The sequence below is a fragment of the Leishmania mexicana genome, chromosome 4, assembly GCF_000234665.1.
Source record: "Leishmania mexicana MHOM/GT/2001/U1103 complete genome, chromosome 4".
Classification (NCBI taxonomy): Eukaryota; Euglenozoa; class Kinetoplastea; order Trypanosomatida; family Trypanosomatidae; genus Leishmania; species Leishmania mexicana.
The window spans coordinates 96,647-337,851 of NC_018308.1; the positions used below are offsets into that span (position 1 = coordinate 96,647).

The 241,205-nt window shown below is 63.8% G+C and overlaps 60 protein-coding genes across 60 annotated transcripts; 5 read left to right on the forward strand and 55 right to left on the reverse strand.

The window, feature by feature from the left end:
- Positions 1–174: 174 nt before the first annotated feature.
- On the forward strand, positions 175–2,706 carry LMXM_04_0330 (putative mitochondrial exoribonuclease DSS-1; the record flags this gene model as incomplete). The annotated part of the gene is made up of 1 exon (XM_003871751.1): positions 175–2,706. One exon carries the CDS (start codon positions 175–177, stop codon positions 2,704–2,706), a length of 2,532 nt encoding a protein of 843 aa, XP_003871800.1.
- Positions 2,707–3,311: 605 nt separating this feature from the next.
- Positions 3,312–3,866, forward strand: LMXM_04_0340 (putative ADP-ribosylation factor; the record flags this gene model as incomplete). Its single annotated transcript, XM_003871752.1, has 1 exon — positions 3,312–3,866. The coding sequence occupies one exon, from the start codon at positions 3,312–3,314 to the stop codon at positions 3,864–3,866; it is 555 nt and encodes a 184-aa protein (XP_003871801.1).
- A 1,573-nt stretch (positions 3,867–5,439) lies between these two features.
- On the forward strand, positions 5,440–11,835 carry LMXM_04_0350 (uncharacterized protein; the record flags this gene model as incomplete). Its single annotated transcript, XM_003871753.1, has 1 exon — positions 5,440–11,835. One exon carries the CDS (start codon positions 5,440–5,442, stop codon positions 11,833–11,835), a length of 6,396 nt encoding a protein of 2,131 aa, XP_003871802.1.
- A 1,065-nt stretch (positions 11,836–12,900) lies between these two features.
- Positions 12,901–13,473, forward strand: LMXM_04_0370 (conserved hypothetical protein; the record flags this gene model as incomplete). The annotated part of the gene is made up of 1 exon (XM_003871754.1): positions 12,901–13,473. The coding sequence occupies one exon, from the start codon at positions 12,901–12,903 to the stop codon at positions 13,471–13,473; it is 573 nt and encodes a 190-aa protein (XP_003871803.1).
- A 1,078-nt stretch (positions 13,474–14,551) lies between these two features.
- Positions 14,552–15,613, forward strand: LMXM_04_0380 (conserved hypothetical protein; the record flags this gene model as incomplete). Its single annotated transcript, XM_003871755.1, has 1 exon — positions 14,552–15,613. One exon carries the CDS (start codon positions 14,552–14,554, stop codon positions 15,611–15,613), a length of 1,062 nt encoding a protein of 353 aa, XP_003871804.1.
- An 8,377-nt stretch (positions 15,614–23,990) lies between these two features.
- LMXM_04_0390 (hypothetical protein) lies at positions 23,991–24,704 on the reverse strand (the record flags this gene model as incomplete). The annotated part of the gene is made up of 1 exon (XM_003871756.1): positions 23,991–24,704. The coding sequence occupies one exon, from the start codon at positions 24,702–24,704 to the stop codon at positions 23,991–23,993; it is 714 nt and encodes a 237-aa protein (XP_003871805.1).
- A 2,456-nt stretch (positions 24,705–27,160) lies between these two features.
- Positions 27,161–28,153, reverse strand: LMXM_04_0400 (anaphase promoting complex, subunit 10-like protein; the record flags this gene model as incomplete). The annotated part of the gene is made up of 1 exon (XM_003871757.1): positions 27,161–28,153. The coding sequence occupies one exon, from the start codon at positions 28,151–28,153 to the stop codon at positions 27,161–27,163; it is 993 nt and encodes a 330-aa protein (XP_003871806.1).
- A 1,911-nt stretch (positions 28,154–30,064) lies between these two features.
- LMXM_04_0410 (conserved hypothetical protein) lies at positions 30,065–33,178 on the reverse strand (the record flags this gene model as incomplete). The annotated part of the gene is made up of 1 exon (XM_003871758.1): positions 30,065–33,178. The coding sequence occupies one exon, from the start codon at positions 33,176–33,178 to the stop codon at positions 30,065–30,067; it is 3,114 nt and encodes a 1,037-aa protein (XP_003871807.1).
- A 2,222-nt stretch (positions 33,179–35,400) lies between these two features.
- LMXM_04_0420 (conserved hypothetical protein) lies at positions 35,401–36,486 on the reverse strand (the record flags this gene model as incomplete). The annotated part of the gene is made up of 1 exon (XM_003871759.1): positions 35,401–36,486. One exon carries the CDS (start codon positions 36,484–36,486, stop codon positions 35,401–35,403), a length of 1,086 nt encoding a protein of 361 aa, XP_003871808.1.
- Positions 36,487–37,854: 1,368 nt separating this feature from the next.
- On the reverse strand, positions 37,855–50,307 carry LMXM_04_0430 (conserved hypothetical protein; the record flags this gene model as incomplete). The annotated part of the gene is made up of 1 exon (XM_003871760.1): positions 37,855–50,307. The coding sequence occupies one exon, from the start codon at positions 50,305–50,307 to the stop codon at positions 37,855–37,857; it is 12,453 nt and encodes a 4,150-aa protein (XP_003871809.1).
- A 3,224-nt stretch (positions 50,308–53,531) lies between these two features.
- LMXM_04_0440 (serine/threonine protein kinase-like protein) lies at positions 53,532–57,467 on the reverse strand (the record flags this gene model as incomplete). Its single annotated transcript, XM_003871761.1, has 1 exon — positions 53,532–57,467. One exon carries the CDS (start codon positions 57,465–57,467, stop codon positions 53,532–53,534), a length of 3,936 nt encoding a protein of 1,311 aa, XP_003871810.1.
- A 2,951-nt stretch (positions 57,468–60,418) lies between these two features.
- LMXM_04_0450 (putative calpain-like cysteine peptidase) lies at positions 60,419–62,812 on the reverse strand (the record flags this gene model as incomplete). The annotated part of the gene is made up of 1 exon (XM_003871762.1): positions 60,419–62,812. One exon carries the CDS (start codon positions 62,810–62,812, stop codon positions 60,419–60,421), a length of 2,394 nt encoding a protein of 797 aa, XP_003871811.1.
- Positions 62,813–66,907: 4,095 nt separating this feature from the next.
- On the reverse strand, positions 66,908–68,362 carry LMXM_04_0460 (putative adenylosuccinate lyase; the record flags this gene model as incomplete). Its single annotated transcript, XM_003871763.1, has 1 exon — positions 66,908–68,362. The coding sequence occupies one exon, from the start codon at positions 68,360–68,362 to the stop codon at positions 66,908–66,910; it is 1,455 nt and encodes a 484-aa protein (XP_003871812.1).
- A 741-nt stretch (positions 68,363–69,103) lies between these two features.
- LMXM_04_0465 (uncharacterized protein) lies at positions 69,104–71,674 on the reverse strand (the record flags this gene model as incomplete). Its single annotated transcript, XM_003871764.1, has 1 exon — positions 69,104–71,674. One exon carries the CDS (start codon positions 71,672–71,674, stop codon positions 69,104–69,106), a length of 2,571 nt encoding a protein of 856 aa, XP_003871813.1.
- A 1,133-nt stretch (positions 71,675–72,807) lies between these two features.
- Positions 72,808–73,374, reverse strand: LMXM_04_0470 (60S ribosomal protein L11 (L5, L16); the record flags this gene model as incomplete). The annotated part of the gene is made up of 1 exon (XM_003871765.1): positions 72,808–73,374. One exon carries the CDS (start codon positions 73,372–73,374, stop codon positions 72,808–72,810), a length of 567 nt encoding a protein of 188 aa, XP_003871814.1.
- Positions 73,375–74,382: 1,008 nt separating this feature from the next.
- On the reverse strand, positions 74,383–74,892 carry LMXM_04_0480 (putative ADP-ribosylation factor; the record flags this gene model as incomplete). The annotated part of the gene is made up of 1 exon (XM_003871766.1): positions 74,383–74,892. One exon carries the CDS (start codon positions 74,890–74,892, stop codon positions 74,383–74,385), a length of 510 nt encoding a protein of 169 aa, XP_003871815.1.
- Positions 74,893–76,901: 2,009 nt separating this feature from the next.
- Positions 76,902–77,876, reverse strand: LMXM_04_0490 (conserved hypothetical protein; the record flags this gene model as incomplete). The annotated part of the gene is made up of 1 exon (XM_003871767.1): positions 76,902–77,876. One exon carries the CDS (start codon positions 77,874–77,876, stop codon positions 76,902–76,904), a length of 975 nt encoding a protein of 324 aa, XP_003871816.1.
- Positions 77,877–79,031: 1,155 nt separating this feature from the next.
- On the reverse strand, positions 79,032–88,022 carry LMXM_04_0500 (uncharacterized protein; the record flags this gene model as incomplete). Its single annotated transcript, XM_003871768.1, has 1 exon — positions 79,032–88,022. One exon carries the CDS (start codon positions 88,020–88,022, stop codon positions 79,032–79,034), a length of 8,991 nt encoding a protein of 2,996 aa, XP_003871817.1.
- A 3,434-nt stretch (positions 88,023–91,456) lies between these two features.
- LMXM_04_0510 (uncharacterized protein) lies at positions 91,457–96,052 on the reverse strand (the record flags this gene model as incomplete). The annotated part of the gene is made up of 1 exon (XM_003871769.1): positions 91,457–96,052. The coding sequence occupies one exon, from the start codon at positions 96,050–96,052 to the stop codon at positions 91,457–91,459; it is 4,596 nt and encodes a 1,531-aa protein (XP_003871818.1).
- Positions 96,053–97,259: 1,207 nt separating this feature from the next.
- LMXM_04_0520 (putative huntingtin interacting protein (HIP)) lies at positions 97,260–100,436 on the reverse strand (the record flags this gene model as incomplete). Its single annotated transcript, XM_003871770.1, has 1 exon — positions 97,260–100,436. One exon carries the CDS (start codon positions 100,434–100,436, stop codon positions 97,260–97,262), a length of 3,177 nt encoding a protein of 1,058 aa, XP_003871819.1.
- Positions 100,437–102,156: 1,720 nt separating this feature from the next.
- LMXM_04_0530 (uncharacterized protein) lies at positions 102,157–103,323 on the reverse strand (the record flags this gene model as incomplete). Its single annotated transcript, XM_003871771.1, has 1 exon — positions 102,157–103,323. The coding sequence occupies one exon, from the start codon at positions 103,321–103,323 to the stop codon at positions 102,157–102,159; it is 1,167 nt and encodes a 388-aa protein (XP_003871820.1).
- Positions 103,324–105,378: 2,055 nt separating this feature from the next.
- On the reverse strand, positions 105,379–107,133 carry LMXM_04_0540 (conserved hypothetical protein; the record flags this gene model as incomplete). Its single annotated transcript, XM_003871772.1, has 1 exon — positions 105,379–107,133. One exon carries the CDS (start codon positions 107,131–107,133, stop codon positions 105,379–105,381), a length of 1,755 nt encoding a protein of 584 aa, XP_003871821.1.
- Positions 107,134–108,705: 1,572 nt separating this feature from the next.
- On the reverse strand, positions 108,706–113,346 carry LMXM_04_0550 (conserved hypothetical protein; the record flags this gene model as incomplete). Its single annotated transcript, XM_003871773.1, has 1 exon — positions 108,706–113,346. One exon carries the CDS (start codon positions 113,344–113,346, stop codon positions 108,706–108,708), a length of 4,641 nt encoding a protein of 1,546 aa, XP_003871822.1.
- Positions 113,347–116,839: 3,493 nt separating this feature from the next.
- LMXM_04_0560 (putative tyrosine phosphatase) lies at positions 116,840–117,718 on the reverse strand (the record flags this gene model as incomplete). The annotated part of the gene is made up of 1 exon (XM_003871774.1): positions 116,840–117,718. The coding sequence occupies one exon, from the start codon at positions 117,716–117,718 to the stop codon at positions 116,840–116,842; it is 879 nt and encodes a 292-aa protein (XP_003871823.1).
- Positions 117,719–118,281: 563 nt separating this feature from the next.
- Positions 118,282–122,865, reverse strand: LMXM_04_0570 (conserved hypothetical protein; the record flags this gene model as incomplete). Its single annotated transcript, XM_003871775.1, has 1 exon — positions 118,282–122,865. The coding sequence occupies one exon, from the start codon at positions 122,863–122,865 to the stop codon at positions 118,282–118,284; it is 4,584 nt and encodes a 1,527-aa protein (XP_003871824.1).
- Positions 122,866–124,937: 2,072 nt separating this feature from the next.
- LMXM_04_0580 (putative spermidine synthase) lies at positions 124,938–125,789 on the reverse strand (the record flags this gene model as incomplete). Its single annotated transcript, XM_003871776.1, has 1 exon — positions 124,938–125,789. One exon carries the CDS (start codon positions 125,787–125,789, stop codon positions 124,938–124,940), a length of 852 nt encoding a protein of 283 aa, XP_003871825.1.
- Positions 125,790–127,321: 1,532 nt separating this feature from the next.
- On the reverse strand, positions 127,322–128,011 carry LMXM_04_0590 (hypothetical protein; the record flags this gene model as incomplete). Its single annotated transcript, XM_003871777.1, has 1 exon — positions 127,322–128,011. One exon carries the CDS (start codon positions 128,009–128,011, stop codon positions 127,322–127,324), a length of 690 nt encoding a protein of 229 aa, XP_003871826.1.
- A 710-nt stretch (positions 128,012–128,721) lies between these two features.
- LMXM_04_0600 (hypothetical protein) lies at positions 128,722–137,736 on the reverse strand (the record flags this gene model as incomplete). The annotated part of the gene is made up of 1 exon (XM_003871778.1): positions 128,722–137,736. One exon carries the CDS (start codon positions 137,734–137,736, stop codon positions 128,722–128,724), a length of 9,015 nt encoding a protein of 3,004 aa, XP_003871827.1.
- Positions 137,737–139,456: 1,720 nt separating this feature from the next.
- LMXM_04_0610 (conserved hypothetical protein) lies at positions 139,457–139,960 on the reverse strand (the record flags this gene model as incomplete). Its single annotated transcript, XM_003871779.1, has 1 exon — positions 139,457–139,960. The coding sequence occupies one exon, from the start codon at positions 139,958–139,960 to the stop codon at positions 139,457–139,459; it is 504 nt and encodes a 167-aa protein (XP_003871828.1).
- Positions 139,961–140,785: 825 nt separating this feature from the next.
- Positions 140,786–144,613, reverse strand: LMXM_04_0620 (hypothetical protein; the record flags this gene model as incomplete). The annotated part of the gene is made up of 1 exon (XM_003871780.1): positions 140,786–144,613. One exon carries the CDS (start codon positions 144,611–144,613, stop codon positions 140,786–140,788), a length of 3,828 nt encoding a protein of 1,275 aa, XP_003871829.1.
- A 2,975-nt stretch (positions 144,614–147,588) lies between these two features.
- Positions 147,589–148,605, reverse strand: LMXM_04_0625 (hypothetical protein; the record flags this gene model as incomplete). The annotated part of the gene is made up of 1 exon (XM_003871781.1): positions 147,589–148,605. One exon carries the CDS (start codon positions 148,603–148,605, stop codon positions 147,589–147,591), a length of 1,017 nt encoding a protein of 338 aa, XP_003871830.1.
- A 705-nt stretch (positions 148,606–149,310) lies between these two features.
- Positions 149,311–149,907, reverse strand: LMXM_04_0630 (conserved hypothetical protein; the record flags this gene model as incomplete). Its single annotated transcript, XM_003871782.1, has 1 exon — positions 149,311–149,907. One exon carries the CDS (start codon positions 149,905–149,907, stop codon positions 149,311–149,313), a length of 597 nt encoding a protein of 198 aa, XP_003871831.1.
- A 1,531-nt stretch (positions 149,908–151,438) lies between these two features.
- On the reverse strand, positions 151,439–152,419 carry LMXM_04_0640 (hypothetical protein; the record flags this gene model as incomplete). The annotated part of the gene is made up of 1 exon (XM_003871783.1): positions 151,439–152,419. The coding sequence occupies one exon, from the start codon at positions 152,417–152,419 to the stop codon at positions 151,439–151,441; it is 981 nt and encodes a 326-aa protein (XP_003871832.1).
- A 1,549-nt stretch (positions 152,420–153,968) lies between these two features.
- LMXM_04_0650 (serine-threonine protein kinase-like protein) lies at positions 153,969–157,646 on the reverse strand (the record flags this gene model as incomplete). Its single annotated transcript, XM_003871784.1, has 1 exon — positions 153,969–157,646. The coding sequence occupies one exon, from the start codon at positions 157,644–157,646 to the stop codon at positions 153,969–153,971; it is 3,678 nt and encodes a 1,225-aa protein (XP_003871833.1).
- Positions 157,647–158,545: 899 nt separating this feature from the next.
- LMXM_04_0660 (uncharacterized protein) lies at positions 158,546–158,992 on the reverse strand (the record flags this gene model as incomplete). The annotated part of the gene is made up of 1 exon (XM_003871785.1): positions 158,546–158,992. The coding sequence occupies one exon, from the start codon at positions 158,990–158,992 to the stop codon at positions 158,546–158,548; it is 447 nt and encodes a 148-aa protein (XP_003871834.1).
- Positions 158,993–160,648: 1,656 nt separating this feature from the next.
- On the reverse strand, positions 160,649–161,107 carry LMXM_04_0670 (conserved hypothetical protein; the record flags this gene model as incomplete). Its single annotated transcript, XM_003871786.1, has 1 exon — positions 160,649–161,107. One exon carries the CDS (start codon positions 161,105–161,107, stop codon positions 160,649–160,651), a length of 459 nt encoding a protein of 152 aa, XP_003871835.1.
- Positions 161,108–162,349: 1,242 nt separating this feature from the next.
- On the reverse strand, positions 162,350–162,796 carry LMXM_04_0680 (putative ubiquitin-conjugating enzyme e2; the record flags this gene model as incomplete). The annotated part of the gene is made up of 1 exon (XM_003871787.1): positions 162,350–162,796. One exon carries the CDS (start codon positions 162,794–162,796, stop codon positions 162,350–162,352), a length of 447 nt encoding a protein of 148 aa, XP_003871836.1.
- A 1,929-nt stretch (positions 162,797–164,725) lies between these two features.
- On the reverse strand, positions 164,726–166,966 carry LMXM_04_0690 (hypothetical protein; the record flags this gene model as incomplete). The annotated part of the gene is made up of 1 exon (XM_003871788.1): positions 164,726–166,966. The coding sequence occupies one exon, from the start codon at positions 166,964–166,966 to the stop codon at positions 164,726–164,728; it is 2,241 nt and encodes a 746-aa protein (XP_003871837.1).
- Positions 166,967–168,063: 1,097 nt separating this feature from the next.
- LMXM_04_0700 (conserved hypothetical protein) lies at positions 168,064–171,294 on the reverse strand (the record flags this gene model as incomplete). The annotated part of the gene is made up of 1 exon (XM_003871789.1): positions 168,064–171,294. One exon carries the CDS (start codon positions 171,292–171,294, stop codon positions 168,064–168,066), a length of 3,231 nt encoding a protein of 1,076 aa, XP_003871838.1.
- Positions 171,295–172,274: 980 nt separating this feature from the next.
- On the reverse strand, positions 172,275–174,659 carry LMXM_04_0710 (conserved hypothetical protein; the record flags this gene model as incomplete). Its single annotated transcript, XM_003871790.1, has 1 exon — positions 172,275–174,659. One exon carries the CDS (start codon positions 174,657–174,659, stop codon positions 172,275–172,277), a length of 2,385 nt encoding a protein of 794 aa, XP_003871839.1.
- A 2,556-nt stretch (positions 174,660–177,215) lies between these two features.
- Positions 177,216–179,237, reverse strand: LMXM_04_0720 (hypothetical protein; the record flags this gene model as incomplete). The annotated part of the gene is made up of 1 exon (XM_003871791.1): positions 177,216–179,237. The coding sequence occupies one exon, from the start codon at positions 179,235–179,237 to the stop codon at positions 177,216–177,218; it is 2,022 nt and encodes a 673-aa protein (XP_003871840.1).
- A 1,090-nt stretch (positions 179,238–180,327) lies between these two features.
- LMXM_04_0730 (uncharacterized protein) lies at positions 180,328–182,250 on the reverse strand (the record flags this gene model as incomplete). Its single annotated transcript, XM_003871792.1, has 1 exon — positions 180,328–182,250. The coding sequence occupies one exon, from the start codon at positions 182,248–182,250 to the stop codon at positions 180,328–180,330; it is 1,923 nt and encodes a 640-aa protein (XP_003871841.1).
- Positions 182,251–182,998: 748 nt separating this feature from the next.
- LMXM_04_0740 (conserved hypothetical protein) lies at positions 182,999–185,416 on the reverse strand (the record flags this gene model as incomplete). Its single annotated transcript, XM_003871793.1, has 1 exon — positions 182,999–185,416. One exon carries the CDS (start codon positions 185,414–185,416, stop codon positions 182,999–183,001), a length of 2,418 nt encoding a protein of 805 aa, XP_003871842.1.
- Positions 185,417–186,321: 905 nt separating this feature from the next.
- On the reverse strand, positions 186,322–186,963 carry LMXM_04_0750 (putative 60S ribosomal protein L10; the record flags this gene model as incomplete). Its single annotated transcript, XM_003871794.1, has 1 exon — positions 186,322–186,963. The coding sequence occupies one exon, from the start codon at positions 186,961–186,963 to the stop codon at positions 186,322–186,324; it is 642 nt and encodes a 213-aa protein (XP_003871843.1).
- A 1,084-nt stretch (positions 186,964–188,047) lies between these two features.
- Positions 188,048–188,887, reverse strand: LMXM_04_0760 (uncharacterized protein; the record flags this gene model as incomplete). Its single annotated transcript, XM_003871795.1, has 1 exon — positions 188,048–188,887. The coding sequence occupies one exon, from the start codon at positions 188,885–188,887 to the stop codon at positions 188,048–188,050; it is 840 nt and encodes a 279-aa protein (XP_003871844.1).
- Positions 188,888–190,002: 1,115 nt separating this feature from the next.
- On the reverse strand, positions 190,003–190,521 carry LMXM_04_0770 (uncharacterized protein; the record flags this gene model as incomplete). The annotated part of the gene is made up of 1 exon (XM_003871796.1): positions 190,003–190,521. One exon carries the CDS (start codon positions 190,519–190,521, stop codon positions 190,003–190,005), a length of 519 nt encoding a protein of 172 aa, XP_003871845.1.
- A 773-nt stretch (positions 190,522–191,294) lies between these two features.
- Positions 191,295–192,770, reverse strand: LMXM_04_0780 (putative heat shock protein; the record flags this gene model as incomplete). The annotated part of the gene is made up of 1 exon (XM_003871797.1): positions 191,295–192,770. The coding sequence occupies one exon, from the start codon at positions 192,768–192,770 to the stop codon at positions 191,295–191,297; it is 1,476 nt and encodes a 491-aa protein (XP_003871846.1).
- Positions 192,771–194,084: 1,314 nt separating this feature from the next.
- On the reverse strand, positions 194,085–197,597 carry LMXM_04_0790 (conserved hypothetical protein; the record flags this gene model as incomplete). Its single annotated transcript, XM_003871798.1, has 1 exon — positions 194,085–197,597. One exon carries the CDS (start codon positions 197,595–197,597, stop codon positions 194,085–194,087), a length of 3,513 nt encoding a protein of 1,170 aa, XP_003871847.1.
- Positions 197,598–198,966: 1,369 nt separating this feature from the next.
- Positions 198,967–199,884, reverse strand: LMXM_04_0800 (uncharacterized protein; the record flags this gene model as incomplete). The annotated part of the gene is made up of 1 exon (XM_003871799.1): positions 198,967–199,884. The coding sequence occupies one exon, from the start codon at positions 199,882–199,884 to the stop codon at positions 198,967–198,969; it is 918 nt and encodes a 305-aa protein (XP_003871848.1).
- A 1,134-nt stretch (positions 199,885–201,018) lies between these two features.
- On the reverse strand, positions 201,019–203,034 carry LMXM_04_0810 (conserved hypothetical protein; the record flags this gene model as incomplete). The annotated part of the gene is made up of 1 exon (XM_003871800.1): positions 201,019–203,034. One exon carries the CDS (start codon positions 203,032–203,034, stop codon positions 201,019–201,021), a length of 2,016 nt encoding a protein of 671 aa, XP_003871849.1.
- Positions 203,035–203,759: 725 nt separating this feature from the next.
- On the reverse strand, positions 203,760–204,965 carry LMXM_04_0820 (uncharacterized protein; the record flags this gene model as incomplete). Its single annotated transcript, XM_003871801.1, has 1 exon — positions 203,760–204,965. One exon carries the CDS (start codon positions 204,963–204,965, stop codon positions 203,760–203,762), a length of 1,206 nt encoding a protein of 401 aa, XP_003871850.1.
- A 1,004-nt stretch (positions 204,966–205,969) lies between these two features.
- Positions 205,970–209,701, reverse strand: LMXM_04_0830 (conserved hypothetical protein; the record flags this gene model as incomplete). The annotated part of the gene is made up of 1 exon (XM_003871802.1): positions 205,970–209,701. One exon carries the CDS (start codon positions 209,699–209,701, stop codon positions 205,970–205,972), a length of 3,732 nt encoding a protein of 1,243 aa, XP_003871851.1.
- A 1,505-nt stretch (positions 209,702–211,206) lies between these two features.
- Positions 211,207–213,816, reverse strand: LMXM_04_0840 (tyrosine phospatase-like protein; the record flags this gene model as incomplete). The annotated part of the gene is made up of 1 exon (XM_003871803.1): positions 211,207–213,816. The coding sequence occupies one exon, from the start codon at positions 213,814–213,816 to the stop codon at positions 211,207–211,209; it is 2,610 nt and encodes an 869-aa protein (XP_003871852.1).
- Positions 213,817–215,288: 1,472 nt separating this feature from the next.
- LMXM_04_0850 (putative serine peptidase, Clan S-, family S54) lies at positions 215,289–216,371 on the reverse strand (the record flags this gene model as incomplete). The annotated part of the gene is made up of 1 exon (XM_003871804.1): positions 215,289–216,371. One exon carries the CDS (start codon positions 216,369–216,371, stop codon positions 215,289–215,291), a length of 1,083 nt encoding a protein of 360 aa, XP_003871853.1.
- Positions 216,372–217,207: 836 nt separating this feature from the next.
- Positions 217,208–218,383, reverse strand: LMXM_04_0860 (uncharacterized protein; the record flags this gene model as incomplete). Its single annotated transcript, XM_003871805.1, has 1 exon — positions 217,208–218,383. The coding sequence occupies one exon, from the start codon at positions 218,381–218,383 to the stop codon at positions 217,208–217,210; it is 1,176 nt and encodes a 391-aa protein (XP_003871854.1).
- Positions 218,384–220,503: 2,120 nt separating this feature from the next.
- On the reverse strand, positions 220,504–224,085 carry LMXM_04_0870 (hypothetical protein; the record flags this gene model as incomplete). The annotated part of the gene is made up of 1 exon (XM_003871806.1): positions 220,504–224,085. One exon carries the CDS (start codon positions 224,083–224,085, stop codon positions 220,504–220,506), a length of 3,582 nt encoding a protein of 1,193 aa, XP_003871855.1.
- A 2,372-nt stretch (positions 224,086–226,457) lies between these two features.
- Positions 226,458–230,165, reverse strand: LMXM_04_0890 (conserved hypothetical protein; the record flags this gene model as incomplete). Its single annotated transcript, XM_003871807.1, has 1 exon — positions 226,458–230,165. One exon carries the CDS (start codon positions 230,163–230,165, stop codon positions 226,458–226,460), a length of 3,708 nt encoding a protein of 1,235 aa, XP_003871856.1.
- Positions 230,166–232,960: 2,795 nt separating this feature from the next.
- On the reverse strand, positions 232,961–233,548 carry LMXM_04_0910 (conserved hypothetical protein; the record flags this gene model as incomplete). Its single annotated transcript, XM_003871808.1, has 1 exon — positions 232,961–233,548. The coding sequence occupies one exon, from the start codon at positions 233,546–233,548 to the stop codon at positions 232,961–232,963; it is 588 nt and encodes a 195-aa protein (XP_003871857.1).
- Positions 233,549–235,020: 1,472 nt separating this feature from the next.
- LMXM_04_0920 (hypothetical protein) lies at positions 235,021–236,763 on the reverse strand (the record flags this gene model as incomplete). Its single annotated transcript, XM_003871809.1, has 1 exon — positions 235,021–236,763. The coding sequence occupies one exon, from the start codon at positions 236,761–236,763 to the stop codon at positions 235,021–235,023; it is 1,743 nt and encodes a 580-aa protein (XP_003871858.1).
- Positions 236,764–239,366: 2,603 nt separating this feature from the next.
- Positions 239,367–239,813, reverse strand: LMXM_04_0930 (uncharacterized protein; the record flags this gene model as incomplete). Its single annotated transcript, XM_003871810.1, has 1 exon — positions 239,367–239,813. One exon carries the CDS (start codon positions 239,811–239,813, stop codon positions 239,367–239,369), a length of 447 nt encoding a protein of 148 aa, XP_003871859.1.
- Positions 239,814–241,205: the final 1,392 nt, after the last annotated feature.

The following is a 241,205-nucleotide window of genomic DNA, read 5'->3' on the forward strand; positions in this document are numbered from 1 at the left end:
GCTCGTGCGTGTATGCGTTTTCTGAGGAAATCGCCCCGTCCTCCCCCAGCCGTGCGCTCGAACCCCTCGTGACTGCCCCACAGTCCACCAACCCCCTTCGTCCCCCCCCTCCTTCTCCTCAGCGCTTTACAACGCCGCGCTCTTCTTTTAGTTTAGCGTCCTGCACGAGGCGCCATGCGGCAGCGACTTGTCACGTCTGTGCGTGTCCGCGGCACCGCGGCGGTAGCGACGCCAACGGTCGGCGCGGTGGCAGCGCTGCAACGCCGCGGTGCCGCGTCAAAGGTAACGTCAAGGACTGTAGACACCCCAGCAAAATCATCGAATTCCACAACGTCGTCGACGGCGCCGCGCACGATCATCGCGAACGCCGCAGCGCCGTTCAGCGGCACCTACCTAGACGTCGCCTGGACGCGGCAGTTCATCCTCGGCTCTCTGCTACAGCGCTATGACCCTCTGCGATACGCACCGGCATCGCCATCCTCCCCGTCCTCCACCACCGCTCGGTTGGTGGAGTCGGCCTTGTTGGAGTCGCAGAGACTCCTTAGCTCAACGTGGAAGCTGCCCGTGCGACCCCTCGACACCGTGAGTGAGGCACGCATCCTTCGGCTACTAGCCCGCTACGCCGCTGGCGAGGGCATCCTCTCCGACACGGCTCTAGAGATGCTGCAGCGCGTCTTGGTGCGCCTCCCTGGTGCCCCGGCGTGCATCTCCGACCCTGTCCACATGCGCACCCTGCTGGAGCTCATTGGGTATGTGGACCCTGGCGACAACCTCACCCGGGTCGCGTACGCTGGGGAGCTGCACTACCCCCCACAGGCGCACGCCTTCATGACGGAGCTGCTGGCGGAGGGCCGACACCGCGACGGCGGCGACGCCTTCGACGCCATACGCGAACGCCGAGCGGGGCCGGGGTACGCCATCGACTCCGCCACGACGAGCGAGGTCGACGATGCAATCGGCGTCTGCGTGGATATGGCAACAGGTGCAAAGTACTTTGTCGTGTACGTCTCTGATGCAACCGTCTACTGCCCCTTCGACAGCACCCTGGAGCAGTTGACGGCGCGGCGGCTGACAACCACCACCTACCTGCCAGAGGGGGTCTTCTTCATGCTCCCAAAACCCATCGTCGAGGCGGCCACGTTGCGCGAGGACCGACCGTGTCGCACCTTCAACGTCATCTTCCAGATCGATGAGTCCACCGGCGAGGTGAAGAACTACTCCGTCGCCGTGGGGTGGCTGGATCAGCTGCGGCGCATCACGTACGATCAGGTGCAGGAAATTATCATCAAGGAGGAAGCCAGGGAGGAGGGGGACAAAGGCGCATCGTCCTCGCCGCCTCTCTTGGCTGAGTGTGCCGACAGCGCGCATCCCCCGCCGGCGTGGATGACGCGTGAAGACAAGGACAACCTCTTCTACATTCTTCGGTGTGCCCGTCTTCGACTGCGGGCTCGACTGGAGCGGCAGCAGCGACAGCGACAGCAACACCACTGCGGGGCCGGGGGCAAGGACTGCGGAGAAGAGGGGGTGCCGGCGACGCCGCCGGTGGACTTCAGCCTCCCCGACCCCCACATCGAAGTCAAGGGCACCACGGTGCTCTCCGTCACCGATCAGGTCATCTCCACCCAAGACGCCCGCCTCGCCGTGGCGGAGCTGATGATCGCTGCGAACGAGGTGTGTTCACGTGTTGCACAGGCCAACCACATCCCAATGCCGTTCCGCGGCACTCGCGCCCTCTCCAGCGATCATCTCGTGGCGCATTACTACACAGAACCCGAAGGTGTGCGCACTCTGACGTCGCTCGACGCCTCGCACATCTTCCTGGCCGAAGCCATGCAGTCCTCCGTGCGTCGCCTCAGCACCGTGACACGCGCCATCTACCATCACGTCCCTCTCCACCATGCTGGGCTCAACACGACCTTCTACACCCACAGCACAAGTCCGCTGCGTCGGTATGCCGACATGCTCGTGCACCATCAGCTCAAGGCGTGGCTCTGGCAGCAGCGCCGCGGTGGCGGCGGTAATGACCGGACCAGTGCGGCCTCCACCTCTGCCGCGCGTGCTGCCACGGTGGCCGCGCCTCAGCAGCCCATTCCCGAGCATGCCATGGCTTCTCTGTGCGCCATGATCAGCACGAAGCAGGAGCGCGCCAGTCTCCTGCAGGACAACAGCGTGCGTTTTTGGATTTTGCGGTACCTCGAGGACTTGGAGCGTGCCTCGGCCAACGCCGCCGCTGCTGCTGCTGCTCGTGGTGGTAGTGATGGTGACACGCATCACAAGAAGACCTACCTGTGCTTGGTTGGTGAGACACGCCGCGTGGTGGCCGCGCCGGCGTACAGCCGCTTCGCGTGCTCCTCGGCGGAGATGTCACAGCTACTGTCCCTACCGCTGGCAGCACCGTCCACCACCTCGAGCACGGTGCGGCGCCCCGCATCGTTGCAGATGGACGCCGTTGCGCGTTGGCGGCAGGAGACTCCCGAGTTCACCTACGTCTCGGACGTGTACATCCCTGAGGTGCAGCTGGCGCACACGATCACTCACCACCGCAACGACGTCCTTGTCGGAGCTGTGCTCGAGTGCCGCATCACTCGCGTTCAACCTACGCAAGGGGTGTTGGAGTTGGCCATTGAACGTGTCCTCCCCGGCGGCGATGAGCGGCACTACGAGCGCCTCTGGATGGGTGGGGTTGTGTCCCAGCTGGATGCGTGATCGGCCTCCTTCAGACCCCCTCTCTCTTACCCCATTGCCAACCCTAACATCTTGTCTTCTCTGGCTGCTAGCCCGTCCCCCACTATTGCCGTCGTTGCTGCGGCCCCCTTTCCCAGCCCTGTCTGTGCCTTGTGTGTGCACGTGTGTACATGTCCGTCTGTCTGCGTGTAACCAAGCACACAGGGGCATACGCCATGACGCGAGATGAGAGGGAGAGGGAGGGAGAGAGAGCAGTCCCGCGACCAGTGCCGCAGCTGCGTCGAGGGGCATCTCGCACACACGAAGGGAACGGAGGTAGTTCGGCGTAGCGTGACCGACTCGTCACCCACATACACACAGGCATGAGAGTAAAATTAGGGCAACGACAAATGTGCTGTGCGCGGGACGCCTCTCCAGCGCATCCAACGTCTGCCAACACCACCGCCCTCCCTCCCTCGCTTCCTCTCCGCATGTCGCTCTTTGCACGCAACCACATTGCACAAACCGCTTGTCCTGTCTAAACATATACGTATGTGCGTGTATCGATGCCGTGGTTGTTTATTGCTTCCACCACCGCCGCCGCCGCAGCAGCAGCAGCCGGCTGCCTGATCAACAGGAAAAGCAAAATGGGGCAACTCTTCACCAGCTTGTGGAGCATGTTTAAGGGCAACAAATCCTACAAGCTGCTCATCCTTGGCCTGAACAACGCCGGCAAGACATCCATCTTGTACTACCTGCAGCTGGGGCACGCCATCGCCACCCAGCCCACCCTCGGCGGCAACACCGAAACGCTCACCATCGCGCACCCGCAGACGAGCAACACCATCGCCTTCACGTGCTGGGACTTGGGTGGACAGGAGCAGCTGCGAGAGTCGTGGAAACTTTATTACGACCATACGGACGCCATCCTCTTCGTCGTCGACGCCGCTGACGCCGCGAAGTTCCCCAAGGCGAAAGCGGTTTTGCACCAGCTACTGCACAGGGAGCCATCGCTGCAGCACACCACTCTTCTTGTGCTAGCAAACAAACAGGATATGGAGTCTGCGGCGACCCCAGCCGAGCTGATCGAGTACTTGGAACTCGGGATGCTGAAGGACCGAACGTGGACTCTCATGGGCTGCAGCACCCTCACCGGCGAGTCACTGCGTGAGGCCATGAACTGGATCGCCGAGAACGTCTAGGTCGCCGCGGATAGAGGCGTGCGTGAGGGACACCGAGGGAAATGTGTCCCATGCATCCGCACAGGCACGCGCGGCCTCCTCCTCGCGCCTCTTTCTTCCTCTCCCTCCCTGCTGCTGTTCTGAGTCGTTGTTGGGCGTGCCGTGGTATCATTCTGTGCGTGTCCGTGTGCGTGCGTTGACTCCTGCTGATGCTCCCTCTCCCTCTTCCTCCCTTTTACCCTTTTCTTCTCTGTGCTTTACGCCCACAGGAGGTGACCCAGTACGGCTGCGCAGGTATGGCCGTGTAGCGTGTACGGCGTCTGTGGACACCCGGTATCACGCGCATCTGCTTTCTGTCCTCTGTGAGTCCGCAGTGGCGTGCCTACGCGTTGGGCTCGGACGTTCATTTTCCAGTTGAAGGAGAGGAGGTTGGGGAGAGAGGGGCGGGGAGGAGGGGGCAGCAGGAGTAGCGGTAGATGGATGCTTCGGATGGTGTGTTGTTTGTTTGGCGGCGGCCATCCCCGCCTCATCCCGCGAAGCGCGACACGCACACGAACACCAAGAGGGAAGCTGTGCGTCAGACTCGCACAAGAGAGGTGCACATCAGGGTGGAGACAGAGAAGACAGGAGGTTTCCAGCTTATGATGGCTGCCTGCGGTAAACCTGTGTCGCCTCGCTGCCCCGCCCATCCTCTCCTAGGTGGCTCCCCTCCCCCCACCCCCCACCCACACACACTGACGCAAGACAGCCTCTCTCCCTCTCTGCCTTCACTTGCTTTCTACCATCGACCCCCACCGCCCCTCCCGTCCTGCCCTTTTCTCCACCCTCTCTCTGGCATTACACACACGCCCAGGCAGGTAGTATATATATCACCCGCGACCGCACCCTCTCTCCTCCTCCCAGTCCGTGTGCGTATCTGCATGTCGGTTGCCGCGCCACTGCATCGTTCTACCTTTTGTTCCCCCCCCCCCGCGTGTTCATACACAGCGCCCCCCCCCTCCCCTCCCCACACACACACGCGTATACATCCGCCCCACGGCAGAGAGACCGCCAGACAGGCACACAGACAGCACTGTGCTCGTGCGGCACCCACCCCCTCGCCGTCACGACATCCGTGTGTTCTTTGAACATCTTCTCCCTGGTTTGTGCCATTTCTCCGTGTGTGTGTGTGTGTGTGTGTGTGGCTCGAGGAGACTGTTGCCCCCCATCCCTCCCTCCCTCTCGTGTGGGTCTCACCCCTCACCACCACCGCCATCCCACCACTCCCTATGTGAACAGCGCTCCTCCTGCGCCCTTGTCGTCTGTGTGTGTGCACCTGTCCTGCGCGTACACACCCCCCTCGGGGCGAGGAATCCGGGGCTGCACTCGATTTCTTCGTCTGTCGGGCGAGGGAGGGAAGGCGAGAGGGAGGGGTCACCCCACGGCCAACGCAGTCGTTGGCTGCCTCGCACGCACGCACGCTACGCGCAAAGTCTTACACTTGACGTATAGCGGAGCAGAAGGGACGCACCGGTGTCCTGCCTCCCGTAGGGAGCACACACGGGCAGAGCGAGGACTCAGAGGTGAAGAAGGGAGGTCGATAAAAGACCTCCCGATGCGCTACCCGCGACCGACATCCTCGCAGAAGGGCGATGTGGTCCGTGATGCGCGTAGCAGCAATACCCCCACCCCGCTCTCCTTGGACGTGCCGTCGCCGGAGCACGCGTGGGCAAGCGTGGAGCTGACCCACACACTGGACGGCACGCCTGTGGGAGGAGAGGGAGGCGCGGCGTTGGGGGCGGCGAGGACGTCCGCCGTCTTTTCCTTTCCCTTCAATGCCACTGCGGGTCGCCCCCTGCCGTCCTTCGCGCCGCTTCTCCCGACGCGGCGAACTCCGCTGTGGGCGGATGCGACGAGCACCGATGGCAGTGCGCACCGGCCGAAGCAGAAGATGGGCAACGACGCCGCAGCAACAGCACAGCCTGCGTCCGGAGCAGCAACTCAAGGCTGTGGCGAGGGTCATGAAGGCGGTGGCGCCGCTTCTCCTCCTGGGGACCGGAGTGTTCAACTCAGCCAGTGGGCCGTATCTCCTTTGAACAGTCCGCTCTCCATCCCCCCCGTCGCGGCAAGCGCCAGCAGCCGAAGCAGGCGCCGATTCGAAGACCCGACGCCGCTGGCGCAGCGGCTGGAATCACCGGTGGGCCCCTCTTTCACCGACCTCTTTGTCGGCTTGGAGAGGCCGCGCCTGCGTGGTCGCCGACCGCGGGAGGGGGTTCAGCGCCGCGCCCACCACCGTCGCACCCATGCAGACGGCGTCTTCGATGTAGATGCGCAGGCGCCCTTTCTCTCCTTGTCGGCCCTATCGCTGCATCCGACATGCTCCACCAGCCACTGTGACGGCGCCTTCTCCGACGCGGACGACATCGACGACGACAGTCATGTGAACACTAACAAAGGCGAAGGCGAGGTGAACACCCCTACCGTCTATCGCAGCCCCCAGTTACCGCACTGGTGGCGCAGCATCGCGACCCCGGTACCAGGGGCTCGCGTGTCTCTCAGGCCGGACACGTGCCGCGTCGAGTTTTGGTGGATGGACCGACTCGGGTTCGAAGCGCACGAGATTGTCCGCGTCGTCCTCAGGCACTCCCTCGAGGGGGTCGTGCTGCGCCGCAGCGGCGAGACGGCTGTTGTGGTGGAGTTTCGAATTCTGCCGAAGCTATTAAAATCTACCAGCTACGCTGTCGCGCGGCGATCGCGCGAGCAGCGCGACGCGTCGCCAAGCCTGGCGGCAGATGCCGACACGAGCGAGTCTCCCAGTATGCCCTTCACGGATAGCGTGCGCTCTCTCACCCCAACTGTCTTTCTCACCGTCTCCCAGCCGGTCGACGCGGCGGATTGGGGGAACCAACGCATACCCCGTAGTAACCACGGTAGCCGCGCCGTCGGAATATCGTCTCTCGATGTGCGTCTGCAGCTGCAGGAGCTAGTCCAAGCCGACAGCAGCGGCAAAGCAGACTGCAGCCAGAGAGAGTCTGGGGAACCGGTGACCAGTACGGCCAACGGCACCACCATAACCGCGGCAACAACGGTCGCGACAACCATAACGGCGACTATAGGGTCAATAGGCGGCCAGCTCGCATCGCCATCGAGCTTTCCTCTGTCGCCGCAGCGTCCCATCAGGGAGTCCGTCTCTGACGGCAGGGATGAGAGCACCCCCTCCACGCAGGTATCTGTGCGCTCACCATCCCCGCGCTCCCCTCTCTCCCATCTCCAGCAGTCGGTGGCGACGGGGCCCTCCTCCACCCTCTCGCCCAGCCCGCAGCCCTCCCTCTCCTTCGCAGTCGGCAGCATCCCGGTCACAGTGGCCGGCCGGTCGGCAGATTCATTAGCGGAGCAAGACCCTCAATGGCCGGTGCTGGCTCGTGTGCTCGGCACCACCACTACTCAGCACCCGCACCACCAGTCGCTGCGCCTGCCCGTCGTGCAAACATCCCCGCAAACCGGCGCGGTGGCGGCGGCGAAGGCTGCCGAGAGCATGAGCGGACATAGTGAGGCAGTGGTCGATGCGTCCGCGACGAATGGCGGCGGAGGCGGCGGGGGTGAGGGCGCCCGCTCCCTGGCGCCTACGAGCGTAAAAGCGAACACCAACGGCAGCTCCACCAGCGTCCTCCCGGTGGCCATCCCGTCCGTGCGGCGCCTCATCCAAGAGAACCGCCCCACGACGAAGCTGGATTCGGTGCACGACACGGGCATCATTGGCGGGGCCGATGGCGACGTGGCCAGCGTGGAACCGACGTCGTCCATGGGCAGTCAAGGCACCCTATGCTACCCGTCTCCCTGGGGCTCCTCTCCGCAGCGGCAGTTGCCGTGCGCCAAACTGCCTCCTAGCGTCAAGGTGAGCTCAATGACCGCGAACGGCACGGGATCGGGGCGCTCGCGCAGCCGTATCCTGAACAACCACAGCAGCGGCGTCGTCACTGCCGGTGGCGGTGATGCTGACCTGTCTCGCATCTCGGAGGAGGGAAAGTTCCTCGTCCACGTCGAGCCGCACCACAATTTGAGGAACGTCGGCGTGAATCAACGGAGAAATGGCGGCGCCGTCGTCGCTTCACCTGCCGCACCCGCGTTCAATCCGCTGCCTACCGCCAGCGGTCACCCCACCCAGGCGCTGCCCGGCAACTCAAACAGTGACTGCCAGCACGGCAGCCAGGGATCGCACCAACCGCACCCGTGGACTGAAGGGCGACAGCTGTCCCCAGCGCGACCTCACCACCAGCATACACTGACCAGCCCCATCACCGTCGCCAACTTGTACCCCGACACAACAGAGAAGGTTGTGGCTGCTGCTGCAGAGGCTGCGCGCTTGGAGGACGCCATTGTTCCGACTACAACAGCGGCAGCAGCTCCCTCGCAGCAGCAGCAGCAGCAGCAACCAGCGGTTTTGGGTACGCCACAGCACACTATGGACGAAGACGACGACTCCGTTGTGGCGATCCTCACGCTGCCGATCTCTGTGTGCACGCCGATCGTCGTGGCGCGCCTCCAGGCGATGCGTATCCTGCATCCCCTTTTGCCTGCCATCACCGCCCTGCACGGCCCCGCCTTCTCGGCCACCATATCTGGTGATCACCCCAACTCCGATAGCACGGATACAGACAGCAACGAGGAGGCGCTGCTCACCGCACCGCAGCTGTCGAACGCGACGCCGCAGTCTTCGCCCGCGGGGGATGCGCAGGGCCCCGACTACGCTGACGCTATTCGCCTCCTCAGCGAAGCGATCGAACTGGTTACGAAAGAGCAGAGCGCCAAGGAGGCGCCGCCGTCGATGACGGGCACCCCAGACGACTACGCGCCGACGCGTGCCCGCGATCTTTCTATCCTGTACACAGTCCGCAGCCACCTCCTCTTCCACGCCTCGCCGACGTGCCTCCGCGACAGTCTTCAAGATGCCGAGGCGGCACTGCGGTGCTGCCCCGCCAGGGATCACATCAACCCCACCTACGAGGTACTCGCCGCAAACCTGGTCAGCTTCGGCTACGTATCCCAGTTGGAGGGCCTGGCCGGGCACTTGCGGCACCGCTGGCGTGCCGCATCGCCGCTTCTTCTCCGTCTTGGTCGCGTCACACAGGTGATGGTGTCGTACGCGTCCATTTTTCTGCGCCAGCAGCTTCCATCATCCACGGTGCACCCGTGCGCCGGTGGCAGTGCGGACATGATGCTGCCCAGCAACACCAGCGACACCGTCATGGGAACCCCATCGCTCACGGCCATGTCCCTCTCGCCCCAGTCGACCCCGCTACCGCCGAAGCACATCACCTCCTATCCCCGTCACCGTGGCGACGAGCGCTCGTCGCGTCCTGAGGCAACTGCCACCACCGCCACCCCCAACACGCTCCTCCAGCCGCACACGCTGCCGTACGAGGTCTGTCCGCTCCCTTTGGGCCGCTACGGCAGAACCCTGCACAACCTCGACGAGGCGCCGCGGCAGTCGTCGCCGGTACCGGCGTCGCCTCAGTCCCTCCCCACCGCAGGCGTCGACAGCACCAGCGCAGACTCGATGCCGCACCAGCCCTCACAGCTTCGCGGTCCCCGTCCATCCAGCCGTCCCTTCCGCCCTGGCACCGACGTGTGCCACCGCCGCCTATTCCTCCTTGAGATGCTCTTCCCCACCATGAACCCACCGCCGGTGAGTCTGCTCCCGCTTCCCGTGTCGCACGGGTACGGTGGCGCGACAGGGCGACGAGGCTGGCAGCCGAACAGCACCAAGGCGACGATCCGTGGCGGCAACGACAACGCCACCTCCTCCAACGTTGCCATTGTCCCGAAAACCGAGACGACGCGGCGGGTGAGGGCGGAAGACTTCATGTACGACCGGAACTCCATGCTCACCCTCCTGGCCCCCACGGCCGACACGACGATGGAGTGGGGCACGGTGCCGATGTGCTACTTCTGCCGCCACATCCGCCTCTCCGCCACGCGCCACATTCAAAAAAATGAGGCCATCTTCGTGGAGCGCCCGGCCATTCTGATGCCCTTCTGGCCGCTGCTCCCGCCGCGATCGGCGTCGGCGTCTACCGCTGCCACTGAGCCCCGTAGCAGCAGCGGGACCGGGGCTGGGGTGAGCGACAGGTCCGTCAGCAGTACGCTAGAACCGTCGTGCTGCGCGCAGTGTGGCCAACAACGGCTTGCGAAACCTGTGAACTGCCCTGGCGGCTGTCACTCCGTCTACTGTTCCGAGCAGTGCCGGCAACTGGCGCTGCGGCTGTATCATGTGGTGGAGTGTGGCGGCGTTCCACCAGACTCCAACAAAGCGGGCGTTCTCGAGCTCGGCGACGACGTAGGTGCCCGAGTGCGACGCACCGTGGCGGTCCTGCAGGACGTCTTCTCCGACTGGAATAACTACTTGCACCACCTCGCTCGCTGGGATACCCCGAGCACCCGCCTCACAGCTCAGCACGCCGCGTGCTCGCCAGTGATGACCCCCGATGCGTCACCCGTGTCGTCATCGCGGGTAGGTGAAATGCCTGGACATGACGCATCCCAGCAGCAGCAGCAGCAGTCCAGCGGTTCGAACGGTAAGGCGCCTGCGCAAGGGAAGCGGTGCTGCGCACCGCCACCAATCGTGGCCGTCACGGCGATGCGGGTGGTGGCGCGGCTTGAGGCGATGATTCTGAGTTTGGCTCTGCCGCTGGAGCTGCTACCGCAGATGCAGAACCACCCGGCGTGGACAGCAGAGCGGCACGCGATGATGCGCGCCGTGGCTCGCACGCTGCGTCAACGCGGACTGATGGTGCCGGCGTCATCCACACGCGGCATCAATTTGTACTGCACGCATGTGGACCCCCAGCGACTCTTGCTGCTCGAGGTGCTGTTGCAGGAGCTCTCCGTTCCCTTCTTTGCCGACTTCAACTACCGCGCTTCGTCCACTGTCTGGGAGAAGCTGAGTCGAATTCCGTGCGAGGTGGCGCGCAGCTCTGACAATGCGGTCGGCACGACCGGTCCTGAAAAGTCGGTGCCCAGCCCAGTGGACGACTCGGAACCGGGCATTTTCCGCAGCCTGCCCCTCCCATACACACCGTCCCCCGTGCCCGCCAAAGCGCAGCTGGAGGAGTTGCTCTGCGACTTGCACCGCATGGTGCATCGAGTCTACCAGGTTGTCGCGAAGGAGCTGGCCGACGTGCCGTCCATCCCCCTCTGCGGCGCGGAGGCGGAGGAAGAGAACAGCCTCGAGTGGGGCCTCCCCGGTCGGTGGAACTGTGTCGAACTTCTCGGCTTCCTCAACAGTACGCGAGTGTGCCAGCAGATCAGCGACTTTGCCTTGACAAGTTGGGCGGTGGTGTACCCGCGCGACAGAGAGCCGCCAAACGTCGCTGCCGCAACGGCGGCGGACAACCGGAGCATGTCACAGGCCCGGTCTATCTTCGTGGACGACGATCGCCCACTGAACATCCATCCCCACCACCACTCCAACGAGAGCAGCACCATCACGAACGAGTTCAGCCACGCGAACCCGAGCGACATCTCCCACACGGTTGCGGTGCCACTCGTCGTGATTAGTCCATGGTCATGCTTGACAGTGGACCTGCACCCGATTCTGGGCAACACCCCCGGCGGCGTCATACACTCTCGCTTCATGATCGAGCACGAGCAGCGGCGACGTATGCTCGCCTACTGTGCAGCCGCAGCAGGGCGTCGCGGTGGCGACGGCATCGGCGGGGGTAGCATGGGCAACGATTCTTTTCTCTCCGTCCACTCGGCATCCTCGATGTCGGCGGCAACGCTGCTCACCGGTGACGACTCTGCTCAGCCAGCGTCGTTGCGCGACGATCTCAACCTTCAGCTGCTCGAGGAGGCTGCGCGGCGCAGCTGCTCCAACCTGCACATCTCCCTCGTCTACACGCCATCCAAAGAGCCCGCAGTGCTCGCCGTGGCAAAGGAGGACATCACTCACGGGGACGTGCTGTGGTGGGAGTCACTGGCCTCCGGCGACTACCTTTCTGGGCTCCTGTAGCGGCGCGCGTCACGTGGCCCACATGAACACGCTCGCCCTTCATCCTCCCGACCTTGCGACGGGGTCAACGCGTTTGTGCCTGTGTGTGGGTGTGTGTGTATTGCCTTCGCGGGGTTCACGGGGAACCCCCATGCCGGGACGCACGTCCTGCTTCGCCTGCTCCGGCCTCCCTTTGCTTGTCGTATTTTTGTGTTGCATCCTTTACCTTCTCCGTGTTCCCGGGTGACGGAGGACCGCCTCCGCGGTGGTATCGAGCGGGGGCCCCCGCGCCCACACGGGACGCGACAAAAGATACGCATACGTATGTGTGTATGTGTGTATAACTATACGTATGTGTGTATGTGTGTGTATGTTTGAAGTGGTTAATAACTGATCCACTACCCTGCACGCACCTCCGTGTGTGTTCGTGTGTTTGCGTGACGACGGGAAGGGGGAAAGACGTAGGTGGGGGGGGGTGCCACAGAGTTTGAACAACAGACTCAGCTATACAGGGAGCCCTCTGCTTTACTCCCCTCCCGCTCTGCAGGTACTCTACGCTCTCGTTTTTCATCACCGCTCTCTGCCTCCCTTCTCTCTCATGTCCCATTTCTGTTGTTGCTCCTTCGCTTTCTCTCTCGGGATGTCGCTGACACGCGGGGCAGTCAATGGGGCGCCGCCTCACCTCTCAAGGGCACTGCCGCATCCCCATGGTCTCTGTGCTTGCCACACGCGCATGCACGTTTGTGTGTGTGTGTGTGTGTGTGTGTGTGTGTGTCTGCACGCAAGAGGCGGTTAGACACGTTGTCAGCGGCACTGGTGATGATGAGCCGTCGCTGCAGGCCTCATGGCAATGATGACCAGCTGGATGCGGAGGGGGGGAGAAGCCTCCATGACGATGCGCCGAACTTTCTTCTTTCTCCTTCCTCCACCCTCCCACCGCGACTCTCCCGCTCCTCTCTCGCGCACGCACACCTGCCATACGCGCACATCAGCGCACTCGCACAGTGTCGAAGCACACCCTGGCACAAGCCTCCCCCCCCCCCCCAACACACACACACACAGACACACCTCTTTTGGGCGAGAGAAATGACCCTGGTTGCACCCAAGGCGCTGCACAAGCGCGTCAAGGGCACAAACGTGGAGGTACGCAAGGAGGTGACGGACGACAGCACCGACGCACACCTGGCCCTCCTCTACTCGATTCACGCCGATGATGAAACCGAGCTGCGGTGGCTCCACAACACCCTGCGGCCGGAGCGCAACCTGGTCCACCCGTCCGACGCCTTCCTGCACGGCATCAAGGCACTGCAGCCAGCCGCCGTCTTTAACACGTTCGACGCGCAGAAGGCGAAGCTGCGACGACTCACAAAGTACGAGAAGGACAAAGCAAGCGCCATGAAGCGGCGCAAGGAGGAGATGGCGCCCACCGCTGCCTACAAGGCCGCCGTCAACCCCCACAAGACCCCACGCACCGGCGGAGCGGCCCCAGCTGATGAGGTGCGCGTGCTGTCGCGGGGCATGAACAAGGCGCAGAAGGCGCGTAGCCGCGCACGGACTGCCCATAAGTCGGGCAAGGTGGTCAGCGACGCCGAGGCGCCAAAGGCTTTCTTCACCAAGTGGAAGAAGCGCAAGCAGGAAAAGATCGGCAGGGGTCTGTGACGCCGTGCGTCCGTGACTATGTTCTCTGCGTGTTCGCAACTCGGGTGCGTCTGTTCCTTTGTTGTAGCCCCGTGCCGCTGCTGTGACAGCATGGCAAGTGCGGCTCTCTGGCCCTGGTATGCCGACACATACAGACGCACTCGCCGTCTCTCGATTTTTTCGGGGCATCTTTAAGCGGTTAAGCCATCCATCGATCTTCCCGTGTCGTCTGCCGGGGTCTTGCATGGGAGGGGGAGGGAGAGAGCGAGGGAGGGGGATCGTCTGATCATGATACCTCCCCCTCCCCTCCTCCTACACACACACACGCGCACAGGCACGCATGCACATGGCGGGGTTTGGCACAGCTCTCTCTAAGACGCGCACCCGTGGTCACACCATCTTGGAGAGGCAGCGGCACGCCCAGAGTGAGCGCGTAAAACCGGAAAAGGGGGATGAAAAACAACAGACCAACCGCCCATCGACAGCTTTTGTCTGGCTATCTCTGTGTGTGTGTCCCGAAGAATTCGGTGCCACCACCACCACCATACGGCTTTCGCTCATCCACCCTGCAGGACGCAAGGAGACTGCAGGGATGGGGCCCCGGCGTTTTGCGCCTCTCTCCCGTCTGTGTGTCCTTGTCCATGACGCACACACACACACAGGCACGTGAGCCTTCTCTCCTCCCCCACCCCCACCCCTCGCTCTCCATTGGTGGCGCCACTGCTGCTCGTGCGTGTGCGCGTTCTTCGGCGTGTCACAGTCCCCCCTCTCTCGTGCTATGGGCTATCTTGCGTTGTGATACAGAGTGCCGGATACGACGACAAGAGGTTTACATTGCGGAGCTGAGACAGTACTTAGCAAGCCTCCCTCCCTCGCAGAGGTACACCACGCGACTGTTGCGGCACCTCCTGTTGCCGCAGCGCGCGCCACAGCGAGGGTCTCTTCACTTTTATCTTGCTCCCCGCCCCGGCATCATTCCGTGGCAACAGAGGGCGTAAGAACACAAGCCAGGGGGCCTCCTCGCGCACGTGCGCGTGTGTGTGTGTGTGTGTGGTGGACAAGGTCAAGCAAAGGGCGAACGACACTCCTGCCCATAGTCATGCGGCGCGCGTTCCACGCGGCAGCGCCGCCGAGCCGCGCGCCTCTCACGTCCCGACGGTACAAGTCGTACGTGCTGAAGTTCTTGCGCGGCCAGTTGCCCCACGACCTCAAAGACTGCGCGGGTGCGCTCGGGTGCTTGTACGGCACGTTGCCCGACGTGGACGAGTACAGGCAATTTGTGGTGCCGCTGCAAGTGCTTCAGCAGTACCGTCAGCTGGGGTACGCTAAGCTGCCGCGCCCGGTGCTAGACCCGCCACAGGTGGACATCCTCGCGGACGAGGTGAACCAGCTCGCCAACAACGTCGAACATCACCCCAAGTCCGAGCATCTCTACGCCACCTCGCTCGCCGACTTGACCGGCGGCCCGCTCTTCTATTGCCAGGGCCAGTGGCGGTGCGCTTGGGGAATGCACGACCTCGTATACCTGCCAACGCTCACCGTCGCTGCGTCGCAGGCGCTCGGGAATCGGCTCGTGCGGCTGTGGTACGACGAGGTCTTCATGAAGGAGGCCCGCACTGGCCCGTGTGTTCCGTGGCAGCAGAACTACGTGCGTTGGCAGCATACGACACCGGTGAACCACGTTAGCATTATGATCGCCCTCGACACCCTCAACAAGGACCGTGGCGCACCTTGCTTGATTCCCGGCAGCCACCGCTGGCGCGAGGGCCAGCTGCTGCCGCCGGTCCCGTACGACCCTACGCAGACCGAGGCGCAGCAGCTGAACACAATTTGGGACATCACGAACGATGACGAGCAGGAGATGCTCGCCGACACGCCGCCCGTCACGGTGGATCTGCGCCGCGGCGAGGCACTCCTGATTCATCCGAAGACACTCTTCGCGACGCACGGCAACCGCTCCCTTGACGCGGCGCGGTGCTGCTGCGTGCACTACATGGGCGAGGAAACGTGTGCAGTGCAGGATGGTCCGTTGCTGCCGCACACCACCCGCTTCCGCGCCGGCACGCGTGTCAGCGGCCCGTTCTTCCCCGTTGTCTTCGACCCGGCCATGACGGAGGATCTTCTGATGCTGGACAACAAGGCAGACGGCGCCGCCGCTTGAGGGCTCGTGTCTTCGCTGTGTGGTTGGTGCGCTGGGCCGCCCCAGGCCCGATACTTTTTCACCCCGTGGGATGCTTCAGCGTCCGCACGCGCGCGCGCGGGCACCCCTTCACAAGTCTCTGGACACCCGCGAGAGTAAAAGACAAACGACAAGGTCCGGCACAACGCAACGACACCAACGCGCCACCCTCATGCGCGCACCGGCTTTCGGGACGGATGCCGCACACAACGCCGAGCGCGCGCGAACCAGCGCCTACCCCTCCCCCAAACTTTCCCCCCGCCTTGGCCTACTGCGCCAACCATGGCGAACAGCCCCCCCCCCCCCTCTCAGCGGGTGGCGAAACAATCGGCCCGACCCGCCAAGGCCACCGGACGACAGCAACCGCGGGCTTCGCGCATGCGCCAAGCCAGGGCAGGGGACCCCCTCAACACCATGTGCCTCGGAGCGCCGCCACGCCACGCCACAACCACCCCACAGGCGACGGCAAAGCCCAAGTCACCCAACACAAGCCGAAGAAGCACCACGACGCCCAGGCCTTTCGGGGCACACATGCTGAACGATGCCCGCCGCTGTGCCCCGCCGCTTTCGAACACGCGCGGACGCCCCAACAACCAGTAGCGGAGAGCGGCCCCCAGACCCCGTCACCCGAGGCAGGGCAGCGAAGACCCCCCGCCAAGGGCGACCCAAAAAGAGAACGGAAAGCGCACAGGCAAGAAGCTGGCGACACCACCGCCGGTGACCCCACCACTCCCAGAATACGGCGGGCACCCGAAGCTGCACCCCCCACACACACACCACACCCTTTTTCCAAACAGAAAACAGATGAAAACGCCCCCAGATGGGGGGCGCCCGGCCGCCCCCCCCCGCGGCCCCGCTCCCCGGGCCGCCCACGCCCCGAGGAAAGGCGCCAAGGGCACGAGGCTAAAAAAAAAAAGAGGCCCCCCACCCCAAATCACCCGACGCCCGGCACCCTGGCGAAAACAGCGCGCCCACCGCCCCCCGGGACGCAAATAAAACGATGAAGCCGACGGAAAGTGCCACACGCCAAAAAAACGCGCACGACGCGCCCCCACCGCCAAGGGTTCACCGCACAAAAAGGCATGATGCAAACACGCCCCCCCCCGCCCCCAACTTTTCGTAGCGCGCACGCCACCCTGACAGGGCGCCTTGGTTTTTACCCGGCCGAAGGCCGTCAGGAAATATTTCCCGACAATGATTTCCGAAATACGGGGATCTCCCCCCCCGTCTTTCGAAGTAATGGGCAAACCCCGGCAATGCCCAGCAGAAAAAACCACGCATTCCCCACAAAGGCAAAGCAGAACAAATTGGCAAGAGAGGTGGTTTGCGCATGTGGCGGCGTCCTTTCCTGATGATTTCTTTGGCCCGCATCAAAAGCCGCATAGCCCCAGATCATCTTCCAAAACATTTTCCCCATTTACCCCGGCTTTCAAAACCCAATGCCTGCGTCTGCTGGCGCTTTTCGGCGCCCCCCAAGGCTAAAGGGGAAAGGCGCATACACACACCAAGGAGAACCCAACCGACCCAACGGCACAAAAAATAGAACCCCCCCCGCGGATAAAAAAAGCGGAGAGCCCAGAAGAGCGCCCGCAGGTTTGAAAACGCCCTCTCTTTGACACAAAAAAGGTATGAAACGGATCCCCAAATCCAGGGCAAACCCAAAAGCTTAAAAGGAGAGCCGCAAGCACAACGCTGGCGCCTGAATCCAAGCGCACCCCCCGGCGCAAATAATCAAGACGCGCCCAAAAAATAAAAAAGCGCGAGAAACAAAACATCGTCACCCACCAAAGGCCAAAAAAACACCGACCCCGGCGGCGACAAACCCCCCGTCGCCCAAACGACGAAAAGGTTCGCTTTTCCAAACGAAAAAAGCCCCGCTGGGTTCTGGACAAACAGACACTGAGGCACCTATACCCCATCTAATGGATTCGCCGGCGCCTTTAAAAATCATCCAAACAACCCCTGTGCCCTGGCGCCCACCCCCCCGGGGCACGCCACCTTCCGGAACCCCATCGCCCCCCCGCTATTTACCCAAACGTGACATAAAACGGCGGAATTGAAAGGACGACCTTTTGGCCTTTCCTGCCCCACGCCGCCGCCTTGCGCATGCACCAGGGCGGAAACTGCGCCAGGGGGGCGGCAGGGCGTGGTTTTCCAACCAAGCCCCGGAACCCCTGCGAGGGGCCAGGCGGGGCCCCCGCCCCCCCCCCCGCAGAACGCTTCGCCACCCCTGGCAGCGGCACGGCCCGGTCCTTGGTGGCGCTGCCCACCACGGCCACGGGGTTGGCACCCCCGCCACAGCCCTCGGCCGGGCAGGGGGGTCCGCGCGGCCAGGGCGCGCCCACCCCTGGCCCCCGAAACCCCAGCGCCCCGGCCCAGGGCGCCCCCCGGGACGGGGCACCGCGCCGTTTTCTTTGGGGCTTGGAAAGGGGCGTAGCAAAAAATATCTTTTTCGTTTTTTTTTCCCTTTCCACGAATGTGAAAAGGAATGGGGTTATCAAACCCAGGGGTTTTGGGGAGGTCCTGGGGGCGACGGGGCAGAAGAAACAGCGGAAAAAGATGGGTGTTTTGTGATTGACCAGTTCTGTATAAATGGTTTGTGGTTTCCGAAAGAGAAGGAAACTCGCGAAGTTTGCGACGAAGGCGGCCTGGTTTATCCACGCTGGGCCTTGGAAAGCCATTTGTTTTACAGGCCCCGCGCGACTTTTTACCGGCGTTATTACGCTTTGTGGGATTTTGGCGCCAGGGAAGAAGACCAGGACGACGACAAGGTGGTTTTGACGAACTCGGCGCGTGTTCAAGATACGTTGATTACCCCGGGGCTGATTTTGTTTTGAAGGGGGCGCCAAAACCCGGTCGTTGGGGTGGCGTTCTTTTTGGAGCCACGTGTGGTCTTCCCGAAGAATATGGGGCGGGGCTGTCGGAACGCCCGGGGGCGCCTGGCGGCCGCCGCCCGCCGCCCCTTAAGGAACGCTGGGGCGCCCGTTTGCCGCGCCCCTGGGGCTTTCGCCGTCCCGAAAAGGGTACGCAAAAGGGTTTCAGGTTTACAGCGGCATTCCGGGGATATGGAAGCGCCACCCCCCGCGCACCGTTTTTGATGGAAACGGCTGGGGGGTTCTGAGGCGCATGCCCCCCGGCCGCGGCACCTTTTTTTTCGTGGCGCGACGTGTGGCGGCCGGTTCTTTTCCGTGGCCGGCCCGCTTTTCTTGCGACAGGGCGCGTCGGCGCGAGCGGTTTTCATCACGGCCGGGGTTTTGCGAACCGGGAACGCCCCAGGGGGGTATGGTTTTGGAAACCGGCGTGCGTTGTGGCTTCTTGGCTCCGCGGCGGCGTGTGGGGTTGTCCGTGGGAGGTAGGGGGGCCGCCCATTCCTCGGTGGTGGGGGAAAAGCCGCCTTGGAAATTAACAAGGCGCGCCCCCGGTCATGAGGCTTTGGATTTCGCATGGGATAAACCTGGGCCGTCGTGGCGCCTGGTCTCGCCGCGCCGTGGTTTTCCTTTTGTTTTGAAACAAAAGGCCTTTTATCCTCCTCTGGTTCTTGCCTCGCGGGAAAAACTTCCGCGCGCGCTTTCGGGGGTCCCCGCGGTGGGGGAAAGGGGCATTGTGGCCGAAAACCAAAGGGGGCGGCCCCGGGCCCCGCGGTCACGGGCCGTTTCCCCATCGTGGCGGCCGGCGCCCGCGGGCCCCCAAAAAGTCGCGAAGGGGGGGGCGGAAACCCCCGCGTGGCGGCCCAGTCCCCGGCGCCTTTTTTTCCTTTGCGAAGAAAGCTTCTAGGTGGAACGAAAAGTCTCCACGGGTATGCTGTGTTTTCCCGAAAAAAAAGGCACCGGAACACATTAAACCTGGTGCCTTGGGAAGTCTTGGTCGCTGGAGGCATGCTGCGGTGTTTCGGCTCTCGTTTATGATCCGCACCGAAAGTTGTAAAAGGCTGGCCCCGAAATTAGCACCGTCTTTTGGGAACGCCCTTTTTCTTTATAAAAGCGCTGTTTTTTCCGGCGGGGCGCATGCTCTAACGCGGCCTTGGGGGAGGCGGAAATCCGGGGTTTTTGCGTCCCGGGCCGTCTTCCGCTACGCTTCTCCGGAAAGAGATGGCGCGGCGCCTAAAGCAAACCGCGCTTCCGGGGGGTTGCGGTGCGGCTTTGGTTTCATAAGTGTGGTTTTCTTTTTACGCCGCCAAGGTGTCAGGGCAGGGGTGGGGCCTTTCCAAGGGGGAAACCTTTAGCCCCGTGATCGGAAAACGCCCGGCCAACCAAATTGAGCCCATCACGGGATCTGTCTGTATTTTCGCGGACGGATAGGCGAAAATCAGGGCTCAACGGGTAAAGGGCTTTTTGAACTTCAGGAAGGGAAAACGTTTGGGAAAATATCCGGGGGTGGTGCCTTCGGGCGCACGCGCCACGCTGGGGTTTAAGGGGTGGCAAAAGAAGACGGCCCGCCGACGCGCCAAAGGCGCTTTTGGTTGGGGAAGTACGGTGAAAACGCCGCCGGGCAAACAAAGGAGGGCTGGCGGGGGAAGGGGGTGGGGCCGTCTGGCGCGCTGTGCCCGGTGGAAAGCCCACAGGGGGGGGGGGGAAGATGAAGAGGAGGGGAAAACGCGCGAAGCGAAATCCCATGCCCACACCTGGATTCAAAGAAAGATATCGCATGGGCGTGGGCGCGGGCAAAAAGGGTCCTTCAAAAATGTGATCTGGGCGTTTTCCGCCCCCCTCCTCTTGCCGTGTCGGGGCCGCGTGTGCGCAAAGCTTTATGGGCATGTGGGGCGCCTGTTTCTGCGTTTTTTTTTGGCGGGCTTTCATCCAGGGAAGGAAAATGGCAAAAGGAAAACATACGTTTGGGAAACATGCGCGTTGTGGTTGCCGCGTTCGCGGGTAAAGGGGGGGGTGGGGACAAGGGTCTGTGTGGGTTTGCGGGGGGGCGGTGTTTGGGGATGGGGCCGCGCGCCACGGCCGTTTCCGGAACCCTTTGCAAAGGCGCGGTGGTTTTCGCGACGCCCGCCACTTGCCGGCCCGTAAAAATCCGAGCGGCTTGCTGGCAACCCCTGGGCCCGTTTTTCCCACAGCGGCGGTGTGAAACATCAGGGGGTTACGGGGATCATGGGCCCCGGCCGCCTGTACGTGGCAACCTTTGGTCGTGGGGTGCGGGCTCTTCCTGGGATGGTTCGTCTTCCTTTGTGTTTCCATTTTGGGTTCGTTTTGTTTTTTCCGTGTTTCCGGCGTTCCCGTTTTCATTTTCCTCGGATGATCGCCGTGAACGCTGCCCCGGGGGGGGGTCACCATGACCTTTCGATTCCCCATGGGCGAGCCCTTTGGCACGTTTCCGCGCAGAAGGGTGATGCGGGGGTGTCCAGCTTCGGTCGGCGACGCGGCTTCTTGTGGGCGAAGGCCTCTCTCCGACGGGTCGGGTTTTTTTTCAACCGTCGCCCAACCCCCGCCCGATTGATTGTGGCGCAGGCCTGAGGAAATCGCCGATCTAAGGGCGGTGAAAAGAGAAGCGCTGTGGGCGGTTTGGGCGGGCGGTGGGGGCGGGTCGGGTGCCTCCCCGGGGGGTGGCGGGGATGATTTTGGGGTGGGGAACAGATCGCGCGCGAGCCGGGGGTTGGGGATTGCGAGGGCGGCTTGGGGGGCTGGCGTCGGCGATGTCGTGGCGACGGCGTTTTTCCGGGTGAGCCGGGCAACGCGGCAGATGCTCAGGGATTTCTTTGCAGGGGTGGCTGCGCTACCGCGGTGCGGCTTTGGTGGGGCCCCCGATGCGGTGGATGCGTGGGTTTTCGATTTGGTCAGCATGTTTGTTTTGGCTGTGGGGCTCTTTGGGGTCCTGCGTAGCAGGGGTTGTGGGGGGGGGGCGTTTCGGTGCCGCGTTGGCGGTTGGGGCTGTTTTTGCCTTTGAAAATGCCACGGGTGGGTTTTCCCTGTTTGGCCGGTGTCTCTGGGGTTCCCGCTTTGCTGTGTGGGTGGGTGGCGGGTTTTCTCTCTGTGGCGGTCGCCGCTGTTCGGCGTGACGGCCGGTGTCGCTCTTTCCTGGGGCTGCCGCGGGTGGCCCCTCTTTGGGGGCGGGGGGCCGGTGTCGGGGCAGGCCGAAAGCGGCGCTTTCCCAGGCGGTCGTTACCGGATGCGGGCGCGTCCCTCTCGCCGAGCCCCCGCCACACAGGGCAATCCGGGGTCCGGGAGAAACGTGCGGTTTTGGGGGGCCGCTTTGGGCCCAGAAGGGCCACGGGCACGCGGGGGAAAAGGGCCGGCTTGGCACCCGGGGGGCGGGGGACGCCACCGTCCAGGTAACGCCCCCCCCGCGCCCGTCGCCCATGGACGGCGAACAAACACGTCCGCACGCACAGGCGGGAGTATCGGGCTCGCGAAGGGGGTATCATTTTTCCAGTCCAGCGCGTGTGGCGGCGGCGCGCCGACACGGTCAGCTGAACGCGCGGCCCCCCTGCCCTGCGCACTCTGCCCACTCGTCTCGCAGGTGGCCGCGGGCCAACCCGCCGGGGGGGGCGCGGGCCCGAGGGAGACGCGCCCGAGCCACGCGGCCCAGCACATGGGCGGCACACGCGTGCGCAGCGAGCAGCGCCCCCAGGGCCTGGCCCTGTCGCTGCAAGGAGGGGCGCGGCGTTGCGGGTGGGGGGGGGGGCTGTGCTTTGGCCCCTCGCGGAGTTGTGTGTGCGTGTTGCTGCGCCGCTGTCCGGGGGTGGGCGCGGTAGGGCGTGGAGGAGGAGAAAACCGCGAGAGGAAGAGTGGGGGCCCAATGACGGCACGGGGGGGGGAGGGGAGAGGCCGAAGGAGAACCACGAAAAGCCGATGCACGCGGAGCTGCGTGTAGGTGCGTTCATGCGGGGCACGCACACAGGAGGAGAGAGCAACGCGAGGGGGAAAGTCCCGTCTGCGGAGGGGCGTCTCTCTCTGTGCGGGGGTTGTGTGTGTGTGGGGGGGGGTGGGTGAAGGGGGGGGGGGGACGGACGTCGAGGAGGGGGTTGGCACCCACGAAACACGCAGACGTCGCCGGTAGCCGCGCCACCGCAATCCAGGCGACAGCAGGGACGTGCAACATGGACGTGCTTGTGCGTGTGCGCTCTCCGGCCCTTCTCTGCCCCAGAGGGCGCCACGGAAGGGAATGACACGCGAAGGCGGCATTACATCAACCAAACCCTGGTAAGGGAGGGGGGAGGGCAACAGGAACAGGACGCGGGCGCGCACGCACACAGCGACGGCGGGAAAATGAGGAGGAGGGGAGACCCCCCCCAACGAAAACGGAAGCCAGAAAACCATTGTGACGGAGCTGATGTAACCGGAGCACACGCCTACACAAAGGACACCGCCAAGTAAGGCAGGACACATGAGGCTCCGACATCCCCTGGCCACACGCGGAGGAGGAGGAGGAGGTGGCGAGGTCCACCGGAGATGATGATGATACGAAAACACTGCAGGGTACATGCAACATGAGAGAGAGCACGCGGGCGCGGGTCCTCCCGAATCAAGGACGCGCATCTTCAGACATTTGTCACGGTAATTCTTTACACAGTAGAACCAAGGAGAGACAGGGGGGGGGAGAGTGAGAACCATGTACACATGCAGTCATAGGGAGGCAGACAACAGGCCCATATATGTTGGTCGCACAGACACACCACCAATGACGAGTATATTGTGCGTGTGCCTGTGCGTGCGTGCGTGTGTGGGAGAGCAACCAAGTCACGTAAACCATCGCAACACGCACGCACGCACAGGCACACGTGCCAGCAGAGAAAACGAAGGCACTACCCGACGATGCAAGGAAGGGAGATAACGTATATTAAACACACGCAGGGGCTGGAGGGGGAGGGGAGTATCAATGGGTTGGAGTGGGGACCGACATGGTCGTGATGGTGACGGAAGGGGGAGGGGGGGGCAGGGGGTGGCTCACGTAACCACACATACAAACCAAAACAAAACAAACGAGAAGAATGCACGCCTCTGTATCGGATGCGCGGAAAGCGTAAGCCCAGAAGGACGTAATGGGTGTGTGTGGGTGTGGATGGGTAAAAGGGAATGGGAAGGGAAGACGGCGATACATGCGTGCGTGTCTGCTCGTGTATGTGGACGAGTTGACGATCTGCCGTGTATGTGTATTTGGTGTGACGGTTTCCGTTTTACGAATGGCTGCGAGGAGGAGGAGGGGGTGAGGGAGGCCGGTTCCACTCGAAGGTGTAACACAACACGAGGAGGTCGGCGGCCCCCCCCTCCCCCCACTTTCCCCGGTCACTACTTTTCCCATCTTTCATAGCGCCTTAGCCATCTTGGGCACCACGCTCTCTCTCGCTCTCGCTCTTCTATCCCCTTTACGCGATCTGGTGCTCTAGTCGCCACCGGTGGAGCCCCGTCACGCCACGGCTTCAAGAAGAGGACGAGCCGGCGGACGGATTCTCCGACCCAGAGAAGGACGAGCGGCGCGAGGTGAAAACCGAGCTACCGTCAGACTTGTCGCTATCCGTGTGGCTGGTGCCACAGCTCCCGAAGGAGGCGTTGTGAGTCGTGAGCTCGCTGTCCTCGTCGCCTGCGTCGTCGAACTGCTTCCTCTTGCAACAGAGGCAGCAAACAGCAACTGCCACAGCGACGACCACCACTGCTGCCACAAGGATGAGAGTGCCCCACCAGGGGAACCGCTTGCCGGGTGGACTATAGTCTGTACGGTTCTCGTAGTTGCAGATTACTGGGTAGTTGTCATAGCCGGTGACGCTGATGAGTCCCTTATCCGTGGTGCTGTAGGCCGCGTGTCTGTAGGTGGTGTGCGCCCCCGTCGGGTTTCCGCTTGCCCACTGGTTGCTGTTCATGAGCGTTTCGATGACGTCCCCGCCCTCGTAGACGGACCAGGTCCACCTCCTGTCGGCGTTCAGGTACGCGCTCACGTACGCCTGGGTCACCTTCTGTTCATTCATGAGATTGACAACAAGGGCCGTCATGGCGGCTGTGTACATCGCCACCGGGGTACTGCCAGCCTGCGTCGCCGCGCAGACCTGCTGAAGCTGACCGATGGTGGTGAAGGGAATCTTCGAGTCACTAGGCGCGAGCAGCATACCAGCAGACACAATGCCGGCAGCGAGGCACATGGAAAGTGCCAGGAACACCGCCATCGTGGACGGACGCGAGCTGGAGCACCAGAGGAGCTGCAAGGGCATTGTGAGCGAGGGGAGCGACGGTTACCGTCTCTCTCACGGAGTGTGGGGACAACGTCCAGGTGTTGCTGCGGCGCAGCAAGAGTGGCACAAGAGGACGCGAGGAGAGTGGGAGAGAGCAGGACGCGCACGTAAGCAGTGCGGCATCGCTCTTATTACCTACTGTTTTACTGTGTGTGTGTGTGTTGATGCCAACACCATCATGACGAGGTAACCGGGGGATGACGGCGGCGGCGGCGCATCCACGTTCGACGACAGCACGACCGCGCAAGGCATATCGTCATCCACAGCAGCAGAGGGGAGAGTGGAGGTGGTGGTGGGGAGGAGGAAGCGGATGAGGGAGAAGGTGAGAGGAAGGGGGGGGCGCTTCAACGAGTCGACACTGGACCTTCACCCCAAGTCCCCCTCTTCCCCTCATGCAGAGTGCCGTTATGCGGTCTTCGCGTTCCGCTGACGCTGACTGTTGTTCGTGTTGGTGCTGGCTGATGCGACGCTCCGCCCCCCCCCCCCAAAGAAACACGTCAACGCCAAGACTGACGCGCACAGAGGCTCACCAGGTTGAGGAGGCGGACCACATCGCCACGAGGGCGAGAGGAGGGGGGGGGGGCTGAAGCGGGCGCTGACGGGCGCGAGCTAGGTGCCCCAGCGACCAGTTCTTCGACTGCTAGAGGCCACCAAGAAAACTTCTGTCGGCTTCCCTCGACCCGTTACGGCTCGTGCCGCTGCTGTTGTTGTCACTGTGTGTAACTCGTGCCACGGGAGAAAAACGAAGAGCCGGCTGAGGAGGAGAGTGTGCAGGAGGTACTACACTGGCTCTTCTCGTCGCCATCATACTGCTGCTTCTTCCGCAGGCAGCACAGGACACAACGACAATCGCCGCCACCGCCACCACCGCGAGTACCATGATGAGAACAGCCCACCAAGGGAGGGCTTTCGTCGTTACCGCAACAACAGCGGTCGCGCGATTCGCAGGCGGTGCCGTTCAGCACCGCCGTGCCAGCCACGTTCGTCCACCCCTTCCGCGGTTCGTCAAAGCCAATGTAGCGGAAGGTCGCCAACCGAACCATCTGCATTGAGCTGCGGGTAGCCCGTTGCCCAGCCACCACGCTGGTTGGCAACAAGCTTGCCACTGGGACCGGTGGCGTACGCGTAGTCGCCGAACTGCCCGTCCCACCACCTCCACGTGTCCGAGGGGGAGGAGGGGTGGGGGAGGGTCGTAGTAGCCGCCCAAGTAGAGCACGCCGCCCTTGGCCACGCTCTGTAGCATCGCTGTCACGTGCGCCGCGCACCGTCATGAGCATGCGGTCCGACGTGCCGGAGGTCTTCTGGTTGCACGCATCGTACAAGCCCTGCAATGGACCTCCAGGGTTTGCTACCGCGTAGGCGGCAGGCAGCTGAGCGCCGGTTGGGGTGGCGACATAGAGGAAGGCAAGCGTTGACGTGGTGGTGGTGCGCAGGAGTACCAGGGTGGCGAGAAAAAGGTGTGTGCTGGTGACGGCGTAGATCCGGGAAAGGGCGGCGCCTGACGGTGCGCGCGCAGGCAGGACACGCTCCGGAGTGTTGAGAAGACCACGTCGACAGCAGAAACATATGGGCAGTGAAGGTGTGGGGAGGGAGGGAGCGCGGATGAGAGGCGAAACACTCACCGCAACGTGTACGTACACATGTGGATCGACAACCCCTCCCACCCCCACCTGCACACACGCCTACTGTCGAGGAAAAGGGGTGGTGCAGGTGGGGAGGAACAAGCTTTTTTCACCGATCCGCGCGTGTGCGTGTGTGCACAAGGTATGCCAGTCCGTCCATCTCTGTGAGTCACTCGCTCACATTTTCGTACCATGTCTCGCTGCGTCTCCACGAGCGGCACGTCTCCAGAGAGGGGTGGGGGTGGGAGAGGGAGGGAGAAACAGGGAGGGATAGACGACAGGGGGGAGGGGCTGCAACCTAGACGGCTCAAGCGGTGTTGCGTACGCGTAGGTGTATGCCGCTCTCTCCGTGTAAGGGCGACCATGTCCCTTGTTCTCGAGACTGCCGGTGTGTGTTTCGCCTTCTTCAGACAGTGCCAGGTGCCTCCCCTGTTCGTTAGCGTGTTGCGCGGCGCCATCGAAGGACGCACGATACAATGCTGAGAGAGAGAGGGACCGGGATCGAGGGAGAGCAGCGCGCGATGTGTGTGTGTGTGTCTAGTCGTGGGTGAACGACACATGTACATACCTATGTCCGACGAGGCACGCGCGTCACCAGCCGCGCCGCTTCCTCTGCAGCTCTGTTGTGCACTTCTTCGGTGGCGCTCTTCCGCAGACCACCCTCCTCCTCCACCCCATCACCCACCTTGGGTCGCCGCGCCTGATCTCCCCTCTCTTCCCTTGGTCCGCCACCACCACCATGTTCTAGCGCAGCTGCAGCTCATCTGCCGCGGCTTCCAGCGGTTCACCGCCCCGCAGCGGCCGCGCGCACGTCCCCGTGTCCGTTGCGTGTGCACTGCTCACCCGCTCCAGCTCCTCGTAGCGAGGCCCCATGAGCCGAATCCCTCGCAGGTGGCAGTCGCGTCCGTTGAACTGGTTTTCGCAGATGTAGATGTCAATCAGTGTGCACCACAGCCAACGGTCGGCGGCGTTGCCGGGGTTGTGTGGGATCATCGGCACCGTGGCGGAGGTCTGCGCACCCGCGCTCGAGGAGGTCGCGCGATTGCCATGTCCCAGCGCTGCGGCTACCTCGCTATACGGTATGGGCGGCGAGTACGACGAGGCTGCGCCCGAGGGGCGTCCCCTTCCCGGTGCGCCGCTGTCCCGTTGGCGCGGACGCACTTCTTGCCGCTGGTGCTGTGCCTTCACACCCGCTACGACACCGCCGCCGCCATCGCTGGCACTGCCTCCTAGATCGTCACCGTCGTCTCCTGCCATCTCGCGCAGCGTTATCAGCACCCAACCGCACTCCTGACCAGCGCCGATGTCCGCCTTGGCGACCTCCGTCATGTCCCCATTGTGCGTGCCTGCCTTTACCCGAATCACCCGCGGAGAGTAGCTCTGATCGACGGCGCTGTTCACGTACACCGCCATGGCCTCGACCGGGGTAAGCTGGCCGAGCTGGATGCGAATCACGTGTGGCAGCACCCCGTCCGACTGCCAGAAGTTGTTGAGGTCGTGGTGGCGCATCAAGTGGCGAACACCGTTGCCGTGCTTTGCGCTGCTCACCGTCCAGACGGTGTTGCCGGAGCAGCCAACGTCCATGTGATTGTGCACGCGAACCCACTGCGCAAGCTGCGGTGTGGTTAGAATTCGGAACGACGGCTTGGCAGAGCTGGCCGACGACGAAGACTCTGGCAAGGCAGAGGTGGCGGAGGCCACCTGATCACTCCCCTGTGACGGCGCGAGCTCCTCCATGCTGCTCTCGCGACCGTACTCGTCGCCGTCGTACTCCATCCTGGAGATGGCGTGTGCTCGTCGTCTACGATCCTTCCTGCGTCCCGGGCAGCACAAAATCTAGCTGCTCACTCCGCCCCTTCGCTCCGCGCATCGACCGCGTTGCCGCCGTGTCAAGGGAAGACGCCCGGATGGATAATGCCTTCGTTTTCCCGTTGGTGTTCGTGTTGGTGGTGGTGGTGGTGCGGGTAGCGGGAGAGACGGTGCTCTTGAGCGTGCGCGTGTGTCCCTCGCCGCTTCTTCACGCGCCCTCGCACCCCCGCCCCGTAGTCGAAGAGGTGCAAACACCGCAGGGAGTGCCGTGACAGTGGACCGGGGGCAGCGGCGGCGGAAAGGGAGCGAGAGAGGGAGAGGGAGAGGGAGGGGGGGGGCAGAGAAGAGGCTTATGAAGATAGCGATACAGACGAAGGTCGCGTACGTGTGTCTGCCGGTGCGAGGAGAAGGGGGGGGTGGGGAGGGCGGGGGCGTCCCTCCTGGCGTTGCACACGACCCCCCGCCGCCCCACACGGTTTCGCATGGACGGGAAGGGAAGGGAAAGACGTCGGGAGGTGAGAGTACCGGTCGCTACCGTGCTTCCTCGCCCTGCTCTCCTTGAGGCGGGGTCTCTCTATTGGGCTCGCCTTTCCATCTCCCGCATTGCGTCATCTCGTCGTTGCTGGATGGCTGCTTCTTGTGCCCCCGCCTCCCCCGCCGTCCCGTCTGCCTTCCACGCATCCGGCGGGCACTTCACTGGGAGGGCGGGGAGAGGGGAGACGGGAGACGCACCGCGGACACGCATGATGGATGATGATTTCTTGGCGCATGGCCCACAGACACACACACACACACACACACACACACAGACAGTACACGGCAGACGGAGGGTCAGCCAAAGACAGAATATGGAAAGTTGAACACTGATCGGCGCGTCGTCGTCGTCGTCGTCGTCGGGGGGGGGGGGGACGCACAGGAGTGCGACACCAAAACGCTCGGCGAGGACACGGAGAGAGACATGAAGCACAGGACGGCGAGAGTACACAGAGACGGGCGCCGTGAGGGGGAGCTGTAAAAGGGGAAGGGTAACAGAGCTCCGCCACAAGAGAACCGTGGCGGGGTAACGTAAGACACATAGGCCGAACAACACGCGAACGGGGCCTACAGGGAGGGAGGGGGGAGGGCGTGTGTGTGTGCGTGAGGGGTGATGGCGGGTGATGGGGATCGGGCGAGCGGGAGCAGACGAAGCAGTGAAGAAAAGATGGCGCGCAACAACACCAAAAACCAGCTCCCCCCCAAACATAAGTAGAGTATATACATGGGGGGGGGGAGGGGGACCGCCCACGCACCTCCCCTTCCCCACTCTCCCCACAGAGACAGACACATACAAGTAAATATACTCAAGGGTATACGAAGAAGTCCCGTCGCCCACACACGCACGCACACGCACATCTTTGACGGCAGCCTCACCGCTCAACACCCGCGCCCAGCGGTACTCTCTTCCCTGTCGGAGAAAAACACAGCAGAGACAACAACCAGGAAGAAGGGGGGCAACAGCAGAGTGCGCAAGGCAGAGGAGGACGCGCGCACACCCGCTCGATGCACGCACATGCCTGGATTTTCTACGCGCTGCGGATGCCATTCGTCCGTTTCTTCGCGTTCCTCTCCCCTCTTGCCTGCTTGAGGAGGCGGGGGGAGGGGGGGAAGAGGGGGAGCCCACCCGGACACACGCACACGCACGTGCACACAGACGCATGCATGCAGCAGATGGCCTTGAGGAAAACAAAGCACAGCACCCAAGAAAAATCGAAAGTCCAGATGAAACACCCACGCACAGCGGCAGGACACACGCACAACACCCAGGGGCACTGAGTTGAGGTGGGGGGACGGAGAGTCCCGCTAGAAGTACCCTGCCGGGTTCTCTGTCGCCCTGAGCTGTTCCTCGATCCACTGGATCTGCGCCTCGTCGAGGCTGTCGGCGTAGGCGCTGCTGTTGATTTCCCATTCATCGTCCTCGCCCATCATGTCGTACGCGGCGCCGTCCGCCTGCGGCTGCTTCGGGTCGATGAGCGACACGGTGGACGCAACACTGGCACAGCTCGCAGAGAAGGCCCGATGCCGGTGCGGTGGGGTGGACAAGCCACGCCACGCCGCCGCAACGCTGGCACTGCCGATGCTTGCGGTAACGGCGGCGGCAAGAGTGGTCTTGACATCCCCGCCGCCACCGCGGTACGACCCTGTGCCAGTACCGCTGGTGCCGCTACCGCGAGCAGTCCCGTCCGTGCTGGCCCAAGGACCCGAGGGATACCAGTACCCACCACCGAAGACCTGCCCGCCGGCCTCCTTGGCGAGCATCCGTGCTCCGGCCGAGAAGGACCCGGAGCGGTGTTGCAGCTGCTGGTTCATCGAGTGCGGCGTGCGGACATCAGGCGACGAGGCAACAAGTGGTGACCCGTCACCGGAAGCAACAGGCGACGGCGCCGGGTGCATGGTCCAGCGTTCACCCCCACCACGGCTGCTCAGCACATCATCGCCTTCCACCTCACTCTCGTCGTCTTCGATCATGTTGACGTCGGCAAAGAGGGTGTCGACAAGGGTGCCTTCGTCCTTGGCGACAACGTCGGACACTGCTACACGATTGTGCTGGACGCAGTCCAGGTCGCTCTCACTCATCAACCGTGGGCTGCGCATGGAGTGCTGCTGGTGTGGTTGGTGAAGCTCTGTAGTTCGGTTCACGACCGGGTACGGAGCCTGAGGGAACTCCCGTACAACGACGCCCTGGAGTGTGGTGCTCGAAGGAGTGGCGGAGTGATGACCAGTGCCACCGGGGGTGGTGGCGGCGGCGGCGGCGATAGAGTTTGCGCCGCTGGTGTGCCCACTCGTCCGCATCTGCGGCACGTGACCGCCGCTGCCGCTCCACAGTGCGGTCGGGGAGCCGGACGGCGTGGTCACGGTCGCCGGCGACACGCACGCACCCGTGGCTGTGTTTGTCACCATCAGTGCACTGCGCCGCATGGCGGGCCGATCCCCCGTGACGTTCTGCATCTCTGTGTTGCTGCTGTAGCTCGCGGCGGCGGCGGCAGCAGCCCCGTGCGCCGGCGATTTGACCGGCACAGACGGTGTGCCGCTGCTGGGGCCGTCGCCGTCCGTGTCATCTCGCCCTATCGATGATGGCGGCGACGAGTAAGACGGGGCGATAACGGTGAGGGTCCATGGCGTACTTGTTGCCGCCGCCAACTCTGCCGCAAAGGTACTCTGCCCGCTCATGAGGCCCCCGGTACTGCTTCGACTGTGGTTCTGCACGCTGTCTCCCAGCGGCGAGGAAGTCGGCTGCATTAGCGGCGGCGACCGCGCCGGTGACATGGTGTAGCTCCCCAGCAACGACTGTGGGCTGGGTACGGCAGCTGCGAGCGATGGGAGTGACGCGTCACCGCCGTTGGTGCCTGCTTCGGGGGGCATGGCGAGGACGAGGCTCGCGGTGGACGCAGGGTAGAACGGGGGAGCACCAAAGCGCAAACCACGACGACTGAGCTGCTTATCTTCCTCAGACTGCTGGTGCGGCTGCGGCGGCATCGAACATGACGACACCACTGTTGGAGGGCCAGGTGAAGGTGGGGCCGCCGTGTCCTTCGCCCGGCCGCCGTGCGGCACTGCAGGACCGACAGCATAGGCTGCTGCGCCTGGTGACGTGGGAAGCACCGCAGCGACCACGCACGGATCCGTGATCGATCCCTTCGCCGGGGAGAATGCGGCGAGCCGCATCACTGTCGGTGGTGGGTCGGGGAGTGCGGATTCGGCGACGAACGCGTGTGTAGGGGGACGCACCTGTTGAGCCACGATGATGGGGTCCTGCAGGACGAAGAGCGGCGGGGGAGCGCGTGTGCTGAAGGCAGCGATGGCGGTGACCGGCGCCATTCCAGTCGCGACACCGGGTCCTGATTTCGGCTGCTGCACGGCGGCGGATATGTGTTTGTGCTTACGGGACTGCTTATTACCCGCGCGAGGCGGTCGACGCGGTCCGTCTGCTGGAGCGGACGCCTTGTCGTCATGCCCTGCGTGCGACAACGTTGGCAGGGGCTGCGTTTCGTCATCAACAGCGGCGTGGCCGACCGGATCGTTGATGGAGCTATCTCGAGACACCGCTGGCGACGACGCTACAGGGTGCGCTGGGCTGAGGCGGCGACGGTGTCGAGAGCGGCCGCCGCCCTCCGTGACTGCATGGCGCCGTGATGGTGTCGCCATCGCGTCCGTTCCGGACCGGGGTGGTACTCGTCGAGTGCCAGGAGCAGGCAGAACCTCCTCGTTTTCCAGGGTCTCTTCGGCCGTTGTCGCTGGTGACGAAGAAAAGCGGCTGCCGTTGCGCGGTGTACACGAGACCGTCACCTCCTCCTCCTCCAGTGCTACAGCAGATCCTTGCACGCTGCCAGCCACGTCGTCGTCTTCGTTGGCTACGTTGTGCGCGGGAGCACCGGCCTTGACAGAGGGCCCGCTACGCTTCGCAGCTACACGACGACGATCCTGCCGTGACTGCAGATGCCCGCGCTGGTTCCGCTGGTCCTGCTCTACGTTCTCCCACAGTTGCGTGTTCGCCCAGCCTCGTCCTGTGGGCGGCTTGGAGTTGCGCTTGCTCTTCGTGTTTCTACTCTGATCAGGTGACCGTTGCGGCTGTTGCTGCTGCTGGGGCAGCAGAGGCGAGGACGAGGAGTCCGCTTTGTCGCCGTCGTCGTCGTCGGTGTCGGTGGTGGTGCTGCGACTTGTATTGGAGGAGATGGTGTACTGCGCTTGTGGGTCGACTGCGCTATTCACTACATCCTCGACTGTGCACATCCCTGCGGGAACGTCACCATCGCCGCTGCTGCTTCCTCTGCTGCGACGCCCAGAAAGAGAAGACTGAGGTGGGACCTTCGGCTTTGACATCGCTGCGTCAGACGCACTTGAACCGGAAAGCCGTCTTAGCTGCGCTTCTCTCCGACCCCCGCCGCCGCCGCGGTGATGATGATGAAGCTTCTTCATCTGCCCTTGCCACCGCTGCTGCTGGTGGTGGTGGTGCTGTGATGTGTAGGACACGGAGGGCGGCGGTGAAGGAGAAGCCTTACTGAGACTACCGCGCGACAGCCGCTGCTGTCTGCGCCCAGATGAGGGGGACGCAGCTGCCGGTGAGTTGCCTCCAAACACATTCCTTGAGGTTGTCACGGTCGCTGAGTTCGGCGAGCTGACCACGGAGTTGCTGGCGGAGGGCGAACACGGCAACCCGGCAGCGGCAGGGGCTGCATGCCGTGGGCCTTTGCGCATTCTTTCTCTCCCCCTCCTCCCCTCCCAAGAAGGCGTGTGTGCGTGTAAAACCGCCCTGCTCACAGGGACTGGGACGGCGGCTGACGGGAGACCGCGAGGTGGTGGAGAGACGGTGTTGGGATTAGAGGGGGGGGGGAGGGGGTAAGATGGCGAGGGCGAGGGCGAGGAGGAATACGACGTCGTCGTAATGGCGAGTGGGACGAGAAATCAACAAGAAAGGGGGGGGAGGGGACGCTAAGCGATGATACGCCAGAGACAGCAGGGGTGGGTGGGGAGGGGTGGTGGGTGTACGCGTGATGGTGTTCGCGGATGGTTGCTCGCGTGTGGCGTGTGTGCAGATGGGACGATGATAGATTAGAGAGCTGAGCAGAGGGCCTGCGCACCAGAGTGCGGTCACAAACACTCTCTCTCGCACGCTTCCCTTCCGTATTCCGTATTCACCACACTACGGGCACCGCGGCTGGTCGAGGTGTGTGTGTGTGTGTGTGGCTGGGCTGCTCGCAGAAGGAAAGCGTTGTTGCTCTGGATGGTAGGCGATGTGGAGTGTGAGAAGGGAAAGGACGATGCACCGACGTGCCGACGTGGGGACCTGCACATGCGTGTGTGTTGGGGTGGTAGGGGTGGTGGTGGTAGGGAGTGCACCTGAGACATGCGTGTGGGTAGATACGTTCGCGTGATGTGAGGGGGGGGGAGGGAGGGAGGGGAGGGGAGGTGGTGGAAGTGGCGCACCACGGGGAGCCAACCAAATGGGCACACGCACCGTGAACGACTGAGGGGCTCATGACGACGCTCACAAAAGACAACAACTTAGAGAGGGGAGTCGGACCACATCCGAGGCTGTAGAGGATCCTCTCGATGTGGCCATATCCCGTAAGAACCCAGCTCCTCCCCCTGCCCCCCCCCCCCCCCCCGCCCCTCCGCCCCTTAACAGAGGTGACCCCATCTCCGCCTCCTCTTCACCCACGCCGTCCCCGGCGGCTCATAGGGACCTCATAGCCGCCGCGCGCGCGAGAGGGAAGGGAGGGAGGGGGAAGGGTGGTGATGGTGGTGGCCCCGTACAACGGTATGGCACGGCTTCTGATCACCGTACTCGGTGTTATACCCTTTCGGAGGAGGCGACAAGATACATGCACGGAGACACAGGCACAAGGGGAAACGCGACATCAGCAAGCAAGACACCGCGGCATCCGCGGCACACACACACATATAGACGCACACGCACACGAAGGGGAGAGGTGGGCAACGTTACAGCGCGTGCGCATGGCTGCGTGTGTGTGTGTAGGGTGGGTGGGGAGCGAGGGGACAAGGGGCGATGTGCCCAGTCGTTGGGGATGGCTGGGGGAGCTAGCGAGAGTGGGAGAGAACACCAAACCCTCCCGCCCCTCCCCTCTCCGCCGCACGAGCTGGCCAGGACGTTGACATGAGAAGTAGGACTATGGTTGCGGGGAGGGAGGGAGGGAGGGTTGCGACAGAAAACGGACGAAGGACACACATTGCGCCAGCACCATCACCATCCCCAAACAGCACAGACCGACCGAAGACACAAGGAAATACACGCACACGCACAGAGACGGCCGGACAAAGGGAAAGCGACAGAGGCAGGCGGGGCGGGGGGGGGAGGGGGCGGAGAGAAGCACACAGCGCTCCACGAGGTTCACACAGCCACCCACACCCACACCCACCCACCCACCCACACACACACAGGAAAAGGGAGAGAAGGGGAAACGATGAACTAAACAGAGAAATGGGGAGACTGCCTTCGACCGTCGCCCTGGGTTGGGTGAGTCGGTCAGCAAAGACGGCGGTGAAGAGCAGGAATCCTCAAGCGGCTACACCTGCTTCGGACTCGACAAGGCAGACTTCCGAAAGGGGAGGTGTGTGTCTGTGCGTGTGTGTGTGAGGGGAGAACCATGTGAAGGGGAGGGGAGAGGGGACACCGCGGACTACGCCGCCATCGACTCGTGCAGGTCTCGAATGATGGACTTGGCCTCCTCGTCGTTCGGGTCCACCGCCAGCGCCTTGGTCGCTGCCTCGAGCGCCGCGTCCAGCTGGTTGCCGTCTGCTAGGATGGCCGCCTTTGCCTTCAGGAGCGTCGACGTCATTTCCCTCGCCGAGCTGCCGATCACTTCGATCTCCTCCTGGGGCGGGTGCTCGAGGGTTTCGGCGACAAAGACCAGTGCCGCATCATCCCCATGCATCTCACTCAGCAAGAACGCTTTCTCGCGGAACGTGTTCGCTAGCGGGTGGACCTCGATGCTGCGGCTCAGCAGCGTCAAGAGCTCCGTGTGGAGGGTGGCCTTGCCGGCGTCGTCGCCGCACTCCTCCGCGGCACGGACAAGCTGCTGCACCACGCCGATTTGGCGTTCCAACGCCTTGGCGTAGTGCGGGCACCGCTGGAGCGCGTTGCCGTACGCCTCTTTTGCCTTCTCGTAGTTGCCACTGGCGGCGTGTACGTCGCCGACGATGAGCCAGCCACAGTGATCACGGTCCCAGCCAAGCTGAACGGCAAGCTCCGCCGCCGTGAGTGCCTGGGCCAGCACCGCCTCGCTGGGCTGCTCCTCATCGACTGACCCAAGTAAAAGGTCTGCCAGGTATGCGTAGACGCGCGCGAAGGCAGACTTGGTCTGCGTCGTCGAGTTATCGCCGCCGCCGTTGCCCTGCGGGTCCTGCGCTGCGAGGTACGCCTGGACCTGCTCTAGCGCAATCTCGGCGCTGCTCGACACCTCCGTCACCTTGAAGCGCATGAGATCGGCCAGCACCTTCTGGTCAATCAGCTGGTACTTCCCGGCGGCAATCGCGAACTGCTCCGCGGCGTCTTCGAGGTCGTGCATCTGAAGCGTGATCTCGGCCACGGAGTCGAGATAGGGCGCCAGCACAAACGGCGGCGCTCCCTCCGCCTTAAACGTAAAGACGCGCATGGCGGCGAGGAGGTACTCGCGGTCCCACAGAGCGTAACCTTCGCTGATGGGCTTCTTGGAGTACATCTTCGACAGCGACTCTGTCCGCTTGCGCGTCTGTGCCTCCGCCATGCTGCTCTCGTGCAAGTTGTGATTGAAAGGAAAATGGGCGAAAGGGGGTGGGGTGGGGTGGCGTGGTACTGACCACGTTCGATGGGGAGCGGATGACGGTGTGTGTGTGTGTGGGGGGGGGGAGCTCCGGCGTTCCGTTCGCGTGCGGAAACCCAAGCGCAGGGAGAGAGAGGGGGGAGGGGGAGGGGCGGTGCGCGGAGTTGGCGCCAGCGAGAGTGGAAGAAGGCGTGGGGAGGGAAGGGGGAGGGGGATGCAGGATTAAGGATGTGTATGGGATATACTACCTGCCTTCGCGTGTGTGTAATGCCAGAGAGGGTGGAGAGAAGGCCGGGACGGGAGGGGCGGTGGTGGTCGATGGTGCCATGCGAAGAGGATGATGTGCTGCCTGGAGGAGTAGGGGGGGAGGTTCCCATCTCCATGTTCGAGCCTGCTATGGGCGATGCCATCAACGTGTGAGACGTGGCCCGGTAGGCCAGGAGGGGGGGGGAGCTGACTTCTGGATACCGCTGTTACGGCGTCGCTATTTATCTTTTCCATGGATTCGACGACAGTGGCATGGCCGTCGCCCTGGCTTGCATCCATCATGTGTCGCGACCCCCCGGTGGCGGGCATGATGGGTGCCCGGGTCATGGCGGGAGAGACTCGTGCGCACAGACAAGTTAGTGAAGCCAGTGGACATCCCTCCCCAGGATAAGAGGGAGGGGAGGGGAGAGCCACCACGCCTTGCGGGGAGGACAGTGGGCACCGCACGTCGTGACTGGAGTCTGAGGGGCAAAGGATGTGGCGAAAAAGTTGATGGATGCGCGACTCGTCCTTTCGATTCACCCTTCTGAAGCACACACGCGGCCGTGCCACGGCTGCAGAGAGGGAGCGAGAGAGGCCAGGAGACGCGAGCGCGCGCATCCATCACCGCGGCAACACCAAACACAGACGTGAGGAAGAAGCGCATCGCGAGGGAGTGGGGGAGGGGGCGCATCGGAAAGAAAACAGACCACGGAGTGACGCTAGCACAGCGAGCGACAAGCACCGCCACTCGCGCGTACACACGCACACACACACACACATGAAGGGGAGAGACGACGCGTAACGGGGAGACCCACGTCAGCGCATGACACCACAGAGAAAGGGGACAACGAGAGGGACACGTTAGAAGAAGGATGAGCAGCACACGGGCAACTGCGCGACAGCGACAGCGGCCAGGGACAGCGTGCGTGTGCGTACTCGAGAGAGTGGGAGTGCAACACCGGGAACAAAAGAAAAGAGTCCCCGACACGTGACCCGCGCTGCGAATTGGTCCGCGCTCCCTCCTCAAGTGGATAGGACAGAGAGAGAGCGGGGCGGCGGCGGCGGCGGGGGGGGGAGCGGGGGTTACTGGCGTTTCTCCACGACCGGCGCCTCCGTCCGGTCATTGGCGGGCTGCAGGTGTTTCTTGTAGACGTAGTACGTTCCGTACACCATGACCCCCGTCAGGACGAGTAGCAACGGAATGGCCCACCACCTGACTGTCGAGGTGGTGTCGTTATCCTTGTCATCCGGTACGAGGCCTGGGCTCAGCGTGGCATGCGGGATGTTCAGGAACAGGCGTCGCCACGCCACCTCTTGAGCCGGGGACTGAGGCAGCGCAGCGGACATACTCGTATTCGCAGCGTGCAAGTCCACGCCGTTGCGCAGCGTAAAGTTCACGGTCAGCGAGCTCAAGGACGCGGTGGCGACGGCGTCACCCCCGCGTGCCAAAGTGGCGAGAAGGGCCGGGCCACTCACGTTGTCTCGCAGAAGCTGCACACCACAGTAGAGCAGGTCAGGCGGGGCCGACAGAGTGGAGGTGTTCACTGCGGGATTATAGGCAACCGCATCCGCAAGAATGCTGAGCACCAGCGCGTAGGTCGGCAGCAGCGCCGGCTGCGAAGACGGCTGTGGGTCTGCTGTTGAGTTATCCATGAAGGTTGGTGAGGGCCTCTGTAGACCGCCAAGAGTTGCTGCGCCGCGGTGACGCGCCTGTACGGCGGCCACGGCTACGGACTTGACGGCGTCCAACGAGACGCCTGCCTTGGGCAGGGCCACAAACCCAGACATGTGCAGCTGAACGGCAACCGCTGATGAGTCGACGCCAATGGCGGCGGCCATTGCCTCTTGGAAGAGCGCTAGGGAAGCGGAGGTGTATCCAAGGTAGGGCGCGCCTGAAGCAGCTGCCGCCGTCGCCGTGGCGGCGTTGGTGGTGGGACGGGCAAGCAGCTCCATTACCATGGAGATCTCTCGCATCCAGAGGAGCTGCGTCGTCCCAGTCGCCATCTTGGTGTTCGCCCTGGCGTTGCTGATCGACGGCCCCACGGAGGAGCGGAGGTAGAGCGGCCATGGCGACAGATGCGCGACGGTCGTGGTCCTGCTGCTGCTAGTGGCGTTGGCGGTGGCGATCACTACTTGCTGCTGCACCTGCGCCTCGGGAGCGAGAGCAGCGGCACGGGCGACATCAGCGCTATAGAAGTGCGTGCCGTCGATGCTTAGGCACACGACAGTCGACTCGCCGTTGCTACGCGAGGCTGCTGTAGCCGCGTCAGTCGCCCAGCCAAGAATGGACTGGCCGTTTAGCGGGGCTCCTGCAACATCCTTGTAGCGCGCCCACAACGCGGCCGTCTGGTTCACCCATGTCTCTTGCGACAGCGTCGGGTTCATGCGCTCGAACTGCGCTACACGCTCCGCCGTCTGAGCCCCGCGCCACGCCACGATGGCGGCCGTGTCGGCAGTCGACCACACCCCGCCGTGCTGCAGGTTGATTAGGAAGATGGGCATCGCCAGCGGCGACGAAGCGTTCACCGCGGCCACGTTCCATGCATCTGCGCCAAATACTGTGGTGGGGTAGAACTGGGTAAAGTTCGTTGACACCGCCGCGGCACCGTCGCAGCGTGCGCCGTGCCGACTTGTGCGGACGAGGGCCACCGCTGCGGCCACCGTCGGCACATCTGCTGCCGTTGTTGTCACGGTAGGGAGCCGACGCCCGCTCGCTGCACCGATGCCGTTGCCGACGAAGGCGCTCGTCCACGCATATGTGTACGTCGGTGGCCGCGTCGCGTACGCCATGCGCCCTGTCCCGTCCGCACGCGCGTACGTCACCACCTGGGGCGATGAGGTGATGCTGGCGTCCGCATCGGTGCTCGTGTAGAGATACTGCACACGCACCGTCGTGGCGGTGGCGTTGTCGGCGGACCACCCCAGCTGACGCTGCGTCGGATCTGCAGCAGTGGTGCGGTTGCAGGAGAGGGACGTGATGGTGGGTGGCACGACGACAGCGGCGAGATGGCGCGGCGACGTCTGCGCTGCCGTGGCAGCCGCCTGGAAGCTGAGGCCACCATCGACGCTGTAGCAGAGTGCATACGACCGCAGTCGGCCAGTGTAGCGCGGGCTCGCAGTTGTGTTGTTGCCGTTGGTTGCTGCTGCTGGTACAACAGCAGAGGTATCCCAATCCACTCGGCTCACGTACGCGGCATCCACACGCAGCACGCCGTCTTGGGCGTTGCGCCACGGGGACGTGAGCAGCAAGCCATCTGGGCCGCTGGCGCTTGACGCCGACGCCGATACCAACGGCATACCTGTAACAGGGTCCCACGCCTCTGGCACCGCCGCACAGCCACCCGACCACGTCCACGCTTCACTGCCGGCGGTCGTCGTACCGTTCGCTGAAGAGGATGGCACGGTGGCATCGCTGCTGCCGCCGCCGCGACGCGTCACCGTCTGCGCAGAGGAAGGGGCGAACGCGAACAACACCGGCATCCCGCGTACGCGTACGGCCGTGCCGGTCACGGGGAGCTCGGCGTAGCTGCCTTGCGCGATGGCGACGACGTTGTTGCTGCTGTTCGGGACGGTTGTCCTGCTGACCGACACGACCGTCCAGTTACGCGCGACACGCAGCCGAAGTGGGGTTGCGGCGTAGGTGGCTGTAAAGAGGTCACCTGGTGCACGTGCGTTGTTGTCGCTCAGCAGGGTCGACACGTAGGGCAGGTCTTGCCGGAGACACAGGGCGTAGAGCCCCTCAGGGGTGTAGCGCAGACCTATGGGGAGCTGCATCGCCCGCGCCGAGGATGATGCACCGTCGCCCTCCGCCGCCTCCGTCGCTGTTGCGCCCCACGCAGCAGGCTGCACGGTGGAGAGGTCGAACAAGTAGTACGTGTCCACCGCGACGGTGTCGTTGCACGCTGCCATGCTCAGCGGCACCACGCGCACGCGCACCCCGTCTCGCATACCGGCGCTGCACCGCCCCGGCGTCGTGGGGGCCAAGAGACCGACGTCCTGCGGATGCACGTAGAGCTCCCGCTGCTGAGGGTTGCCGTAGCACGCGAGGGACCACGGCACCACCGTCACCGTCATGTTCGTAGGGGTGTTTTGCAGACGGTTGTCGAGGGAGAAGAGGAGCGGCTGTGGCTGCGGGTCGACACCAGGGATGAGACCAGAGGGGGTTGTTTCGGCAGACGACGCGGCGTACGAGGAGGCAGGGAGGTACAGTAGCCCGTTCATGGCGAAGCCATTGGTGCCCAAGAAGCCGGTCCATAGCATTGTCGTCGTCAGCTGACCGAGGTCCGCTAGCACGTGCGCCTCCGTTTGATTGGCTGGCGCAGTCCACGGCGGCAGGGTGCCGGGGTCGACATAGCGCGTATCGAGAAGTTGCCGCGTCGTGCTGCTCTGGGTGTAGACGCGCATCGCGTTCGTCGACGGTGTCGCTGCCGTGGGGGTGTCTGGCTCTTCACGAGCATCCCTGGCTCGGTCGTCTTCCTCGGCGCCGAGAGTGACGCGCAGGGTGGGGGCCCACTCCTCCGTGAAGTGCGCCATGCCAACGGAGAGGTAGTGTAGCCCGCCATCAACGGAGAAACAGACAGAGCCGCGAGACTCGAGGGTGTAATGCGAGACGTTGTAGGTGTTGCCGCCCGGCAGCGCCGCGACGAGGGTCTTGCTCAGGCTGTCGGTCGGCGGTAGCGATGACTGCTGCTGCTGCTGCTGCCTGGACAAGGGCAGCGGCGAGACGGTGATTCTGTTGGCGCCAAAGTTCAGCTGCATACCTGCGTAGGAGGACACGTAGGGCGAGATGGCGCTGGCGGGGTCGGGTGACTGCGCGGACCGGTAGCACGACTGCTCCACATAGAAGCGGGTCAGCGAAAGGAGCGACAGTGCGGACGGACTCAGCTCCAGACGCTGGAGGAGTTCGTCCTCGGGGCTCGACACGACCGTCACGGCGGTCTCAGCGCGTGCCGTCGACTTGAGCAGCACCGGTAGCAACAGATCTTCCCTGGCACCACGGCGCAACACCACCTGGTCGATCAAGTCCGCCTGCATCGCCTCCGTAGGCGTCCACGCGTGCAACGAGACCCGGCCCACCTGCACGGATATCACGCGGTAGTACACTCCAGAAGCCGTGAAGAATGCTGTAGTCGTGCCACCGTCGTCCTCTGCCACACCGCTGTCAAGCATTGCTGCCGCCGCGACGGCTGCCTCGGGGTCGCGGACGCACACGCGCAACCGCTGCGGCGTCACTGTGGCTGTATGGTGCTTCGCCAAGGTCAGCACGTTCGAAACAGAGACGGTCAGCAGCGGGATGCCGTGTGAATTGTGGCTGCAGCTGGTGGAGAGAAGCACTTGCGTGCCAGGCGGCAGATACATGTCGGCGTCCCTCATGGCAGAGCCGCCAACGCTACTCGGCGATGCCGTCGCGGCCTCTGTAGAGGAGCCGATGGCCCGCCCTGCCTTGATGAGCGCGGTGAGGTCGACACTGCCGTGACTGTTCTCAGGTACGAGCAGGGTGTCTGTCAAAATCTGCGCCAGCAAGTTGCGCTGCGTCGTCTCCGTGTCGATGCGAAGCCGAGAGGGAAACACCCGCAGAGTGAGGCTTGTCTTGGCGTACGTGGCGCCGGCATTGGTTGAGATGCACACAGGAATGCCGCCGGTGCCGCTCGTGGCCTCCTCCGACAACAGAATGTGCGTGCTCGGCACGAGAAAGACGCCGTTGTCGTCCTCGATCGGGAGGGGGTCGGTATAGAGGCGCGCGTTTGCCAGCAGTTGTCGGGCGGCAACGCGGTGGTGGTAGTCTGCCATGTCGCTCAAGGTGGAGTTCGCCATACCCACTCCGCCGCCGCTGCTGACCCCCTCTCGTGACCTGGAGGACGTGGGTGGTTCCATCGTCTCCTCGCAGCGCGCGCCAAACCGCAGCCGGTGGTCGCGCTCGATACCGTAGCCGTTCAGGTAGACCACCTGGCTGCTGTCCTGTGCGTAGAGAACGAGTGTCGTGTTGCCGCCGGCGGGCATGCCCGTCACACGGTCTACCTCGGCGCTTGTTGTGGCTGCAACGCCCACCTTGTGCGCTGGGAACGGTGCTGTCGTGTTGCTAGCGTCGTCGGCCTTCACGCGGAAGCCGGTCGGCATCGCGTGCGTGTACTGCAGCTGGAACATCGGGCGCACCGACTCGCGCCACCGCTCCGACCCCGTCTCGAGGCACATGATCCACGGCTGTGTCATGTTCGGGATGATCACCGGCACCGCATCATTGCCGTTGCCGCGCCCGGGCGTGCTCAGCGCATACGGTATCGTCAGAACACCAAAATGCAGCACATAGGGCCCACGCACAACGTCCTCCGGCACGGCCTCTGCGTCGACGAAGCACGGATCCTCGTCGCTGTCCATCGGCTTCACGAACATGACTCGCCGGTGATCTCCGCACGGCACTAAATCCTCCTCCACCCCCACGCCGCTGTTGCTGCTTTTCGTTGGCGCTGGAAGACACCATAGCGCGAGTGACACCTGCCGGCCAGCTGTGCCGACAACGTTCACCATGTTCTCCTCGCCCGTGTTCCACTCTAACGCCACCTTGCTAGGCGGTAGCGCCGTCAACAGCGCCACATCCTCGCTGCCGTCCGCTGGAAAGTAGCTGTACGCCGTCGGGTGGCGCACGTGCGTCTTCACGACAAGCGAGATGCCTGGTGCGACGCGCCAGTCGAGGTGGCTCTGTGGCTGGAAGCATAACACGTACGTCGCCGGGGCGGCCAGGGAGCGGATGAGGCTCTGGGGAAGGACAATGTGGTGCGCGCTCGCGGTGAAGCTATCCTCGCTGTCCCTGTTCATGTCATCGTCGCCGACGAGAGAAAACCCTGTGAAGGCGTCCTGCACTCGAATATCAGGCAGCACCGCGCCGCCACTGCCCTTCGTTGCCACCATCGGTTGGCTGCACTGCGAGGCCGCGGTATGAAAGCGCACGAGGCTGCGGTTTGTCAGCAGCGGGCCGGAGATGGGCAGGGCCCACTCCTGGCCCTGTTCCACTGTGACACTGGTCGTGTGGTTCAGCGCGGAGACGCCGTAGACCGCCTTGGTCAGCTGCACCTGCAGCCCGTGAAGTGAGAAGAACTGCAGTGCCGCCTCGATGCCCTCGTCAGCGGAGTCCAACGCCGGGTATAGTGTGCTGGCACACAGCTGGTAGATGCCGGGCGCCGTGAGCCAGCGTGGCAGCAGCACCGCCGAGCCGTTGACAGCGGAGATGGAGGCGCTGCCGAAGGAGTGCAAGCCTTGGTGCATGTAGCTGTGCTTCAAGGCGTAACAGGAGCGATCTTGCGGGGCGAGGAACATGTACAGTGGGCTGCCGATGGCCTGGACGACATCGACGATGGGTCCGGCCAGCTTCAGTGGAAACCACCGCCCCTCGGTGGCGTGTTGGATGGGCAGCGCCAGCACGGTGGAGATGTGGTCCTGGTGCATGGGGCTGCCCTCGAGCACGAAGCCGTCGGTAGCCGGGATGACCAGGCGGTACGGTAGGCCCGTTGAGATGTACGGCGAGGCTGCCACGTCTTCGACCTTTTCCCCAATGCGCGCGCACCACTGGAAGCGGTCCACGTACGTACCGCTGCGGACGTTTGCGTCGGCGCCGACGCGAGCCGTCTCCGCCTGCCGCAGCGAGATGAACCAGCTCGAATAGGACGACTGCGGATCGACGTAGCGCGTGGACTCGGCGTAGAGGGGGCTCGTCACGCTGCTGCTCTCCACCGCGATCCGCGCTGTGGTGGTTGTGCTGGACGGCACGGCTGAGAGCTGCACCGGCGCCCGCCACAGATGGCTGGAGGCGTTGCCGCAGTCGACGGCGGGCATGAGCCACGTATTCGCGCCGTCAAGGCCAAAACCCTCCACGATGAGGTCCATGGTGCTCCCGTACACCACCGTCGCGACCGACGACGGGGCCATGTGCGCCGTCGCGCGTGCCAGCAGCGGCGCGTCGTTCGGCAAATTGCGAATCGCCATCATACGCGGTGGCTCCACTACAAGCTGGAAGTTCGTCGGAAATACAAGGGTTGCCGTCCCAGGGGCGTACAGGCACACATGCAGCGGCTTCCGTGCCCCGCCTGCCGCCGCAGTGCTGGCGCCGAAGAGGCGCTGCGCTGCCGACTTGCTCAGGAGGTCGCTGTGCTTCAAGACGACAAACACGCGTGGCTGATGCGCACTGCCGGACTCGCTGCTGCCACCGCCCTGCACGTCCGTGTCGGCTCTCATGGGAGCCCAGTAGCTGCTCGGCAGGTCGTACAGTGACACCACCGAGATGTTCAGCGCGCTCTGCTCCGTCAGAAGGTTGTCGTGACTACCGATGTTGCTGATCGGCACGCCGTGGCACCGCTGCGAGGAGAGGAACATCGTCATGTCAGGGCGGATGCCGTAGCCGGTGAGGGGCAGCACCACGTCGCGGACGCCCTCGGCGAGGCGGATGAGAGTTGTCCCAGGGGACAGAGGCGCCGCGGGGTTGGGTGACACCGCTGCTGCCGAGGCGGGGATGGAGCTATAGCGGCCCATGTAGAGAAGCTGTATGGGGCGAACGTCCAGCGTGGTATCGACGAGGGGGGCGAAGAAACGGCGCTGCGGCACCAGCTCGCTGCTGCTGCCTGTCGTGTTGGCGGCGAATGGCAGCGGGACGGAGAGGCAGAGCTGCATGCGGCGTAACGAGTGCTGCGTGAAGAAGGCAAGTGGGATGATCATGCCCGCCCGCGCCTCCTCGCCGACGTCGCGGGCGGCATCGTCGTTGGCGCTGCTGTTGCCGCCTGCTGCACGAGTGTGTCGACAGATCTCTGGCGTCAGCAGCCCGAGCGCGCGCTGCGCGTAGAAGAGGTTCGCGTTGGAGCACTGCGCCGCCGTGTCGTCCACCGTGCCACTGCTCGGCAGCACGACCGAGAAGGCCACTTGAGCGCTGTGCAGAGTCGTCGTGGACCAAAGCCGTACATCGAGCCCGTCCAACCACAGCATGCCAGCAAAGCCTGTGTTCACGTTCAGGTGCGTCGTCGACGCATCCGCGGCCTCGGCCGCCACGGCGGCTTCGCTGCTTGTACAGGAGACACTGGAGTCTATGAGGAAGCGGTCGACGCGCTGGCGGTGCACCGTGATCCTCAGCGCTGGCTGGCGCACTGGAAGAAAGGGGCTGAGCGCGCCGTAGGAGATGCACACGTACCATGTCTGTTGCATGGCGGCGGGGTCGTCGGTGCGGGTTGGGTGATGGCCCCAGAGGCCTGTGTGGTTCAGGTTCAGCTGCATGTACGCCACCGTCGCGGTAGCGCCCGCGGTGCCGCTTCCCTCCACGGTCATGGTGACAGTGCTTAGCGGCACCATCGTGTCGAGGTGCCGCGGCCACGTCGCCGCCGCCCTTGTCGGGTCGTCGAGCGGCAGTGGTTGGTGGCGGTTGCAGTCGTTGGGGTTTTGCGAGAGAAGCGCCAGCATGCCGCGCTCGGCGTTGTTGGCGTCAAGGAGGATAATGGGGGAGCTGTACTGAGGGATGTGCAGGTGCACGGTGGATGGTAAAACGGTCGAGGACGACGACTCCGACATCGGGTCCGTGGAGGCAAAGGGGTGCTGGGTGCGCAGTAGGTAGTGCGCGCTGCGGTTGTGCGTCGCGGCGGCCGGTACAAGGGTTGCCCAAGGCGACCCTGCAGCCGTGGAGGAGCCGGTGGCGCCGGTGGGCCGCGCCCGCTGCTGGCGCAACCGACGCGGCGGCAACGCCCACATACCCTTGACGGACACAGGCGGCGGCACAAGGTGTGCCTTGAGCCCTGGGACGGCGGTGTAGGTGCGCACTGCAGCGCCGGCTGGGCTGACAGACGTGCGCGCTTCGAGGCGCTCTGCAATGGACAGGGAAAACGTTGTGGAGGCCCCACTGCTGCTGCTGCTGCTGCTGCCGGCGTTGACAGAGGCTCCCCACAGCGCCAGGAGGCGTCGCGAGGCCGCGCCGATCTCTGAGACGTCGGATGTCATCGTCGATGGTGGCTTGTGCACCGAAACGCATACGTAGTACTCCGCTGGATGCTGGGATTGGGCCAGCACGCTGGACACCTCGGAGGCGTTGTAGATGGGGTTGAGCGAGGCAAGACGCGCGGCATGGACGCTAGCGTACTGGTAGCTGAAGACACTGTACTGCAGGGACGCGTTGCCGCGCCCACGTTTGTCGGCGGCGCGCAGCGGCGAAGAGGACTGCGTGTAGCGCCCACTGGAGACGTGCCGAACCTCGATCTCCGAGCCCAGGAGTTGAAACGGCACCTGCTCTCCCATGCAGTCGGCCGAGGAGGACAGTCGCACGTGACTGACAACGGTGTCAAGCTCGGGCAACAGCGCCGTCGCGACTGTGCCGACGGCAGAGGCGGCGCCGCTCCGACGAAGCACCAACTGCACGGTGCCCGTCGCATGCTCGGCGATCGCAAGGCCACGTTGCAGAGCACAGGTCGACGCTGCCACGGATGGCGAGGTGGTGGCAACTTCGACGGCGGTCCCGCAGAACAGCGGCGGCAGCCACGCGGCGGTGCGGTTGTCCGCCGGCGAGCGCGACGGTGTGCTGATGAAGCCGTCCACTGTCACCTCCGTTACCTCGTACGTGATGGCCGTTGGCACGTAGTTACGCCCGTCCTGGGAGACGCACACGTAGCCGACCTCGCTGTGGTTGGTGTGCTGCACCGTCAACACGTTCGCGCGGACGCGTGCGATGCGAGACTGATCTTTGTGCCCCTCACACGGCGCAAAAGGCGAGCTCTCACCGGTGACGGCTACCGAGAGGAGATCGTCAACGGACATGCCGGGGGTCGTCTGCACTGGTGGCACGATCACCGTCCCATCCACCGCGCGCCGCGGGGCCGGGTAGGTGTAGTAGGCGGAGAGCGGGGCGAAGAAGAAGTGCAGGTCGCGCACGCTGGCGACGGGTGGAATGGTCGCGTTGGGGCCCTGCAGGGTGTAAATACCGATGCTGCCCGCCGCCACCACCACGTGCACGGCGCCGGAGAGGGCCTGTATGCGCTTGGCGAGCGGCAACCACGGGGAGCCACTGTCGCTGTCCGAGGGCCAGTCGGGACCGCTCGGTGGAATCGCCGGCTGCGTCGTCGCCTCCGGGATGAGGTCCTGCTTCGGGTCGATGTCGGAGGCGCGGTACTGGCACGTATAGCCCAGTACTCGTACCGCCTCGTTTTCTGGCGTGGTGGCCGAGCTGCTACTGCAAGGGACGTAGTACCACAACCCACCGACGTCCACCGCGACGCAGCCCTTGACATTGGCCGGCTCGCCGGCGGCCCACAGGTGGTTGGCGAGGAGCGGGTCTAGTTCCCGCACGCCGCTGAGGTAGAAACCTCCAGCGCCGTGGTCAATGAAGGAAACTCCAACAAGGCTGACGGGGCGCGGCGACGAGGTGGAGTCGATGCTGGCGCTGCTGCTGCCGCCTTCCGGCACCCCGACGGCGTTCCTCGGGTCCTTCAAGTAGAGACTCAGCAGGGAGCCGACGTAGTCGCTCTCGGCAATGCTCTGCACCGCTACTGCGCGCACGCGGCCGATCTTGGTGACCACCACCTGTCCACCCAGAACCTGCTCGCAGTGCTCCTCCATGGTCGCCGCCGTGACGGCCGAGCCCGCCTCGGTCTCCATCGACGCGGACGGAAAGACGCGGTAGCAGCTGTTCGTCAAGGCCAGGTGCGACCACCCGCTGAGACAGTGCTCCAACGCGCTCGGCGTCGGCGACGTCGTCGAGGACGGGTCTGGCATCGGCGTCGGCGGCACACTTGGGAAGACGGAGCCGTCGTTCAGGTACGAGCACAGGAACGGCTGGGTGGAACGGGGGTCCAGGCCGACCCACGTGCCAGCAGGCGATACTGGGGAAGAGGACGACGTGGATGCGTTGCCGCAGTTGCATTCGGTCGGTGGCGGAGGCGTGATGCCGACCACGCCGTAGCTCAGAGCGGGCTCGTCCTCGCCCCAGTTGGCGTAGTACAGATTGGTGCCCGTCGGCCACGCTGGACTGGACGGGCTTGCCGCGACGTACTCGGAGGCGTTGAAGAGATACTGGTCGGCGTACCAGCTGCCGATGAGGCCGGCGCCGCTGCTGTCGTGCATGAAGCTGCCACCAAGGAACACCGTTCGCGCGCTGTGGGTGACGGCGCTCATGGCCACCGCCGAGGCCGCGTGGGAAGGCGCTTCGGCCAAGCTGCTGCCGTCGCACGTGCACGGGGTCGACGGCAGCGCCGCCATCGCGCTTAGCAGGGTGGACACGATCCATGCGTTCTCCTGCTGCGACATAACGCTTGCCAGCGACGCTCTCGGATTCACCGCAGCGCAGTACTCCCGGGCGCCTTCAAAGGTCGTGCCGACGCGGCCGCCCACTTCGCTGGCGTTGGCGAACAGGCGGTAGCACGCGGTGTTCGCGGCACCGTCACTTGTGTCGACAGAGGCCGGCAGTGCCGTCCAACCGCTCAGGCACGGCGGCGCGGGCTGCGGAACTACTCGTCTCTTGGCGTAGCCACTGCCTGGCTGGGGGACGCCGGAGTTCGACCCACCTTCACTGCTGCTGTCGGAGTTGTCTGAGGAGGAGGTGTCGTGCGCATTGCCGCTGCCGCTGCTAGAGGACGAGGTGCCAGACGGGAGGACGGTGAAGTCCGCGTTGAAGGCGCACGCGAACGCGTGCGCCGACGCTGCGGACCTCAGCAACGTCCACTGTCCACTCGCGCGCATCGCGATTACGCCTGAGTGCCTTTGCCAGTCCACATCAGCGGCAAAGTTCGTGTACGCCGCGCTGCCTGCGGAGATGTCTGCTGCCGATGCTGCCTCCACCGCTGTCGTCTGCGCGAGCTGTTGCGGGAGGCCTCCTCGTGGGGGCGCCGCACCCGAGTTGCTCAACCAACGAGGGCACCGCCCCTCCAGCAGCTCAGCGCGGGTTCGTAGCTCCTGTCGTTGTTTTAGCGCGTTACCACCGTTGCCGTTGGCGCTGCTCGCGTCGGCGTGCCAGTGCACCACGCCGTAGCCGGCTGTGCCACCGAGCACGACGGCGACATCGTCTTCCGCCCCGGCGTTGTAAGCATCCGAAAACAGGCTTCTAAAGAACGCGTTCTCCGCTGCGGAGTGCACGGCGACTCCGTGTGGGGAGGCGTGACTGGCGTACGGCCACGGCGTGACGCCATCCGCGCTGAGAGAGGTGTCGCTGCCGCTCGAGAAGAGCGAGGTGCAGAGGGACTCGGGGGCTGAGGCAGACAGGGGTGTCGTGATGAATACACGAGCGCACCGGTGCGCAGCAGCAGCAGCGCTATCGGTGGCGGTGATGGTCGTCGGCGGAGAATAAAGCGACCAGCCGTACGGGCATGAGGCGACGGTGGCCGGCGTGAATCCGTCGTCGGCGCGGGCCGCGTGCAAGACTCCCGGGGCGAGTGCCGCGACGACAAGGAGGAGCGCAGCAGCGAAGACGGTCCATCGCGCCAGCGCAAGGGACGTAGACGACGATAGCGGCACCCCAGGACAGACCCTCGTGAGGGAACCGAGCGCAGGCGTGTGCCGCGCCGCGGTGCTGCTTGGTTTATGCATTCTTTTTTTTCGGAAAAACTGCGCTGTTTCGCTTCCGTCCGCGATGTGCCGAAGGTGGCTTGGCGACGTTCCCTGCCGCCTCTCCCTTCCAGGCCGTAGCCGTGGTGGTTGGCGTGGGTGGGTGGGTGGGTCCGTCGACGCGGTGGTGGCGTAAAGGCGACAGCGATGATGAACGAAAACCGCCAGAGATGCAGGCAGGCAGAGGGGTGAGATGGGGTGGGGGTGGGGTGGGGGGAGTCACTCCGCCCCGCACGAACAAAACCAAAAAAAAGGCACGTAAGGAATAATCCGCAAGCGGGGTTGGCGTACATACGGACGGTAGAAGGCAGTCAACGCCCCGAGTCGGGAGGAGGAGGGGGGAGAGAGAGAGCGGGGTCGTGATGACGGCGGAGCTGAGCTGGAAGCGTCTACGCCGGGCTGTCGCTTCTGCCTCCCTTTGCTGTGTGGTGTCGCGCTCGTTGCAACGTGGATGACGGGGCTTCAATAACGGTACTTCAGAATCGTAGCCAAGACACTGCCGATGAGAAGCAGGCCGATCACACACCCCTCCACACACACACAGACGTCGATACACGGAGACACTCAGGGAGATGGACAGCAAGTGAATGCAGAGGAGAAGAGGTGGGAGATGATGATGATGATGATGGGTTCGACGTGGCAGAGAGGGAGAGACCGAGATGCTCTCACCGCAGCGGACACACACACACACACACACACACACCACACACACACACACACACCACACACACACGCACGCGCGCACATGGTGGAGAGGTTCGATGCGGCACATGTGGCGAGAGATCGGAGTGCGAAGAACGGTCCATCTCTCGCTTACTCCCCTCCCCCTCCCCCGGGCACACCTTTTTCTAACACGCACCGCGCGCGCACATGTACCCCACAAAGTCTTGTGCAAGTGAACGGACGGCTTCGTGTAGGGAGGCGCAGAGGGAGGGGGGAGGGCAGGACAGGGCAGGGCAGAGCGAGGACGGACGTATGTCTATGCGGACACAAGCGGCGGGGGGAAGAGGAGGAGGGAGTCGCCACGGCAGCGCTCTCTCCTCCCCGCCCCACATGCCTTCGCGCCATGCCCGTTGTACGAGTACCTTTTTCGTTTCTTCTAAGTATCGCGTCTTATCAAGATACTCATCAGTGCATCATCTTCCGAGCTGGAGGAGGAAAAGGAGGGGGGGGGGAGGGCAGGACAGGGTCTTGTCAGCAGCAGCGGCACCATCGACGATGGCTCGCGTGCCATCCCGCAACATCTTCCCCCCCCCCCACCACTGCAACGCTCGACAGACAGTGCACATGAAAATGCAATGCCAGAGATGATGGAAGGACGAAGGGAGGCAGCGGCTCGCGCGCGCGCACGGTGCCAGTTGGCTGTTTTGCTGTGGCCGAGTGCGTTGCCAGTACAACTTCCGCCCCCACTCAAGCACGCAGGCGCACATGAGCCGATATCTACACCCCTCTCGCCCTACAGATAGATATCAAGGTATGGAGAGGCGAGATGGACGCCACTGCAGCAGTGCACCAACGAAGGCACTGGAGGCAGGTAGTCCAGGTAGGCCAGGCAGGCAGGACGACGAGCAGGCCCGCGCAAGCCGTGAGGTTAAAGAGCGTGGGTGCGTCCGAGAGCAAGAGAAGGTGGTTGAGAAAGAGTAACAGACAACAGCAAAGGCGGAGGGGACGGAGAGGAGAGGGGGCAGGGCGGGAGGGCGGCGCTGTCCGTGACGGTCAGAAGGACGCCGAGCTCTCCAGCTCTCCATCATCGACACGGGCAACATTGACGGTAACAACACAGAGAGAGAGACACACACACACACACGCACACGCACGCGCAGGGGATTGGCATGGGGGCAAGAATGATGAGGTAGCGAGATGGTGACGATGATAAAGACAAATGATGATGATGATGATCGCCCCTCCCTTCCCCTCCCCGCTGAAGAGGGGGACCGAGTGGGCGGGTCATCAACGGAGGTACGCATTACATCGTATCCCGAGAGGGACAGACGGATGCGGAGCACGCGAGATGTGCACACAGACACACACACACACACACACACACAGAGCAACAGGGCAGGCGGAGCATTGGGGTGAGGGAAAGGAAACTGGGTAGCCGGGAGACCGTGAAATCATGAGGGAGAGGGGACTTGTCAGCCAACACCACCGTCGCCACGGTACACGGCACATCATCATCATCGCAGCCGGCGATTTCCGCATGAGCGTGAGGACGCGCAAGCACACACAGAAAAAAGGCCCGAAGAGACGGCGTGGGATGGAGGCGGGCGGGCGGCAAGACTCGAACACAGTGGCGCTCAGCAGCACCGCCGATCGCACGCACTGCCACACAGACCGCTACACGGCGGCGAAGAATACAAGAATGACGACGGCAACATGAACACCCACACCCACACCCAGAGAGAGAGAGAGACACGCATCAACGAAGGATCGACGACGACAGCAGCGCCACTTTCCTTCACACCCCCTGCCCGTCTGCTATGCAAGGGGCTGCATTCCCCGCAGGATGTTCGGCAAGGCAGACGGACAGGCGGTGTGTGTGTGTGTGTGTGTGTGATGGATGCACAGGCTTGCGGTGAACCACAGCGTGCGGCTCTGGTGCACGGACCTGTGCATGCGTGCGTGCGTGCGCCGGCTTTGCAGAAGAAAACAAAGGAAAGGGACGGGGAGGGGGTGTTGGTGGAGACCACTGTAGAGAGGAAAGACAGCGCGGGATGGGTGCTGTCCTCTTCAGCGGCTCCGTAAGAAAAAAAGAATACGAGGAAGTCGAAACGGAGTAAGCAGCCACAACAATGATCACAACAGCGCAGAGGAGGAGAAGGAGGACGGGGGGGGATATCTACCAACCTCCCATCACCACCACCACGTCAGACACACACACACACACGCACACACAGACACACACACCCACGCATGCGCGTCTTGCACAGAAAGCATGCCCTTGAGTGTGTGAGCGGCAGCTCCGGAGAGTGGGAAGGGGGCCGTCCTTCCGCAAAGCGAAGAATAATAAAGCACGAGCAAGAACGAAAAATGCTATCGGATACGGGGAGGAGCACCACGAGTGCACACAGCGATATCGCCAACTCCGAGGTGTCGCAACACGCGCGTCCCTCTCACCTCTCAACACCAATACGCAGACGGTGCTGCTCGTGAGGTTGATGCGTGTCGCCGGTCTTGCAGCAAGTGCAGCGAAGTGGTAGCCACCACTAATTGCACCTGCGCGGTGGCATCTCCTCCAGCTCCTCGTCTTTGCATGTCATCCACGGTGCACGAAGCAGTGCACGGGCGGTGCTGCGACGGTGCGGGTCGCGGTTAAAGCAGGAGCGCAGCAGGCCCAGCAGCTCCGTCGGTGTGCCATCTGGCACCCCAGGCGGGAGGTCGGCTACCGACTGCTCGATCTGCTTCATGAGGTGGTAGGCGTTGCTCCCCGACTTTGGCCACGGTGTGCGGCCAAAGACTTCTAGAACGAGGCACCCAAAGGACCAGATGTCTGCCGAGGCAGTGTAGCCGACCGGTGCTGGCGGTGACGTAGTCTTGGTGCTGCTCCCGCGCCCACCATAGTTGCCTTCGCCGGCCAAAGACGCTGGAGAGCTCGCGGTCGGCGTCGTCATGCTCGGCGGCCCCGAGGCCTGAATGATCTCCGGTGCCATGAACATGGGTGTGCCGACCATTGTCTGCGCCACGCCGGTGGTGTCGAACCACTGATATTCCGCCATGGTCGTGAGGCGCGAGTCTGTCGCGGCGGTGCGTGTGGTGGCGAGGCTGCTGATGGCGCCTTCGCTGTCAGCGGCGCCGTGTACGTTGTTCGTCAAAACGATGCGCCGCGAGCACCCAAAGTCTGCCAATTTCGCTACATCGGCTGCGCTGATGAGGACATTATCGCCCTTCACATCCCGGTGAATGAAGTTGTTGCGGTGCAAGTAGGCGAGGCCTTTGAGCACATCACGCAGGTAGCGTCGAGCCACCCTCACTGGCAGCTGACCGCCAGGCGACCGGCGAACGACGCTGGAGATGGTGCCGCGGTTGCACAGCTCCATCACGATCTCTACCTGAACAGGAATGCGTGCGGCGGCGTTGCGCTGGGGCGACTGGCTTGCGCCGGAGAATGCGCCGCCGCAGACGCTAGGTTTGCCGTTGTCAGCACACCGACAACCAGCGCTGTCTCTCTTAGCTGCCGCCGAGCCGGAGAGGCCCTTGTCACTGTTGCTGCCGCCGTCACGGCACTGCTGCTCCTGCTGCTGCTGGTGGTGTAGTTCCAAGTATCGGTCCTGGACTGGCGTGACCTGGCAGCGCAGGCACGTGACGATGTTCTCGTGGTGCAGCTTCTCCATCATCTCCACCTCGCGTAGAAGCACGAGCAGCGCCTCCTGCTGGGAGGGCGACATGTACGCTGCATCCGCGGCGACGGTTTTGGGTGTGCCGCTATTTTCCCTGTGCCGAGCCTGCCTGCTGCTCTGGTCGTCGTTGTCATCGCCAGAGGGGTCGACGTCGACTGGTATGGGAACACCAACCTCCAGCACCTTCACCGCCACCGGGGTCTGCTTGCGGTCTTCCAGGACACCCTCGTATACCACACCAGAGGTGCCACGGCCAATGTAGCCGAGCATGTGCCACCGCACGCGCTTCTCTTGGAGCCTGCGAAATGCCTCACGCCACTGCCGTGCGCTTAGTCGGTGCTGATGCCGCTGCTGTTGGTGCCGCTCTGCGTCCTGCTTTCTCTGCTGCTCCTGCGCACGCCAGCGCTCAATGGGGGTCGTTGGTGATCCATCGCGGTTGGTGGCACCGGCGACCGCCGCTCCCGTCGCACTCGTGCGGGCGGCGCGCGCGCGACTCAGCAGCGGGGCAATATTGACATTACCGCCGCCACCACCACCGCTCTCCCGTCTCATGTGATGACCGCGGAGCATCTCAAGGGTTGACGGCTGAGCCAGCTGTTGCTGCGGCTCGTCCTCGTCCTCCGTCGTAGTGTTCGTGAGTGTTGTGCTGTCTCGACGGAGGGGACCGCGATGGCGGCGGCCCTCGTCGTCTCTCTTACCCTCGCTCGCCACGCTGTCTTTAACGTATCGGTGCGAGGCGGAAAAGACCGCCGTGCCACCGTACCGACTAGCAGCCGTGGCACTCCCGTAGTGGTGGAGGTCTGGGGTGTCGCTCGCGCTGCCCATCATGTTGGCTGCCGACGTGTTCGACGCGCTCGGAAAACTGCCGCATTGCACGCTGTCGACAGAGTCGTCGAGACCGTTCACAATATCTGAAGATATGCTCCGCTGGCGCCCAGAGAAGGCGCCGTGGCTCGGGTGTTCGATGGGGCGGGCGCTCCGTCGCGCGCTGCAAACCACCGCTGCCGCTGTTCCTATTGCGGCGTTGGCTGGCCGCGGCGTCCGCGGCGTCATCGCACCTGTGACGGCAGAGGAGGCTCTGCTCTCCGCGTACGCTGGCAGGCGCGGCGCTGGCGGCAAGGTGGCCGTGATGGCCGTCATCGTTGTCTCGGCGGAGGATCTCGCCCTGGTCACGCTGGGGTGATTGATCAATGTGGAGGTGGAGGAGCACTGCCCTGCTGCCGTCGTCGCCAGGGCGCCAAATGCCGGCGCTGCACCGGCGCGGCTGGAGGAGGCGAGAGAGACGGAGCGGTCCAGGGTGGGTGAGGGGGCGCTGTCCACGTAGCCAACGCTGCTGCTGCTGCGAACCCGACCCCCCACCGTGTAACTGCGCGCACGGTAGTGACGGCGGTGTTGATCCTGCTGGTCAGACGCGGCGGCGGGCACTGCAGACGGTGAAAGGGGAGGCGAGGTGCCAGGGTTCGCAGTCGGCATACTGGAGAGGTGGCTCCGCCACGCGGGCGACGGCGGATGGCCCGACTGTTGTTGTTGGTGCGGTTGTGGATGCGGCGTAGCTGAGGTGTTTTCCGGATATAGAAACAAACGGTCATTGAAGCCATGCGTTGCCGTTGCGTGGCGATGGTTTCTGTTCTTGCCGTTATCGACGCCGGCAGCAGTGTGGCAGCCGCTCATGCTGCTGCTGCTGCGGCGGCTCAGGTCATCGCTGTAGCCGTTTGCAGGACTCCACTGCGAGACAGCCTGCGCCCTGGACAGGGAGGGATGGTGGTACACACGCCCGTGATGGGCGGAGAAGCTGCTGTTTCGACGTGAAATCGGACCCGACGAGAAGGGCCGGCGATGCGCTGCCGTCACCACCGCTGTCTGGTCGCTGTGTGGCATGTTGGGGGCCACGGCACGGTCACCCATGTTCGGCGGCAGCAGCGCCTGCTTCATGTCGGACGGATGGATCGCCTTCACAAAGGTGTTGAAGTAACCAACGCTGCTGCTGCTGCCACCAGCGCCACCCACCATGGACGACGACGAGGACCCTACGTTTGTGGCCGCTGCCGCCGTGGTCTGCATGCTCATTGCCGGGGCGGCCGCGGCTGCTGTGCCATCCGATGCTGTGCCGTCCCCGCTGCGTCCGCGCGTGTGGAGGATGTACGGGGTGTAGCTGGGTGAGCTCATGATCCGGGAGGAGCCACAGCTATTTGGGTTGTTGTTGGTGTTCGCCACGTCGTCTAGCAACGGCGCTCGGTGTGCGCCGCCGGCCGTGGCCGTGGGCAATGCGGACATCGGGTCATGGTGGCGCGGGGTGAGGTTAGGCGAGACACATCCATTAACGCCAGGGAACGTGAAGGGGGACGACGCTGCTGTGCCTCGTGCACCTGTTGGGGTGCCGGTCACTGTCGCAGTCGAGGTGGGCGTCACTGCATCGCCAAGCGCGCCCGAGGCACTCCCGAAGCTGCCGTGGCGCTGGCGTGTATTGGGGGTCCGCCCACCGGTGGCACCTGTGGCAGCACCGAAGTCGCGGGTCACGCCTATCGAGCTGTCGCGCTGCGCGTTCACAGGGCGACTGCCGGAGCGCGTCTTGCGAAGTGTGATGTGGATCGAGCGTGCTCGTCGATAGTGTTGACGCGGTTGCGCACCGCTGCCACTAACGCTGTTGAGGCAACCGCCTTCGCCAGCCGCCGTCTTTGGCGCTGGTGAGTGGGAGGGCTCACAGCCTGGGATAGACAACGACGACGTCAGCTGCTGCTGCTGATGATATCGCTGGGGATGGAGGCGATTTAGACGTCGTCCATCTCCTCTGGCGGATGGGGCCATGGCTTCTATCGCAGCGTGCTCCGCCATGGCGTACTGCAACACCCCAGCCCGTCCCTCGCGGCGGCTGCGTATCGTCTACGCAAGGCGTTCGCCTGCTCCCTGGCACCCTTCCGATGAATGCGCCGAGGCGGAGGCGGAGGCGGAGGGGGATGCAGAGAGGCAGTGCTGGCGGTGGTGGCTCTTGACAATGCTGTCCCGGTAGCGACGCAGGTGCAAAATCCTTTGAGGACTGAAAGCACCGCCACACACGCACGTACGCGCGCGCCGTCAGACGCCGAACCCAAGTGCGGGAGGGAGAGAGAGAGCCGCCAACGTTTCTTGAGCAATGAAGCAGGAGGCTACAACAGCGGCAGCGGAAGCAGCAGGAGTGAGAGAGCGCTGCGTGGTGGTGATGAGCCGGGGAGAGGGTCGGTGAGCCCGCCGCAATATTCGAGGGTATCGACTGGCGAAGCAGGGGGTTGGGGTATGGGGTGCACCCCAGGGTGTGTTGAGCAAGCACCTAGAGAGGGAGAGGCTCGAGATTGGGGTGGGTAGGTGGGGGGAGGAGGAGGAGGAGGAGAGATGTGCAAGCAACGGTAAGGGCGAAGCAGGAGACAAGGTTCTGTCGTGCTGCGATGCCTCCATCATGACACGTGAATGCAGCAGAGCACACGGTCACCCAAGGGCACCGCCGAGCACCGGGGCAGGCGCGCGGGCGCGTGTACGTGTTTATGCCATGGCGGGAGAGACAATGGGGTGGTAGTGGGGGTAGAGGGGACGTCGTAGAGAAGCACGCCAAAATCGACCTGACGCTCCTCCACACTTGGGACCAGCTCACCCTTGTCGACGCCCCCCTCTCTCTCTCTCTCCTCCACACAGTCGTCAAGTGCCGAGCACGCACCGCAGCAGCTACATGGTCGCGCTTTTTCGCTTGTGGTTGCCGTTGTCTGCTTGGAGTCGGCTTATCTCTCCTTGCTCACGCCACTCCCAGAATGGATGGGTGTCTCTCGACCCCGACTACGCCTGCCTCAAGCATACCAGGGCCATACAGCCAGCCCGACAGAGGTGTGTGTGTGTGCGCGCGAAGACGGCGAGAACACAACAAGCAGAGAACAGAGGGAGCGTGATGGGGAGGGGGTGGTGGCGGCGCGGGGCGGGCGACCAGCCCTCACTCTCGCCAACACCGCCCTCCCCTTCTCCCCCTCCCCCACAGACGCACGCCACTCAACAGAAGTGGGTCACCGCAAGGCACGAGGGGGGAGGGTGGTGGTGGTGGTGGTGGTGGTGCATGTGTCTGGTGGATGCGTGAAGGAGGGCGGGCGGATGGGGAGAGGGAGGGGGAGGGCACGAGGAGACGCACGGAGTGGCGCTCATGAATACACATGCATGTGCACAGGCAAGGGCCAACAAGAGGAGCTGTCAACAACAATACGAGCCCATAGGATGAAGGGTGGGGTGGGGGTGGGCGACACACAGCGAGGGGGAGGGAGAGCGCGCGCGGGTGGGTGGGTGCGGCCACGAAAAATGAGGCAAGATGTCAAGCAGAACACGTTCACGACATGCATGCAAGGCGCGCAAGGGTGTAGTGGATACTTGGTGAAGCCTCCTCCGTTGTTTCCGTTCGCTCGTGGAGAACATAGCGAGTGTGCACGTCAGTTCAGTGGTGCTTTGCGCACCCTATTGCACCTGTGTCCATCCGTAAGGGACGTGCATGTGTGCCCTTCCCTCCGTGCCGTTCAAGTCGACCTTCGATTACTTCAAAGAGCGATGACGGCAGTCATGATGCCGCCGGAGGGCGAGACACACATCGAGAGACGCCCACACCCACACACGCACACACACGCATATATATATATATGTACACGGGGACAGCACCAACGCCTGTCCATTTCGACATACGACTGTCGAGGGAGGAGAGAGGGAGAGGGAGAGGGAGGGGGAGGGACACAAGTAATGGGAGGACACGCGCCAGCGAAACAGCAGCAACAACGGGAGAGAGAACACAGAATGTGGTGACTATGAAAACCTGAAGAATCGTCGGAATCACTGCTGCTATTACTGCTGCTCTAGCACGGATGATACATGAGGAGGCTTGGTGGAGTGGGAGAGAGAAGGGGGAGGGGGGGGGAAAGCGGGGAGGCACAGGTATGGGGGTGTGTACGTACGTACGTATGTGTGTGGCGGTGGTGGTGGTGGTGCGGGCAACAACACACACGGCGCGTCCCATCAGCACCGTTGACACACACACACACACACACACAGGCACACAGACGGGCACATGTATACATAAGAATATACCAGCGCATACACGTACGCGTGCATGTACGCACCGGCGCCGGTAAAAGTAAAACCACAACGTGAACAAGAAAAGAGAAGTAGTTCGAGAAGGAAAGGCGCCAACACCGATCGGGGGGAGATGGGGAGGGGGGCTGCAAGCGATGAGGGATGCCGTGTGTGGGTGTGCGGGGGGTGGGGTGGTGAAGCGCAAGTGACACACCCACGCGCCCATGTGCCCACAGATGTGTTTGGATGGGTTCCTCTGCCGTCAAACAGCTGGAGGTGAAGGGATGGGAGCCCAGGGAAGAGAGCGAGAGAGAGAGAGGGTGTATGTGTGTGTGTATGTGGGTGTCTGAGGAGGCGAGGGGCACTGGAAGCCATGATGTGCTTCCCGAGAAAACAGTCGCACTCACTCCCCCTCAAACACCAACACCCCCTCCCTCCTCGTCTCTCTTCCACCGGCGCGCCATACCTGCTTCACTTTGGCCATGTTGCGACGCCAACCTCGTTTTATCGAACATCGCCGGACTCAACCGACGTGGACAAGGACACGACGGCTGTGCGGAGGCTCGCTGCAATTTCGCACACACGCACCTTCCCCTAACCTCCCTAACGGACAGCCATAGGGAAAATGTTGTTGCTGTTTTTCGGCTTGTCGAGAGGGGGGAGGCACCCCCCCCCCCGAGGCGATCTTCTCAGTAGATGGCCGTGCCGGCCTTCTCCTGCGGATAGCCGCAGCTGCTCTCCTTCGTCTGGAAGTACAGCTCCTCCTCGTGCGGCTCCACGTCATCCGTCGGGAACTTTGGAAAGTTCTCGAAGACGGCGTTGCTCTCGCCTATCTTGCACATGATCACGGCGACGTTGTCACCGATCTCCTCATCCGCCTCGAACCCCACGGTTACGGCTACCTCCTTCGCCTTCACGCTTGACGCGTTCCGCACAGGGTGGACGTGGTCGTTCACGTAGTAGATGGAGTGTACAAAATCGCGCATGTCCTCGCCTCCGCCGTTGCCGTTGCTGACAGTCTCGTCGCCCTCCATGAGGCGCGGAATGAGCAGATACGGCGCGGCACTCGGCTCCAGGTGGCACGTCATGGCAATCTCGCGCGCCTGCAGGAACAGCCACGCGTTGTCCGATGGCTGCGTCATGTCAGCCGAGGAGTTCTGCACGACGTGGTACACGTCCGTTTCGTTCGGCACCGGCGCGGCAAGCGACAACATCACGGGCGGGTAGTCCATGTTGTTCGGGTCGGACTCGGCCGCACCCGCCTCGTCGACGTGCATGCCGCGGTGGTCCATGTTCGACAAGATGAACGTGACGTCCGTCGGCGCCTTCACCGACACCTGAAAGACGGCGCCGGGCTTGCAGTCGGCGAAGGTAATGGGCACGCGCGCGTCGTGCGCTGCCGGCGCGCGGAAAAGTACACCACCGCCGATGAAGTACTTGAGCGCATCCTCAAAGGTCATCCAGACGATGCTAGTGTCGCCCTTGTGGTTGGGGAAGCCGCACGCGGTGGCGATATCGCGGTGCTGTTGCCACTCCAGGGAATCCCACGCCCACGCCCTCGTCCAGCCGCTACCGTACACCCACGGGTTGCGCAGGCATACCAGGCGTATCTGGCCCTTCTGGAACTCCTTCACATCCAGCACGGAGTAGGCGTGGCCGGGCAGGAAGCCGGTGCCGGCGAACGCCTCCTCCATCTCGGGCTGGTCGGAGAAGTCCGGCAAGCTCTGCGCGTCCGCCGGGATCGCCGGCGCCTTGCCGGACGTCGTGAGGATGGTCTGGTAGCCCTTCCTTTGCCACTGGATCATCCTCGACTCCAGGTCGTGGCCGCTATGGACGGTTGCCTTGGTGACCATTTCGTCGATGCGCATGGCCGGGAAGCCCGTCATGTCCGTCAGTGCGTGCATCGGGTCACCCGACTGGATCATAGCGTAGCTGCCGTGCATCTTGGCAAACGCCTTCTCGAGAACTGCCGGCCACAGCTCGCACAGGTCGCGGCTGTGCGCGAAGGCCGGCGCGCCGGCGATGACGGGAAAGTAGTCATCCACAAGGATGCTACGCCAGAGGCCGTTCTTGTTGAAGGACACGCGGTACGCACCGATCGCGCGCTCGCACCGCGCCGAGTCGGCGCCCTTCGGGTGCCGGAACATTTGCATGACCACTTTCGGGTCCTCGGCCTGCGTGGCCACTGCACACATGAGCCAGCAGTCGCCCAGCTCGCCCTGCTCGACCTCGCCGGGGCAGATGCGGTTGCGGAAGAGTCGAATCTGATCGTGCAGCTCCGGCTTCACGTACATGCGTGGCCGGCCCCACGGCAGCCGCTTGAACGGCTTCGACGCCCCCGACTCGATGGACGACTGCACAGGCGGGAAGGAGAGGTCGACAAAGGGAAGGCCGTTCTCCAGGCAGACCTGCAGAATGCGCTCCGCATCCGTCTCGTCGCCGGTGATGGCGCGGATGGCGTCCATCTCCACCTGCACAACCTGCCGATTTTGTGCCTCGCTGCGGGCTTGGAAGTACTCCTGCGACAGCGGCAGCGCGCTCAGCTTGCTCGCGAAGCCGTTCACGAAGCCCTTGATGAAGGGCTCCGTCTCGCCAGGGTAGACGGTCAACTCCATCACGTACTCGCCCGTGTTTTCATCACGCGTCATCTTCGTGTTTTCGAGCGGCGTGATCTTGCTGTGCTTGCCAAAGGTGCACACGACGTGCACCTCGAAGGAGCGGCTGTCGTTGTAGAAGGACCACATCTTGTTGGGCCGGTCGACGATGCGGTAGAGCAGCCCGGGCTCCTCGAAGCAGTTCGTCACCTCGCCCGTGACGTCGGGCTCGCCGTTCACGAACCGCACCTTTGGGGCAGTAGCACCAGCGGCAGACGCGGGGTTTTCCGGGTTCTCGTACACGGGCTTCTGCGCGGTGGCAATGTCGAACTCGTCCTCCGGGTCTTCCTCAGGCACCTGCAGGTTCACTGGGACCCACTCCCGTGGCGGCTTCGTGGCAGTCTTGCGTGGCTTCATGAAGGCATTCATTACCGGCGGCGGCGGCGGCCCGGCCGGCTCTTCCTCAGGGTACTGCGAGCCGGCGCGCATCACGGCATCATCCGTGGGCAGACCGCGGTCGTCGTGCCCAAGCGGCTGGTTGTTCGCGTCCGCAAAGCCGTGGACATCCTCGGCAGCGGTCGGCTTCTCCGCTGCGTCGAACTCGACAGAGTCGGAGAAGAGGCTGTCGTTGCTGATTACATCCGCCTCCGTCGGTGGGTACGACATAGCTGCTGTGCTAAGGATGTGCAGGAGGTGTGTGTATGGGGTGGGTGGGTGGGCGGGTGGAGAGGAGAGGGGTGGGCGGGGGGGGGGGAGCTGAACAGGCACCTGCGTGCGCGAGTTTCTACGTTCACTCGCTCGCTTTGTTCCCCGTCGCTTGTACTCGTCGCTTGATGTGCGACTCGTCGCGTCTGCGCGTGCGTGTGCGAGAGCGGGGGGGGCTGAAGGAGAGGAGCGGGTGTGTGTATGGGGGGTGGGTGGGTGGGTGGGGAGGGGGCGGCGGATGAGGTGATGAGACTGCCGATATGTTGTATATATATATATATATATGTGTGTGTAGGTGCACGCAGGGGAGAGCGGGGCCGAGTTAGATGAAGCGTGAGCGGTGCGTCGCGTGAGAGCGAGGAGAACATCTGCGCGTACCCTTACACAGACCGTGCGGGAGCATAGCAGAACACAACGAACGCAACGCAACGCAACGAGCCCCCCCTCCCCTCAAGAGGAACAAGTGTACCAGACTCGGTGTTCGCATGGCGCGTGTGCGTGTGGCCGAGAAAAGACTGGCGCTACACGCGCCTCCTCTCCGCCTCCGCCGTGACTTCCTCCGTACCATTTTTTTTCCCTTGACGAGCGGGGTGCTGACACATCCATGCAAATCGCAGAGGTGGATGCTGGCGCGGGAGAGCGACATGTAGTGCTGCCGTGCTGATGGCGTGTTTGCATGCAGCTATCTGGACACCGCCCATGCACGCATGGAACAGAACATCAGGGAACGACCAATGAAGGGAGGACAACGAAGCGCGAAGCGGAGAGGTGCCGAAAGTGGTGGTGGTGGTGGTGGGGGAGGGGGCGCGATGACGGCCGTCAGCAGCCTTTAACACGTTGTGTTTCCATCAGCCACCTTTTCCCTCTCTCTTCTCGCGGGCTTCGCGAGTCGGTCGCATACCGTCAGGCGAACGGTGGAGAGCGCGATGGGGCGCCTGTCTGAGGGTGCCTCCACCCCTTTACAAGCGTGGGCTCGACCGACAAGATCGTGCAGTGGGGTCGACTCCGTTTCCTCATTCTCTGTCTGGCTGGGTTTGCGGCCGGCGATGTCGGCGGTGAACACCAGCGTCCGGCTCGCCGTCCGGACGCTGCGGCCACCCCCGCATCGGCGCCGCCGCCGTCGCCGTCCCCCTCACGTCCTCGCCACTGTCGCTGTGCGGGATGCGCCCTGCCTTTTTTTCTTCGTAAAGCGACCGCAAGCGGCGACAGGCACCACCGCCTCTCGTCTCGGGTCGCGAGGTGCGCCGCATGTGGGGTGTCCGTCGCCGCCGCCTTGTCCTACCACCGCTGGACCACTCGCCGTCCTAGCCGCTCCCGCCCTTGTTGCCATCCCGGACTGGAGGACGACCCCTTCAAGGTACTTGTGGACCAGCGCACCCTCCCCTCATCCCGCCGCAGTGCCTTGCCGCGATTAAAGGAAAGGATGAGCACGTCCACTGACGGAACCACCGCCAAGCAGACAGCCAAGCAGACAGCCAAGCAGTATCCAGGCGAGGAGCAAGAGTGGCAACCCCGTTGCGGCAGGCCGGCTCGTGAGGATGAAGGCGAACTTCGCCTTGGCCGGCGCAAGCCAGCCAACGCTGCCCACGATCCGGATGATTTAGATAACACCGACCCATTGGACAGTGATGCGCATCAACGAGCTGCGGGAGATGAGGGTGAGGGGGGGGGGGAGAGGGCGAGCTGATGCGCATCACCTGCGTGATTGTGTGGGAGTCCGCCACCCGGAAGCTGCCCTCCCACGACACCTTGCAGTGGCAGCCGAGCAGCGCCATGAAGTGCGCCACGTCCTCGTCGATGTACACGACGGCCTCAATGGTGTCCACGTCTCGGGGGAGGGAGCTGGCACAAGGGATCGCCTACCGGGACAACCCACGCGGGTTCATGGCCATCATGCACGCGAGGTCCCCCCTCCTCCTCCTCCTCCTCCTCCTCCTCCGCCCCTCCATGCCAAGAATGTTCGGCGGGTAGCGCTGCACAGACAGCTAAGTCCACCGTCTCGCCGTACGAGGAGGATGTCCCCCTGTGAGGGCGATGCCGATCAGAGGAATGACGAGCAAGGTGGTGCCGTTGCCGCGGCCAACGTCGTCGACAGAGTTCACGATGGGCACGGCTATGATGGTGCCGGTGAACACGTGCGTCATGCAGATGGTGTGCGAAATACGGTGGGCCACAAAGGCGTTCATGGAGGAGGTGATGAGGGCCACACAGCACCTTGTGCCGAGCCTCGAGGCGAGCGAGCTCGTGCTGGGGATGACCATATGCTATATTGGGAGTTGTTGATCAGCCCGACCAACCTCATAGGGAAAGAGATCCACTAGACGGACTGGGAGGGGGGGGGCGAATGTCCTCAGCACCGCTTCGTCGCGTTGCGCGGGTCATCGCGCTACCGACGGTGATGGTGATGCCGATGGCAGTTTATGGAGAGCGAGCGAGAGCCGACAGTGACGCGCCGCCGATTCACCAAACGGCACTGCCCCAGCAACAGCCGCCCGTAAGAGCCACGCTGTCTAATCTGCGCTCACGTGCTCCACCTCAACCCTCCACTCGTACTTCAGCGCCTGCGTTGTTCGACTGTGCGTCATGCCTGTGGTGTTGCATGGTTCGGCGAGGGGAGGTGGTGCCGGTGGCGTGTGCGCGTCTCTGTGGGTGTACGTACACGGTGAATAGCGGGTGGGCCAGGAGTGTGAGAGAGGGGGAATAGGAAGGGTGGTGGTGGCGGAGTCCACTCACATACGCCGGTGGTTCTCTGCATGGTGGCGCATCGATTAAAGGCAGAGGTGTGTGTGTGTGTGTGAGGAAGAGGGTGGCGGGGCAGTCACCGCTGCCGCTGCACCCACTTGCCACTCCAGCAGCGGTTTTCAGGCGTTGTGGCTTCATGCTCCTATGAGAGGTTGATAGCCACTGCCGCCACTTCGCCGTCACCACCGGCACTGCGCTCCGGTGATGAGTCATGGATGTTTTGTACGCCGCTGGCAGAGCAACGCCCTTCTCCCTGACTTTCCTTCGCTCACTCGCCCCCATCCTCCTCCTCCTCCCTAAGTTGGCGTGTGGTGTTATGCGCCATACATCACAGAGACATTGTCCGCAGAGAATCGCATGCGCGTGCTCCTCACACTGGTGCAGGATGCAGTGGCGGCAACGAAACGGACATCCACTAGGAGGGGGAGGAGGAAGGGTGTGAGCGTGTGTGGGGTGGTGGTGGTGGTGGTCACTGTTTCTGCTGTCTGTGCGCGTGCGCACACATGATGAGGGCTTACGCAGACTCCCCCCCTCCCCCCACCGCCCACTTTCCCCCTCTCGCCCCGCCCGACAAGGGAGACGCGTACGCGGCGCGCCTATCACGACTTCCACTGGTACAACGAACGAAAAACCTCGGAAAAGCATGTAGCCTTGGCACGGCGTGCGTGCGGCAAGGAAACTAAGAGCAGACAGCAGACGTTCGAGTTGGACCGCCGCCGCTGCTGCTGCTGCTGCTGCTGCTATATGCATGTGTGCCTTACTCAGCGGGAGGGAGGAGTATGTGTGTGTGTGTGTGCGCGCCAAATGTGGTGAGCGGTGCAGAAGGTCGATGGAGGGGAGATGATTACACCTCGCCGCTGTATCTCTCTTCGCAGCACGCTAGTAACGCTACAACTACAACTGCTGCTGCTGAGAGAGACGGCACCGACCGTTCTTCCTCAGCTCAACAACGAACCCCCTGCCAGAGACAAGGGGGTTGTTGTGCTCACCCATAACGCAGCCCCGCTTCGCCGCTGACGTGTACAAGGGGCAGCAGCAGCAGCAGCAGCGCCATATCTATTCCTCCCCCCGTGCGCACGCGGCGCTTCGGTTCACCACGGGACTCCCGAGACTGTCATACCTCCTTTTCCCGTTCTCTCAGGGAAGCGCCGTGTAGCCCACGTACGTGAAAGGCGTGATGGCGAGCAGCTCCTGCCGCACCTCCTCTGTGATGCCCTCGAGCTGCTGGATGAAGCAGTGCACTGTCTCCTCCGTAACATGTGCGTTGCCGCGCGTCAGGTCCTTGAGCGCCTCGTACGGCTTCGGGTAGCCCTCGCGGCGCAGCACCGTCTGGATGCCCTCCGCCACGACAGCCCAGTTGCCCTCCAGGTCCGCGGCGATGGCGTCCTTGTTGAGGAGGAGCTTGTCGATGCCGCGACGCAGGGAGGAAAATGAGATGAGGGCGTGGCTGAGCGGAACGCCGAGGTTGCGCAGCACCGTGCTGTCTGTGAGGTCGCGCTGCAGACGGGAGATGGGCAGCTTCGCTGAAAGGAATCCGAGGATGGCGTTGCTCATGCCCAGGTTGCCCTCAGCGTTCTCGAAGTCGATCGGGTTCACCTTGTGCGGCATCGCGCTGCTGCCGACCTCACCCACCTTCACCTTCTGGCCAAAGTAGCCGAGTGAAATGTACTGCCACACGTCCTTGGCCAGGTCCATCAAGATCGTGTGCAGCCGCGCGCACGCATCGCAGAGAGCGGCGAGGTTGTCGTAGTGCTCGATCTGCGTCGTGTAGCGCTGACGGCGAAGGCCAAGGTACTTGCTCAGGAAGAGCTCCCCAAAGTCCAGCCAGTTCACACCAGGGTACGCACAGAGGTGCGCGTTAAAGTTGCCCGTGGCGCCACCGAACTTGCCTGTGCTTGGGATGCTCAGCAGCATCGCCCGCTGCTCTTCCAGCCGCTCGATCCATACCATGAACTCCTTCGCCAAGTTCGTCGGGCTCGCCGGTTGGCCATGCGTCCGGGCCAGCATCGGGACATCCCACTCCGGGAGCTTGCTCTTGAGAAGCGCGATCAGCTGATCCAGTGTTGGGATGTAGTGGTGGTGAAGGGCGTCGCGCAGGAGCATGGGGATGGAGGTGTTGTTGATGTCCTGAGAAGTCAGCCCAAAGTGAATAAACTCCTTCTCGGGCGCGAGCCCGCAGGCGGACATCTTGTCCTTCAGGTAGTACTCCACGGCCTTGATGTCGTGGTTCGTGACCGCTTCAATGTCCTTTATTTTGCGGGCGTCGTCGACTGTAAAGTTCTCGAAGGTGGTCGCCCGCAGCTCACGCAGCTGCGCATCTGTGACGCCGCGAAGCTGCGTGATCGCCGGCGCCTCCTTGCACAGCGCCTCGAAGTACAGCACCTCCACCTGCACGCGATACTTGAACAACGCGTACTCGGAGAAGTAGGCGCGCAGAGGGGCCGTGTCACGCTTGTAGCGACCATCGAGAGGAGAGAGCGAGAAGAGGGGGTTGTCTTGACCAATCTCCGCTGGGGCCTTGTGGGCCGTCGTGGTTGCCGTCGCCGTCGCCACCGCCGCCGCCGCCTCCTCTGGTGCCGAAGGCAGTGACATGGTTCTGCGTGCTCAACGATTCTGGTAAAACGAAAATCGATCCTACACGGAGCAGGGCAAGAGGAAGGGTTAGGGAGGGCGAGGAGATGATGATGATGATGCTTGTGTGAGTATACACGTGAGCTCTGCAAGGGAGCGCGCGGAACGGGAGGGGAGGGGGGTGTTCGATGGACTGTGGCGCAAGCAGTAGGAATCCCCTACATCCATCCACGTGCCCACAAAAGCCGTGTGGCTCCTCCCTCCCAACGGCGAGTGCGGTGCAGCAGAGGTCTTTCCGCGTGTGAGACAGCGGTGCGCTGACCCGGTTAGCTGAGCGCGCGGTCCCCTCTCCCCCCGCTGTCCAGCACATGGGTGGACACGCACACACGTGTTCACGGCCGCAGCAAGCTGCGACGCAGTGCCATCCAGGACCTGACCCTGTCGCGGCCAGAGGTGGTGCGGCGTTTGGCGGGGTTAAAGGGATGGGGATGGGGATGGGGGTGGCTGTGCTTGGCTTCCTCCCCCCCCCCACACACAGAAGGAGTGGGGGTGCACTGGGCCCTGGGATACTACACGCACTGAGGTTGGTGCGTGTGTGTGTGTCTGTGTGTGTGCGTGTGAGTGTGTGTGTCTGGGCGGCAGGAGAGAGGCGTAGCGTATCGGTGGAAAGAATCACGTGCTCGAGAGGGCGCGGGAGGCGCGGGAGCCACACGCGGAGAGGCGCGCGCCAAGCGTTCTCCCACCCGCCTGCGCGACGCTCTGTCACTCGATGTACAGACCATCCGTGCCCTCGACAAAGATATCTGCAGGCCGCACGCTCGCCCGCCACAGGAGCCCGTCGCGTGCGTGGTCGCAGAAGTCTGGCGGCTCACAGTGCGGAGTGGTGGACCCCTGCAGGAGACTCTCTCGCGGACGTGAAAGCAGCGTGCGCACCACCGCCGCATCGACGCTGCTCCAGTGCACGAGGGAGCCTCTACCGCCGTCGTCGTCGTTGTCCCTGCCGTCCTCCTCGTCATCGTGCTGATGTCGTCGTGCAGGAGACGGCCTGGCGAACGAGGTGCGGCGCCGCAGTAGCAGCGGGAGAACCCGCTTGTGTGCCGATAAAGCCGTCAGCGGCACCTGCGTGGGCAACGATCCAGCTTCGGATGGCGCCATCTGGCAACGCCGTACCCGCGCCCACCATGCCTCCTGCCGGCTCAGCAGCGTCCGCACGTATGAGGCCAAGGTCACTGTGGCCGTCACCGACTTGGTAGTCTGAGTTGTCGTCTCTTGCCGTGACACTCCATCCCCATCACGCTCCGCGCCGCTGGATGGTGCGGGGAGGGCGTCTAGCGCGGACCACAGCCGCAGGGACGGTGGCGTCGACGCCGCACTCTTGTTCACGCGCTGCGCGACAGTAGTGGACGGCACGACGTTGCACGCGAGCTGCAGCCCGCCTGCGCGTCCGAAATCAGTCGATGCACGGCGTGTACCGTGCAGCGCATCGGAGGACAGTGGCGTCACCCATTGGTAGCCGTTCTCCACGGAGAGAGATCGAATTTCGCGAAGTGGGCACGCCCGGGTGCCGGGGTGCACGGTGGCGGGCCAGCTGTGCCCCGTCGCCACGCTCAACAACAGCCCCCATGTCATGGGGTAGGCATAACGCCGCCGACCGTCCGGCTCGACGCACCAGGGCTGGAGGGTGGTGTTGAAGGACCAGAAACACACACCATCCTCGCGGAGGCGGTGGGCGACGTTGACCGTGCACGCGGTCGTCGCGGTGGCCACGCTCGTGATCTGCGGGCGAGACTTGTTGAGATGAACTTCCTCTGCGAGAAGGTGCGGATTGGTAGGCGTGGTCACGGGCGAGGCAGCGAAAAACTGCCGGAACACGTTCGCCAGCACCGGCGCGGCGCTCTTGCGCATGCGGGTGGCGCCCACCACGTACCAGTCGACCTGAAGTAAGGGCGGAGGCGGCGTGGAGGCGGGGTCTGCCGGCGGCGCAACCGCGCACCACAAGCGCGCCAACATGTCCTTCAGCGTCATGACGGAAGCCGTACAGGAGGCAGTGTCATCGCTGCTTTCATGGCTTCCTCGAACGCTGGTGGCGTTCATGCACGTCGCGTAGTGTTGGTGCACCGCGTGAAGGACGGCAGGCACGGCGCTATCCCACACGAGCTGGTGCAGCATCTCCGCGACGCCGTCCTCACGGTCGAGGTGGGCCATGGCAGCAGCGGCGGTGCGCCCACACGCACCCGCAAAGCGACTCGCACCTGCAGCAGAGGAGGCTATCAGCGACTGCCACCCTTCATGCAGTGCCACCCGGCATGCGACCAACACGCACGACGTTGCGTCGGGGCTGAAAAGCAGCGGTGCCTCGCTGAGAGCTGCTGTGTCCGGTGCTGCAGGCTTCAGCATGCGTTCCTCGGCTACGCGGCAGCTCCTGGTGTCCGTCACGGACGCCGACCGAGGGTCTGTGGAGAACCATGTAGCCGCCGAGGGACCGTCAGATGAGGAGACGGCGGTGGTGACGACCACGGCGGCCTCGGCTTGTAGCACCACCTGCACCATCTCCTGGACCGACGACGACGTCGACGGGGGCGAAGACTTGTCACTCGCGGCCGCCAATTTTGGCCGCCTGATCGGCTCTGGCGTGAGCGACACGTTCACCATCCGGCGCGCACTGTCTAAGACCGGGTTGTGCAGCACGGCGGATGTGTTGCGATGAAGCTGCGGCGGGAACCGAGCGAGGCTATCATACGGTAATGGCGCCGGCTGCATCTGGCCGTCCGTCGCGCTGTGCACGGCGGCTTCCTCGTGCGTCGTCGCGTGTGAGGCTGTGCCGACAGACGCGTTCTTGTACAGGAGAGGCGTCGGTGGCATGCCAGGTGTGCAGTAGACATTGCCGGGGGCAAGCGCGTCGTCGGCACAGGGGCCTTCGCGTTCCGCGTCCACCCCCTCGCTCACGGGTGATGGTGAGCAGCCAGATGCATGAGAGTGTCGACGGTGAAGGTGCACGAACGCTCGAGGCGTGTGCAGGAACAGCGACGGAAACGGGTACAACCGCTCCAATGTCGGTGCGCCACCACTGGCGCTGACGTTCAGTTGATTTCGCTTGCCATTTTCCGTTGTGGCCGTGTCGCACAGGCACGTCAACGCGTAGCGCATGAGCACCGCCTCGACGACGCCAACCACCGCATCGAGGAAGTGGGTGTCGATGTCCGCACCGCTTTCGCTCTCTGTGGGGACGGTGCTGCTGCCCACAGAGGCCATTGTCGCGCAAGACACCTGCCGCCGTTCGGCGAACTCGCACAGAGCACGCGCCTCCTCCGCGGAGACGTTGGAGAAGGGCATGGTGGCAGGCTCACACGCATGCGCAGCATGTGAAGGATCGGGCGTGAGAGGAGGGGTGCTGGAGGAGCGGAAAGGGGAGAGGGAGAGGTGTAGCAGTGTTTATCCATGCTGAGAGAGAGAGGGGGGGGGAGAGTTTGAGGTGATGAGGTTCTACGCGTTGGGCACACACACACACACACACGCACGCACGCACAGGGCGAGAGGGGGAGGAGGAGGAGGGGGCACATGTGCGTTGACGCGCATCACGTTTTCCTTTTCGCCTTCACCCAAACTTCCATGTCGGCCGTCATGAACGATTACCACCACCACCACCACCTCTGCATCATCATCATCATCCTCGTTAGCATCGAGGCGCCGATGCAGCGGCGGGATGCGCTCGCGTCCGCTGTTGTTCTCTGCTGCGGCAGTGTACCGTTGAAAGGAGAAAACAAGAAAAGGAAAACAAAGCCATGTAGGCGAGAAGTCACCCTTCCCTCCCTCCCTCCCACGCACACACGCGCACACACGCGTAGGCATCGATACGCGTGCACGCGGAGGGTGGTGGGAGGGAAAAGCACCCGAGTAATGTCACGCGTGTATCCGCACAATCCAGCGAACTCCTCATCGCGCTCTCGTATACGTGCTGTGTGTCCAAAAGACACACACACACACACACAGACCCGTGCCACACCGTCGCTGCCGGAAACACACCAACGAGCAGCGGCCAGACTTCGTGTGGGTCCGATGGACTCGGCTGACGGAGACGGCGGCAGGGAGGGGCGGAGGAAAGAGCGCAGGCGACCCGCTGAGAGATGAGGCAACGATACGTGTGGAGGTGTGTGCGGCGGAGGAGGGGGGAGAGGTGGGGGGGGGGAGGGAGAGAATGGACAGCACACGCGCGGGACAGCGGGCCGATGTACCGTATGCGCCCGCGAGAGCTCAGCTCACCGACATCGGCATACCCTACACGCAGACAGTCACATAAACGTCTGCTGTGCCTCGACTCCCTCATCACCCCAAACTCTCCCCCCTCCTCCTCCTCCTCCGCGGCACCGTCGACTCGTCCGACAGACACGGTGCCCAAGGACATGCAGAGCACCACTGCCCTCTTCCGGTCCCCCGGACACGTATCCTCTCCTCATCGCGATGGCTGCTTAGCGGCGGCGGCGACGGATCATGTTCTTCTTCTTCTTGGCCTGGAAGATGATACCGTCGTGGACTTTCTCGAACCACTTCATCGCCTCCTCCTTGGTGACGTGGTGGGAGTGGCCGACGCGGCTGCACTTGCGCTTGCGGTGCGCCACTCGCTCGCCACGGCGACCGAGGACGACGTAGAAGTCCATGCCGTAGATACCGGTGGAGGGGTCGTACTTGATGCCGAGGTCGATGTGCTCGTCGATGCCGAAGCCGAAGGAGCCCGTGTCGGAGAAGTTGTAGCTCTTCAGCTCAAACTCCCGCACCTTGAGGCCCTTCTCCAGCAGCTCCTCGGCCTTCTTGCCGCGGACGGTGCAGTGCACGGCGATCTTCTCGTTACGACGGATGCCGAACGTGCGCACGGTCAGGCGAGCGCGGGAGAGCACCGGGGTCTGCTCGCACAGCTGCTCGAGCACCTTCGAGGCACGCGTCAGGCGATCGCCGCTCTCACCAACGCAAATGTTGATGCAGAGCTTCTTCACGACGATCTCCCGCATGGGGTTCGCAGCCTTGCTCTCGGCGACCATCGTTTCCCGGCGGTGGGTGGGAGATATTACGAGAAAAACAACAAGTGGGACGATTTCGACTTCTCTGAGGTGTGCGTCGCGTGTTCGTTCGTTGAAGTGGGGGATATGAAGGGAGGAGGAGGGCGTGGATGGGTGCCACGCAGCGGGTCCACGCGCGTAAAGCGCAGAGGTGTGAAGTAGAGTGGGAGGAGAGTTGGTGCGTGTTTGTGAGAGGGAGAGAAGGAGCGAGGCAAGGGGGTGGCGCGCCAAGGCGGTTGTGGTGGTGTGGATCACCATGAGCGACGCATCGACCCCACCCATGCTGACGCATGGGTGGGTGGGGGGAAGAGCGAGCGACCCAGCGAGCGAAGGGAGGAGAGGGCATCGTGTGAGTGCAGCGCAACTCGCCCAAGCGCTCGCTGCTCTCCCTTCACTTTTCACATGCATGGGCAAGCCTATCGCATACTACGTTACCCTCACCTCGTTTTCTACAACATCGTTGCGCGCGTGCAGCCGTGAACAGCTGCGCATGAGACTTCGCCTTTGTATGGCTTCCCTCCTCTGGTAGAGTCGCCCGCTCTTGCGTTGCATCCCCCCCCGTCCCGGAGAGCAACGGCGGCGCTGATGCGGTACAGGTGAGCGCGCGCGCCAGCGTGCGTGCGTGCGTGCGTGCGTGCGTGCGTGCGTGTGTGTGTGTGTGCGTGCGTGTGTGTGTGTGTGCCATCTTGTGAGAGGAGGCATGGAGGCACGCACCCTCGCACAGACACATAGACAGAGGAGCGAGTAAGTGCACCGCGGTAGGGAGAGGGAGGATGAGGCCTTGGCCTCTTCTCCCCAGCAACAACGACGCAGCCGTAATATCGAGAACAAGGCAGACGCGCGGGCGGAGGCGGCCATGATGCCATCCCGCGGAGGTGTTGCACTGGCAAGAGAAGCTCGAATACGCGCACACCGTCAGCCATGCAGGCTCACCAGGGGCTCTCGCACATTATTCTTCGCACTCCAAGTGCACAGACTCGCCGCCTCGCGCTAAACACTGTCCGGGAGGTGAGAACACATCCAGTCCAGCCCTTCGTATAAGCCGTCACCTGTTTGAGCACAGCATCCTTGGACGTACCACTTGTGGCCGGCCAGGTAGCGTCCCAGACCGTTGTCGGAGAGGTCACGAAAGCCTAACCCTTCTACGAGCTCTGCAGGCGTCAGCCGATGCGGCAGGTCTTGCTTGTTGCACAGCACCAGTAATGCTGCGCCGGCCAGCAGCGGGTCTGACAAGAGCGTCCGCAGCTCTTCACGCACCTCGCTGACACGCGCGCGATCATTGCTGTCAACGACGAAGATAACGGCGTTGGCGCCTTCGTAGTACATCCTCCACAGCGTGCGCAGCCGCTTCTGCCCACCGACGTCCCACAGGTGAAACGTCACGTTGCGGTAGTCCACCGTCTCCACATGGAAGCCGATCGTCGGCACCGTTTCGCGCGCGGCGCCGAGCTTCAGCTTGTCTAAAATGGTTGTCTTCCCGGCTGCATCGAGGCCGACCATGACGATGCTGGCTTTTTTGTTGCTGAAGAGGCCCTCGAACCAGCTGGAGAAGACGTTGCCCATTGTTGCTCGGGGGGAGGGAGGAAGGGGGGGGGGGCGATCACGCGAAGGGGGAGCAAGCGAAGACGCACACACGCGCGCGCGCGCAGAGACGCAGAGCAACGACAGAAACGGAAGTGGAGCAGGGGAGAAGTCCAAAAAAGATAAGCAGTGGTGGTCGCGCGTGTGCAGGCGAGCGGGGGAGGGGGAGGGCGAGGGGTGGCGAGGAAAGGGTTGAGGAAACAAGCGAACAGAGAGTGTAGGTCGGCGAACACAAGCCGGTCTTGTGGGGGGGGGGGGAGACGGGCGACACCGGCGGATATCCAGCTAAGAGAGAGAGAGAGCAGCCACTACAACCAAAACAACAAGGGACGAGAAGGGCAAGAGAGAGGGGGAAGGGGGACGTGTGTGGGAGGGGTACACACCGGCACACGCGCGCGCGATGGTGCCAGCGGCCCCAGGAGTAACGTGTGCCAAAGCGAAAGGGAGCGAGAGCGAGCCAAAGACAGGGTTCTGCGACGGCGAAGCTGAGGTGTGTGCGTGCGTGTGTGTGTGTGCGGAGGGGAAAAGTGCCAGAGAAGGGGAGGAGGCCAGGTCGCTGCAATGCGTCGCTGAGCTTGTGCGGCTCGAGCGCGTGCCGAGCCGCGGGACGGATGCGTGCGAAAACCGGACAGACAAGCCTGAAGCGAAATGACGAAGGGCGCGTCGGTGCACGAGCAGAGGCACCGGTACACTACAGACTCGCGCGCACTCGTGTCGTGGCGACTCTATGTCAAACAGCTTACACACAAACAAACACACACACCATGCACGGCAAGAGCGAGGGAGGGGGAGGGGAAGGGAGAGGGATGGGGCTACGAGTCTTTGCTGTAGTGGCATGAGATCGCAGGAGACATGAGGAGGAATGGGCTTGTGTGTGTGTGTGTGCGTGCGTGTGGCTCTACGCTGACGATGATGTCGAGGAGACACTCTCACACATAAGCTTCCGCACACAAGCGCCAATAAAGGCGGGGGACGAAGAGAGGGGAGAGAGAGAGACGGCGTTCATCAATGGCGGTTCACAGGTGCACACACACACACACACACACACACACACACACACACACACACACAGAGATACGCGCATGCGTGGGCGGGGGGAGGGAGGAGGCGGTACTGCTCTGCAGGCTTTTTTATAGTGTGGTCTTCTCTCTTCACCTTTGAGTTATTACGCATACGAATGGTTACCCGGAAGGACACGCAGACGCGCCATGGGCGTTGCTGTGCATGCCTGTCACGCTCTCCCTGTGCGTGTGTCGGCGCTGACAAAGCTCGCTGAGGTGTGTGGACCATCATCGCGAACCAACCCGTCAACCAACTGAAGAAGGACACACACACACACACACACACGCACACGCGGGCGCGCACGGCCACACCCAAGCTGGGAGAGGGAGCGTGAGGGAGAGCGATGCCCGCGGGTCGGGGTTAGATCACTTACACGGGGACATTAGGGCGTGAACAGGAGGTACTGAGTCAACAAAGGCGCGTGCGCACACACACGTGCAGCCACACCCACGCTTCCCAGAACAGGAGCTCGACACGAGAGAAGAAAAGATGCGCAGCCACACGACCAAGTAGCTGAGCAGAGCTGCTATGGGCCGAGGCCACCGTCATCCACCCACCACCACTACCACAGCAGCAGCAGCAGCAGTAACGTGCAACATATGAACTGTTTGTGTGCGTGAACACGAAGCCGTGACGCGGCACACGCAGGCACTGCAATCTGGCAAGAAACCCGTTACGAGCACCGACCCCTCGGTTTCTTCGGCATTACTGCCTCACGCACATCTGTATGCAAGCGTGCTGCTCTCAGACATGTCTCATTGGGTGGTGGGGGGGGGGCGGTCCGCACGGAGCCTCGCCAACTGCTCGACTCCTCAGCCCCCTCTCACTATCGCGCCGTGCTCATCCATCACCACAGCCTACGATTCTCACCTCTTGCTGCTGCTCTTCGCGTTGCCCAGGTCCTTTCGCGCTACCTTGCCGCCGCTGCTCACAACACGGGTGCCGCTCGAGCCGCCTAGCTTCCCTACCTTCTTCATCTTCGACGCACCGCCGGCGGAGATCATTGTGCCGTTCTTCTTCCGCATTGTTTGCATGCTCGCGATCTTATTCGCCGCCGTCACGCCGCCGTTACGGGGGTGATGGTCGGCTTCCTCCTCTTCATTGACCATCGCGGCTGCCGCCGCTGCGAGCATGCGGCTGCTGGAGCTGGCCACCGACACAGCCGAGGAGGCTCCGGCGGGGGCCGATGCGGCACCCTTCCGTGCCTTCGGCGCCACAGATGCCTTCTTCTTGGCACTTGCTTTCTGCTGCCCGCGTGCACGGCGCGGCGCGGCGTCTTCCATGCCAAATACGTATTCCTCCGGGCCGTCGTCAGCGTTGTTGTTGCCGCTGTTGTTGCTACCGGCTTCTTCGCCGGCATCCTCCTCCGCATCGGCCACCGCGGCGGACGCCTCACTCTCCCGCTGCGCCTGCCGACGCGCCAGCCGTTCCATGTCCGCCTTGGTTAGCGCGTGACCCGCCAACGGGGCGTCGGCGTCGACCGTTTCGTACACCACCGTCATCGGATGCGGCGCGTCTACGTCCGTCTTGCCGTACACGTTGGTCTTTGGCGGCGCCAGCCTCAGAGGCTTTGTGTAGTCGTACGAGATGTTGTTCAGCTCCGCACGGTAGTTGTTATTCAGGTTCTTGCGCGTGTTCGGCACCCGCGAGTCCAGCACCGGGTTGAGAAAATGGAAGTGCCTCTCCGGCTCCTGCGGCGGCACGGCGCTGATACCGCCCTTGACCGTGAGCTCGAGCTTTTTGTTCAGCTGCCGAATGCGCTTCACCGTGTTCGTCGCCTCCGCCTGCGCCCGCTGGCGCCGGTGCAACTTCTTCCACTTCGAACGGCTGGACTTGGCCATGGTTGCTGCTGAGGGCTTCGAGTGGTGGTGGTGGTGCTGATGGAGTCTCGGACAGCAGGTGGCAGAGGCGAAGGGCGGGGAGGGGGGGGGGCGACTGCGGTGTTGCTGCTGCTGCTGCTTGTTGTACGCGTGCGGGTGTGCGTGTGTGTGTGTGTGTGAGCTATACGGGTGTCACTGGCAGAGGCGTGACTGAGCCAACTGTGAGGGGCTGGAGAAGGGCGGTGGTGGTGGTGGTGGTGGTGGGGTGGGGAGGGAGGGAGGGGGGGGTCGCGTGCGGTGCAGCGCGGCAGAAAGACCCGGAAGAGTACAGCAGTCGAGGGATAAACGGAGGGGTTGGCGCGAGCGAGGAGACGGAAGTGCAGACACAGGAGCACCCACATCGCTGAGGATGACGTGCTGGACAAGCTCCCATCGCATGGAGGGCAGGGAGAGAAGGGTGGGGGGGGGAGGGGGGAGGGGACCCATACCTGGTGAGCGCCTTATGTGTACCCCATCTCACTGCAGGGATCGAGGTGGCGCACAGCCGCGCAGCGAGGGCCAGAGATCGACGACGCTGGTACGCATTCGAGGTCACGCGGGCATTATATGTATATATCCGCGCACATCATCGGTGGTATGTCTTGACTTACGGACTTCTCTCTACTCAACCCCCCCTCTCTCCCCCTTTAAGCGCATTTCGCTCACACTTTTAGTTATCTCTTGACGTCATCGCGGTGTGTCCGCTGCGAGCGACGACGCGCCTCGCTGGCGTCCGCGTCGTCGTTTCTATTCATGTGTCACTCTTCCGCAACGCGCCCACTCGGCACCTGCGCACAGTCGATCCGCAAAGGGCTGCGTGACGGCGCGGTTGCGGCATTATCTCTGTGTGTGCGCGCCACACCTGGCCGGCCTCGCCAGCACCTCCGTCAGCTTCAGCCCCCACACCCCCCTTGCGCCGCTGCCGTCTCTGGCACCCCCCGCCCCCTCCACGACTCCTTCAGCAGCACCGCGCGTGAAGGTGATCGCTTGCTGTCATTGCTGGTGAAGGAGCAGTAAGCCATGCTGCTGTCCGCGCTGATGCGGATGACGCTACCGAGAGGCGGCACGACTGCTATCACCATCACCGGAGTGATGAGATGAAGCAGGATGTTGATGACCGCTGTAGACAGACTGTTGCTACTGCTGCTGCTGCGGCTGCTGCGGCGGCTCACTTGCACTGACACCGGTGTCACCACTGCTGGTGTTCACCGGCGTCCCTGTCACTACGGCGGCGGCGTTCTGCGAGGTCATCATAGAGGGCATCGTCATCATGTCCGGCTGCTGTTGCTGCTGTTGCTGCTGGGGCACCGCACCACCACCGGCAGCTGTCCTCGCCGCGGCGGTGTTGTGGGTACCGCCTACACCAAACGAAACGTTTGGATATCCCACGTACGGGGCGTACGGGAACACCTGCTGCTGCTGCTGCGCGCTGGTACTCGTTGCGGTGGTGCTGGGGGTGCCGTCGCTGCGGTGACTGCTACCTCCGTCCTGATCGGCGGCGGCAGTGAGGGCGACACCGACAGAGCCGCTGCTGTTCCGCGTCGTGTGATACTGCTGCTGCTGTTTCCAGAGGTGCTGCTGCAGGTCGTAGTACAGGGCTGGAAAGGGGTAGCTCGAGGACGACGAGGAGCCGGCCGTAGCCACAAACCCGCTGCCGGTTCTACTGATGATTGGCTCCGGTTGCTTCAGCTGTGGCGACGGAGGGTAGGGCATCTGCCGCTGCTGCTGCTGGGCGAAAGCTTGATAGTAGAAGGCGGCAGCCGCCGTTGCGTGCTCTTGCTGCTGCTGAAGCTGGTGCTGCTGCTGCTGCTGCTGCGGGGAGACGTAAGCGCCCGCAGTTCGGTTCATCTGGTGCAGACTGCCGTAGGACGCCTGCTGCTGGTACGAGGCAGCGTAGCCATGGTTGGCGGTGTATGCCATGTTCGGCGCGTAGCCGTTGGACGGGCCACCTGCGCCGTGCTCCCCAACGCCAGCATTGCCTTCTGCGGTGGCCTGCGCGTCACGCGGCGCCAGCTGTTGCTGGGAGTGCTGCGGCATGACTGCGTTCACACCCCCACGGCCACCACACTGGTCGAGGCGGTCGGTGTGGTCAACGACGCTCTCGCTGCCGTAGCCGCGGTCCCCATAGCGTCCGCCGGCTTCGTCTTCTTCATCTTCGTCGCCCTTCACAGGCGTGAGCGTGACATCGACGCGGTCAAGAGGACTGTTGCCGCCGTACATCGTCGTCGTCGTCGTGGCCGTGCGGCTCGTCCACGTTTCCCCCAGACTCTCGCCATAGGGGAGCGAGAGTAGGTGATTGACCGACGTGGATGCGGCTGCGGCTGCTGCTGTTGCTGCGGCGATGTCGTCGTCGTCTTCATCAGGGTAGCTGTGGGCCGCCGCCATCCCCGCCGCCGTGGGCGTCGTGGCGGCGTGACTGGAGGACCCGTCGAAGGCTTCCTCCCGTGAGTCCACATACGGCAGCTGCAGTGGCGGACGCCGGCGTGCACAAGTCCTTGGTGATACTGCGGCCGCCGCAGTGGCGCCGGATTCGCTGACAGGTCGGCTTCTACTGCTACTGCTGCTGGAAGCGCGCAGGGCCGCGGTTTCGTGTGCCGTCGCGGAGCCCTTCTTCGCTCCGGTGGAGGTGATGCTGATACTGCCGCCATATTTTGCATGAGGGGCGTTGCGGTGGCCATCATCACTGAGGCCGCCCCCGCCCGCGTGCGTGGCTATGTCCATGCCATTCGCTTCACTGAGGTTTGCCTGCTGCTGCTGCTGCTGGTGCTGGTGCTGGTGCTGGTAAGCATGCACTGGTGAGCCAGACGACATCATCATGCTCTGCAGGTGAGGGAACGGCGCGGCAACGTAGTGTTGCGCCACCCCCGCGCCGCCGCGGCGCTGTTGTTCGACGCGAGTGCCACTGTACACGTTCATCAGTGGCGCCGGGATACCCGCATGCTGCTGTGGATGAGCACGAAAGGTCATCGGCATCGTCGTCGTCGTGGTGCTTCTCATGCTCTGCGGTTGTTGTTGTTGCTGCGAGCCATACAACTGTGTGTTGCCGTCCATAGACATCATCATCGTGTGCGGCTGCCTGGGAGCAGACTGCTGCTGCTGCTGCTGCCGCTGCTGCATGAACATCATGTGATGGTTGCTCCCCATGCTCTCTTGAAGGGCGAGCATGGGGGCGCTCATGCTGTGGTGAGGGTGGCCCCCCTCGTCCGCGGGGACGCCGTTGCTGTAGCTTTGCGTGAGCGTCGCTGCGACAGTTCCTTCGGCACTTCGCGCGGCGGCGACGGCTTGCTTCATGAGCGCCTGATGCACTGCCTGGCAGTCCGCGTCTGCTGATACTGGCGACAGACACTGAAGGACGTACTGCAGACTGCAGCTGCCGTGGTACTGCGGCGACTGGCGCGCCGCCCCCCACTCGGCAAACCACCAGCACAGCCACTGGAAGTCGCGCATGTGCGTCATGCGCGCTGTCAAGTCGTACTCAGGGTCGAACGGGGATGTCATGTGGAAGTGCTGACCGCGGCGGGAGCAGAGGAACGGCTTTGCCACCACCTCGGAGCGGCCGTCAACGGTGAAACGAATGCCGCTGGTTTCGTAATCGAAGGCGCAGCCGTAGTAGTGGCAGAAGTCAAGGAACAAGTCCGACACCTCTGCCTGCCGCCGCAGGAAGTCCGCGGCGAACGCGTCAAAGGCGCTGTTTTCGCTGTCGGCGTCGCTGTGCTGCTCAGAGGTCCTCCTCGACGTCGACACTGCTGCTGCTGCCGCCGCCTCTGCTACTCGACTTGCATCGGCGCCCGCTGTGTCCTGGCCGTTCGCCGAGTTGACCTTGCTGTCCGCGGAGGTTGTCGCTGCGCCGGCCGTCTCCGTCTCCGCTGGCAGCGGTGCTGACTGAGCAGAGTACCGGCTGGCTTTCACAGGATCTGCATTGGCGGCCGTGCCAGTGGCGGCGGCAGCGGCGGCGACGAGTTCCTCCGGCGGCTCAGCGCCTTCCGCTGCCTCTGCCGCCGCCGCGTCGGCACGCATCTCTTGGTTGACACCCTCTGGTGTTGCGAGGGCTGCTGTCAACCGCGCAGCGCTCGTGTCGTCCTCCGGCTTTTCTCCGCGCTTTGCCGCTTCGTCGGCGCCAGGGGTGTCGACGTGCGACCCCTCGCTCACCACGCGCTCGTGCGGGTGAGGCTCTACCGTCTTGAGTAGGTAGTGGTGCGGCGGTGGCGCGAGGCGGCCAGGCGCAGCATCCACTACCGACGCTAGTACCGCGCCGATGCTAGGTGTGGTGGTGGTGGTGCTGTCGAGGTCTGGCGTCCCGGTGAGGTTAGGGGGCTGCCGCTCGCAGAACGAGGACGGGGTGCTGGTGCTGGTGCGGCTGCTGTTGCTCGCACCCGCTGCCGCTCCGCCGCCGGAGGCGCCCTCAGCAGCGTCTGAGAAGGCGGGTTTAGGTTGCTGCGTGCGGCCTGTTCCACCCTCCTCTTCAGGGGTCGCGCCAGTCGTCGACTGTGGCGCCAGCGCCAGAGCCACCGCCGCTGTCACGGACGTCCCTGCCGCTGCTGTTGCGGCTGCCGGGTCGCCGACAAAGCCCAGTATCGCTTGGCGAATCGCACGCAGGCGCTCCTTGTCGTCGCTGGCGTAGGCCGCCTTGATGGTCGCGCACGCCCCCGTCGCCACGGCCGCGGAGGATGACGCGCGCCCACGAGCTGGCACCGACTTCTGGATCCTCCCGCTGCTGCTATAGAGCGCGGCAACATCGCCGGCGACTGCTGCGTCGAGCGACGCACTTTTCCGTGCCTCCGCCTCCTCTACCATCTGCGCGTGACGCTGCTCCACTCGCGCAAGATACTCGCCCAGCATGTACTCCAGCAGCCCAAGAGTGAGGGGGGCGGAGCCCGCCGTCGGAGAGGCGCCTTGGCGCGCGGCGGCAGGAGAGGCAGCACTGTTGTCCGCGGTGACGCCGCGGCGCAGGGCTTTCTCCGCTGCGCGATCCTTCTGTGGCTGCTGGTGCTGGTGCTCTCCGGCATCCGCTCCTGCTTGAGGGCCTTGCACCTCCGCTGACAACGACGCGGCGTTCCGCTCACGCAGGAGGAGGAGGATGCGCTGGCGGCATTCATTGTAGAAGTGGAGCACCATGAGGTAGATGGCGAAAGACGTCACCCCGCCAGGCTCACTCTCGCCGGCGCCGAGGCTGCGCACGCAGTACTTGAGGAACAGAATGAGCGTGCGGGCGTGCGGAAACACCTCCAGCAGCGATCGTGTAAGCTGCATCGACCGCCAGTGCTCGCCGCCAGCGAAGGTGATGTCCACCTTGGTGCCGGTTGCCTTGTCTGTCAACTTGATGACTGGCACACGAGTCGCCGTGATGGACTGCACAAGGAACAGCGGCCCTTCATGAACAGGGACGTAGGTGAGGTAGCCCGCGCCACGGCCCCGGCCATCCGTAGCACCGAGAGCGATCGGGTTCCGCGTCACTGCGTCCTGGGTCGCCGGCGGAGCTGCCGTGGTCTGCACCGTGGCGGCCCTATCTCCGGATGCTGCAACTGTGGGCGACATCGACGACGACTGAGCTGTCGCGGCCTCATCGGCGGACACGGTTTCTGTACCCGCGTGCGCCGCTTCCGCCTCGGCTGCTACAGCATCGCCGTCTGCAAGCCTCGCCTGCCGGCTCCGCAGCTCCGCTTCATTGGCCAACTTATCCGCGTCGGCTGGCGCTGCCTTGCTTCTCGGCAGCGGCTGCGCATGTGCTGCTATCTTGTCCTCGTCGATAGGCAGACCCCCCGTCATGGCGGGCGGCAGGGAACACGCGCCGTCTTTCAGGTCGGCGCTCCCACTCGCTGCGGCAGACTCGCGCGAGGACGACAACGAGGTAGAGTCATGCAGCCGCGTCGTGGTTATTTGGAGCGTGAGACCACTGCTGCTACTGTCGGCACCTCCGATCCCTAGACTGCTTGCCGCCGCTGCTGCCGCCGGTGGTGCGACGGCTGGCATACCACCACGCATCGATGGCGCGAAGAGCGCCGACAGGTCCACGGAGGTGCTGAAGCTGTAGTTCTTCTCAATTTGACCGCGAAACACCTCCTCGGCCTGCTCCACGTCCCCAACGGTGCCGTAGACTTCCGTGTCCTCCGCCGTCGCCACGTCGGGGTCGTGCAGGCGACTTGCGCTCGCACTGTCTGTGTGGCCCACACCGCTTTTATTGCCGGTTGACGTGGCACCCACGCCGGGGACGGTGCCGGAGCCGGAGGCGAGGCGAACAAGCTCGTCCTCGTCGCCAACGGTGGCGCTCGAGGTCAGAAACTGTTTGCGTGTGTCGAGGGGGAAGGTGGCCACGGAGAAGCACGTCGTGCTTGACTCGGTCGACAGCGACGAGGCACTGACACTTCGCTCAGGTGCACAAGGAGAGCGCCGTGAGTGGCTAGACACGCGGTGATCCGGTGTGACCCGCGTCGCCTCATCCATCTCGCCCATTACCGGCAGCTCCTCGGCGGCCCCGGTGGAACCAAGGAGGAGGCTCTTCGCGATACTGCCAGCGCGCGCTACACGCTTCGGCGAGAGGCCGCTCGCCCCTTCACCTTCGTTGTCACTTTCCTCAGACCGTCTGCCGTTGCCATCGGGGTCGCTGTCGGAGTCCCGCAAGCTGGCTGCCTCACAGACTTCGCTAGCACTGCAGTGGCTCTCTCTGGTCCAGTGACGGTCTTCGTCGGGTGCGACTGCAACTCCGGCTCCAGTCGCTGCCGCCAGCGCCACTTGCTTTGCCCGCTTCTTGGCTTCCTCCATCAGCTGCCGGCGGCGGTGCTGCGCTTCGGCCTCGATGAGCTCTTGCAGGCGAAGGGCGTCGTTCTTGCTGTCTTCGTCCAACTCCAAGAGGGCCTTCGACAGCCGCTGCAGCGCTTCGAGCGGCGCGATCGGCTGATACCCGACCGCAAGGAGGTCTACGTCACTCGATGGAAGTGCCAGGCCGGTCGTGATGGAGCCGTGCACACGGATCTCTGCATTTTGGTTGAGGTGCTTACGCAGCACGGCCTCGATGATCCAGCAGAGCTGTTCGCGGTTTGCCTCGTCCTCCGGCTTTAGCGTCAGGCACGTCGCCACAAACGTCGGCAGCACCGTGATAAAGTCGTAGTACGGGATCGGGGGCGGTCTCGCCATCGTGTGCTGCTGCTGCTGCTGCTGTGGTTGTTGATGGTGGAACATGAGCTGCTGACCCGCACCACCACCGCCAACGCTGAGTGCGTTGTGGTGCATAGGCATCATGCCACCACCACCACTGCTGCCGATGTGGCCGGTGCCGTGCTGGCTTGGATTCGGCAGACTTCCGTACATAGAGCTCATGTAGTTGCCTAGTTGGTTCACCATCATCGCCTGCTGTTGCGTGTGACCGTGTCGGCTGCCGCTGCGACGGTTGTTGTTGAAGCCGGCAACAGTGCTTGGGTTGTGGCTGTTTTTCCCACGACTGTGCGCACAGTCACTGGTGGCACCCTTGTGCTTCGCGTTGGCCGAGCGGCCGTGGTTAGAGCCACACATGCTTTCCCAGTTCACGGCGGCCGAGGGCCCGCCTTGCGATCGGGACGGCATGTGTGGCGAGGTGGTGGCGAAGATGTGCTCCTGCGCTGCCGCGGGGGACATGGAGGACTTCGACTCCATGTCTTCGTGATGGGTCGTGTCCACTTGGCCACCGCCGCCGCCGTCGAGGCTCAGGCTCCCGAGCAACATGGTCTGGTGATGGTGTTGAGGCGGGCGCTGCGAGAACTGCCCAGAGATGGATGGGGGATGTGCCAGCGACGGTGTGTGGTGGTGGTGCTGGGACATGCCAGACGCCATGTTCAGCATTGTGCTGCCGATGCACTCCGCACCCATTGCCGTGGCGTTGCTGCTTAGTGTGTCTGCGCATGGTGCCGTGAAGTTACTGGTGCCACCAGTCCCCGCCGTCGAGGGCGATGCGGATGAGTCAGCGTTCATTGTCGTCGAAACACCGACGCGGATGCTCGGCAGGTGGCCGCTGCGCGGCGGCAACAGCGCGGACGGGGATGCACGCCCTGTCGCTGCTGGCGCGGGTGGCGGGGACGCTGACGGTGCAAGCTGACCAGCTGTACTCTGACTAGCCGCCGCTGCTGCTGCTGCTGCTTGCACTTGCGCTTTGGCCGCTGCCGCCGCTCCACGACCTCGGTAAAGGCCGGGTGCACGGTGCGGAGGGGGAGCTGCGCCGCCACCGCTCGCGCTCATCGCTGTATTGGCGAGGTCGAACATGGTTGCCGAAGCTCCCGTCACCGACGTGTTTGCTGCGCCGGCAGCGAGCAGAGCTTTGGCGCTGGTGGTCGCGGCCGCGCTGCTGAGTTCTACCCCGGATGCGGAAGGCCGCGCATAGGAAGGGTGCTGTTGCTGTTGTGGAGAGGCCATGGGAGAGGGGTTGTAGTAGCCACACGCCGCCATCTGCAGCTGCTGCTGTGAAAGCAGTGAGACGGCGTAGTACTGTTGTGTGGGTGACTGATGCGGATGGCGCAGCAGCTGCTGTTGCTGGTACACATAGCCATTCATGTAACCAGCGTTGCCACCATCGCCACCACCGCCGGCCGTCGCCATCTCAGTTGGGAGTAGCTGCCCGGCAGCGCCGCTCATGCCAGACACCGTGTTGGCGGTCTGCCCCGCGTAGCTCGTCGACAGCGGCGCCCCTGCGAAGGAAACGGGCATCACACTACTAAGACCATTCTCCATCATCTGCGGCCCACCGTTCCCACTGCTGCCAACTGCCTCTGTATCACCGGCCACGTTGACTGTACCCTCGCCCGCGACGGTTGTTGATACCGCCGCAGATGTCGTGAAAGAAGGGTGCCAGCCAGGACGGCGGCTCACGCTACTCGTGTTCGGCGCCGCTGCTATTTTCCTTGGGGTCGACCCCGTGCGCGCGGACGATGGGTGTGCACCCAAACCAATTCTGGCTGACGCCCTGTCATTGGTTGTAGCCATCGAGCCGCTTTTCGGGTGTACGGCCACGACCTCACTGCGCTCCGCCGCCACGTCGACCTCCACCTCAGCCTCAGCCTCCGCTGCTGCTGCTGCTGCGGCTGCGGCGGCAGCGGCCGCTGCTGCTGCCACAGCACGTATCTTCTGCTTACGCTTCGCCGAGCGGGAGGGCTTCGGCAGTGGTTCTGCTGGTTCTCGCCCCTCCACGGCGCCAGGCTCTCTGGGCGTTGCCGTTACAGGCGAATGAGCCGCCGGTGACTCTCCCGCCTGTCCATGCTGGTCGTCCTCGCACGTGGGGGGCGGTGGGAGGGTCGCCACAGGGGACGCGCCTGACGCGACTGCTGCAGCAGTCGCTGGTACGCATACGATGGATGACGGTGCAGCTGATATCGAGCTGCCGCCGCGTTGCGGGGCGGCAGTCGAAAAAGCGTTGGCCTTGCTCACCGGAAAGCACGACGAGGCGTCCGCAGACTCCGACGTGACTGCACTCACGCTCGGACGCAACGGCGGTGGCGATGATGAGGACGACGAAGTCGGCACCGCGGCTGCCCCTGCAATGGCGGCTGCGCTGTCTGAAGGTGTGGGGGCCGCACCGGACACCGTTGTGGTCGCGGTGTTGCCGCCGCCTCCACCATCACCGGCGCCCCAATACTGCTTCGGCGAGTCCTCACGTGCGTGCGGTGGCCGATACAGCTTACCGGACGATGCCGCGATGACTGTCAGGGACGCGGACGGCGGTGCAGAGGCAGCAGACAGCGAGGAGACAGTACTGGCACCATTGGCACCGACGCCGGCGCGTCCCTTGACGCTGTCGGCGTCAGCCGATGGGTGACTTTGTGTGTGCTGTGTTTTCGACGACTGTGAGGCGCAGGCAGCTGCTGCAGCGGAGGTCGTCGTTGCCGTCGTCGATGTGGCGGTCTTCGGCGCACCCGGTGACGTCAGGGAAGACTTCAGTCGGTCCAATAGCGAAGTGCCCACCTCAAGAGCGGGCACCGACTTGGCAGGCGTGCTGCTGGCTGACAAGTTCAGCGTCGACGATGCAGAGATGACGCTGCTCCTCAGTGCCGCGAAGCGGCTGCACACGGGCACCGTCTGCGGCGCCGCCCTAGCATCCGTCTGCGCGGGGTAGACCACATGCAGCTCCGATACGGGCGAACGCGGCGGCGAGGTCCTAGTAGAGCTCATTCGTTGTGTTGGCGACGTGGGCGGGGGAGGAGGGGGTTACGGAAACGGAACAACAACCAACAACGACCGAACCCAGCGAACACACGGAGGGGGGAGGGGGACGGCTCAGCCCTGTGTGTCCAACAGACAAGAAAACAAGTCAGCCCCCGATACGCGTCTATGCATGTGTGCGTCTGTGTTCCAATGCGCCCTCAGCGTCGCGAAGAGCCGACCGCGTCACCACCACCACACACGGACACACAGGCGCACAGAACACCAATGCACCCACGTGCACTTGGCAGCGACAACGACAAGGGAAGATACCCACGGACGCCCACGCACGCACACAAGGGAGAGAGAGGGAGGGAGAGGGGAAAGAAAAATGACCAGAGACAAAGGTTTGATGATGAGATCAGAGAAAGGGGCAGTGGAGGTGGTCGCAGCGGAGTCGTTGTCATCCGGTGCCTCGGCAAGGCCAAGTGGACACCGGGACAGCTGCCGCCACAATACAAAGAAATATGTGCACCGCTGCGAACGAACAAGAAAAATATGAGAAGATGCGCCACCGTCACGCCGTTGCAGAAGCACCTTCCCCCCTTCTCACAAAGGGACGATACACAGGCGCATGCACACGACGGACACACACACACACACACACACACACACACGTGATGGACACCAGCCGAGGGCGACACAGATACACAGCAACTGCGAGCGAGAGGAGAGGAGAGAGGGGGGGGGGATCAGGGGAAACCCGCTCGGTCCTTTTGCCTCGTCTTTTATAATCTGTCTGACTTCTCTCGTCCTTCCCGCTTTCGCGGCTTCAACGTCGTTAGAGGTGTACGCCGCCTTGCAAGCCTGGCGATCCTCCGCCGATTTCCCTGGCCGTCCCCCGTGTCCCGCCCACCCCGTACTCACCTGCGTGTGCGTGGGTAGATGTGTACGTGCGCCGTGTGTCGCCTGTGTCTGGTGGTTGAGAGGTCGCTGGGGTGGGGCCCTTCCAGGTAGACAGCGGTGTATGCACCGATGCAACGGGTATATATATATATATATTTATGGATGTATGTGTGCGTGTGTAGTACGTGCCTCGTGTGGTGTACCGTGAAGCTTGCGGGAGCGGCGATGCTGTCACGAACGCGCACACCCTCGACACACAAACACACACACACGCACACGCACACGCACAGAGGGAGGGAGGGGGGGGGGTAGCGGACAGCCGGCACGTGTGGGTGATGGGGAGAGGAAGGCAGCGGTGGTGGTGGTGCTGCCGTTATGGGTGTGGCCAAAAAGAAAAACCAAAAGAAGGCGAGGGCGATGGCGATGGTGGCCTATGATGGTGATGGTGATGATGGTGATGATGATGATGGTGATGGTGGCCGATGATGATGGTGGGCGATGATGATGACGAGGGGAGACGGACCTTCGGGGGTGGGGTGCGTATTCGCCCCGTTGTTTTACGGGTGCGTTAACAGATGCTGCGCAAGCTGGAAGAGATGGCGAGGGCGATGATGGACGATCACGGAAGGATGAAGGAAAAAGTCTGCCTCCCCAACCGATACGTGAGAGCTGCGAGGAGACGCGCTGCCATCGCGTCTACACGTCACGGTGGCGGTGGCAGCGGCAGCGGCGCGCATGCATGTTGCTGAATGCGTGGGGGAGGGGGAGGGGGAGGGGACGCAACACGACGTCGCACAGCAGGTGCATGTGTATGTGTTTGTGCGCCACGCCCCTCCCTCACGCACTCGCACGGCGAAGTTCTGACTGGCAACATGGAGAGTTTGTTGCAGCGAGGCGTGGGGAGGCCTCACGGAATCTGTTCCTCCAGCCACGCAGGTGGTCTCTATACAGGTACCTTGCACGCGGCTTCGTGTGGGTGTTGTTGACACACACTTTTCTGAGGTGCCAACGGGCACTAATACGCACCTAGCGGTATATATATATATATACGGAGAAACATGTATGAGCCCCTGCCTCCCATCCTCTCCGGCGCTTCAGCGCCGTCGTTACACGCATCCGCACGCGTGCGAGTCGTGGCGGGGGGGGGAGAGAGAGACCATGAAAACAGAACAGGTACGGGGGTGTGGAGGCACGAAGCACGAGCCAAAGATGCGGAGGAGCAGCGAGCGGTTAACGGACTCAAATCGACGAAGGTCCCCCTCCCCAACAAAAATACAAGCAGGCAAATTACGAGTTTAACGAGATAAGGCACGCACACACGCACACGCACACTGGGCAGCAACAAGAAAATGAAATCCACCACGAACGTGAGAGAAGGTGATGCCGCCGCGAGAATATATATGTACCATTACATATATATGCCTATGTACCATTATATTTATACATGTACGTGTGTGCGCGTGTGTCTGCACGTTGGTACTGACCACACGTCTGTCTGCGCCCGTTTTTCGAGGAGACACAGACGTGCACACGCACAGGCAATAATAAAAAATTCGGACCTCTGCAAGGGAGAGAGCGAGGGAAAGGGTTTGGGAGCGAAGGTCGGGTCACACACACACACACGATAGACGCCTCTCCCCCTCTCCCCCTCGCCCCCTCCCCTCCCCCCACACACACGCGCTCTCCCCCCTACTCCACCTGGCCGGCAAGCTTTCTGTTTCCGTGAAAGACTACAGCACGGTGGGTGTCCCTCCGCTCGCGACGGCACTGCCTCTAGCGGTGCCAACGCCCCCCCCCCCTTCAGAACGGTGCTGCTTTTACGGCATCCGTCGCCAACACAGCTCGCCATCGGGGTAGGGTTACAGACCGTCCTGCTTGTTATCAGCCAAGAGGACCCTTTCCACCCATGTCGTGATGGGTGGGCAAGAGAGGGGCAGGGCGGACGACGACTCCGATCTGTCGAGGTGTAAAGTGGGTAGAGGAGCAGGAGGATACGTGGTGGATGGAGGCGTTGCCCACTTGCAATGGCGGAGAGTGGCACACCCATCATCATCATCGCATCATCGCCGTCTTCGCTGATCATCCCCTCCCGCCTTTTCCTCGCTTGTCGCGCCAAGACAGCGCAGGCACACACACACACACACACACAGAGGGAGAGGGAGAGAGAGGCCCAAAACAAAAAAAAATAACCCAACGGCTGCTACATCATGAGCGGGAAGGGGGAGGGGGGCGGTGTGCGCGTGTATGTCACCAAGCGTGCACGACTGTGCGCCCCCTCCCCCCTCTTCCCTCTGGTGTCGCCGCGTCTTGCCACCAGCCCTGTGCAACGGATACGGTTGGCCCATAAAAGAAAAGCCTTTCTCTGTATCACTAAATCGGCCGCAAGCGTGACAAGCGCATGTACACGCGTGAGTACAGGATCGACAGCTGACGCGCGCACATCCGTGCCTACACACACACACACACACTGCTGAGGTCACCGATCGCTCAGGCTTTCGCGTGTTGGGTGCGATACCCTTATCTGGTTGCATCGTCTCCAGGGAGCTTGTGAGGCCGCCTCACAGCATCGCGTCACGCGCCTTGCGCGCTGTCTCCCCCCGCGACCTGGCAAGCGCGAGCAGCCGTAGGACACGGCGCGACCTAATATGAAGCCGTACCTCATGCGCGAAAATGCAGAGGGAGACCACAAACCCGATGGGGAGGGCGACATTCGTGTACAGGTAGGCCACCTGAAAGCGGTGCTGACCCAGCAGGGTGAAGAGCAGCGCGACTTGGCTCGCCGTCGACCACGTTGTCGACGGCCGCAGTGAGGAGACGCTGACGTCGCCATTCACGCAGAAAGGCGGGATGACCCAGAGCGCGTTCCGCAGGCTTCGCTGCCACTTGGTGCAGCCGTACACCACGAAGGATGGCGGTACCGGCATCACGGCGCGCGCCGTGTCGGTGGCGTACATGGCCGCCGTCGCTGCCTCACGGGCGATGCCGCGCCACGACCAGGTAAAATACATGAGGGACAGCAGGGCTTGGGAGAAGAGAAACAACATGATCAAATACGTCCAGGCGACCAGGCGCTCCAGGCTGTCATGCTCGCCGGGCCAACAGGCCCACAACCGCCGCTTCGCCAACGCCGTCGGCGCGGCAACGCGTGTGCGCGGCCGTGCTCGCCGTTGTGCTCGCCGCCGCTGCTGCGCAAGGCCGCACAAACGTCGCAGCCGCATGATAAAGTCGGGGATGTGAAGCTCACGAGCGGCGTACTCTACCCAGGCGCGCGACGCAGCAAACACGTGCGCCGCAGCGCGCATGCGCTGCAGTCGCCGGGCGAAGAGCCACAGGGGCTGGGAAGACGCGGGGCTGGATGATGCGCCAGGACAGCTGAGGTTGCCTCTGCCAATGGGGAAGAAGCACGTCATTGCCGAGGGAAAAAGCCTCGACGATGGCTGGCGTGGCAACAACGGCGGCAGCAGCAGCGGCTTGCACGGGCTACCGCTGACATCCGCCGCTGCGGCGGAGGTGGTGGTCCGCAGGGACGCCGTCTTTACGTTGCCGAGCGCAGTGGCGGCGGCGAGGTTCCCCACATCGCCGGATATGCCAGGCGCCGGCGTGCTCTGCTCTGCTGTCGCCCGCTTCATGCACAGGATGTGGTCTACAGGTTCAAGCGTATCATCGCTAGTTACAAAGACCTCTTCTCCATCCTTGTCCTTGCCAAACCCCCTCGCCCTGACCTCGACATCGCGCACCGTCTCGGCGCCACCATCGCAGAAGCCTTGTTCCTTGGGTTTGGGCAAGACCACGGGAGGTACTGCGTCAGACTCCTCGACCGCGAAGGCACCCATCCTCGAGCCTCGACTGGCCAATATAGACAGCAGAGCCGTTGCGTCTGGCCGCATAATAATGGACTCTGGCAGGTCGAAGAACGGCGCCGCGTCCGGGTGCGGGTATGGAACACAGGCGAAACACCACGGCATCCAGCGAAGTCTACACAGCGCCACCGCCGCCGCTGCCCTCTGACGGGCGGCCTCCTGATCCTCATCATCTTTGCTGTACCCGCGAGCGTTACTCTCTTGCAGCTGCCGCAGCGCGTGCCAGCGCAGCGTGTGGCCGCCAACCAGGAGCACCACATACGCGGCGATACCCAAGAGGCAGACCGGGATCAGCCAGAACCACAGGGCGGCGTTGGTGCCAAACGTGAAGCTGTACCGTGCAAAGTAGTAGTCCACCGAGAGACGCCACACGGCGAGGCCCGTGCAGACGAGAAAACCGAGCCCGATACCGAAGTGCGTCATCGTTGGCACGTGCCCATGACGCCTGAGGGTGGGGGACGAGGGTGCGGGAGCGGCCGTCACGGCTCCACCGGACGACAGGAGAAGCGAGTCGGTGCGCACCGCACTCGCCGCTGCAGCCGGCGTCACCACGGACGGCTGTATGCCGATCGTCCCATTCGTGCTGTGCATCAGGGTGCCGTCACGGTCCCCGAGTCCAGCCAGCGCCAGTGACGCGTGGCCCGTCGAGTTCAGCACAGCGAATGGAGAGGCATGCGGATCCGCAGACGTCGGCAGCGACGCTGGGGCACCTTTTCGGCAGCCAGCACCGCTACCGCTGAACAGCTCCCATGATGTCTGCTGCAACCGTGGCACATCCCACGGGGCGGTGCGGGGATGATAGCCGTGCAGCAGGCTCCCGCCAGATCGGCTCTCCTCCGCCTCGAAAGGCGTGGACAGCGTCGCGATGGCACCGCCACCACCACCAGCATCACCAGGGGTAATAGGGCTATCATTCCCGTACGCATCGCCAAGGACACCCTGCCTTGCTTCTCCTGCCGGTGTAGCAAGCCTCATAAACGTGTAGGGTGACATAGAAGGCGTTGTCACGCTCGATGCATTACTGCGGCCGTCGAGCGTCGAGTCGCTGACTATCCCGCCGCTAAGGCTCCTGCCACCTAAGTGGCGCACGGTGCCGCCAGGCTCCGAAGGGCAGGAGCTACCGTTCGCGGGATCTCGCACAGGTGTCGAACTCCCTGAGGTTGCTGCTTGTGTTGCCGTCGTCGCCGCACTCCGAACCCCACTGAGTGACTTCAGCGGGAGCTGTAGCACCGGCACGGGAGAATGAGGGACGATGCGATGCGCATGGCCGCTGCTCCTCAGACTGTTGCTGCTGCCATGGACGCCGCAGCTGTTCAGTCCGCTGCCGATACCGCCAGCGCCGGGGCTGCGCAGCGGCCGCAGACGCAGTCCTCTCGCTGATGACAAGAGCCGCATGCCCGCCATCTGATTCGACGTCGACGGTGACTCCGCCTTGTCGACGTACTTCTTGGTGGTGGCGGTGGGAAGGTGGACTGTGCACCACTCCGCAGCGATCCGAGCCGCTGCCGCGGATGCCGGACCGACACCGGCGTTGCTGGGCTTCGCGGCAAGCGATGTGCTGTTAAGATGGAGGCCACCGTACAGGCTGTGGCGCCTTTGAGATCGCTGCCCAGTGCTGAGCTGACGGTAGCGCACGAGACTCCAGAGCATAACCCCTGCAACGAACAGCTGCAGCGCGAACAAGGCCACCTCTGGGTGGTTGCGCGCCACGGCGTGCAGGTGCACGCGCAGCGGGGCCGCTGCTCCCGCTGCGGCGGTCGTCGCCAGCTGCGGGATCAGGACTGGGACGGCATGCCACAAGAAAATGTGCGGGAGAAACACGGCCGCGAAAAACCGCGCGAGGGTGCGCCACAACGTGTCGCACCCGCACTCTACGTAGCCCACCACGTCCATGACCACCCCGGTTCGTGGGGTCACCGCTACGCGCGAGAATGGCGCTGAGCTGCCGGATCTGGTGGCGTCCGATAGTACGCGAGGGAAGGGCGGCGGCAGTGCTCCGTAGACGCAGAGCGAGTCGGTGGAGCCTGCAGGGATGCTGCGCGTTCTTTCTGTCGATGTCTCCGACACTGCGAGTGGGACAAGCAGTGGAGACCCCACCGAGGTGATCAGCCGAGGTGGCGTGCTATCAATGTCACTGCCGTCGTCTCGGTTTCCGGCGCCGGCGGCGGTCGTGGGGTATGTGGCAGCAGCGGTGGCGAAAGACCCAGGTGTGCGAGGGGGGCACGATGGTGCCTGCTGCTGAGGCGCACGTTCAAAGACCGGCGCCTCACTAGCCTCGCGGCTCAGAGTGCCATGGATGCTGTCCGTTCTGCTGCCGTAGTCGGTGGAGTGTGCGGTGAGGGCGACAGAGGAAGAGGCGACGTCCTTGACAGTTGCACGTGTTGTGCACGTCGTGGCCGCTGCCGATGCTTCTGCTACGGAGGCAGCAGCGAGGTACGAGAGGGGGTTCACTTGGGCATTGGTTGGTCTCATCGCCCCTGCTGCTGGCGAGAGCCGGTCTTGACAAATCAAAGGTGTTCTCGGCGTGCTGCCGGACACGGAGATTTGACTTTCCTGCTGACGAAGCAGCGGTGCGGTGGTGGTGGCTGCTGATCCGCCTTGGTCGGGCGAGTCCACATGCGGGGAGGGTGCGGGCGCGGGGTCAGCGATGGCGAAGGTGGCCATCGCTCTGGAACCCTTGTATGGGTAGCTTACACGGCTCTCAAGATACGCGCCTTCCCGGGACGTCGCCGCGGCTGGTGGTGGCAGGATGCGGCCCTCTTCCGTCGGCATGGCCGTAGACCGGATTACCGGCTTCGAGGAGTAGCTCAGGGATGCCGATGCAGCCACTGACGAGGACGACTTGAGCGACACGGGCGTGGCGGAGGGGCTGACGACTAAGGACTTTACAGGCCGGGCTGCCGCGGTAGGTGTGACGGCGGCGACAGGAAAGGCCGCGTCGCTGTGCATTGCCTGAGTCTTCTCGTTGTCGCACACGGCCACCGTCTCCAGCGCTTCACTAGAGGCGGCCAGGAAGAGCTCAGGCGACGGCGACACGACAGCCACCGCCGCCAACCCCGGCAGTCCCGACGCACTCGCCGATGCGGAGCTTGCGTTGTCTATGCTAGCGTTCCTACCACCAAGACGGAACTGCCGTTTGATATCACCAGCGCCAGCACCGCTGCCCTTGCCGTGCGGATAGCGCAGGTCTGCCAACGGCAGGAGCTTCCTGCTGCATTGGGAGGGAGTTTGGCACTCACGCGATGAAGGCGAGGATATCAGCTGCTGTTCGCGGCGCGACAGGGGTGGCGGCATGGCTGAGCAGAACCCGTCTGATGAGTGAAGCTGTGTTGGTGCTGGACGCGCGACAGCAGCGAGTCGGTCTGCAGGATCCCTACTGTTTGGTGCTTGGACGTTTTCGGTCGTAGTCGTGCGCACGGCCTGCACGTGCGTCGCCGGATTAGGGGAGGGGGTGGGGCGCGGCTTGCAGGATGTGCGCAGGGAGTGCCTCCATGTAGAGAGCGAGAGAGAGAGAGAGGTGGGGGAGGGGGAGCGTTACACGGAGGCCACGGAAGCGAGTCTGCATTTTCGGCTCCGTCGAAATCAAACTTCTGGGGTGGGAGTGAGGAGGGGGGAGGGGAGCGGCGGCGGCGGCGGCGGGATGCATGTATGCGACCATGCCGCGTACACCGAGCCGCTCGCCTCACAGTGAGACGGAGGTACGATGCATACGTGATACCTACCTATCCAATTATGTTGCTTGGTACGCACGAGAGTGCGGCTGGGATAGGATGGGGGGGGCACTGGGTCCAACACATCAGCACGTGAGCATAGGCGGCGGCCCTGGGCAGGCACTCGAGTGGTGGGCACAACGGAAGACGCGCACACGCCCACACACACGCAGCTCTTCCTCCGGCTTATCTCTCGACGCTGATCGCCGTCTGCAAGTTCGTGAGATGGATGTATAGGGCTCTCTCGAATTCTCGACGTGCAGTTTCCCTTCCGTGGGTGTCGGCGCTGAGACCGCGCCGCCTCTCGCCCTCCTTGAGTGCGTGCGTGCAGGTAATAGGCGGTGAAGAAGCGGGAGGACGGCCCACTGACAGGCCCCCACCCCCCCAAAAACAAAACGGACATGCAGCCAGCCCTCTTCACAAGCGAGGCCAACGTGCCGAGAGGCCCCGCTGGGATGCTCCACAAGTGCCAACACCACCGCCCACCGAGCGAAACGGCGCTGAAGGAGGAGGAGACATGACGAGAGGGTGGGCGGAGCGAGGAGGACACAGACGCGGGCAGGCCCCCCAAAAACAGAAGCAGCACACACACACACACACACACACACGATACGTACACATGTGCCAGCCACAACCGACGTCCCTTCCCGCCCCCTTCTCCAAATGAAAGGACCACTTGCTCATGTTGGCCCTGCTTTCGCCGACGCCTCCCGCCCCTCCCCCTCTCCTCTTTTCCGGTCTGTCTCCCCATCCCATCCCGCCCTTGTCACGTTCGCGGTATTTCGCTGCTCTTAACAATCACCGTCGCCGGCGCCGCCGATCGACTGTAGGTAGAAGCGGTACATCTGCCTCGCCTTCTCCGCCGCTGCATCCCACTCCTGCTGCGTCTCCGCATCCACGCCGCCACCGTGCACCGCCGCCGCCGCCGCCGCCGCCGTGACTTCTATGGTGTCACGACGGCCGACATCTGCGCGGCCGCTGCGGACCATCTCTTGGAAGATGTGCATTGCCAGTGCTGAGCCGTCGTTACCACCGCCGTTGTCAGCGTAGTAGTCGTCTTCTCCGCCCTCCTCGGCTTGTGATGCTGGCTGCCGCTCCTGCTGCGCCGCGGCGAGCGCCTCATGCTGTGGCGCCCTCAGTATCTGCTGAGCTCGGGTGGACTCGCCCTCCCCCAACTCAGCTGGCCCTGTCCTTGTCCCCGCCGTGGTGGTGGTGCTTGCTGCTGCTGCTGCTGCACCGGATTTGCAGACAGCACCGCTTGCGTGCGCGCAGGGCTGATGCTGATGATCGCCGTTATCACAGCAGGCGTCGCCGCCGGTCAACTGCCACCGTTGATGATCCTTGACGACTTGCTGCAGGTATGGGTTGATCTGCGGAACCCGGTAGACCTTCTGCGTGAGCGAGGACCAGCCGAAGAACTCGCGGAGGTTGGCCCATATGCCGTTGTCGAACAGGCTGTAGACCCTGCTGCCGAGCGTGAAGCAGTACAGGCTGCTCTCGTCCTCGCTGTGCTCGACGTCGTAGAGGGTCAAGTTACGGGCTATAGCGTGCAGCTGAGTGCAGAGGTGATACACAACCACCAGGATCATCAAGGGCAGGATCACCTGGGAGTACGTGTAGGCGAAGCGGCGCCAGGCCGTCGCGAAGACCACTGTTTCGAATTTCTCCATAATGACGCGATTCTCCTCCATCGCGGCTGCCACGCTGGCCGTGCTGTGCCCCGGCGCGCGACCCACCTCCGCGGCCGATGCGCGAGCCAAATCCGAGATACTGCTCATGAGACGCCTGTACTCGCATGCGTAGTAGTAGAGGCAGCACAGCATGGACAGCAGCGCGACCTGCAGCCACAAGAACGCGCGGTGGTTGCCGCCGCCGATGGCGGTGTTCAGGTAGCGGCAAAAATGATCGTAACGGAGCACGACGCGCCGCAGCTCCGGACAGTACTGCGCCCGCAGCGGTTTCTTAACCATGGTGCGTAGATGCATACTGTAGAGCAGCTCTCTCTCGTACTCGCCCTGGGCGCTTCGCAGGCTGGCGTAGATGCCTTTACGCTGTCCTTCGCTGCTCGTCACGAGTCCCGGGGAAAAGAGAACAACGTACGCTGCTAGCACCCCCGTCGCCGCAGCGGCTGGGATCAGCCACCAGGTGAGAGCCCTGTGGCCCTCATGGGCAAAACTGTAGTACTGGTGATAGTAATACGCGGTGCAGAGCAACCGGCACAGCCCTTGCGCGAGGACAAGGCCGACGCACCAGCCCAAGTCCGTAAGGGACCGACTTTGAGCGCGGCGTCTGTCGAGGCGCTGCATCCCCGCGTAGACGCCGTATATGAGCGGCAGCGTGCACAGCAGTACGAAAGCGTTGTGGATGATGCAACACCAGATGAAGAAAACGACGTGCGGCAGCGTTGCCGTCGCGACGAACAGCACCACGTCCATGGGAGCATAGCGCCTCCACAGGTACAGCGCTGGCTCCTCGCGCACCACTTTCTCGCGGGATTGCGTGGTGTTCGCGCGACTGTAGGCCGTCAGCAGCGCGCGCACCTTGCGCGGGCTCTTGTCGCGCTGCAGCTCACGACGGCGGCGCCGGGCAGCGGCGGCGCTGGCGGACGAGGGCCGCAGCATCACAACAAGCTCGTCCTTCCAGTACTGCTTCCACGACTGGGCAAGCGACGACTGCGACCGGGCGAGTTGCAGCGGTGTCACACCGCTGTGGTTGGCCGCGTGCACGTCGGCGCCCTTGCTGAGTAGCGCTCGTACGAGGGCCACGTCGACGGTGCTCACTGCGCAGTGAAGTGGCGTGTCACCGCTGTGTAAGGCGCCCATGTTGACGGCTTCGGCCGCGGCCCTACCTAAGCTGCCGACGCCGGCGCATGCGGAGGAGTGAGGGAGGTTTCTAGCTGCCGCCGTTGTGGTGACGTTTGTGGTGGGCAGCACCGAATTCGCCGCCGATTGCGTGAGGCTCCATGCGCTGTGCCTGCTGTCTGACGCATCAGCAGCGAAGAACATCGACGCGGTGTCGGGCGTGTGTGGGGGGCTTTGGATGCAGTCCCGCCGAGGGTTCCTCGGGTCAACAGGCAACACTTGACCAGGCAGCACCGGCCCTGGCGTTGCGGCGGCTGCCGCAGCATCGACGTCATCGCTCATGTTCACGTCCAGGCCGACTTGTTCGATGAGGTAGAGCGCCGCATAGGCGTTGCCGAGGGAGCGGCACGCCGTGGGCAGAAGCCGCTCCCGCACCGCCGCCGCGTAGAAGACCGCCTCGCCCATCCACAGCCGCAGCGTTTCCATCACATGAGGGTAGGCGACGGCGTAGCTGAGCACCGTACGCCCTTGCGCATCCTGCGCGTTCAGGTCGGCGCCCTTCTCCAGCAGTAGCCTTACCACTCGCATGTTCTGGCGAGAGGCTGCCATCATTAGCGGCGTCTGCCCCTGGCCACCGCGCATGGCCGCGTTCACATCGGCCCCGTTGTCGATGAGGAACGAAATAATGAGTTGGTTCTTGCACGGCGGGTTCAAGATGCTACCGGTGCTACCGTCGCTCTCGTCACCGTCATCGGCAAGCTCATCCTTCTCGCGAGTCGCAGCGTGAAATGCACGCATGCTGCTACCACCGGCACCGTCGCCGCCTGCCATCTGGCCGCTGCTGCCGCCACCCTGAGAGTTGGCATGGTTCAGCACCTCCAGCGTACCTGCCGCGGCAATGTGCAGAGCCGACGCACCATCTTCGGCTCGGGTTGCGTTGACCGACACACCACTCAGCAGGAAAGTTGCCAAAATCGCGAAGTCTGCGTCACTGAGGACGCACTCGAAGAAGGTGCGCCGGTCAACGCGTGTGCTGAGGAGGTCGATCGGCTTGTCGCGGTACTGCGCCGAGCCTGGGTCCGACGTATTACCAGCATCTGGCTGCAGGTAGTACAAGAGCGGCAGCGGCCCACCATTCTTCTCGATGGCCTCACGGAACACCTGCATGGTGACAGGAGAGCACACAGTCGAAAGACAGAGCGGATGGGCAAGTGGCAGCGGGTGATGGGGTAGCTCGTGCGTGTGCGTGTGTGTGTGGGGGGAGGGAGAGATTCGCCACTGAAGAAGTGCGGGCACGAAAAACGCCAGCGAAGCAAACAACGTGCACACACACACACACAGAGATGCGCGGCCACGAATGGATGCGCCCGATGTGCGCCTTCCGCGAAAAAGCGGAGAAGCCCTCGCTCTGCCTCTCCGCCCTCGCACGCGCAAGCGGCACACAAGCAAGAGGCGGTCAAAGCGAAACGCCTGCCAACCTGTACTGGCGACTAATGCCAATGCGGCCAGCACAGGAGGCGATAGGGGAGGGAGGGGAGGAGATGTCACAGCCACACGCGTGTAGGTGGGTGCCTATATATATACACATACACAGAGCGACAGATACACGCGGCAGGGAATGGCGAAGACACATCCGATAAAATAAACCCTACTTGGCCAGAACGAGGTCTGTGCAGCAGGGAAAGGGCAGGGGCCGCGCTGGTGGTGATGGTCGTCGTCGTCGGGCAGAGGGGAGGCCCACGTGCGTGCATGTGTGTGTGTGTGTGTGAGAGGGAGGGCGCGGCGGAGCCTTTGCCTTGATGCGAGGCGATGCGCCGCAACGATACGGAAAACAAAGCACAGTAATACACTAAATAGGGTGTGCGAGCAGCTCGTGCTGGCGTGTGCGGAGGGATCGACGTCTGCCTCTTGGGGGCAGGATCTAGTGCGCTCGCAGGTTCGCAACGGGGGCGGGGGGGTGGGTGGGTGGGTAGAGGCGAAGGGACGACAGGAAGGCAAAGAAGGTGATGGCGGGGTGGGGAGGAGGGAGAGGGCGCACGTCGGCATGGATGCGTTAGGGCCGGACTAGGGCACAGTAGACATGCGTGCATGTGTTGGCGTGGGCAACAACCCGCTGCCACCTCGTCTGAGGAGGAGTTCTTCGTCGCGTCCGCTTCTTCAGCACAGGCACCTTGGCCCTTCTTCTTGTGTCCAACGATGTATATATATGTGTGTGTGTGTGACAGCGGTGCGCCGACCCGGTTAGCTGAGCGCGCGGTCCCCTCTCCCCCCGCTGTCCAGCACATGGGTGGACACGCACACACGTGTTCACGGCCGCAGCAAGCTGCGACGCAGTGCCATCCAGGACCTGGCCCTGTCGCGGCCAGAGGTGGTGCGGCGTTTGGCGGGGTTAAAGGGATGGGGATGGGGATGGGGGTGGCTGTGCTTGGCTTCCTCCCCCCCCCCACACACAGAAGGAGTGGGGGTGCACTGGGCCCTGGGATACTACACGCACTGAGGTTGGTGCGTGTGTGTGTGTGTGTCTCCGCGTCGTCCGGGTCTAAAACACGCACCAACCTCATCCACAACACACATACACAAGGAGGTAGAGTGTCGCGGCAATGATGGATGACGACAGGCACCGCTCCTTACGAAGGTTATCGACGCCGAGGCACGGCAAAGGGTGAGGGAGGATGTGTTCCGTGCGCGTGTGCGTGTGCTGGCGTGGGTTGGGGGTGGGGGCTAGGGTAACGCGGTGCGCGCGCGCACCCACACACAGGGGCAACACAGAGACAGAGGGACAAAGTGTGGGTGAGAACGGCGCGCCAGGCGGCGGGACGGTGGCTCTGGTAAGCGCTCAGAGCGGTGGCAGTGCTGACACACGCGCTGCCGAGGAGAGGCGGGCCCACTACGCCTCACGTCCCCGCTTTCGATCCGCCACCGTGCTTGCTTCACCGAGCACTGCCGGCGCACCCCGCTCCACGCTGGAAGCGGCGCCCATCGCGAGAACAGTGCCGCTGCTACTCCTGTCGGTGTTGCTACGCGCACTGCCATCCGCCGCCGCCACTGCCGCTGCCGCTGCCGCTACAGGCGTGAAGAGGCGACGTATCGTTTCCTGTTCCTGTCGTGCCAGCTCCTCGAACGGCACCGCGTCGTACGCGCGCAGGCCGTCCAAGAGCCGACGCAGCCTTGCCAATCCCCGCTGCAGCTCTTCACGAGACCCCGCCAGTCGCGTGAGCGCCTGCTCCATGTTCGCCTGCAGGGCATCTTCAGTCAAGGCCAGACTCAGCTCTTCTGGCGTCTGGAGCAGATCCGCGCCGCTTTGATAGCTTCGCTGCTGGTTATCGGTCGGAGAAGACGCAAGCGGGGAGGCGGCAAACAGGTCAACGGCAGCACCTCGCGTGGTATGGCTCAGCGCTACATCACAGGTTGACGCCGTCGCCTTCGTGCGGGGCGTCTGCGGCTGCTGCCGTTGCTGCTCCTCTAGTGGCGCGTTCAAGCCCGTACGGGATTGTGCTTGTCGCGCCTTGTACAGCTGCAGCGCCTTGCGGTAGCAGCCCACCTGCTTCGCCGCCTCTGCACTCGCGAGAAGGTGAGCCCAGACGTGCTCGTGCAGAAGATGACAGCCGCCCACTGGGAGCAGAGGCGCGTCGACAAGGGCCCGCTGCAGCACCGCGGTCACCGCCAGCGCAGACGCCGGACTTGACGTCGCTGCTGTGCCAGAGGCGCTGGCCTGCGCGATCACCGTGCGCTGTGCTGCGTCTAGCGCGCTGGGCATCGACGGTGCATCCTCCGTTGCAGCCGGCGGCGATGGTGGAGGGCGGAGAGAGCGGGGCGTCTCACCGATCAGAAACAGGTTGCGCGAGACACGCTCTAGCACAAAGGACGCGAAGGACGGCTCTGGTGCGTTGGCCGATGATGCGGTGCCTCTTACGACTCCCGCAGCGGATGGCGACGAGGACATCGGCGGCAGCGGCATATCGGGTTGCTTGAGCGTTTTCGCGGCGTTCGGAGGCGCGGGTGTGGAGGAGAACGAGAATGCGTGCTGTGCGCGCGTGCGTGGCTCCCATTGCATACGGCGTGGATGTTGGACGAGGCAGAGGAGAAGCGGAGGAGGCTGTTGAGGGCATGCGGGTGCGCGCAGGGAGGGGATCGGCAGGGGCAGGAGACGGAGGGGGGGGGGCGGCACATGCGCACCTTCTGCACACAAGCGCGTCGGGGTGCGCACACGCACTTCTGGAGAGAGAAGGGGGTTGTTGTTGTTGTGGGGTGGCGAGTGGCAAGTGGAGAGGGCGCCCCTGAAGAAGCAGGAGGAGAAGGCCTGCGCCGGCAACTGCGGTAGTGCAGCCAGCGGAGACCAGCGAGAGGGGGGGGGGAGGGGGACGGAGGCAACCTGCGAGCGAGACGATCATGGAAGCTGGCACGAGTGGTGAGGAGAGGGAAGAAAGAACGAGAGCGACAAGGTATCACCGTGCGCGCACCGCGTGACGTCGATATCGATGTGCGGGTGCTGCTCGCCGTCTCCCCTCTGCCCTCGCTCTACTCCAGCATCGTGTGGCTCTCGATGCGCTGGATGGCCACGGCGGAGCTGGCGGGCTGAGGCTGAGGCTGGAAGAGGGCACCATGCAGGAGGAAGACGCAGCACAGCAGGGAGGTGACGTTAGGACGGACGATTTTTCACCGCGCACACTCCTCAACAGGGCTTACCGGTTGCCTCGCCGCCTTTGTCGCCCGCGAAGGTTGGGCCGCGGCGTTGGCGCTGGTCGGATCTGCTGTTCGTCACGGTGATACCCCGCCTGGCGCGAGTCCAGCGTTGCGGCCCGCTTCGCACCTGCTGTCGTCCCCCTCTCCCCCCACCGGCTCACGGCTTGTACAGAAACGCGACAAAACATCCACACCGCCGGTAGTCCCAGAGGGCGTCGGAGAAGGCGTCATCCTCGTCGTCTTCCCCCCTACAGCAGCGTTGCATGCAACGATGGTTGGCAGGCTATCTTGTACCGCTGCTGCCGCCGCCGCCGGCCCCGCCCCCCTCTCCCCTTACTGCATCGCCCTGCTTCGTGTGTCGTTGTGGCTGTGGCCGCCTTGGCGGCGGCGGAGACGACGATGGCGGTGATGCGCTAATACCAGCACCACTGCCTGCAGCCTAGTCTCAGCGTTCGGTGGGACGGTGAGTCGGCGATGCCGCAGGGGAGCGCCCGTCAGAGGGGAGGGGGGCAGGGTGTGGATGAGATGGGGGAGGGGCAGGCCGCATCTTCCTTGCGGGACGTGCGGGAGTGGGCGTGCGTCTGCGGAGACGTGCTCGCGGAGGGTCCCATATATCAAAGCAAGTGTGAGTGTGAGAGGGTAGGGGGGCAAGAGAGCGCGCGCGCGCGAGGTGAGGAAACGTGAAGCGAGGGTGGGTGAGAGATGGGAGAGATGTGCAGAGTGAGACCCGTCAAGCAGGTTCGTGAGGAGCTTTTCTGCCCCTGCCTCGACAGTCGCACGCGCCAGCCGGCCGCGCGCGTGTTTCGGATGCGAAGGATGATATGGTAGACGACGGTGCTTGGGGTCGCTGCTGGAGATTGGCGCGCGATGCGGCTGCACAAGATCGCACACAGAGAGAGGGAGGGAGGGGGACGGGGTAACCCAGTCAAGGACATCCTTCTTCCAGACATCTCGCAACAGTCGCGTGCCAGCATTCGACCCACAACACCCAACACCCCCACACAACACACAACGCGCACACGTGTGTGCACGCCGGTAAAGTCCCCCCCTCCCCCGTCCCCCCCCCTAGAGGAGAGCAATCTGCGAAAAGGGGAAATCAGAGCACGCGCGAAGCGCTGGGAGCAGCAGCAGCACAGCTAGCACACACATGCACACGCACGGCGACGATTACAGCGGTCGTTCGGGCTTCCGCAAACACCGCTGCGCGGCACCGTGTCCATCGCTTGAAGGAGATTCCTACACGCGATCCGCTCCTCCGCTCCGCAAGCCGGCACAGCCCGGGACGGTGGTGTGGGTGGGTAACACCGCCGCACATACAAAGTGCGCGGTTGTCGAGGTCAGCGAGCCGCGTAACTCACAAGAGAGGGAGAGGGGGGGGGGAGGCGGAGCCACGCTCATTCTGTGATGGATGGGGGTTGAGGTGCCGCTACATCACCACGCATTCTTCATCGCCGCGGTTGTCACGCCTCTTCCGTTGGTCCAGTCGCGAGACCGGCGCAGCCTTCGTGGTCGGGCTTCCTTCTGGCCTTTGCTGGCCAATAACAGACGACGTCGCGACGCCGCCAACGGTGCTGTCGCCGCTGTTCACGAAGCGCTGCTGCTGCTGCTGTTGCTGCTGGCACTGAGGTGGTGCTCTTAATGGTGGCATGGGAGGCTGCGCCGGAGGGTCATAAGTTGACGCCCCGTAATGCTGGGCGTGCAGCTGCGCGTACGGGGGCATCGATGCCTGCGCTGTATCGCTGAAGAAGCACTCGCTCACCTGCGGCGAGGCGGACTCGTTAGAGGCCGAGAAGCTGGACGCCTCGCCGCCCCCGACGCTCGCGCAGGCCCGCCTAGGAAGGTGCAGCGGCGGAGAGGAGCCTGGCGCAGCCATGGCTTGTGCTGGGCCGGATCCTACGCGTGAGCCGCTGGAAGCTGTGAAGATCGCTGGCGGCGGTGCCGCGAGGTCCCTGTGACGACCCGCCTTTATAAACTTCAGAGTCTGCAGGAACTGTCGAAGGGTAACGTACCCGGTATGCCGCTCATCGCACAGCCGGAAGTGCCGCATCGCCTGCTCAGGCGTCTGCGCGTACCCGTATCTCAAGCATAGGGAGCCGAAGCTGTGTGCATCGATGACGCCGTTGTACTCGGGGTCGGTTGTTCGAAACTGCAAGAGGGCATCGGTGTACTCGTACCGGCTAAGACCAAACAGCGCCGATGGGTCTGGCTGATGTGCGCTGAGCCAACCCAGAAAGTTGTCCTGCGAGATGTACCCCTTGCGCTCGTGATCCATGCTGGTGAAGATAACGTCGACGTCGTCCTCGCGCTGCACAAAGTTCATGCAGAAGCACAAGTCTTGCAGCTGCCCACGGCTCAGACGGCCGGTGCCGCCGTCGAACATCATGAAGACGCCGACGAGTTGGTCGTGCTCGATCTGCGTGAGCCCGTAGAGCCGCCACTGCTCTTGGGGGTGGGTCGGCGAGGCGCTGGTCGACAGGCACGTGGGCGACGCGCTGTCATTCGTGGGACCCGTATGTGGTGCCTGCAGCGGCGAGGTGACCATACACGAGCTGTTCGCCGATGTCGTCTCCGTAGGAAGGCCGTTGTGCGAGGAATCGACGCTGTCTCTGAATGGTGACATGCCGCTGGCTCGCAGCGTCGCCGACGACGGGTCGTCGCCGATGGGGATGTAGCCATCCTCGATCTCGCGCTGCGCCCGGCGCGGAGCATTGCGGACGGCGGGCGGCGGCGGCGGCGGCGGGGACGCTTGTGCGTCGCTCTCTCGTGCTGGCATTGCCTCGGACGGCGCCGATGCTGTCAACAAGGCTACGTCTGACAGCCCGATGGGGTTGTGGTTCGACTTCATGGCGCAGTCCGCCCCCGTGCACGTGTGCTGCTGCTGCTGCTGCTCCGATGACTCACGCGTCCCTCGCCAGTGGCAGTACCGACACTCCACCTCGATCATCAGCACTGAGTTCAGCAGCATACGATTGGGCTTCTTCTCGCTCTGCAAGACGGTTTGGCACAGCGGGCACTGAAAGCTCTGCATGATCATCGGCTGCGCCGCGTGCTGCGCGCGGGCGACGTCGATGCACTGCTTGCAGAAGATGTCGCCGCATGGCACCAACTCCACCGGATCCGCCCAGGAGTCGTGGCAGAGCGGGCACAGAAACAGAGGGTCGATATTCTGCCCTGGCACCATAGTAAACTGCCGCAACGGCAGCGGGACGTCCATCATAACGACGGCGAGAGAGGGCGGGCGGGTGCGTTTGCGTACGTGTGTACTATCGATGCCCGTGCACGGATCACCGCTGCCGGGGATGACCAACAGAGAAACGCGATGCCGCCAGTGAATCCGCAGAGCAGCACAGCAAGGGCGATGTATATACCTAGACGGAGTATGTAAGGAGGCGCAGGAGAGGTGCGTGGGGTGCCGGTGGCGGACGGAGCTTGGGATAGTGGATACGGTCAGGAGACACGCACAGAGACACACCGGGATGCACTGCAGCAGACTACTAACGAGCCACCACCACCACAGCAGAGACCAAAGGGAAACAGCGAAGACAGCGAGGGCCGATGCGCTTGTTCGCCGTGGCGACGTGCGGCCTCCCGGAGGTGAGGGGTATGCTGAGGGGCGTGGAGGGGGAGGGCGGTGTGATGTGGCGCTGAGCACGGCAGCCAGACGGTCTCCTCCAACTGAAAACAAAGGACGACCGCACTAGCGGCTGCCACGAATGGTCACAGAAATAGATTCACAAGCACTGTTGGGTGCACAGAGAGGCGCACGCGGCTCTCGCAGTCAGCGCTGTGCACGCGCGTGTGTGCGGCTAGCGGCTAGCGGCGGCGGTGGTGGTTGGCGTGGTGGCGTGCCGAGGGACGACAGTAGCGGCGCACACAGGAAGAGTGGGACACTCGAGATGGGGAAGGGCAGGGACTCTACGCACCTGCGCACGTGTGTGTTTGTATGTGTAACACGCTCCCGTTTGAGGGGGAGGGGTGCACACGAACGTGCAACCGTGGCGTAGCACCTGCACGCGCATCCACAGATAGAGAGGACACATCGACGGATGCGTCCCCGCCGCACCCGCACCACCACAGTCAGGCGAGATCAAGCAACGAGGGAGGGAGAGGGAGGGGGAGGGAGAGTGCGGCTGTGGGCGCGTGCGTGTCTGGGACACGAGGGAAGACTTGGATATGGGCAATGACTGCGAAACATCTGACGCAGCTGGCGCTGGCAGCGGCGGTGCCGGTGACGGTCTTTTTCGTCGTCTGGCGAGTCGCAGCGGTTCCACTGCCACAGAGAGAAAGCAACGAGAATGCTGCCGGTGCGCCACGAGAGAAGGCGGGATGGATGGACTCGACGGGTTTCACGAGATGTGTGTGCGTGCGTGCGTGCTTGTCCCCCCTCCCCTCCCCTCCCCTCCCTCACGCAGGAACTTCAGGCGTCGCTGCTGCTGTCTTTGAGCTCACATCGATGTCGGAGGGGGTGGGAGAGGCAGATCAAAACCCAGCAAAGGGTGGCGGCTACTTACATCACGGATACGCACACACGCCAAGGCACGTCCATCATCTGCCTCTTCTCGGGGGAGGTGGAGGGGGTGCCGACACACACACACACACACATACATACAACGGCACCGTTCATTCCCCCGCCGAGGCGCACGCACACACGCGTGCGGCTGGCCTGGCGCGACGTCAGACACAGATATACATAAGGCACACACACACACACGCACGCACGCACAAGCACCCTCTATCTCTCCCACGCGCCGAGTTACGGCCGTAGCATTGAATAGGCAACGTCCATGACATCTGCCTCGATGCGCGGGTACGTGGCATGGTGGGCGAGCACGCGCTTGCACACGTCAATCGCCTTCACCGGCTCGCCGCCACGTAGGTAGTTGAACCCCAGCTTGTAACCGACAGCCGGGTCGGACTCCTGCACCAGCTCCCAGGCTTTCTGATAGCACCGCGAGGCGTCCTTATGTTTCTGGTTCCGCTCGTAGATCATGCCGAGCGCGTTCCAGGCGGAACCGCAGCCCTGATTGGCCGCCAGCACCTGCTGCAGCACGAACCGAGCATTCTCGAGCTGGCCCTCCTGCGTGTCCATGTACGCCTGCAAGAGCATCGCACGCTCGACTGTGTCGTCCTCGGAGCAGGTGAGGATTGCTATCGGGGGAGAGATAACGATCGGGGTTGGCCGCTCCGCGGCGTCGCCCTTGCTCTTGTCCGCCGGCTTCGTCACCGGCATCTTCGTCATGACCTTCTTGCTCTCCAGCAACCTCGCCAGCACGTTGCGCGCGGCCGTCTCCTGCCCAGAAACAAAGAGGCTGATGGCCAGCCCGAGAAACGCCTCCGGGTGCACCACCTTGCACTGCAGCGCGAAGGCGAGTGTGGCTGTGTTGCTGCCGCTGCTGCGCTGCGCCAGCTCCGCGGCGGCCTCGTGCATGCTCGCAAGGAGCTGGAGGTCCTCGTCGTCGTCGTCCGAGTCGCTGTCACCGACACGCCGCGGCGTCTTCCCGGCTTTGGAGGCGTCTTTATCGGCCCCACTTCTCCCTTTCTTCTCGACCGTCGCCGCGCCGGACACGCCGCCGGTTTCGGCCGCCACGATGCACTCCAGGAATAGATGCAGCGCCGTCCCGAGCTCCTCCTGGCGCCGCGTCGCCATCGTGCAGTATGCCTGAAGAATGCGTCTTTCCTCGCTGTGCACCGGCAGCAGTAACAGCAGCTGCTCTGCGTAGCGTATATTGTCGTGCAGCTCCGTGCCACCGGTCGCGGCCGCCGCTGAGGGGCCTTTGCTCGGGGGCGCTGACTTCTGGTGCTGCTGCTCCGAGAGCGGTGCACCTGCCGCTGCCGGGTTTGCGCCTCGCACCCAGAGATCTTGCGTGGTCGGCACGAGGTAAATTCGGATCATGCGCACCAACGCCCGCGTGCACCACGCGTTGTCGGTTGGCAGACGCGCCAAGTTGAAGTGTCGCAGAGCCTCGGCGTTGTTGTTGCAAAAGTGTTCGTAGAGGCCGCGCGCGTAGCTCAGGCCCGGGTCGGCGCGCTGGCCCGCCGGTACGGCTGCCGCTGCCCTACCCAGCGCGTCCTTGGCCTCCGTCAGCTGTCCAGCGTGGTAGAGCAGGATGAGGTAGTAGACCAAAGCTTCGTAATTCTGGGGGGCCTTCCTCAGCAGGTCCTCGAACATGTCCCGAGCGTCCTCGGCGCGACCCTGCTGCGTGTACAGGTTCGCCAGCAGTATCACTGCATCCGCATTGCTCGAACTGCCGTCTGCCATGCGCAGCACTGTCGTGCAGTGTCGCTCGCACCCGTCCATGTCGCCGGTGCGGTAGCAGAGCTGCGCCGACTCGAGCTGGGCGCACTCGTTCGACTCGTCGTACTTGATGGCCTCGCGCAGGTACTCCCGCGCGCTCGTCAGTCGGGCCGCAACAGCGGACTGGAGCGCCAGCGCCGCGGCAGCCTCTACCTTCTTGTCCGTCATGATGACCGAGGAGGGCGGCGGCGCAGGGGTGCTGTAGATACACCGCGCGCCTAGCTCAGTACAAATCCCCGACATGATGACGCGCTGCTCGGCGATGACTTCGGCCGTTTCGGTACGCAGCTCCTGCTCGATGAGGCGGCGTTGCAGCGATCGGGCTGTGAGAAGGGCCGCCAGGGCCGTATCGCCATGATCGCCGTCGCTGCCAGTGTCGGCGGTGCCTTGCGCGCTCAACGGAACTGTCCACGGCTGGTCGCGCAGCACCTTGTACAGGAGGAGGTAAAGGTTGACCCGCTCAATCCCCGTCCCCACCGTTTCCGCAGACCCCGCCGCTGCCGCGGATGCCGCCCCTGCACCGGCGCCGTTTGGGGAGGGAAGCTCGTACACGGGGGACATCATGATCGTCTCGCGCGCCGCATCTATGCGGCCTAGCCGCCACTGGAGCGTGGCGAGGTCGGCCCGCACGATGGAGAGGTGCGGGTCGGATATGAGCGCGTCCTGGTAGTACCGGATTGCCTTGGCGTAGTCGTGCGCCGCGACGAGAGCGCGGCCGACGCGCACAGACAGTTCGCTGCTGGATGGCGAGAGCGCCCTGGCCTTCTCGTACGCCGCGATCGCCTGCTCCGGCTCCTGAATCACTGTGTAGGCTTCGCCAAGCGCCACGTAGCTCTGTGCCGACGGAACCGCCTCGGCCATCTCCTGGAAGCACTGGATGTACATGCCCAAGTTGTGCTTCTGCGTGAGGAAGAGCTTGCCAAGCTGCGAGTGGGCGGCAATGTAGAACTCGCTCTTGCTCGGCACCTGCCGCAGCAGCTCGATGCTTTTATCGACATCTGTGCGCGCGGCCAGCATCGCCTGCGCAATGATGACGCGCCCCATCTGCGCCGAGTCTCGGAACTTGAGAGCTGCCTCCGCCAGTGTCGCCCGCGCCGCATCCACGTCGCGCACGCGCAGCTGCGCCTGCGCCAGCTGCAGGTACAGAGTCACCGTCTCCGGCACGCTGAGCGGGTCCGTTGGCTTGCCCGCGGAGGTCGCGGCAGCCGCGCTCTTCACGATACCGTAGGCGCGCTGCAACGACGCGAGAGCCTCCGCGTACTTGCCCGTGGTGCCTTGCACTGTGCCGAGTAGCAGGTTATAAAGGGGCTGCTCCTGTAGGGAGAAGTCGAGAGTTAGCGCCTGCTCCAGGGCCTGGCTGGCGAGCTTGACATCCCCCATGTACTGGCATATGTGGCTCGACAGCAGGAAGGCGTCCGGTAGCGGCTGCTCCTGCATGAGAAGCGAGTTCTTGAGCAGGTTCTGCGCCTTGCGTACGTCACCTGTGATGAACCATACCTTGGCCAGCATCAGCTGCGCCTCCATGCAGGCCGGCAGGTGCTGCACGATGAACGCCAGATGGCGCCCGCACTTCTCGCCGACCACGTCCGTGTGCTTGAACATCGGGTCCGGTGGCTCGTTGGGGCAGTGCATGAGGTAGGCATGGGCGATGGCGAGCGCAACGGGGGCGTTGAGGTGCACGTACATTTCCATCCCAGACCCCGCGTGCTCCTTGACGTCCTGCCGGATCGCCTCGGCTGCCTGATCCAGATACCGTAACACCGCCGTTTCCTCCTCCAGCCCGCGCCGGCGCCACCGCAGCTGTGCGTTCAGCAAGCTGAGCTCCGCATTGCGCTGCGAAGCCGGCTGCAGCTCGTTACAAAATTTTAGCTGCGTCGCCGCCTCCTCCAAGTCGCCCTGGTGCAAGAGGCACGTCACAGTCCCTAGGAGCGGATCCAGGCTGTCCGTCAGCGTTGCGGCCTTGCGGAACGTCGCCGTGGCGGTTTTGTAGTCACGTCGGTACAGCTGCTGGTACCCCAACCCGCAGAGCACATCACCGTTGCGGCTATCCAGCGCACACGCCATCTCCGAAAACTGCGTGGTGATGTTTAACAGATCCAGCCGATCACCCGCTAGGCGAGAGAAGACAAGCGCGAATTGGTGCAGCAGCGTCACGTTGCGCGGCTCCTTGGCCCGCACGGCGTCGAGCAGGCGACGTACCCGCACCGGTGCGGCGTCTTGACGGGTGTCCTTCCCAATCGCGTAGAGTGCCTCGAGTGCGAGGGCCTCGACATTGCCCTTGTCGTGGGCGAGGATGCGGTGGATCACTTCTATCGCCTGCTCCCAGTCCTCGGCCTGCATGAGCAGGCGTGCCTTGCCCACCAGTGGCGGGATGCTGCAGTTTGGATAGAGGACGACAAGGCGATCCAGCAGACTCTGCGCCTTCGTCAACTGTGTCTTGTGCTCGAGGAAGGCCACGTAGCCAAGCGCGGCGTTCATGTCGGTCCACTTGTTGGCGCCGCCGCCGCCGCCGCCGCCGGCCTCGTTGCCCGCCTGAAAGAACGAGTACTGCGACGCCTCCATCTCCAGCATGCTGGAGAACAGCGCACCGGCCTTCTCCAGCAGCGCACCGCGACCTGACAGCAGATCGACCCACCCACGGATGGTGCCGTAGTTCGTGTACTCGTCCCGGTATGCCATCGCCGCCTCGTTGTCCGCGAACTTGAGCAGGATGTCTCTAGCCGCGTTGATGTCCCCCGCTGCCCAGCACAACGCCGCCGCCTGCACCCAGGCACCCATGTTGTCAGCCACTTCGAAGGCGTCGAGCTTCGCCTCCGTCTGCGCCACGCCCTCCTGGTCGCGGTTATGCTTGTAGATGAGCTGCATGCCCATGAGCGCCGGCACGGCGGTGGCGCGGCGCGACTCGACAGTCTTGTACTCGCGAATGGCATCGTTCGCCATGCCTTGACGATCCAGCGTCAGCGCCCGCCACACACGGAACATGTGATCATCCGTGGACTGGATGACGGACAGGCACACCTCCTCCGCATGGTGCCAGTACTTCTCTCGCACATAGAAGAGGAGGAGGGCGTAGTTCGTGCGAAGGATCGTGGCGGTCATGGCGGCGGCGTCGGCAGCGATGGGCGGGGGACTTCCACGTAGAGCCCGACCTGCGGGAGCGACGCTGCACGGCTTCTAACGGTCGCTGTCTGCCTCTACCCTCTCTCTCCCTCGGTGTGTGTGTGTGTGTGTGTGTGTGTGCGTGTGCGTGCGAGGGGCAGTGCGTCCTTACAGCCGGCGCCTCCTTCGTGTTTTCTTCGTCTGCTGTAGGTGATGATAGCTGCTGCGAGGCGAATTGTTGGGTGTGTTCCGGGGTATGCCGCTCCGGTGCGGCGGCGGGTCAGCCGCGGAGGAGAGATGGGAAGGGAGCGGGAGGGGGGAAGGGAAGTTGCATGGGCCGAGGGGAGGGCCTGGAAGAAAACAACAGAGAGGGGGCTGGCTCAGTCCCTCCACTTGCATTCCTCAGGCGCCCGCTCGCAGGTCGTTACGCCAGAGCGCGCGTCCGTGCCACAACGACGGGCTCGACGGCATCTGGTAGAAGACTGCACGTGCGTTCCCAGCACGACAACGCCACACTCGGAGAGACTTTCGTCCACACAGATGCGCAATGCTGCAGCCGTGCTCACATCGCAGGTCCTTCCAGGTCAGCGTTCTTAGAGGAATGTATGCATTTAACCCATTCGTCCGTGCGCTGGGAGTGATCCTGCACACGCAGGCACGCAGGCACACAGCAGCGGCAGGCGGGGGAGGCGGCGCGGCGAGCGGGTGGCGCATCAGCCAAGGCTTGAACTTGAAACGGAACGTGAAGCAGTCGCTCATGTGAGTGGGTCCGATTGAAGGGCTAACTTCATTGGCCTGCTAAGGGATGTGTCGCATCATGCGCGTGGCCACCCCCCGTGCGCCCGCACACCCTCCTCCTCGTGCTCCGCACGCTCGCACTCGCACGCCCACATGCGCGCGTCGCATCTCCGTCGCTGCTATCACAGGCTGCACAATGGATGCAGAGTGCTGCACAGTCTGCTTACACAGGCACGTGCTGGGGTGGGGGCACACACCAGCCACACACAGGCACACACGGACACGCAGGCACGCCCCGCCCGCACGGGGTCGTTCCTCCCCGCTCGCACAGTCTCTGATGTGTTTTGTTCGACCAACGCACACGCGCGGTGATTGTCTATGGCGCAGCGAAGTGCGGAGACAGCGGTCGAGGAAAGGCCATCATTCGTCTCGGACACGCGCGGGGCGCGCAGCAGTCGTGCACACGCAGGCACGCAGGCACACAGCAGCGGCAGGCGGGGGAGGCGGCGCGGCGAGCGGGTGGCGCATCAGCCAAGGCTTGAACTTGAAACGGAACGTGAAGCAGTCGCTCATGTGAGTGGGTCCGATTGAAGGGCTAACTTCATTGGCCTGCTAAGGGATGTGTCGCATCATGCGCGTGGCCACCCCCCGTGCGCCCGCACACCCTCCTCCTCGTGCTCCGCACGCTCGCACTCGCACGCCCACATGCGCGCGTCGCATCTCCGTCGCTGCTATCACAGGCTGCACAATGGATGCAGAGTGCTGCACAGTCTGCTTACACAGGCACGTGCTGGGGTGGGGGCACACACCAGCCACACACAGGCACACACGGACACGCAGGCACGCCCCGCCCGCACGGGGTCGTTCCTCCCCGCTCGCACAGTCTCTGATGTGTTTTGTTCGACCAACGCACACGCGCGGTGATTGTCTATGGCGCAGCGAAGTGCGGAGACAGCGGTCGAGGAAAGGCCATCATTCGTCTCGGACACGCGCGGGGCGCGCAGCAGTCGTGCACACGCAGGCACGCAGGCACACAGCAGCGGCAGGCGGGGGAGGCGGCGCGGCGAGCGGGCGGCGCATCAGCCAAGGCTTGAACTTGAAACGGAACGTGAAGCAGTCGCTCATGTGAGTGGGTCCGATTGAAGGGCTAACTTCATTGGCCTGCTAAGGGATGTGTCGCATCATGCGCGTGGCCACCCCCCGTGCGCCCGCACACCCTCCTCCTCGTGCTCCGCACGCTCGCACTCGCACGCCCACATGCGCGCGTCGCATCTCCGTCGCTGCTATCACAGGCTGCACAATGGATGCAGAGTGCTGCACAGTCTGCTTACACAGGCACGTGCTGGGGTGGGGGCACACACCAGCCACACACAGGCACACACGGACACGCAGGCACGCCCCGCCCGCACGGGGTCGTTCCTCCCCGCTCGCACAGTCTCTGATGTGTTTTGTTCGACCAACGCACACGCGCGGTGATTGTCTATGGCGCAGCGAAGTGCGGAGACAGCGGTCGAGGAAAGGCCATCATTCGTCTCGGACACGCGCGGGGCGCGCAGCAGTCGTGCACACGCAGGCACGCAGGCACACAGCAGCGGCAGGCGGGGGAGGCGGCGCGGCGAGCGGGTGGCGCATCAGCCAAGGCTTGAACTTGAAACGGAACGTGAAGCAGTCGCTCATGTGAGTGGGTCCGATTGAAGGGCTAACTTCATTGGCCTGCTAAGGGATGTGTCGCATCATGCGCGTGGCCACCCCCCCTGTTGCAGAGGTGTGCGTGCGCGCAAGGCGGCCTTCTCGCAGCAGTGCGGGGCCACTCGGAGAGCCACAGACGGGATGAGGACAGATGGCCAGAGAGTTTGAGTGCGGTAGAGGACTGCCTCGGGCTCCTCGACAGGATGGCGGAGCAGAGTGAGAGGGAGAGGCGGAGATGGTGCGTACGTGTGCGCGTGTATGTGACGCGGACGGGCGCGGGCGTGTGTGTGTGTGTAGGTTTGCGACGATGGGCAGATGCGTAGAATGTAAGGGCGAAGACCATGGTGGCGGAGGACTGAGGTGAAACTTAGCGGTGACGACAGTTGTCGCGCATAGAGTTGCATCGCCTCTCCCGGCACGGCGTTCTCTTGAGTGGAGAAGGGGCGAAAGGACGCGGCTGTTTGTGGGGGAGGGGGGAGGGGAGAAAGAATGAGCTTGCGGAGACCAAAGGTGGCCTCTCAGAAATATCAGCCATCTCGAGCCACTGTTGCTGCATCGAGCTGCGTGCGCACGTGCGGATGGACGCGTTTTGGCGTCTGGGAGAGGCTTCGTCTGCTCATGGTACCCCTTCGGATTCGGCGGCACGCGCTACTCTGCCCCCTCCCCCCTCACCGTGCGCATGGGTGGCCATGTCTGTTGAAGTCCGACGATGGCCGTCCAAGGGATGCGGTCCTCGACCATCATCCTCGGCGTGGTGGCTCACACACACACACGGGCCCGCTCGTATAATGGTTAGGGACCTGATGCCCAACAGCGAAGGGAACGGGGGTGGGGGAGAAAGGTGCGCAGAGGTACACGCGCACGGAATAGAATACACGTAGCCAAAGTCACCTCAACAACCACAAGGCAATGAAGATACAGCACAGTTCGCCTCTACGGAGGCGGAGGCGGAGGGAGGGGCTTCGACCGTGCCGGTCTGTCAGCCACTGCTGCTCCGACGCCACCTGAGCGGCGGTGTGTACATGTTGGGAGAGCTGGGAAAAGGCGGTGGCGGACGCACCCCCAATCATGTCGCCTCTCCCATGCTAGCCGCGGCCGCTGCTGTTGCTGCAGTAGCCATAATAGAGGGCGCTGGGGAGTGGCCGCTGTTGCTGGCGCTCGTCGGGGCCGCGGACGTGACGGGCTGTGACGGCTGCTGCTGCGGCATGGCTCCCGCAGCTGAAGGGCCGGATGTGGATGCAGTGACCGTCGGGCCGTTACCCGAGGTAGCGGCAGCCGCCGCCGCTGCGTTTCCCGTAGATTTGGTCGCGACGCCGGCACTCTTCTTCATGAGGTGCTTGTCCGGTGCGAGGAGGCTGTACCCGAGCTGCATCGCCTCCGCCTCCATGAGTTCGCGATCGGACGTCACGAGCGTCACGCGCGGCGTCACGGTCACCCACGACGCCACAAACGGCGGGGTCAGCTTCACAATGGGGTGGTAGAGCTCGACGTACTGCTGATCCCCCACTCGAGCCTTGTCGCTGGCGAAGCGCTTGTACTCCTCGAAGATGGACACCAAAGACCAGCCTTGCAGGTGACGCAAGCATGCCACGACGGTGCCGGTGCGGTGCTTGCCCTTGTTGCAGTGGATGAGCAGGGGAAGGTTTCGGGTGTCACAGATGGCGCCGAGAATGCGGTGCATCAGGGGCTCGGAGATGTCGCAGAACGGCTCCTTGTTACCCTCCGTCGGGAAGCGCAGGACATGAATGCCGTTCTCCTCGCAGAACTTGAGATTGCTCTCGGCGTAGTCCTCAGGGCAGAGGTAGAGGATGCTGCGCAGCCGCAGCGCGCAGAGGAAGGCGTAATTCTTCTTGGTCGGGTACCCGCTTCGGTACACGCCAGGGCACACCATGGAGAAGTTGATCGTCGGCACGAGAGGCTCTCGTGAGGCAGAGGCGGTGGGCATCCGATGGAGTTGCCTTGCCGAACAATCGCCGCCGTACCCTCTTGTGCGGGTGTGTGGTGGTGGTGGTGGTAGTGTGTGGTGGGGAGGGAGGGAGGGCTGCTGGCAGTATGCGTGCGTACTGTTGAAGTGCGATGGAAAGCTGCTACCACGCTGTCGCGCGTCCGTCGAGCGTCCATCGGCGGGTTAGGCAGGCAGGCAGGGAGGGAGGGAGGAGGAGAGAGGATGCGTACACGCCCCCTCCGGCAGGAATGGCATGCGGTAAAGGTCGAAGACAACTTGGTGCCTGTCGCACGTCTTGCGCATCGTCGGACTCGCTTGCAGGACATCGGGCGCCTGGTGGGCGCCAGTGCGCAACGCGTGAAGAGTGTGTGGCAGAGGGAGTGAGTGAGTGGGGGTGGGGTGGGGTGGGGGAAGCGGCGGAGATATAGATGATACACAGTTGAACGCCAAGTCAGAGACACTCGTACGTGGCCATGCAGGTCCCACCGTACACGGCCTCCACACCACGTGAACCCCTTCCGCACAACGGCTTCTCATGCGCGCATACCCTTCTTTATTTTCCGCTAGAAGAAGCTGTCAAGGGTATGTGGTCGAGAAGCCGCCGTCGGTTGCTGCTGGCTGACATTCCCCGCTGCCGCTGCGTACGCCGTCGAGTGCGTCGCCGTGCCGGCGAAGAGGCTGTCCATTACGCCGCGAGGTGCCGGCGCCACGGCGGCAGCGGGCGTCGGCGAGAATGCGCCGCTGATGCATGGCGGTGTTGTTTCCATCCCACCTAGCATCACTGGAGGTCCAAGTGGTGCACCGGTACTCCACACGCCACCCGCACTGCCACTGTCGACGCTGTCGGCGACGTGTGTCTGTGGTCTCTCAGCTGCCGTTGCCTGCACTGGGGCTGGCTGCACGCTCACCATCGCCGATGGTGTCTGGACGCCCCACGAGTCCCACACGTCGCGGTGGTGCGACGCCGAGGTTGCCGTAAAGGCACGCACGGGTGGTGCTTGGTGTTGCTGCGCACCTCCACCAGGGCCTCGATCCGGCATGACGGGGCTCACAGAGGGGTAGTCCTGCGGGACGCCGCTGGTGAAGGCGCTCCACACCGACGGCGGCGGGGCTGTTGCCTGCTCTGGCGCGGGAAGCGAATACAGAGAGTCTTGTGGGACCGACGTCTCCGCAGGCTTCTCGGCTCTCGATGGTGGCAGCAGTCGCGGCTGCGCAAACGAGGCGGAAGACGACGCAGCAGACGCGGGTGGCTTCGCTACTTGCGAGAGCGACTGTTCCAATACGGCGCGCACCGCACGAGCCTCAACCTCGCGCCACATGTTCATGCACGACGGGCACAGGCGCCCTACTAGCAAGTAGGCCGCTGCGGACCCGGCGTTCAGAGCGTCCCCGCCGGCGCTCGCTGATGAGGTTTCTGCCTCGCCTGGTGCGGCAGGACGCAGTAGCGGCCCGTACGCGTCGAACCTGTGCACAATGTCGAGCGGTAGGGCATGACAGATGTAGAGAGACGCTTTCGACATGGCTTGCAGATCCCGATCACGCTGCTGTTCATCGGCGCTGATGCTGGTCTTATCCCGACCGCCGTCCGGGTCAGCGCCGGTGCTGGCGGCGGGGTCGAACACCTCCGACTCGATCCTCTGCCCACTCACATACGTCCTTCCTCCGCTGTGGGCGCCGGCCTCAGGGACGTTGTAGCCGCCACTGCCGAGACCTGCCACTCGCACCACGTTGACACAGTCATGCAGCGTGAAGTCCATGTCGAGTGCGATGTGCTGCTGCTGCTGCTGCTGCCGGGCATACTTCATCCGCTGCGGTGGAGGCATACAGGTCTTGAGGAATGCTTGGACAGTGCGGTGACGGTGGTGGAGGTGCCGGCCGCGACGGTCACTGGCAGCACCACCTGCTTCTCCGCTGCTGCTCTCCATCGAGGGTTTCTCCAAGTGTGATGTGACAGCGAATGACTGTCGGGCCACTGGCAGATCCGAAAAAAGCGGAACGCAAAAGGTGTGCAGGCAGGCGATGGCAGCGGGGAGGTAAGCCGTGTGCAGTCCACGCGAGCGTACGTTGGCGGCGTAGCCATGCTTCATCACCTTCGCGACCTTCGAAAAAAATACGCGAAAGCTGCCACCGCCACCGCCACCATCGTTGCCGTGGCCATACACCCCAGAACCACCCCCATTGTAGGCCGCACGCTTTGCGGCGGCAACCGCGCCTTCCTCAGCGCCGTTGTAGCCGCCCGCGAGAAGCCGGATGGCACGCGGCACGCTCACCGCCGATGAGGGCCCCGGCCGGTTCGCGAACCACTGCGTGACCACAGAAGCGTACACGAGCCCGACCGCGTCCACGGAGACCATGTCGGCGTACAGCTCCGCGTAGTGCAGACGCGCACGACTACACAGGAGAGCAAACAGTGCCAGGTAGCGGACGTTGGCCAGGAGCGGATGGCCTTTCTTGCCGCTGCCGTGATGCTGAGAGGCCTGCTCCTTGCCCACGCGCGCTGGTGCAGCGCCGGAGAAGACGCGACGCAGCCCCACCTGCTCCGCAGCCAAGACCGCGCACTCGAACTGCTTGAACATGTGCGTGTGGGCGACGCGCTCTGCCAGTGCGTGGTGCTGGTCCATACCGGGCACCAAGAACACAGACAACTCAATGGCCGTGGCGCGACGCTGTCCACCTCCGCCAGCGCCACCGCTGCCGAGGGTCGTCGCGGACAACCCTCGGCGGTACGCCCCTGTGAAACGACTCACCATGTAGTCGAACACACCAGCCTGGATCTGCCAAACCTCGCTAAAGGACAGCGCCGGGAACTGCGGGACAGGGGGAGGAGCGAAGGACGTCGCTAAAGACGCGGGGCCACCGGCGAAGGACTTGGAGAAGGATCGTGTGAAGGCCTCCGTGATGGAGCGGAGCGAAGCAGTGTCGTCGCCGTCGTCATCGCCGGTGCGCGTCGCTGTGAGCTCACCATCGCCCTCTTCGGCGTCGCTGTAGATGCTACGATTTGCTAAGGTGTCGTTGGGCGTGCTCTCGAAGGACATGTTGGTACCGGTGCCGGCGGTCGTGATGGCCTGTCGCAGTCCTCGTGCCAGGCGCGCCGCCAGCGACTCAAGATCCTGTAGTCGGGCCTGCGTGTGCTGTGCCACCGCCTCCAGGCTGTGCCGGAATAGACGGCGCTTATCAACGCTCACCACGCGGCGCAGCTGGTCTCGCAGGTTGTCGCTGAAGGCAGGCAGGAGGTCCAGCGCTGCTGCGTCCATAACGTTCGACTTCGCCACGGCGTGCAGGCTTCTACGAACGGCGCCGTAAAGATCGACGGCGCGGCGGCTCTCATCTTCCTCGCCGTTGTGCGACACGATTCGACAGGGATTCACGTGCGCGCGAGTCGCCCAAGCGTTCACGGCGCTGCTGCTGCTGCTGCTAGCCGCCGCCGCCGTTGCCGCCGACCCGCCCGACGGGTCGGTCGATGTCGGAGAATCGGACTCCGAGAACCGCGCTACTGGCTCCTGCGGGCATACACCAACGCAGCCGGTTCGAGCGTCGGCAATCCAAGTCCGCAACGCGCGCTTGCCGCTGCCGCTGCCACCGTCGCCGGCGGCGCTCACGCCTGTCTCGCCTGGTGAGACAGAGGAGAGGAGGATAAGATAGGGCTGAATGGCTGCGGTGCTGCCGACTAGAAATCCGCTGCTCTCTGTCCGCTGCGAGGGTAGGACTGCGGCAGGCGGCTTACCTGACGAAACTTTCGGCTGCTGCTGCTGCGTAAAGGGGGGGTTCAGTAGGGTCTGCAGCAGCCCCGTCACAGCGGCCAGATGCGGCGGAAGGTATGGGACGAGCGGGGACACCCACGTGAGCGGGCTCAGCAGCGCCAGCAAGCTGACGACACACGCAGACGCGTGCTGCGGGGTGGCGCCGAGCACCACCACCCGCTCCTCCTGCATCAGGAGCGACTGCAACACGCGCAAGGCGTCTTCGTTGAAGCTCAGAAAAAGGAGCGACAACGGCACGTCGGCGTAGGGGTAAAGCAAGTCGAGGGGGCGGGAGAAGGTCAACGGATTCGAGGTAGACGACGCGAGTGGATGTGATGCGACGGCGCCACCACTGCTGCTTGTGAGCGCCAGCTGCACGGTGAAGGTGTCCCCGGGCAACGTGCGACTGCTGGCAGAGCCAGAGAGAAGCAGCTCCTTCGCCAGCGGCAGCACAACCTCCTCCTGTATCGCGTCGTCGAGGAGCGCCGTGTAGATGCTGTGGGGGAGGGCGGCGCTGGCTGACGCCGACTCCGTGGATGCGACGTGCTCACGGTACTGCCGCTGAGCGACGTAGCTCATGGCCGCCACCGCCTCGTGCGTGATGGCGCGCATGAAGTTGAACACCGGCGCATCACTCAGCACACACCAGAGAAGCACGCTGGCCTCCTCGTCGCTGTCGTCACGCAACGAGGCGTCCGAGCGCTGACTGTCCATTGCAGCTTTCGCCGCGGCGGCGGCGGCATCGCTCACTCCGCCGCCGCCGCTGAAGACGTCACCCTCCAGAATGAACGCGTAGCCGTGTATGTAGCCACCATCCTCACCGGTGTCTGCGTAGTGCACAATGTCGTTGTACCGCATCGGACCACCGCGAGCGTCGGGCTCGACAGACGATGCGGTGCCTTCCCCCGCACAGCAGCGCACCGCCTGCTGCTCGCACCACTGCACGAACTGCGATGATGGCAATGTCAAGTAGCAGCCCTCCGCAGCGACAGGCAGGAGGCACCACGGGTTCAGCTGCGGGCTGTGCGGCGTGACCGTGCTGCACCATGCCACGTCCTCGACGAAGTTCGCCGTTGCGGCTGCCACAACACCTTGCAGCTGGCTACTATCCATGCCTCTGCTGCTGCCGCTGCGCGATACGGGAGCGACCTCGGCCGAGGAGGCCAGCGTTACTGTCCGCGTAAGCTTCACAGATGTCCGCACGACGTAGGTCTGCAGCTGGCGCAGCCTTACCTGCTGTGCCAGGCGGTCAGCGGCAAGGGCGCTGAGCAAGCCGTGTAGTGAGGGATGTGCTTCCAGAAAATGCGCCGCTTCTTTTGGTGTGGCTGTGGCTGGCCGCAGCGATGACGTCAACGTCAGCGGCGGCCCTTGCGCGTAGTGCGAGACGATGGACAGTTTTGGCAGCATGGGAGCCGCCACGCCTGCCGAGGACGTCGAGGGAGCAGACGCCGACAGACCAAAGTGCACCGTGGCACGAAGCAGGAGAAGGCGCGTGATGAGCGGAACGCCGTCGCCAGCGCCGCCGCCACCACCGCCGACTGTCCCGCCAAACATTCTTACGCCGCGACCACCACCAACCAGCGGGGGCTGAGGAGTCGGGGAGATCACAGCAAGCGAAGAGGAAGAGAACGAGCAGGAGAGTTCAAAGGTGTGTGTGCACGTGTGAGGACATCGTGCGCGCGTGCAAGCCGGACGCAGTGTGCGATGACACACGAGAAGTACCGCTGCCGCTGCCGCTGCTGCTGATGATGATGATGATGATGCAGATGCTGCTGCTGCTGCTGATGATGATGATGATGATGCAGATGCTGCTGCTGATGCTGATGATGATGCTGCTGATGATGCTGCTGATGATGCTGCTGATGCTGATGATGCAGATGCTGCTGCTGATGATGCTGCTGATGCTGCTGATGATGCTGCTGATGCTGCTGGCGAGTCTTCTTCCGTCGTGGGCGCGTTTCTCTGGGAGTGTGTGCGCACGAAGGGCGGAGAGAGAGAGAGAGGGGGGCGGGGGGCGAGGCGCACACGCCCACACAGGCGGCAGGGCAGTTCGCGTGTGCGGTGGTGGTGGTGGTGGTGGTGGTGTGATAGCGCGTCCGTCGATAGGCGTGAAGGCCAGAGGAAAAGACAAGACAAGCAACACACAACAGCCATAACAACGGAAGAAGAACGCAAGTGCGCACGCTCGCAGGCAAGCACCATCACATGGACGCTGCGCGGGCTGGGGGGGGGGGAGGGGAGGGGGCGAGAGGACGTGCGCGTCGCCACGAAACGGTAAGGGAACGAGGACAAGGGAAACGACGATAGTGGCTGCGGAGGACTCAATAAAATACCTTGCCTGGTGCTGGATGGGAAAGCACACAGACACAGAGACACAAACTCGGGGGGGGGGCGCAAGTGTACGTACGTCCACGCCAGCGTGTCGTCGATACTGCCGTGTAAAAGAAAGGCGGTGGGGGGGGCGTGCTACGACGGTGAATCTTGTTGTGGCAAAGACTCGGACGCCTGTCGCCACACTATCTACACCTGCCATCACGACGATCATGAGTAGTTTCGGGAGCAGCAGCCGAGAGAAAGAATGGTGAAGGCGGAAGGTTAGCTAGGTTGAGGGATGGAGAGAGCAGCAGCAGCGGAAGAGTGCCATAGGTGGGGCTCACAGCTCTCTCAAACTTCCTCTGTTCGCACGCTCGAGGCCGCATGAGCAGGTGGCGCACGCGTGCGCCACCTCACGGTAGGATGCGCGTGCGCAGTGATACACACCTCTTCCTCTTTTTCCCACGGTGTGCGCTGGCGGTGATCCTTGCTTCGCTTGATGTTACGATGCGATCAACGTCGTACAGTTCCTCTGCTTGTAAGGGGGGGGGCCGGGGCGAGATTGGCGGTGGCCAACGTTCACCCACGCACGCATCGCTGCCTATATCAACGCACACCACCATGTAGGCGGCATGGCGAGCGATGCCGTGTCGGCGGCGCGACTCAAGTGAAACCATAGACAATAGGAAACAAAACCGCCGCCGCCGCCGCCGCCCCTCTCTCCCCCTTCAACGAACGGGGCGCAGTCGTGTACGGTGTAGGTGCGTATCGGTGGGTGACCTCCTCCCATCTTTCTGCCCCGCAGCCATGCACTTCCCCCGCATCCTCGTGCAAGCAACGCGCCGGTACACACACACACAGAGGGGAGGGGGGGGCTTAGAACGACTAAAGTATAGTTAATGTGCGGAAAAAAAAGGACGATGACGTGGGAGGTTAAGGGAGAGGCCGGAAGGGGTGTGTGTGTGTATGTGTGTGTCTGTGTCTCTGTGTGTGTGTGTGTGGTTGCCGCTGGTGGTCCCCTAGTGATGGAGTGCGCAGCGGAGGTACAGAGGGCGGGCTGAAGCTGTCGCAGGCGGCAGGCGAGTGCGCAGCGCATCGACACTGAGCCTTTTAACGCTTCATATCCCCCCCAATCCCGCCGCCGAGCCAGAGGCTCCTCCCCTCCTCTACTCGTTCAGGTGAGCCGCGAAGCGCGGCAGCACGAAGGCCGCCTTATGCATGTCGCTGCTGTAATACTTGAGCTGGTCGGCGAACCCGAGCGACTCCACCGGCCTCAGGGGCACCGTCACGTCCGTGTCTGCTGACTTGGCGCAGACCAGCGTGCCGATGCTGCCGCATGGGTAGGTCGGGATGTAGATCATTGCGTACTTGACCGTGGAAAAGCCAATATCCTTCTTCAGGAAGCTCATCATCTTCTCTATCAACGGGCGGTGCAGCCAGATAGACTCGCCCTGGTTGCACACGACGCCGCCCGGCCGCAGGATGCGGAGCACGTTCGCGTAGAAGTCCGCGCCAAACAGCTCCGACGCCGGCCCCTTCGGGTCCGTCGTGTCGATGATGATGACATCGTACACGCTATCCGGCGCGTTCTTCACGAAGGCGGCCCCGTCCCCAACGGTCGCCGTCACGCACGGGTTCGCGAAGCCGCAGGCGATCTGTGGGAAGTACATCTTGCTCTGTTGAATCACAGCGCCGTCAATGTCAACGAGCTCGACGGACTGCACAGTGCCGTCCTTCTCGCTCTTGTGGCGCAACACCTCGCGCACGACACCGCCATCGCCGCCGCCGATAATAAGCACGCGCTCCGGCTTGTGGTGGCACGTCAGCGACAGGTTCGCAAGCATCTCATGGTACACAAACTCGTCGTAGTCCGTGAGCTGGATGGCGCCGTCGAGGGTCATGACGGTGCCCCACGGCCCGCTCGGGTCGGACTCGAACACCGTCAAGTGCTGGAACTCGGTGGGTTCGTCATACAGAACCTTCTCCACCTTGAGCCCCTGTGCCTGGCCGGGCCACATGGTGCTCTCTTCACGGAACCAGCCATCGGACAGAAGACCGGGGCCTGGCATCTTCACGCTTCTGCACACTCGAACTTTTATCGATAGGTCGCTTGCGGCTGAGCGCCACGCCGGAGGAGGTGGATGGTGGCTGTTTGGGTTGGTGTGCGGCTGTGCGAGCTGCTCGTGCGTGAGCGTGAGCAGAGACCTAGCATCAAGGGGGGAGGAGGAGGAGGAGGAGGAGGAGAGGGGGAGAGGCTATAGGTTCACGCACCGGTTGTGCGGGAGCGAGTCCATGCAGTATCTTGTCATCCAGCTCACCATCACTCGCGCGGAAGGAAAGAAAAACGCGAAACAAAGGCAAGGCGAGACAAGCCGACCTTGCCAGCGGCGCTGCTTGCGGAGGTGCGTGCGCCGCTGGCGAAGAGAAGGGACATGGGAAAGGGAGGGGTGGTGCGCGCTCGAGAGAGCGAGAGCGCGAGCGCGTGACGGTATCCACCGACAGATGACCGTCTGTTTCGCTGCTGAGGCGTGTTCTTGCCACTTTCCCCGCACACCTCCGTGCCGCCGCCACCGCCGTCCTCTCCCTCGCACACACACACACACACGCGCTCACGTGGGGGGGGGAGGAGAGGGAGGACGTCTGCCGGCTTACCCATCACTCCATCAGCTTCTCACCATCAGAGGCGGACGCTGCGGTCCCACCTCGGTTACGCATGCAGGAGCTGGGAGAGAGAAGAGCAATGTGCATCCTCTGTGTTGGTGCTGGTCACGCGTCATCTGGCGACTCTCGCTCGCGCACGCGCGCGCCATCGCCGGCGTACTCGCCCACATGCCACCCCGTCCCCACTTACCCTTCGACAAACGTTTTTTCTTCTGCAGGACTGCGGCCTCGAGCTCCCCACCATCAGCACCTCCGCGCGCTCTAGCCCCGAGTGCCGCGGCCCGGCACAGCTGCGTGGGTGTGTGTGGGGGGACCTCACCCCCACCCCCTGAGCCTTACAACGAAGGACTACTCCCTCCACGTCTACACCCGACAGTTCTCGGAGACAGTGTGCCGGCTGGGTGCACGCTCGCCGTGTGCATCATGCGCACATCACCACGGCAACCAAGCTGACAACGTGGCTGTCCGTCTTCCGGCGTGGGAAGCTGCCAGGACCGTCGCCTCTTCTGTCTTTCAGGGGCTCTGCTGCGCCGTCCACCCCTCACCTCTCACGCCGTGCGAGACGACGCTTGCATTCGCCTGTTGCCGGACTCGGTGTACCCGACATGCTTGACTGTGGTGGTCCCAGTCGGTGTGGTGACCTGGTGAGGCGATGCGCCTAAGCGCTCCGTCTGCTGAGCGGACGTGCGCATCGCAGCTGCCACGCTGTCCGAGCAGAGGAGAGGATAGTCGCAAGAGGGCATGCAGGTAAGGAGTGGGTGAGTGGGCCACTGCTGCTGGTATCACGGCTGTGCCTATCAGCGCATCAGAGGCGTCAGCGCATCCACACCCCCTCCCCTCCCCAAGGCATCACAGCTGCAGAGATTAGGCAAGCACCATACGCCGGTGCTCACTCTGCCAACACGCTCGCGCGGGCGGCCAGCACCAGCAGCGAGAGGATGCAGAATAAATTCACGTAGTTGCAGTAGTGGCGCATGCTGCTGATGTAGCGGTCAAGCCCGCACACGATCAGGCCGCCAATGAGCACCACTAGCATCCCGGCCATGCCGAGACCGCGGACTTGGTTCGGCGGCTGCAGGAGGATAGCGTAGGCAGCCCCGACGCTCACAGCGACGGAGACGATGACGATGATGTTCGTCATCACTTCATCGGCCATGACGTCGAGCTTCTTGATGCGCTCGCGGCGCGCAGTCTGGCCAGCCTTGCGGCGCTCGTCGTTCTCTTGCCAGAACTTCACCTTTTCAGCGAGCGCCTGTGCATCTTTCGCGAGCTGCTCATGGCGCGTCTCCGGGTTCGAGATGGCCGCCAGCCACTCCGCCTCCGCCTCGTCCTCGACGCGACGTTGCTCCTTCGCCAAGACCCGGCTGCACGCGGCGAGGAAGCTATTCGAGGCGAAGACACACAACACCGCGATGAGCATGTCGAAGCTAATCGCGAGCGGAGGATTGGGCAGCAGCTCCGACTCGCGGCTCTGCATGCGGGCACGACTTTTTCGACCAAACGCCTGCCAGAGACCCTCGGGGCCGTCTAGCGACGTGCTCCCGGTGACTACCGTGAGAAAGTAGCAGCTTACGACCATCAGCAGCGCGCTGAGCACGGGCTCCGGAGACGTGAAGACAGACACGATGGATGTGCGACGCGGGTCGGGGATGTAGAGGGGCGTCGTCGGACGCTTGCGGTTGAGCCAGCTCATCGTGGTGTGTATGCTGTGAAAGTTTCGTGAGGGCTCTGGCGATTCGCTTCGACGTCGTCGCGGCTCTGCAGCTGCTCTTGCGAGTGAGGAGGCGTTGGTGGTGGTCTCAAGGGCACGGTGTATACACAAGTCCCCACGCAGGCAGGCTCAGAGCGTTTCGGAGGAGGAGGAGAACGTAAACGGCGTCAGCTTGCGTCGCGAAGAGCGGGCGAGCGCGCGAGTGGTGAGAGCGTCAGTGCGGAGGTGGTCGTGGTGGTTGATCAATGACGGTTGAACAGAAAACAGGTTCATGAAGGTGCGCATGCGCGCAAGTGAACGGCTCAGCAGTGCTCCCTCCCCCTACCCATCCCTTTTCCCATACTCCTCCCGGGTGTCGCCGCTGCTGCCCATGGTGTGCCCAGTGCGTTGAGAGAGCGGCAGAGGCTGTCGCGTGAGGCAGCTCATCCACACGAGCTTCATCTTGTTGCCGCTGCCCCACTTCGTGCCTCGCCATCTCCTCGGAGAGGGGGATGTGTGTGCGTGTGTGTGTGTGTGTGTGTGCGCCATTGCAGCGCTCGGCAAGGACAAGAGTCATGGGGCAAGCACAAAACACCAAGTTAGCATCCATCGCCCTTCCCATACGACGATCGACTTGCTGACACCGGTGAGCACAGATGATGGCTCGCTCCCCCGCACCCCGCTACGGACTGCCTCTCCGAGACGATGGAGGCGAGAAACAAGGAGCGCAGCGCTGTCCCTTCCATGGCCGCGCGCATGATACTTTCCGCCTTGGCTGGGTTGCGCACGACGTGCGTGAGGAACACATCGTGCGGCTCCAGCAGCGTGTACTCCACAGCCGCGCCACGCACACCCTGTGTACGCTCCTTGACCCCCCCTGTGGAGCTCGCGCCGTCAGCGCCAACGGAAGTCGCAGCCGCTGGTGTGCGCATCGCGGCTGTGGACGACGACGCGTTGGACTGCAGTGATGTTTCTCGGGTGACGTCTTGCTTAAAAAACCTTCCTGCCATCAAGTTTGCTGCCGCTGTCGCCCCGGCCTTGGCTTCATCCAGGCTCACGTCCGCATTGGGGCCGGGTCGCAGTCGCTGAGGAGGCGGGTGCAAGCAGGCGGCAAGGTCTTCGCCGCTGCCGCTAGCTTTGCCTGCGATGATGGACTGCACTGTTTTGATATCCTGGTGGATAAGGTGTGTCTGAAGTTGTACGTCCAGCGCATCCCCGCCGTCACCGCCGTCCTTCACGCCGCCCGTCATCGCTGAGGCCTTAGCAAGTGGTTCCTCAGCGCTCAGAGAAGCATCGGGCGGCGTTGCCGTGGCGCGTGTCGCAACATCGGCGTCGCTGATGCCCAGTGCCACCGTCAGGGTAGCGGCCATCGTTGTGGGCCGCTGCGAGGCGGTCGTCAAGCAGGAGATGGGCGCCATCACAGGTGATGTCGAGTGACGTTGGGCGTTTTCCGGCGAATATCTGTCAGCAGCAGCGGCGCTCATGACAGTGGTGGTCGGGGCAGCGGGCGACAACACCGCGTGAGGCGCAAGTGGCGGCACTGAGTGCTGGGAGTTGGTGCGTGCCGCATCCCTCGCTTCAGACATGGGCAGCGTGGAGAGAAGCGTCTGGTGCTGCCGCTCTGTCTCGCGGTCCTCCTGGGTCGGCATCCAGAGAAGATACTCCGCACTGCCTGCCTTGGCGGCCCGTCGCAGCGCCTCCTGCGTTGATGGTGTCAGCTGCGCATAGTAGCGCTCTCCCAAGGACGAAAGGGCGTCCGTTGACGTGGAGTCAGTGGGGGCCGTGGTGCTCTGCAGCTTCTCCCGGCTTGCAGCAGGCTGGATATCGGATGCAACTAAGGTCACCATGTCGCATCCGTCAGTGCGGCGCTCAGCTGCGGCCGCGGCAGCGACCACCTCTGTCGAGCGCCCCACCAAATACGCCGCCGTCTGCTCCGACGCGAAGATGAACGTGGCACCGTAGGCGCAGAGCAGGTACACCATGCCCGCGTTCTGGTTGGCGATGGCGTAGTGCAGCGGGGTCAGCCCGCGTGCGTCGAGAGCGTCGAGTTCCGCACTCACTGTGCGCAGAAGCCACAACGTGCTCTGCTGCCTACGTCGGAGAGACCTCTTCTCGTCACTCGCGGAAGCCGAGGTGCGCTCATCCGGCGCAGCCGGGGAAGACCCGCGCATTGTTGTCGTAGTAGTGGTCATGGCTGAGTGAGGGGAGCTGTAGTAGGACAGCTCGGATGGCGAGTCCGGAGAAGGGCAGGACGGAGATGAGCAGCGGCGGCGGCGGTGGTGGTGGTGGGCTGCTTCCATGGCCCTGTCCGCCTGGGTGCTTCGACTGCGACTGCTGACGAGAGACTGACTCTGACCGGCGCTGGCGCTGTTCCGGTTGGCACCGACGTCGCCCGTTGACACCTCCACGGTGGCCGAAACCGTGGTGATGGATGTCGACTCGTCATCACTCTCTGCGCGAGACGCCTGTCCATCGTCCTGGACGGTCGCAGCCTCCATCACTGTCGTCGCGGCTGCTGCGACACAACGGAGTCCCGCGACGAACTGCGCACGACGGTGCTGGTTCTGCAGGCGCCGAGCCACGATCAGCAGCGCTTGCTGCAGGGCGCGACGGGCACTGGCGGAGGCCATTTGCGCGCAGGCCCGATCCACCGCTGTCTCCACCGCCGCGAGGTGGGTGATGTCGATTGGGACGCCAGCAATGCAGTGGCGCAGCTTCGCTACCGCCAAAACGAAGGCGCGGGCGCGCTGCTGGCGCAGGCGGCGAGGTCGTTCCGCTTCCTCACCCTTAGCTCGCCGGTACAGCTCTCCGGGTGCACCGTGGGCCTCAACAATGCGGCACTGCGCGTTGTCGTGGTTGCTGTTGCTGCTGCTGCTGCTGCTGCTGCTGCACGAACTGGAGTTGTAAGTGTCCTCCTCGCTACCGCACTCACCTCTCTTGCGGCGGCGAGGGGGGTGGCCCATGGTTGCGTAGCAGACGGCCATGCTCGTGTGCAGCGCCGCAGCTGCGGCGATAGAACCAAAGCAAGTCTTCGCCATCACGGTGCTGTCGTTGCTGCCGTCGCCGTCCTCGTCATCTCCGTCCATGCGGGGCCGCTGCGATGACTGACAACGCGAGTTGGCAGGCCGGGGTGACGTCGTCTTTCGAAAGGTAGCGCTGCCGAACACCGTCTTGCGCACCCGACGCCGCACCGCGTCGACGCAACTGTTGCTCTGCAGTAGCGTGACAAGAGCGCGCACGAAGCCCTGCTGGTGTGCTCGCATGCGTCGTTCTCGCGGCGGGGTTGCCGGCGCCGCTGCCGCGTTGGCGGCCTCGTTGAACTCAGCAGACAACCTGGCACTGCTCCACGTGTGGCTGAAGATGTCCGAGGTGGAGCTGGAGGCAACCGCGTCAGTGTCACACTTGAACACCATCTCGGTGGTGCCTGTTCTGCTTGAGTCCGTCGAGGACGGCTCCAGCGACCGTTGCAGTGCCGCCTCGACGCCTGCGACAACCTCACGCGTCGCGGCGGCAGCCGGCGGTGAGGAGGGCGACCTGAAGACATCGTCTAGTTCAACAATCTTTTCCAGCAGAGCTGCTCCTTCCGCGGCAGCCGCACCTCCACCGCTCGCCATCATGAGGTTGACCCAGGGTGCGCTGCTGCTGCTGCTGCTGCTGCTGCTGCTGTTGCCCCTGCTGCTGCCCGCATCTGCAGGGAAGACGCACTCCTCCGTATTGGGCGCATTCGGCTCGGTAGTCGCCGCCGCCACGGCCAAGAACTCGGCCACCCCAGCGAGGTCGAAAGCAGCTTGGCTACTTTGATAGGCGCGTAGCCGCCTCTGCTGTCGACGACGTTGATACGCGTCCTGCGTCGCCGTCGCTGACTCTCGCTGGGGACTTTCAGCGCGCTGCTCCTTCTCAAAGACGTCGTCCAGCGCACACGGAACGTAGTCTGGCGCGCCACGCCAGCGCAGCACGTACGCAAGGCACTCCGTCGAATCGCCCACGGCCGCAAGGTGGAATAGGTTCAGGTGCAGCGGTCGCGCCCAGAAGGCGGCGGGGCCGGTGGAGGGGACGAGGAGGGTCTCGGTGGGCGCGGTTGCTGCTGCTGCTGCTTCGCCACTCACACTTGTATACCGTGAATATCTGTCAGCCTTCTCAGAGAGGGGGACTGCGACGTGCGCCAGCACTGGCTGCTGCTGTTGCTGCTCCGCCGCTAACCTGTCCACATGGAAGCTGATGTTCGCACCACTGGCGAAGTCCAGTAGGGTACTAGTTGTAACGTCGGGTACCGCCGTGGCCTGAGAGAACAGCAACGGCGGCACCGTCGTCGCGCTAGTGGTCGTTCGCGGTTCGCTCGAGCTCGACTCGCGCATCCTTCCGTCCAGTTTCTCTGCATCTCTCACGGACTTGTGCGGAGCCGCGGCGGCGTCACGGCCGTGCGCGACATCCTCGGCGTAGCACCACCGCAGAAGCAGAACCCGTGTCACCTGCGCGTTGCCAAGGACCAAGGCGATGTGCACGGGGTTGAAGTCGTGGAGGCAGCACCGCTCCCACCAAGTTTTCGTGGATGGCGAATCGGGTATGGCGGCCGTGGCAGTAGTGGTGGCGCTTGAGGAGACGCTAGTATCCGCGATACCAGGCGTGTGCGGAGACATCAGCCGACCTGGCGGGTGGATATTGGCGCTGCTAGAGCTGGCACATACGGCGGCGGCGGCTGCCGATATCAGCGACGGAAGCGGCGTGGCGACCGTTCCTGCGCCGTTGTCAGCCAGCGGATGCGCCGTCGACGTCGCAAAGGCGCGGGCTCGCGGTGCAGGAAATGTGGGGAGATCACCAGAGGGGGCGGGGACGGGCAGCGACGCCAGGGAGTCCGGCGCCACGGATACCATCGCGACTAGAGAGGCGGCTCCTGGCGGTGCCGCCAGCAGCACTGGCGGCGGCCGTTCGGGCATACGTGGTGCAGCCGCCATACTCTGTGAAAGTCCGGCCACCACCCGGGCCGTGGTGGCCTGCAAGGCGATGCAGTGCAGCATACTGGCCACTGCCAAATCGGCGTCCAGCTCTACGGCAAGCAGTAGAGGCGACTTGCAGTGCCCATTGGTGATGGGGTTGCCGGCATTGGTGATGTGCATGTCCACCCACTCACAGCGCCGCGTGAAGGCTGCAAGAGAGCCACTGGCGTCCCCCAGTGCCGTGCGCGAGTTGTCCTTCTCGCTCGGCACGAGAAAGGTTGTGTCCCTTCCCTTGTTGTTGGGCTGCCCGGCAGAGCTGCACAGCGCAGCGGTCTTGCCGGCGCCTTTCACGAGGACTTCAGTGTTTTCATTGGCGCTCTCACAACACGAGGCCGCGTTGACCATGGAGGCGAGTGACCGTGTCTCTAGCTCGAGCCCCAGCAGCGGGTTCGCGCCTTCGCGCAGCAGCGTGTTGACGAGCCCAACGGACCCCTGCATCACGGCCAGGTGCAGCGCTGTCAGGCCCTTTGTGGTGGGGAGGTCGACGTGCGCCCCGAGACGCACCAGTGCACCTACCATGCCGTACCAGTGCCCCTCCTCCGGTTCCGCGACAGCTGCTGCTGCTGCTGCCGCCGCCGCCGGAACAGCCGTGGTTGTGGCTGGGATCGCCGTTCGGCTCGGGCCACGCATGGCGCTGCTTGTGCTTCCAGCGGCCGCGTTACCGACGCCCATCGACGACGGCGGCCGCTGCGATGACGGGGTGACGATTTGGGGCGGCGAGACAGCGCACGGCTTGCCAGGCGCACGTGTGGTCACCGGGTCGCTCCTGGTGCACAGGGGGGTCTCTCTTCCTCTCTTCACGCGCGCCGTCGTGCTGCTGTCTGTGGGGGCCGTCTCCGGTGGGCTCCAGAGGTTGCTGTCACAGCCTTCCACTCCACTAGGTGCGTCGCTGCCGGCCGAGTAGGCGGCCTGCAACTGTGCTTGCACCCACTTTAGTCGCTGCTGCTGGTTGTGTCGCCGGCGCCTTGTCACCTGCGCGGCAGCTTGCACGGCAGTGGTTTCCACAGTAGGTATGCCTACGACATGTCGAGCCCCTTGCGCGGCTGCGCTCGGCGACTCGGCCGTGATGTGCGGCGACGTGTGGACTTCGGTGCGGTAGAGCACTGCGTAGTGCAGCGGCGCGTAGCCGGCCTTGTCCAGCACGTTCGGCTCAGCGCCGATGCGGCTGAGAAAGATCGCCCCCTGCACAAACCCTCCCATGGCTGCGTAGTGCAAGGCGCCGCGCCCTTTGGCGTCCACCCGATGCCCATAGGTGTGGCCGTAAACCGCCAGTAAACTCTGCAAGGCGTACGTGTTGTCGCCGTCGCGGCGGACGCAGTCCAGGAAGCGCGCAAAGGTTTCCTCTTCGTTCATCCACGCACACGTTGACGAGGAGCTGAGCGATAGGCTCTCGTTGACGGACACGCTCAGCACCGTCGGGGTGGAGTCGAGCTGTGTCGACGGTGACGATGTCGGCACACCGTCGTCCTCACAGCTGCAGTGCGTCGCAGCGAGGCTGGGCACCACAGTTGCCAGCGCCCGCGAAAGCCATCCATCTTGCGTGACCGAGTGCTGCTGCTGGGCTTCGCTTGCCGTCTCAAGAGCCCCAGCACCGTCGTCGTGATTCCCGGAGTGCAACTCCTCCTCGTTCTCGCCAGAAAGGGTTGGGGCGGCTGTCGTCGTGTCCGAGGCAGACAGTCGCCGTGCCTGCATCGCCCTCTCCCCACGCCGGAGCTCCTCGCGCTCCATCGCGAGCAGCCGTTCTCGCATCTCCAGCTCCACTGCCTCGGCCTTCCCGCCCACGCGTGCGACGGTCGGCAGCGTCAACAGCATTGATCCCTTTAGGTTCTCGCGTGTGAAGCGGGCAGGCGCGGAGCTCAAGTGCCCTAAACTCGGCGTCGGTGAATGCATCGCCAAAGGATTGACGCCCGGCATCAAGCGTAGAAAGGCGGCGGTGACAGTGGGAACAACACCGACGCCGTTCACGTCTTCTGCACCGCCAAGAGCGCGTGGACTGCTGCTGCCAAGCTCCGCCGCATCCGCCGCTTCGCCCGTGGCTTTGCCAAACTGCTGCAGCACCTTCGCCGCCACACTGTGCCAGAACTCCATAGGCGAGATGGCCGTCACCGCGGCCGCGCCGCCTCCAGCTGCGCCGTGTGAGCCTGGTGCGTCGCCGCCGAGGAGCCCATCGTCTTCCCGGTCTTCGCCCGCAACGACGCTTGTTGCGCCTTCTCCCCACGTCGTCGCTGTTGTCGTCACAGCTGAGGGAGGGGGTAGAGAAGGGGCGGAGCCAAGGGCTGTGCCGGCGAAGGAGGCCCCGAGACGGCGCACCATCCACGGCGGGCATGTGCCTCCGCCAGCCTTCATTAGGCGCGCACTTCGATGGGCGATGGAGTGGCGACGGAGACGACTGCCAAACGGCGGCATCACGGTGCCGCTGACTGCCATGCCGACGCTGTTGCCCCGGTTCATCAGCAGCTCCCTGCTCACCGTCGCTGGCCAACCCAGTCCACCGAGCGACCCCGGTGTCGCTGCCGGCCTGGACCTTGTCACGTGCTGCCCCTGCGCGTTCACGGATTCGAGCGAGGGCGGTGTAAAAGAAACTGAGAAGAAGAGTTCCCACCACGTGCGACACAAAAGACGGCGATACTCGGTGGACACCCAACGCAGCGGATCCGCGACGGCGTCGACGAGGTTGGCTACCGCACTCCCCGTCGTAAGCAGCACCGCCGCCGCCCACGCCCACGCGGCGTCTGAATAAAGCTGCAGCATCAGCAGGAGTAGAGCTACCGTCAACACATGCCGAAAGTGGAACGGCACTGGCGTCATCGACGCCAGTGCCGCTGTTGCGGTTGCGCTTATCGCGGTAGATCCTGCCGTCTCCCTACCGTGCAGTTGGCCAGTGGACGGAAGGTGCGAGAGATCAAGGCTGCCGCGGAATGCGCTGCTGCCTGACCTCTGCCAGGTGCGACACGACACACGCGGCCGAAGTCGCTGCTGGCGTGCGGCGACAGAGCCTCTGCGAGCGGCGGGCGTTGTGACTGACGCAGCCGCTGCGGCTTCAGACACCGTGGCAAGAAGCTGCCCGGGTAGTTTCATCCAACGGCCCACAAGTACCCGCTCCGCAGCGAGGAGTAGCAGCCCAGCTACCCCGACAAAGCCCTCTGTGGGGCATGGGACGGCTGCTGCGACTGCAGTGGCTGTGGGCAGTCGTTGAACTCCACGTCTTCCACGCACCAGCCCAGAACTCCCTGGCGTTGTTGACGCTTCTACAGCTGCCAGGGCGGACGTCGCCGCCACGGCGACGGCGACGCGGGCCACCGCTAGCAGAGCAAACAAGAGGAATGTTAGGAGAACCATCACGGCGTCGCTCAGCCAGAAAGCGGCGAGCAGCCGCTGGCGCAAGTGCTGGAGGTGACGGTGCCGTTCACGAGACGAGCGGCCCCTACCACCATCGCCAGTGCGCCCGTGTCGGCTGGTACGTTCCTGTCCCTCCTCGCACGCCCAAGCATGGAAAGACCACAGGCGCCGCCCGGAGCAGCGCAGCAGTCGACGCCACAGGCCGCTGCCGGTGCTTGACGGGTCCTCGTTATCTCTGAAGGCGGACGAGAAGGGGATGTGGCTGGCCTGGCTGCCGGGCTCCACGCTATTCCACAGCGTTTCGTCATCGTCGTCGATGTCATCGTAGTCCTCGTCGATAGAAGATGGGCTTCGCTTCTGGTGCTGCTGTTGCAGTCCGGCAGGACGTAAGCTGCGCCGCCAGGACTTGCGCCGGCTGCCTCTAGGCGTTGTATCCTCCACAAGGACGTCGTCCATGCTCGCCGCCGCCGCGGCCGTTGCCTCGTGGCCGCCAGTATCACGCCTCGTGTGCTTGGCGTGGACGGTGTCGGGAAGGTCGCCGCTGTCTGCGAGGTTGCATTGGGTACTATCACCACGATCGCGGGCACGATTGGCGTACGCGGGCGCACGTGTTGAACGCCGACGCTGCACCGCGAGGGATTGCTGGAGAAGAATTCGAGGTGCCACGATGGAGCCTCGGCACCTGGGAGGCGACAGAGAGGCTACGGCGGCAGCGGCGTAGCTGCCTGTTCCATCGAGGATGGAGGCGGCGTCCTTGCTCACCTCGTCGGTCGCTCCCGCCAACGCTGTTGCCGTAGCTGTGGTGGTGGTGACGTCCACGATGGCCCTCCAGAGGCTGGGATGCTGTTCAGCGGTGCCCATCACTGCGTAGCGCCATTGTGCGTTGCACAGCAGGGCGAAGCTGCTGAAGAACGCCGTCGCGGTGATGGTCTGCAGGAGAGGCTCGTAGATGCCGTAAAGACGCACCATCCTTGTTGCCGCCACCGGTGAGGGCGACGGTGGTACAACTTCTGTCCAAGGGCTCAAGAAAGCATCGAGCACCTCCTGACCTAGCAGCACACACACTTGCCACACTCTCGACGCTGACGAGGATTGCGCAGCTGGCTGTGCCCAGTCGAGACGTGGCGGCGACTCGCCGCCTGACGTCATTGCCCATCGCGGCAGCAGCTGCGAGGAGGCACCCCATAGGGAGGCCGTCCGTTGACCAATGTCCTGACTGCCGCGGCAACGTCGCATCGACCCGGCGGTCATGAAGTAGGCGAGAAAACCTCCATAACACATGTAGTGCGCAACGCAGTACCACGGCTGCACCTCCCGAACGCAAGGCAGGCGGCGGAAGCGCACGAGGAAATAGGTGGCGACAAGACCAGCCAGGGCGTAGCCGGCGAGTGCTACAAGACACACATGCGCCAGCTTCGTCATGCTGCACGCTCTGTGGTGTGCCGCTGCGTTGGAGTTTCAGCTCGAGGGAAGGGAAGGGAAGGGCTGTCGACGCCAGCGAGACGGTGACTGCCCGCAGACGTGTCGCCACTGCAGCGGGAGCGCCTCTCGCCCGTCGCAGCGATCGGGGCAGAAGAATGAATGAACGGATGGGAGAAGGTGTGGTGGCGAACCACAGAATAAGGGAAAAGTGAGTGAGCGAGAGCAGGAGGGGGGAGGGAAGGGGAGGGGGGAGGGGGGGGGGGTTGATGGCGACACGCAGCAGCAGCAGCAGCAGGACGGATGGGGTGGGTATAAGATAAACCAACCAACCACGAAGCAGCAGCAGCAGCAGCGGCGGCGGCACACTGTGGCACCGACGGCGTCGACAAGGGAGGGGGAGAGGGGGTAACGTGTATGTGCGTGTATGTATGTGCGAGAGAGGGGGGGCGCAAAGTGTGTGAGCGAAGAACACGCGTGACTGGGCCTGCACGTGTGTGTGTGTACGTCTCTCTCCGTCCGCCTTGTATGGGTGCGTGCGTGCGTGGCTGTGCGTGTGAGTGTATGTTTAGTCGTATATCAACACATAGATGTATATGAGACTGCGCCACTGAGTGCTGTCTGCGTGTTGAGGGGGGAGTGTGTGTGGGTGGGGGTGGGTAGGGAGGAGGGCTGAATGGGGAGAGGCACGCGTCGACTATGTCCATGTCGTGCCTTGTGCAAGTGCCCTCACATGAACCCACCACCGCCGATCCACAGACACACAGGTAAGCGCGCGCAGGCCTGTTGGAGACAGGAGAGACGGGGGTGAGGGGGGAGGGGTCGAGCTGCCTGAGTTGCTGGAGGCACGGACAACTGTGAGGTGAAGAGCGAGGGAAGATGCGCGGTGGGGCAAACGACGGTTGTGCAGGCGTGGGCGTGTGCGGTGGGCACACGTGTGCGGTTTCAGCCACGAACACCACGTGCACACATGCATGAAAGACTTCACCAACACACTCACACACACGCAGAGGGAGAGTGGGAGGGAGGGAGAGGGAGTTGATGTGGCTTCGGGGAGCGAGAAAGAAAGGTGCTCGGCCACATCCTGAAGCATAAGAACACGTGTGTGTGTGTGTCTGCCAGCCCACGCTCAACGGGCGGCACTGTCGCAGGGCCTCGGAGAGGCGTGCCCACATCGATGGGCGCACGCGCGTGTGTTTGTGTATCTTCGAGTCTTGTCAGCTGTTGAGGTGAAACACGCGCGCGACGGTTTCTAGTGCTGCACGCACACAGTGGGATACACAGAGGCACTCACAGGACAGAGCAATGCTGCGACATGGGGCACCGTTGTCCAGTGCTGCATGTCTCCCTTAAGCGGTACCTGTGCACAGGACGCGTGCGGCGATGCGCGATAAGTCCTCTCCTCTCCTCAGCATCGCCACTTCTCAGCGCCAAGGCGACGGGAGGAGAGGGAAGGGTGGGGGGGGGGGAGGCCGACACATGCACCGCCATAAACACGCGCACTCGACCCCTTTCTCCGAAGTATGTATGCATGTGCGTGCGTGCGTGCGTGTGTGTGTGCAGAAAATAACGTGCCACACCTTTACGCATCCTCGCCATCGCCGTCCGAGTCGCTTGACGACGATGCGGACGCTGACGATGATAAAGCAGAGCCGTCTGAGCTCGCATCTGAGTCCGAGTCCAGCCTGCTGCGCAGCTTCTCCTCGAGCCGCTGCTTCTTCTTCCCCCTTTTGGCGGCGCGGCGGTTGCGCTTCTTCGCCTGTATGCTTTCTAGTTTCTTGACCTTCTCCTGATGGACCTGACGACGTTGCTGCAGCTCCGCTGCTGCGGCGGCCGCGGCGCGGAGGTGCTGCTGCCGCACCTCTTCACGCTCCTCTGCAATACGTGTGTTGGTGTTCGTCTTGCCGCCAGCGCCGGCAATGGTGGACCGAAGCCGCGGCAGCGAGCGCATCGTTGCAATACCGCGGATGTACGACTCATGCTCGCGCTGCAGCCGTGCGTCGCGGGCGGCCTTCTCCTCCGGCGTTAGCGGCGGCGGCGGCGCGTTGCCGCCGTGGTTGTTGCCGCTGGGAGAAGAGATAGACATACTTCACCGATGGGTGGTGAGGCGGAGAAGGGCGCTTGCCGTAGTACTGACACAGAAGTGTGTGTGTGTGTGTGATGGCGTGTTCATGTGAGCAGAGGGGAGAGAAGAGTGTAGGTGGGCGGTGGTGAGGAAGCGGAGGGACATCACGCGGAAGGGGCTGTCTGACGAACGGGAAGGCACTTCCCCCGCTGTGCCTTCTCTGCGGCGTCTTGGGGTGGACTTGCGTGTTCTGCTGTCTATCAACCTGCACGCGGCGCGAGATCTGCTCGCCGTAGAGTTCACATTCACGCACACACGTGCACAGCACGAGAGCAAGTTGGGTGGGGGAGAGGATGACATGGGGAGGAGCCGCCGCACCACAGTGAGGGGAAGAGAGAACGCGCACGTGGAGCACCCCTCTCCCCCTCAACACACCCACAAACACATGCACAAACACACGCACACACACCGTGTCCTCCAGAACAAGAAGGATACATGTGTGTATATACATACATATGTTTGTGTACATGGTATCTACCGAGAGATACACAGCGCTGTTGGAGTGTATGTGTTCTTCGGTTGCAGGTGTGTGCGCCTCTGCGGCACGTGTGTGGGCAGTGCCGACCATGCTATACAGCACGCACACCATACACGCTGAGGGAGAGGGAGAGAGAGGCAGCCGCTTGAGCAACGCAGCGCCATCAACCACACACACACACACACACACACACAGACAGATGCGGCAGAGACAACAGCAACAGGTCAGCCATGCCGGTTTCTCCGCGTTTACGGGCAGAGCTCCTGCAGTGTTCCGATACCTTGCACACTCTCTCCCTTCTCTGCGCACTACTGCTGCCGTTGTACTTGGTCTCGCCGTTTGCCCGTGGCCTCGAGGGAGGGCGTGCAGCGCGCCGCACATTGCGCAGCCTTGTGTGCGCTGCTGCCGCTTGCATTCTCGCGTGGCGGCGAGGCCGCAGGGATGATGGGGAGTGATGCAAGGCCGACATGAGTCGACTTTCCCTTCGCGCTTTTCTGTGCCTGAGCAGCTGATGGGGGATCGCTGACACAGTTCCCCGCACGTGGACGCAGCAGCGACAGCGATGGGGCTGCAAGCGAGGCCGCCGTGGTGAACAACGGAGCGGCAATGGATGCCCCAGGATCCACAGATATGGTACGCGGAAGCGCAAAGATATTCGCCGGCGAGGCGCTTAACATCGGCCTCGTTGTCTTTTCCGTGGCCGTGTCTCCTCGAAAGTTCTGGCGTCTGCGAACACGGTCGTCAGCGCGGTGTCGGCGCTCGGTTGACTGAGCGCCGCCGGTGCAGTCGCTCTTTTTCCGCTTCGTCACCGTGTGACTAGACACTGGCACAGACGACGGCGCCGGCGAGCGTCGAGGACGCACTGCGTCGCTGCGGCCGTCATCGCCGCCGTGGTTCTTACGCAGTCGCTTAGTGCCAGCGTGGTGAGACGACGGCTGCTGCTGTTGCGGTTGATGCAGTTGATCCATGCGCGGCATGGACGCGTCATCTGCCGCTGTTGCTTCGGCTACGGATGCCAGTGGTGGCTGGCGGAGGGGAGCCGTCGGTGGCGTGGAGGAGGACGCCGAAGCAAGCGCAATGGCTGCACGTCCTTCGCCACTGCAACTGACGCCGAGGCACGCCAACGCTTCGCTTCCGCCGGCGCGCTGCGATGAGGGTGCGACGTCCCCTTGCTCTGTCACAGTACGGCTTCCGTCGACGTGTGACGCCACCGCTTCCACCCCCATGCCTTCTGGCCTCATCATCGCCCTTTCGGGGTAGTGGTGCGTTCTGGGGTCCTGCGGCTGGGGCGAGACGCTGTGCGACGCTTCTGAGCCGCCGTACACCCGTGCCAGTCTTGTGCCGTTTCCACCCTGGCTGCCGTGGGCAGTCTCGCCATCCTGAGAGAGCAATGTGTAGCGCCGAGGGCCGCCGCCTGGGCTGCACCGACTCGTACTCGGACTGCAACGCGTATCACCGCCGGCAAGCGTGGCAGTCCTCGTTGCCTGCAGCGAGTGAAGCCGCTGCTGCTGCCGGCGCAGAATATCATCGGCCTCGTCAGCCCACCGGAAGTCCATCTTGGAGACTGAGCGCCGTGCTGCCCTATCCTCGGGCAGGGGTGGGTGCGGATGACGCTGCGGTGGCTCTTCCCCGTGCTTTGAGGGGTCGGAGGGCTCGTGACTGGCATGGGGTGGTGGGGAGGTCGAGGGCGAGGAGGGGGCGACCGAGGCATCAGCCACGGAAGCAGGGACAGGGTTTGCCGTACGCGCCGCCTTTTCCACGCTTGATGAGCCACACTCCGCATGGCCTTCAGCATGGACACCTCGCGGTGCGGCTGTAGCGCGCCGTTGCGCAGGATACTCGAGAGAAGGCCGCTGGGGCGACAGGGACACCGCCGATGCCGGCTCCCCAGCATCTCCCTCCGCGTCCTCATCATCGCCGCCAACACGCTCGTCCTCGACGCCAACGGCAACAGGCACCACCGAGCCGCTGTCACACCTGTACTGGCCGTCGTCGCCGGCTTCCACAGAGCAAGATGCATCCACCGGCGAATCCAATGACGTGGCGGCCCGCGGCTCAGCGTCGTCTTCATTGGCGGCTGCAGCGGCACTCGCACGGCTTTCCTGGCTGATGCTGGAGACTGTCACCACAGCCTCCTCCTTGCTCCGGTGAATCACCTGCGGTGGCGAATCGCCCATCACGGCGGTGTCTGCTGCATGGTTGCCAGCGCAGAGCTCATCCGTGGCGCCCACACCGCTGTCTGCCATATCGGTCGGAGAGGGAGCCGGGGAGGCCGGCGGCTGCGCAGCTGCAGAAGGCGCTGGCTGCGCTGGTGGGGTCTGAGCGTCACGTGGGCACCGCTCTTGCGGGAGTGGTGTCGACCAGCACGATGGGGGCGGCAGCGGCGGCTGTGATGGCGCTCCAGGGGCCGGGGTGTGGGGCGGATACTCCACATCACTTCCTACGCTTCTTTGGCGGGAACAACAGCACTGTAGACGCAGGCGCATCTGCTGCCGGCACGGTGGACTGAAGACGAGCCCGCTAGGGTCCGCCACCGGGCTCATCGAGGCTGACACCCTGGTGGTGTGCCTGTGACGCATCGGCGAATCGAGGTGAGAGTTGCCCTCTTCATCTCTCGTGAGGCTACATGGCAGCGCTGACACGGCGAGGGCGGTCGTGGCGACCACCACAGGGCACGGGCGCCGTTGCTCGGGAGCTCCAGCTGATGGTGAGGTGGCAAGGGACAGGAACCCAACATCGTTGCCGTCCTCTTCACCTCTTCCGTCGTGCTCTGCGTCCTCTTCGTCATTGCGACCGCCCCCTTCTGCAGACGGGTCTGTGTCGTGCCAGCTGCGGTAGCGGCAGTAGGGGTGATCGAACCGAACGGGTGTGGTCGTGGCGGTGGCACTCTCCCACGTGCCGCACGACTCCACCGCCTTCTCTTGTTGCGCAAGTGTGTGCGCCTGCTCAGCATCAACTGCCCCGGGGCCCTCCCCATTACCGCCCCTGCAAGCGGAATGCTCCAACGGAGGACTGCAGCCTGCATCACGTCCAGTACCATCGCACCTGCCCTCCTTGTCTGTTCTCACGGCGTCTGCTGACATGGATGGCGTGTGCATGTGCAACGCGGGGGCGGCCGGTGCCGCCTCTTCCATCGACCACGTGTCGACAAAGGGTTCGGCCTCCTCGTTCTCGTCGATGTGATTCGCGCTGTTGTCCTGCTCAAGACTCATGGGCGCCGCCGCAGCGTCGCATAACAACGAAACGTCCGACGTCGAGGCTAGGAGTACCAGGTCAGGCGGCGAGGCGGCGGACAGGGCACACCCTCGGGAGGGCTGCAACAGAACAGCGCTGCCGCGGCCGCCACCATTGTCGACATCCCGGTTGCTGTCAGATCCGCGCTGCGCCGATGACAACGGTGCGGACACAGACGGCGATGCTATGATGGCGTCAGGGTGGGAAAAGGTCGTCGCGGCGCTCCGCAGCTCCGAGGCACGTCCGCTGTCCACACCACTGGCTGATTGGGCATTGGCGCACGCCTGTGGCACGCGCAGCGGCGTCGAAAGGGACGTCTGCTCCACATCCGCGGAGGTGCATTGCATGGTGGGTGAGGCAGCGACGCTCGATGTGACGTCAGGCAAACTCCCTTTCCAGGCCCTCTGTGGCTCGTCCCCCTCCTTGTCATCTTGGCTTTCCTGAAGAGACGCTGCGGTTGCCGCTGCCGTAGTCGCATTCGATGGAACACCGCGAGATTGCTCTCCTGGCGCAACCGCTGCCGCGGGTGCGGTCGACGGCGCCATCGACGCTGACGGAGCGGAGGCATCGAGCTGGGCGGTAACTTCTCCGAAGAGCGACCTCGCCCACTTCAGATCGTCGGCACCATACTGGTGGCCGTGAGCATCGCTGCTCTCGCCGTTGCCCTTCGCGGACAGGCGGAGGTACAAGAGGCGCTCCACGGTGAGGGGAACTCTAGCTGGCGCGTAGAGCTGCTCCCAAAGTGCGTACGTGCTCGCCTGTATCACGTGCTCCTCGTCAGCGCTTGGCACGCAGCCACCGTCGTTTTTCCTGTCAGCTTGTCCCGTCCGCGGAGGCGGCTTCGGCGCGGATACGGAGGAGAGCGGACTGACAGACCGCTGCTGCTGCTGCTGCTGCTGCATCGGCACGGTGAAGAGAAGGGAGCAGGAGAAACAGTGGAACAAAGACCCAACAACAAAGCAAGGCAAGGCCACGTATAGTGTGAGTCTGCTAATCAACGTCTGTGTTGCCCACGCGTTCGATGGGGCTTCTGCTGCTGCTAAGCGTGATCTAGTTCTAACGAAGGCACACGCGTACACACACACACACGGTGTACGCACCAAGCGGCGAGGGTGCGGGAATCTAAAAAAAGGGAAGCGGCAGAAGAGACCGAGCTGGCGATAGAGGAAGCCGCATCAGCAGATGGTGATGGTACGCTGATAACAAGGACAACGCTCACACGCCATCACGTGCCTCTGCGTCGGCGTGTGTGTCTAAGAGGTGCGGGCCGAAAAACAACGAAAGACGGCGAGAGTCAAAAGCAAACCGTTGACGGGTGGTGGTGGTGGAGAGAGGGGGAGGGGAGAGAGAGAGGTGTGTGCGTGTGTCCGTTGCGCAAACAACGGGTGCTCTGAAGAGATGGGAAGTAGGGGTGGGTGAGTGAGTGGGTCGAGAATGGGAAGCCGTAGGCGAGACGGTCGCGACGGTATGGCCCCCCTCCCTCCCCCCCAGACACACCTACAGGAGTATGCGCGTCACGCGAGGAGAGGTGGTGGGCGGGGAGTGGGGTGGGGCGAACAGCTGCGTAGGCGCGTCACCAGACGACATGGAGGGAAGGGGGAAAGGGAGAAAGAATGCTGTGAGCAAGGAGAAGCGAGGTCGCACTGCGGGGCTCGGTTCGCACACGTGCCGCCAGGAATTGCAGCACCCAAGTGAAGATGAGGGTCGCCCTGTACTCACTCATGCAACGTTTTGTGCTACGCCTGCCCTGGCTGTTCATACACGAACAACTTGCTCTTCTGGGCCGTACACATCACTCCCTCCCTCCCTCCCTCCCGCGCACCACCTTGCCCTCATCACGTACATCACACACACACCGGATTCACCATGAGAAACCGCCCCCTCCCCCCACACACACCGGGTGGAGAAGATCACGCGTCAGAAGAAGAAAATGGCGGAGGGAGGAAAGGGGGTGTTGATGAGAACACACGGGAAGATGAAAATAAAACGGGAAACGGGAGCCAGCTGGCCACTTCGCGGAGTAACAGGGGGGGGGGACCAGACGGGCGGTCCGAGAACGATGGGCTAACAGCCGTCTCTAGAGATCCTGCTGCCCTGGCTTCGATTGCATCATCACTTTTGTGTGTGTGTGTGAACAGAGCATTTGGGGTGGTTGCCTGGTCGAGGGTCTCCGGTTCCCTACTCACAGTCGTCAGTGCTGTCGCGTGCATTGACTTTATCGTAGCCGTGCTGACGCCGCTTGGCGGTGGTAGTGCTGCCCCAGCGTCAGCACCGCCGCCAGAGGCCCGCTGTCAGAGGTGGAAGGTGATAAACAAACACGCACAAAGCTCCACCTTGCCGTCACTAATGGGAGTGAGGGCTCCGTCCACCGGTGGATGCGTGGGGTGCTCCGTCACATCCATGTGCCAGACCTTGTTCCTGCCGTCATTCATTCGCGTCCATCACCTCCAAGAACAACAACGTACCCGTTATACGTCATCGTGACCAGCGCAGGAGGCTTCAATAGGATTGTGATCATCGAGGTTGCGGGCGCGGCAGCTTGTGCTCTTGGAGGGGATGCGGTCACTCTTTGTGCCATGGGCGCTGCATTCATTGCAGAGGCGCTGTTGGAGCTCTTTGATGATTTTGACGACGACTCGCAAGCTATGAGAGGTGATTTTTTCCTGATGCGTGCTTGACCCCAGCTTTCGTTCTCTCCATCATGGCAGGCGAGGATACCTTCTGCGCTGTCAGCTCCGGCGGCCTTGCCAAGTCAGTTAGAAGCGCTACGACAGCATCTGCTGCGTGCGTAGAGAAGGCCGTGTTGAGGGTGTGGTTGAAGTTGCTGCTCCACTTGCGCAACTTCAGTGCAGCAACCAGGTAACCGAGAAAGGCGTTCATGATGTCATTTACGCTGCTAGCGGTGAGAGGCTTGTGACGGGTCTCGTGACGGGATACCGCCTGTCTGCTTCAGCCCAGCTTGGCTTCCTTGGGGTGATTTCGAAGGAAACACTCATAGCCGTTCCTATTGGCGCAGGGCGTGTAGGGAGACTCCAACGTGCGTCCGTTGAAGTAGTTGTCCAACTGGATTGCCAGCAGGTCCATTCTGGGGGAGCACAGTCAGATGAACGCATCGAGCTCCTGGTGACCATCGTCAACATGAACGATAGACTTCAAAAAATACAGCAGCTCATTATATCAAAAGACTGTGACCAGGAGGGCGCCCTCTGTGGTGGTGAGCGCTTCGAGGCAAAGATAAGCTGCAGGCCAACAAACGCGGGTTAAATGAGGTTATAATGAGCAGGCAAAGATACAGGAGTAGGATCATCTACAAGGTGGTGAAATGAATGCAAGGCTCGGAAAAAGGAAATCCACCTAAGTGCAGCGAGGAGTATATGCCCTTGAGGAGGAGGATGCTCCCCCCACAAAGGAAAGTCGCCGTCTTAGAAGAAACCTTAAAAGCCTCCCCGTCTGCCTGCAGCCGAGAGGGCAAACAAAATCTTGCAGCAGAAAACTTCCTTTGGCTACGGCATCTACATGGGTAGCCTTCGCACACCGATGTCTATTCTGTAGGCTTTTCTTTTTCCAGAGGGGTGTTCGCTCGAAGCGACGAAACTAGCCAGAAGAAAACAAAGTACGTGTACAAGTATTCAAAGATCCAAGAAAGCAAGAAAAACAACAACAGAAAAAAGGCGAAGCACAATCAGCATACATTGCTTTAAAAGCCAAGGGTTTTCTTTTTTTTTTTGTGTGTGTGTGTCTGTGACCTCCTGCCTTTTTCGTTGTCGCGTGGCGACTTTCGTTTCAGGCGATGGTGATACCCAGTGAGGTGAGAGTAATAATAAGAAAGATCAGATATAGTATGAGAAGGAGCAAAAAAGACCGCCGTCCTCGTCTGTCATATATGTGGTAGATGGGACATTCGACCTACTGGGATGCTCGAGATGGCGGCACGCTGCTTGCCGCTGAGTTGCTTCGTACGCGCTTTTAAACTCATTGTCTGCATAACGTACAGCTGTGATTCAGGTTGAGCATACTGAGGGGAATGCGTACCTACTTTACCGTGACTCGGCGTTGGCACACAGGAGGCGGCTGCATCCAAAGGAGAAAGGATCAAGGGGTGCGCAGGATTTTCACCAGGTGAAGGAGCAAGAGATGACGATGTCGTTCGTTCGCTTATTTTGCTCTTTCCCGCGCGTGAAATCTTTCCGCTGCTCAACCTTGCATTATCGATCTTGCGAGGTGCATGGCTCGCTGAGTTTTGACTGTTCAACACCATCAGGCTGTCATCGAGGCTAGGACGACTCACTTCACGCGCGTGCTTGCTTATCCTCACGGGAGTGAGGCCAAATTGCGAGGAGCACCACAGTTCTAGTTTCTCGCCTACAGTACTCAGCATTTTCGTAGTCCAGCCTGTCAGCCATTCCGTTACTGCCTCAAAGACGAACTCGCACTGCTGCACGTTCGTGTTGCTCTCAGATGCAGCTGCATCTTCATCTGTACTGCAGACTTGCGAGCCGACTGAGACTCGCGCTGGAACGCACAAGGCCGATTGTGCAAGAGCGTTGTGTTGCGCCAACTTTCCCTCCTCAGCGCCTCCGCAAAGAGCAACCTTCTTCCAGATGTCCGCCATCTTTTCAGCTTCGGTGAGTTTCGACCGTAGCACTCGTGTATGCTCATCAAATATACGCTCGATAACAGCGTTAGCAAGTTGTTCGCTGTTGACACGCAGCGGCTGAATTCTATTTGATTCGGACTCAATATGCTCTGAGTTCAGAAGAGCGATTGCTTTTTCAAGAACCCCATCCCTGTAAGCCATGTATGTGAGTGCCTCTCCGCTGTCGACAAACTTCGGAATCGCAGTCGCTTTAAGCTCTTGCAGCAGCGCTATCACTTCGTCTCTTCCATCACTCATTATCAGCGCCGCTTCATGTGAATGGAAAGACGCTGGTAGCCCACAAGACAAAGCGCATTTTTGAGAAGAGAAATCGACGACAATGAAATGGTGACTTGGTAAGAAAGTGTTGGGGAGAATAGAAGGTGAGGCATATGTTCGAATCAGTACATGAAGTTGGGCTTCAGTACGTGAAAGGGATCACTGTGAACCTGCAAAAAAAAAGTCAAGGCGTGCTCATCAGAGGCATGCTGGCTCTCTTTACCAAGCTTCTGCTGCAGTAGGGGCAACTTGCACCGCCGCGTGCTTCGATGCGCTCTAGAATGCATCGACAGGAAACTGTGGTGGCTGCTGCCACAGTTCCAGTTCACCGCGGTTTCACTCTTTCCTTAAAGATTTCCCATACTTTTTTGTTTGTTTGACTACACTAATCTGAAGAGCTGGCTAGCAAAATACAAGGAAATCAGAAAATAAGGCGCGCTTAGGGTTTCATAAAAAAAAGGGATCACAAAACACTGCAGCCCTGATTCAATATAACGCCCTATTTTCTGACTTTGCCTAACAACGGGAAACCAAAAACAAACAAACAAACAAAAAAGAGAGAAGCCCTTTGTAGTATCCTAAGTGCTAAGATTTCTCCACTTTGACAAACACACAAAAAAATGGAAACAAGCGAGTTTAGTGTTTTTGTTGTTTTCTTTTTTCGTTTCATGAAAGTCGCGCCGATTACTTGAACTCGGCGTACTGCGGGGCCTGGCCGTAGCGGTACCACCACATGAACAGGGTCACGACGAACGCCATCAACGTCGTGACGAAGGCGGAGTACCAAATGATGGACATGAACTCCTCATCCGTGCCAGGGCGTGAGTTCTGGTGCATCGCGTTTTCAGTCACGCCGACCAGGTTCGTCGACTCGCACACGAACAGCACACGAGTCCACAGCTCCTGCATGTGCTTCTTATAGTCGTTGCTCATCTTTTTGCTGGTCATGTAGCTGGTCAGGCGCTTGACCTCGTACTCGTCCTTGGGGATAATGCTGCCCATGTGGTCCAGTTCTACAGTGTTAGTGATAGTTGCAGCATAGCAGCCCCTCTTGAACGTCATCTTCTCCTTCATGTAGCGCTTGACGATCTCGTTGAAGCGGATCTCCGCGGCGGTGCGAACTTTGGTGCGGAATACGTGACGGCGGAGCGGGTAATGCACCTTCCCGACCTCTTTGTACACGAACTTCTTCGCCAGCGGGCTCGTGTAGTTACACATGGGGTTGGACTGACCGCCGAAGGTGGCCATGGCACCTCCGAGGGTCATATTACCGAAGTTCATCGTCATTTTGGCGAACAAAGGACAGACTAGGTGTTCTAGTTGGCGTTACTCGCTTCCCAGTGGTGTTTGAGTTCTTTTTTTTTGTGGAGAACTGTTAGGGAAATAGGAGGAGGGAAGAGGGAGATTAACAAGAGGTCATATAGAGCGCACAGTAGATGTAGCGAGTAGCGCCGTTTTGTGCGGTGCTAGTAGGAGCATTGGAGCAAAGCAGAGGTGACCTACAATTTTTTTTTTGGTGGCATCCGATAGTTCGATAGTGGGGTGAAGTGACAGCGTTTACACACTGGAAAGCTTCATCTTTTTATTTTATACAAGCTCCACACCGAGACATGTGGAGTAGCACTTTGATCAAAGTGCCGTTGCCCTGTGCCCAGAGCCAATCCAATCATGGTCACTGTCAAGGCGAAAGATGGGGAGACATACACAGCTAGGACAGTGTGTGATGCGGAAACATTTCGCGGGCCCCACTTGAAAGTTCAAACTGGTCAGCTGGCATGGTTTTCTGAACGTGGGCGTGGGGTGGGGGGCGTTCGGGTGCCGCCGGTTGGGGGCTCTCCGTGTTTGGCGGCCTCGTGAGGAGGGCTGCCCCTTCGCGGGGATGGGTTGGGGGGGGGGGGGGGCCCCGTTTGTGTCGTGCGCGGCCCTGGCGGCGTGCCCACCGGCCGATGCCCGGGGGTGGGGGGCTCGTTGGCCGGTAGCCCACCCCCGGGGCGGGGCCACTCGTCGCCGGCCCAGCGCCACGGCCGCGGCGTCCGGGTGCCTGGGTGGGTGTGGGGCGCCGCGCTCTGGGGGGGGGGGGTGCTTCTTTGGTGGTGTTGGGGGGTTTGCTGATTGCCCGCGCCTCGCCCCCACCCCCCCGCGGCGCCGTTTCGCACGGACACGCCATGCGGGCAGCGAAGGCCGCTGCGCCAGGTTTTCCGCGCGCAGTCGTCGTTTCAGGTGCTCGAACAAGGGGGGAGGGGGCAGGGGTAGCGTGGCCTCACTTCCATGTTTCTCCGCAAGTCTGTGCAAGAGCTTGGTGAAGGGGAGCCCTTCGTCCCGGGCGGAGGGCGGGCCAGACGGGCGCACATGGTACGCACCCGGGCCCGAGAACATCGCCATGACACCGGGAGGGGGGAGGCAGCAACGAAGGCAAGAGCCACGAAGAGCTTTGGCGAAGAGGCGTGCATTCCGTTTTGGTGAAACAAGGAAAAGCGCAGAGGGAAAAACGTCACGGACTTCCGTGGTGTCGGACGGGGGAAGAGGACGGGTGCGGGTCTGCCTGTGCGCACGTCTCCCGCGCGGTGAACTCCGGAGCTTCCGCGCCATCCTCCTCCGACGTCGTGGCACGTGGCCGCGGCGGCCAAGCGGAGCGCAAAGCGAGTGAGACATACATGTCGAGAGCAACCATCGAACAGAGCTGGCGAGGCGAGGCGAGGCGAGGCGAGGCGGGGAGAGGGGTGAGGTGGGGTGGGCGTTAATGCGAGGATATACGGGCATGCACGCGCGCAGCCTTCCCCTCCCTCCCTCCCTCCCCCCTCAAAGGCGGCGGCTAGAGCTTGAGATCCTTGAACAGCGCGCTCTGCAGGAGGTGGCCTGTAAGAATGATGCTGACGGCGACGAGAAAGAAATCGTCCGCGTACCTCGCGGCGGCGTACACGACAACGGTGAACACGTGCACGACACTGGCGTACGCGGCGGCGAGGGCCGACGAGGGCACGCTGGGCTTCACGGCTTGCTGCGGCTGCGGCTGCTGCTGCTGTGCGGCGCCATCGACTATCTCCGTCAGGCTTGTCGGCATGAGCATGTAGGCAAACATGGTGACGTGGAGAACCGCGATGCGGAGCCCGATAACGATAGGCAGCAGACGCGCGTGTGTAATGACGCGCAGTCGAAGCACACAGCAGTCTAGCAGTGACACCGTCTTCGCGCCGCAGAAGCCGCCGTTGTACTTCTGCAAGAGCAGCAAATCATCGACAGAGGGCTTCGAGTTGGCGACGGGCACGGGGCACACGAGTTCTGCAGGTTCTCGGCACAGCGGGCACCGAAGCCGCCGGTAAATCCCGGTGCACTGCCATATCTGCACGAGACAGCGGGCGCAGAACTTCTGATGGCCACACGGCAGCAGCTCCACAGGGTGGTCAACGGTGGAGGAGAAGCAGATGATGCAGTGCATCTCATCTCCAGCTTCAGCCGCTGCTGCCTCTTGCGACGAAACTGGACGTGTTGGCCGCAGGGCGGCTGCCATGGCTTGCACCTCGGCGTAACTCGGCAGCGTTCTCCAGTGGGTTGCTTGCTGCCGCATCCGCCGTGCCTCGAGGTGCATCACGACGAACCGCGCCATCCACAGAATGAGCATCACCAACGCCAACGCCGGCACTGCCACGCGCAGGAGGTTCAACGCCATCGAGCCGCCGCTCGACACGCTCGCGAAGATGTTGCAGGCGGCCGGGAACGTGGCCGTCGCTGGGTGGGACGCGTTCACGTACCTCGCCTGCGCAAACGTCAGCTCCGGTCGCGGTCGGTGCTCCATCTTGCCCCCCCCCCCCTCCCTGCCCGTATTGCGCCCTCTTCGACGTGTGCGTGTGTGTGCACCCACGTGTGAGAGGCCCCGCTGAGTAAGCGCCAGAGAAGCGGGCGTGTGCGGAGTGCGAGAGGAGAGAGCCGGGGCGCAGCCGAAGCGGGGGAGGGAAGTATGGGAGCGCACAGCGCAGCAGGGCACACACACACACACACACACACACACACACAGCAAGCCCTTCAACCTCCTTTTCTTACGTTATATTACAGGAGAGGGAGAAGGGTGAAGCAGCGAAACCGTCGTTGTGTCTGACGCGTATGTGCGTACGTCGTCGTCGTTACCACGGCGCGTGTGCGTGTGTGTGGTTACCGCGCGCAAGTGCGCTTCTTCTGATTCTCGCGGCTGCGACAGCCTGTCAGACCACCGCACCACGCCAAGGGGCTCGCGCGTATGGGGCAGGTTTCGGCTACGAGCACACCAGGGGGCACACGTCGAGCAAGATACACGCGCTCCCGTGTCGCCGAGACGTAGGGCACACACCGGCGCGAGAGAGGAAAGCCGGTGACGACACCCCACAGCGACGAGCGGCGCAGGCGGCGTGAAGGCAGTCTGGCGACAGTCCAGAAAAGAAAACGCACGCACACACAGGGATGAGCGCGTGAAGAGCAAGGACGAGAGAGGGGGAGGTGTGCGTGTGTGTGTGTGTGGTGTGTGTGAGGGAGGGAGGGAGGGAGGGAGGGAAACGACGTTCACGACGCCACAAGAGCGCGCAACGCAGAGAAACGGGTGGCCGTTGGTGACGACGACTCTGTCGGCGAGCCAAGGGATGGATGACGGCACAGGGGGTGGGTGGGGGTCAAGGCTGCAACTCAGATGGCGCGGAGGTGCAACTTCACAGCAACAACGTCGGCACACGGCAGCAGCAACACAGTGGAAGACGAGGCCGAAGGAAGCGGATGTAAGTAGCGAGGACGACGGAGCGCAGCTGACATGGAAATTATGGCGGAGCGATGGTATGTACACGTGTGGCGTGCGGGGTGGGGGTGGGGTGGCAGGAGAAGTGCCGGTGCAACCGCGACAGCCGCACGGGGGGCGATATACAACAGATAGAGAGAGGGAGTATTGGTGGACGCATGAGTCGGCTGGTGGGCAGTGGCTTTGCGGGCGTGTCCTGTTAGGCATTCCCCCGGCGAGAGCGTGTGCGGAGGGAAAGGCCCACCTGCACACAAGCATGCTGCAACCGTAGGCGCGCCGTGCTTCACAGCTCCCTCACGGCTTTGCCTTTGCCTTTCTTTTGTGCGGTTTATCTATTGTGTGGCGCTGTGGCGAGACGTCAGGCACGGGCGCAGGACCGCCGCACGGCCGATCCCTCCCCATCCGTACTCGGGCCTCAGCGGTGGTGGAGGGAACACAGCGCGACCGTGCGCTCCAACGCGTCCTACAGAGGATCTTCCACGCCCCCCCCCCCCACACACACACGCACACGCACACATACACACACTCAGAGATCAGCCAGCTAGTGGATGATGACGGGACTCGCCACATCCATCGCCGCACGGTATCACACACATTCCCGCAACCACGGATGCCGCAGCGCCTCGTACGCCGTCAGCCGCCGCGAAGGGTACTTCTCCAGAAGTCCGCGAATGAAGGAGGCGCCGAGCGCCGAGATGGGGGGCAGCAACACATCCGCGACGTGTCCATCAGGCGCCATCACGCGACCGACGGACGGGTTTGCCTGCGCACCGGTCGCGGCAGCGTCCGCGGAGACGTACACAAGGCGATCGAGGTCCACCTCCAGCCCACCCGACGCACACGTGTCGGCGTACGTGGTGAGTGATGCGCAGAGCTGCTCCACAGTGGCGTCAAAGCGCGAGTCAGCCGACGTCGCGCTGCTGCCGCCATCGCTGTCCTCAGCATGGGCACGCTTCTGCTCCGCACACCGCATAGACGCCGCCACCGCCTCGACGCGCCGGTGCCACTGTCGAGTCTGCTCCGAGGTGGCGGAAGACGCAGCTGACGTCTCGGCGCATTTTTTCGGCAGCACCACGCGCACCGACTCTACCACAGACAGCGGAGGTAGACACGCAACATCAGGAGGAGGACGTGCCGCAGAGCTGGACGGCCGTGACGATGGGAGCGGCCCAGCACTGGCTGGGCGGCGACGGTGCCGCTGGAAGCGCAGGGGGGCGTCATAGTTCACCAAAGGTGGCCCGCCGGGTCGCCGCGGTTTTTTTGCTGACGGAAACGGTGCCCGCCCCGTCAGCAGCGCGTACGCGATGACGCCGACGGAGTACATGTCGACTGCTGCGCCGTACCCCATCTTGTCCGGGCGCAAGGCCGGGTTGGTGACCTCAGGGGCTGCGTAGATAGGGGTGCCGCAGCTCGTCGTTGCGTCGTTTCGGGAGTAGATGAGCTTCACCCGCTCCGGCACCGCCTCCGTGGCTGCTGCTGCCGCCGCCGCAGGCCTGCCTTCAACGTCCTGTGACATCTGCGAGAGCATCCCGGTGAGGCCGTGCAGTGCCCCTGTGGAGTCGAACGGATGTGTCTGCAGCTGGTCGAGCACATGCGAGAGACCGAAATCCATGACCTTGACGACCGGCCACATGTGCCGCGGTACGTGCACCGTGTAAAGCACTGACAGCGGATTCGTGAACTCCACCGCCGCACTGCCCTCCTCACGCGTCGTCGCGGCGGATGTGGACGCGTCGCTTGCGTGGTGCGGGTGAGAGTAGGCGCGGAGCTGATGAACCAACGTCTGCAGCTGCAGCGCGTTGAGGGTGTAGCGGTCGCAGGGGCGCTGCAGCATCAGATTCTCGAGCTTCAAGTCACGGTGGATGATGCCCATCGTGTGCAGGTACAACACTGCCTCAATCACTTGAACGATGATAATCTTCACAATGAACTCCGGCAGCGGACCGCCGACGGAGACGAGTTCAACGTCGTCGTCGTCGCACGTAGCTGCACCCACCGCTGCCGTTGTCGAGTCGCCGCTGCCGTTGCCGAGCCGCTGCGCACCGGTGCTACGGCGGTTGTTCGCGCCACGCTCGCGTCGTTTGTAGATCTGCAGCAGGTCCCACACCTCCCCTCCGGTCGCCTGCTCCATCACCAGCGCCAGGTGGTCTGGCTGGTCAAACACCTCGTACAGTGCGGTGACGTTGCGGTGACGCACGGCGAGGAGAATGTTGATCTCGCGCTGCTGACGGCGGCGGTGCTGCAGCTCTCTCTCGTATGTGCGGCGGAGTGCCTCGGGGAGGCAGCGGATCAGCTCTCGACGGCGTTGCTCACGATCTTGCCGCGGCAGTCGCTGTGCGTCCCCGTCATCACTCGAGTCGTCGCCGTCTCGCCGCTTGTGCGGCGACTTCCACAATGCGCTGAGCGAGGAGGACGGCGTCAGGGCAGTGGGCGTTGAGTCGGCAAGCTGAAGATGGGCGAGCACACCTGCTGTCCATTCCTTCCGTCTCTGCAGGGCCAGATCGTCCGGCTGCGTCTCCATGAGCAACAACTGCTCAATCACCGCGGCATCTTCGGCCGATATCGTCCCTGGCACTGCCCCCGCAGTATCAGGGGTGGCGACGGTGGCGGTGGTGTGGATGCACGACACAGGTGTGCGATCTGTACCGCTTTCGCCTTCCTCGGGATGCTGCTGCTGCTGCTGCTGCCGCCGTCGCCGAAGAGCTTCCACCAACATCCGCTGCTTGCGGATGATCTTGACGGCGAACACCTGTGGCGCAGCATCGGTAGTGGTGGTGTCCGCCTCCGCTGCTGTCGTCGAGGCCGCCGACGCGGACACCTGCAGCACCGCGACCGGCGCCCGTCGCTCCTTCTCCCGTATGTAGGCTTCCCGTAGCTCAGCCGCCTCTGACGGGTTCGCCGTCCACTCACCCACGCCGTCGCCGCTGAAGACGTGCTCCCAACTTGAGGGCACGCCAGCCGCGACCACACCGCCGGCGTCAAGGAGGGACGGCGACTGCGATGAGGTTGACGCCTCTGCGCGCAAGGCGGCACGGTACACGGTGCCGAACGTTCCCTGGCCCAGCGGGTGCGCCCGATCAAGGGAGTAGTACTCGTCAACGCTGTGACCGTACATGCGCCGCACCTGCGCCTCGACGTTCCACTGCGCTCTGCACAGCAGCGCACGCCGCTGCGCAGCTGTCTGCAGTGCTTGACGTTGGTGCTGCTCCTTCTCCGCCAAGGTGGTGGTGCCCTCATCGGCGCCTTGCGTCGTGCTTGCCCTATGCGGCTGCTCCATCACCCAACGCACAAACCCCTCCGCAGTGAGGAAGTGAAACGAGAGGTTGTAGTTCGTCGTGTGCCGCGGGCCGGCGTTGATGAGTTCCACCACGTCACCGTCGCGCAGACGCACCGAGCGACCTTTGCCCACCTTCTGGCCGTTGACGATGCATCCGTTTGTGCTGTAGTCAGAGAGCATAACGTGAGCGTTGGCGGACCGTTGTTGTTGCCGCTGCTGCGGCTGCCTGGCGGCGGCGTTGCGGGCGGCTGCATCGCCGCGTGGATGCGGCACCGCTGGCACCTCCGTTGTGGGTTGAGGCCTGTGATGAAGCGGGGCCGCGACTTTGGCCATGGCGCCGGTCGCCTCGTAGGCGGCCCTATGTGCCTCCTTGTCTTCTGCTGCTACTGTAGCCGCTGCTGCAGCGTCACCGTGACGATGATCACTTCCTGATTGGTAGGCGATGGTGCAGTGCACACTGCTGACGCACGGATTCGTGGCGAGGACGATGTCGTTGCTGGCGAGGCGACCGAGACGGACCGCGCCGTTGTTGCTGCGAGTGCCGCACAGAGGCAGGAGAAGGCGAGGTGGTGAGGGGTGAGACTTGCTTCCCTCCTGCTGCGGCGAGGCTGGCGCGCAGGGGTACTTGCTGCCGCTGTGGGAGCACGTCGGCAAGTAGAACTGCCGCAGAGCTGGTGAAACGTGCCGCCACAACCAGTCCTCTCCAGGGTCGCGCAGGGACGATGAAGCTATCAGCTGCGCCGCTGACTCTTTCCCCGGCGCGTGTGCCTCTTCCGCAGGGCAGCCGCAACGCTGCGCGTGTGCCAGCAGCCCGTTTTCTCTCGACGGCAGGTTCTGCGCGACGAGGACACCCCAGACACGCACACTATCGGCGTCACCGTCTTGAAGGACCTTGCCACTACACGCACCTTCGTGGCGCTGCTTCTTGTGCGCCGGTGGCGCGTTGCTGCTGCTGGTGCCACTGCGCTCATGTACCGGTGCGTTCATCGAGAGTTGCTTGAAGGAGGAGAGAGGGAGGGGTGCAAGTGGTGATGGCGTGTGCGTCATGTGTGTGCGCGTGTCCAGAGAGGTGGCGGGTGGGGTGGGTGGGAGGCACAACCTGCTGCGCAGCGGTACCTATGCGCGTGCTCTCGTGTGTTAGCGTCCGTCCGTCACGTACTGTGGACACACGCACGCACACACATCTACGCACGCGCGCGCCTTTCTCTGCGTGCGTGCGTGTGTGGCGTGCTCTCTGTGAACGGGAGAGGGAGGGGGGAGGGGGAGTGCGCAAGGACGAGTGGTGAGGCCTCAGGGAGGCGTGGTCAAAGGAGGAGGGCGATGAAGCACTTTGCGAGGCTGCGTGCGTGCAACCTCATGACCAAGCAGCGCTGCACCGAGTAAAAATAGAAAGCATCGGAGGTATCGATGACAAGAAATGGCGGCGGCGGCGGCGGCGGCGGGAGGGGGGGGGTGCGATCACCTTGTGTGTGTGTGTTTACCAAGAGAAGCATAGGACCATAATAAGGATGCGTCGTCACGTAAAGGGTGAACGGTGACACGGGGTGGGGAGGGAGACCGCCGAAGGTGCGGGAGGCGTGCGGCGCATCAGCCGCGGACACACCCGCGCACACACACGAGAGTCTCGAAGCAGTGAGGGATCGTGACAGGCGGCGGGCATACGTGTGGAGGGATGCTCGCAGGGGACCGAGGCGGTTCAGGAGACTGAGGAGAGAGGAGCGGCGGATGCGCTTACCGTTAACACATGCCGCGTTGACGGTGGCTGGTGGCGACTGTGGTACAGCAACGCAAGGGGGAGGGGGGAGGGCGGCCAGCGGGGCAGGTGCGTGCCCGCCATTTTCTCGCTGTCTCTCCGGTATCGCTGTACATGATGCCTCGCCAATATGCTACTGTGGAGGCTGCATCGGGTGCTCTCTCTGGCACTGCGTGAAGTAGTCCCACGCCCACCTGCAGCTGTCGGCGGACTCGGGGTTCGCCTCAAGGCACTTGGAGTAGCCCACAAGTTGCGACGTGCAGACGTGCCCCTCCTGCTGCGCGGCCTGCGCCAGCTGCTGCGCCTCTGCCGGCTGCGTCGGCGCCTGGTTGCCGTGGCCGTAGAGGTAGTTGCTGATGCCGTGGCCCAGCACGCTGCCACCGGCGACGGCCGCCATCGTGCCGAGGATGCCGCTACCGCCACCGCCGGCCATCGGACGCTGAACGTAGATGTTCGTGACGCCGTTCGGCTGCTGCGGGTGCGCGTGCGACGTGGTACCGGGGCGGCGCTCGGACGGAAATCCACGGAGGGGGGTTTGGCGACTACCACGACCACCACCGCCACCGCGACTACGAGGCATTCTTCAACACACGGGTGAGCTCACTTTTCCTCGTCGTGCAGCCGCGTGTCTGCGTGATGGAGGTTGACGGATGTGTGCGGGGGAAGAGGGATCGAAAGCCGTAGGTGCCCCGCGGCCACGGATGTCGTGTGCGCGTGTGTTCGTCGTGCGCGGTGGAGGAGACACAAAGCTGGCAGAGGCCGTGAGAGCGAAGGCGGGGCGATGCCGAGATGCTTCGTTGGACGGCAGTGTACAAGGACGGGGTGGTGTGGGATGGGGCAACACGGCTACGCGCAGCCAACGCTCACCCACCTCCGTGAATCGCCACGCAGGGTAGAGAGGACGAAAGGGTGTGTAAAGGACCTGATATCTGACCTCGAGACACGCCGAGGGTGGTGGTGGTGGTGGTGCGCAAGCCTGTGCGAGTGGTTCAACCTTTTCTGTCGATCTGCTTGCCTGTATACCGTTGTCCGTGCGTGTGCGTCTGCGACACGGGAAGTGAGAGAGAGGGAGGGAGAGAGAGAGAGCCAGAGTGAGAGATGGATGCAACAACCCATGCGGGGCCATAGAAATTCGTGAGGGGAGTTCCTGAGCCGATCGCCGAAATGCACGGATAGCGTCGGGAGAAGCGGGCGAGCGGGAGGACAAGAGGCGCTGCCAGAGGCTATCAGAACAGGAACAGAGGCAAGACGGAGGGAGAGGGGGTGGTGGTGGTGGTGTCGGCGAGGATGTACCCTCGCATGCAAGTCGCCGGTTTCCCGCCACACCCACACAGAGAAGCTCATGCGCACGGCGGGCGTGGGGTTGTTTCTATGTAGACACGAATGAAAGCGCATGGGAGGCTGCCGCTGCCGCTGCTGCCCTTCCTCCGTCCCAAGGGAAACGGGAACATGCGAAAGGATATATATATATATATAGTTATAGAGGTAAGACACACACACACGCACGCACGCAGAGAACGAGAGAGGCGCACTGGCCCTCCTCCCCCTCCCTCTCCCCCAGGCAAAGCGCGTGAGCAGCAACAGCGAGGGCAATGACTAGCAGGCACGCAGGATGGGACGGGGCGAGTGGACGAGGAGGGGAGGCGAGGGGGGGGGGGGAGAGAGAGAGGGTGATACAGCCACAACAAAACGACTTTACACATACACACACACAATTGTAAAGGGGGGGGGTGTCCAGCGAATATTCTCGCTGCCCTCCCCTCTGCCCCGCCACTGTGTCTACTCTGTGGCTCGCAGTGATTGTCGTACCAGGGATGGGGGACGAGTGATAGGGCGGTGGGGGTGGTGGTGGTGCACCGTTGATACATAGGTAAGAGTCCACGTCATGTGTATGACTCCTGCGTGGGTGTGTTAGCCGCCACCCACCCCCCCTCCTCCTCCCCTCTTCTTCTGCAGCTATGCCTCGCTTCTGTGGGTGTCTTCTCGTAAGGGATGGCGGTGGTGGTGGCGGTGATCGCGGCGGCGCGTGTGGCATGCTTGGGTCGTTCGTACGAGGGAGAAGAGGAGGGGGAGAGGTGCTCGGGCTTCGTATTCTTCAAAGCGGGCCAACATGACGAAGCTAACGCACACACGCATACAGAGTCCCACGTGCGGGTCCCCCTCTCCCCCGCTACCACCCACCACCATCACCACAAGGTTTCCCTCACAGTTGCCTACATGATGCCTCGCCAATATGCTACTGTGGAGGCTGCATCGGGTGCTCTCTCTGGCACTGCGTGAAGTAGTCCCACGCCCACCTGCAGCTGTCGGCGGACTCGGGGTTCGCCTCAAGGCACTTGGAGTAGCCCACAAGTTGCGACGTGCAGACGTGCCCCTCCTGCTGCGCGGCCTGCGCCAGCTGCTGCGCCTCTGCCGGCTGCGTCGGCGCCTGGTTGCCGTGGCCGTAGAGGTAGTTGCTGATGCCGTGGCCCAGCACGCTGCCACCGGCGACGGCCGCCATCGTGCCGAGGATGCCGCTACCGCCACCGCCGGCCATCGGACGCTGAACGTAGATGTTCGTGACGCCGTTCGGCTGCTGCGGGTGCGCGTGCGGTGTCGACTGGTGCAGCGGCTCCGCCTTCTTCGGCGGCGGTGGGGCGGCGGCGTGGTGGCTGCTGCCACCGCTGGCACGAGGAGCTGCACGGGAGCGGGCCATCAGGCGGGGAGGGGGCGGAGGAGGTGGAGTTAGAGAGGAGTGTAACGAAACAGGAAGCGCCGCGCTGATGCGTCGGTTCGGCTGAGCACGGTGAGGGACGTGGGTGGGCAGATCTGGTTGGTCCGACTCGGCGAGGCCGCCCGTGAGCGATAACGCAAGAGCGGATGGCCCGTCACGCGTGGGGAGCAGCCCAGATGATGATAAGGAGAGGAAGGGTGTGTGTGTGTTGGGGGGGGGGGGAAGTGCGCTGAGGAGTCACGGAGGTAAGGAGAGCATAGGCGCGCGTGTTGCGCACCCTTCTGTACGCGGCGATGGTAGGAGGAAGGGGACGGTGGTGGTGGTGGCGGTGGTCGGCGTGGGTGTGTGTACACACACCCACGCCGAGGCCGACGCGTCCCACATAGCTCACCAGACGGCGAAAATAGTCGGGGCGGGGAGGGGAGAGAGAGACCAAAGACATGCAGAGTACCAGATGAAGGGAGATTGACGAGGGGAAGTGTTTCGCGGCACCTGGGACCTCTTGAAGACACCCAGCGGCTCGTCCCAGTCCCCTTATCCCGCCATCATCCGCTCAGCCACACCTCTTCCTCGGCGCGCACCGTCTGCCTTCTGCTTCCCTTTGGTCTCATGGCGATGCTCCCGCCCCCCCTCCCCCCCATCGGCGTACACAACTGTGCGTACATGGTTGGTTGCTTGCTTGCGTCTTTCCTATAATCGACCCTATTCAGCGCCACCACTGTCCACGCCGCGACACACCCATGCGGGAGGGAGGGGAGGAGGGAGGGAGTGAGTGCCGGTGTGTCGTCCCCATCTTCCCCTCCCCTTGACGTGCTCGCACGCACGAAACTCGAAGCGTGCTAATATAGAAAACAAAAGTGGGTGTTGGGAGGAGAGGGGAAAGGGGGGCGGAGGTGTGACATATGTGTGTGGTGGTGGGGTGGGTCGTGGGTCGTGGGCGACGTCGCAGTCCATCTCCAGGACCACCTTCGGAGCGACACACACACACGCACACACACACACACACACCGGTGACGATATCCAAGGAACCAAACATGAAAAGCAACAGAGAGAAGGAACGCCGCCATCCACGTGCGCGTATCAAGCACACAGGTCGGGAAAAATATGTGCCAGGCCGGGGGTCTGCCCTCCCTCCCTCTTCCCTCCCTCCCACGCACACACATGCACACGCACGCACGCACATGTCAGGCATAGGCATACACACATGTCACATGGCGTGTCACTTCACGGCTTGGCGTACTTGCGCGTCCACTCGCGGGCCGTCTGCAGCGCGCTGGCCTCGTCCTCCTTCCAGTGCTCCGCGACGTCGTTCGCCAGAGGGTCATCTGGGTTTGGGCTCGACATGAGAATCTGGATCGATAGCAGCACCTTGTTGATCAGCAGCGCCGGCGACCACTTGTCCTTGATGATGTCGAGGCAGATGCGGCCCACCTTGTCTACGTTGGGGTGATAGATGCGCGTGAGAAAGCGCACCTTCGGCGGCTTCATCGGGTACTCCTCCGGCAGGAACAACTCCAGGCGGAAGAGGCCGCCCTCGTAGCACGACTGCGGCGGCCCCTGGATGGTCACCATGAAGTAGCGCGGGTTTTCCTTGGTTGGTGTGGCCGTGATGCCCGGCGGACACTCCTTCTGGAGCTTCTCCGTCTCCTTGATAATGCGCGTTGTAAGCATATGGCCCACAGTGGCTGTTGAGAGTGGGGAAGGGTGGATAAGGACGGGGAGCGAAGGGAGGCGTACAACGACGAACCGCTTCGGTCTGCTGCTGCTGCTGCTGCTGCTGCTGCTGCTGCTGTTCACTGCTGTGACGAGGGGCGCCGGGCACCAATGTGTGGATGGTGTGTGTAAATATCTTGGTCGATGACGGCAGTAGAACGGGGGAGAGACAGATTAGGAAGGCGAGCAGGGTGGTGGTGGCACAGCCTGTCAATGTATGGAACAGTGATTGTGAGTTCGGGGGGGGGGGGAGGGGGGGGGAGGGGCGGGTAACGGACAGACAGAGCTGGTGAGAGGGAGGACGAGCGCGTGCGTTTCGTGTTGGATGGGTAAGAGGCAATGCGTGTGCGTGTGTGTGTGGCTCAAGACACAACGTTACTGCAGACAGGTACACGACCACGCTTACGCCAGAGGGACAGGGAGGGGAAGGGGGGGGGTGGCGACTTCGTGATGGCAAGGCGCGCTGGAGACGGCCGCGCACAGACACGGGGCGCACGAATAATGAAGCACAAAGTACAGGCGAGGTGAATCACAGGTTCACTGATGCGCAGGGAGGGGGGAGACTGGTGAAACGGAAAAATAGCGGGGAGATCTGCAAGGCGGGGAGCACTCCTGCGAGGCACATGCGTGTGTGTGTGTGTGCGTGTGCATGGGTGCATGGCATCCCGGTCAGGGAGTGGAGAGAGGGAGGGGAGGAGGAAGGGGTGGGGGACAAAGTAGGGAGGCAAAGGTGTGTCGATGCGGGTGATGATGACCTCGGAAGAGGGCGTTGGCAAGGGTTTGCCGGCGGTAGCGCGCTCGCAGAAGCGTTTCGCGTGGGCAACGACATCGCCAGGAGGCGACACACATGCACACCCATCGCCATCGGAAGCTCGACGCCTTTTCCCGCACCGCGCAACTCCATCCACCACCAGCTCGGGGAACCCTCAAGGGTATCCAGACCGACCTCGCCGCTTTCGCCTGTACTGCTCCCCTCTGCCATCGCTGGGACGCACTATGAGGCGAGTGAAGCGAGTAAAACAGCTCGTGTAAGGCGCAGAGAGGGACAACGTAGGGTGGGCGTGAGGGGGAAGCTGGCGCGCGAGCTGGTCACATCAGGCAGAGAGGGTGAGAGTTTATGATCCCTTCCCCACCCGCGCGCCAGGCACCCGCCCACACACACACACACACACACGCACGCACGCACGCAGGACCTCAAGACCACAGGCGTGGGGGGGGGGCGGCGGTGGCGGCGGGAGGGTGCCGCGGAAGGAGAGACACGAGGAGACACACTCTGTAAAAGTGAGCGCACAACGGGAAAGGAGGGGGCGTACGCGCGCGTGTCAAGAATTATACATAACTGTGTATGCGCATGCGCGTGCGCGTGCGTGGCGGTGGCGGTGGCGATGGATTTGGGCCCGTATGGAGAGAAGCGCGCGCCATGACTCCCGCGTTCTCGCCACCGCCACTGCCAACGCGACGAGACACACCCGCCCACACACGGGCATCGACACCCACCCACCCACATGCATGCACGCACGCATGGACTGGCTGGTTGAGTGAAAGAGCAGCGGCGCCTCGGGGGTTGAGTGGTGTACATCGACGGAAGACCAGAGGCTACAACCGTGGCAGCGACTGAAAGGGGAGGGGGGAGAGGGGAAGAGTGGGCTGGTGTGTGTGTGTGTGTGTGTATGCCAGGGAGGAGAGGAGAGGAGAGGCGAACCTGAGGACAAGCGAGGGTCTGGATGGCGGCGGCGGTGACGGTGGGGAAGGGGTGGGGCACAAGCCGAGCACGCAACTTCGACGGGACTGGTGCGCGCGTGCAGCGCGATGACCCACACTCCGTATTATGGCAGCTGCGCTCCGTGTACGTCCCTGCTTCCTCCCTTCTCCATCCGTTCACGTGGATCACCCTGGCAAGGAGCTACGACGCTCGGCATCCTGCGCCGCCTTCACCCGCTCCGTGTGCGCTAACAACCGCTCTCGCAGATTGTGTTCAAAGTGCGCTCGCTCGCGACTCACCGTCAGCTCCCGCGCCTTCTGCTCCTCCACCCACGCTCTCAGCGCTGCCTTGCGTGCTGTCACGTACGCCAGCCGCGACCGTAGCTCCGCTACCTCGCTCTCGAGGACTTTGCACTGCGCTGCCGTCGCCTCTCGCGCGTCTTGACCGTCCAGCAAACACTCTTGCGTGGCCTTGCAGCGTTCGCGGGCGAGGATGGCGCGGGCGTCGATGGAGAGCTGCGCCTCGTCGAGAAGGCGTCGGAGCAGGACGCCGCGCTCGGGAAGATCAACGGTCACCTGTCGGAGGAGCTCCTCGCCGAGCAGGCTTAGCTGCACCAGCGTCCGCTCCTTGTTCAGCTCCAGCACATTCAGCGTAGCGGCGACGGTAGCCGAGCCGCCGCCGCTGACCGACGTGGCTACCGGTTGCGCTGGCAGTGGCTTCACTGTGTGTGTGCACACCCACTTGTCTGGCGTAGCGAGGATGGTCACGGCTGTGGGTGCTTCTCGCCCCTTCGCGGAGGCCGTCTTCACGCTGCTGCTGGCGTTCCTCTGTTGGAGCCTCGTGTTAGGCCGGGGCGAAGGGCTGAGCAACGACGGTGACCCACCGGACGCGGCCGGGGCCGATGCCGTATGCTGCTGTCGGGGGCGTGGCGGAGAGGGGGTACTTGTGCTGGTGAGCTGTAGGGGACGACCGCAGCATCGCGCCTGCACCTTGTCCAGTACCTCGTCCAACGTCTGCTCCAGCTTCACGAGATACTCGCGCGGCGCCTGCACATCGCTCGTCCGCTCGAGGATGACCAAGACAGCACCGACTGGCACCTCTGTATACTCGCTAGCGAGCGCCTCACCAAGGGTATCGATCTCTTCCAGCACGCTCAAGTCGTCCGGGTGCGTCTCCAGGTGACAACGAAGGCGCGCCTGGCGCTGCTGGGCGGCCTGGCGCTGCTGCTGCACTGCCACGGCCGTCTCTTGGTGGATGAGGTAGTAGACGAAGAGCCGCGGCGGCAGCACTGCATCCAAGGTGGAGCGCAACGTCGTTGTCACCACCGGCACCCGCTCCACGGCGGACACCGTGTTAGAAGCAGCAGCAGCAGCAGGTGCGTTTTCCGTCGGCAATACCCCCACCAGCACATCGCGCACGTACGCTGGTAAATCTACGTCCGCGTCGTCTGCGGCATCATTCGGGTCAGCACCACACCGCGAGTCTGCCAGAGAGACCATCTGACGCAGCAGCTCGACGTACTCGACCGTGTCGGCGGCAACTTCGCGCATGCCGCTCAGACACGCGGCGACGGTGAAGCTGCGCCGTGCCTCGTCGCGGCCAACGCTGCCAGCGCCGTCTGCCGACGTAGGGGAGGAGAAGAGGTAGTCTAGGATCTGCTCCGTCGCCCATGTGCGGTACAACTGGTCCTCCAGCACAGGCACCCGCGCTGGCGCGTTTAGCACAGCATCCACTGCCTCATGGTCCGCCCTCGCCTTTGCTGACGCTGCAGGCTGCTGTTGATGGCAATGCCTATCGGCGTTCCCCGGCCCGCGTGCTGCGGTGGTGTCTTCTTCGTTGTCACTCGGATGCATCATAGCTGTCTTGCAGCTGCGCCCTTGGCCCACCGCGATGGGCAGCAGCCGCATGACCATGTCCGACAAGTGCGCGTGCTGGTACGGCGGGTGTGCGTACGAGGTTGCGTCGGCCGTCGGCGGTGCAGGGGACGAGAGCGGGTTGCTCTTGGTACTGTAGCTGTCCGCATCGACAGAGGTCTGATGCGTGGCCTGCCGCTGCCGGAACTGAAGCTGGTGACAGATAGTAGGGAGCATGTCTTTGAAGCGAAGTGGCAGCCGGGCAATGACTCTCGGGTCATCGCGGGCGGTGAACGTCAGTGATGCGTCCTGCGCGAGCGCGACGGCGAGGGGGTCTTCGGGGTACTTGTCGTCCGAGCCAGCAGCACTGACGTGCACCTCCAGCATAGAGTCATCCGGCGCGCCTTTTTCACTATGCGTGCCGGAGGCATCACCTTGTTGCACCGCCACCGTCAGCGTAGCCGCTGCTGCCGCCTTCGTTGCGTGGACCGCCGTGGCGGCGGCATTACGGTTGCCGTCGACGTCTCTGGCAGAGCGCAGCCCCCCTGCGTTGCGCGACTTGATTGCCCTCATGCTCGTCGTCGTGCGGTCTGTCTTGCGTTGGCGCGCACCGTTGCACCTGCCCCTCTGGTGTGTCCCGGGTCGCGACTGGAACCGGAGAGGCAACCTTTGTGGACCTCCACACCCACAGGCACACACACACACACACAGACAGACAGACGTGCTACACACGGCCAACAAGCGCGAGGCGAGGAGGCGACTCTCGTCCTCTTCCTCTTCGGTACGGCTTCTTCACCTTGTCGAAGCTCTCCGCTGCTGCTGCTGTGCGACGCGCACCGTTTTCTCGATGACGCTCACTTTGGTCAGTACCTCCCCCGTTGTGTTGTGTCCATCGCCGCCATGTGCACGTGCGTGCGTGCGTACGCCGAGGCACCGGTCAGAGAGACAGGAGGCGCGGCGTTCACAGTTTTTTTGGGAGACCGGTAAGGGAGAGAAGGGGGCAGTGAAAGTGAAAGTGCGTTGCCCGGAGTAGGCGAGGGAAGGAGTGCTCGCACGCGGGAGGTGCGCCGTGCTCAACGAACAGGACAGTGATGGCGGTAGCGGCGGGGGTGGTGGTGCTGGTGGGGAGAGTCCCGGGACGGCACATCCCCCCCGCAGGCAACCTCGCTGCACGCTACACACACACACACACATACATACATACACACATGGCGGTGCTGGTGCTGCTGCCCTTCCGTGATAGCCCACGCCCACCCTATCCCCGAGGAGGGGGGGGGGGAGGTCATACGGAGGGAGACAGAGGGGAGGGGGGGGGGCAGGGCGTGGCGGCGCACCATTCGCTTCTGGGATCCCTGCTGTGGCGGTGTTGGCCTCGGTGCAGTGGACTCTTGATGGTGTCAACGCATGAGGCGCGGAGAGAGGAGGAGGGCCGAAGCGCAGCAGCTGAGCTGTAGCAGAGGGTTGTGTACACACGATAGATGATGCGTTGGGGCGAGAGAGGATACGCACGCGACACGCACGAAGAGCCGCTTCGTGTCGGTTCGGGCACGCGTGTGGAGGGGATTGGACAGGAGAGCAGCAACAGCAGCGGCGGCGGCGGTGGTGGTGGTGGTGGTGTCTTGTTGGGGCATCGCCCACTCTCCCCTCGCGTCGCCTCACCCGCATGGCAGTCATGGACGCCTTTCCGCCTCTCGCAGCCACTTGTGGAGAAGTTGCACCAAACGACGCAGCTCTGTCTGTGCCTCAGTGTCTGCTGCCGCTATAGCGGCGACATGAGTACGCCACGCATCCACCCCGTCGCCACGGCAACTGCGCATCTGTGCTGGGAGAGGCGGCGTTAGCACGGTTGCGAGAGAGTGGACATTCATCGCGCGCGGTGCCACACACGCCTCGGCCCAGTGCAGTGGTACGCCACCACCGACCACCGCCACGGCAATGCCGAAGAGCGGATGCCGGGACATCACCGCCGAGAGCTGCGTCACGGTCGCTGCCGAGACGGGCACAGCCACTTTCGCACCCGCAGGCGAAGCGGGCGTTGCTGCTGCGGCGGCCTGGAAGTCATGTGAGGCGTGCTGCGAGTCGCCACATGCATGGACAGCCCTCGCAGCGTGATTTGCCAGCGAGGTTCGGTGCCATCTGCACGTCCGATACGGTGGTGGCGGCGGTGCCTGGGCTCGGTCCATTGCCAGGGCAGGAGCGGAGACGCTGTTGGCGAACACGCAGGGAAGTGTCATGATGCGTGTGGCCAGCAGCACGACTTGGTGCACACGGCTAGAGTGCACGAAGCTCCATGCCGCGTGATCTTGGCGGCCCGCAGCTCCCGGAACAGCAGCGCCGTCGTTCTCCTCCTGCGCCCTTCGCTCCCGCAGCGCGCGATCGTGGCGAGACTGCTCGACGTACAGCTGCAGCACCTCGACCGCCACGGCGCACCACAGCGGCAGGTGGGCAATACGACCCTGCAGCTCACTGTGCACAAAGTGCTCCATCATGAGCAGCGAGGGTGCGACGTTGTCATTCAGGCCTGCCTCCGCCGTGTCTCGGGGCCTCGGCGGAAGGGAGAGAAGGCGGACGCGCAGACGAGCGAGCGCGGCGCGCTCAAAGGCGGCGTGCAGCAGGATGCCTTCCACAGTGGTTCTGTGCAGCCGCATCGACGCAGCGGCGCGCGCGAGCGGAGACAAGGCCGACGATCTCGAGACATGCGAGGGTGGTGACTGCGGGGCGAACTGCCGCGTGTGCAACGATGATGAGGGAAGTAATTCCAGCCGCGGCACCAGCACCGTCAGGGAGACGCACTGCTCGAGCTGCTTCCAAGCGAGCAATACGCTCGCCATCACCGCCCACAACCGCTCCGTCTCGTCGCAGAAGTGAGCGTAGTTGCGGGTTGCCTCCGCCTCCGCCTCCGCCTCCGCCTCGTCGTCCTTGTCCTTCGCCGGCGCAGTGGACCCCGGAGGGGCGGTGGAGGAGCGTCGGCAACTTCGCCGCGTGTCGCGCAGCCCCCAGCGCCGTCGCTGGCGAGACATCGCCGAACTCCGACGCGCGCTCGAGACCCTCACAAATCTGGAGAGCGTCTGCACGGCAAGGAGAGGCAGCAGCACCGTCGGCGAGGTGCCTTGAACACGCGCGAGGTGGGGAAGGGGAGGGGGAGGGGGAGGGGTGGCAGCGGGCACAGGTGCCCGCTCAGCCGCGGTGCCGGGAACCTGCCACCCATCATGAGGAGGAAGAGGGGCACACTGTGTGTGTCGAGGCGGCTGCCTCTGGACATGCGGGTGGCCAAAAGTCGCTGCCCTCGCCTCCTCAAGCGCGTTGCGCTCGCCATCGTTCTGCACATCGCTCATCACCGACTCGCCCGCTTGACCTTCACCGCCGTCGCCCCGCCGCAACGGCGCATAGCGATGGTGGTGGCGGTAGTACAGGAGATGAAACCTATACAGAGCGGGGTCGAGCAGCTGCCCCGCGACCAAACAGCCACACATGCACGTAGCGTCGTCGACGCTCCTGGCGAGCGGCAGTGGAGCTGCCGTTGGCTCGGGTGATGTGTTGTCCGGCGTCTGCCAAGCCTCCTCGCAGGCGTTGATGAAAAAGCGGACCTCTGTCGCCGTCGTCGCCGCGATGTCCTGCAGCACTGCCACGGGCAGCACTGGTGGTGGTGCTGCCCGCATGGCATCCAGCGCCGCGCAGACGCTGAGACTCAGCGCGAGACAGGCACTCGCGTCGCGGGGGTAGTGCGTTAGGAGGTTCCACAGGTGTTCCTGCTGTCGCGCCTGTTGCGACCGATGCGGGACTTGATGATTCGTGGGGCTGCAGCTGGAGCTGCTGCCCCGCTGCTCCTTGTCGGCATCGTGCTTGTTAATGACATGGGTAGCCGACAGCCGCGGTGGCGGTGACGAGGACGACGCTGCACGCAGCGGGGGACGAGGAGGGGGGCGTGCGGAAGGTGAAGAAAACACCGCGGACCACGAGCACCCCTCCGCGGGAGGCTGTCGATGCAGAGCAGACTGGGACGGCGACGCCGTGATCTCCCCGCAACCCCAGCGTACTGAGAGAAAGCGAGTGCAAGCGGCGCCATCTTCGGGCAGAGGGACCCCTGCTGCTGCTGCTGCTGCGGCGGCTGCAGGTGATAGTGGCGGTGTCCGGGAGAGGTAGCGGCAGAGAAGGCATGCTAATGTGGCAGGGATGTCACACATGTACGGGCGAGCGCCCGGGAGGGACGTCTGCGGTGGCTGCTGCTGCTGCTGCTGCTGCTGCGGTGAGGCAGGCGATGGCCGTCCGTGGCTTGCCGACCACGGCCAGTGGCCGAGAGATCGCTTCCACTTGGCGCTGCCACCATGATGTGGGGCGCCATGTAGAGGGTGAGCTCCCGCGCGCGGATTCCAAGACAGCTCGGACGCGTGCTCGGCTCTGCGCTCCTCGTCATCTGCACTCGCAGCCCCGGAGCTGCCGTGTGCTGCCACTGTCACCAGCGCGGCGCTCACGCGCATGCCATCCAGCATGCTTGAGCTGCCGCTGCGACTATCCACGGCCGTGACACTGCTGAGGCTGACACCGGTCGACAGTGCATCTTCGCTCGCATGCTCGCGACCGGCTTGCGCACGCGTGAAGGGGTGCTGTGGCGGCGGCGTCGGTAAGGACAACTCCAGTGCTGATGCCGAGCGCGACCGCCAGCGGCGCCGAGACGCGCGCTGCAGACGGCCCCGACATTGCTGTGGTGGAACGACATGACGCGGCTGTTCAGGAGCCGCTTCTGGAGATGAGGCGCAAGTCGTGGCGCTTACAACGTCGACCTCCGCGCTCACGTCCGCATCGCGTGTGTGTGTGATGTGCGATCGATGCGGCACTTGCGCGAGCGGTGACGCGGGCGACCGTGCAGGAAGTCCGTCGCGTTGTCTGACATTGGTGTGCATCTCGGAGCTTGTGTGTCGCTGTGCGAGTGTCTCGCAGCCTCGAGGAAAACACACGATGGAAACGAAGACATCACGCCGTCTGCAGAGGAGTGGCGCGGGGTGATGTGCAGGGAGCGAGGGAGAGGGAGAGGGAGCGGGGGCGGGAGGGTTGGTGGGCGGATGCACAGAGTAAGGCGTGTGTCTGTGCTGGGCGTGCAGCTAAACCCCCACACACCCACAGACACAGACACACGACCACCCAAACACATGAGCTGTGTGCAGTTCGACCGCGCGCAGCGAGACGGGTGCGCGTGGATGCATAGGCGGTGGAGGGCAGAGAGGCAGTCGCCGTAAGGGGGCGTGGCAGCGAAACTGCCGCTCCTCCTCCTCAGTAACGCACGCGCACTGCCGTAGAGGCCCTCCCGCTCCTCCACCTCCCTGACAACAGAGCCTCTCACAGAGAAAAGGGCGCCTCTGCCGCGCGACATGGGCGACACCGATGGCAATCAACTTCTTGTCATCAGCGACTTCGTTTCTCGTGCTGCATCCCGCTCGTGCAGCCCTCTCCCGACGTGAGAGTCTTGCGTGCGTGTGCGTGATTCGCCCTTGCACAGCTGCCGCGGCAGCGGGCAGAGCCGTCCGCCATGGCAGCGCACTTTTCTGTACCGATCCTGTTCTATGTCTTGAAGTCAACGTGTGTGCGTGTGTGTGCCCAAGGAGCCACGGCAGCTACGCGGCCCGGAGGCGGTGGTGGTGGTGGCGGTGGGATGTCATGGGCGAGAGTTGCACGTGCTGTGAGGATGTCTGTGCTGGCACCCGAACGGCGATGCAATGACGCATCACAGAGAACATGGCTGCTGCTGTGGTGGTATCCATCCCCGTCATGTACCGACTCACGCCCCCTCATCACCACTTCTTTCGGCTTTCCCCTCTGCCTCTCGCTGTCGCACGCATGCCACGCACACGATTCGGAAACCCAAGCAGTGCGTTGCACTGCTATGCTACAGGGATCGCCCTGCCTCTACGCGCACTGTCACCACCATCGCCACCCCACCACGGTTGATGCGCACCGGCACAAGCATGCCTGGCGTCAGCTGCTCCTCGATGACACGGCGGAAGTCGCCGACGTTGTGGATGCGTGCCCCGTTCAGCTCTTCGATGAAGTCGTTCGGCTGCACCCCAGCGAGCACCGACGGACCCGCCGCGTTCACTACCAGGACGCCGTCCTGGTAGTGTGTCGGCACCCCATTGACCAGCACGGTGCCGGTCACCTCGAGTCCCAGGACCGGAAGAACCCGCTTGGCAGTGCCGTTGGACGACGAGGTGTGCGGCGCCGCCAGTGGTGTCGCCGCTAACGCCGCCGTGTTGAAGGCCTGCAACGGAGATGGGGAGGTTGCGCAGCTTTTCGGCTGAGGACTGGCGACGCTGGTGGCCGCTGAGTCGGCGCGCGGGGCGCTGCGGGTCATGGAGGGCGATAGGGAGGATGCAGAGGAAGTATACACATGGTGCTGTGGCGGTTGTCGTGCCGCCGCTGGCGGGGTTGCCGGCCCAGCACCAGTACCACCGCTCTGGGCGTGGCCCTCCTGAGCCTCCAGGGTCTGCAAGAACTCGGTAAGCTTCGCGCGCCAGTGCCGGAGACAGTGCAAGAACTGCGGCGCCAGGGTGCGCAGCGACCACGGTTGGCTCGTCGGCATGTACAGGCTGGCGGACATGAGGACAAAGTCGTTCCGCAACGAGGCACCGACGCCGCCACCGCACATCTCGCGCCCCAGCAGCGACGCCTCCAGCAGGAACTCATACAGCTTCAGCCGACCCTCGGCCGTGGCCTGCACTACCGGCGGCAGCGACGCCAGCAAGGTCGAGTAGAGGTAAAGTCGCTCCGTCGCGGCGTCGTACATCACGAGAAGCGTGTACTCGCCGTCGATGCTGATGACGCAGGTGTTACTGTCGTCAAACTGCAGCCTGTCGCGGAGGCCGAGGTCGTCGCCGAGGCGCCGCAGGTTCTCCTCGGCGTTCTCGCGCGCATCATAGAAGCCGCCATCTGGCATTATTGCCACCGCAGCAACACCTTGGCCGGCGTGCGACAGCGGAGACGACGATGGCCCGCGGCTGCACACGAGGTCATTGTTGTCCGTGTCTAGACTACTTGCGACCGCCTTGCCGGTGTGACCTTTGAACCCCGTGACGCTCATCTTGGAGTTCGGGCGATGACGCTGGGCGCTAGGCCAGCGCCTGCAGCCGTCGCCCACCGGCTCCTCACCCTCCGCATCGTCATCCGTCTCTCCCTCTTCGGTCAGGAACAGCGCCGCCGCCTCGCGCTGCAGCGCCCGCGGTGCCTCAACGCCAAGTTGGGCGTAGTAGTGCAGTCGCTGCTTCACGGCCAGGCGGCGATCCATGTCCAGTGCCCGCGCTTCACGGATGCGAGCGAGCCGCAGATGCTCTATGTCGATTTCGCGCGCCCGCAGCTCAAGCTCGCGAGTCTTGGCTGTGGCCTCGAAGTGTTCTTGCTCCAGCTGCGCCCGCTCTCGCTCGGCGTCGAAGAATGCCTGTTGCTGCGCCAGCAGTGCCTTCTTCTTCTCGTTCTCGAGCTTCAGCATCGCCACGGCGCGGGCGGCCTCCTGGTCGGCACGGAGTTGCTCACGACGCTCCATCAGCTGCGCCGCCCGCTCGGTCGCGCGTGCCGCCTCCTGCGCCCGCAGCAGGGCAAGCCGCTCCCGCTCGCGTGCCGCCTCGGCCTCCTTTTCACTCATGCGCTGCAGCTCCTCTTCCGCGCTCTCGCGCTGCCGCTGGAGCTGGCGACGGCGCAGGTTTGCCTGGTCTATTTCTTCTTCAACGCGGTGCATCGTGTGCCGCAACACGTCATCCCGCACAACGTTGTCGTTGTGCAGCATCGCGTCCTGCTGCTGGAGCGTCTGCAGCTCCAGCAGGCGGCGCTGGCGCGACATCGGGAGCGGTGATGACGGCGAAGACGGCGCGGTGGCACCGGCGGCTGCAGCGCCGACGGGCGATTGCGCGTCCCTCGCCCCTCGCCTTCGCGGGCTGTGGCGCTGCCACGCATCTCCGTCGCCATCACTTTCGCCGCCGTTGGACTTGCGCGGTGGATGCCGAGGCTCCACGGAGAGGGTGGCCCCATTGCCGATGCCGAGGCTGGAGCACAAATCCTTGTCGTTGCTCAGCGGCACTCCGTTGAGGTGCAGAACCATGTCTTGCAGCGGGATTGGGCACGAGCTGGCGGCGGCGAGGCACTGCTTCACCTTGCCAATTGTGAGGCGGCCAATCGGGGTGCGCAAGCTGAGCTTGTACCGCTTGCCCTCATCAGAATAGATGATGTTCAGATGCTCGCGGGGCTGCGGCGGGGCGGCAGGAAAGGCGTTGACGGTGCTCATGAAGCACGGTACCCGTGTAACCTGTGTTGCGCGCTGGCGTGTAAGAGGGGGGTGGAGGGGGAGAGACTTATCTCTATGCGCCCGACGCGTGCGCCGCGTCTGTGTGGAGGAGTGCAGTGGCGCGCCCAAGAAGCTTGCTCGACCACTCTTGTCACCGTGGCGTGCGAGGCGGCGGCGGCGGCAAGGCTTCCCACACAACCGCACCGAAGGATAGATGAGGCCACCCCCTCCTCCTACTACTCCTACTACTTCCCCAAAGAAGAATATAATGGGAGGGAGGGGGTGAGGAGGTGGCGCGCAGGGGAGGCGATGCGGCGCACGGCTCAGTGCTGTGCGTTGTGTGTCTACGTGGGACGTCTCCCGCAGTAAGTCATCAACGGCAGGAGACGCGACAGAGCACACGCCCCACCTGTGCGAGGGAGTTTGAGCAGGGGCAAGGGGGGAGGGAAAGGGTGGAAGGACGGGCTCTGCGGTGCACGACGTCGTAGACGCTGCTGCCGCTGCAACGCAGAAGAAATGGCAGCTGAGGCCGTACCCCTTCTTCTTCTCCCGTCTTCTCGATAGCGGGCGGTCGTCGTGCTTAGTTGTGGACGGTGTGTGAGCGGTCCGACGTCGTGGTCTCCAGGCGAGACAAGTCCAGACAAGAGAAAGGTGACGGCACTAGAGGCAGCGACGTCCGTGCCGACGCTGGCGTCGGCACACATGTGTGTGTGTGTGTGTTTGCGCGGGATAAGGAGAGGGGAGGAGACAAGGGCAGCGTGCATGGGCAGAGTAATGACATTGCCTAGGAGAGCTACAGCCGCGGCAGCATCACCGAAAAACGGTGTAGCGCCCGCTGTTCTTCCGTCCTTCTCTACTCGTCTATTCCAGTGACGTGTGTCGGATGCAGAACACCCCACACACCGCCAGCTGCAAGCATCGCTGTGTCGTTTGTTTAGCGCGTGTCCATATGTCTGCCACACAGCGTGAGGTCACATACACCATCACCACGGCCTTTGCGACAGGGCCCCACCATCGCGTGGCGGGAGACGGCCGTAGACACACACACACACACACACACAGACGCGTGCATGCGTGCGTGCGCACACAGCAAGAGGGGTATGTATTCACTAACACGACGAGAGATCCTTCGCGACACCAATCACTGAGGAAAGGCGCCGCATCGAGTAGAGAGCAAGAGGAAGGCACAAAAGTAAGATAGCGCTTAGGAAAGCCATCCGGCACGAGTGCACTCCTCTACACGCGTGCACGCACACGCACAGACACAAAGATATGCACATAACCCCATACATCGAGTGGGGACGTAGCGTTATGACCCCGCACACGCTGAGGGGACGCTCATGGGTGCATCGCTCCCCACCTCTCTCGCATAGACACACAGACGCACACACACACACACGCATGCACGCAAGGTGGAGAGCGAGACACCCAATAGGTCGATCCGCCCACTGGCCGTGCGCATGGACAGCAGAACGCCGCCTCCCCTCATCCACCACCACCACCACCTCCACCTCTCTGTCACTGATGGAGGAAGACGAGAGGGCGACGAGGCGGGAGGTGGAGGAGGAGGGTGGGGTGAAGGGGGGTGAAGCCATGAAAGAAGTGTTGACAGCAGCAGCAGCAGCAGGAGCAGCAGCACGTGCCTATACACATGCAAGCGCGCACACCCTCCCCCCCCCCACTGACAGAGACAGCCAGAGAGAGAGAGGCGCGCGCAGCCTCCCTTTTCTGCTTCGCCTGTGCGTGTCCTTGTATAGCGTGCACGACACGAGGAAGGGAAGGGGGAGGAGAGTGGGGAAGACAAACATCGAGGACACACCCGCATGCACGACGAATATAAATATATATATACACACACACATGGAAACACGCTCAAGGCGAAAGGAACGGGGGTGGGTGGGTGAGGGCGGCAAGAGAGGAACACACGCGCACGCGCGGCGAACGATGGGAGGGAAAGTGAATGGGGTGGCGGGCGAGGGTGGTGGTGGTGACGTCGGGCGCTTAGCACACACACACACGTTGAGCCGCCGGGAGAGAACGAGAGCGAAAGGCGACTCACCTCGTCTCTCGATCTGCCCCGTCAGTACTGCCGTCGTTAGTGGGCATCGTCGTTCATCCCCATCCACGCCCATGTATGTATATGTATATATACACCCGTCGCTGGAGGACTCGGCATTATTATGCACTGACGACCGACGCGGCTGCGTGGGAGAGGTGCGTGGGCTCTGTCGCCGCGAGCGGCAGTGGTGGTGTGGCAGGCTCGAGCCTACCGCTGCTGTTGCAACCGGTAATGCTGACCGCGTGCAGCCTCTCAGGCTGGCACAGGGGGTGTCGCGGTGCCGGCCCCGGTGTCACGCCACAGACTTCCCGCAAAGGTGCGCGTGCTGCGGCTGAGATGGTACTGCGGCAGTGCGGTGGAGTGCGCCGTTAATCCCTCACCCGTGACTCGACGCAGGGGCTGTGTTGGAGGCGATGAAGACTGTCAGGGGGACGTCGACAGCGTGACGAGAGCGACTGCAAGAGGGATCGGTGCCCCCCCCCCTCCACCCGCGTCACTCAAACCGTCATCGAGTTACTCGCGCCACTGCAGCAGTAGTTGGTGGTGCTGGTGAACGTGCCTGTGGTGAGCGAGGTGACCGACGCGGCGTACGAGAAGAGCTGACCGATCCACGTCACGCCGGCAGTCAGCGACGGCTCCATCTCCCCATACGAAGACATTCGACCCGATACACTCCCAGCGGTGACGTCAAAGAGGCTGACAGCCGCCGCTGCCGTCGCCGCCTCAGCCCCCGTCGACTTGGTGGCACTGCTGCTATGATTGCTCGCGCCTCCGGTTTGAACTAGGCGGAAGCGCGGCTGGTGTTGGTACAGCTGCACGCTCGACATCCCAAGGCTGCCGAACGACCCCCAGTCTGCACTGGCTGTGGTCGGCGCCAACATGCCGCACGTAGCAGCCACAGAAGATGGCAAGTTCGCGTGGGGGACGTCGGTGATGCTGGCGTTGCCGAGGATCGTGGTGTTCGCCGTCGTGGCACCGCCGAAGAAGCGCGCCGACACCGACAGCCGCGAGGACGCGCGAGGCGCGGCCAATGAGAGCTGAAGCAGCGGCGCTGGTGGCACGCCGGAGCGGCTCCTCCAATCCGCGTCATTCACCACGTGTGGCAGTTGCCGCGCGCTGGAGGCGGTGAAGCGCGCGCTCGCTGAGGTGGTGATGCCACGCTGAGCTGACGGCATCAGCGAGAGAGGAGAAGGGATGAGGGAGGCGGACGATGTTGACTGATACGTGTCTTCCGTGTCGCCACCGCCGCAATTCACTACCGCAACCGCAGCCTCGGCGGCACCGGGGCTATCGGCGCTACGATTTTGTGCGTTGTGCGGAGGCTGATGCGGCTCCCGCGGCTGCTCAGGGTGCGGCAGCACCCCAGCCACCTTGTGAATGGGAACAGCGTGCGCTCTACCAGTGCCGCTGCTTGTGCGTCGGAGCGGGGGGCTACCGGACTCCTGCAGCGCGCGCGGCACGCCCTCCGGCTGTGGACACGGCTGGCTGCCGAGAAAGCCAAAGGGAGCCGGCGAGTGGGAGCTGCTAACGGTAGCGGTGCTAGACAGCGGTTGGTACGCGCGTTGCAGCCTTATAAGAGAAGCGGCTGAGTCGAAGCAGGCAGTGGCGCCGTCGCCGAAGCTGTCCCCTCCGCGGACGCCCTCACAGACGTCTGTGACGGTACTGTAGCGACGCTGGTGAAACATGTGCGCCTCCAGCTGCTTTACTGTGGTCGCCGTCGCCGTCGTTGGCCTTGGCCGCGCATGCGCGCTGTTGCCGCCACCACCGGTGGCGCTGAGAGTCGTGTCCTTTTCCTCGTCTTCCTCTGCTAAGCCGCTCGGGCTCCCCGGGGCGACGGCCTCGGATAGCCAGCAGAGCTGTCTGCCAACGGTGCCGCTGCTGTAGTCATGGAAGAGGACGTTGTCGTCGTTACTGTTCGCTGCCATCGGGGCCGTTGCCGCCTTGCGGGACGTGGCGGAGTCGGGCCCGTGCGAGGGCACTGCCCACGACTGCGGAGGTGGCGCTCTCTGGGCGCCATTTCGTACGGAGTTCACGGAGAGGGTCGGCCCCAACGGTGAGTGCGCCAGTGGGCGCAGCTGGGCCTGCTGCCGTTGCCGCTGGTGGTTCCGCCGTACTTGCAGAAATCGTAGGAGGCCCGGGGGCACATCTGCGTCGTTCGTCGCCTTCTTCAGAAACTCCTCGACGACGCTGTCCAAGTCGTGCCGCGACGAGGTGGGCGAGTGACACCGGTGATGCACAGGACATCTAAGCGCTGAGAAGGCGCGTCGCTGCGAGGGTGCCCCAACAGCGGCTGCGGCTGTTGCAGGAGCAGGCTGACGTGCGCCATCGACAGCGCTGCTCGCAGCTGTCGTGTCTGTTGCGCCTTCATTACTCAGGGACGACGACGACGCCTGGCGTTGGGTGCCGCGGTGCGCGTGACCGGTGATGTAACCACCTGCGTCAGGCGACGCACAGCGGCTGGGGAGCGGGGTGTTGTTTGAGGGCCGTTGCTGTTCGTCAACGGCCGTGTGGAAGGACATCGCAAGGGAGGTCAGTGACGCGTGCGAGTCCATGGGCACACGTAACTTGACGGTGGCCTGCAACCGCCCAAACGTTGACTACACACTCAACCTCCGCCTGCCTTTGCCGCGGCTGTGGCGGTGCCGAGGGGAGTCGCGGGGTCTACCGCAAATTTGCCGCTGAAGAGGGATAAGAGAGACCTGCCCGTCGTGCGCGGTATGGACTTGATCCCGCGACGGTTCTGGGGGAGATGCTGATGCGGCGGCAGCGGCGACGGTGACGGGGGCTCCGCCCAAGGGGAGGGGGAGCGGCGGGGCGAGGGACAGCGTCGGCGAGCTGCGCTCGTTCATAGACCACATGAAAGTCGCTCATTCACCAAGAAGTCAGGGAAAGGATGAGGGCAGCCTGCCAGCGGCACCACACCCAGGCACGTGCGCAGACGCCGGCAGAGGGCAGGGGGAGGGAGTGCCGTGATAGGGGGTGCGCTGTCGATGCTTGGGGATGCGGATGAAGAGGGCGATGTGCAGGGGCGAATCGATGACGTGCCAACCACGTCATCAGCAGCAGAGGGGGGGGGGAGGGAGAGGGGAAAGACAGGGGAGGAGAGGCAGGCGTTGGGTTACTCAGGTGGGCTGGGGAGAGCTGTGCGCAGAGGCACACGCATGTCCGGGGTGGAGGGGAAGGGGAAGGGGAAGGGGAAGGGAGCGCTCGCCAGACGCTTGGCGATATGTGTTCGCCTCTTGGATCCATTGCTCTACTCAGGAGGTGGCCGTTGAAGGGTCGGCCTCACCTTGGAGCCGGGCGCGGGCGTCGTGGGCGGGGCGGGTTCGAGCATTAGCGTCGCACACACACACACACAGAGCGAGAGCGAGGGCGAAGGGCTTTACGGCCATTCCCGCTTCTTTTCTCCGCCATGATTTCCCTGGCGTCCCTCGACCCTCCGCAGCGTCACCGCCCCCCGGACGAACCACAGGAGGAGTGATGGCGACAAGATGTCCACTACAAGGACAGCAGCAGTGACAAGGGGCAGGGATAGGGAGGGAGGGCGGGCGGGGGGGGGGGTGGAGAAGGGGCCGAGAGCGCACACACACACACACACGTCGCGTTCCGTCAGAGAACCAACACATCGCACAGCGTGTCAGCATTCACAGCCGGGAGGGCCTTCATGGCAACCGCCGCGATCGCCGGCGCTGTCGCCGCCAGCGTCGCCTCCTCGCCCCCGTCTGTCTTGTCGCCACGCACGCTGGCCGCTTCACCGAGGTTGACATCGCTCTCGCCCGAGACGGACTGCAGCAGGGCCGTTGCAGACGGCGGCCACAGGACGGTCTGCGGCGTGCGAGCGTCCACGAGTTCTATCGCGTCGCGTGAGAGGCTGCGCCACCCCGCCTGCCATGGCAGGAGCGTCAGAGAAAAGGCTAGACTGCTTGCAGACTCTAGAAGACCGAGCAGGCGCACGGTGGGCCCCGCGTAGAGCCACTGCGGCGCTAGATGCTCCACACGAACCTTGACCGCCACGTCGTAGCGATGCACGTTGCTGTGGTTGACCACCTTGAATTGTACCGTGACGGGCGACCCAGCAAGGAGAGGCGCAGGCGGTGTTTGCTTGTGCAGCGCATGGTGGTGAGGATCAGCTGTCGCAACGCCACCGCCCTCCGAAGCTGCCGTCCTCGACCGTGGTGGCCGTGTCGGGGGGTGGGCTGCCGACTCAGCGATGACGTGTGTGACGCGCAGCTCCACCTCCGCCTCTATCAAGAGCTCGTTGACGCGCAGCGGTGCGCTCCGCGCCGTTCCAGTCTCTCCATTCGCGCGGCACCACGTCCACTGCACATACCCCAGTGATGAAAGCCGAGGACTAAGACGACGTGTCATGAGGCCGCCGCGGCCGTGCACCACCGTGGCGTGCCGCAGCTCCTCCAGGAGGATGCCAACGGTGAAGAGCAGCAGGTGCTTGTCGCCCGGCATGAGGAGGACCGGCGCCGGCACCCGCGATCCTTCCGCTGCCGTTGACGAAGTGCGGCAACACTTTCGCAGCTCCGCGGTTTCTACGCGGCCGTCGCTTGCCACCACCTCACGGAACACCGCCGCACCGCGGTGATGGGCGAGGCTTGGCAGAACCAGCTTAGAGTCGGCGAGGCAGAGCGGCACGCTTGACATGTTCTTCAGGCCAATGCTCAGTCGGTAGAGCGCGTACGCGCGTGAGGAAGTTGATGAGCGCTGCTCGGATCCACTGTCGCTGTCGCTGGCGTCTGGTTGGTCCTTCGCCGCCGTCCACGTTGGCCGGACATATCGCAGAAACCTCGGCTGCACTTCCATGATCGGTTGCTCCGTCTTGAACGTGCTGCTCCACTTGAGCTGCCGCTGCCGCCCGCTCGGGTCGTAGTAGTCCACCACCACCGCCAGCGCATAAGTGCTCGCCTCGCTCAGCGGCACCGCTGCAACAAGGGTGTAGTGCGACTTGGGTGGGAGCGTCTCCGCGGTGCAACGCAGTAAGGCACGCCGCAGCGGCGCCGGCGGTTGCGCCACGCCTACGTGAAAGCGCGCCTGCGTTAGGCTGTAGTTGGCCGTGTTGTGGAAGCACAGGAGAGCGCGGAACACCTCGCTGGCAAGCAGTGCGCTCATCCTGCGCGGTAGTGTCAGCACTGGCTGTACACAAAAGGATGTGGAGAAGTACAAGTTCACCGGTATCGTGACGGCCTCGCGGGTGGGTTGCTGCTGCTGCTGCTGCGCTGACGACGCCATCGGCGTTGAAGTAGGGCAGCTACACGGCGGCTGGCCGCGCCGCACGCGGCTCCACGGGTCACCAAGAACGGGGAAGAGGATGTCGCCCTCCTCGGCGATGTCGCCGAGATCCTCGCCCAAGGAGGGGAAGAAGAGAGGCTGGGAGAGCACCGTCGCCTGCAGGCCGAGCGGTGCTGTCAGCATGGCGGGGTCGTTCGCCTCCACTGCACCTTTGGCAGGGTCCTGCTGTGCCGCAGAGGACGCGAACGACCCCGCTGCCGCCGTCACAGGACCGGGCTCGGCAGGTCTTTGCATCGTCGCCTGCCTGGGGGTGGGAATGTTTAATCAAGGAAGAGAGGGCAACCAATAGAGGAGGGTGGGAGAGAGGGTGAGGGGCGCGCGAAGAGGTCTGCGAGGGTGATGACGGTGGCTGGTGGGCGGGGAAGGGGTGCTCTCCGTCGCCTCCGGCTCGCTGACGTCCCTTGAGCGTGCGCAGGGCAGTGCCGAGGAGGGAGGGGGGGGGAGCGAGGAGGCGCAGTGGTGTTGAGGGGAGGGCCGCTCGCGGCGGCAGCGGGGTGTTGCTGCAAGCTCGCTGGCGTGCCCGCGCGGGGCAGTCGGCAGTGCGTGCGCTCTGCCGCCGTTCACGGAAACGTTGCGTTTTTTCATTATTCGACGTGCAAGCGCACCACCCTCCTCCTCCACACACACACAGACGGAGGGACGGACGGAGGGTGAGGAGGCCGTGAGAGGGGGGGGGGGAATGGGGAGGCCGTAGCCGCAGCACCACCACAAAGCCGTCGTAAAACGGAGGCGAGTGATAGATCGGTGCCTCCGCGTACCTCTGAGCCGCCGATACGCCCCATCTCCTCCCCTCCCCTCGGCCCCGCCCCGCCCCTTCACATAGGCGGACATGGCAGGATCCACCGACATGATGTGGACACAGGCATGTCACGTGGGTGGGAGCGGGGGGAGGGGGGAGGGAGTTGCTCACCTTTTTTCAAAGCACACACGCCTTGTCCTGGTCCCCCCCGTCCCCCATCTGAGCTCGCCCGTGGCGCCTTCATCAGTCGCTGTCGTCGCTGCTTGAGGAGCTGCCGCCGGCCAGCTGCGGCGGTGGCGGCAGCCGCGGCGCTGCGGAACTGACCATGCGACCTCGCGCGGTAGGATTGGCACGCGGAGGCGTCGACGATGAAGACGAGTCCGAGCTGTCTGCTTGCCTCTTGTGAGCGCCGCTGTACGTGTCGTTGGCGATACCGCTGTCACTGCTGGTGCTGCTCGAGTCGTCGCCTTGCAGGACCCTGCGCCGCACGCCCAGCATTGAAGTCAGGGCACTGACTGCAGACTTCTGTGACGGAGGTGGTAGGGGAGGGGGAGGGGGAGGAGGAGGGGGCGCACGTGTCGCGGCAGGTGGAGCTACAAGACCGCCGCCTGGCTTCGCACCAACAGACAGCTTTGACGAGGGCGGCGGCGGTGGTGGCGGTGGCGGTGGCGGACGACTTCCGACGGCAGACTTCAGCTCTGACAACAACTTCGACGCTGGTGGTGGTGGTGGCGGCGGCGGCGGTGGTTGCGGTGGTGGCACGCGCGGAGGAGCGGCCCCCCCACCGCCGAGCGGAGACATTGGCGGGCGCGGCTTGCCTTGCAGCAACGCCGGCGGCGGGAGCGGCGGCGGTGGCGGCGCCGTAGTGGAGCGCGTTACCCCTGGCGGCGGCGGTGGTCCCAGCGACGGAGGCGCAGCAGGCGGAGCGGAGAGTGCGGTGGTAGCGGGCTGGGTAGGGGTCTCGCGAGCCTGCTGTTGCTTGGGCCTCGCTCGACCGCTTTCACGCCCGCGGTGTACAGCACGGGCCGCGGCCCCCGTATCGTCGTCACTCCCCTCTGATGCCGTGCTGCCGTCACTGACAGCGTGACGCCGACGAGCCCGTCGCTGTCGCTGCTCTTGGCCAGGGGCGATTGTCTCAAAGTTGCGCGGACCCCGACGCGACGCACGGCGTTTCTGCCGGGGACCACCGTCATCGTCGCGCTCTTCGTCGTCGTCGTCGTCGTCGACTTCGGAACCAGTGCTACTGCCAGTGCGGCCTCGCCTACCCCCGCCACGTTGGTCCCAGCGCCGCACGGTAGCCAAGTGCTGAAGCGGCAGATTCCGCGGCATGTCCCGCAACAGGGCTCGCGATGAAGCTGCCGCGGCGTCGCCACCGGGGATGAAGGCATACTGCTGCGCCTGCATCGGCGTAGTGAAGTCGCATTGAATGTCCACCGTGCTGGTGCTGTGCAGCCACGTCGTCATCGTCGACCGTGCCGTCGCCGAAAGCCCTGTGGGGCTGCTGTAAGGGTCTCTGTAGATGGGAGCGCCACGCTGCACCGACGCAATCGCGTTGCCACCGTTGCTGCCGCTTGCTGCCACCAGATGCCGGTAAGCCACCCGGCGTGCCGGGAAGCTCACAAGGGCGCTGAGAGTGCCGGGCATCTCGCTCGCGTTATGCATGACCTGCCCCCCTCGCACGGCCGGCAGACAGCGAGGTTGCCAGGCAAGTGCGGAGGAGGAAGATGACTGCGGCGAGGCTGCGTTCACCAACGTACCCCTCCCGTTCAAGTCCCCCGCAGCTGCCTCGCTGCGGCCGCCGTGCCCTGCCGTCACGGCGCCACTGTCCTCACCTTCCAAGAGAACCGTCTCCAGTGGCATGGACTCTGCCAGCCGCATGGCAGCGACAGCGTTCACGGGTGGAGCAGGACTGCTGACAACACTGTCGCTGCCGCCACACCGAGCTAAACCGCGGTGTGCCGTGGCGTTGGCGCGCTCGGAGTCAGCGAGCGCGGACACAACTGGAACAGCGCGCATCGGCGGCTGGTAGGACGGCTGCTGTGCTGCATCGTCGTCGGAGTTGTCAGTGGTGGACCCGCTGCAGGAGCTCGGCGCAACCGGCGGCAGCGGGGAGGAGCGGCGTGGCCGCAGGAAGCGATGACTGTGAGCCGTGCTGACCGCTGAGGGGACGCCGCTGATGATGATAGCAGCGGCGTTCGCGCCGTCCTGCGCGCCCCACTTCGACTTGACCGCCTTCGCTCTCACACCGCCCCCGGCGCTGCGGGACTTGAGCGGCGCGGGCTGAGGGTATCGAGGTTTGCTTTCCAGCAACGTGGATGTGCGTCGCCCTCGCAAGCAGTCCACGAAATCGGCACAGGTGCTGATGCGTGTTTGAACGGCGTTGAGACGCCGCTGCTGCGACGCTGCTGCCTTGTCCAGCCGGTCCAGCACTGTGTTCACCGTGTTGGCCAATGCTTCGAGAGAGGCGACGGCAGACGCGAGGGCCGCACAACCACCCTTGGAGGAGGCGCTCGTGAGTGGCACGACGAGACCAGGAATGATGGCGATAGCAGCGGTGTCGTACGCACGGGCGGTGGCTACGGCGCGCGCAGAGTCCACGCTGCTGCTTCGACTCTTCGAGCTTCCACTGGCCTCACCGCTGTCGCTGATACTGTTCTCCATGACCTCGCTCGCGGCCACCGTCGATGCTGCCGCCAGTGCCGTCATGAGCGTGCGCACGCGTACGCGAGGTTTGTCGGTCTGTTGAATGGGTAAGAGGAGGAGGTGGGAAAACACAGGAGCCAGAAGCGCTCACCGACCTCCGGCGAGGATGCGCACAACGGCCGAGGTGGCCTGTGCGTGGTGTCTATGGAGGAAAGGGAGGCGCCAAGGTTTGAGGTGCTTGTGGTGGTGGTGGTGGGGCAAACACGCAGGTGAGCGCCGGTACGCCAGTGTAGTCACGCACTCGACTGCGCCGTTGCTGCGTGGCGCTCTCTGTTCGAGTGCGAGAAGGTACACGATACACGCACGCACCGCTGCAGGTGTGGTGAGGGCGAAGTAATGACGTAAGAGGCGAGTCCAGAGAGAGAGAGAGACGGCGCAGGAGCATACATATGCGCGTGCCCTCGTCCAGAAGGCGCACATCGGTGGTGCGTGGGGGAGAGCCGTCCACGCACGCACGCACTGGAGGACGGGGCGGACGCACAAGGAGCAGCCGTGACAACGGAGCGCCGCTTGTTGACGCAAGACGGCGCGGGTGGGCGCCGGCCACACGGTCGACTCCCCCCCTCCCCCAACTCCCTTTTCGTCCTTTTACCGAAGGTGAAACAAGAAATAAAAGGCGGCCGTCACGCCGGTGCCCGCAGAAAACAAAAAAAATACGAAAGAGGACCGGATAAACCGCCCACTGGTGACATCACGCCCCATCGACGAGGAGGTCCTTCACCCCAGCAATGTCCCCCTCCCCCCCTGTGCACGGGGGGCGCGCGGCATGCTGCGGATGTCGTTAAACGCCGTAGCACACACACACACACACACACACACACAAAGCACCCGTTTCCCCACGCGTTTCACGCTGCTGCGAGAGCTTACGCCATCACGTTGCGCATCGTGATTTTGCCCTTGGGGGCGATCAGCTTGCAGTGGGTACCGCGCTGCTCGAGCTTGCCGGCGTCGCGCAGAGCCTCGTACTCGGTGCGGAGGATGTTGGTGAAGCCCCAGTACTTGGACATGACGATGATCTGGCGGCCGGGGAACTTCATCTTGGCGCGGCGCAGGGCCTCGAAGGCCTGCGGCACGTACGCCTCCTTGGTGCGCATGGACAGCAGGATCTGGCCAATGCGGACGCGGGCACACACGCCGTTCGGCTTGCCGAAGGCACCACGCATACCGGTCTGCAGACGATCGGCGCCGGCGCACGAGAGCATCTTGTTGATGCGCAGCACGTGGAAGGGGTGGGCGCGGGTGCGCATGTGAAACACGTCCTTGTTGGCACGCTTCACCATGTACTTGTTGGCCTGAATGCGGGCAGCCTCCAGCGCCTCGGACGCGATCTGCTCCAGCTCGCGGGACACCACGTGGATGCACACCGGGAACTCATCGACGGTGGCGCGACGTCGGCCAATGTCGAAGTTGCGGATCTTCGGATCCGGCACACCGCGGCAGAAGCGCGACTTCGGGTACGGCTTGTTCTTGCAGAACCGGTAGCAGCGGGACGGACGGCGGGCCATGCTTGCGACTGGTGCGATGAGCGATCTCTCTGCGAGTGCGCGTGTTTGTGTGTGTGTGTGTGGAGTGGAGTGGAGTGGTGGTGGTGGTGGTGGTGAGAGAGGTGACGGGCGAGGGCATGGTAGAGGCGGGTGCAAGGTGGCGGGATGGGGGTACAACTGTAAGTGTATGCACGCAAGCGTTGGCGTTGCGTGCTTGCTGAAACACGGTGTTGATGTCTTCCCCACAGAGACACCATGAGAGAGGGAGAGGGACCGGCCGATCGAAGCTGGCGTCCCCGAGCACGCCAGCGTGGCCCTCCCCTGTTTTCATTTTTCTCTGCGGCGACTGCGTCAAATAACGTAAATGAAGAAAAGTGACGAGAGCGACGGAGGCGTCTTGACAGCAACGACACCGCACTGGCCAGCTGTCCGCGGAGCACCGGCCCACACGCTGGCGCTGTGCGAGGCACTCACACACACACTCACTCACACACACACACACACCCACACACACCCTCCCTCTGCCCCCCTTCCTTCTCGTCGCTCTCCGCTGCTGCGAAGGTGGCCGCAGGGTAAACACGCCCCGTCGGCAAAAAAAAGAAGAAAAATGAGTTCCAACGCGAAGGCAGGGCGCGTCCGGGTGCCGCGGCGCTCAGGAGAGACACGTACGCCCGCGCCGGCGCACACACGCGGACAGCAAGAACACATTGCACCCGGCGGCGGTGGTGGTGGTGGTGGACGAAAGAGTGTGTGTGTGTGTGTGTGCGGGGAGGGGGCAGGGAGAGCGAAGGGGGTAACGGCGAGTCGCACCGCATGCGATGGGGAGAATGGAGTGCGCGCGTGCGTGTTCGTGCGCGTGTGCGCCCGTATGAGCACATAGACGCGGCCGCCTTGTCCTTCATTCGACATCCCGCCTCCTTATCCCCACCTCGATTGCTGCCGGCAGTGGATGCCACCTTGCACGCGTGTGTCGGTGCGGCTCCGTGGCGTGCCAGCCGAGTCAGCAGCATGCGTAACAGGATCGGTGACGTTCATCGGCGCCGTGAAGTTCGAGAGGTCATCGGCAGCGCACGGCCGCCTCCCGCCTCTTGCGTCTCCATGGGTTCTACATGGTCAGCTCCATGATGGTGTTGACGATGTCGCCGTTGTTGTTCTTGAGCGCCTTGATGGCCTTGCTGCGAGACACGTTCGCCTGGCTCATCACCACGTTGATTTCCTTCTCATCCAGGTCGCCGGCGCCGACGTCTTCGTCGTCGTCATCCTCTGCCGCCGGCGCAGATGCAGCGGCGTCGGAGGAGACCGACGCGGCACCAGACACGGCAGCGCGGGCAGCAGCCTCCTGCGCCAGCGCGCTCGTGTCCTCCAGCTGTGCCTCGCCGAAGATGACGAAGGTGTTGGTGCCAGGGAAGCGGTACACCTCCGGCTGCACCATGGCGAAGGACAGGGAGCCCGTCTTGCGAATAGTGACCTTCATGATGTTGGGCTCCGGCTTGAGGCCCATCTTGGCCATGGCCTTGGCGTAGCGCTTCGACTGCTTCGCGTTCTGTGGCACCTCAGCCGCCTCAAGCGTCGGGATCTCCTCCTCGGCCATCGCCGCGGCGTTCTGGGCCTCCTCAGCGGACATGGTGATGGAGAGTGTGTGGTGGTGGCGATGGTGTGTGCGCGATGCTGTGTTCGAAAAGGAATGCAAGTCGATGCAAGCCTGCAATGTGGCGTCGACACCACCGACGGACACATGCACCAGGCGCGTGCATCGAGGGGATACGACAGAGGTGAGAACGGATGAAGCGGGGGTGAGAGCAGAGGGGAGTGGGAGGGGGGAGGGAGGGGGCGGCGGCGGTGTTGGCGGTGGTAGTGGACGCTCAACACTCACGCGCAAGCGAGTACTTCCGCACCAACATGATGGAGAAAACACACGATGTCGACACAACGCATGCGCAGACATGTGTGCCGCCGTCGTACTTCTTGATACGATCACCCTTGCGTTTCATACTCGAGGAGCGGCATGCGTGCGGAGGGTGGGGGTGGGGTGCCATCAAGGGGGATCGCAGAGGGACGTGCGGATGCGCGTGACTCTCTCTCACACCCACCCACCCACCCACACACACACATCCCTCTCCCCCTCCCGCACGTGGTGTTGCCATGATAGGCGCTTTTCGCTTTGCGCAAGCTGCTGCTCCTCAGGCGGTTTTTGCTTCGCTTTCTCTTCAGGAGAGAAGGTGGTGGTGGTGGTGGTGGTGGCCTTATGCTTATGTATATATATATATATATAGATGGGTAGAGATGTACGTGTGTACACGGGCTGCCTCCGCGGCGCCGGTCCTCCTCCTCCCTCCTCATGCTTACGTTAGACTTTAGGGCGTTTGCGATGGCGTTGCGCACGAGGCGTGGGCCACTCAAGCCGCCGCCGCTGCTGCGTGGGGAGATAGAGAAAGCGATGGGGGTGGGAAGGACAGGCCAGCAGACAGACACGAGCGTACATGGTTCGCTCCGCCTCCTCCGCCTCTCCCGAGCGCGCGCACGCGCTCCGGTGCGCTCTCGGCCCTTCACGAGGAGCGGGATCGCGAGGGGGCGAGTGGAGGGAGAGTGGAAGAGAGGGGCGGAGGAGGCGGAGGCCCGCACGTTAACTTTTCAAGACCGAACAGGAAAGGCACGCGCAGGGCGAACGCGGACACGACGGGAGAGGGAGACGGCGAGGAGGAAACGGTGCGCATCGTACCGCCCCCCTCCCTTCCTCCCTCCCTCCCCTCAACAGGATCAGACGCACGCGCGCACACAACTGAAAGCAAAAGAAAGCGAAGGGGGATGAAGAACACCGGTGCGTTGCGTGCCTCCCGCCGAGACACCCATCGTTGTGCATGCGTCGTTGCGCCTGCACATCGACGCATAGGGCGGCCTGATCCTTTTTCTTGCGTGCGCCGTGCAAGAAGTTGGACAGGTGGGACATCGCCCAAGGATGTACGGATGCGTCTGCGTAAGCATGTCCTGATGCGCGCGTGTGCCCAGGAGAGGTCATCGGCAGCGCACGGCCGCCTCCCGCCTCTTGCGTCTCCATGGGTTCTACATGGTCAGCTCCATGATGGTGTTGACGATGTCGCCGTTGTTGTTCTTGAGCGCCTTGATGGCCTTGCTGCGAGACACGTTCGCCTGGCTCATCACCACGTTGATTTCCTTCTCATCCAGGTCGCCGGCGCCGACGTCTTCGTCGTCGTCATCCTCTGCCGCCGGCGCAGATGCAGCGGCGTCGGAGGAGACCGACGCGGCACCAGACACGGCAGCGCGGGCAGCAGCCTCCTGCGCCAGCGCGCTCGTGTCCTCCAGCTGTGCCTCGCCGAAGATGACGAAGGTGTTGGTGCCAGGGAAGCGGTACACCTCCGGCTGCACCATGGCGAAGGACAGGGAGCCCGTCTTGCGAATAGTGACCTTCATGATGTTGGGCTCCGGCTTGAGGCCCATCTTGGCCATGGCCTTGGCGTAGCGCTTCGACTGCTTCGCGTTCTGTGGCACCTCAGCCGCCTCAAGCGTCGGGATCTCCTCCTCGGCCATCGCCGCGGCGTTCTGGGCCTCCTCAGCGGACATGGTGATGGAGAGTGTGTGGTGGTGGCGGTGTTTGAGAGGGCGTTAGAGAGATGCGGGTGTGCTCTAAGAAGGGTTTGATGTTGTGTGCGTGCGTGCGGAGGGTGGGTGGGTGGGTGAGTGGGTGGTGGAGGTACGGACGGGGGTGGGGGTGGGGGGAAGAGGTCAGAGAAGAATCGCGTGTGCGGAGGGCGAGAGCAATGAACAGGGGAAGGCATGGGAGAAGGCGTCGCGGCCGACAGTGAGGCCACTGCGAGCTTACTCTTCAACCCACACACGAGCTCAGACGAGCGCGCGAACGTCCCCCTCCTCCCCCTCACACTGCAGCTGCCTTGTGTGCCTATCCTAAACCGAAGCGTTCAAAGCCGCCGCCGCAACTGCTGGCGCAGCTGTCGGGTGACATGCTTTCTCTCCTCTCTCGTGCTGGGGGTGGGATGGAAGCAAGTACGAATGGAAAGTTTCCAGGCAGCGACGGAGGCACACGTCCCAAGATGAGGGATGGAGAAGGGGACGCAAGGTGGAGGAAGGGGTGGAGTAGGATGGCGAGGGGGATGACGTGGTGCTTTCATGCCCTGCCAATGGCGACGCGGCACACACAAGCCCCACACCCACCCTCTCCCCCTCCCCCGCCTCCCACCTCCCCTCCGCCAGGAGAAACGTGAGGAGGAAAGCCCGAAAAGCAATCATGGGCGACGCAGGCGCACGAGCGTACTCACCTCACACACACACACACACACGCACACGCACACGCACAGAGTTGCTTGTCAAATCACAGACTAATCGATGTGCTCGATGGCGACATCCGTGGTGTTTCCCCCTCGACATGTCGGCATCGTCGCCGCGCCGGTGGCGCCCGCATGCTGGCTGGGTCTTGCGTGAGTGTGGCTGCGGCTGCCACTGGACATCGACGTCGGCGACGTGCGAGACACAGTGCTGCGGTAGTCGTTCTCTCTGGCGTTGCTCCCCGCGGAGCCGTGCGAAGCACTACTAACACCAGCGGTAGCAGAGTCGGTCGCCGCGTTCTCTGCGGCGAACAAGGCGCCACCAATGCACATCATCACACACCCGCCGCAGCAGACAAAGAAGGCCAAGGCCCCGAGAACGACAAGGATGGGGAGGAAAGCAAGGAACGCCGACGGGTCGGGGCCGCTGGTGCGCATGTTGTACTCGTACTCCTCCTTCAACGCCCACATGCACGTCATGTACAGCCCGCAAGCCGACGGGAAGGCGCGGATGATGACGTTGGCGACACGCTCCCTGCAGCTAACACGGCGATGGTGCGTGCGCTGCTGCTGCTGCTGCGATGAGGTCGCCGCGTTGGCGCTCATGCTTCCAGCGACGGGGGTCTCCTCTTGAGAGGATGGCGTCGTGGCCACCATCGAGTCCATGCACGAGCCCTCGAACAAGCTGACGAGCACATGTACGCCGAAGTACGTAATCAGCGGCGCGAGAATCACCCAGAAGCTCAGCAGGGGAGGCGCGGCACCGATGCGGTCAGCAGTGGTGCCGCCGCTTTGCGGAAGCAAATGCGGGCTTCCGGGATACGCCTGCTGCTGCTGCAGGGCGCGTTGAAACGCCAAGTAAAGAAAGGTGTACACGCACACCGCCTCGAACAACACCTCGGCCACCTCGCGCCAGTACTGCGCCGTCTTCCACGGCTGCGAGGGAGGGGAGTCATTGCCGAAGCCGCCCTCGGCGCCGCTGCTGTGAGTCGCCTCCGATTCGTCGATGCTGCTGGCCTCACCGTGGCCATTGCCAGGCCGCAGGAACGGATCCTCGACCGAGGTGTTCGTGCGGTGATGGCCACTGACGCCGGCTGCTCCCCCCTCACCGAACAGGGGCGAGTGCGTGCGCGAGTACACTGTCGGCACTAGCATGGCGAGGTCACTCACCGTACCCAGGACGTACCAGATCAACCACGGAATGAAAGCGGTGAGAGGGGCGATGCGGTGGTCGAGCGCGGCCGCGGTTGTCGCCGCGATGACGACGCAGAGAAGAAGGCGTAGGCTGGGGAGCAGCAGGATGTACATGCCACGGCGCACGCTCGTCATCACCGTGAGGCTGGCCAGCAACAACACCGGCAGGAAGCACCAGACAGGGATGAGCACGACACCCCACGAGGGCCACTCGCGCGGGGCGTCGATTTTGTAGCAGCTGATGAGCAGCGAGGTAAACAGCGCCGCCGCCATGACGCCGAGGAGAAGGCATCCTGCAGCGACGTTGCCAACGGCGAGCAGCAGGCTGCCTAGCATTCCACCGCCATAGTCGCCGAGCTGCTTCAGACCTTCGCGACCGACGGTGTCGTACAGCTGACGTTGTCGCAGATCGCTGAGGACGCGATGCGCCTCCTCGATCCGCTGAAACTGCGCGACAGTTGTACCACCGTTGCGGTCGGGGTGGTAGCGCAGGGCTAGGCGACGGTACTGCTGCGACACCTCAGCCGCCGTGCACTGAGCATCGAGCTCCAGCACCTGGTACAGCTCGCCACTACATTGACGCGGAAGCATCGTTCGTAGACGGGAATGGAGGAGGAAAGGGCCACGCCGCCACCCACAGACCAACACACACACACACACGCACACGCGCGCGCGAAATCGAGAATGTCGAAGCAAGACAAGAATAGGAGAGGGAGGGAGGGGGAGGGGAAGTCAGGGAGCGAGACGGACAGGGAACACGACCGTGTGTGTGTGTCTGCCTGCCTGCCTGCCTGGTGTGTGGGTCGCAGGCGCAGGTAACAAGGTTGTGCGCGGCGGGGGACGGCGGCGTAGCGGGTGTGCGCGCGTTGGCCGATGCGGTGCAATCTAGGATCAATTAGGGAGAGAGGCAGGAGACGAAATACGAATGTGTGCGGGAGCGAGGGGGCGGGAGGGGACGCGTGTGGGCAGCGCAGCCGTTGGCGGTTGGCTCGACGATCTGCAGCACACGAAAAGGGGCCGGCCCGCGAGCGAGCGTGTGCGTGTGTGGTGTGTTTGGCGTCCACGGAGGCCGCTGTACCACACATGCGCGCGCTGGATGGGGGCGGGGGAGGGGCCCCTCCGGCCTCCCAGAGGGAAGGAGTGGAGCTGCTGCCTGCCCATTCACACGGATGCCGGCACGCACACACATCTGCACGACGACAGCACCAACAAAGATGCATCGCCGTTCCTTGCCGTGCCTGCGCATGCGAGGACTGTCCAGCCGTCGGCGTTTGTCTCTGCATGTGAGCGGTGATGAGGACTATGAAGGAAACATCTAGAGAGGAAGACACCCTCTAAAACACACGAATACGTCACCTTGCTGCTGCTGCAACGCACGCACGCACGTCGATGCCCCTGTGCTAGAGGGGTTGCTCTTCGACGGCATGCCGGCAAGTACGTCACGAGCAGCGCAGAGAAGGGGAGGAGGGGGGAGGCAGAGTGAGCCGGCGAGCGTCTCCGAGACGAGAGAGTGGCAACATACTCGCGCGCGGGGTTTGCCGCCGGTCCTTCCCGCACTGTACCCAAAGCGCACAAACAGTGGCACACTTGGCTGGCGCCCAGACGGCCGCCGACGGCTCCCTGCGCCCCTCCTCCACCTCATCGCTGCCACTAGTTCAGTCTGCCGCCCGTGCGCAGCGTGCGCAGCTTCTTGTGCACCAGCTCAACACCCTTCTCGTTGTACTTGGGTGTCGACGCGTCTGCGGCGCCGTACGGCGAGTGATGCGATGACACGAACATCGGGACTACGCTCCTGTCGCGACTGGTGGCGTGCACAGACGACTTCCACTCCCGCTGAGGTGCCGTGTCTCCGCGCCGCAGCGGCGAAGTCTCCATCATCATCGCTGCGCTGTACGCGCTGCTGTCACTGTCGCGGTGGGGGTCGGCCGACGTGCGCTGCTTCTGCTCTTGCAGCACCGCCGCCATCTCGAGAGGATTGGCCCGCGGCGTGCGCATGGAAGCCGTGACACTAGCCGTCCGAAAAGTGGTTCGCGGCTGCCAGTTTCTGGCATAGTAGGTGTTCTCTCGCTCTTCCACATCGGAAAAGTGGCGTTGACGGTGACTCGTCACCTTGCGCAGCCGACTGGTCACGGTCCCTCGCGGCACGATGTGCGGCGGCTCCGCTGTCGACAGGCGGCGTTTGACGGTGGTGATCGCCGACGTTGTCGTGGATGGGTGATGACACCACCATGCTGGCGAGTCTTGCGCAGTGCCAGGCATTGCCGCCGCATCTGCACGATGGTTCGGATGAACGCGCCTCCTGTGCGTGCTTGCCCATGCGCCGTTGGAGTTTGTTGGCGTCCACGATGAGGCTGCTGCTGGCCGCTGCGGCGCCGGGGAAGGGGACGACAGCTCCGAGAGGGGTGAATCACGCCCCCACTTCATCCCGCTCTCCACACGCTGAGACGGGCTCGGATGGGATGCCGGGTGCTGTCGCGCGGAGACGGGGTCGCCGCGCCGGCTGCTCAGCCCCGCCGTTTCACGCGGCTCCGCTTGCTTGGGCAACGATTCCCTAGCCCGTGCCTCGGCGGCCGTCGCGGCCTCGTACTCTGCCTTCGCCAACCGCTCGTTGCCCACATGACGCTGTGAGTTGACGCGTGACTGGACGCCGTCATAGATGGACCTGCGCCGCCGACGCGACGATGTTGAGGACGCCCGCCGCGAGGCCACCTGCGCTGGGGTTTCGTGTCGCTTGCGCAGACCGGCTTCCCACATGACGGGAGTAACCCGCGCGGCGGAGGCGGCGAAGGGCAGCTCCGGCGGGGCGAGAGCCGGGATGTCGTAGAACCTCCGCCGACTACCGGCGCTGAGCTCCGGCGGGGTGCCGCGGTGGTGACTCTGCGTGTAGACCTCGTCTAACCACGGCTCGTCGTCTGCGCTATTGCTGATGGGGTTGTGGTCGCCGCCGTTGCCGCGCTGCCACGAGTGGTGCTGCGAGTGGGGGTCGAGGTGGTGGTGCTGGTGCAGCAGCAGGTTGTGCACCTCCATCTCCGCGTCGTCCAACTCGCCCTCCTCACGCTCCAGCTTTGACAGACAGCATGCACGCGTGACGGTGGACGAGCCCTGCGATGGGGCGGTTGGCACGCTCTGCTGTGGTGCTGTCGGATGTGAGGATGCCGCTGCTGCCGGTGCTTCTCCAGCGCTGTCGGGCGACTGGGGTGTCAGCACCTTGTAGAGCTGCTGTGGCTCCACAGCGTCAACGCGATACGGCGAGTGTGTAGGGTGGCGAGCGCTCCACACACGTGACGACGTGGGCATCGCGGTCTGCTGCTGCGTTCCCGAGGTCGGGGAGGTCGCGGCGGGGGTCGTCGACGGCGCCTCAGAGCGCAGCGAGATGCTACGCGACAGGCGGTCGCTGCGGTTCATGACGAGGCCATCCGACCCCCTCTTAGTCGCTGTCGCAGCGGCATCCATCTTGGTGAGGTAAGCCTGTTGGCTGCTTGCGGGTGAAGCTTGACGGGAGTGCACCTGGATGCCCGACGGCTGGTGCACCGGCTGCGCCTTGCGCAACTCACCGCGTGGCGTGAGGGGCGACGACGGCGTTCGCGGTGGTGCGTGCGCCGGTGCGGCAACTTCTCGGCGTTCTCTTGCATTCGTGCTGGGCGGAGGCGGTGTCGCCGCAGACGCCTTTTTCGCCCACAGGAGATCCGATTCCGTGGAGGTGGGGGTCATGCTCAGCTGTGACATCGCCGCGGAGTGAGGCCGTGACGATGTGGCGGGGTTGGACGGGTGTGATGCGAAGATGGCGTCTGGGGCCGCGCCATTGTGGCCGTCCCGGACCTCGCGAATGGAGGCTTCGTTGGAGAGCTTCATGTACTCTTGCGCGCGGCTGTGGTTGCTGCGCTGCGCCTGCGACACGGACGGCCGTGCGTAGAAGTAGGCGGAGTAGCGGTGGTTGTCGGGGTCTGGCTGGTCGTCGTATTCGGTCGGCGAGACACCAGCGACTTCGCTTCTCACCTCTCGCGGCTGCCGCAGTGGCACAAGCCCCGGTGTGGGCACCGGCACCTGCGAGGGCGGTGCCGTGCCGGTGATCGGCCTGCGCGCAGATTCGCCTCTGACGGAGGCTGGCGACTTGCCCTGCAACCTCTGCAGCTCAGCATCGCTGTACTGATTGTAGCGTACATCGACGAGATACAGCTGTGGCAGCAGCTGCGAGTCCTGGCGAGGGAACAGGCGGTCCTGGGTGAGGGCTCTGATCACCTCCTTCGACTTCAGCGCCTTGGCATCGACACCCTGCTGCTGAAGCAGCACGTCGTGCATGGCGTCATCTGCCAGCAGGTTCTCCAGCACTGCCTCGACGGCCTGGAGGGACATGTTGTTGTGCGCCAGCAGAACGTGCTGCAGTGATGCCCACACCATATCCGCCTTGACGTCTGGCGAGAGGTACGACATGAAGCCATCTTCGCCGCTGCCCGCCGTGCTTGTGCGGGCGGACACAAGCGCGTAGGGGCGCGTGCGACGGACGGCGCGCATGATAAGCGAAGACGCGAGCCACGGCCCTGTCGTGTCGTTGAGTCGACACGAGCGCGCGTCCAGGTAGAGGATGGAGAGCCGCGGTGGCGCCACCACGCCACCCGCCACCACCGACACGTCTTTTCCTACGTTTTCCAGCGCGCCGATAAGGTTCGTGAGGAAGAGCTTGCAGTACTCCGTGAACGCAGCGCGTGCCTCGCTTCGGCTCAGCCGGTCCCCAAGGGACAGCGTCGGGTCGAATTCGATGCCGATGGGGCACACAGCCTTGGTGCCGCTGTGCGCGTCGGCCGATGCCGCGCGAACCGTTCGGTGCGCCTCCACGTAGTCGAGGATGGCGTTCAGCACCGGCACGTACGATCTCGACGTGGTGAATGCGCCGGGTGCCGCACAGTCCGCCACGACCAAGACGGGCGACTCCTCCTCTGAGAGTGGTGATACCCGCTTCGCCGCCCAGGCCACTTTCGCTGAGCCGCTGCCGCGTAACAGGTGTTTCACTTTCTCGGCCACCGTGACGCATATCTTCGGGCACCGCACCACCACACCGCGGCCATTGCCGAGGTTTGAGCTGGCACGCACCTTGTGCTGGGTCGATATTACGCTATTCGGCACCGGCGTATCGGCATACAGCAACACGGAGACATTGCTCCCCATTGTGTGCGTGTGTGCGTGCTTGAGGGGGGGAGGGAGTAGCGCTCCAAGTGGAGGATGGCGATGAGTATGTACGGAGGGGTGGGTGGGTGAGCGGCTGAGCAGAGACGGACTGTGAAAGGGGGGGGGCCTCGTGTGCAGGGCTTGATCCCAACGATGCCTGCGTCAACGCACGCGCACAGGCAGGCAGGCACGCACGCAGGTATCGCCAAAGACGAGGATAACGTGTGCGAGAGGAGGCGACGAGTGAGACGGCAACGATGGGGCCTCAGCACAACATCGGCATCTGCCGACGATAGGGTAGCGGGGGTAGTGGTTCAGACTCTAAAGGATGCAGCCGCGTGAGAGATGTAGATGGCCAGGCGTGGGGCGTGGGTGGAGGGGGTGTTCTCCGCCAAAGCAGACACACACACACGCACACACACACGTGGTGAGGGAGTGGGGATTCCCCCAACGGATGGGCAGCGAGCACAGATGTGGCTGTGCTCACCTGCGTGCGTGCGTGTATGACCCTCTGTGAGGTGGAGAGGTCAGAGGGTGGGGAAGGGGTGAGTAGGGTGGGTGGGGGTGCGAGCACACGCACACATATAGCCTTGTGAGAGAGTGCGTGCGTGGGTGGCAGAGGTCCCCACCGCCAAGGTCCAAGTAGAGGAGAGAGGTGGCGGGATGGAACAGCACGGGAGGAAAGGGCGCGAAAGCAGAAGGCGCGTTCGCCAGCACCGAGGGTGCTCCGCAGAGAAGATGGGGAGAAGCGCGTGGAGCACTGCGCGGCGGCGGCGAGAAGGGCAGAGGGAGGGAGAGAGGGAGGCAAGACGGTGGATGCCTGGGCGCGCTTGCGTGTGTGCTGGTGAGCTGAGTCGTGTTGAGTGGATCGGTGAAAGCGCTGCAGGTTGCAGTAAAGCATACATATATATATATATATATGGAGGGAGAGGGAGAGGCCGGCTGTGCGCCGGGCGCATGGGCAGCCTGCCTTGCGTGGGCGCGCTGGTGCTTAGCAAGAGGGGTTGACCCACCTCTACCCATGTTCCCCCCCTTCCTCCCCCTCCCCCTCCCCCGCACGTACACGCGCACGGCACACCTCAGCCGCAACAGACACCAGCCGACCCGTGCGCGGTGATAGCAAGGGAGGAACAGCAAAGAGATCAACACAGACGTAAAACCATAAGAGGCCGAAGTGGCTGACTGTACATGAACGCACGCTCATGCAGAGGGGAGTTTACTGGAGGAGACGACGAGGGGGAGGCGCACACACACACACACACACACACACAGACAGACAAACACGCACGCACTCCACGACGTATCGCCCCCCTTCCCCCTCTCCCCTCCTCCCCATCTCCCAAAGCAGGACACGCTATGCTTGAGCTATCTAGTAGGCGTACTTGAACTCGGTGAAGTGGGTGTGCTTGCCGAAGCGCGACGAGCTCACCGGGTCAACCGGCGTCTTGCCATGCACCGTCATCGTCTTGCCGGTGTTGGGGTTGCCGGTGTAGAGAGTGATGGGCTCGTCGCTGAGGTAATCCTGCGAGAGTTTCTCCACGATGGGCAGCACCTCGTTCTCGTCGCAGATGGTCGCGCGGTACTCGGAGACGTTGGGGTCGCAGGAGCGGCTCATCCACTTCATGCTCGCCTCGCGCAACTGCTGCTGCTCCTGGCGCGCCCGCAGGTTGGCGGCCTGCATCTCCTTCGCCGCCACCCTCGCCTGCTCCATCAGCCGCTGGCTGCGCACCCCCAGGTCTGGTCGCCGCAGCGATGCGACGTTGCTACTCGTGCTGTTAAATTCTACGCGGTAGGTCGAGTCTAGGCTGCGCATGGCCGGGTGGCGCGAGTCGCACGTCAGGTACGGCGTGCTCGTGTGGCCGCCCGTGTAGATGCCGTTGGGCTTCTCTGTGATCACCTCCATCGTCGCTGTCGGGTTCCAGCCGGACTTGAGAAATGTTTGCATGTGCTGCACCGGCGCCGAGGATGATGTCAGCGACTCGCCGCCCGCCTGGCTGTGTTGCTGCTGCAGCTGTGCCTCCTGGATCGCAAGCAGGTCGCGCTCCAGCGCATCCTCCTCTTGCCAGTTGCCGCAGAGAACTCGACGCGGGCGACGGTCTGCTGCCGTCAAGCTATCCGCACCCAGCGAGGAGGCACCACTCGCGCCGGGCTCCATGGCCGCCGCGGTTGTTCCCGTGACGGTGGGCCGCACACGGTTGTACCGGCGCTCCTCCACCCACGTCCCACCTGGGCTGCAGGTGTCGATGGGAACGTAAGGCTTCCGCGCCTTGCCATAGAAGGAGTCCATGATGGGCGAGCGAAGCGACGAAGAGTTGCCTGGTGACGTGTGCAAGGGGAAGAGAGGACGAGGACGGTGTGCCGCTGAGTAACACGCAGACACACGTACACGCAGGACGGCACCGGCACGGAAGGGCTTGTGTGAGGTCGGGGCAAGTGTGTGTGTGTGTGTGTGTGTGAAGGACGAGGACAGCAGTCGAAGCTGCAGAGGATGGAGAGGGGGAGGGGGTGCAAGGCGATGGGTGGTGAGGTGGTCGCGTCTTCCCTACTTGGAGAAGACAGGCGTCCCACGCAGAGGGTGGGGGAGGGTGGCGCGCACGTGTGTGTGCGTGTGAGGGGAGATGGCTTTCGGAGAAGGGAAGAAGGGTGGAAGGCCTTGGCTGCCGACGTCCTTTCTCTGTCTCTCCCCGCTTCGCACGCACTCGCCCCACGTCGAGGCACCGCGGCCGTTCGCATCACTCTGGTGCCAGCTGCGCTTCCTTATGCCCAACAGTGGCTTCTGCCCGGGGGAGGGTGGAAGGTTCGCTCACTTAACGGAAAAGGTAGATGTTACTATATGCGCGCTTAAGAACAGATATTACACGGACACAGGTGCGCCTGCACACACGGGGGGGGGCACGAGCATGCTGCCGGAACCACCACGCCCGCTTCCTCTCCCTCTCCCCCTCCCCCCCCCTCAACGCAGGACATGGGCGTGCACACACGCACATGTCGCTCTGGAGTGGCCAGGGAGGGAGGAGATGATGGGAAGGGGGAGGGGAGTTGGAAGACGAGCGCGCCTCTGCGTGGATTAGCGGGAGGCCTTGCCTTGCTTCATCATCCACCGCCCCGTCCACGGATTCTGCCCCTGCTTTGTTGAAGGAACAGGACAGGCAAACGACAAGCCGCAGCGAGAGACCGAGTCCAGGCATGCTCGACGAGCCCACACATGCGCACACACAGAAGTCACCTGCGACGGCTGTCGTTCGGGGACATCCGTCCTTCGCCGGACACTCATCAAGCGTCGGTTTTCCACACAGACTTTCCTTCGCCTTCTGGGGATGGAAGGCACCGCTTGAGGGAGGGGGGGAGAGCTCTACGCGTTACCCATGCCCACCCGCGGAGACAGACACACAGACACACAGACACAGACAGGCAGACGGCCCTACTGCACCCACTTGGGCAGTTTCTTGTACGGGTTGTCGGCCTTCTTCTCCTTGAGCTTCTTGCCCTTCGCCTCGGCTCGCTGCCGTCGCGCCTCCAGCCGCGTGTTGACAAGTCCCTTGCCATCCTCGGTCTTGTGCAGCTTCCCTTCGGCAATGTGCTTCGCCTTTGCCTCCAGCGTCGCCGCCTTCTTCGCCGTACCCTGCACCACACCGCTGACCATCTTGTAAAAGCGCGCCGCCTTCTTGCGAGCGACCTGCAGCTGCATCTTGCGTGTCGCCGCCTCCTGGCGCTTCACCTCGCTCATCCTTCGCTGCAGGCGTGCCTCGGACGTTTCCGCCTGACGTGACTTCTCCTGCGACTTGCGCAGCGCCTGCCGCCGCCGCGCCACTATCTCATTCGTTGGCGCGTTCATCAGGCTCATCTCGCGCTGCTTCTTCACCTTGAACGCCGACAGCTTCGGCCGCTGCACTTCCTCCGTGACCTCCTCCTCCTGCCACGCCGGCTTCCTGCGCGCCTCAGCAAGCTCGTCGCCGGAGAGCGAGACGTCGTCCTCCATGTCCATCTCCGGCACCGCCACATGACACTCTTCGTCGCTGTACTCGTCCTCCAGATGCGCTACCTTCCCCTCCGGGTCGACCGCAGAGTAAGACGGGTTGATCAGCTTGCGGACCTCATGCACGCGGGCCGGCACGTAGCCCACGATCTTCGGGTGGTCCTTCTTCACCTGCTCCACCGCCGCGTTGTCCTCGGCGGAGTTCGTGATGGAGACAGAGAAGGGCGACACGTGCGGCGGCAGCTCCTCGCCCATGCGGTAGCCCGTCACCGGGAGCATCAGCCGCGCGTTCAGGCAGTCGAAGATGTACTGCGGCTGCACATACTCGAGCGGGTCATACCTTTTCATCCCTGGCGGCAGCGAGGGCCGGTCAACAACGACGTGAGTGATGTTCGATGGCACGTAGTCGGTCGCCACACGGCCGCCGCACGCCTTGATGACGAGGGCGAAGTGCTTCGCGGGCACCTCACGTGATATGAAAAAGGTCAGCCCGCGGAACAGCTCGCGCACCTTCTGCAGCTCCTCCTCCATCAAAGAGCGCTTCGACTCCGCCTCCTTCACCTCCTTGGCCTGCGCCTGGTTGGCGCCTACATCCAGCACCGCCAGCGCCGCACCGTTCGCGAAGTCCTCGGCGTTCGCGCGGGCAACACCCTCCTCATCCTCGGCCGCCAGGCGGTCCGCCTCATCGCGCGCGAGGTCCGACTCGAGCTTGAAGAGGACGAACTTCATCATCTCCAAGTAGAATTCGAGGAAGCTGAGCATCACGTATTGCTGGATGCCCGGGGGGAAGCGGTGAGCGTACTCGTGCGGGCACAGCCACCGCACCCGCTCGCCCTTGACAATCGCCTCGTAGTAGTAGCCCTTGATGGAGATGAAGCCCTTCGTCAGCACGCGCGCGCGTGCGACGTAGCGGTCCCAGCGTTCACACATCTCCTTGGCCTTCTCGCTCATGCCGGAGGTGAGGGAGTGGTGTATCTCGATGGTGGTATCAGACTTGATCTCCGGGCTAAGGAAGGCGTAGAGGTGGATCATCGACATGGCGTCATCCACGTCGCGGATGGCGTCGATGAAGTATGGGTAGCGCTCTTTAATCGTCGCCACCAGGCTGTGGCGCGGCTTCACGCGTGAGCTCTGCAGTACCTTGAGGTCCTCGGCGCGGCCCATCGCCTCCGCCCGCTTCACCTTCTTCTCCCATGCCCGGTATGCCATCATCTTCTCCGCTATCTGGTCGCGCACCAGCCACTTGATCTCACGGGCGAGGTAGTACTGCTTCTCGTTGCCACTTTGCTTCTGCTTGCTGCGCTGGAGGGCACGGGGGTAGATGCCCTTGAGGATGCAGAGGCGGCGGAACTGCACGGACTCCATCTGCAGTAGCCGCGTCGCCTGCATGCGCGTCAGGAATTTCTTCTTGAAGCGTTCCTTCTTCACCCGCTTCGCCCATGCCTGCTTCTTATGGGCCATTGGCGTGTGCGTGCGTGTGCGTGCGTGTGTCTGCCCTCAAGAGAGGCGGTGATGACGGTGGATGGGATAGCGACACCAAGACCTGGTGGGGTGGGGTGCTCCGTGCGCTGACTGCTTGTGCGTGTGGGTGTCAGCGGAGAGGAGCAGGGAGGTGGCGGGTAGACCACGCAGGCGAGGAGGAAGGGGGATGGGATGGAATGATTGGTTCGTGAGGCGACATGAATATGCACATGCATGCATGGAAGGGGGGGGGGGGCTCTGGATACAAAGGTATCTCGTGCACGGTGGTGCGAAAGGGGGGGGGGAGAGTGTGTGTCTCATGGGGCAGAAGCGCCTCCAGCAGTGAGTCGGGTGATCTGCGCTGCAGCGCCATGGGCCCTCGCGCACCTTATTCATGTCATCCTCTCTCTCTCTCCTTCCCCATGTTGTTGCATGTGATTGCCGTGGGCACATCTTCTCGACTCTACCGCCGCCGCACCGGCAGTCAAGGGGCGGAGGAGGAGGAGATCGGTGAAAGGAACGGACGGGGGGGGGAGGGGGAGGGGGAGGTGGCGAACACCTGTAGAGGTCGATGCGACCGCGACTTCCCACCGCCACGCGCCCTTCATACACGGCTTCGCCACACAAGGCGCTCCTACCTTGTGTGGCCGTTTCATTGCCTCTCCTCTCCAAACGGCATTGCTGCCCGCATCCCTGCGACCCCGCGCTGGATGTGCGTGCCCGACTCAGCTGGCGTCATCGGCGCCACTGCCGTCGTCGCCCTCCACCGCCGCCACATCGCCACGGCCGCGCTGCTGGTCGCCATCTTTCCGCTTAGCCTTCTCCTTTCGCCAGGCATTGCGTTGAATCTCCTCCATCGCCGTCAGCTCGATGCGCTGCTGGCGATCCTGCTCACAGCCGGGGTAGATGCCGTCCTCGAACTTGCGGTCCAGCAGGTTGCCGTCCGGCACGGAGTCGGACACAAAGCGATATGGTGGGGTGAAGATGGTGTAGAGAAACGTGCTGCGCGCCTCCAGCGAGGGGTAGTCGTCGCTCCAGTCGCTCATGGTCACGAAGCCCTCCATCGGAACGACGTGGTCCGTGTCCACCACGCGCCGCGTGAAGAGGACGCCTTGCAGATGATCTAGCTCATGCAGCGACATGCGCGCGCGCATCTTGTCCAGCGTCACGGTGAACGCCTTTCCGTGCTCGTCCAACGCCCGCACCCGCACCGTTAGCGGGCGTTCAATGTAATGCAGCAGAAACCCGCTGCTCGCGCACGGCTCCCAGGCGAACCCGGTCAGCCCCTCTGCGCGCAGCTCGCGCATCTTCTCCTCCTCAAAGGCAACCCACGACATACCCTGCTGCGCGGCCTCGGCTCGCCAGGCCACCTCGTCGAGGTTGACGGGGTTGATGAAGACGGAGTTGTCGAAGAGGGTGAACATCTGCACGTTCCACCCCGTCTGCGGCGCGCTCATCGACGGGTACTGGTAGTAGTGCCGCGCCTCCTTCACCTGGGAGATGAGGCCGGCGTACTCGCCCTGGGCCACCCGACGAGCGTCCAGCGCGTATTGCCGGCACCACAGTGAGCGTGCCGGGAGCTGGATGATCGGGTACATCTCCTGCACCGCCTGCCCAGGCACGTACGGACGACTGCTGTCGGCGAAGCTGCCGTGACTGCTGCAGCGTCGGTGCTGCTCGGCCGCAGCTGCACACCCGCAGCAACCGCCGCTGTGAGCGCGGGTGGTAAAAGCAGCAGACGACGTACCGCACCGCATGAAGGAAGGCACAGTGAGACCCGAGTGGGGTGGCGGTGCGACGGCGAGGCGCGCCGACACGTCCGTGGCGTGCGGGGATGTACCACAGCTATTGCCAACGACACCAGTGGCTGTGCGAAGCGCACGCATGCCGGCGTGCGCAGCCGCCACCGCAGCTGCGGCAGAGGTGCGCATGAGGAGAGGGCAAGGTACCGCTTTTGGAGGACGAGGGAGATGGGCGTGACTGAAGAGCCACTCCGGGATGCACAGACGGCGCGCCTTCCGGATTACGTACGTTCGTCACGGCAGCGATAACAGCGGTGGCGGTGGTGGTGGTATGCGAGGCTGCGGCGAGCGCCCGTCTTCTGTTTGGCGGCTGGCGGCACCGTCGTTCCGATGCAGGCGCGTGTGTGCGCGTCCATGAGAGGCGGGGGTGGGTGGGTGGGTGGGTGGGTGGGTGGGGGGGGGGGAGACGTGATGCGAGGCGGCGCTAGCGTAGGGCGCGCACACACACACAGAGTGAGAGAGAGAGAGGCTTGCGCGCAACAAGCAGAAGGCTCGCAGCGCCCCCCCCCTCCCGCTCCTTTCCTTCCCTCAGCGCCGCCACCACCGCAAAGTCCGCGATGCACACTGGGGAAGGTGTGTGTGGTGTGGTGTGGTGTGTGTGGGGGGGGGGGAGGGGGCACAACGACAGCATGAAGGTCCCCCCCTCAACGAGGCATGGCGCCGGCGATATGCACGGCACGCGAGGGCGGGGGCGGGTGATGCGGCTTGACCACCACCGGCCCCCCTTTCCGTTTTCCGCCACTTTGGCATGACCGTTGCGTTACATGACCTTGCTTCTGCATTTCATGGGCGTATGGGTCCGCATGGACACGCGCGCCCCGATCGCATCACACACACACACATACACGTCCCCCCTCCACACCCGGGAGGGGAGGGGGCGCGGAAAAGAGAAAGCATATGAAGGGCGACGCTTGGCAAGAGAGGGAGAACACAGATCGCGGCGTCGGCGCGGGACCGTTGGCTCCTCGACACAGCGGCTCAGAGCACGCTCGTCCAAACCACCCACACTCACCCACATGGAGACCAACAGCACGCGTCAACTAACATACATGCGTGCACACATACACACACACACACACGTACACACACAGACGCCTTCTTGTTCGCTGGCCGCCGCTTGCTTCGGCGACCCGTTACTTCGACCACCAAAGGGCCTCGCGCACGGCGCGGGAATCGTTGACGAAGTAGCTGCGCCGCTGCCGGGCCGGGGAGAGGTTAGCGGAGCGCTGCTGCGGCTTCATAGAAGGGCTCGTGCCGCCTGAGGTTTGAGGTTGCGGGCTCAGTGACATCCGCGGCGTAGATGTGGCGGTGAAGGTGGGCGGGCTGTAGCTACCCGCGTTCAGGATGAGCAGTGGCTGCCTTTGGAGCTGCGACGGCATGAGCTGCAGGCTCTTCAGCAGCTGCTCCTGCTGAAGTTGTTGGAGCCGGCGGCCTTGCAGGTCATCCAGCACAAAGACGAACTCCGTCTGCGTGCCGCGATCGGAGACGAGCGGGGGTTCGCGGCAGCGGCTGCTGTGCCCGGCGGCGGCGGCGGCGACGATGCCAACGGTATTCGAGGACAAGGAGGAAACGGTCGTCGACGGCGCGGACGCCGGCTTCAATCCTGGCGGAGAGCACACCAGGGTGTCACCCTGAGCCGCTGTGGCAGCAGGTACTTCCGTCACAGCCTCCACGGTGGCGCTGGACTCGCTACACCGGCTTCTGCGATACATACAGCGCATGTCGCCATCCTTCGACATGGCTGCCTCCTTGCGTCTGTACCGTTCCAGCGCGGAGACATAGCCTTCGTGAACTGCCGAAGGCTTGTCGGGTTCGCTGCAGACGGCGGCTGCCGCCTTCGCTTGCGGCGGTGGGGGCAGGGCAGGTGGTGTGCCATCCAGGGATGTGCTCGGTGACACTGCTGCTGCGGCTGGCGACACCCGCGTTTCCTTCGTCGGCTGGACCCTCTCCAACCTTGTGCGCTGTGACGGCAACGACAACTCGGACAGCGACGACATCGACCCGGACACCGGGTCTGCGTGTCGGCGCACGGTGGGGATCGGCGGCTCCGGCGACGGATCCACGACGGTCGACGACGCCGCCACGCTGAAGGCGAGAGAGTGCGTCGACTTGTCCATGACAGACGATGGTGCTGTCTTGGGCGTCGGTGCCGCCGACTGTGAAGCGGCAGTCGCGACCGCCTCTGACTCATCAGTTTGCTGCTGCTCTGCCTGCTGCTGCAGTGGCAGTGACTTGAGGGACCCTGTGCTTCGCCGCGAGTCCGTTGGTGCCTTCTTCAGCTCACTGGGCCCACCAGCAGCGACAGCACTGCCCACGGCACTGCTGCTGTGGCGGCTGCTCGTGCCCGTGACTGCCTCAGTGAGGAGAGAGGCGCTGGCGGAAACCAAAGGCGGCCTTGACACCTTCTCGGCCGCCTTCCCCGCCCCTTCACCGCTGCGCACTGGGCGGCTTCGCCGCTCCGTCGCGGCAGCGCCATCGGAGCTGATCGAACGCGGCGTGCCCGTAAGCTTCGGCGCCGCGTCGAGCTCCATTCCAGTATTAGCGTTGACGCGCGTCGGCGGTGGGGCCACGGTCGGTTTCACCGGTCCGGAGATGCCCTCGCTGTGGCTGCTGCTGCTGCTGCCTCCTGCGCCACCCCCCAGGGATGACTGAACGACGACTGCCGCCGACACCGTGACTATTGGCCTCGATGACGCCATGGCTGCAGCGGACTGCAAATTGTAGCTGTACTCCTCGTCCTCAACGAACGCCAACACGGCATTGACACACTGCTGGTGCTGCTGATCGTGCAACGGTGCGGCTGCAGACATCATGCGTGCTGTCGTCAACTGCGCATAGTCGTACTCGCTGTCCGATATTGGGATGTCGTTACTCGGCTCTGAGAATGGCGTTGGCCGCATGATGGTAAACGGTGTCGAGGCCAGCGACCCGTCCGCCGCCATCATACCAGGCGACAACGACCTCACCGAGCCTGGCAGTGGGCTGTTGGTCATGAGCGACTCGCACTGGATGTGGCCGGTGCGTCCTGTATTAGCCGACATGTTGCGTCGGTACGGTGCGGTGATGTCGCTGACGATGCGACCGCGCGGCTGCGTGAGGCCGCCGCGCCCCTGCGCTGTCGTCTCCTCGCCGTACCCGGCCACAAAACTGGAGAGACCGCGGCCGGGGCGCACCACCGCCCTATTGCTGTGGCTGCCGCCAGTTGCATCAGCTCCTCCCGCCTTCCCGTGCTGCACGCTGGAGGCAGGAGCCATCGGTGGCGACTGGGACGACTTCCGCTTCTGCGACGGCACGAAGCTCTGCGCTTGGATCGGGATCGGCGCGAGGTGCTTGACGATCTCGTTGCCGTCCTCGTCCGTCGTCATCGGCGGCTCTGGGTACATGCCGAAGAGATCGGCCTGCTCTGGGATGTAAAACTGGCGCCGCCCAGGGCGGCTGAGCAGGAGCGGATCGACAAGGTGCGTCTGCCTGTACAGCTCCTTCACGTCCTGCTCGAAGCTCATATCCAGGCGCGAGGTGCCGGGCGCGGTGCTCAGCTGGTGCGGCAAGTTCACTAGCCGCTGCCGCTCTTGCGCAGGCACGCTGGCAAGCGGGCCCGGCGGTGCACAGCAAGGTGACATGGATCGCCGGACGGCACTGCGGCTCCCCGTATTGAGGTGGAAGGGGCCAATGCTTGCAGTGGCGCGGCTGGTGACGTTCCCTTGATAATCACGCCGCTGCGGCGGCAACGCGCTGCCGCATGAGCCACTAAAGGACCGAGGGTTCGCAGAGCTTCGGGCCCTCTTCGGTGTGGCGGCGGCGTCGGCCGCTGGGGACTGCGACGACGACGACGATGCGGCACAAAAGGCGCGTTGGCTGGCCTGCTGGCCTGAAGTCTTGACTGACATGGCGACGGCAACGGACGGCACCGACGCGAACGACGAGAAGGCAGGAGGCGGCGGGAGCGCGCCGCTGTCGCAGTGAGAGCTGCTTTGGCTCTCCTTGTCGAACGGGTCCGCTGTCGGCAGGCGCTGATACATCGAGCTCGCCGAGCTCCCTGGCACGCCATGTTCCTCTCCTAAGTCAGGACGCACCGAGGCGTTGCTCCTGCGTGCGTCCCCAACCATCGCAGACGACGTGTGTGAGCGCACAGACGGCGACTGACGGGTGGCGACGGCGACCCCTGCTGTGGCTGGCACGCCAACCGACGAGGCGGCGGCGGACCGGTGGCGCGCGGGGTTCATGCTGTCCTCGGTACCGTCTTCACTGGCCTTGCTGTGCGCTTCGCCGGCGCCGCGTTGACTCGGTGCTTGTGACGTCCTCTTCACTTTTGAGCTTGTCCGCGACGCCTCCTCCGCCGCATCGCTGAGGTGGGCTGGCCGAGAGGCGGACATCGACGGCGGAGCTGGTGGCCGCGGTACACCCTGTGCAGCGCTGTGGCCCGAGCGAAAGACGGAGGAGGTAAGAGATGACGGTAGATTCTCCATGTGCGGGTCGATGCACTGCTGCCAAGAGCGCACCATCGCGTCGGCTTCGAGCGACGCCAGGGAAGCCGCGGCCGGAGATGGGGATGCGACGACCGCCTCCGATGGTGGTGGGAGCTGCTGGCGTGCTGGCGTTTTCCGGGCGGGGGCGGCGCCGTCAGCAGTATCAATGCTCTCCTCCGCTGGAGGCTTCTCTGAGAAGATGCGTGACGACGACTTCCGGTCCCACGACGACAACGGAGGTGCTGCGGCTGCCTTTGGTGTGCCCACTTCTGCTGCTGCTGCCACCACCACCACCGCAGAGCTCCCGGCAGAGCTGTGGCCGTTGATCGCCGTCGAGCCTGTCGCCAGCAGGACTGCAGCACCGTTCCGCCTCGCTCGCGCACTTCCGTTGCGGAGCATCTCACTGGCGGTGCTGGAGCCCGGCACTGCGGTGGATGACGCGACTGAGGCGAATGATCTCTGCGGCTCTCCAGATGCTACCGTCACGGAAAGCCGCTCATGTCTTCGGTGTGGCAGTCGCGAGCTGTGAGTGCTGACGCGGCTGCTCGGCGCCTCGTCGTTTAGCGAAGGCTGCTGCGGTTCCTGCGCCTGCGAGCCTGGACGCTCCTTGGCGCTGGATGCGGCGAAATTGTTCTCGCTCGGTGCGGCTGTTGTGTCATCGACATGTGCGCTATCTGTTCGCCTGTGAGATCGGTGCCTGTGGTGGCGCGAGCTGTGCTCACTGTCGTCCGGCCGGTGTTGGCGGTGGTGGCGATGATGCCGTGAGCTGCTGGTGTGGCTCACGGATGGCTCAGCATCGCCGTTGCGGCCTGCGTCCGTGCTGCTGCGGTGATTGTGGCGACGAGATGCACGGGAGGAGTCGGTCCCTGATGCGGGCCCATGCCCCTGGTCAGAGGCGGCGGAGTCCATCCTTGAGAATCGCAACGTCGATCACTGAAGGCGGCGCCTAACGCCTGCGCGCACACACACACACACTACTGAGCGAGAAGAGCGACGTGGTGGGAGCGGGGGGGGGGCGGTTGCTCTCTTTCTGTGCGTGCTCGAGAAGTAAAGCAGCGCCCCACCACGACGAGTATGACGGCGCGTGGCACTACTCCGCACTGTCAGTCGACCGAGGCACAAGCACGCACGCACAAGGAGCGTTCGGTTGGTCGGTGGTGGTGGGGGAGGAGGGGGAGAGAAGGGGGAGGGGGGGGGGGAGCAGTACGCAGTGGAGTTGGCGCACAGATACCTTGGAGGTGTGCTAATATGAGGATCACCGACACCGACACATACATACATATACATACGAGGGGGGAGGGGGAGGGGCACCACACGCCTACACGCACACGCGGGAACAGCGTGATGGTGGTAGGGGAGGGAGAGGGAGCAGACGGGAGCAAGCGAGCTCGAACCCACACAAAGCACACGATCAGCGGAGGCGGACAGGCAAAGAGGACGTATGTGCTGCAAGCGTGCGCGCTATATGTGCGGGTGCGTGTGTGAGTGTATGTGGGGGGGGGGCGTTGTCATGGGTTTATAGGCGGATGCAGGGCAGAGAGGTAGGTAGGTGTTGGATGAGGTGCGCGGGGTCGTGGCAGCAGGGCATGTCGCGGCTGCACGGGACACACTGGTGGCGTTCTCTCCCTCTCTGCGTGTGTGCCGGGGTGCACGCATCTGTTCCGCGCACGCGGCGTGCATAGGGAATCAATACGGAGGACACACTGAGGGGCGCAGGTGCACCACACGTCCATTGTGTGCCACCCAGCATCACCACTGGGATGGTGTCGTGTGCCTGTGTAGTGGCATATTCGATTTGGTTACGCTTGCTTCCGTGTCGCGGCTGGGCATTAAATTCCGAGGTATACAGAGAGACGCACGCACATGTCGCGCACTTCATCAAGCACTGGTGCCCACGCACTGGCTCAGCGAGAGTAGCTGCGCTTCGCCGTCCGCGTGGAGGGCGGCAGCGAGGCAGTCGGTGGCCCATTGACCCCAACCACCGCCGCACCGCCCCCGCTCGCGCTTCCACCGGCAGCGCCACCGCCTCCACCACTGCCACCGGCTGAGCCACCACTCACGCGGCCACTCCCAGGGATACCGCTGCTGCCGCCGCCAGTTGCTGACGGCGCTATCAGCCCCGACGTCCAGAGGAGCGCGCTCACACGACCATCCAGCAGCCCACTGGCGCCAGGACCCTTGCTGGGAGCGGTGTCGCTGTGGATAAGGGAGGAGGCCAACCGCCGCTGATGCTGCTGCAGCGCGTCCCAAGATGTTGCGCTCTGCCAGCGGCTACCGCCTCCAACACCGCCGGTCGAGCTTGCCGCCGCCGCCGCTGCCGAGACCGCTGCCGGGAGCCCGGCCATGTTGCTCTTCTCACTGGGGGAGCGGGAGGAGTGCGCGCTGCTCCGGGTGAGATGGAGCTGCACATTCAGTGTGCCGGTGCTCGCGGTGGGTGACGGCTCCGCCGATGAAATCCACTGCGGCGCCGCGGCGCCCGGTAGAATGCCGCGTAGCGGCAGTGCGACAGGAAGGCGGTCAACATCGATGTAGTGCTGCCCGTCTGCGGCCACCGTCTCGGCCTGCGGCACGCACATCCACGGTGCGGCGGCCTGGGGGCGGAGATCGCCACCAGGGCCGCGCATCGCCCCCTTCTGTTTGTGGCTCACGGCAGCGCTCGCGGCGCTCAGCGGGCCATTCACGAGGCCAGCACCGGTGACCGATGATGCGGCACCAATCGCGGACGCAGAAACGCGACCGAGCCCGGCTCCAGGTGCTGCGCCCGCACCGCCCGCTGTGGCTGCGGCGCTGCCGGCTCCACCGGACACCGCGATGGACAAGCGCAGACGCATGGTTGTCGGCAGACGTTTTTGCTGACCCGTGGCGGCGTCATAGATGGACCCGCCCCAGAGCCACGCCGGCAAGTGCGGTGGCACTAGGAGAGGCCCGGTGTAGTCCGCGATGAACGCCGCCTCATCTTGTACCTCGCGGGTGAAGCGCTGAAACTCGGCGTTGGCGACCTTTGCATCCCACTGCAGCAGCTTGCGCAGCGCCATGATGACGAGACCGGTGACGTGGCGGCCGTCGAGGCAGTGGATGTACAGGGGGTGCATATCTTTGTTCATGATGAGCTGCAGCGCCTCGCTCAGCTCCGACGGCAACAGCTGCACCTCGCCCTTGGCGCGTTCGGCGTGGATGTGGTGCAGCTGGATGTGCTCTGCCTCCGCGAAGCACTTGATATCGTACGTCGGAGGCTCCGGGATGAGCGACACAATCGTGCGCAGCCGCAGCCGCCGAATGTATGGAAAGTTCCGCAGGACGGGGTAGGCGCCGCGGTACACACCAGACTCCACGCGTGCGAAGCGGAACGGCGGGACGAGGGTCAGGGGTAGGGCCGCAGACAGCGGGCCCGAAGCAGCGCTGCCGGGGAGAGGATCGGCGTGAGGCACTTGCGGTTGATGCGGCTGCGAGAGGCCTCTTGTCATGGCTGGCACACCACCACCAGTGTCCCTCCCGCTCAGACTGCAAGTGGAGCTCAGCTGGGCGGTGTCTTCGTCGGTCGCCACCAAGACGGTGCCGAGGTGCGCGTGCTCAAGTAGCGTCAGCGAATAAATGGGATGCGGCGGCGACGCCAGCATGCTGACACCGCTGCTGCCTGGATTCTGTGGTGTCCCCACGCCGCCAGCCCCTCCGTTGGTCCCGGTCACTGGTGCCGCCGATCCCCGTCGCCCCCCTACGCAGGCTGCCGCGGCGCTGGCGGGCCGATGCAAGCGCAGCCATGGCGCCGCCCCGGCCATCGAGCTCGAGCTGTGCCACACATACACGGGCGTCGCTACTGGCGTAGTAGCAGCGGCAGGCGTGGCACGCGCGGTCGGTGACGTTGTTAGATGAGATCCCCCCACTGCACCGCTTCCAGCGCCGCCGCCGAGTCCAGTGGAGGCAGTGAAAGACTGCGACGACGTCGACAGGGAGCCCGGACTGTTGCGGCCGGCGCCACTTTCGGCGTCCATCGGGGCACCGGTGGTAGCGGCGCTCACAAGGCCTGGAAACAAGCTGCTGCGCGACGGCGGCGGCAAGTACGTCGGGGATGACGTCGGCACGCCACATGCGTGTGTCGCCGCTGCCGGATCACTCCCGCCGCGGCTGTGGCCATTCACGTGGTACTGGCCCACAGCTGACCGCCGAGAGCCGAGGCGATGTACATAGAAGTACGGGGACGCCGCGGCCGGCGTCGAAAGGGGGGTTGGCAGCGTTAGTGGCGGCGACGTGTGGCCGCCGCTGGGCGGCGTGACTGGCGGGGTTGTCGTTGCCGCAGGCGACAGGCCTGCGCTGCAGGGGGGTTGCGATGACGAGGCATCCGCGGCGGTGCCCCCGCAGCGACTGCCGCGCAAGTGCTGCCCATGCGACCGCGGTCCCGTTATCGGCGAGGACGTTGGCAAGGCACTGGCTCCGCCACCCGCCCGCGCCGCATGACTCATCTCGTCGAAGAGAGCGGCGGCGGCGTCGTGTGTGCTGTGCCCTCGGCGCGCCCACATCGAGTGCGGCTGCGGTGGCGGAGCACTCATCCCGCACAGAAGGCTTGTTGGCAAGGAAATACGTGCGGGTGACCGCTGTGCTGCGTCAACGTGTGTGTGCACGTCCAATGGGTCTGCGCTGGCTGCCCCCCTAACCTCTCACGCCGCAAGGACTCCGAGAAGTATGTGCGACCCGTAGAAGACACTGCATGTACGCAACACTCTAACGCGCCCTCAGGCAGAAGCACGAGTTGCGACGCGGATGGACAGAGGAGAAGGGGTGGAGGAGGAGGAGAGGGTGAGTGGGTGGGTGGGGGGACGCAGGGAGTGAGGAGGAGCAAGATGTTATGCCACCTGCGCTGAGCACGGGTTAATACTGCTAGAGAACGCACGATGCGCGGCGGGCAAACACGTACACAGCTTACAGTAGCCAGCGGGGTAAGCCACACCGACGTCGTGCGCGAGGGTTGCTGCTACTTCTACTCTCCGTCCATCGGACAGCATGACTTGAGTGGCGGGTGCTGCCCGCAAATTGCCGCGCAACCATCCTCAAACAAAAGCGTACCGCATACATGAGCGCCCGCGCGTGTGTTGATGAACAAAGGTCAGCGGGATGCCGTTGCACGGGAGGGAGGGGAGGGGGAACGATTGCACGGGAAGAGCGGCGACAAGTCGACATGTGAAGCGTGGTTGTCTGCCCACAAAGAGTGCACGACTGCGGCTGGATGGGTGCCGGTGTCGGTGTCACATGTCCTCTCCTCCTCCCCCCACACACATGCACACAGCTGCCTGCACGTCCTGTTCTGGGGTTGGCAGCCCGTGTCATAGCCGCTCGGGCTTGTCGCGATGCTCGCTCGCTATTTTTCTGTCCTTCTTATTACGCTTACGTCAGTCGATCCAACAAGGGGAGAGGACGGGATGGGAGACGTCGGGGCGGGAGGTGGCACGCCGATGACCTCGCCGCACAACAGGACCGCCGGCTGTCCTCTTTTCCGCGTTCACAGCCACACACACACACACAGAGGCATCCCACCTGTGTGTTGAGCGTGCAGGCGCTCTGCTTCGCCGCCGCCCCCGGTCTCCCCGCCATCTTTCTTATTGTCCCGCCCCTGATTCTGTGTATTTACGCTGTGATCGGCGCTGCTGCGACGTACAAGTCGCCGCACCCTCGCACACGCACTCGGAGGCGCGTGCCAGGCGCATGGACAGCAGAAGCGAAGAGGGCAGAGAACGGATGAAGCCACGCACGCCTTGCGGTATGACCATTGAAAAGCCCCCCCCCCCCCACACCTGCCCCAAACAACCATCACGCCACGGATTCGATGTCGCGGGGGGGGGGCTCTGCCTGGTGGGGGAGGGAGGGGGGGGGGCTGTTTATGCGTTGTGTCTGCCCCCTTCGGCGTATGCCGCCATAGCCCCATGCTCTCATTCTCCCCCCCACCCCTCGCCCCCCACCCCCTGCACTGTCGTCACTTGCTTGCTTTCCTTCCGGCTTAAAGCGTGGCCGTGAGCTTGTCGAGACCCAGCATGCGGGTCGGCAGGGCCCAGAAGAGGTACGCCATGAGGGCGCCGCCGGTGGCCGCGCCGTGCTCCTCCGGCTTCGTTGTGAAGATGCGCCAGACGTCGATCACCATAACGAACGCCGTCAGCACGAGGAAGGGGATCGGCGGCTGCTGAATGAAGTTCAGGTGACGGAAAATGAGCCCCTCGATCGCCACGAGACCCATGATGAACGGGTTCGGCCCGTAGCAGCGCCCACGCACCTCCAGCTCGTCCATGCCATAGTACAGCTCAAATTTCTGCCGCGCCACATGGATGACGCTGCCGCCGAGCGTGCAGAGCAGCGCGAAGAAGGTCATGCGCGTGTTGCCGAGGAAGCCCAGCATCGTGTCGCCAAATTGCCAGAGCAGCCAGCAGTCAATGAGCAGTTGGAGGATGTTCTCTTGATAGAAGGCGTTCGTGAAGAGGGGGTAGATGCGTGCCCAGTTCTCGTGTGAGAGAGTGCAGTGCTCGACCACGAAGTCGCGCCAGTCGTCGCTGCCGAGGTTCATGATCAGGTAGCACATCACGTTGGCGAGGAAGAGGATCATGACGATGTTGATGGTATGAAATGGTGGGGGAAAGGGCAGGTAGCCCGGGCCGGAGTTCATGTTGAACGGGTTCTCCTGCTCGTTGCCACCGCCATCCTTCTGCTCCTCCTCTTCCTCTCCCTTGTACCGCTCGAGGTTGTTGACGCCCTGCAGCTGACCGCTGCCTTCGCTGCTCTTCTTTGGGGAGCGCGCAACGCGGGTGGCTCTGGCGACGCCGTAGCAGCGCTGCGCAGCGAAGAGCGACGAGCACGCTGTCGCCATCGGCGAGACCGCGGCTCCGGCGAAGAACGAGGCGCGCACCGGGACTACAATGGTAGCGGCGCCGCGCATCGTGCGAAGGGCGGTCAGGCTTGTCGGAAGCGTCGACGACACAGACAGCGATCCCGAATGGAGGGCGTGCATGGCGGCTGCGGAGGCGCGCACCGTGAGCAGGCCGCTGCTGCTAGTGCTGGTGCTGCTGCTGCTGCTGCTCATGGCGCAGCGCATTATAGCGGGCGATGACGACACTGTTGCTGCCGCTGCTGTTGCCAGCCGCGAAATCCGCTGTGCGCCACAGCGGGCGGCAAAGATGCATGGCGGCCGCATCTTTGGGGACGGGAGCGATGAGGGGTGGAGGAGCGGGTGCGCCTGAAAAGGGTGATGGAGGGGGGGGGCGGGCGGAAGGGCACAGGCAGCAAAGGCAACGTCTGTGAGCAGGCACGACGAAGCACGCAACCGCACGGGGAAAAAAATAACCTCCCCAGATAGGTTGCACGGCGAAGGCAGTGGCAGAGGCACGAAAGGCAGGCACCAACACACGCGGGCGATGCACGTACGCACCCGTGTAGCCCACAAGCAGGAGCGTGGAGGAGGACGACACTGCGCGCACGTGTAGAGGCCGACGACGCGAATCACGCGCGAGAGAGGCAGAGAAAGAGGGAGAGGCAGAGGCGGAGAGAGGGCTGAGGGATCGGAAAAGCGATGCGCGGATGACCGCGTCACCAGCACGACAGGAACACGCTGCTCGAGGGCCCCAAGGCATGGACTAACCACCACCACCACCGTCGTGGGAGCACTCAGCAGCGACGATGACATCCACTACGTCAAGGAACGATAGATGGCGTGCCGTCTTTGCGAGGACTTGTCCAGCACCGTGCGCACGGCAACACTTTGGCATTTCTTCCGAATCACTTTCCTTTCGCTTTTTCCCTTGGGAGGAAGGGCGACGCGCACTCCAGCGGGTGCGCACACGAGGATACACACACGCGCGCACACACACACACACACACAACAACAACAACAACAACAACAACAACAACAACCCGTGACGGGGGGGGGGAGTATTACGAAGTCGTCGTCGCTGCTGCTGCTGCTGTTGCTGCTCCGCCACCACCCTGCTGCTGCTGGTGTTGCAGTGCGTGACGCTTCTCCTCCAGGAGCCGTTTCTCAAGCTGGTCGCGGTGCATCACGTCACGCAGCCGCATGCGCCGCAGCCGCATAAAGTTCATTTTACTGCGCATGTGCGGGTTGGCGACGGAGCCGCCACGGCCGAACGTTGGTGGGATCTGCGCGGCCAAATCGCGGAATGAGATGTGCTCCGGAATACCGATGAGCGCCTTCGCTTCGTCAAGGTCGAGCTGGTCGATGCGGACAATGTGGCGCACCCGCCAAATTCGCTTTCGCACTTGCGGGATGTCTGGCACGATGGTGGTCTGCCCCATGAACTCCAGGCGGAGCTCGCGCAGCATGCGGTTCACCTCCCACGAGAACTTAAAGGGGTGGTCGATGCATGTTACGATGAACACATTGCCGACGCGGCGGTAGGGACCAGCTGCGATGGCCGTCGTCGACGTGGCGGCACTTGCGGGTGCTGCGGCGGAAGTGGGCTGCTGCTGTTGCTGCCGCCGCGGCGGTGTTAGGTGAACATCACGGCGGCACACCGCAGCAGGGCGCAGGCTAGTCGGTGTTGGGGCGGCTGCTACTGCGACGCTTGCTGCCACGGCCGGCGAGGCGGTGATGCATCGAAGAAGTCGTAACATGCGCGAGTGGGAAGACAACCAGCGTATCCGCTGTGCTCTGCGCGCGCGCGGGTGTTTGCGCGGGTTGCGCATCGCAGCGAGAGAGAGAGAGAGGGGGGAGGGAGGACACGTGAGAGCAGGAGGCGTGTAGTAGATCCGAATTCTGACGCGTGCGCACCATAACCACGACAGGCTGCGGGCATGGTGGCTGAGGAACACAGGGGGTGGGGCGGGTGGGGCGGCGTCGTCGACCTGGTGAGAAGCGCGGAAAAATAGGGAGACCCAGGCTTGAGGACACCGCCGCCGCCCCAGCAGCACCGACTCCGATCGTTGGCGTTCCCTGGAGCCTTTTCCCCCCTCCCACCACCACTCAGCCGTGCCTTGACGGTCGTCCAAGCCCTCCACATGAGGGGATCCTCTCCCGTCACCGTGACGCACCGCCTCTTCCACCTGCCCCGGCGCACATTGCGAGCCGCACGCGCACACCCGCCTTGTTGTCATTTTTCATGTTGTCCGTGGGCACGTCTTCTCTACTGCTGCTTACCACACACACACACACGGACCCCTGCCCACGAAAGAGCCTCCAGCGGTGCACAGCGACGTTCTCGTCCCCCTCGCGATTCGTCCAGCCTTCGTGAGAGATGAACTGGACCTACAGAGAAGCCGCGGCAGAGAAGGTGTGAACACTTCTTCGCCTTTTCTCTGCCCGGTCCGTCTATCTCTCGGTCATCCAAGATGAGTCTCCAGCCCACGCCGCCCTCCCCCGGCCCTGCCACAGGTCCATCCCTTCCCCCCTTCCCTTCCCCTATCCGCGTGGGGCCAAGCAGCCGTAGGCCGTGTGAGGGCCCGGGGCGGGGAGACACGCTCCAGTCACGCTGGCACTTCGCCCATCATACGGATCGTACAAGCGTGTGCACGGCCGCCGGCCGCTCTGGCCCTGCCACCACGCGACGTGGCCCGGCACTGGCAAGAGGATGGGGGAGGGCGCTGCTCGGCTTCCACCCAGGGAGTGGGTGTGCACTGGACGCTGAGGCACCACGCGCTGAGGTGCGCACCCCTCCCCCTCCCCCCACCCGTCATCCGGGTGCACGAGTTGCACAGAATAAGGTGTGGAGCGATGGGGCGGGAGCCGTGGATCTGCGGTAGTGCGGTGACTGCTCTCGTACCGCGCCACACTGGCGCCGCGAGCTGCAGCATCCGCAGCAGCCGGTCGCCCACTCTCACAGTAACGGTACCCCCCCCGCCGCATGTGCCGCGACGGGTGGGACGCTGCCAAGAGTCTCTGGCAGCAGGTGGCATTCCGCCCTCCCCTGCAGCCGCACGCCCCTGACAGAAGTGGGTGTGTCAAGCAGAAGGGTGTCAGCGGATAAGTTTGTGCCTGCGCACACAGAGCTCCTAGCGTGTCGCACGGAGGGGGTACAGGAGGCGGTCATTGACACCCGACGGGGGGGGGAGCCCGTGCAGCGCGAGTGGTATGTGCTCCGAGCCTCAAGCGGTCGGCGAGCCTCGTGTAGCATGCCGGGTACCACGCAGGGTCGGACGCCCGCATAGTAAAGCACTGGTGGTGGTGGTGGGGAGGAAGGGGATTTAAGACCACTATGATAGCGCAGTGGTAGGCAGCACACTATCCGCACTCCATCTTGCCGCCACTGCGAGTCATCCGCCGTTGCAGGAATTGAAAGTGCGGGCAGGTGCCCGTGCGGGACCCGGCGCACACGGTCTCTGGTCGCCTCGTACGCTCAGCATCCTTGTTCATCTGGTGTGGGAAGGCTGCCGCCAGGAATCTCTTTTCTCGGCGTGTAGCGCGGCTGCGGGGGATGTCCGGCTGGGCGTCGAAGACCGGTGACGAGGTCTGCCGCGATCCATGCAGTTGGCGTCGCTTCCTCCGGTACTGCTGATGTCGCATCCTTGCCAACTCCATCCTTGTGCTCCAACCCGCGATGGCCACGGGCGGGCCGGAATGTGAGGCGCACGCGACGGGCCCGCAGCGCCAGTACATGCGCCTCGATGCGTCGCAGCATGCCGTTCTCCACCGCTGTATGGCCCGTTTCGGGCGCCATGAGGAGGGGCAGCGCGCTCGCAACAACGACAACCACACGTGCTTTTTCTGTGCTGCGGGCTGCATCCAGTTGTCCACGCAGTACGCCAAGCCCCGGCCCCGCTGCTTTCCGCTCAGCGCGAGAGCTGCAAGCGAGGGGCTGGTGAGCGGCAGCCTCTTGTCGCCGTGCCTGTGAGCGCATGACGGGTATGGGAGCAGCGCGGCCACACCAGGCGTCGACGGATAGGCAAGACAACGACGAGACACGTGAGGGCAGCAGCCGCTACCGCGCTGACGTGGCTGCGAAAGGGAGCGCGCGCCACGAGAGAGAACTACAGACGTAGATATATATATATATATATATACATGGACACACGACGAGTGCAAGGTGCGGGGCGGTGCGCACACCATCCGCCCCACCCGCGCTGCAGCCGTCTAGCAAAAAGGAATGGGAGGTGATACAGGCCTCACCTTCAGCGCATCCTCTTCGGTATTGCCGGCATCGGCGTTCGTGGCATCGCGTCGCTCTTCCTCGGCGTCGTCGCAGGTCACCCTGCTGCTACCGTTGCTGCTGCTCTCTGGTTCAGTGCGCCTCCTCGAGCTCCTGGTGGTGACCCCTGCTGCCCTCGCTCTCTGTATCATACTGCTCGGCGTCCTCGTCACCCTCTTTCACGTACTCGTAGCCCTCCGGTGCGAACACCTCGTCGCCGAGGACCAGCACTGGGGGACCCTTCTTCACGAGGCCGTCGTCCTCGTCATTGAACATCTCATCCTCGCCGCACTCCGACACGGCGACCGGCTGCGTGTCCGTGGTACACGAGCTGGTGCTCACGAGGGCTTCGTCGCACTCCCCCAGCGAGGGGACGAAGGCCGCGTGGGAGGCCGGCGCAGCTGGCGTCTGCAGTGTCGTTGAGTGGCCTACGTTGCTGCTACTGTTGCCATAACACAAATGGCCCGAAGCGCCTGCTGCCGTGCGCTGTGCCGTGGAGGAGGATGCGGCAGCGGAGGTGGTTGGAGGTGGATGGGGCGGCGGCGCCGCCGAGCCCTGCGTGCGGTGATAAGAGCGGCCTTCGTCGTGCGGCCGCTCCATCCCCTCAGCCCGCAGGTTCTCTGTGTGCACGGCTGACGTGCGCTGCGAGGGGCGCTCTTCTGCGTGCTGCCGCGCGCAACTTCGTTGCTGAGGCGACAGGCCGGTAGCGTTGCTCATCTGTAGCGCTTCGTGCATGTGCGTGGCATAGCTGTGCTGCTCCGGCAGTCGGCGGCGCTCCAGCGCCCCGGTGCTGTTCCTACCGGAAGCGGTCACTGTGGCACTCGGCGTGTGTGTGCCAGCGGCGTATGCCTCGTCAGCCGCCGCAGCATCGTCGTCGTACGCGTCGTTGCCGTCAGAAGGGTAGTGCGAGTCGAACGATGCAGCATTGGACCCCTCGTCGTCTGCCTCATCGTGCCCATAGGCGCTGCTGCCGTAGGAAGACGAGGTGAGTGGATGCTGGTAGTGCTGCGGATGCGGCTCCTCGAAGTTCGGCGGAGGAGTAGGCGCCTGTGAGCCGGAGACGTCGTCGCACGGCTTTCCGTCGCTGCTACAGTAAACGTGCTCCAGCTCTCTCGCCAGTGGCGATGGCGGTGCGAGGACGGCGCTCGTGTACTTGCTAAAGCGGGCAGACGTGTACCCACGCATGGGACTACCGGTGTTCAACGCCGCCGCCGCCGCTACACCGTGGCTTGGCCTTGCGTGTGGGGAAGGGCATTGCTGCTGCTGCTGTTGCGGCTGTGGAACACAGGGGCGAGGGTGAGGAACGGAGTTGGGGAGGCGAGGCCCTGGGCCATCAGTGGCCGCGGCTCCTGCCCTGGCCAGCGGTGTTGGGGCCTGCTGTTCGCGCTGCGGCGCTGGGTACATGAGGGGTGTGCGGTACCCATGGCGACTGCTCACCTCGCTGTCGCTTGGCATCTCGTGCTCATAGGAGATGGGGATGCACGGCTGCGAGGACGACCACGGCTGTGGCGCGGCGTGGGGCAGGCGGAGCGCGACGCCAGGGTTAACACCGGAGCCACGCTGGGGAGGTGCCGGCTCCGCAGAGGACAGGTGCGGCCGACAGCTGCGACGCTCTGTGGTCGGTAGGGCTGCTCTTGCTGCCGCCCCTGGTGGTTGGAGAGGCAGCGCCTGCGGTGGGACAGCGGCCGGCGGGATGGTGGTGGGCAAGGTGGTGCGGCGGTTCTGCTGCGATCGCCGCAGTATCTCATCATAGAGACTTTCCAGGTTGCCGCTCCGCCGGCGCTGCGGCTGCGGTGGGAGGGCACCTGCACTGCTGCCCTTGTCCTTGTGAGCGGGTTGCGCAGCGGCAGCTGGGTGCATGCGATCGTCGTCTTGCTCTCGCCGGCACCGCTCAACATGCCGCTTCCCCATCGAAGGCGGCTGAAAGACAGTGCCCTTGACGAGCTGCTTTCCGGTTGCTATCTGCTGGACGTGGCGCTGGAGCAAGTGGCCACCCGCCTCCTCCCCATTGGACGCCTGCGCCGTGCGGCCGCCAGCTGCGACACGTTGGTGGGCGGGGAAGGGATCCCTGTTCGTGTCGGGGGCCGAAGTTTTGCCTGCCACACTGGTCCTCTGCAGGATACGCGGGGCAGGCAGTGTTGTCGTCGCTGTCCCGGACGGGTCGCGCGTCGTCGCCACGGTAGGCCGGTTCGTCGCGCGCGCCCAGCGGTTGCCGTCATCGAGGAGAAACGTTGGGTGCGGCGCACCATCGCCAAGCCGGCTGCTTGCGGAGCCGCGGCGTCCGCGCAGCACATCACCGCCCTGCGCGCTCGGTCGGCGCAGCAGCATCGGGTAGCGGCCAGCCACCTCATCCACGGCGCAGGTGTAGTTCACCGGGTCCAGCAGCGCTGCCTCTTCCTCTGCCTTCAGGCCGCCAATGTCGGACGGGTCTGGTGCGTCGGGGTCAAAGGACTCGTCCGGCAGCAGGTACCGCACCTTCTTCGTTGTCTTCGTGAAAGTGGTCGTCGACACCTGCAGGGTGGAGGGCCTGATGAGGAGCGGCTCCCCGGCCTCGCGCACCGCGCCGTTGCACGAGGGGCGATGATGCGGAGCGGCATCGTTACTCACTGCTGTCAACGCGATCGCTGACCGTTCAGGGCTGCGCGTGCTACGAGGGGCCCCGCGCGATGACTGCCGCGACAGCCGAGAGCCGGTGTGTTGCGTGGAGGCGGCCGGCGACGAGGTCGTCGTCGAGGACGGCATAGGAAAAGCCGTGGACTGAGTCGACTTGGCCGCAACCGTGGTGGTTGCTATACAGGGCGCTGGCTGGACAATAGCCGCGCTGGCGGAGGCGGAGCTGCGTCGCGGCGGCCGCTGACGGAGCTCGGCAGCGGCCACAGCCTGCGGCATCGCCATGTGGGCCCTGGACACGGTTGACAAGGAGGTCTCATTGATGGGGGCTTTTTTTTCCACCTGCACGCCTGCGCTGGCTGAGCCAAGCCGGCTGGTGCTGCCTACCTGGTTGAAGGATGCCCTGCGCGGGGGCTGCACCGGTGCCGCATGCGTTCCCGGCGTGCTCCAGCCGCCGCCCGCTTGGACCGTGGAGTCGGATGTCGGTGGTCGCGGGCACTCCTGCGTCCTACCACCGGGCGTCACCTTCAGCACCGCTATCGAGTGTTTGCCACCACGAAGGTCCTGGGAGGCGATGACGTTGCCACCCTGCGGGCCGGCGTCGAGTGAGGTGCGCTGCTGGAACGGCGCCAGAGGCGGCGCACCGCTGCCTCGCACGCCGCTCTGACGAGCCCCGGGTGTGTTGCGCTCGAAGAGTGTCGGTGAACTTCCCAGCGTGGACAGTGACAGAGCCTCCAGTGGGTAGCCGGCGCTGTGGTCGCGGCTGCCACTGGTGCGTAGCGCGGGGACAGCGGAGGCGGAGGGGTAAGGCACTGCGGGGCTGGCTCCGGTGGACGTCTGCCCTGCCGCAGTCGAGTTCGCGTGGGCGACTGCAGATACCGGCCTGTACTCTGTGAGGCTGCCTAGCAGCACGCCGTTTGCCAGCGCCCCGTCGCGACTTGTCGTCTCCAGCCTCATCTGGTGCTGAGAACCGCTGCCTGTCCGCGGCGGGGTAGACACCACTCCAAACGACCCTTGCCGTGGCTGCGGGGACGCTGCCACTGTGCTGCTCTCTGGGAGTCCCATCCCGTTGAGGGCACGACTTGCGCTACAGCTCCGAGCGCTGTCCGCCGCCATTGTGCTGCTTCCAAGCAGCAAGCTGCGTGTCTGATCCGTTGCCTGGCAAGACGTGACGCCAGAGAGGACCCTCTGGAGCGAAAGGCGACGCCCTTGCTGTCGTCGCCGTAGCTCAGGACGTGAATATAACCTCGAGGGAGGGAACTGTGGTGGGCTGCTGCTACGTGGTGGTGGTGGTGGGGGGGGGGCGCGCGCTCACCCGCATCGCATGGGCAACACGTGCGCGCCGGCTCTCCCACCAGCGCACCTCGAGACACTGAGCGCGCGACAGAGGCGGAAGGCACCACACGGAATACTCTACAGCAACGCAAGGCAACACAACCCCGCGGACGCGCGAGAGGATGCGAGGTTAGCGAACCGAAAAGGACGTTGATGTCTACACACGGCACATGGCACACGCAATGGGAAGAAAATATAACCGAAGAACTATGATGGAGGCGGGGCCCAGAAAACAACACACACACACGAGCGCGCGACGCGCGGCACCGACGGCAATGATGGACGCCACCCACTGCACTCACGCGAGGAGGCGCAGAGGCGGCGTGGTGGCGGTGGATGGGGGGAGGGGGAGGGGGAGGGAAGGGGTCCCTGGTGTATGGGTACGCAAGAGTGTATTGCGGAGGATAGGCAGTGCGTCGGCGGGAGCGAAGGGCGGCAAAAGAGTTCGGGGGAGAGGGAGGGGAGGGGGCGATGCGTTGTGTGTGTGCACATCCCTCTCTTGGAGGGTTGCACGAGGAGTGGCAGTGTGAGATCAGATGGGGCCGCGCCCAGTGCACCCCTTCCCTCCCCTCCCGAGTGTTTTGTCCGCGTTGACGGAGGAGGGGGACGGGACAGGAGGAGGCCACGGCGTGTCTACAACGCCTCGCACCGATCCCGGAACGACACTACGCCTGGGGCGTCTCTGCGTGCGAGCGAGAGAAGAAAAAAAGGCGAGGAAGTGACGGCGGCGACCGCCAAGACGAAGAGTCCCTAGTCGCTGCTGTGACGGCTGTCGATGACGCGAGCGCCATGTGCGGGGTCGGCGTTCGCGTTGGTGTCGGTTCATGCCACGTGTGCGCGGGCAGGGAAGGGGGCGGGAGGGGGGGGGGTCAAGCGGCGACGCGGGTTGGGTGCTTATGCGTTGCCGTTGTTGAAGCGAGAGAGAGAGAGTGAGGAGCGCGAGCAGGGAGAGGATACCCCTGAGAGCGCATCTACGCGTCCTGGCGTGTCTGCCCCACCCCCTCCTCCCTCCCCCGACTCGGATAGCCACACTGGTAGGCGTTGAGAGAGAGAGGCAGCAGGCCCAGCGAAAACGCGTGCGCCGCTTCACCCTTGGGTGTGCTTTCCTTCGGTTTGTTGCCTTGCCAGGCACCCACCCACCCCCCCCCCACACCCACACCCCCCACACCCACACCCCCCCCCCCACACCCCCCCCCCACACCCACCCCCCCCACACCCACACCCCCCCCCCCACACCCACACCCCCCACACCCACACACCCACACACGCACCCCGAGAGAGATGTATACAGAGGGAGAGGGCAACCCGAGAAAACAATGGGAGCGGGTGGGGGTGGGGGTGGGGGAGGAAGAGCGCAGCGGAAGCACGGTGAATGTCTCTACAGTGCCGCCACAGATACCCCCTCCATCACCCCAACACAAGACAAAAACGAAGAAAGCGAAGCCCACCAAACACCACCGCCACCCCCGCGTAGGGAGTCCATCACCACAGCCGTCGCCATCATCGGGGCGTTGTGGCGCATGACGGAGGCCGTCAAGGTCTTGGTGGTGGCGGCGATGATTGTGTGTGTGTGTGCGTGTGTGTGTGTGCTAGGGAAGGCACGACGGAGAGGGAGAGAGGGGGAGAGAGAGCGGGGGAGAAAGGGACGCTAATGCGGGCGCGGCGGCGCACGTCGACAGGGGACGGAGCACCACCGCCGATCAGCAGCGTCACCCTTTTTTTCCTGGCACATCTACGGAAAGCGAATCAAAGAATTGGCGCGTGAGCGGGAAAGCGCAATGCATGACACGGCAGCAACACGCACGCACGCACACACACACGCACACAGCCATGTCCATGACGAGGGGGGGGGAGGGGACATGATATCCCTTCGCTGCAGATAGACAGATACATGTGTACACATGAGCAGCAGCAGCGGAAAAAGAAGGCGCGCACAGACGACGAGAGCTACAGGGAGAGAGCGAGCGGGCAAAAGCGCGCCCGCGCACGCAGAACCGAGCGGCAACAGTACCTCTCACACCGCTGGCCGGCATACCCCCGCCCAGCCACCCCGACATCCCTCACCTCCCCACAGGCACCACACTGTCACCGTTGCCCGTCCGTCACAGGTTGGTGGAGGTGCTGAAGCGACGCGTCGTGCGCGTCGTTGTGCCGTGGTGGCCCGACTTGACATGTCGCGTGACCGTGGTCGCACTACTGCTGTAGTTGGGCGTCACATCACTATCTCTGTCCTCCGAGTCCTTCTCAGAGACCACTGGTGCCGTCTCTGCTTTAGTTGGCGGCATTGATGGTCGGCGGGCCGCTGCACCGATGCTGCCGTTGCCGTTGCCGTTCCCCGTCGTCTTCGTGGGAGGAGTGGGCATCCGTGGCTTGTGCGGACGATGAGGCACTCTCACGTTGCCTGCCGGTGTCTTCACTGAGGGCTGCCGCCGCTGCTGGCGCGAAGCGGAGGCGTTGCTGGGCTTGGAGTTGACGCTCGCTGCGTCCACCTGCTCGTCCTTCTCCTCCACGTACTCGACGTGGGTGCTACCGCTGACCGAGGCGGAGTCCGCCTCCCAGCGCGCGCTGCTCATGCTTTCACCAATGCTCACACTGACACTGCGGCTGCTCGTGTTCTCGCTGTCCGTGATGTTGCTGACCGGCACCCGCGTATAGGTGCGCACACGCCGCGTCTTGATGATCTTGTAGTCACGCGTCGTCTTCACCGTCCGCGGCTGCTGCGCCGCCTGCGGGAGCGCTAGAGGATACGCGTTGGCCGGTGTCGTGAGATACATCGGCATGCAAGACTGCTGGCCCTGGCCGTCGGAGCCGCGCTGATGTCGCTGGTCGTACAGCTGTATCGGCGCCTTCTGCTGCTTCGGTGGGTGGCTGCCGTTGTGGCTGAGTGCATGCGGCACGAGTTGCCCGCTCTCAGAGCTCGTCCGCGGCATTGAGGAGCTCTGGCTGCTTCGCCCACTGCTGCGGCGGTAGCCGAGTGGGGGCAGGAAGGCCGGACACCCGTTCGACTCCGTCTGGCATGCTGTGTTCGGCTCTACCAAGTCGCGGAACAGCTCCCGACGCGAGTTGTGGCGCACATCGGGCATATATGGCCGCGACGGCGCCGACGAGGACGGCTGAGCATCGCTGCCAGCGATGACCTCGCTTCGCGCCTCCTCCTGGTACGGCGCGTTGCCGTCCTCGTAGTTATCTAGCGGCGCCTCCAATGCGGCACCGCTACGGTGCGCTGGTGGTGCCGGCTGCTGCAGCGGAGCACCACGCTGAGCCGAACGACTCGGTCTATCGTCGAAGGCGTTTTCGGACTCGCGGGAGTTGTGCAGGTGCACCCGCGGCCTCTCTGCCTTCGGCGGCGGCCGCTCCGGCAGTGGGTTCTCAGGGGACTCGGCGGCACACACGCCGATCAAGGGGGTGTTGTCGCTGGGGTAGAGGGCGCTGTCGGCCTCTGAGCCTCCTGCGGGCCTGGACACCGAGGCGCAACGATGCCAGCTCGGCGGGAGCGGAGACGGCACCGGAGGCTGCCGCTGCCGAACCGACGCCGACGGTGGTGGCTGATGAGCAGGCGCGCGATGGGCACCTCTGCCGGGATTGCACTGCGTCGCCGTTTCGTGCCGCTGCGAGTGTGGCGATGCCGTCGCGGGCTGCCGAGAAGTCTGCGGTGGCTCTTCCTCTTCCTCGTGCCTCAGCGGCCACGCGGCCTCCGTCTGTTTATTGGCGTGTGGAGGTGTGCGGCGCGTCTGAGTCGTCACCGGGTGACCGTACGGCTGGACCTGTGTCGGCTGCTCTCGCCGCATCGGCGGTGGCCGCGTTTGCAGCTGAGGCTGCTGCTGCTGTGGCTCCGTAGGTGTGCGCTCTGCCCACGAGCACTCTCGCTCCTCATCGTACTCGTCCGCGTCGTCATCGGACGGGTACGGCGCCGGTGCTGGTTGTGGAGGGTGTGTAGGGTGGGTGGCGTGGCGTGGTTGCTGCTGCCGTTGCTGCGGTGTTGGCGCGCCAACATGCAGTGGAGCAGCCGGTTGCCCTTCATCTTCGAAGGGCTCCTCGTCTGTGTCGTCCTCTGCGCTGTCGACGAGGTCCTCTGTGATGGTCTTGGTGACCGTTGTCGTACGCACCGTCAGCACATCCCCGTACTCGGTGTGATGCACGCCCGTGTCTGTCTGGGTGTCTTGGGTAGTGCCCACGACAGTTGCGTTAGGCACCATCGTCGTGAACGTGTCACCGCGCTCCGCGTGCTCGTTCGGGGCGTAGCGGACGAGCGCGGTAGCGTTGTAGGGTGGTTTGCGTTCCTGGCGTGCACCCGGCGCGCCAGCAGGGTGGCGCGGGTCGGCGCTATGCGGGCCACGCTCCTGTGCAGGCACCGATGGCGGCACCACCGTCCACTGCTCCGGCTCGGCGACGCTGCCCTCGGCGGTCTGGTGCCCATAGTGTCCATCGTCGCCTCCGGGGCCACCGTACACTCCGTCATCGGCGTCGTCGCCAAGCAGCTCATCTGCGGGCATGTCGCCGACGTACTCGCGGAGGAAGTCGAGGTCCGGCATCGCGCGGTACTTGCGCGGAATGCGCTGGTGCCGCCGGACTGGATGCCCCAGCATGTCCTCCAGGTGCTGCATCGCTCGGTGCATCTTCCACGTGGCCTGGATCTTGGTGGCCATGTTGTGGCGCATCTGCTCCTCCAGCTGCCCCTCTAGCCTGTCGGCGCGGTGCATCAGATGAACCACCCACGGGTGGTCGTAGTCGTACGCGCTGCACAGGATGCCCACGCAGCGCCGCACGAGCAGCAGCGCGCGGCTGTAGAGCGCGAGATCCTCGTACATCTGGGCCAGCTCTATCTGGGCTGGGATGAGCAGCTCCGATTGCGAGTTGTGGCCAATCTGGACCACCTCGCAGCACCGCAGCAGCAGCAGCTCGCACGGCGAGGCGACCAGCTCGCGTGTCATGCGGCTGTGCAGCACAAACTCGTCCTCGCGGTTCCGCTGCGAGCTCTGCGTCACATGCGGCGCTCGCATCTTTACGCGCTGGAAGAGCGGGCCAGTCTGCCGCCGCGGCGGGCGTGGCGCCATGGATTTCAAGATGGCGTCGTTTAGGCTGAAGATGCTGCCTCCGCCAGACGTCATACTGCTCTCGAGCGAGCTCATGGACGAGTTCGCGTCGTGAGCGGTATCGCTGCCGTCGACGGCCTGCACCTTGGGGTGCTTGTGGTCAACGAAGGTGAAGCCTTGGTGGTCGCGCTCGTGGTCGTACCAGATGCGCGCCATCCCCACCATAGCCAAGACGTAGCGCTTCAGCACCATATACATGTCTGCGTCCTGCCGTGCAACGCGCTTCTCTGCTAGCGTGATAGCGCGGCTGTAGGTATTCTTGGCGTTGTCTATGTCCTCCTGCTGGTAGTAGACATCACCCTCCTTCTGGTACACCGTGACGGCCAGCTGATCGAAGCGGTCGTTGGGCACGCGTTCCAGGAGGGGGTAGCACTCCTGAAGCAGCCGCAGCTTCTCGCTCGGGCTGTCCGGCGGCACGGCGTCAGCCTGCTGGACCAGCTCCAAGACGCGCAGGGAGATCGGGTCGGCGTTGCGGGTGAAGGCCAGGAGGAGGTCCTCTTCAGTACCGACGTGCCCACGAACACGCGTGCCGCCGGCACTGCCGTTGCCATTCGTTCCCGGGATGCGCTGACGGCGCTGCAGCGCGGCCTTCTGCAGCGATGCAGACTTCGCCTCCGGGCTCTGCGAGCGAGCCTGGCGGTTCACAGAGGCCGCTGTGATGGCGGCAGGCGAGCGGAAGTTGGTGGCGGACGCTCGTGGGGCGGCGTTGACGAGCATCTTCACTCGTGGCTCCGTCGTCGGTGTCGTGGAGGAGGCGCGGGCAGGCGACGGCGACGCGGCAGGAGTCCGGCGTGGGCTCGACGCGGCGTTCCCCATCTTTGATGGCGGCGCTTCGCAGAGACGGGGGAGGGGGGAGGGCACGGGGGTGATGAAGAGGCGTGGCAACGACAGGCAGTCGAGCAGCTCCGCTCGTGGGACGTCCTCACCGACGCAGAGAGGGAGTGGGAGGGGGAGGGAGGCGAACTGAGTGGCGTCGAAACAATGAAGAAGGGGAAAATAAACAATGCTGAGGAAGGGAGGGGACGGGGCGGAGCCGTGAGTGGGTGGCGGTGACAGTGCTGGCGATCTCTGACCGCCCTCTTCCGCAGGAACACGAGGCTGCCGACCGCGAACACTCACGCCCACACACACACACAAAGTACAGACACGGCAAAGGCATGCGCCTATATACACGTGCACGCACACGCCTACGTGTGTGCGTGCGCGCCTGTGATGGACGAGAGCACTCCCAAGAGCCTTCCCCGTTGAGGGACAGCAGCGGTGTGGGGTGTGGGGGTGGGTGGGCCGACGACAGGTGGCAGTGATGACAGGGTGCGCCTTCCCTCCCTCCCTTTTTTTTGCTCACGAGGTGCGCGTCTGGCTGGCTGGCTGTCTGTGTGCGTGTATGTGCACACGCACAGGAGGCGGTGTGCTGGTGGGTGGGTTGGTGGGTTGGGGGGGGGGAGAGGGCGGCAGGAGTGCGGGTGGGCTGGGGGGGGGGGAGGAGTGCGGGTTATCTGTACGCGCGCGTGATTCGGTTGCGTAGCGCTGAGGCAACCATAGACACAGGTGCACCGACAAGCCATGCAGCCACACAACCACGCCCGAGGGAGACGCGGCCGCCAGGTACAAAGAAGGGGCGGGGAAGGGACGAGGGAGTTCGGTAGCAGTGCAGCAGAGTTTCTCGTGTGCCGTTGCGTGGGCCTTCCCTTCGCCAGTGAGGCAGGGCTAGGCAAGGGTGGCACGGCCAGAGAGAGAGGGAGGACCTAGATCACGGGGAGAGTGCGCGCAGACATCGGCGCATGTGCCTCACTCCGAGCGTGGACGTGCGGGTCGAAGGACCATGACCGCTGTGCTGTACTTCTCTGGGAGGATGTGCACACCCGCGCACGTGAACGACCACGACACCGAATATACAAAGTACGCCAGCAAGGCGAAGCGAAAGAATAAAGGGGAGTGCGTGCGTGTACGAGCGGGACGCGTTGGCGCCGGTCGTTGTGGGGGAGGGGCGGGCGGCTGACAGTACGCGCCTCTGCTCTATCTGCCGGTTGATGTGTGTGTGCGTGTCTGATGTGCGCGCCGATCGCTCTCGCACACAGACCTCGTGTGCGAAGAACGAGGTGGGTGGGGTGGGGGAGGGGGTAGGGGAGGCAACGTGGGGCGATGGGATAGCCGTGGTGGCGACTCTACACGACTTTTTCCATCCTTGACCTTCACCACGCCCATGCGCAACAAACCCTCCTCGCTGCAAGGACGCAAGTTGGGGTGGAAGTGTGGGTGATGGTGGTGGGGGAGGGGGCAGAGGAGCCGTGCTTGGGCGGCAGCGTTGCTTCGGCGACGGGCCGTCACGTAGTCCAGCTTCCCTTTTTCCCGTCGTTCACTTTCGCGTTGCGCCCCCGCTCCACCGAGGTGCCAGGCAGCCAAGCGGCAGCGTCAACCGTAGCAGGGGTGGAGGGAGGGGGAGGGGGTGCGCCTCACGGACGCTGCATCCCTTGCCGATTAGAAGACCCAGAGTGAGAGGCGGCTCTCTGTGCCAGTGCGTGCGTACGTCAGTTGTGTGTGTGTGTGGGTGTGGGGGAGGAGGGGGGAAAGGCTAAGGAACAGAGATGGCGCTGCGCGGGGGGCGGGTGGGGGTGGGGAGGAGTAAGAGCAGCGAGTGCACGTCCTCTGTTGGGCTGCTGCCCCCCCCGACTTCGCGTGTCCCATTCTCCACAACGTGCACAGCAGTGCAGTTGTGCACGACACGACACACATGTATGGGACGCGTTGGCACCGCCGTCCCGCCATGATTTGTTTTCGGCTTGTCTGCATGCGCATGGGGCTACGTCACCTCCTCTACCGTGCCCTCTGTGCGCAGCGTGCAAGCCGCAGCCAATACATTTGCGCCCATTCCGTGTTGATTAGCCAACGAACTCGTGCCTATACCCATTCTTTGACGTCCCTAGTCGTGCCTGCGCGCTCTTGCCGCTGTCATGCCCTCCGCAAGTGTTGCGAAGACGGTGATGACGGGTGGTGGTGAGGGTGGGGAGGAGTTGGGAGGGGGCATACCCAGGCAGATAGACGGAGAGGACAGGGGACTGTACAGACGATCCGGCATGCGACGACGAGGTACAGGTAAGTCGACACGCTGCAATAGACATGTGCACATGTGCGTGCTGTGAGCACGTGAAGGGTGACACCACACAGGACAGAAAACTCCAGGGTTTGATCGAAGGGGCGACCGCATGCAGACAGAGGAGGAGAGGGGACGACGACTATCGGCCACGTGTGCTCTGTTGCCCTCCAGGCCATGGGGTGGCTTGCGCGTACCTGCGTAGGAGCGTGCGTGCGCATGCCGACGGTGGAGAGCGTTCGATTTGGGGAGGACAAGGGCAAGCTAGCCGAAAGAAATGCCCCTGCGGAACCGGGTGACCTCCATGGCACGTGCTCACAGACCCACATGAGCATGCTCGCAGACAGCGCTCCATCGACTCTCCACCCGTCCACTCGCTCGCGAAGACCCACGATCGCTCTCCTCCCCCAAATGCCGTGGCCTAGCAGTTTAGGAAGTCAGCCCCCAGTAACACCTGCATCGCCACAAGCTGGTCCCGCTCTGAGGTGCGGTCCAGGTCGCCAAAGACGTTAGCTTCGTACAGGTAGTGCGGATGACTCGCTAGCGTGATCTTCACCACGAGAAACTCGGCAACACGCATCAACGTGCTGGACTCGAGTGAGCGGATTGGCACGTTAAGAAGCGGCGGCACACATGACGACGGCGTGGCAGGCGGCGACGTCGACAAGAGTGACGGTGGCGGCGACGTCGACAAGAACGGCGGTGGCGGTACACACTCCACGTTGCTGGGGAATACAGCGGCGTAGCTCCGATAGATGGCACCATTGGCCTGGTGGCTGGCCCCGGCCTCTTCGATGTCATCCTCGTCCTCAATGATGGGAATCGGATCGTCCACCTTTACCTCAGCACTGGCGTGCGCCTTGTTGGCGACACTGCTGCTGCTGCTGCTGCTGTTGGGCCTTGCAATGCGGAGCTCTCCTTGATGCGCATCACTTTCTACCGAAGGGTACTGCTCCTGTTGCTCATGCGGTGGCTGGCCCGCGGGCGAGTTGCTCTGATGCAGCTGCATCACGTACAGACCTTGAAGGATGCCATGGAGGACACGCGACCCCGCCGCGGCGGCCACAGGGAGAATAACACGCTTGCCGTCGTGGCTGCGCAGCGAGATGTAGCTAAGCGGCTTGACGGCCGCCGTCGAGGCAGCGACAGCAGCGGCGGCAAGCGTGCTGGCGCGCGAGTTGGCCATCGGTGCCGTAAGCAGAGCGGTATCAGGGAAGGCGAGGAGGGGATAGCGACGAAGACAATGGGATCAGGATCGAGCACCTGCACTCTGTGTGCGCGCGTGTGTGAGCTGCGCGATGGCACGGAGGGAGGTCGAGAGACAGAAGGGAGGGGGGTGGGTGAGTTGGCGCTGCGACACACGCGCGCGTTGCCGCAGTGAGAGAAAGGGAGATCGGGGCATCGTGCACGGTGGCTACAAGTAGTGCGTGCCACGACAACTTGCTGGCGTGGGTGACGACCGTCGTCATACAGGGAGAGGAGGAAAGCGCAGCGGTGCCCTGCTCCCATCACCGATGCAGCGTACAAGAGCACTCGCCGATGTCCGTGTGCGCGTGTGTGCGGCGCTCTCCGCGCGGTTCCCCCGACAGGGAGGAGGAGGAGGGAGACTCTTCGTCTTCGCCGCCGCCGCTGCTGCTGGTGGGCACCTTTTCTTTTCGCTTCGCCTCTTGAACACGCAGACAGACACATCGAATCGCCGGCGCGCACGGACGCGAGACTGCGACATCGCCGCCCGTCTGACGTCCGTGCGCGCCTCGACTACACAAACTCTTTATCCACTCCAAACGGACGGTGCCCATTGTGCGCGTGAACACGCACGCGCACGCAGGACAGGCTGCGACAAGAGGGCCACGGTAACATGGACAAGATAACAGGGGGTTACACACACGCACACGCAGATAGAGGTACATGTGGGTCTACGCAGCTCTCATCCATCGAGCCGCCGCCCCCCAGCACCGTACCAACACAACCAGAGAAAGGGAGGAAGGATGCTGTCGGGGGAGGGGGGAGGGAGACCACACACGCACTGACACACACACACACACACACGCGGAAGCACAGATGTGCACACGGCGGCGGCGCCCATGAGAGGGGGGGGGGCGGCAGAGAAGGAAAGGGAAGGGCAGTAGAACGAAGGAGAGAGACGACCGTCGCCACGCCACGGGAGCAACACACACACACGCACACACACACACACACAGCGGTAAGAGGAGATCTTGAGGGCATCGTACCAGAGAACGCGTCGAGGCCCACGTGAGGGCGGAGGGATAGAGCGATTGTGGGAGGTATGATCGGCGAAGAGCCGCACTGCAGCACCCCACCGGGCGCATGTGTGTCGGTGTGTGGCACTTGTGCTTGCGGCAGCGGTGTGTGTCTGTGTGTGGGAGGGAGAGAGAGGCGTCGCGCAGGACACATGCGGCCACACGTCCACATGCCCCCTCCCCTCCCAACACACACACACACATACACGCCTGCCGTACGTTACACTTGGAGGAACACTGCAGCCTCCATCAGCCGTGCTGCGCGGTTCATCAACGCGGCTCGCTGCTCAGGCGGCAGCAGCCGTACGTTTTGGGGGTTGCCCAAGACATGGGTGCCGAGGTGCAGGTCCGTCGCCTCATCCGGCTGCAGTGAGCTGCGGACGACCATAAAGGTCGCCAGATCAACGAGGTCCTCGCTCTGCAGCTGCGGGAGCGGGTAGTTCGGCATGTTATCGACGCAGTTGCTGGCGAAGCAGGTGTACCGCGATCCGTCCTGCGCCACTTGGCGGTTTGCCATCCGTGTCACCTCCGCGTTCGGCGCTGCCCCGCCGGCCTGCCCAGTGTTCGTGTCCTCCGTTGTCATCCACAGCTCTTCTTCCTCTTCTTCCTCCCGACTGCTCGGCGTCGGCGAGTTGTTGTCGTCGGAGCTGTGACCCTCCTCCAGCCCCATCAGCACCGCCGCCTTCTCCGGGGGCGGGACGGAGTCGATCGCAGTCGCCGAAGCCGTGCCAGGCAGCATAGCCGCCGGCGCGACGGTCGTCGTCGTTACGGAGCGTTCAGACGGCTCGGCGCCCGCCGCGGCGGTGGTTCTGCAGGCGGATGTGCAGACTTCGTCTCCCTTTGCCTCATGGGCCAGAAAGATGCTGACGTGCGCGCGCGATTTGCCTGCGCCGCTTCCGCCCGAAACCTGCGGCGCGGCCCTCGGCTCCCTCGGCAGCGTCACGGGGGCCAAGCAGCGCGGTACCGTGGCGGACTGTCCTCGCAGCGACTCCAGCTCTTCGGCGTCGTCTACCTGTGTGTCTGTCACCGGAGCGTCGCTCGGGAGTTCGTCGTGAGGCACCAACGTCCTCAGCTGGATGTTCGCGTCGCTGAGGTGCTGCATCACGTACGCGGCGTACGTGCGCGAGGCCGCTGTCTTCACGCGAGTTCCCCACTGGCTGCGAATACCGCCGCGAAGCGCCTGAGGCGACCGACCAGCGTCCCGGCTTTTGACCGCCTCTGCCCTCCTCGTACCAGAGTCCTTGCCAGCGTCACCGCCTTCTTCACTTAAAGAACGCGCTGTGCGGTCCTCGGTGGCCATCGGATCCGACATGACGGAGGAGCTCAGTGAGTGCTCATCCGCGCCATCTGGAGAAGCTGAGCGCGCATGGGAGTGCTGCTCCAAGCTGTCGTCGTCATCCGCAGCTGTTTCGTGGGCCTGCTGCGGCTGCGGCTGCGGCGGCAGCTCTGCCAGCGACGAGCTGCGCGATGATTGCAGCACCGCTCCCGACTCCTCCCACCGACGACTGTCGTCTTGCCCGAGAGCGCTCACGTTGCAGTGACGGTGGCAGCCGTCACTGCTGCTCGTCACGGCGGATTCGCCCATCATGGCGGACTCGCACCCTGGCAAGCACAGCAGTCCCTGCAGCGTGTTGGCGATGAAGGTGGACTCGAACCCTGCGACCATTGGCATGATGACCCACTTTCGACCTTTGAAGTTGGAGTCCTTCCACCCGACATTGTGGAGCGCGATGTACGGGATGGCCATGGGTGGCACGCAACTGCTGCTCGTCGCGCTCGCGGCGTGGAGGTGAGGCTCGCCGCAGTGCGGACGTCGCAGGCTAGCGGTTGACGCCGTGCGCGCATCTTGAATCGTGATCGTCGCCGGCGGCGTGGGCTCCTCAGCCATCATCAGTGCGGGGTCGCGGCGGTAGTTGAACCCGGACAGAGATGGTTGAGGAAGCGGTGCTACCCCGTCCCGCATCGTCCGCGGCGATGGCGAGCTCCACTGCTCCTGCGGCGGTTGCTCCATTCCGTCGTTGGCTTGGGGTGGGGGCTCTCTCGCTCTGGTCGAGCTGTTCTGACTCGCGTTACCACCGCAGGTCGTCAGCGCGGAGACAGCGTGGTAGAGGCGAGGACGTGCGGATGCCGGAGAAGTGGCTCCGTTGATGTTGGTGGCGTGGTAGTGGCAAGGATGGCGTGCGTGCAGGTCGAGTGAGTGCAACGCGAGGCGCCGCCAGAAAATAGGACGTGGTACACAAAAAAACACGAAAGAAAAGCGAAACGACGGCGAAGAAGCACGAGGGAGGGAGGGGGGGGGGACGGCGAGCAGGTCAGCCACACCGCACACACACACACACACAGAGTTGCCCGCACGGTCTGCACGCCACAGCTAGAGACGCGCACGATCACGACGAGTGCGAGAGAGCGAGGCACGTGCGTGGGTGTCGGCGAGTGGTGGTGGGGGGGGGAGGAGGAGGAGGCGCGCGGATGTGGCGAAGAAGTAGCAACGACAAGAACGAAGAGCAGAAGGCGCGCACGCACCGGTTCTCCAACCCTTTACAATTTCGGGTCTGGCGTGGTTGCGATGTGCGCTGCGGGGGCCGTCGTCGTGCTGGCGCTGACGAACACGGACCCGAGACACACACACACACACACACGCACAAGGAGAGAGCGGGAGGGGGGGGCGGAGGAGGAGGAGTGGCGGCAGCGGCGGCGGTGTGCGTGCCTGCCTGCCTGCGTGCGTGTGTGTGTGTGTGTGTGTGTGTGCGTGTCCTGGCAGCAAATTTGCAAGAGATAAGGCGAAGCTACCAGAGCACGATGAAGGTACGAGGCGGAGAGGGGGCGCGGGTGGTGGTAGCCGGTGGTGCTGTGTTTTTCGTGTTGGGCTTCTTCGGATGCGTGTGTCTGCGTGTATGCTGCTCATGTAGCGCGCCTCCCTCTTCGCTGGCTGGCGTGCGGAGACCGTGACACGTGGGCGTGATTCCCCTCCCTCCTCCCACGGTACACGTTGCACGCGTGGTGCAAGGGTAGGCGACTGTGCACGAGAGTGGGGTCGAAGAGGAGGAGGGGGGAGGCCGTAGGGCTGTCTCTGTGTGTGTCGTGCGACGGCAGCGCGACCGGGAAACAGCTATGGGACGGACGTCTAAGGAGCCACACCTCCGCGGGCCGCCAAACTACAGACAGAATGAGGCCCCGCCCCCGCCCGCCACCACGCACGCACACGCTGGCAGGTCCGACACCAACCAACTCCAGGGCGCACACGACACTCGCGCCCTCACGCACGGCGATGATGATGGGAGTCGGGTTAGAGAGACGGCAAGGGTGATCGGCAGAACACAAAGGACGACCAACGGTCGGTGCTCCAGCCACAGAACAGCGGGAGCACGCTCAGCAGAGACAAGGCAGAGCAGCCGACCCGGAGATCTTGGGAGAGTACGTGGACGATGGGATGGCGAGGGGGAGGGGGAGGGAGACAGGAGTAGTTCTTGAGCAGGGGTCTCTCTCTGCGGCGGCGGCGGTTGCCGTTGTTGAAGGGGGCGATGACGACGTGGAGGCCGAGAACGATGCGCGAGATATTGCTGACGTGTGCGTGAGGTGTGTGTGTGTGTGTTTTGGGTGCGCGATAGCATACGGCAGTGATGATGATGAAGGAGGGGAGGGGAGGGGAGGCGGCGTCGCATCGAGATGATGTCGGATCGCATGCGGTGCGTGTGTGTGTGCACGCGTGCAACCATCATGGGAAAGGTAAAGGGATCGAGAGAGGGTGGAGGGAGACAGTGAGGGTGATGAGATGGTAGGCGTGGCGTGAGTCGTGGAGAAGGGATGCCATCGCTGTGATGTCTTGTGGACCACGGTTGCGCACGTCTAGCGGCGCGCTTTCATGGGACGCTCTGCCTTTTCTCTCCTTGACCATGCACACGCGCGTTAGCGTGTGTGTGTGTGTGTCCGTCTGTGGTGTTGCGAGAGCGCCCCAGCATCATTTGTTGGGCACCTTGCCACGTGATCGCCTCCCCTTCTCGAGGGCGAAGGCACCGCTACGCATCCAGGGATGGCGATACGGTCGGACGTGGCCGATTCCGGCATCTCTCCTTCCCTTTTTCTCTCCCTTCTTCGATCACGCACGCCCGCACGCACAAGACAACAGCGAGGCAAAAGACGAAAACGCGTCGAGAACAGAGCGAAGCGCATGTCGCCAGAGAAGGGAGCAGCACAAGACCGAACCCTCACACACGGCGACGGCCACTGCGACAACGACGACGCGAGTGAGGAGGAGGAAGGGGGGGGGGGCAGCGTAACGGCCGCCGACACCGGCAAGAGAGCATGCCTCATGCAGAGATACCCGCCATACACACGCGCAAGTTGCTACACACACTTTCGCTCTCTCTACATTGATACAACTTCCGCTGCCTTCCCGAAAGGCGCTACACGGCTGCCAAGCCAACCACAGTACGGCGGTGAGCCGCCCAAGCGACGCACACACACACACGAAAACATTCCCCGACATGATGATAAGGGGACTCGACACCGTGGCGTGCTGGCATCCATCTTCGCTGCATGTCAGTCTTTTTTTCAGCTGAGCGCCGCTCACCTGTCGGCAGACGCTACCTTCGCCCTGCGTGGGATGTACATGTCGGGGTCCTTGAAGACCGTCGGGTTCATGATATCCACCCCGCCTTCGGCGGCCACCTTCTTGCGCACTGTCGCCACCGCCTCCAGCAGCGGCGGGTGCCCCATCTTTTCATCATAGTCACGCAGCCACTTGCGGAGCTCGGCCTCGTGGCGGATGGACGTCATCGTTTCGCGCATCACCCACGTTGACTGCTTGTGACGCACGACGCACTCTCGCATGTCTAGCATGCGGCTGCGGCAGTCGTACAGCACATCCAGCTCTTGGCTCTCCCGCATGCATGTCATGAGCCGATTCCAGAAGCGGTGACAGTTGCTCTCGTTTCGGTAGTTGCCGCTCATGCCGGTGATGCCTGGCGTCATCATCTCGTCACCGCCACTCTCGCGAGCGCCATAGAGGGACATGATGCGCTGCTGTTCTGAAGCACGTGCCTGTGTGTGTCTGTGTGTGTGTGGGGGGGGGGGAGGGGTAATACCGCTGGGGGGAGGGGGACTGCTTCTACGACTGCTCTTGCTATGGCGCAGGAGGTGGAGGGGGGGGAGGAGGGCGATCAGGCGGCACAGACACGCATGCACCCACGCGCACTGTCACTGCCAGCCGACAGAACGAGGGTTTGTCCGTGGCCAAAGGATGGCTGGGCCGACTTGGGGTGTGTGGGGGGGGGGCAGGGTTGCAGAGAACCACGTGTCTGATGACACTGCACGCCAATCGCCGCCGTTGTGGGACGTCGATGTTTGTGTTGTGTTCGGTTTCGCACGGAATACGCGCGGCTACGCGAGGGAGAAGGCGATAGGCTTCAGACACAAAACAGAGGAGGACGGACGGACGGACGGACGAGGAAGAGGCGGAAGTGAACATGCGACACACCGGCTCGGCGGTTTATCGTGAGGGCACCGGATGAGGTTTCATCGACACCCCCGTCCCCTCGCGCGTAGGTTGTGTGGATGTGTGGGGCGGCGGGGAGAGGGTGCGGATACCGACACAGAGGGGGGGAAGTGCCCCGTTGGTGCCGGCAGTACCCGGCGAGCAAGACGCCTACGGAAGGACATAGCGGTGTGGCGCGGTACGAGAGCAGTCACCGCACTACCGCAGATCCACGACTCCCGCCCCATCGCTCCACACCTTATTCTGTGCAACTCGTGCACCCGGATGACGGGTGGGGGGAGGGGGAGGGGTGCGCACCTCAGCGCGTGGTGCCTCAGCGTCCAGTGCACACCCACTCCCTGGGTGGAAGCCGAGCAGCCCCCTCTCCCATCCTCTTGCCAGTGCCGGGCCACATCGCGTGGTGGCAGGGCCAGAGCGGCCGGCGGCCGTGCACACGCTTGTACGATCCGTATGATGGGCGAAGTGCCAGCGTGACTGGAGCGTGTCTCCCCGCCCCGGGCCCTCACACGGCCTACGGCTGCTTGGCCCCACGCGGATAGGGGAAGGGAAGGGGGGAAGGGATGGACCTGTGGCAGGGCCGGGGGAGGGCGGCGTGGGCTGGAGACTCATCTTGGATGACCGAGAGATAGACGGACCTTAGCGAAACGAATATGCAACACGCACGCACACACAAGTGACCCCTCAGCAGCGGTCGGGGTCGGGCTTAGGGGGATGGCAGGGGAGGGGAGGGTTGGATGGTGTGCGTGTGCGTGATGGTGTTCGTCGAGGGAGGCAGGAGGCGTTTGTGGTGCGTTTCCGTTACGGGAACAAGGGACTGCGTGGCGTTGGGAGGCCGCGCCAAAGGACTGCCTCCGCTGTCTCCGGCGTGTGTGCGTGTGTCTGCGTGTTCGGGACGGGGAGGGGGGTAAGAG